Source organism: Alligator mississippiensis, chromosome 12 (genome assembly GCF_030867095.1).
Source record: "Alligator mississippiensis isolate rAllMis1 chromosome 12, rAllMis1, whole genome shotgun sequence".
Lineage (NCBI taxonomy): Eukaryota > Metazoa > Chordata > Crocodylia > Alligatoridae > Alligator > Alligator mississippiensis.
In genome coordinates, this window is record NC_081835.1 from 26,638,997 (window position 1) to 26,927,354 (window position 288,358).

At 43.6% G+C, this 288,358-nt stretch overlaps 1 protein-coding gene across 2 annotated transcripts; it reads left to right on the forward strand.

Moving 5' to 3' along the window:
* The first annotated feature begins 37,448 nt into the window (after positions 1 to 37,448).
* On the forward strand, positions 37,449 to 207,499 carry PHF2 (PHD finger protein 2). 2 transcript variants are annotated; one of them, XM_014596569.3, is made up of 22 exons: positions 37,451 to 38,396; positions 139,489 to 139,574; positions 145,246 to 145,360; positions 152,378 to 152,538; positions 156,113 to 156,254; positions 158,957 to 159,143; positions 159,672 to 159,834; positions 165,070 to 165,157; positions 165,876 to 165,982; positions 167,582 to 167,673; positions 171,560 to 171,649; positions 174,129 to 174,482; positions 175,501 to 175,620; positions 176,299 to 176,417; positions 176,636 to 176,814; positions 177,045 to 177,118; positions 179,629 to 179,786; positions 189,283 to 189,557; positions 192,536 to 192,631; positions 194,428 to 194,537; positions 196,877 to 197,135; positions 205,312 to 207,499. In XM_014596569.3, the coding sequence occupies exons 1-22, from the start codon at positions 38,299 to 38,301 to the stop codon at positions 205,398 to 205,400; spliced, it is 3,162 nt and encodes a 1,053-aa protein (XP_014452055.1). In that variant the 5' UTR covers positions 37,451 to 38,298; the 3' UTR covers positions 205,401 to 207,499. The 2 variants fall into 2 exon arrangements, with proteins under 2 accessions (XP_014452053.2, XP_014452055.1); XM_014596567.3 differs by lacking the exons at positions 194,428 to 194,537; positions 196,877 to 197,135; positions 205,312 to 207,499 and having other exon boundaries at positions 37,449 to 38,396; positions 176,633 to 176,814; positions 192,536 to 192,675.
* Positions 207,500 to 288,358: the final 80,859 nt, after the last annotated feature.

Here is a 288,358-nt window from a genome sequence, read left to right on the forward strand (position 1 = left end):
TTTGATCCTAGGAACCTCATGGGAAGAAACATTCTCACTCAATTACTGTGGGGATGTCACTTTCAAGCTAAGTTTACTTGAGACCTAGAGGCAAAGTAAAGTGAAAATCCAATTAAAAAAAACCTATTCAGATGATAGTTTGTCCTGCTCTCCACCCACAAGTTTACTGGACACGCAGGTGCATCTAGTTAGCTCTGAAAGATCCTGGCAGTTCAAGTATGTCTACAGAAGAAAGGGATTTAGTTTTAGATTTTCCTGGAAGATTTCTGACAGTGCTAACAGAACATTGGCTAAGAGGGCATTTAATTGCTGCCTATAAATACAGCAGGGGTGAACACCAAGGAGAAAAGAGAGCTATTTAAGCTAATGGACAATTATGGCAATGTTGGCAATTGAACAAATATGCTGACTAGGAATAAATATAGGCTGAAAATTAGAAGAAAGTTTTGTTAAAGCAGTGAAATTCTGAGACAACTTTCCAAAGGTGGTAAAAAAGACAAAAAGCCTAAGGGCCTTTAAGATGAAACTTGACTTAAGGAAAGGGATTGCATAACGTGCTGCCCACAATAGCAGGGGGTTGGTATGATAACTGAGGCAGTCCTTTCCAGTCTTACATTCCTCATGGACCAGAATTCATAAGACTGTGCTAAGGAAAAAGAAATGAGCATGCTACATTGGCTGGCGATACAGAAATTTAAAAAGAGAGGGTGGAATCAAAGAGGATGTGCCTGGCATCAGAGTGGGTGATGATAAAGATATTAAAAGCTACAAATACTAAGAAAGGTGGCTGATGCAGAGCAACTACTCTGCAACAGTCTAACTTAGGGGAAGGAGCTATGGTTTTGTCAGAACAAATATTGGCAATGGATCAGCATTCATGTTGCACCAATCATCAGTACCTGGTCTACACCAGGGAAATTTTGGTTCATCAGGAGAATCACTATTCTGCAAACTTTTTGAGTATTCCTGGGTTCACTGCCACCAACGATGCCGGAGCAAATGTATTGCTGTTAGTACTTTCAGCTGAACAGAGGGAAATAGTTAGCCATTGCCATGCTAGTCTGAAGTCAGGCAGGAGGCAGTGTAGAGTTGCACCTTTATAGATTAATTCATAGATGTATAAGTTTGTGTAAGCAACAGCTCCCTCTGTCAGATACTAGCTTTAAAGTCCCTCTCCTTGCAAATTAAAATCCTGCTTTCTGCCTACATCTGACTGACTACTATGAAGGTGAGAGGGTGGAAGCAGTCACTCTTCTATGACAAAATGAGAAGATAGATTGTAAAATTATATACAAGCCAAGCATTGTTATTTCTTGTTAACAGGTGCATGTATAAAGAGAAGATTTCCAAATAAAAATCTCCACCACTGATTCACCTGGGATGCCAATGGCTCTGATCAGGAAACAGAAATACACATTTCTGGAAGTACTGTGAGATGTGAGTCAAAAAAAAAATCAGTCCCTTATTTGGACCCAGGCCTAGAGATTTAGCTAGACAGTGCACAGGGTGAATTTCAAGGAACATGTTATCTGAGCTGAAACACCTTGTGTTAAGGGCTGTACAGCCCAAAACAGGAGGTTTAAAAGGTTAGGGGGCCAGGCTTAGGAAGATGGGGGCACAGGTGGTTTTCTCGTCGATCCTCCTGGTCAGAGGTTGTAGTCAGCATCACACCACCTGCATCAAAAAAGTTGGCCTACGGCTTTGGAGTTGGTGTCATCAAGTGGCTTTTGGATTCTATGATCACGATCCGCACTTCCACAAAAGGGGCATCCTGAGACGTGATGGTCATCAGCTCTCTTCGAAAGGTAAGAGTCTGTTCTCTTACAGGCTGGCTGATCTCCTACGCAGGACTTTAAGCTAAGTTCATCGGGGGACACGGATGCAGATGACAGAGAACCTAGGATCAACAAACCATGAGCCATGCACTGGAACAGCCCATGTAAGTACTAAGGGGCCCGATGGGCATCAGGATGGGGCGGGGGCACCAAGAGCACCCATAGGTGGGCTCAAGTGTCTCTATACTAATGCTAGGAGCATGGGGAACAAGCAGAAGGAACTCGCACTCCTGCTTGGAAACAAGAACTTCAACTTAGTTGGGCTAACTGAAACTTGGTGGGATCCTACCCACAATTGGGCAGTAAGCATCGAGATCTATAGGCTGTACAGATGTGACAGGATAGGGAGAAAAGGTGTGTGTGTGTGTGGGGGGGGGGGGGGGGGCGTTGCTGTCTATGTTAAGGAGCAATATACATCTTCCATAATCAAGATGGGATCAGAGGAGAGGCAGATTGAAGTGTCGTGGGTCAGAATGCAAGGGGGTCAGGAGGAAAGGGTCTTGGTAGTGGGGGTCAACTATGGCCTGCCACATCAGGAGGATGAGTTGGACCTGGAATTCTCCAGACAGCTCTCAGAGGCTGTATGGTCAAGGGACGTGGTTGTCATGGGTGACCTAAACTACCCAGACATCTGCTGGGAGGAGCAGTCAGCTAGATCCAACCGTTCACGAAGGTTCTTAACTTGCATACAGGACTTTCACCTAATACAGGAGGTATATGATCCCAGTAGGGGAAATGCCTTACTGGACTTGGTCCTGGCTACAGGGGATGACTTGGTGGGGGATCTACTGACACAAGGTAACCTATGGGACAATGACCATCACTTGATCAAATTCACTATCTGGTGTAGGGTGGGAAAGATGACCAGTAGGGGAGAAGTGCTAGACTTCAGAAAGGCCAACTTCAGCATGCTCAAGAGATTAGTTAGTGAGGCACTGAAGAACAGGAGCATTGTTGAGATGGGAGTCCAGGAAGGGTGGTCATTTCTAAAGGGAACAATCCTACAGGCACATGAGACAATACCATTGCACAGGAAAGGGGGGAAAGAGGCCAAGACACCCTCTTGGCTAAACAGGGAAATCTAAGAAAGCTTAGGGGCAATAAGGCATATAGGCTGTGGAAGCAGGGAGTAGCTACCAAGGCAGAGTATATCTACTTGGCCCGCACTTGCAGGGAGGCAGTCAGGAAGGCCAAAGCAGAAATGGAACTTAGGCTGGCAACAAAAATTAAAGACAACAAAAAGTCCTTCAGGTATATAGGGAGTAAAAAGAAGGTGCAGGGTAGCATAGGACCCCTATAGGACAAACTATGGTAATTAGTGACAGATGGGGGGGACAAGGCTGAGCTCTTCAATGAGTTTTTTGCCTCTGCATTCCTGAACATGGATCAGGACAAATCTCCCAATTGGATTATAGACAGGCACAAAAGGGACACCAGCCTACCAACTGTTAGTGCTGACTTAGTGAAGGGACAATTGGCGGGGTTAGATGTGTTTCAGTCAGCAGGCCCAGATGATCTTCATCCAAGGATACTGAAGGAATTGGCCAGTGTCATAGCAGAGCCACTGGCACGGCTGTTTGAGAACTCTTGGTGCTCAGGTCAGATCCCAGAGTACTGGAAAAGAGCCAATATGGTCCCTATTTTCAAGAAGGGGAGGAAGGAGGATCTGGGTAACTATAGACTGATTAGTCTCACCTCTATCCTCAGGAAAATCTTTGAAAAAATTATTAAAGATTGCATTTGTGAGAGTCCAGCGGGGAAAAACAATGTTGAAGGGCAACCAGCGTGGATTAATAACAGGTAGATCCTGCTTGACTAACCTTGTTTCTTTTTATGACCAAGTCACAAAATGCTTAGATGCAGGAACTGAGGTAGATGTCATCTACTTGGATTTTAAGAAGGCCTTCAATATGGTATCTCATCCTATTCTCACAGATAAACTGAGCAGCTGTGACATAAATGATGACATGGTCAGATGGGTGGCAAATTGGCTTAGGAGTCGCACCCAGAGAGTGGTGGTGAATGGGTCAGTATCGACCTGAAAGGATGGGGGCAGTAGAGTCCCACAAGGCTCAGTCCTTGGACCTGTGCTGTTCAATGTCTTCATCAGTGACTTGGATGAGGGCATGGAAAGCACTCTGTTCAAATTCACAGATGATACCAAATTATCGGATAAAGTTAACACACTAGAGGGTAGGGAATGAACCCAGGCAGATCTGGACAGGTTGGAAAAATGGGCAGAACAGAACAGGATGCAGTTCAACAAAAACAAGTGCAAGGTGCTGCATCTAGGGAGAGGGAATCGCCAGCACGTTTACAGGCTGGAGGAGGACCCTCTCAGCAGCACAGCAGTGGAAAGTGACGCCATGATTCAAGAGGGATGTGGACAACCTCAAAAGGGTTCAGAGGAGAGCCACTCATATGGTTAGGGGCCTGCAGGCAAAGCCCTATGAGGAGAGGTTGAGGGCCCTGGATCTCTTCAGCCTCTGCAAGAGAAGGCTGAGGTGACCTTGTGGCTGCTTACAAATTTGTCGGTGGGGGGGAGCAAGGAATAGGAGATGCTCTGTTTACCAGGGCACCTCTTGAAGTAACTAAGAACAACAGCCACAAACTGACGGAGAGCAGATTTAGGTTGGACATCAGGAGGAACTTCTTTATGGTAAGGGTTGCCAGAATCTGGAATGGGCTTCCAAGGGAGGTGGTACTCTCCCCTACCTTGGGGGTCTTCAAGAAGAGGCTGGTCATGCACCTAGCTGACCCCAGCTCCCATTCCTGCCCAGGGCAGGGGGTTGGACTCGATGATCTGCTAAGGTCCTTTCTGACCCAAACATCTGTGAAAGGGTCAGTGAAAGTACTATAGACAGGGACATTTATAGTTGACAACACTTTTATTATTTTAAAGCTATTTTATTGTAAAATCTAACATCTAGTAGCATGCCCTATAGGTAGTGTTTTTAACACCTATCACAAAAGTCTGCCTTATGCTAGGATGGCCAGAGGAAGCTTGCCTGGGTTCCAGTGCAGAATTCAGGAAATCTCAAAATGGCCAGTCCTTTCCTGCCAGGGTGAAAAATGTAAAAGGGCTTGGTGTCTGGGAAGCTGCTGGATAGAATGAGTCCGAAAGGTCAGAAGCATTAGGAAAAGACTCAAAGGAGATGACCTATAAAGGAAAGAGATTGAGAAGGTCTTGCATTAAACCCCACACCTGCAGCTAGTATAATCGTTGCTTTTTCCAGGGATTTAATCCCCAAAGCAGCCAGAGAGCCCTGAAGAGCCATTCTTTAGTCTGGTTCAGGTGGTGGATATGAGAATGTATGGAGATGAATGATCAGTGTCCTGGCTTGAAAGTTTAACTGAGCAACAGTCATCAGGTTGTTACCTTTGTGAGCAAATGAACTCTGTACTCCAGAAGGGTCTCTCTGAGGAAAAGGATGACACCAAAAGCATTGATGTGGTGGATCTCCCTAGATCTGAGTAAGTATCTGAACTTTAAGTTGTATATTTGAGCAAATTCCTTACTAAACCTGACCAACTGTTGTTCTGTTGTCACTAGGTCTGTATGTGTTTTCGAGTTTTCTGTGCCATTTGCAGTGCTGGGATGAAGCTTCATTACATCCTGATGCTAAAACTGTAAGGTTTAATATTATTCTGAAGGATGGGATTAAGAATAACTTCGAAATCTTATCAGGTATGAAGCCTTAACACTTAGTTTAGACATTCATGCAATAGCCTAAAATCTACGAGGCTATGCCCACACTCTGAGGCCCAGCTCATTTGGAGAGTTGGTTATTGAAGAAAGGTTGTGTATTGGTTATTTCCTTGTTGGTTAAAAGTCTGACATCCACAGGTGGTTGATAACCATGTTAGTGTACACGGCTGCATAGTGTCTGTAATGAAGAAAGCCTTTTATGTAAATTAGTTTGTAGGCATGCACAAATGAGGAGTCTGCTTATTTGCATGCTCAGAAAGAGCAGCATGCCACTTGAGTGAACGCAGTCCAGTGAGGTGTCTGTGGAGCTGTGCATGGGATTGTGGGGAGGTGGGCTGCAGGGTACTGTATGTGATTTGGGGTCAGGCACCACTTAGATGTGGGAGATGCAGTTGATGTCATATACTTGGATTTTAAAAAGGCCTTTGATATGGTCTTCCATGACACTCTTATTAAAAAAAACTGGAGGGCTGTGGGCTGGCGGAGTCCACGATCAGGTGGGTTGGGAACTGGTTAAGGGGTCAAACCCAGAGAGTGTTAGCGGACAGATCTGTATAGTCTTGGAGGGAGGTGGCCAATGGTGTCCCTCAGGGTTTGCCCCGTGCTGTTCAACATCTTTATCAGCAATTTAGATGAGGATGTGGAAAGCATACTGGCCAAGTTGACAGATGATAATAAGTTATGGGAAAAAGCAGTCAGGCTAGGGGATAGGATGCAGATCCATGTGGACTTGGACAAGCTGAAAGGTGGGCAGAGTAGAACCAGATGCAGTTCAATAAGGTAAATGCAGAGTGCTTCATCTGTGGAGAAGTAACTAGCGACATGAATATAGGTTGGAGGGAGATGTCTTAGCCAGCGTGAGGGCTGAAAGTGACCTTGGGGTTATGGTTGATCACAGGATGAACATGAGCTGCCAGTGCGACACTGTAGTCAACAGAGGTAATAGCATACTAGAATGCATTACATGATGCATCACGAGCAGGGCTAAAGAAATGAAACTTCCTCTCTACTCAGTGTTGGTGAGACCCCAGCTGGAGTACTAGACCCAGTTCTGGATGCTGTACTTCAAAAAAGATGTGGAGAATCTTAAAAGGGTCTAGAAAAGGGCCACAAGAATGATTAAGGGCCTGAAGGGCAAACCTTATGAAGAAAGACTAAGAGATCTGGGACTGTTCAGCCAGGAGAAGAGAAGACTGAGGGGAAACTTGGTGGCCATCTATAAGTATGTAAGGGGTGAATATCGGGAGCTGGGAGAAAAAAACTGTTCACCCCAGAGAAGGACAAGGAGCAATGGTTATAAACTGTTAGAGGATGGTTTCAGGTTGGATGCAAGTAAGAACTCCTTTTTGGTAAGGGTGACCAGAATCTGGAATAGAATTCCCAAGGAGGTGGTGCAGTCCCCAACCTTGGAAGGTCTTTAAGAGGAGACTGGACAGACACTAGGCCTGTGCGAAGCGGCCAGTATTCAATTCAGATTCGGCCGATTTGGGGGACAATGATTCGATTCAATGATTCGGATCACTGTCCTGAATCGATTTGGCCGAACTGGATTTGAAAGATTCAGCACTAATTTGTTGTGACTCGGTGATTCAGCCATAGACTATAATGGGGAACCACTAAAATACCTATGACTTTTGTCATTCTTTTTGCAAAATTGGATGAAAACAGCCAGGGTAGTAGCCCCTTCTGAGGGCTTGAAGCCTGCCAGGTTTCAAGGAGATGGGTGAAGAGGCTTCTGTGAAAGCGCACCTCAAACTGTTGAAAGCAAAACTTGTCATTAATGTGTGTAAACTGGATTTCTCGTTGTAGCCGTGTTGGTCTAAGGAACAGGCAAGCAAGGTTATTTGAGTAGATGTGATATCTTTTTATTAGATCAACTGAATAGTTGGAGAAATATATCTTGGCAAGCTCTCGGGTTTAAAAACCCTTTGTCAGGCTGAGGAAGTGTCTGCAGTTGGTGTGTGTGCTCTTTCTGGATGGAATTAATAGTTAAGAAACCATAGGCTGGGCTGCAGGCAAGAAAGCCAGTCAGTGAAAATGTAAATTGAGGTGTCAGGGGGTGAGAGACAGGTTGAGAGGGTGGGAGGAAAGGGGGATGTAGCAGCCAGGTAAAAGTGGAGAGGTACTTGGGGAGTCAGATGTCAGGCAGGTCATAGGGTGTCATAAATCCAATGTCTATATTGAGTCCATGATTTTTTATACCCAGTAGAATTTATGAAGTGAAGGTTGTAGGCTTGTCTACAAAAGCTGCTTTGTAAATTCAAACAAGTACCGAACCTTGTTAACCTCATCACCAGAAGCAAACTTCCTACAGCCCAAAACCTACCAAATGGATCTAAACCATGCCAGGACAAGAAATGGAAAACCTGCCAACATATCTCCAGTACCCCCACAATTCCTCAAAGGGAATATACAAAACTCCTTTTGTAGACTAGCCTACAAACTTCACTTTATAAATCTACTGGATATAAAAAATCATGGACTCAGTATAGACATTGGATATATGACACACTATAACCTGCCTGACATCTGACTCCCCAAGTACCTCTCCACTTTTACTTGGCTGTGTCACAACCCAAAGTTGTGATTTTTGTTTTTGTGTGTGCTTTGGCACCACTGAATTATTTTCCCGACGTTTTGAAGCTTTCTTTGCAGGGTGCATTTCTTCTTTGCAGCACAGAAATGCATGGTGCAAAGAGTTCCCGCCATTTGTATTAAAATTCGAGCCCCATTATTGGCTAGTGTTAAAATATTTCCACGTGGCGGCTAGCGATTGGCTTGCTAGCCGTATAAGAGGCTTGAGTGGTTTCCGCCCAAGTTGGAGAACTCCGAGGAGAACCCCGCAAGGGAGGACTCCACGAACATCAGGAGAACTTTGAGCACGCTGAAGATTTGACCTGCGGCTGCTGATCGATAGACTGATCACCTATCGATTCTTCTCCCTGTCGCCGAGCGCAATCCTCGACGTATCCCTCTTCTCTGCATGCAAAAAGGATCCACAGAGCCTCGACAACTCCATGTGAATGAGAGTTTTTGTCCGAGTCCTCAAACTGGGGATTTAAGCAGAGCTTTGCCTGGGAAACTGTCCAGCCTACACCGCGACCATCTACGGTGTAAGTAAACAATCTTGAATCAACCATTACGCGTCCGTGCCTAATTCAAGCGTGTCGCCTGCTTTCTCTGACCCAGTGTGCCCGGGCTGCTGGCCACAGCCCGTGGTGCAAAAAAGGGCCCCGGATTGCTCCCGGCCCGCACAGGCTGCTACATTCACCTTCTCCCCCCTCCCCTTCCCAGCCTGTCTCTCACTCCCTGATGTCTCAATTTATATATTCACTGATTGGCTTTCTTACGTATCAGCCCAGCCTCTGGCTTCTTTACTGTTCATTCCATCTAGGAAGAGCACACACACCAACTGCAGATGCTTCCTCAGCCTGACGAAGGGTTTTTAAATCCGAAAGCTTGCCAAGATATATTTCTCCAGCTATTCACTTGGTCTAATAAAAGATATCAGATTGACCCAGAGAACCTTGTCTGCCTTGTGTGTGTTAAAGCAGAGCGGGATCAATGCAGCAGGGATGTAATAAAGGGCATTCCTGGTGCTGGTTAGATCTTGGCCTGCCCAGCCCTCTTTCTTCTGCCATGCCTCGATGGAAAACTTTTTCAGATGTTACCCAGGTGGGAAGCTGCCCATTTAGGCCTCTGATGTCTAGGGGTGAGATCCATTCTGCAGCTCTGTACCTTCCCTACACTGAGGCCCATGCCTGGCACATTGCATTCTTCACCCCCTCCAGCTGTGGTCCCCTCTCTGCGACCTGGGCTCCCACTTAGGCCCTTGGCCTGCCTTCAGGCCACTTGGAATCCCGAGCCTCTTGCTCTTGATGGAAAATAGATTCAGATGTTACCCGGGTGGGAGACTGCCCATTTAGGCCCTTGATGTCTAGGGGTGACATCCATTCTGCAGCTCCGTACCTCTCCTACACTGCAGTACATGCCTCGCAAATGGCATCCCAGGCAGCTAAGCTCACCTAGAGCCTCACAACTCCACTGCAACCAGTAAGCCTTAGGCCTCTCAAAGATCTTACAGGTCTGGGCTTTTCCCAGCCGGGATTGCATATGCGTGTGATGGCTGGAGGTTTTCAGGCGCCCCCTACACACCTTTCACCAGGGAGGTTAGTGGTCCTGGCATTTCCTGGGGCTGCTGCACCACCAGCAGTCCCACCAGGCATCCCTACCCTGGCAGGGGTGCAGTTTTAGGTCATGCCCAGGACCTGGGGTCTCCTCCTTCCCTGAGTCCCAGGCCATACCTCCAAGTTCATCCTGGCAGGGCATTAGATTTCATAGACATTAGGGCTAGAAGGGACCTCAGAAGATCTTTGAGTGCAGCCCCCTGTCCCAGGGGCAGGAAGTCAGCAGGGGTCATAGGATCCCAGCAAGATAAACATCCAAATTTCTCTTGAAGGCATTCAAAGTAGGTGGTTGAACCACCTCCGGTGGCAGTCTATTCCAGACCTTGGGGGCTTGAACAGTAAAGAAGTTCTTCCTTATGTCCAGCCTGAAACAGTCATGGAGGAGTTTGTGACTGTTTGACCTTATCATCCCTTGGGGTGCTCTGGTGAACAGACATTCCCTCAGATCCTGGTGAAGCAGCGCTTTACCTCTTGTCGGCCCATAGACTTCTTGAGTCAGATAGACCTCATCCACGCACATGAGAAAGCTTTGCAACCATTCGGATTTGGCCAAGCACTCTTCCCATGAGATGTCTGGATAGTTGAAGTCTCCCATGACAACCATGCACCAGGAGCGTGCGGCCTCAGCCAGTTCCCTGGTGAACTCCTGGTCAAGCTCTTGATCCTGGGTAGGAGGTCTGTAGTAGACTCCCACCATTGTGTCCCCTGTGCCGTGTTCCCCACAGATTTTAATTCAGAGGGTCTCCAGTCTTCCACCCTGGCCACCAATGTCGACTTGCAGGGATGCGTAGCTTCCCTTGACAGAGAGAGCTAGACCGTCACCCCTTTTGTCCACTCTATCTCTACTGTGCAGGGTATAGCTGTCTATACCTGTGGCCCAGTCATGGGTGGAGTCCCACCAGGTCTCTGTTATTCCTATGACAACATAATTATTTGTGTTAAGCAGGAGGGCAAGTTCCTCCTGTTTATTCCCCAAGCTCCTGGCATTTGTGTATCGGCACGCAAATGTCCCTTTGGGGGCCTTTGTCTTGCCTACAGATTGTTCCAGGGCTGGGGCAGGGGTAGGGTCCCTTAAGTGCCTTGGCCAGCTGGCTTTGCTCAGCAGCCCAGCAGTGGCGGTAGTCCCCCCCCATCCTCCGGTGGGCTTAGAATTAAATGGTTGTCAGAGCAAATAGAAAAAGCAAATAGGTGTGGAGTGAGGACAGTGGCACTCACTCCATCTGCACATGGAGCTTGGAGAACCCCAACAGCGGGAGGTTCACCTTGAGGAACACCAGCTGATCCACCAAACCAGGATCCAAAGAAGTGTGGTGGGGTATTAAAACATCCCCAGGAATGGTGAACACCTTCTCACTTGGAACACTGGTCAGTAGACAAGACAGGTGTTCCTGGGTAACCATGGCCAGATCTAGCCACATCTGGTTGTGGGTTGCCCAGTAGGCCAAGGGGTTACAGTCCAGTGGCTCCACATCCTTGGTGAGATAGGTATCCACCAAGGCATCTGCACTACCTTCTGTATGGTGGGGTCTGGTGTCTTTGCACCCCACCATTGAAGCCATGCCCTTGGCCCACATTGGCAGTACCTGTGGTGGAGGAGACTGGCTTGTGGATGGACTGCTGGCACAGGACAGTGGATCCCCCTCTTCCACGTCCTCCCGCCTCTGCCTTTCCACATCCCTGACCATGTTCACTAGCACCTCCACCCAGTGATGGTGGGTTTTGCTGCTGCAGATGCTCCCCTTCACCCTCAGGTCACACATGCCTGCCAGAGCATGTGGACTGTACTGGACTGTAACAGATCCAGCTGTTTTTTGATGCCCTCCTTCAGCCACTTCACCAGTACCTGCACCTCTGGTGAAAGCGGCTTGCCCCAGCCAGCAACATTGATCCCCTGGCACGTCTCCTTTCGATTCTCAAGCTCCTTCATTATGGGGATCACCTGGCTAAGGAAGGCATCGCCAGCGTTGAGGCTCTTGATAGCCTTAAGGAACAGCTTGAGGACCACCAGGAACTGGGAGATGGTATCCCACTTAGTTTTGTTAAGGGGGCCACTGATTCCAATCTTCCCAAGCAAGGCCATCTCATGGATGGGCTTCTGTTGCTCCATCAGCCTTTCGAGCATCAGGTCTGTGCAATATATCTGTTTACTATATCTTCTATGTGTAATATATCTTCTATCTGTAATATATTGGAAAGGTGTATTCAATCCTTTTCAAGAAGAGAGATGAGCAAGAGACTGACTAGGAAGCCAGTCACTGCAGCCAGCCAGTACCTTTCACATACTGTTGCTTACAGGCAGACAGCTCACAAAAGGGACAGAAAGGCTTTACACAGAGCCTTATATGCTGTTTCTGCTTCCCTCCCCCAGAGCATTGTGATTGGAAGGGAATCCAGGGAAAAATCACAGTCACTGGCCAGCTACAGATGTCAATATCAGAACAGTCTTTCTCCCCCTCCTCCCACTCCCCCTTCTCAGTTTTTGTTTCTACCCAAGATCACCTGAATCGCCAGATCTGTTCCAAATCAATTTGGATGCTTCAAATTGATTCAGAGCTTTTAATGAGTCTCCCAATTTTCATTTGGATTCAATGATTCGGCTGCTGAATTGGGCTGAATCTTCTCTGAATCAAATCAGTGACTGAAGCTTTCCACACCTCTTAACAGACTCCTTGCTGGGATCACTTGATCTCAGCAGTATTTCTGTCCAGACTAGGGGGGATGGATTTGATTATCTTTCAAAGTCCCTTCCAGTCCTTAATTTCTGATTCTGCAACTGAGGGGGTGATTGATAGGATCCATGGGTCTGTGTGGGACTCTGAGTAGTGAATTTACAGGATCATGCAGGAGCTTGGGGTACTGTATATGCAGTTGCAGGGGGACCTCTCAAGGAGCAGTGATGAGCTATATGAGCTAAGGGCCCTCACCAATACCACTCAAGGCCTGAAAGGAAAATGCCCCCTAGGATAGACCTCCTTAGACACAGGAGAGACTGGGGCACATCCAAGCATCCTGTACCCTGGTGAGCAACTATTCACCCACCACAAGGTTTCCCATCTTCTACCATTTTGCTGGGTGACTGCATATACCAATTAGAACATGTTATTTTATTGAGGAGGTTGCTAGTCTCTTACTGTTTGATTTTTTTTAATGGTAAATTTATGTGAAAATAGTACATGGTTGTATGTCATAATATCCAGTCCAGACAAAGTAATGATGCTTGTGTGAGGATGAGGGCCACAGGCTGGACCTGTGTACAAATTTGAAATTCCTGGCTGTGCTCCTGGTGGTCATATCCAGGTTGCCACTGTCAGAAGCTGTCCAGCTATTGTGTGTATGAGCTGGGCCAGCTGTATGGTATTCAGGGAAATAACCTATTTCTTTGTGGGGATGCTATGCCAGGCCAGGTCCTGGTCTCATATATAACACCACAGCAGTAGTATCAGGGGGCTTCAATAAAATGCTAGATGATTCATTGGCTCTTCTTGTGGCCAGATGATTCATTGGCTCATCTCGTGGCTCTTGTCCTTGTCCAAAAAACCCAATCTGCTGCTCGACAGATCTGGGCTGGGTAGCAGGCAGGCTCAAAACAATTTAGTATTAAATATCGGTACGGGATAAAGCCCTCACCACAAGCCATCCCACCTGCCTGGGATTGCCACTCCACCTAACCTTGGGAGCTTCTTTCTGCAGTTCCCTGGGTATGGAACAGAAGTGAACATTTTTACTTCCTCCTGGGATGGTTCTGCTTAAAAATAAAAACAACTCCCAAGTATGCTGCAGTGGTGTATAGGCATGGGAAATCATTGGCCCAAGCAGGATTGGTCACTGATACCACAGAACATGATATTGTTTCCTCACCTGCCAGCCCTGCTTCATTTTATTGCTTCTTGTACCTTATGTGGTGATCTCTGTAGTCCAGAGGAGTATGAGATTTTATGAAAATGTTACTATTCAAAACAATTAGAATTCGGGCAGGATATCTGTCTTACAGCTCCATGGATCAAAAATAGTGACAAATTATATACCACAATCCAACAATCAGCTCCATTAAGAGCAAATATTTAAATGCGGCAAAAACCTGTTGAAGACACTTGCACCTACACGTTGTTTGTCAAGGGTCCCATTATTTTAACTAGTGTTTGCTTAGATGGGCACAGCTGCTTAAGGAAATGTATTTTGGCACAGAAAAAGTATTTATGTAACAGCTTTTTTTCTGTTCTATGAAATCCTTTAAGCTCCTTTTGGAAACCCAGAAAGTCTGCCACTGCTTTCCCATTTATGTATTCTTTCCCCTGAAAATGTCTGTTCGGATGTGGATATTTGGATTCTCCTCTCTTTCCCACTTGGACTGAAGAGACTGCCTCTGGAATTCATCCAGCTCACGTGGACTGGAGAAAAGTCAAAATTGTATTTCCACATCCTAGTACTCAGAGGTCTCTTTGCATGGAAAAGAGAATATCGGCCAGATTCTATTCTACCTATTAAGCATTCAAGTGGATTTAGGCACCTAAGTGTATTCTACTCTGAGTCCTGAAAACTATTGCATCTACTACTGTAAAACACTGTCACTTCCCTTTCAGACTAAGCCCTAAAGGAGTAGTGAGGAGAAGGATACTACCTACCTTTTGCATTAACTGCTTTTCAGGGACTTGGGCAGTCAATAGGATCACACATCTGCTTATGCCCCAATAGAGTATAATATAGTCCTTTTTTTGATTGTTCCTACAGACTGTTCAATACCAGTGAAGTGGTTTAGGATACTTGGCAGTGAAAACTGGATCATCTTCCCTGGCAGATTAGGGAACAACAAATATGGAATGTATGCAACTTTCTTCCAGGTTTGCCTCTGGACCCACTTTTCAAGCCTTCTCCTCTACCAGATCTCCTCTAAACCAAAAGATGAGCAGGTCCAGCTATCTAAATGTACCAGTATTTGTTGAAAAAAGAACTTTGTGCAGGTTCAAGAATGAAACACTGCTTTTAGGCCCTCCCTCCTTAGTGCTAGCCTAGACAGTGAAAGATCTGGCTTTGGATCCAGCACAAGTACATATTTTCATACCCATTTAGAGTGCAAGAATCCTGCCCTTGGACTGGATTTCTGAGAGTTTCTCACTTTTCCTGACATTTTTCAGAATCTAAACAATCAAGGTTAATTAATTGGAGCCCAGCAAAATCTGCTACTTTTGATAAATGTGCATCGGGAATGCCACTTCTTCAAATGAGTGTCTGTGTTGCCTGAAACAATTTTTCTCAGTCTGAAAGAAAGCAAACAATTCAGTTCAAATTTGAAGTGTCAAGAGAGGCAGCCTGGGTCACTTGCCAGGGCATAGGATAGAGATGTAGGTGGGGTTGGTTCTGTTTCCTACTCTGCTGCCAGTCTGCTGGGTGACCTTAGATAAAGTGCTTCTCCTCAGAACCTGAACTGGAACAAGGCAGGGGTTCTTAGTTCCCAGCCCTCTGTTTGGACTATTAGATTGTGCATGATGCATTTTGGGGGCACAAACTTAATCTTATAACAGATCAGTGTTCTTTGCTATTTACCTGATGTATCAGAGAGAAATTCTGGCACCACAGAAGTCTATGGGAAATTTGGCCTTGATTTCAGTGGAGCTAAGATTCAACCCTGTGAAGTTATTTTTTTTTAAGTAAAATATTCCTGTTCCCATCAGTCTATTAATTCATATACATGTGGCTGTTGACTTTACCATATAGGAACACTATTCTTCAATATAATGACATATTTAATACATAACCACACCTATATTTAAATGTCATTCTCTTTGCTCCCTCAGTCTCTCAGCAAACAGGAAAACACAAACAAGTTCTAATAATGGAACATCCAACATTTTGAGACCCCCTCTCTCCTCCCAGGTAATGTTCTGCCTTCCTTTGCTTTGTAGTGAATGGGCCTCTCAGTCCTTTATAGGAACCCACTAGGGGGTTATATAAATACTAATTACACTAACGGTGGAGGCTGCCTCCCACCCATTTTTCCTTTCTTCCCCCATTGTTAAGCTTCAAACTAGAAAAAATGTAAAAGGACTGTGATCCTAATTGACTTTGCCTCGAAATTAACCAGTCTTACAGCCTTGCTGTTTTTATTTTTAACAAGTTGTTTGAATGAAGTTTAGTCTTTGACTTTTTTCTGTGCTAGATTTGTAGCTGGATGCCTGGTAAGAAAAGACAGTGACTATACAACGAAGGTTCCTCACTGTTGTCAACTCTCAAAATCATTTAATTTCACAAAACTATCAGCATTTTTCTTAGAATGTCAGTCCTGCAGCCAAGTGATAACATGACGTTCTCAGTTTTCATTTTTTTTAAAGTTTCTAGCCTTTATGGCTGCAGCAGAAAGCTTGAAAATATGAACATATAGGGTTTCAAAACCAAAAAACAACAAAATCCCAAACCTCAGAGTGGATTATTTTTCCAGTCTTATAATTTCTGGTAGGTCTGACTCATTAATGTTGAACACTTGAAACTGGCTATGTTGGAACTGGCATTAGATAAATGGGTGAATTGCTATGTGAGCTGATGGACTTTCTGAAAAATCTTATGAGTTCTGGTGTGACAAGAAAATGTTTCAGAGATACCATTGTATTTATGAGCAGCAGGGAAACTGGTGATAGGTAATCTGAATAAGGCTAGCGAGCTGTCATCAATAAAACAAACAGATGTATGTATGTACCTGTAAAACTAGTACTGTTTGAAGAACTGAGTACTAACAGAAAGTAATAGCTGTAGTTTAACAATTCTGAAAATATACACTTGTCTGCTCAGTGCAGATGACTCTACATTACAAAAAGAGTGTAGAAAAGCTCATGAAAAACAATGAAAATAGCTTCAATTTTCTAACCGAAAACTCCTAATAAGGCTTCAGAAGAGCATGGAAATGACGCTTTTATTTTCTAAAAAGCAAATTGCAGCCTTCTTTTTGTAGAACATAAGCCCGGTAACCACTGTTCCAAAATCTAGTTTGCTAATGTTTTCAAATATTGTTTAGAAAAATCATTTGCACAAAGCTTTGCCCTATCTACACCTATTGTGCAAGTGGGTTAAAAGGCGTTTTTAAGAACTGTTTTTTAACGTTGCAGCTCATGTGGTAGTGAGAGAGCCTTAATAGCTGAAGGAAAATGGACAGTGGAGCATATACGTTGAGAAGGATCCATGGGTTATCTGCTTGGGGCAACGTGATCCCGAGGTGAGGTTCTTCTAGGAAACATCAGTCTGAAAATAAAATTGAGGGAAAGGGTTGCTTTACAGAAAAAGAGACTGAGTCTCTTCTGGTAGCTTTTTCTACTCATGGCTTCTTGGTCCAGTCTTTTCTTCTCTATCACGTTGACACTTCATACCTGCATCACAGGTTTTCAGGTTGTAATAGCAAACTCTCCAGTTTTAGATCTGCATGGATGCTTTCATATGTTTAAGCCATTTTTCATCAGGGTTGTGAATGACTTTGGATGCACTATATAGTAGATTATGTGAGGCCTTTGTGGGGAAGGAGATGGAGGGGAAAGAATTTCTGTTTCTTTCATGTAGCAGATTAATTCTCAGGGAGGTCTCCTTGTTTATGCTGTTTCCACCTCTATGTAGGTGGCAACTCTAACTGTGCTTCAATGGCTATTGTTGCCTGTGGGAAGGCTGCAGCTTTCCTCACTGCATGTGAGCTCACTCACAGTTGCAGCGGAGGTTATTATGATTTGCTGAGGGGGTTATTGTATCTGCTAATCTGGACTCACAGCTGTTGTGTGTCTTTTGTCTAGGTTGGTCGTTGCTATAGAAGATAGAAACCCAGTTTGATTAGCACTTAAGAAAAAAGGTGATGCCTAAGGATGAGAGAGAGAGGAAAGAGAAGGGATGTGTTGGAATATTGAGCCTTAGGTTTTAATATTCAAAGCCAAATTAATGTGATAAATGGTACACTGGCTATTACATTTGCTTGCAGAACCTGAAGAGGGCTGCCTAGCCTAGCTGGATTTCATGCAGAAGAATTATTGAGATCCACTCAGTCAGTGTTAAGAACAAACAGTGATGTGTGTGGAGAAAGGGGCACTAGAACAACTCCTCATTTTTTTTGCAACTGCAGCCGATATTAAGAGTGCTTCCAAAGGACTGGGGGTATTTTAATAGGAAAAACCTCAAATATTGAATAAATTATCAAAATTATAAAAATATCAGGAGATCGATGTTGCAAAACAGTACAATTACCTACTTGGAGACTATATATGGTAACTATAGTATGCAAACACATTATGAGGCACAATAGTAGACGCTATTAATTTTGTAACTGTATTGCATAGGAAAGATATAACAGGCTGTTACATGGTAAAGTATGGAAACTGTTTTTGTAAAATATGATTTTGGCAATTAAAAGCAATTTCTAATAGTGTGAGTATCCTTATTTTCCAGTTGTCAAGTAGTCATAAAATCATAGAAAATTAGGGATGGAAGGGACCTCAGGAGGTCATCTAGTACCAAACCCCTTCTCAAAGCAGGACCATCCTCAACTATATTATCCAAGCCAAGGCTTTGTCTAGCCAGGTCTTAAAAACCTCCAAGGATGGAGATTCCACAACCTCTCTGGGTAACCTGATCTGGTGCTTTTCTACCCTTCTCATGATACAGTTTTTCCTAATATCCAACTTAAACTTCCCTTGCTACAACTTGAAGCCTTTGCTCCTTGTTCTGTCATCTGCCACCACTGAAAACAGTCTAGCTCCAGCCAGCCTCCTAACCATTTTCATTGCCTTTCTCTGGATTCTCTCCAACAGGGGTGATGCGTAGCAGGTGCACGCAGGTGTATGTACACCCCCTGAGCATGGCAGTGCACCCCATGCCACTGCTGGCAGCGCCTGTGGGTGGTCACTGACCCCTGGTCAGCACTCACCACCCCTCCGCACTCTGCCATCACCAGTGCCAGCGGCGTCTGCAGGAGCTCTGCGGTTGCTGCCGCCACGCTCCCACTGCCTCCAGCGCAGCCGTGCCCCCGCAGCCGCTGGGAGCACGTGCCATTCATGCTCTCCAATATGTCCACATCCTTTTTGCAGTGGGGGGGCAAAACTGGACAAAGTACTTCAGAAGTATCCTCACCAGTGCCGATTAGAGGGGAATAATCAATTCGCTCTATCTGCTGGCAACACACCTACTAATGCAGCCCAGTATTCCCTTGTTGCGAAGAAGGGTGAAATGTTAGCCACCCGGGCACCCTGTTGGCTTGTATTCAGCTTATTGTCCACTATAATCACCAGGTCCTTTTCTGCAGAGCTGCTGCTTAAGTTAACCAGTCAATTCCCAGCCTGTACCAGTGCATGGGACTGTTCTGTCCTAAGTGCAAAACTTTGCACTTGTCCTTATTGAACCTCATGAGATTTCTTTTGGTCCACTCCTCCAATTTGTCAGGGTCTCTCTGAATTCTAGTCCTATCCTCCAGCAGATCTATTATTCCCCCACAGCTTGGTGTCATCTGCAAACTTGCTGAGGGTGCACTCCATCCCATCTTCCAGGTCGTTGATGAAGATATTGAACCAAAACCAGGCCCAGGACTGACCCCTGGGGCACTCCACTTGATACCGGCTGCCAGCTAGACATTGAGCCACTAATAATTACCCCTTGAGCCCAGTGATCCAGCAAGTCACTTAGTAATAATGCAATCCAGAAATAGGTTAAGAGGGTAGTCCCAACAAGATCTGAAAGAAAGAACACAATAAAATGGATTGTACCTTCAACAATACAATTGAGTTCAGATTTAGGATGACCCCTTAATCATGGGGTCTCCCTTATTTTCAGCATCTTGAGAGCTATTCCATCCCCATTCTACCATACTCTATAGAGGTTCTTACCCTATGTTCATAACTGTAGCATTCATGTCTTCCAGTAGTACATTAAGTGGTATGACTAACATCTGTCATGTTGTTCTTTCCTACATCCTCTCCCCAAGGAGAAGTGATTTTGTGATTTTATTTTTTTGCATGTTTGTTCTTTTTTTTAATACACATACTATGTATTTCCATTAGGGAAGAAATGCACCTTGCCCTTGGAGGGAGATGGTGAACTTTGTGATGCTCAGGAGGACCAAAGAGAGAACTGGTCTTTTTGGGATTCCACAAATGAATTGTCTAGTGGTAGAGGTACAGCTCCACATCATTACCGTAATATGCTCGGTACTCGGGCAGCAAAGTTGTCTCCCCTGACCACCACCTGGGCCCCACTTAGTTGCCCCCTTTGGCCCCTCAGGGTCCCACCCTGTTATTTTTCTTGACATGCCTTAAATGTTATAAGTTGACAGGGTGGCTGCCTTTAGAGGTTTTGGATGATAGGCTCTTGACTGGGCTGAGACCCCCCAGCCATGTCCCACTTTATTCTGTCTTAGTCCCTTGGCCTGGGGTCTACTGTCCCAGGACCACAAGTCCCTGGCTCCAACTCTGGTCCTCATGAGCTCTGGGCTCCTTGGCTCCTGGTCTTGCCCTTGCAAGCTCTGGGCTTGTGCCTCAGTCTTCACCATTTTTTATCTCCCCTGTCTGTCAAACAATAACAGTCTTTCCACAGGGCATGGGATACTGCACTCACACAGCACTCCTGGTTACAGCCTGATTAGGGCTCCATGCTGAGGGACCCTGCTGTACCCAGCCTCCAGTCTGTCCCTTTCAGTTGCATCTGGCCCTCCAGTTTAAATGAAAACCAAAAATATAAGCGTCCTCTCCAAAACAAAGGGTTCCCCTCTCATGGTTAATCTTGCCCTGCAGAAGCCCTGCCCCAAAGACCCAAGGCACTTATCTGTTTCTTTTCAAGATGCAGGGCTCCTTTCAATTCTCTGGCAGCTCAGAGTCTTTCCTCTGGGCCCCCTGCCCCAGCTCTGCCTCCTACAGCTCCTATAACTTGGCTGCCCCATTGGCTTAGGCCTTGTGTTTATAAGTCTTCCTGGGTCACTTTACCTTCCATTTCTTCACCCAGGCCTGTCAGTCACTGTTAGCACCTGGGGTGGGTGGCCATTTTCCAGGGCTCTTTGCCCGAATTAGCCTGTCCTAGAGAGGCTGGGGAAGGCTAATTACCCCTGGGCTCCCTCTCCCCTTTAGTAATGTGTTATAGGCCCTGTTACAATTACCCATCATGAGTGACTCCAACTACATAGTGCAGTCCTCTTGGAACCTGCCACTTCTATCAGGTGACAAAGTACAAGTGAGTACAAGGGCCAAGTACTGACTACTAGTGTCCTAAAGAAACCAGCCAAGCTAATTACAGCTCTGCCAACTGAAGAGAATATTCTGTGTCCAGCACAATTTGCATTCAGGCAGGACATGGAAATGAAGCTTCCTTGTCACCACTGATGGATTGACTCTTCCTGTCAATAGAGAGGCAATTTCTGGATTTTTAAATACCATTCTGAAACTGGGGAAGCCCTCATGTTTCTCTTTTTTATCTCTTGCCAAAGATTCCAGAGTTGAGGTCTTGCTCCAGGGAGACTTCTGAATTCACTGGCTGCTTCATTGTTCATTGTACCACTGTTGCGGTAGGTTAAACTTGCAGACAAAGAGGTGATCTTAGGTAACTGCCAAAGCATGGAGGCACTTGAATAGTATTTTTCTAGGACACTAATCAGTAGTTGGATTGAACTCGTGTACTAATGCTGCATTTCTTCAGGGTTAGTTGCACTATTGCATGTTTGAAGGACAGTTTTCATCTGAGAATGATGTGTTGGTGGTTCTACTCAAGAGCGATGCTAGTTATTCATCATGACTCTTTCACAAGTCAAGTTTATGGATCAGATTCATAAGCTTTGCATTGTAACTCTTTTAGGGTATCTAGTGCTTGCTACCAAAAATGATCTGGGTGTGCATTGGTTGGTGCATATAGATAGAACTGATCCACACACTTTGAGAATGCTCCCTAAATGAACAAGGTCTTTTCAATAAAAAAGGAAAAGATTTCTCCACAGAACTTTTTGGTTGGTTCTAATGTAGATTAATGAATCTAGTTTTAATGTAGTCTAATGTATATAGTTTTGATTAAGCAATATACCAGCTTGGAATATTCCTTTGGTGGGATTTAGTAGCATCTATAGAGCTTGAAAGGAGGATTCTCTTGGCCTGTTAGAAAGCCTCAGCATATTTTTAAGGAACACATTTTGTTTCTTCCTTTGTTTTTCCAAACTGGTGCTTGATTCACTATTGTGCAGACCTCATTCCTTCCAGCTCATGATTTCGTAATACCCTGTGGGAACTAAAGCAACTGACCCATATTATCACTTTTCCACGTGAATGTTTAATGTATCTTTAACTCCTTGAATGAAATTTAGCAGCTGGAAATTGTTTGTAGGGATGTATCTGGCCTCCATCACAATAGTATCTGATCTCCTCAGATGAATGTTTAAAAGTCTGTATACCAATCTCTTTTTTCTTGGGAGAAATTACTTGATTAGTTTATAGATTGCTTTTGTTTTCTTGCTTGTTTATGTGAGAGTGAGCATGCTTGGTGTCTGTCTGTGTGCAGGAATTACTGAGGAAAAACTACAGCAAACAGATGGATTTTTAAATACTGTTCTGAAAGTGGGGAGGCCCCTCATGTGTCTTTATTTTATCTCTTGCCAAAGGTTCCAGATTTGAGGTCTTGCTCCAGTGAGACTTCTGACCCCTGCATTCGCTGACTGCTTCATTGTTTGGATGGAACACAGCTGTTCCAGTAGGTCAAGCATGCGGATGAAGAGGTGATCTTAGGTAACTAGTGTCAAAGAATGGAGGCACTTGAACAGGAAGAGAGCTGGTACTGTTAGCAACTAGCTGTTAGTAGACCATAAAACATGTGCTAGGGATCACCAGAAATGCACAGGTGCTGGTATAGGAACCTCTGAGATAGAGCATTCATGGGCTTAAAAACTTTTCACAAGAGACTTAATGCCAGTTACATTTCCCAGACTCTGACATTACTGTAGTTCACTTTAATTCTTCGAATGGCAGGAAAACAAGCATTTCTTTCATCTGTAGGAACATGCTTCTAACCACAGGAAAAGAATATTGTGAAGTAAAACCAGCTTTGGCATAGGTGAGAGAGTTTGCATATTTTAAAAAATTCCCCCATAGGCCAGTGGTCTCCAGCCTGTGACTTGTGGGCCATATGCTGTCTGTAAGATACTGTAGCGATGCTCACAGCCACAGGTAAATTTGCCTTCCACAAATGTGTATTTCTTCAGGTTAATAGATTAAAGAATGTTGATTTCTTTGTGTTGATTTCTTTTCTTTCTTAATTTTCTTAGTGTTGTTGGCCAACAGTGCCTGGAGGGAGAGGACCATTGCGATAGACTATCAAGCAACCTGCAACATTTTAGTCGGATGGCAAGTAAAAAAATATGTGTAGTGTTTTCATTTTCCAGGAATGAGACTCATGTTTCTGGATCCCTCTCCCAATACGAAGAAACTAGACTGGACTTTAGTCTCTCTTTATCCTGAACTTACTGTGTTTTATTACTTTGTCATCTCAGAGTGGTGGAAATCTAATGCAAAAAATATTCACACAGTGTAACGACAATAATGAGCTAAAATCATAAGTATAAAAGAAAACTTGATTTAAGTGTACCATATCTGTAGCTATCATATAACTATCCAAAAGAAAATACCGTGATCATATATTTGAGCATACAAGAATATCAGATTAATATGAACTTGAATGGTAAAGAAGTTCCTGCATAGCATTGAATAGGTCTCTCTCACCTCCAATATAAGTCTTGAAAACTGAAATTATTTTAGCATCATCATTCAACTCATCATTTTCCCTTAATATTTACACCTGGACAGTGTCTTTTATCTGAGTTCCTAGACCTTGAGACTACTCACCAGATAGCATGGGACTTAGTTTCTAGGGCTGTGCAAAGCTTTGGTCCCTGATTCGATTTGGTGGAGATTCAGCCTGATTCAGTGGCCAAATCTCCAAATCTGAATTGAATCAGAAGACCCTTTAATCTCTCCGAATCAAATCGGAACCCTCCAAATCGATTCAGAGACATTCAGAAAGATTTGGAGATTCAGACAGACACAGCTTTAAATGCTTTTTCAACATATCTCTAGGAAGCAGGTGGCTTGTGAATGCTGCGATGCTGCATGGAGTGTCCCACAGAAGCACTCCCAGTCCACTTTCTGCTCTGCTGCTGGGCGCACTGGGGAGCTCCCCATGCACCCCCTGGCTTGGTGACTGGTGCCTCCGGGGTGTGGGGGGGCACCTGGGTTCCCCCCATGGCCGCATGCTGGGGTTGGGGGGGCCCAGAGCATGTGGAGCACGTGGGAGGGCCCCCCACACTCCTCTGGGATGCTCCATCTGCCTCAGCATCGCAGGGTTCACAAGCCATGCTGGTACCTCGATGTACGTAGAAAAAACTTTTAAAGCTGTGTCTGTGTCCGAATTGCTGGTTCTCCAAATCAGCATCTAATCTTTGGATTCGGATTCAGCTGAATCGAATCAGGAACAATGATCCAAATCAATTAATCGAATCACTGTCCCTGATTCGGGCTGAATCCAAACCTGAATCGAACAGGGCCTCTTTGCATGCCCCTGATGGTTTCCACTTTATCTAACCCGCCATCTTGGTGCTGCCCCTTAAACAGGAATATTTGTTCTGTGCCATTCTGATCTAAAAGAGTCATCTTGTGAATTCCCTGGGCAAATGATATGCAGCCAGAATTAAACTTTCTGACATGCATCCTTTGAACTATGCAAAATGATATAATGGTAATATATCTACTGCTGACATAAAAGTTTGCTTCTGTCACTATACCTGGTAGAATGTGACAGTGATCCTGGCTGACACCTCTACATGCTACTGTGAAATATGAATAATAAGTTTGCCACTGGAATATTTTTACTAAATATTCATTACAGTGTGACATTAATAAAAAATATATTTTTTGGTTAATAAAATACACATTTAATGTACATCCACAACTACAGTTGTCAGCAGTTTCAGCACAGCAGGCGGAAAGACCACTTGTATCTTTAGAGCTGTTTCACACAAGTCGAGATGCATCTGCAGGAGAGTGTGAGGAAGCTTATACCTTACCGCTCAGCCTGTACCATATGGTAGACAAAGAATGCAATTCTCCAGGTCTGTTAAGCCAGCCCCTTTCATTGGTACTAAAGTTCATACATGATGCTGAAGACAGTCATATATTTTAACAAGACAGCACTTTCAATAACTAGAAAATAACATTTGTTGTTTATACAGTAAATACCCTGCAGCTTTTCAGGAGTAGAAATTGAGTAAATTATTGGTTGAAAGGGATTCTCATCATGTATTTGATACTCCTGATCAATAGGATGAATTTCAGTTGGCTGACATCACAAAGCCAGCTGTGCAACATTCAACTGAAACCGGCAAATTGACAACAGCTTTAAGCAACACAAAACTCTCCATTAGGACCTGCCCCTACAGGCCTTATTCCAGCAAAAGGCAATCTGAAGTCATTGGGAGTTTTACCTATAGAGATTGCCAGACAAATGAAGACTTAAGACAAAAGAGAGTTCTTGTTGTCAACTCAGCTGTATGTATAGAGCTCTGTTGATGCTGTACAAATAAATATTAAGGTACATTTATGTGGTATAACCAGTCTCCCAAGACGCACGTCTTTAATCATCCAACCTAGCATGAAACATAAAATACATTAAATATTTTCAGGATTGAGAAGTGGTATAAATATTTTAGAAACTGAGCAGTTCATGCACTATTCTAAAATAATCCATTTCTGCACATTAAAGTTGGGATAACTAGCAGAGCATTTGGATGGATGCAAATATTATAATTTATGACCCATTAGGGAATCGCTTGGTGCTTTAGGAATATACTGTCATGCCTCCTTGGGCCCACTTCCTTTATAGTAAAGAAGGGAAACACCAGGAACTTCAGAACTGGACTTTTTTCCCCAAACAGAAAGATAAATGTCTAATGACAAAAAGTAAAATTCAATATCTTCCATGTTTCAGTGGTAAAGGTTGTAGCATGTTGGTCTAAGGACATAGGCAGACAAGGTTCTTTGGGCTAATCCGGTATCTTTTATTAGACCAACAGAACCCTGTCTGCCTATGTACTTAGACTAACACAGCTACAACCTATACCCCTGAAACATGGAAGATATTGAATTTTGCCATTTGAGATGGAAATTACACAACATGAAAAAGAAAGAAGCCAAACTCAACAGTGGCATATATATTCTAAGCCTATGCAAGAAACACAACAACATTCCCAGAGGACTAAACATCTATAATCATCTGACTACTACACAGAACTCCAAATATGCTCCACAACTATGCAAGAGAACTTCATAATTGTTCTAATAAAAATATCCGATTTAATCCAAAGAACCTTGTCTGCCTACTGACAAAAAGAACTCATCCTGATGAGAGGTGATAAATATATTACTTGAAAGAAGCCCACCATCAGCAGTGCTTTGGCATACTTGCTTACCATGATAAGTTTCTTGACTCAAGCCCATGAAATAGAATGGAATGTCTCATGGACTTCCCTGTTCTCCATTTTCACTTCACTGCAATCAACTTGTCAAATACATCAAAAAATTCCCCCCACTTCCCCTGGCCCTGATGGTTTGAAAGCTTCTACGAATCTCTGAGTTTGTTCTTTCCCTACTGTACTCTGAGTATCTACCCACTGTCCTTGTGTTAGTCATCCACTTAGCACAGTTGTGAGTTGATTTTTCTGCAAAAATCAAAGTAAAAAAGGCATTAAATGTTTCAGTCTTCTCCACATTGTCCATTATTCATGTCCCCTGCCTGTTCAGCAAAACTTTTACATTTGCCTTTATCATCAAGGCAAAACGTAAGGTGTTTGTTGTGGGAGACTCCCTCCTGAGGGGGACGGAGGGGCCAATCTGCCACCCTGACCCCTTAGCCCGGCAAGTCTGCTGCTTCCCAGGGGCCTGCATCTGGGACATTGCGGAGAGGATCCCCAAGCTCCTCAAACCCACAGACCACTATCCCATGCTCCTTATTCATGTGGGCACCAATGACACGGCTCGGAGCACTCCCAGCCAGGTCATGAGGCGCTACAGGGATTTGGGAGCGGGGCTTAAGGGCCTGGGGGCACAGGTGGTGTTCTCGTCGATCCTCCCAGTCTCAGGCTATGGGCTGAGAAGGGACAGGAGGATCTATGTGGTCAACCAAAGACTGCGGCGCTGGTGTTGTCAGGAAGGCTTTGGCTTTCATGACCACAGCCCGCTCTTTGGCGAGAGAGGCAGCGAGCTGCTGGGAAGAGATGGTCTCTACCTCTCTCCCCTAGGGAGGAGGCTCTTCTCAGCCAGACTGGCTGACCTGCTCCACCGGGCTTTAAACTAAGCCCGCTGGGGGACGGGGGGACTACCGCCACTGCTGGCCCGCTGAACAATCCTTGCAAAGCCAGCGGATCACGGCACTCAAGGGAGCCCACCCCAGCCCCAGCCCCGGTAAAATCTGTGGGCAAGGAAGGAGCCCCCCAGGGGGCACTTGCCTGCCTGTACACAAATGCCAGGAGCTTGGGGAATAAGCAGGAGGAGCTCATCCTCCTGCTCAGTGCAAACAATTACGATGTCATAGGGATCACGGAGACCTGGTGGGACTCCACCCATGACTGGACCACGGGGATAGATGGCTATACCCTGTACAGGAGGGATCGTGTAGAGAAAAGGGGCGGGGGTGTAGCTCTCTATGTTAAGGAAAGCTACGCGTCCCTGCAAGCCGATATTGGCGACCAGGGTGGACGGCTGGAGACCCTCTGGGTTAAAATCCATGGGGAACACGGCACAGGGGACACAATGGTGGGAGTCTATTACAGACCTCCCACCCAAAGTCCTGAGCTAGACCAGGAGTTTGCCCAGGAACTGGCTGAGGCAGCTTGCTCCAGGACCATGGTTGTCATGGGTGACTTCAATTACCCAGACATCTTGTGGGAGGATCGCTCAGCAAAATCTGAGCGGTCGCAGAGCTTCCTCTCGTGCGTGGATGACCTCTACCTGACTCAAGAAGTCTATGGGCCAACGAGAGGCAAAGCGCTGCTCTACCTGGTGCTGGCTACTGGGGAGGACCTAGTCGGCGACCTAGTGATCGATGGGAAGCTGGGTGACAGCGACCACGAGCTGATCACCTTCACCATCCGCCGAAAAGCTGGCAAGTCAGTCAGCAACACACAAGTCCTTGACTTCAGGAAAGCCGACTTTGACAAGCTCAGGAGGCTTGTCAGTGAGGCCCTAAGGGACTGTGACCACAGGGAGAGGGGAGTTCAAGAAGAGTGGTTGCTCCTCAAGGGAGCGATCCTCAATGCACAAACTAAGTTTATTCCATCTCGGAGGAAAGGCAGCAAGAGGGCACAGCAGCCCCCCTGGCTCTCCAGGGACCTAGCAGACCTCCTGAGGCTAAAAAGAAAGGCCTACAAAGGATGGAGGATGGGAGTCACCTCCAAGGAGGATTATTCTGCACTGGTCCGGTCCTGTAGGGAGCAGACTAGGAAAGCCAAGGCTGCAACTGAACTCCAGCTAGCTTTGAGCATCAAGGGCAATAAAAAGTCCTTTTTCAGATATGTGGGGAGCCGGAGGAAAAGCAGGGGCAACGTTGGACCCCTGCTGAACCAGATGGGGCAACTGACAACTGACGCCCAGGAAAAAGCCAACCTATTAAATAGGTACTTTGCGTCGGTCTTTCATCAGCCCCATGGGACGCCCGTGCCCGCTACAGGGCCGGGAAGTCCGGGTGAGGGTGATCCCCTGCCCTCCATTAATGCTGACTTTGTGAAGGAACATCTTGAGAAGCTGGATACCTTCAAGTCAGCCGGCCCTGACAATCTTCACCCCAGGGTACTCAAGGAGCTGGCAAGCATCATAGCCCAGCCTCTAGCGCGGATCTTTGAAAACTCTTGGCGCTCTGGTGTAGTGCCCGAAGACTGGAAGAAGGCCAACGTGGTGCCTATCTTCAAGAAAGGGAGGAAAGTGGATCCGGCTAACTATAGGCCCATCAGCCTGACTTCTATCCTGGGGAAGATCTTAGAAAAGTTTATTAAGGAGGCCATCCTTAATGGACTGGCCGACGCCAACATTTTAAGGGATAGCCAGCACGGGTTTGTTGCGGGTAGGTCTTGCTTGACCAATCTCATTTCCTTCTACGACCAGGTGACCTATCACCTGGACAAGGGAGATGAGATTGATGTCATATATCTTGACTTCAAAAAAGCCTTCGATCTGGTGTCCCATGATCGTCTCTTGGAGAAACTGGCCAATTGTCGCCTTGGGTCCCCCACGATCCACTGGCTGGAAAATTGGCTCCGGGGTCGGACCCAGAGGGTAGTAATTGATGGAAGTCACTCATCGTGGTGTCCTGTGACCAGTGGGGTCCCCCAGGGCTCTGTCCTTGGACCCATACTGTTCAACATCTTCATTAACGATGTGGACACTGGAGTCAGAAGCGGACTGGCCAAGTTCGCCGATGACACCAAACTTTGGGGCAAAGCATCCACACCAGAAGACAGGCGGATGATCCAGGCTGACCTGGACAGGCTCAGCAAGTGGGCGGATGAGAATCTGATGGTGTTCAACGCCGATAAATGCAAGGTTCTCCACCTTGGGAAAAAAAACCCGCAGCATCCTTATAGGCTCGGCAGTGCTATGTTGGTTAGCACTATGGAAGAAAGAGACTTGGGGGTCATCATTGACCACAAGATGAACATGAGCCTGCAATGCGATGCTGCGGCTAGTAAAGCGACCAAAACGCTTGCTTGCATCCATAGATGCTTCTCAAGCAAATCCCGGGACGTCATTCTCCCCCTGTACTCGGCCTTAGTGAGGCCGCAGCTGGAGTACTGCGTCCAGTTTTGGGCTCCACAATTCAAAAAGGATGTGGAGAAGCTTGAGAGAGTCCAGAGAAGAGCCACGCGCATGATCAGAGGTCAGGGAAGCAGACCCTACGATGACAGGCTGAGAGCCCTGGGGCTTTTTAGCCTGGAAAAGCGCAGGCTCAGGGGTGATCTGATGGCCACCTATAAGTTTATCAGGGGTGACCACCAGTATCTGGGGGAACGTTTGTTCCCCAGAGCGCCCCAAGGGATGACGAGGTCGAATGGTCACAAACTACTACAAGATCGTTTCAGGCTGGACATAAGGAAGAATTTCTTTACTGTCCGAGCCCCCAAGGTCTGGAACAGCCTGCCACCGGAGGTTGTTCAAGCGCCTTCATTGAACACCTTCAAGATGAAACGGGATGCTTATCTTGCTGGGATCCTATGACCCCAGCTGACGTCCTGCCCTTTGGGCGGGGGGCTGGACTCGATGATCTTCCGAGGTCCCTTCCAGCCCTAATGTCTATGAAATCTATGAAATCTATGTCCTTTGCTAGTGGGATCTGTTTGTGCCTTGACCATGCTAATTTTTCCCTACATGCTTGGGCACAGTATTCTTATACTCCTGCTTAGTAACATTAGCAAGTTTCCATTTTTTTGTAAGATTCTTTTTATAAGAAGAATTCATGGTTTAACGAAGTATGTTTTTTCCTGCACTTTCTATTTACTTCTCTATTTTGCTTCTTGATGTTTTGGGGCATGGTAATCCTGGGAACATATGGAATTTCAGCCCCAAAGCCTACAGTGCCACTCTGCCCTCAACTGCTAAAGAGCACACACCAACTGCTGCAGCTTCCTTAGCCTGACAAAGGGTTTTTGAACCCGAAAGCTTGCTTAATAACTATTCTCCAACCATTTAGGTTGGTCTAATAAAAGATATCAAATTCACCCAAGGAACCTTGTCTAGTTAAAAAAACAAATTTAGCATGACTTTCTGTGCTGTCCCTGGCCAAGAGTAAAATGTAACAAAGAAATAGAGTATCTGACATTCAGAAGGGAAAATGGGAAAAGATGGGTGGTGCCACCACCAACTCACCCCTCTCAAATTCTTTAAGCCTTGTGACCTGTTTCAAGTTTGATGCACTAGACTGCTTCCTTATTTTTTCCTAAAAGCAGAACCAGATAGAAAAAGGACAAATAAATTAATTCATCAGACTAATGTGAAAACCCACAGAATATGTCAAAAGGGGGTTATAAAAAAAATGAGGATTAATATATACACCAGAACAGGGGTAAACCCTGCATCTAGAAACTGTACTAAAAAATCAGGAAACTCCCAGGTGACAGTTTGTTCTTGTAACAGCCACCTCGGGCTGTGGTTTATCTATGCAGATTGAACCTGGGACTTCAGCTTCTAAAAATAAACCTGCTCAGGCTCAAGGATTTTGGATGGGATTTTCTGAAGTGCCCAAGTAGCCTAGGAAGGCCTAGGCAATGGGACTGTTGGTCCTACATCACTTAAATATATCTGAAAATCCCACTTAGATCCATGAGCTCAAAGACAATTGCAGGTTTATGTAACCTTTGTTTATAAACCTTTACATGTGATGTAGCTACTACAGAGGGATGCAGAGCCATACTGTGTTAGCATGTAAAACCTATTTCTAGTATACGTCTTTCTGTTAGACACCCACAGAGACTTAATTTGGCATGACTATGTTCTGTGGGTATCTGTTGCGATTTATTCTGCCGATTGTGTTTTCAATGCATATGCTTTGCTCCAGAAGTATGAAGAAGTGGTTAACACTCAGATGCACTTTATAATAATTAAGATGTCACACCTGAATGATACCACTCCTTCCACTGAGACTGACAGCAGCCAAACATTCCCTAGATATGGATTCTGGGTTTATGTACAGAACTACTAGATATCCTTTCCATCTGGCTTCTGGCTCCAGACTGAAACTTAGAGGCAGTTAATCCCTAGATAAATGATTCATGGAATGTGTATCCATTTGTGTTGTTTGTTGAAATTCCAGGCAAACATCTCTCAGGTTCTTGCATCACCTGGCTGGAACACTAAGTTCACAGTTTATCTTTGTTGTTGTTGCCAAAGTCCCTTCAGTATTAAATAGGCCTTGCTCACTAGTGGCAGAAGTGGAGATGTGTTGACAGTAGAGTCTTAGGCAGTGCTTTGGAAATGGGGTTGCTTACCCTGAGAAACAGGCGGAAGTGAAATAAAGTAAGTAAGGATAGAATTTTTCACAAATCATATGGGTCTGGCTCAAGCAACTTCCAAAGTATCTGGAAACTGGAACAAAGCATGGAACTTGACATGGTGAACGGCTCATCTGTGAATGCATGTACACAGAATGACAAATAAATATATATTTACATTAAAATAGGGGCTATTGAAATACAGGAGTGAAATCTCAAATGTACATATACTAGTCAATAAACATATGCTAGCAATATGCAAATGGGAAGCCCATGTCTGCAGTCCTATCTTATACCAAATTGCTCTGAAGTTGGTGAGTGTTTCGCCTAAATGTATCTTGCAGCATTGAGGCTCATTAACAGATAAATACAACCCCATGGAGAAGTTACTTCTCCTAAAGCCAACCATCCTCTTTCCTACTGTAGGGTACATTTACAGAATACATTTTAACTGCTGTATACATTTATAGCACCCATTTCATCCAGGTTAGAGGGTGCAGTTCAACGTCTTTGTTACTTTATGGTAGCAACTTTGAAATCTGGGGTGAGACTGAGATGAATGTGGCTCTGTCCACAGAAAATCAAGGTGATCCTGGTAGGCTGAGGAACCCTCTGCGGAATATTGAGTAGATTATATTGGCAGTTCTAACGGAAGGTGAATCCGTTCTTTGCAGAGCACTAGTAGACTAGGTGCTTTTATATCACCACTGACCAGCTCAATCTGCATTTGGTCATAAATTAATGGCCTTGTACCTTGAATGATCCGTGCCTTTTTTGCTCAAGGTTAGCCTGTTGCCCTGAGCTCTACCTGCATTTGCTTTTAATTAATTTTTTTTTTTGGAAATTGAAGCTAGTGCAGAATATGGTGATTCACTTGTTAAATAAGAGCCTTCTGCCATAAGCCATCCTGATTCCAGTTCTGTGATGTGGACTAACTGTTGGTGTACAGGGTTATTTTCAGGTGCATTTGCCTACCTGGGAAGCCTCATATCTCCCTGAGTTTTACTGATGTAGTTAAAATATGCAGAAAGATTTGAGGCGATACCAAATTATTAGAAATGAATTTGAGCTGTGTGGACTGGCTTCTTGCAGAGAGGTTGCTGGTTTGCAGAGAAAGGAGTGGTTGTATTGTTGAACTGTTTTTAAGGATGTCAGGAGTGCCTAGAATCTAGGATAATTGTTCTTTTATATTCTGAAATTAAACCCAGTAAATATAGTACAGAAAGATGTAAACTCTGCATGAATTGAATATATATCTTGGCTGTATCATGCATCATCTGTTGTGGCCTGTCATCATCTGTTGTGGCCATCATGAGATAATAGCCTCCCCTAAAGGACATACAGAGTGGAGAATACTATCATCATCACTTTTCCTTAGTTCCACATTGCTCAAATCAAAACTGAGCACTGGTGAAAAGATTAAATGGAGCAACCCCCATCATCAAACTGAACCAGCTAACTTTTTCTTTTTTATCCGAGTTCTGAAATTAGTAAAAAGGGAGTGTGAGTGCATGAGAGTAGCAGAATGTACATTCCTGGAATAAATAGAAGTGCAATGATGCATGTGGTGACTTAGTGATTTACCCCTTTGTGATAAGGTTAAGTTACAGGAGTTGTCTTTTAATTAGGTGATATTATATTATTCTATATAGATCAGATTAAATGAGAACAAAATAATATTTAATTACAATTCAAATTTAATTTTAAGATTTATTCTAAAATTGTGCCATGCCCTGGATTGCTCAATTAAGTTTTTGAAAGTGAATTGATGCAGCACTTCCTGATAGATTCTGCAAGTGGGCATCATTAGAATTGATGTGAACTGCCCTATTCATTCCACACTCTGAGGCCTAATGATTTCAGTTTAACAGTTAATCTATTTACCACCATTAACTATTTCACATGAAATTGCTTTTTTAACATAAACATCTGGTTACTTTGGCTGGTGAATGGTATTGCTTGGAAAGTATTGCCACATCTCGCACGCATGGGGCTCCTAGTTAAAGCAGTAGAACTACTGACTTGACTCCCTGCAGAGACAGACTGTTTGGCCTACTTACACATTTGGGGCTCAGCCCTTCTCCCATGAGAATCACTAGGGAAACTGCCATTGTCTTCACTGGGAGTGAGCTCAGGCCCATATATTAGAAGAGAACTGCTTCTTGTACATGATCAAATACTTATTTTTCACACACTAACTATCCTGAAATAGTCGCTGTCAGATTTAGTTATTGTGTGTTTCATCAGAAAGTAGATCTCTCACATTTTGTAAAAGCAGGTAGCAGGCTCAAGGGGAAACAAAATGGCAAAAACACCTATGGGCCATGTCCAGACGTGCAGATGTTTGGTTCCCCATGGACAAGAAGCAGTGGCACACCTTGTACCACTGCTACTTGTCCCAAGGGAACGCCCATGTTATGCACCCTTTGGCATGCATCAGGTTACCCTGGGTAGAATAGGGGAGGCTGGGGCCAGCAACTGTGCCTAGGATCTTGGGGGCTGGGGAAGCGGCAGCCATGGCACTCCTACAGCTTGGAGCCTGGCTGACAGCCAGAGCATGGCTCCAGCAGGCCAGGCTCCAGTTTTGAGCACCACATGCTGCAGTCAAGTGTACCACCCTGCTTCTTTTCTGCCCGGTTTTTTTTGACCCCAGGATCTCCCAGGGTCAACCCCCCCCCCCGCTTTCCTGCTTCTTGAGGTTCAAGGTAGCAGCGCAGGAAATGCATGAATGTATGGTGTATTGCCTGTGGATGATCCTTTGACTCCAATGGGAAGATGGACATGCCAACCTTAGCAGTCCCTTGCAAACACACACCACGAGCATCAAGGCGATGATCATCTGACATCAACTTTGCTGGGCTAGCCATATCATCTGGATGTCTGACTCCAAACTCCTGCAGCAAGTTTTATTCTCCCAGCTTAGTCAAGGCATATGACCAACTGGAGAGCAGAGAAAGCACTTCAAGGATGTCCTCCAGGCCAACTTGAAAAAATGCAACATTGACATCAACTTGTGGGGGGCTGTTTCCCAGGATCACCCCAAATGGAGGAAGTATCTGCTGCACGGATCTTAGTACTTTGAAACCTCATGACAACAGCAGGAGACAGAAAAGCGGGACCAGCAGAAACAGTATTGAGGACTGAATCAAGAATACGGAGCCACCTGTTGCACAAGAAAATACATTCCTGAATTCAAGAGAACCTGTTGTTCCTGGATTGACCTTGTCAGCCATCTTCAGACCCACAGATAAGGCAATCATAGAAGGCAATCATCCTCAACTGTGAAGGTTGTTGATGATGATATTTTGCTAAAGCCATTAGGATTAAGGACATTTTTATCTTTCTTTACTAAGATTTGTTCAAGGATAATCCATACTACCTGTCAGTGGAAGGATTCCCTACTTTACATTTTGGCAAGATGTTGAAATGTTTTCCTGGATCTTTTATTTCCACTGCTTTATCTCCTAGACTTGGTCTCCCATATTTCTGGCTGGGGCACTTTAAGCTTTTCTCCTTTTAAGTTTTTAAAGTGCCAATAATTTTTTGTAGTACCCTTGAGTTATCCTACAGGGGGCTTGAATTTTAGGAGAGAGATAATTGGCAGGATGTGAAAAATCAGTCCCCTAAATTTGAGTAACTCAAATTCACCAAGTGCTTGTCAAAATGTAGGCCTATATTAGTCCCCTTGGTAGACTACAACCTTACTAATCTCAGTCTGTAGTGTGTATGGAATGTATAAAGTAAAAGTCATTGTGAAATAGGATTTCTGCTTGTAAGTATTATTTAAAAGGTCAGCTATATCAAATGAAACAAGACAAGTGGATGGCTGGCCATTACAGAGACGTTCATCTCTAATTCTGGTTCAAGTGTAGACCAACATGGTAGTGACTGAAAGTCATTGCTATTGTATGACAGTTTAGCGACCTATATAAAAGAAGTTGGCAGTCTCGCTGTAATCCCTGTGGACAGGTCCCACCAGTAGGAACAACAGTCTTTTTGGTACCTCTACAGAGAGGCCTAAAGCTAGATTTCACTGTACACCTGAATTTCCCTTACATCCCTAAAGGTCATTCTGTACACGTTTTGTACTCCTAAGTGACACCTAGCAAAACATGCCTAGTATCTTACAGCTTTGATTTGGCATTTCCTATGGCACAGTGCATTCACTTCCATTTCTTCAGACCTACTCACTCCATATCTAATGTGTAACATAAGATAGACTTGCTTTGGGAGCTTTAAAGCAAATAATCTATTAAAAGATTCATCAAATAAGAAAATACCTTTTTATATGCTTAAAATATATATATATTAATGCATCTAATGCCCATGTTGCTTAGATCAGTGCTTCTCAAAGTGGTGGTCCGCAGACTGGTGCTGGTCCGCAAGCCACTGGTCCTCGGTCCGCAGAGAATTGCCAGGAAAGAAAGAAATACATTCGCTGGTCTGCAGCGAGTTGCCAGGAAAGAAAGAGAGATATTTTCAGAAGCATAACATTGATATGTCATAGCGCCACAGTTCGTACGTTCCAACACTCCAGGTGACATCACGTCGTGTGAGGTGAGGAAAGAAAGAAACAGCCGGTTGCGCATTTGTGTAGCGCTGTTGCGCACAGTTGTTGCCACCGGCTGAACTGGGCACTGATCCCTGGCCCACTGGAAAAAAAATTGCTGGTCCACCACATCAGATAGTTTGAGAAGCACTGGCTCAGAGCACCCTAATTCTTTACAGCAGCGCCGTGCCTAGACTCCTGGCAGACCTGGGTGAACTTTTAGTATCGGCCCCCCTTTGCCAGCAGTAATGATAATAATAATTTTTAAATTACCATTTTGGGACCCCCTGTTTGTCCAGGCCCATGGCAACCACCCAGTTTGCCCAGGCCTGTGTCCGGCCCTGCTTTAAACCTTTAGTTTATGTTCTTACTGTGTTACTTTAGAGTTTAGCCATCTTTCACAACTATAGAGTTGATTGTTAAGATCTAAACACAAACCTTATTTTATGTTACATTTAAAATGATATGTTTGTGTGTATGCTTATATACATACAGTCACCTATAATTATGATATATTTATATGCGTACCCACATGCGCACACATTTTTGCTTCACTATGAATATATATTCTATTAGAAATCGGTGCTCTTGACCACGCTGGAAAATATTTTTGTAGCTCTGAACAAACGTTGATGACAATTTGGATAAATTAAGCCTGACTTGAGCGGTAAATTACAGCGAACAAGTGACAGGTGATGGTTTAAAAAAAAAAAAGTTTGATCCAGCAACCAGCTCGGGCGTAGGGGCCAGGGTTTGTTGGGAATAACAACACTGCTTTGGGTGTCACATCCGGTTCAAACAGAAACCGACCAGAGGAGACACGTTTTATTGTCGTGTTAGCGAGTAAGCTCGCGGAACAACAAGCAATGCGGAGTGAAAGGAAGCACCCGCGTATCACGACTGAAAGCTTGATTCCCCTTACCCTGCCTGTCAGTTCCGGGCACAGTGAAAAGCGGACCAAAGCCCCCCCGTGCGGGGAGGGGGCAGCACGGGCGCGGGCGAGACCCGAGCCGCCTCGAAAGTTTGCGTCTCCGCGGAGGCGTGCGCCGCCCCGCCGCAGGGCCATTTCCCCGGGAAATATGGACCGGGCCGTGCGGGCCCCTCCCGCTTCCCTCCGCAGGGCGCAGCTCCAGAAACGAGGGCTTTAAAAAAAAGGAAAAAAAAAAAAAAAGGAAAAGAAAAGAAAAGAAACCCCCGTCCCTAAAGCGGTGCGTTTCCCCCATCCGGCCCTTCGCGTCTTTTCCGGAGCCTCCCGCCGTGGGGCTTTGTCAGCCCAGCGCCCTGCCGAGCCCCCGCGCCGGGAGCCGTTAACGGGGACATCCATTTTAAAGCCGCTCTTGCAAAATCTGCGCTGCCGCCGCCGTGGCGGGGCGGGGGAGCCCCCGGGCCCGGAGCTGCTCCCCGCGCCGCTGTTTTAAATCTCCCTCCTCCGCCCCGTGCCGGCTCCCCGCCGCGCCCAGCCCCGCTCCGCTCCGCTCCGCTCCCCACCGCGCGCCCGGGACTCGCTCCGGCTTCGCCTGCCTCTCCGCAGCCCCCCCGGCCCCGGCAGAGGAAATATTACCATGTTGCGAGCTGACGTAAGGACATTACAAGGAAAAGGCTACATTTCGGAGTGTTTATGAAAAGCCTCGGTACTGTACTGTCACCAGGGGGCATGCAATATCATGCGTGCCGCCAAACATTTGGAATAATAATCATTTCACAACAACAACCACCCCCAAAAGAGAGCCCCGGGCCGGCCGGGGCTAGCGGAGGAGCCATGCAGCCAAACTTTGGGAAGCCCTTTCCGATTTTTCTGACATTGCTACCGCTCGCCCTTGAGGAGCCGTAATTGCATTATCTGATCCCCCCCTTCTCTCTGTCTCCCCCCCCCTTCTCCCCTCCCCCGACTCTCCGCGTTGCAAATTTGCTGGCGTTTGGGAAGGAGAAGCCGGCAGCTACCGAGCGGCAGGAGCCGCCGCGAGGCCAGCTCGCCTGCCTGGGAGCCCGGCGTTGTTTTGAAGGGAGCTAACATGGCGACGGTGCCCGTCTATTGCATCTGTCGGCTGCCTTACGACGTAACCCGCTTCATGATTGAATGCGATGCCTGCAAGGACTGGTTTCACGGCAGGTAACACAAAGCGATCGGGCCCTTTTCGCCCCCGCGCCCCCCCGCCCCGTTTCGCCGCGGTCCCCCCGCTCGCTCGGCGCCTTTCGCTGCGTTTCTCTCCAGGGCAGAGCGAGATGGTGGGGCTGGAGCCGCTGCTCCGTGCAGTTTTCCAACAGGCCTTTTTGGAGAGGAGGAGGAGGAGCCACGGCCGCCCGCTCCTCGCCGCTCTCCTTATTTCTCTTTTTCTCCCTTTCTTTTTTTGTGCGCGGCGTTTTGTTTTGTTTTGACAATGTGGCCCCTGCCCCCCGCCCCGACCGCGGCCCCGCGGCGCCGGGCTCGGGTGTCCCCGGGGGGCTATTGTCCTCGGCGGGGCGGGGACGGGGCCGGGGCGCGGTGTCCGGGGCCGGAGAGGCGGCGGCGGGGGCTCCGCAGCCTGTCACCGAGCTGACACCCGGGCCGGTGTCTCGGCTCGCGCTGGCCGCCCCGGCCTGGCCTGGCCTGCGCCGAGCTGGGTGTTTCCCGGCTGACAGGCGCCGAGCGGGGCCGGGCCCGGCAGGGCCATGGCGGGGATCCGGGCTGCGGGCGCCTCGGGGGCGCGGAGCCCGCGCGGGGAAGGGGGAGACCCCGCCGGGGCACTGCGGGCCGGGCTTGTCCCCCCGCGGAGACACCCCCGGCGCGGCGCGGCGCGGCGCGGCGCGGCACGGCACGGCTCGGCGCGGCGGGAGCCCGCCCAGCCTGAGCGCGCTGTAATGGTGGGCGAGGGCGCCGCCGCCGACTCGCCCTTGCACGCACACACACACACACACACACACACGCACACACACTCCAGCCGACTCGCCCTTGCACACACGCACACGCTCCCTCCCTTCCTCCCCGGATGGTTCCCCGCGCTTTCGGGCCGGCCGAGGCGGGCGAGTGCTCCCAGCCGGACCCCAGCGCGCGGCCGGGCCAGCCCAGCCCAGCCCAGCCCAGCCCAGCCCGCAGGCCCGGTTGGCGGCGCGGCCGCTGCCGAGCCCAGCTCCCCAGTACAATGGCTCGCTCCTTTGTCGCGGCGCCGTGTGGCAGCGCGGTCTGTGGCCGCCTCGCCGGCAGCCCCTGCTGTCACCGCGCGGCGCCGGGCTCGCCCGGCCGGAGCCTTTCGGGGGCTCGGGGCCGTTCAGGTGGGAAGAGGCCGAGGCCACACCTGGGCGGCTGGGGCGGGGGAGAGGTGTTGCGGGGGGAGGTCAGCTGGAGCAGACAAAGGGAGGGACTTCTCCTTTTGGCTCCTGCCTCACTAACCCAGTGGTACAGAAAGTGAATGTGGCTGTGCTTTTCCTGTGTCCGCCCTGAACTTGAAGGACAAGGGATTTTTTCTTTGAGAAACAAGGAAGTTAGTTAAAAAACAGTGTGAAGAGAAAGTAGGTTAAGGCAGCAAATAGAGTAACATTCATAGAGTTACCTTGAAGGTTTCTTTAACGTAAACTTGTTAGGGGCCTAGGTTTGCGTGCACCAGTTCAACATACCTCCAAGGCCAGGGAAGCATCTAGTAGTCAAGGGGCCAGTGGCTCGTTAGTTATCAGAACTTTAGTATTTCAAAAAACATTGACTCAAAATATGCTTGTTAAGAGAAAGTGTCTTTGGTAGGTGATAATCAAATCACAAGGAAATCTAAGAAAGGAACAGACCAATGATACACTTACAGGTTTATCCACAATAGTCTATAGAGCCTTCAAGTGTGTCAGTATTGCTACTAGACCACCAGGGTGTAAAGGCAAACATCAAAGAGGAAAAGGAAATGGCAAAGAAGTTTTCTTTGCTTTTGTCCTCATGAAAGAGCATGATGGAGAATTACCTACTTCACAGTGATTTACCTACTTCGTAAGTTGTAAAGGTTAGGCACTGTGAGAGAGAGAAGTATCAAAAAGAAGTGAAATTAAGATCCATTCAATCACCAGGACTAGATGTTATTCATCTGTTAGTTCTAGATGAATTAAAGAACAGAGTTGAGTGACTTATTATAGGTTCATAGGGACATAGGGCTGGACCAGACCTCACAAGATCATCTAGTCCAACCCCCTGCTAAGGCAGGATCATCCCAGCCAAGTGTCTGTCCAGCCTGCTCTTGAAAATTTCCAAGGATAGAGATTCCACAGCCTCTCTCAGGAGCCTGTTCCAGTGCTTGACCACCCTCACAGTCAGAAAGGTCCTCCTCATGTCCAGCCTAAATTCCCCCTGCACAAGCTTGGTCTTAGTCCTGTCCCCTACAGCCACATCTCCATCCGCTCTGTAATTTTCCTTCAGGTATTTGAAGACTGTTATCAAATCCCACCCCTCAGTCTTCATTTCTCCAGACTAAATAACCCTAACTCTTTCAGCCTTTTTTGCAAGTCATGTTTTCCAGGCCTCTAATAATTTTTGTTGCTCTCTGATGGACTCTTTCCAAGTTGTCCACATCCTTCTGAAATGTGGGGACCAAACAGTACTCCAGGTGAGGCCTTGCCAATGTTGAGTAGAGTGGAAGAATAACTTCCTTCAATTTACAAGTGACACTCCTGTTAATGCAACCAACACTACTGTTGGCCTTTTTTGCAACAAGAGCACACTGTTGGGTCATATTCAGCTTATGGTCTTCTGTAAAATCCAGTACTGCAGCCTAGCAGGTCATTCCCCAGACTGTATTTGTGTAAGAGAGACTCACACAGGTGTAAAATCTCAAGAAATTCCACTGACTTCAGTGCAGATGCTTTGGATTTATGTTGGTGTGACAGAGAAGGATTTGGTGCTAAATACCAAGTCTGGAGGTTCTTATGCACTTGTTACTCCATCTTTACTTAGGCAAACTTTGACTGAAATCAGTAAGGAGTTTTTATCAGTAAATACAGTAAAAAATAATTAATGACCTCAGGAGTGGGCCCTAAACATGCACAATTTATCATTAAAAGCAGGTACCAAAGACTTGAAGAACAATTAATGTTGCACCTATACAATGGTACTAAATTAATCTTGCAAATAAAAAGCATACTTCAGTATCAGGAAAAACAGTAGGAAAACCATTTAAAGATTGTTATTAAACTCTATATGACTGCTGCCTGATTAGTGTCCTATAAAGGTGTACTGTATGTTCTGTAAGGCTCTACTGTGAATGGTTTAGAAGAATTCTCACAAAATAGTAGATAAAAGGGATAAGTATGAGCAGGCTAAATGTCTGTTTTTGCTGTCACTGAAGTTCATGGGACCAGACCAGTCCTGAAGTGGAATAATAGAGACTGAGTGGAGATTGTTTATAAGAATTAAAAGGTTTTCAGTAAACTTCCTCACAAGAGGCTGTTTTAGAAACTTGCTGAGAGATGAGAGGTAAAGACTTTAAAAAGTGTTCCAGCAATATGAAGTAAGGCATGTCAATGAATGGCCAGTTCTTGGATTGAAAAACGTTAACGGCAGGGTGTTCTAAGAAAATGCAGTAGGCAAATGCCTAGACTGTTGCATCTATTTATTAAAGATTTGTAAGAGGCATGAGATGGAGATGAAACATATTTAGACAAAACTAAGGAGAATTTAGAGGCACTCAAGGAGCACCTGAAAAACAAGGTTATAAGACAGCATGATGGTAAATTAACAAAAGTGTAAGCTAAGCACACAAGAAAGGACTAGTTACTTTGCCTGTGTTGATGTGTTTTGAAGGCTATGATTCCCTAGGAAATGATATTTGCTCTTCTGTGGAGAGCTCAGGGAAGATATCTGGTCAAATAAGGAGTCCTTGGTTACATTAGAAAGTGATAGAATTTAATAGTAGGTCTATAACAACATCATATAAACTGATTCCATGTCCTAACCTTGAAAACTGTTTTCAGATGTAATGGTCTTAAATAGAAATAGCCTCAAAAGGAAAGGTTCAAAGGTGGTCTGTAAAATAACATGGGGCTGGGAGAAGGATGGGTCTTCTTTAAAAGGAGAGAATAAAAAGACTGTATTTATGCCAGAGGAGAGGAGTATCAGGAATGACAGAACAGAAGAGAGATGGCTTTTCAGAAGTTTCTTGTTGCATTTTTTTATAACCAATAAGTATACAAAAAAATCTATCAAGGCATTCTCATTTCTAAAAGGGAAAGTCTAACTGATTTCTTTAATTCCACAATATCTATTCTGTTGCTGCAGAGATGAGTCAGATAATTTCCTGATTTCTCTAGAAGTCATTACTCCAGAAGTTTTGAAAAACTTTTTGGCTGTCATTTATTGCCATGTCTCAAACTTTCCAATTACAGGAAAGGTTGCATTTCAGTAGGATTCCTTTTATTTCCCATTTTGGTTTTAGGGCAGAGTATAGTAAAGTGACTGCGTTAATACTGTTGGTTGGTAAGCTCCTGATGATGGGTAAAAGTAGTCCATGTTGATTTTGTTAGATGTATGGCTTTGATAACATTGTCAACATTACGTTGCAGATATGTCGGTAGGTTCTGAAAATGGTAGGTGGAATTTTTATTCATTACTTCCATTGTTTCCTTTTGGAGAGATTTCAGAGAGCTGTGTTGGGTAGGTAGGCATTTGCTGTGAGCTCTCTCATATCTGGTTCCATATTTGGATCTTGTGGAAGGCCCTTTGTTTATCAAATGTTCTGAGATATGTGTTGATAGAACCCATATCTAGCAACTTCTTGGAGATGCGGGTTACCAATATGCAGGTGGATTCTCATTAGCTTGTGCCTGAATACTGTAATTTTCTTTGCTCTTCCAGAACAAACTTGTGGAAACAGTCCAGAAATGATAGAGGAGATACCTGTTGGCTATGGAAAACAATGCTCTCAGCTCATAAGGGTTTTGACTGGTCTTTTTATTAATGGAGGATATATGTCCTTTGCCTAAGAGATTCTCTCTCTTGGAATTATTTTCAGTTCTCAAGTGTTTGTGCTTTCCTTGTTAGTAGTGGTAGCTCATGTTGTTTTCTTGCCTGTGGTTAATTAAGCAGTTATAACCTTTCTTTAATATGTCACAGTCACCTCCACATCTCAGTACAAGGGTTGTGGTAGACTCTCCATCACTGGCAATTTTTACTTCAATAATGGACGTTTTCCCAAAAGTTCGTAACAAGACTTACATCAGAGACATCTCGTTGGCATTTGTTACACAGGCTAGTTGATCAGCATGATATGTTCTGATCTTAAACTGTGAATTTATTATAATATGCTCTGTCTGCAGTGATCACTGACAGTCACTTGGAACCTTAAGATACTGGAGAATGTGGTGGTGGATCAACTTGGTGGAGAGGGTGTAGGCAGAACACCGAACACCTGTGCTTTGTGAACTCTGTGCAGGCGCCCCAGCGGCTTCCAGGGTCGACGACAGGTGTTGGTTCTAGTATCTGGAGCTATTCATAATTTGGAACATGTCTACCTTAGGGAAAGTCTTTTTTCCTGCGCTGTTTTGCTGCAGCTGGGATCAGTTAAGGTACTTTTACTGACAAGTTTTAACTACAGATTTCTAAGTTGTGGAAGGAGGCGTAATCACTGGAAAGCATCCAGCTATTAAACTTGCTTATTGGTATTACAATACTTCTAGAGTCATTGCAAAGTCAGTCATGATATCAAGACTCCTTTGAATCAGTTTGTTATTAATAAAAGTAGTATATACATTTATTCTCTCTTTTTTTCTCTGTCTCTATAATATGTAGTACATGTGTATAGACTGATTCTGGGAGCTGGCCGCACTTTAACAAGGACATGGTAAAGCTTGAGAGTCCAGAGAAGGGCCACTTATATGATCAGAGTCTTACATAGCAAGCCATATGAGGAAAGGCTGAGGGACCTGGGACTCTAGCCTGAAAAAGAGAAGGCTGAGGGGGACTTGGTAGTGGCTTACCGCTACATAAGGGCTCGGTGAACAACTGTTCACTAGGGCACCCTTGGAGAAAACTAGGAGTAATGGTCACAAACTCCTTGAAGACTGTTTCAGGCTCAACATTAGGAAAAAACTTCTTCACAACTAGGGTGTCCAGACTGTGGAATGAGCTCCCTCCAGAGATGGTACAATCACCTACCCTGGAAATCTCCAAGAGGAGACTGGACAGTCACCTTGCTGGCATCACTTGACCCCAGCTGTCTTTCCTGCCTGGTGCAGGGGACTGGACCTGATGATGTTCTGAGGTTTCTTCCAGCCCCTTACAATCTATGAATCTATATACAGAAAATAGATTTTCATATGTTACTCTCATCCAGATTTATTTTCTAGGGAAACAGTTGCTAAAGGAAAATGTGTACCTGGTGGAATAAGAGAGGCTGAAATAGTAAGCCCTAAAAAATAAAATTCACAATGAAAACTGCAAATTGACCGTAACTCTAGGATGCCAGTGTTCTAATACTGACATTCCCAGGCAAGATGCTTCAGAAGTTACACGGCACTATTTCTGACGTGTGGGTTCCATGTTAAGATGTGCAGGCAAAGAGGAAATGGATTAGCTTCCTCAGAATAGTCAGTTCTTTTATCTCTGAGTTTTCTGCTCCCTTTTGGAACAGTGTCTAGGTATCACACCGGTATTTAGCAGCTGCTAGCATGATATCTAGGGCTGTACTGCTGACTTTTGAACGAAGTGGGCTTTTTACCCCTGAACATCTCTGTGTTGTGGGACTCAGCATGACTGTTTATTAGGAATCTTACAGATTCTTCATACCTGCCTGTCTTAGATTTAAACCTGCAGTCATATGTAAAAGAGCTGTATGATTGTTCAGAGCTCCAGTATGAAACTGGGGATAGACCTGTTGAAAGACTCTGGGTTAAGGTTAGAGCAACAAGGGTGATGTCATGATGTCTGCTATAGATCACCAGACTAGGAGGATGAGGTAGATGGGCTTTCTTCAGATAGCTAGCGGAAGTTTCCAGATGACAGACCCTGGTTCTCATGGGGAACTTCAGTCACCCTGACAGCTGCTGGGAGGGCAATGCGGTAGCACATAGGCAATCTAGGAAGTCTTTGGAGAGCATTAAGAACAACTTCCTGATGCAAATGTTGGAGAGACCGGCCAGGGGCCATGCCCTTCTTGACCTGTTGCTCATAAACAGGAAAGAATTGGAGAAGTGGGCAGCAATTTGGGCAGAAGTGACTATGAGATGATTGAGTTCAGGATCCTGACAAAAGGAAGAAAGGAAAGCAGCAGAGTAAGGACCCTGAATTTCAGAAAAGCAGAAAGCAGACTTTGACTACCTCAGAGAACTGATGGGCAGGATCCCCTGGAAGGCCAGTCTGTGGGGGAAAGGAGTCCAGGAAAGCTGGCTGTATTTTAAAGAAACCATACTGAGGGTGCAGGAACAAACCATCCCAGTATCCAGGAAGACTAGCAAATATGGCAGGCAACCAGCTTGGCTTAGCAGAGAACTCTTCAGTGGGCTTAAACACATAAAAGAGGCTTACAAGGAGTGGAAGCTTGGAGAGATGACTAGGGAGTAGTGTAAGAATAGTGCTCAGGTATGCAGGGATGAAATCACGAAGGCCAAAGTGCAATTGGAGATGCATCTAGCAAGAGACATGAGGGGTCACAAAAAGGGTTTCTGCAAGTATGTTAGCCACAAGAAGAAGGTCAGGGAAAGTGTGGGTCCCTTACTGAATGGGGGAGGCAACCTAGTGACAGATAAGGAGGAAAAGGTTGAAGAACTCAATGCCTTTTTTACCTTGGTCTTCACAGGCAAGGTCAGCTTCCAGACTACTGCAGTGGGCAGCACAGTGAGAAGGTGAGCAGCCCTCAGTGGTGAAAGAAAAGGTTAGAGCCTGTTTAGAAAAGCTGGATGTGTACAAGTCCATGGGGCCAGATGCAGTGCATCCGAAGGTGCTGAGGGAATTGGCTGATGTGATTGCAGAGCCACTGGCCATTATCTTTGAAAACTCCTGGTGATCAGGGCAGGTCCTGGACAATTGGAAAAGGGCAAATATAGTGCCCATCTTTAAGAAAGGGAAGAAGGAGGATCCAGGGGACTACAGACTTGTCAGCCTCACTTCAGTTCCCAGAAAAATCATGGAAGCAGGTATTCAAGGAACCTATTTCTAAGCACTTGGAAGAGAAGAAAGTGATCAGGAACAGTCAACATGGATTCATCAAGGGCAAGCCATATGCCTGACCAACCAGTTTACCTTCTATGACTGGCTCTGTGGATGTGGGAAAAGCAGTGGATGTGGTATACCTTGACTTTGCATGACTATAGCCTGGGGACTGACTGGCTGGGCAGCAGGTCTTCAGAAAAGGAGCTGGGGGTTGCAGTGGGCAATAAGCCATGAGTCAACAAGTATGTCCTTATTGCCAAGAAAGCTAACAACATACCGGCTGCATTAGTAGAAGCATTGCCAGCAGCTCAAGGGAAGTACTTATTCCCTTCTATTCTGCACTGGTGAGACCACATCTGGAGTACTCTGTCCAATTTTGGGCCCCCCAGTATAGAAACAGTCTGGACAAGTTGGAGAGAGTCCAGCAGAGGGCAAGGCAAATGGTTAGGGGGCTGGGGCACATGACTTCTGAGCAGAGGCTGAGAGAGCTGGGCTTATTTAGTCTAGAGAAGAGAAGACCAAGGCGGGGATTTGATAGCAACTTTTAACTACCTGAAGGGTGGTTCCAAAGAGGATGGAGCTAGACTGTTCTCAGTGGTGATAGATGACAGAACAAGGAGCAATGGTCTCAAGTTGTAGCAAGGGAAGTTTAGCTTGGATATTAGGAAAAAACTTTCTCACTAGGAGGGTGGTGAAGCGCTGGAATGGGTTATCTAGAGACGTGGTAGAATCTCCATCCCTGGAGGTTTTGAAGGCCTGGCTTGACAAAGCCATGGCTGGGATAATTTAGTTGGGGATGGTCCTGTGCTGAGCAGGGGGTTGGACTAGATGACCTCCTGAGGTCCCTTCCAACCCTAATTTTCTATGATTCTATGAATTACAAAACATAAAAGCTCAGATTTGCAAAAGTGTTCATTTTGAGATGTTTTGGAATTAGTTTTCAGATGCGTCTGCATATTCATTATTCCTAATGACTTAGTAGCTGTTTGAAAGTTAGGCATTTGGTGTCTCAACCTCAGAACCAAGGAACCCCAAATTAGTGAATGCTTTGAAAAAGGGGGGGGGGGGGGATGTAAATGACACTATCAATGGACATGAGAGGAAGAGGCCTACGAGTATGTTCCTGAGATAGTGGCATTGACAGCAAATAACAAACATGTCCATATAAAATATATTATGTGCGAAGATCGTTGTAGTGTAAAAGGATTTTACAAAAAAAAAAAGGCATAAAATTTAGGTGCAATGCATGTTTAATTAAAAAAATCTTAGGAAAAAAGATCAGGAAGTAACTAGTGCTCACTAGAAACCCCAAACAGGCTTTTACATTGTGAATAGAACTTCATCCTACACCTGTGAATATCAAAGGCTAGTTGCCTACTAATGTCCATAAGAACAAGATTGGAACTTTCTTTAAAGCTGGCAGTGTTTTAGTTATAAGGATTCAAACAGTGTCATTTTTCAGGGATGCTACAGCAAAAATAAATTCTGCCATTGAACATGGACGGGATAAATTAGCTCATGGGTGGGCAGTTATTTGGGTTGCAGGATCACATAAGGAGTTTTGGTGAGCTGTTGAGGGCTGGGGGCATGCGGGGTGCTGACCCAGCCTCGGTCCGGTGTCATGGCTGTTTACATGGTGAGGGGGAGAGGGAGAACTGAGGAGATGCTATGTCCAGTACCCCACCAAACTGCACACCAGAATCTATCAAAGACAACAAAACCCAACTACATGTGGGGGCACATTCCTCACCAAAAAACACTCTGCCTCCAGTCTCTCAGGCCTGATCCTTAGAGGGAATAAATTACAATTTAAACCACTTTTCAGAGCTGGGCCTATGAACTGCACTTCATCAGTCTCCTAGGTACAGAAACTAATTGATTTTATCTGGCCCTGCAGCCATCTGTCCCTCACCCACTGTTGGGGGGCAGGGCAGGTGGGTAGGATGGGGCCATGGGCAGGTGGGGAGCAACATCCAGGAGTAAGACAGGTGGGTGGGACCAGGGCTAGGATTAGGATCACAGGGGTAGTGACAGTGCAGGGCCAGGGCCTGGATTGCAAGGGCAGTGACAGCTCAGGGCTGGGGCCTGGGGCAGAGATGCAGTTCACTCCCTGCATGTCCCTGTGATGGGGTGCTGGTTCTGTGGGCAGGGGCCAGCTGCTGCCTGCACAACTGGCATCTGTCTCGGGGATGTGTGGGGAACAGATTGCAGCTTTGCCCAGGCTGTCCTGTTGCTATTGCATGATCCTGGCCCAACTGCCCGTTCTGCTCTCAGATGCTGCTCCCTGCCCATCCGCATCCCTGTCCTGTCCTCCTGGCTGAGCTCACCTTGTTCACGGGGGACCCAAGCTGGACTCCATGGAGATCCTACCTGTGTGCCTGATCCATTCAGTGCCCTGATGGTGGGTACAGGGTGGATGGGCCTGGTATTCCCAGGCAGCCGGGCTGGGTCCAGTGGTAGTGGCAACAGTAGAGACGCTGGTAGTGGCAGCCAGAAGAAGCCATCACCACAGGGGCTGCTGGGAAGCCAAGTCTAGCTGCTGTGCTGACCTTGCCTCTGAAGACCAAGGTAAAAAAGGCATTGAGTTCTTCAACCTTTTCCTCCTCATCTGTCACTAGGTTGCGCCCCTATTCAGTAAGGGACCCACACTTTCCCTGACCTTCGTCTTGTGGCTAACATACTTGTAGAAACCCTTCTTGTAACCCCTCATGTCTCTTGCTAGATGCATCTCCAATTGCACTTTGGCCTTCGTGATTTCATCCCTGCATACCTGAGCACTATTCTTATACTACTCCCTAGTCATCTCTCCAAGCTTCCACTCCTTGTAAGCTTGTAAACTTCTTTTTTGTGTTTAAGCCCACTGAAGAATTCTCTCCTGGAGTGCCCAAGAGCTGTGTGTGGGAATAGGGTGGGCCGTGCTCCATGCCCAGGGCTGCACCCTGTTCTTGGGCTGGGCGGGGCCAAGGGACTCACTGCAGGCCAGATAGAATCACTTGGTGGGCTGGATCTGGCCTGTGGGCCGTATTTTGCCCACTCCTGAATTAGCTGAACCACTGGCTGTTTTTTATATCCTAAATATTAGGGCTGTGCAAAGCTTCAGGTGCTGATTCAATTTGGAAGAGATTCAGCGGCCAACTCTCCGAATCCGAATCAAATCAGGAGACCAATAAAAAGGTCCGAATCAATTTGAAGCTCTCCGAGTCGATTTGGAAAAGATCAACCCACCAAGCTTCCTGCTCCTCCCCTTGCTCCCCCCCCCCCACCAGACAGGAGTCGCTGAGTGCCGGGTTCCCCCCCCCCCCAAACCAGGACGCTTGGGCCAGGTGGGGCAGCCCTTGACGGGGCTAGGAGAGCAGGCACGGGGATGGGGTTGGTTTGATTCAGAGATTCGGCCAATTTGGCGGTGGCTGAATCACTGAATCAGATTTGGTTGAATCGATTTGGGACAGTGATTCAAATCACTGAATCAAATCACTGTCCCCTGAATCTACCGGATCTGACTCCTAAACAAATACTAACCACTTTGCACAGGCCTACTGAATATATATATGATGGGGTAAATAGATTTTTAAAAAATACTTTTGGGAAAAAAGTCAAAGCAGTTTAACTATGTATGGAGAGAACTGGAGAAGGGTGTCAATATTGTTATAAAACCTTTAAAAATGTTTTTCCTTTCTTTTTTTAGTGATAATCATAATCCATTCTTTTCTCACCATTTAATATGCACATTCTTCCATTAACATTGCCATGGTTTTTAGATCATTTTGATCCCAGGTAATTTGAGTAGAGACATTATCGTTCTTTCATTGTTGTCAGGATTATTTCAGTAGTTTTCTCTAGCGGACTATTTATTCAAGAAATATGTAATGGAGATACTGAGCTTCTTCCTGTTGGGTTGTTAGTTCGCATGTGGTTATACTTGTTGATATCAACTGCTACTACCATCTACTGGCTGTTCAATGACCTTTACGAAATGAGCTGGTCTTTTCAATACATTCATTATCTGTAGTAAATGAGCACATCACAGAAACACCATGATTGAAATCTCAGATTCACTGAGGTCAGTAGCAAAACTCCCATTGACTTGAGTTCAGAGAGGCTGCATAGATTTGCCTGGGACACTGGGTCAGTACTTGGTGGATGCATCTCATGTTACCACAGCTAAACTACTACTGATACTCAAAATGCCTAGGTTAAAGCTGGATAGAGGTATAGACATACCTACAGCCAGTGTTGCCCAGCAATGTTACAAGCATGGATAAATTCACTCTCCAGTGCTGTCAGTCTCTGTGCTTTGCCTGTGAAGTACCCATGCTTCAGTTTTAAAAGCAAATGGTCTTTCTGCTAGAACCGTTATTAGCAAATTTGTATTACACTTCAAAATTATATTCAAATTCTGAGCAAAATCTCAGCAAATATAAAATTGTACCACTAGTGTAGTATTCTTATTACAGTATAATCCCAGTTAATACAACACTCAGTCAGCCAGAGGGCAGTAACTTTCTCTGATGTAATGACTTCCTTTCCTCTTAATCAGAAACTCAGTGCATCCAAAATGTTTTGCATCTCCTCAAAGCATTCCAATAAACATGGTTGCATGACATTAAAAAATCAAGTGTAAAGATATACAGTGATAGCTCCAGAGGCTTTGCTGCAATATAAGTATGCTAAATCTCATTGAAATCAATTGGATTTTTTACAGTAGCCATTTTATACATCTAATGTGTAGGATGGAATATAATGTACGTGTATTAAAAATTCTTAGACATTGCTAGTTTAGATATGCAATAGTTCCTTTCCAAATTTCAATTTGAAAACAATAGAAGTCTGTCATATCTATTTTAAGATTTCTTATTGTTGTACTTTTCTATCATGTCTGAACACTTTCCACATAGAATGGATTTGCAATAACAAGTTTTCTTGTAATGTCATTAAATCTGTTTCTTCTCCCTTTTTTGATTATAAAAATGGGATGTACTAGTTCAGTTAAATGACTATAAAATTTTTAATTATGTGTAAAGACAAAACTGTTAAATTGTAAAAGGAGTTGTAGATAGATTATAGGGGCACATCAATCACAGACTAATCAAAAGAACACTTTAAAGTTATAGCTTCCTGGGCTGAGAATGGGTGCACCAAGTTTCATCCTAATGTGGTCTGGAAAGGCCAAATAATAAGCACATGAATATGTACAACTAAATGAATACTAGGAAACAGTGATATTATGCCAATGTTGTATTTAGCCCACAGTTATGTACCACAATTGCTGCTATGCTTGTAACTATGATGATACACTTATAATAGCAGTGTATATTGGTGATTTGCCTGGCTCCTGTAGCTGTCTCTTTTAAAAAAGGCTGTAGATCAGACAATCCAAAGAATGAAATAGTCCAGATGCTTATGAAGAAACTCATAATACATGCTGCACTAAGGTAACAATGTTTGTTGTATGGAACTGACTGTGAGCAGTTGACTAGGATGTCCCCCATATCTCATGTGCCATTCATTGGTATTGAAAAGCTGGATTTCATTTCCATATTTAAATATTAGATATATTAATATCTGGTTATTGTAATACCTTTAATAATCTTCCAGTGTTCCACTGACACGGTGTAAACTGTATAAAAATTTCTTGTAAATAGGCAATGTTCCCAAATGTAATTGCCTTTGAGCAATTGGCTCAACAGAATGAGTGCTTTACCTTGCAACAGTGATATTCTTTGAATGGATGTCTTTCTTATAAAATATTTGTGTCCATTCATAGGAATGTTGGGAGAAATTGTGACTGAATATGGCAGCCATCAATACATTTTGAATGATAAAGTTCCCTTCATTTGAATGTTGGAAGTAAGCAGATGAATAAAAATCGGTAGACTTCAATGTAATTTAGACAGGTTAGAAGTGAAAGTGATCAAAAGAGGAAATAAATTCCAGGAGTTGTCTAATCTCCCTACTAGCAACCGATGGCATCTAAGTAGCAGTTGTCCGATGAGTGCATAACTTTGGGGTCATATTGGACTCTTCACACCTCCTAGATACATTTATTGCAACAGTGACAGAACAATTCAGAAGTAAGTAAGCAGGCCTGGTAAATTGAGGACCTATGCACTATGATCCATGAGTTCATCATCTGCAGGTTGGGCTATTGAAGTTCACTCTATCTGGGGGCAACTGTAATTGCCAGTAGTGACTTCAAGTCGTATATCAGGTCACTTGTCAAGTTAGAAAGGCTTGTGCGAACATAATGTACACCTGTATCACACAACCTACTGATTCCCTGTTCACTTTTACTCAGGATTGAAAATCCAAGTCTGACTATTAATTAGGCTCTTGCTATCAAACACCCACCAAGAAAACTGCTGTTCACATGGAATTGCAGCTTCTGGTTCATATTGCAGCTAGGGGAGACCAGAATAAATATCTTAAGAACATGTACAAGAGATTTCTTGGCTCCAGGATCATGACTTGTACAGTTCTTACCAGAAGAGACTAGCATATTTGAGCCTTGTTGGCAACAACAAAAAACTTCTTGACACTGGGACAGGACTACAGAAAATGAAGGGTTATGATTGCATGGACCAAATATAAAGAAAATAAAGACAAGATGGGAAGAGGAATCCAAAAGTTCAAAATAATGGGTGACAGAGGACAGATCTCTAGAAAGTGTCCACTACTCGGAAAAAATAATCTAGCTAGTCAGTAGGTCCTGCCCAAAAGAACTCTTCCTACATTTGTACTCTAACCATTGCAGCTACGTAGCATCTCCACCTACATTCCTGCTCCTGGACAGATGGATGGTTGGATGCCAGTGAGATGAGGTTACTGGAGGAATTCAGACTTATTTCTAAGGCTAATCTTTAGATAAAAATGCAAAACCCAGTTGGGCAACAGTTTACTTTTTCATGATGAGGTATGGCCACTGCCTTGCCATCCTCCTCACTGGTTGGTTAGGTAGTTTGGTTAGAAGTGACCGTTGAAGTCAGAAAGGCTTTTGTCTGTGTAGAAGGCATGCGCAAGGAGCAGCATGGTAAAAAAATAGAAAAGGCCTTGCAGGAAAAGTGGATCAACAGGTGAAGAGCGCTGACGTTGATTAAAAATAGTGGGAATTTGTGCTAGTAGTGCAGAGGGTACAAAGCAGGCACAGTGGGATAACTGTCAGAATAATATCCTAGGCAAATGATTGTAACAGCAACATTTTGATTGGACCTGAGTGGTGTAAAGTATCAGGGAAGTCAAAGAGAAGGTTGCATTTGTTAAAATGGGAGGTAGTAAGGGCCTGGATGATAATTTAAGTAGCATGGACACAAAGAATGTGTTTGATCTTGGCAAAGTTAAGAGAAGGAAGTAGCCAGATTTGGGATTAGAAGGGTTTTAGCAATGTGACTTTCAAGGGAATTGCATATTATACCTTGAATAAGGCTTTGAAAATGTCCCTCCTAATAAAATCAGTTCAACAAAACTCCTGTTGTATCAAGGATTGGAATTTAAATTACAGAGTAGGAAAAGAGACCCTTTGGGGTAAAGCCTGTGATGCATGTTCTACATCAGAATGCTACAAAATTGCGGGTACAATGCATTCTGGTATGTTCCTATGCATAGATGTATATTCATTAAATGTGAGCCATGTGGTGAAACCCTGCAGATTTACCCTTTCAGTTCAGGTCATCATCATTAATATTAGCATAATGCAAAACAGTATCTCATTGTAAAATTCTAGCAGTGGGTACAGCAAAATCTTCAATGTTCTTATGCCAGATACAACAATGAATGCAAATGTTTTTCATTATGTTTTTGGATGAATAGAAGCTATCGTGGGAGTACATCAAACAGTGAGTGATGATTATTTCAGAATAGAATCCAAAGAGGACAAAAGTCTCTTCAGAGTTTAGGCAATATTTAGTCTCTTCTCATTGAGCAACATCATCAAAGTCTCCCTATAAAGGGCTCTCAATTTTTTTTACGGTGAAACGGTGTTTTAATGCTGAAAACGTCCCACAGACTACTGTCCTGCCATTTCTGATTCCATGAAACACCTTCCATCCCTTTAGGATCACCAGACAACCCTGGGAAGCAACAATTAATGTGCAGGAAAAATAAAATTAGGAATTTCTTTAATGTATTTCTTTAGCTTTTAATGTAATTTAGCTGCTAGAGGAAAGGAAGAGCACTACTACCAAAGCAGCCAGCTTTCTGCAGCCTACTAACAAGCACTCTGGGCAGCATATTTGGGGAATTTTTTTGGTATATAGAAAGTGTTTCTTGTACAATTATAAAATGTGGTCATGGGGAAGAATCCTAATGGATATCTGACTCAATCCTAATCAAGACCAGAATGGTAACCTGATAAAGAGAGGTAGTTGGTCATGTTAGTCTGAAGTCAAGCAGGAGATAGGGTAGATTGGCACCTTATGGGCTAATTAAATGAGAGCTGCATGGCATAAGCTTTTGCAGGCAGTGAGTTTACTCCATCAGTTGCTTTTTGATCTGATGAAGCATCTGGTGAAATAAGCCTGCTGCTTACAAAACTTAAGCTATGCATCTCTGATTTAGTTAATCTATAAGATGCAAATCTACCCTTCCTTCAAGCAACTAGAGAGTCATCAGCTGCTGTTTTTTTTGCAATATCAGGGGGAGTGAAGTCACAGAAATACCATGGGGAGTAAAACAGTCCTCCCTCCCTGGCTAAGTACAGACAGTCAAAAAGCCTGGGGCTGAATTGATTCAGTCTTCACAGGTTAGTTTAAGCTGCGTAGATTGAACCAATAAGCAAGTGAATAGACATTCACTTTTGATTCCAGAATTGCAGCTACATGCCTGCAGTGGCTCAGGACAGAAGCAGAGGGGGAGGAGTGCTAGAGCAGATAACTTGGGAAAGGCTAGCCTGCCCACCCTGTTTTTGCTATTTTGAAAGTGGTTTATGTGCACTGAACTTCTTTGGTGTTATGGGCTCCCCCTGCCTCCAGAAGTGCATGCAGAAGTGGGGAGCCAGCTTCCACCACTGCCTGAGCCCTCACCATGCAGACAGCAGGATGGGAGAGCCAGGCTTTGCTTCGCTGCAGCAGCTGCCACCTCTTGCAGAAGGGGACTGCAGACCTGGGTCCCTGACTCCACAGCCTGGCAACTGGAAGCCCCCTCTGGCAGGGCTGGGGGTGGCAGGGAGCTGTGAGTGAGGGGCACCAGCAGGGCTGGGGTGGGGGGGTGTGTAATGTGAGGGACCAGCAGGGCTCGGGAGGCTGTGCAGAGGTGAGGGCAGTATGAGGCACCAGCAGGGCTGTGGGGCAGTGGATAGGGAATAAGGGGCATGAGCAGGGCCAGGGGGCTGTCGGGGGGTGGGGTGGGTGGGGAGTGAGAGGTATTTCATTTTAGTCACTTATTTTGGGGGGTTTATTAGCAAAATTGTGATTTTTTTTTTTAATCAAATAATTTGTGATTTTTTTTTTAGTTGGGGAAAACCAGGATCCTTGGTCATGATAAAGTCTAAATTAGCTCACAGATTAAGAGGCAAAAATCTATCAGTTAGGGCTTGTTAATTGGTAGTCATAAAAAGGGTAGGGCATTACTGTGCAGGGCCTCATTGAAGGAAAGATTGAGCATCTCTTCAGGGAGCACAGGACTTTGAACCCTGGAACTGAGAGTCTTTTTTTTTCTTGGTTTAGCTACGTAAAGGAGAACTTGATGAAATGTTTAGTCCCACTCTGAAAAGGGGATCCTATACATTCAGAAGGGGACTATTATGGTCCTCTAGTTCAGCGGCTCTTTAAAATCCATCAAGAAAGATATCCAGTCTTGAGAAGAATCCAGTAAGACCCCTTCATAAGTTGCTAACTACCCTCACCATTAAAAAATGTGCACCCTTCTGTTTGAATTTGTCTACCTTTTCAGTCGTGTGCTTTTCAGAAAATTCTTCGCCAGAGATGTGCGGTCTTATATCTGTGTTTATGGTCTTCTGCTAAGAAGGGAGAACCATGACTTCTCTGCTTGATCCTTTCTAAAGTAGGGTGACCACCTTTTCCAAATTGGACATGCGTGCCCCCCTCTAAACCCTCTGCAGCATAGCCGGAGCAGAGGCTGTGAGGGGTGGGGGCAGATGCAGGTTGCCTGCTGTGGGCTCAGGGCTCCCCACCCTGCTGTCCTGCCCCTGGGAGCCTTGCACCACCATAGCAAGGCACCCCCTGCCTGCCTGGCAACAGCAATGGTGCAGAGTTGTGCCTCCTAGTGCTGCTGGGCCGGCAGGGGGCACCTCATCATGGTGGCATGCCTGGTGCAGGGCTCCCAGGGGCAGGAGAGCAAGACAGGGAGCCCTGAGCCCACATCTGCCCCTGCCCTGCGCACAATCTGGGCAGGGCCCCCCATGCCCCCCACCCTGGGAGTGCATGCAGAGGAGGGGAGCTGCTCCCTCCCCGCCCCGGATGAGCCGCCTGTGGCTCTATCCCACTCCCTGACCAGACCACATGGTTGCACATTCTTGCCCCAGACCCCATGCACTCCCCCACCTGGGCAGCAACCCCAGCCCCAGATGCCAACCCTGCTCCACTCCCTCCCTCACTCTGGGGGCCTCAATCTGCTCCCCCTCCCCACCGACTTACCTGCTGGCAGCTGGGTGAGTTTCTCTCCACCGCTGCCTAGGGCTGTATTCCTGGCCATGTACAGTGTGCATGTGTCCTGCTCTCAGCAGCCCCTTTCAGGAACTCTACCAGTCTGCAGGGTTGGAAACCTGCCATATCCCGCATTTTTCCACGGTGAATGGAAAACCTGGATCCCTGTATGATACTGGGGATAAATGCTGTCCTGCAGTCATTCTGCCTAGGACTGGGACTTGATACTTAAATTTTAGGACTGTCCTGCCCAGTTAGGGACAGGTGGTCACCCTAACCTAATGGAGAATCCCTTTGTTTTTCTAACTACTTGAAGATAAAACAGTTTGTTTGGGTCTTGTGAGGTTGGAGTTGAACTGCCTGCATGGATCTGAAGGAAGGAGTATAATTTTTTGGCTTTGTATTCCCTTTGCCCTTTCCACATACACATTTTCAATGGGTTAACAAGCCTGGATTCCCTCAGGTGTGACAGAGGCCATTTTCATGTTTCATCTGCTCAGTGCTTGTCTCCATTAGATTTATATATGCTCATTGTAACTTAAATTACACTTTCATTGAAAATAAACCACATACCTTGTATATCTCAAAAACAGCTGAATGGATTTTTATGAATTATTTTTTAACACCTCAGGGCTTAAAATGCTTTTCAGCCTTTTGATATAGTGTCAATATAATGGGAAGGGACTACATTTTGCACTTGGAAAGGGCTAAAATCTGGGATCTAGTGGGGTTTTTCCATCTCTGGTACTATGAAGTAGCATTGAAAGCTGGAATCACTGGAAAATACAGCTTAATGGTGTAGTTAATCACATCTATAGTGTCATTGATACATGGGTACAACCTAATAATTTTTAAACTTGTCAGTTTATTTTAAAACATTTTTTTTTTCATTTTATAATCACACTTTCAACATTAGGGTCTGTCTGCCTCTTTTATGATACTGTGGTGGGCTGGAAGTATGTTTTTTACCTTAATAGTTCATATAATCCAGTATATTTGTTGAAAATTAGTACAGTATCTGATGCTGAAGGAGGTGCAATATTCTCATAGAACCTCATAATGAATCTACTCAGTGAAATGGTGTTGTAGGTTAAAAAAAAAAAAAAAAATCCTTCCTGACTGCTTCAAGGAAGCACAAGGATATATTGTCTCTGTGACATTTTATTAGCCTGTAAGATTCCCATACAAGAAATTCTGTGGATGAAGTTTCTGGAGAATAAGTTGTTCTGTAATAAAATTACTTTTTCCCCCAGAATACCTACTAAATTAATTCAGAAAGTAACAGCTCTATGTTTATGACCTCACATACCACATCCAGCATGACACTTCCTGTTCCTTGTTTGTTCCCAGCATCATAATATAATTTTCCAGTATTTTACTGTCCCTTCTATTAGAAATAATAGCATTTTGCCCATCTGCTGTTACCTTTTAAGTCTTCAAGTCTCTTTTTAGTCACTTGTAGTTTATTCCAGTGTCTTCAAGCTTCTTATTTTTGAAAATTATAGTGGCCTAAGTTGCATTAAACTTTTTCAGTGATATCTTATACAGTCTTTTCATTTTGCCTCAAGCTTTGTTTTTACAAGATCTTGTGAACTAAGTAGTGTAGCCAGAGCAGTATCTGAATAGGAGACTGACTTGGTAAACCTGAGCATTGCTGAGGATTGTGACATACTGCCTCTTGATTGCACGTTGAGCCAATTCCCCAGTGTAATTCTATGAGTACTGTCTTGATTAAACACAAAAGCACTTGTGAACTGACCACTTGTGATCATCAGAGCTATTTTTACACTAGGTCTGGTGACTTGACCAGATTCTGATTTGGATAATTCCATCCTGTTTTCCTGAATTACCCAAACAAATTGCACTGGATGTGGTATGCTGCTCTTCTGTCCCGCTCTGTTGTGTAGAATCTTCATACTGTAATTTCATTTATCACTAAAATGCAGAAATTTCTTAGTTGCTGCTCCTAAATAGTGAACCGTACAGGAAGTGGCTGCATGGTATGTGTGTAGAGCTTGTAAACTTTGTTAAGAGGTGGGGCTTATGAAATTCACATTGCTGAGTAAATGACTTTACTCAGATCTCGGTGTTAAACACTTCAGTACTATTAATACAGTTGTCTTATTACATATATTGTTTAAACGCATTGGTTAAAGCAAAAAAGGAGATGGGACTCCTGGATTCTATTGCCTGCTTTGTTCCTGACTTGCTATGAGATTTTGAGCCAGTCATTTAACCTCTCCATGTTTCAGTTTAATCATTTCTAATGAATATAATAATAAATATATTCCCAAGGCCAGGATATAATTCTGACCCAGTTTACAGGTGTGTTATGAGACCTAATTAATTAATGCATGGAAAAGGCTTTGAAAGCAGTGGATAAAAAGTGATTTTTCACTTCTCATTAATAATTTAATAGCAAGTAAAATGCAACAAACTGGGGAGACCTAATTGTTTACATCTGGAAACAATCTGGAATTAAGAGATGCTCCTGGTGACTGTCAGAAAGAAAGAAGGTTTAAGATTCTCAGAGAATCTTTTATAGAAGCATCATTATATACCTCCATCAGATTCTGTTGGCATGCTTTTGGCTGAAGACCAGGATCATGCTTGCTTCTGACCCTTGCAGTTTTCGTTGCAGCCACCTTTATAGAGTATCTTCCATCTTGCATTGACTCATACTATGTAGCTGCTACTCCTTTATGGTATTTCAATTCATTTTTGTGTGGTGGCAGCATTACAAGTTTGTAATTCAGTGGAACCCCTCTGTGTTACTGCTGCAGATTGCCTGCATATTTGGTATCTTAAGAAAAAATATTTCTTTAAGGATCAGTACGGGCCTTGAGTGTACCGTGCTTCTTTGCTGTTTGGCAGTGAGATAGCACAGCAGACAAGTGATGAGCTACTGTGATTCTCTGTGTGTCAGAATATTTAGCTCTAGTTATACATTCTATTTGAATAAACAAATCTGTGTACAGTTTACAGCTTCAGGAACGTCACATTCATAATCTAGGGTTTAATCCATTGGCTTTAATAAGAAGCTTTTCTGAATAGGGACTGAAAAGTTAAATCTTTCTTTCCTCTATTAGCAATCGGAGTAGCTGAAGACAAAGTAGGCTTTGGCCCTAATTTTGTGTGTTAACAAAAAATCTTTATTTTAAAGCAGCTGATTCGCAGAGGTTGTGATTGTGGGCATCTACATCAGAAGCTGGTGTTGATTTGGATTTCATTAATATTAACTTGTTTCTGTAAATGGCATTCTCGAAACTCAAGCTTAATTTTTCTGGAGCCTGACATTTGAGGGAGAGAGAGTTGTCAAATCATGTTAGACAGAAAAGTGTGGGGCTCAAGGATATGTGATGTTCAGATTGCACTCTTGAAGAGCTGTTCATTTGTATTCAGCAGCAAACAAAAATGTATTTTGTGTTCATATTCCATCTGACTGCTTACAAGCACAAGCTAAAATCATGTTGTCCACATCTCTCTCTCTTTTTTAATGGTGTTTTCCTTTACATTCCCAGAATCACCAAGTTCTTTGGAAAGCAGAATTGTTTATTCTATACACAAAACCCAGTTAGATGTATGTGCTGCAGCAGAAATATGCCTTCATCAGCTTACTCCTGTTCCCACAAAAATCAGAGGCAAAATGCCGACACATTGTAACTGGAAAAAATTCAATTCTCTGTCTCAGTTAGGCCACAGGTCTCAAAGTGTGGGAGATGGCAAGAATTAGACGCCAAGGAGCAATGCCTCTGTACTGATACTTGCACCTGAAGAGCAGAATTTGGCACCAAAGAGAAACTTTCCTTCTATGTATGGTGTGATTTTGTCCATCAATACTCTGAAAAGGGAAGGGAGAACAAACAGTGCTCTTCACTGTTGGTGGAGCTGCTCACTCCCTAGACTGCTTGAGAGTTATTGTAACAAGCCGCAAATGCACTCATGGTAAAAAACAGAATTTTTTTAGTAGGGAGAGGGGATATGCATTGAATCCCCAGGACAGATACCCTTCCTTTAGGATGTATTTTAAAGCAAAAGTCACATGTACCTTTTGCCCCTCTACAGGTCAAAATTTGTTCTGTATTTTTGGCAGCTGGATGTACACTATCTCTTACCCTAAGTTTGAGCCTTCATTCCTTAGTTAGACTTCAATGAAAGTTTGGTTTATGTAAGGTGAGCAAAACTGGACCCTAGTTTTGTATTGATTAATATTATTTTCCTACATGAGCTAATACAACTTTGTATGCTGTATTTGTAAAAACTCATTAAAAATGTCTCAGGAAATAAGAGGAAATTAATTACTTCCCATGTGATAATTTACTGGCTTTGGAAATACAATACCCTAGATAACACAGCTTTTTTCCTCCTACAATTTTTAAGTACAATGTAATCAAATGAATGTGCTTTTTAATACCTGGGCATTCATGCTTTTTCCTCATAAATGTATTGTTGGTACTACTGAGATATATATACACACACACATACATATATATATGGGTATGTACCAAGATAAAATGTTTTATATTCCCATATATATATGGGTACAAAGATAAAATGTTTTAGTCAGGTGTAATAAATGTTGTTTATTCAAAGAATCAGAGATTCCAGGTGTATGAACAATCAAATATAAGTGTGTTTATTGAGACATATAATCCATGGCTCAAAATATAACATGATTACATTTTTTTAAATTCTTCAGTAAATGGATAGCTGCTTTATACATGGTGTGCAGTAAATGTTTGTCAATTTGCAGACATCTGAACCATCTGAAGCAAATAGCAATTTACTACACTGTAACATAACATACATAACAATGTGCAATCTCAGGGGCATCATTCAGTCACTAATGACAACCCATGTTTTGAGGTATTTTAAGTTCTGTTTACTAGAATATGCTCCTCTGCAATTCAAAGTAAAGTCTCATTAAGGAATATTTAGGGGTTTCATATCAACTTGAAAGAAAAGAGTTTCAGAGATGTAAAAGTAGCAATTTCTAAGGCATTAAGGGTAATTTGTAAATAGGGTAAGAATTACAGGCGATAACCAAACATACTTAATTCTCTAATCAAATTAATATGCCTATTACTATCAATATACTTCTGTTTAGTAAAACCAAAGGAGAATTTAAAAAGGAGGAAAATTCCAGATTAATAGATGCAAGATGACCTCACTTACTTCTGTGAAGAACTTATAAAATTTTCACTATTTTGAGGTAAGTGAGAGAAGTATCAATATTTTTACTAAGCAGATTGAATGCTGTTTTCTTGGATCACGCAAGGTGCCTTGAACTTTGCGTTTCTCTTCAACACTGCATGACAGTGTGCTCCCTCTTCCCACATCGAGTCTTGCCTACACACAAAGGCTGTAGCTCCCGTTAAGTGATGTTTTGAGGTTCAGCTAGCTTACTGATCAGGTGGCGTGGGCAGATGCTTGAGTATTGTTGATCCTAAATTAGTTTGGTACTCTTGTGTTGCTAATCCAACCAGGCCTTGGTTCTTATGCAGGATGATTGATCTTACTGAAGCCCAGGGAACTCCAGAGGCGTTATCTCAAATGCAGATAACTCATGCTAACACTGCAGAGAAGACAGTACTTTTATTGGAATCTAAGGTGATTTTAGGAAATTAACTGGACACAGTTTAGTAATTGAAGGTGGCATCTGAACCAAGTGTACTAACTGTTATCTGATGATTTTAATAAGACTTAGATCCCTATGCTGTGATTTAGGAAACCTGTCTCTGCCCCTGATCTGCTGGGAGATCTGGGGCAACTCATTTCACCTTTCTGTCCCTCTCTTTCATCCATCAATCAATCAATCAATCAATCAATCAATCAATCAATCAATCAATCAATCAATCAATCAATCAATCAGTAAAATAGAGATAATGATACTAACCTCATTTGCAAAGTGCTTTGATATCTGCTGATGAAAATAACAACTAGGTGACACTAAACCCTGATTCTGCAGAGACTTACGCATGATTTTATACACATGACTACATGGGAAATTAATGTGAATGAATAAACTCTGGTGCATGTTCTGCTGGAGTTCATTGCTCCCGGGCACCACATCTTTATGTGTGCCTGGGACTGCAGCATGTTGAGCCGGGTCAGAGCAGCCCCAGCTGGCAGGGGTCCTCGGGGGTGAGGGGAGCAGGCTGCTCTGACCTGGCTCAACGTGCTGTGGAGGAACTGGCTGTGGCTCAAGGGTGCTCTAGTATGGGGCTAGTTGGCAGGCAGCCCTCGTACTGAAGCACCCTTGTGCCCCAGCCAGCCAGGTTAGCGTCTACAGGTGAGTTGCTGCACACTAAAGAACACTGCCATAAGATAGTACTCGTGTTTGGCGAGGTTAACCTACAGCACAGTTAATTAGTTTCCTGCAGCCCAATAGGGCCACTCATGTAGATACTGAGATCTTACTATGGAGCTAATTAAGCAGCTCTGTAGTAAATGTCTCATGTGGACGTGTCCACTGAGTGGTCCCATAGAAGTCAATGGGACTCTGTCAGGATTAGGGCCCAGTCAGGAAAGGGAGAGTCAAAACACCAAAGGCAATGGCCTGTATAAAGTTTTCTTGAGTTAGAAGAAGTTTCGTCTAAGGCAGTAAACTCAACCAAAATAACACACCAATACCAGTATAAGGAAAGGAATTGCATTTTGAGAAAAAGTGTTTACAGGTTATTTTAATTTTTAAGTTACATTATTTGTGAGGGTTCTGTTGATACAGCGTTTACAGGAATGTGGATTTAGAGTTACGTTGCTAGGAACTTGACTTGGTTTAAGACATACCGTGTGACAAGATTTTTTAAGAATTTGTTTTAATTCTATACAACTGTATAAGAGTCAGAGAGAAAGGAAATAGAATAAAATATGTCAGCCTTCAAAATGATGTACATTTTTGTTTATATTGAGTTTTAACTTTTAAAAAGCCCTTAGCATTTTAAAGGGTAAAGAGTTGTGAGTAATATTCAAAAGAATGGAATTTGGTGGTTTCCTGGGGGAAAGAAAGGAGTCATTTAAGTAGGTAGAATTTATTGCTAAAATTAATTTCCAGGTTTGACCATCTTTATATAAACCAAGGCAAGCTCATACAAGGAATGGTGAGAGAGAGAAAAGAACAGCACTGGATAGGAAAATGCAGCTTCTTTTTTCTTTATTTCGGTTGGTGACTGGAACACCTTAGCTGCTGCAGTTAGCCACTTTGGGGGACTTCCTTAAGCTTCCTGCTCTGATCATAGCAGAGTAGTACAAGATTAGAGTTCTCCTGATTGGCCAAGGCAGACTTGATTGATTGATTGATTGTTTTAACATAAAAAACAAAAGATTGCCAAGCAAGAGAGAACATGAGTAAGAGGGGGAGTAAATTGACACATTAAGGATAGAATACTAGAAATTTCTAGATGAGTTGCAAGAGATGTTATCACTCTGGTGGTAATTTTTTGTTTGCTCATTTCAGTTTAATTAGGATTGTTTTTCTGATGTCAAGAAAAGACTCCTATAGTGATCAATAAATTACAAAGGTTTGGTGAATTTTTGTGCCAGTGAGTATGTTGATGCTGGCTGATGTGGTGAGCATGAAGCTGCAACATGCTTCCCATAAAAAGGACAGTTGCCTTGTTTCTTCAAAACTGCCACATTAAAAAAAATATTCTGCTATTTAATATACATAGAATCTTTCTTTTTTATAACTAGAGGTGGTTTAGAGCTATTCATTTTGTAACTTTGAAAACTGCCAACTAGGTACTGCTGCTGTCTGTAATTATTATTATTGGTTTAAGCAAGCTTAATGTGCGGGAAAGTTGTATTTTATTTTGGAGCGATTTAAGGACTGTTCTGCATAAGGAGTGGTATTTTCTAATGTGTGCATTGTCACCTTAACTCTGCTCAGCAATGAATCTCATTGATTTAGTGGCAGCAGAGTTTGTCTACTGCACATTGAGCAATTCCACTAATTGTGTTTATAGATTAAAATAACATTTATCTTTGGCGTATTGGACAAGTTAAGGCCCAGGTCTTGGAATCACTTCCATGCTTGTGTAACTTGCCCTAAGGGCCTTGTTACACCTTATGCTGAAAGCTGCACAAATGTTAATTGACTTAGGTTTGTTCGGCTTAGTGTAGCAGTCGCACGTTAAGGCAAAAAACATGCTCTGACTGCCCCTCACCTGCAGAGCTGTGATTTGCCACTAGATGTTTGGTGAGAAGGGGCAGGACTAGGAGCTTGAGGAAGGACAAGCTTGCTGCTCCTTCTGGGCAGACTGAGTGCTGCAGCTCCAGAGCACCTGGCAGCTGCAGTGCCTCCTGCCACCGCTTAGATTGGCTCTGAGCCAGTCCAAGTGGTGGTAAGCTGGTTCCAGAAGGGGCCACCACCTCCTCACTGCCACTTGGACCGGCTCTGCTGTCTGCCACCATTTGGATCTGCTCACTCTGCTCCTGCCAGGAACAAAGTCCAAGTCACAATAGAGAGGTGGTGTCCCTTGCTCAGACTGGCTTGCTCTGCGGAGCAGAGCTGGTCTGAGCAGTAGCAGGAGGCATTGCGGCACCAGGTGCCCTGAAGCTGTGGTGCTTGCTCTGCTGGACATGCCAGGAGGAGAGGAGGGAAAAGTGAAGTTCTGTGCCCATGTCCCCACTTGACCTGACTCAGGAGGGCACACTACCTCCTGGGATGCTGAAGGACTTCAACTTGGGCGGAAAAACTGTGCAGAGTGGCCACATGTTAATGGAACAGGAGCAAAATTAGGCAGATTAGAGATAATCCTGCCCTGGAGTGGCATAACATTAAGCCAAATAACGAGTGCTTTAAGACACTTAAAACATGTTAACCTGCACTCAGCCCAGGGGTTAAAAGCTCCAGAAGCCACCTAAAGTTACTGTGTAACAAGTCCCTAATATTCTACTCTTCTTACAAAAGGCATCTGGCCCCAGTATGTGTGAAATTCTTGGAGCTGCATGTGTCAGAATGTGTGAGAAGAGAGGGTGAAATTATCTGAATATGTTGGTAAACCATGGCCAAACAGTGCAAAAGACATACCCAATCTTCAAAAACACACAGGGTCCTGCCAACAGAACCTCTGTGCACAAGGGACTCTGACCAGGACCTTTTACTTTATGTGCTGACTGTTAGTTAAGGGCTGACATATGTTTTTCTAGTGGTTATTACTGGAGTATTGTCTGTTGATCATTCGACTGTTACTAAAAGGCCCACATAAATTATCTTTAACTGCACAAGTTTATTTATCAGTGCATTAGATTATATCTTCTCCATGCATTTTCTAGAGTTTTAATATATATGCTATTGTTAAATAGCTTTCTGTAGCCACACCAAACGTGACAGTAAGTTCAGCTTCAACATCTTTCTTTAAATCCATTATGCTCTACCTAATGCTCTTTGCTAGCTGTAAAAGTTAAACAAATATTTTCTTTGTGGCTTAGCCTAGAAACCAGTAGTACCAGTTTAATCAAGGACGAGACTATTCAGGGCTAGATTCTCAGTTGAAGTAAATCAGTGGAATTCCACTGAAGTAAAAGACAGTACAGTAATTTATGCTGGCAGAGAATCTAGTCATTAATCATTTTATAAGTGTTTGATAAAGTAGAAACCACTGATTTTATGCCTTTGGGAAGTGCAGATATCACTAGTGCATTTTTCTTTTTAACAGTGTAGTTCCCTTCTTAATTTCCTGACTTTGCCATCTGATTTGTGCCACACAAAATACTCAGTGGCACATCCCATCCAGTTTATAGTATAAAATTAGCAATGGATACCAGCACTGATCTGTTCAGTAAAGTGGAGGGTGTCTGAACCAGACAGTCATACACTGCCTAGCTAGTAAATTACTCCTGCGGTCAGTCTGTCAAGGGTTCAGAAAACTATGAACGAGAGATAGATATACAGTGCTGAGTAAAACTATTCCACTATCTTGAAATGATGTAGTAAAAACAATATAAATCTATAATCACTTATTTGAAACGGAATATTAACTTGGCATTTGGAAAACAACAGTATTTTATTGTACTAAGGAATCTGAAAATTATGATGATAAAATATTTAAACAATATAAAATCATATTCTGATTTAAGTTTTTGCTTAGTAATTTCTTTATGAATATTTTTTTCTTAATCACAGATAAGCTACAAGTATATAAAGAATAATAGTATTGTATTGGATATTAATCTAAAATATTACACATTAATTTAGCTGTGCTGAGATTTTAGTAAAGACACCTAGATGAAAAGAGAACATGAACATGTTCAGTTTTTCTCTTAATGGCATCTGAAAATATATCTATACATATATTTTATTATATTTATTACATATAACAGATCAATATATCAGTTTAGGATCTAAAATAAAGTGGTCATTGCAGAAGAATAGCAACTTTCTCATAACACATTTCTACTACTGCATGGTAAAATTAATTCTAGTGTAGGCACTGACATTCTTGGTTGCATAAAGACCTATTCTTGAATGTGATAAAACTGGTATTTTCTTAAAAATAGCAAGAAGAAGGGGGAAAAGAAGAAAAAGTGAAAAAAAATGGTAGTGGCATCTCTGAGCTTTATGGGTTAAAGGTAACAACCTTTAAGGCCTGTGCGAAGTGACTAGTATTCGCTTCAGATTTGGCCGATTCGGGAGACAGTGATTTGATTCGGTGATTTGAATCACTGTTCCGAATCGATTTGGCCAGTTCTGATTTGGCCAGGGTAGGCCCATCCCCTGCCCACTCCCACATCCCCATCAATAACTACCCCACCCGCCCCAGCTCCTGGGACTATGGAAAAAAAAAAGCCCCAACTCAGCAGGTGCTGCCAGGCAGGGGGGCTATCCCTGCTGCCCCGTGCTCTGTGGGGGGCTCTTGCATGAGCCCCCTGGAACCCTGAGGCTGCTGCAGGGGCGGAGAGTCCCGGGGTTTTTCTTGGGTTTATTTTTCTTAAAGGGCCAGAGCTGGGGTGGGTGGGGCAGCCATGGGGGGGCTGGGGGAGCAAGGGGGAGGGTTGGGGGGCTTGTGGCAGAGCCCCGCATGCAGTGTGGGGCAGTGGGGGCAGCGGGGATTGTCCCCCTGCCCAGCAGCACCTAGTGAGCCAGGGCTTTTTTTTAAAGCACTGGGAGCTGGGGCAGGCAGGGCAGCCAAGGGGGAGGGGGGAGGGGGGGCTGGGGGACCAGGCAGGGGATGGGGCCTGAAAGGGTTTCCCCTCCATGGTCCCCTTCCCCTCTCTTCCAGCCCCCCTCTCCCCCGGCCCCTACTTACCAGCTCTGAGTCTGGCTGCAGCTCCCATGGGGGACTGTCCAAATCATCAAAGCTCTCTGAATCTTTTGCAAAGCTTTGGAGAGCTTTGAATTGATTTGGACCTGTTAATTGGTCCCCTGATCTGATTCGGAGATTTGGCCACCAAATTGGGTCGAATCTCCTCTGAATCGAACCAGCACCCGAAGCTTTGCAGAGCCTAGCAAATAATGACTGGGTCACAAAACGTAAGAAAATTTAGGAGACATGATTTCGTTTGCTAATGCTTATGCCTTCAACACACTGCTGTTTTACATGGTATATAATAAAAGGCCACCAGTAATTCACTGTTCCATAAAGAATAAGCACCATAGCAGACAAAACAGCTTTGGCTGACTATCTAGTTAATATGAAGATACTGAGAAGGTGTGGTGGTAATGTCTCTGTCGTAGCATCTGTTTTTGCTACTATCTCCCCCTTCCGTACACAAACATAACTTGAAGGGTTAGAACTAGGATGGCCCCAGGAGATAGGTTCTGACATATTTAGCTGTCTTAATATTTAGAGTTATATAGTTAAGAACATAAGAAATAAGAAAATTCTCCTTTTTACCCAACCAGAAACACAAAGGGTGGCGTATACTGGGAAACTGGGTAGCAGCTGGCGGCAGCTTATATGGCAACAATATGAAAAAGGACCTTGATGAGTATCTGCCTACGTCCATCTCTGCAGATCACAAGATAATTCCACAAAGGACAATACTAGGCTGAGCTAGAACAGGGAGATAGAGCTGAAGGATATTTTGATAAGATTATTTGAAATTCTTCCATTCGTTTTTAGTTGGGGTCAAGTGTTCTATTTTGACCCTTATGTTTTAAATAGATACTACATCACTTTAAGAATACACACAGAAGGGTAAAAAGTGCGTGCTGAGGACTGACAGGTTTAAGCCACAAGATAATGCTCTGAGAGTGAAGGAGAGGCATAGTCAAGAATAGTTACTGGGAGTATTTTAATAATTTACCCAAAAGGATATTACAGAGCTGCATTTCTTAATGCTTCCATCTAATTGTCATTATTATGATAATTTGTTAGTGAAAATGGTCACTGAAATTATTTCTTGACTCATTCTGTGGCATGAGTTTATCACTGGGATTTTCCCTGGATGTGGCACAGTTGGCTTTGGTAATTTTTTTATTTGAATAGGTGCATGACAAAAGAAACATCTATACAATGTAAAGAATACTTTTTACATAAGATTGGAGATATAAATGTATATGTAAAACAAGAAAAGGCAGATGCTGTGGGCAAAGGCAGGGACAAGCCAAATGCCACACTGGTTTTCCAAGGGAAAACTTCTGATAATAATGGCATAAGAAAGTATGGCTGGACAAGAGGTCATCTAGTCTAGCAGGATTGGTCTTGTTTAAACTATCCCAGCCAAGTGTCTGTCCATCCTGCTCATGAAAATGTCCAAGGATGGAGATTCCACAGCTTCTCTAGGTAGCCTGACCACCCTCCTAGTCAGAAAGGTTACCTATACCCGTGCTTCAGCATGCTCTAATTAGATCACATTGGAACAAACTTGATTAATCAAGTCTGCTGGAGTGCTCTAATCAGAACACTTCAGTGTGCAGCAGTGTCTTGTGTATTCAGCATCCCAGGGTTTCAAAATGGCAGCAGGGGCACTTTAATTAAAGCTTGTCAAACGAGCTTTAGTTAAAGTACCCCTGCCACCATTTTGAAATGTGGGACACTGAATGCAAGAGATGCTGCAGACATTTTAATTAAAATGGCTCCCAAGAGCTGCTGTAATTAAAACACCTCTCACCCTGGAGCACATGTAAAAATGCCCAAAGCTCCTCCTAATCACCAGGGATCCTGTTTTTCTCTGATTAAAAATTGCATATTTTCTGATTAAAAATCCAAAATCTGTGATTAAAACTAAAGGTCCCCTACAGCCCCCCCAGTGTTGCTGGTGCCCCTCACTCCTTCCCACAGCCTCCTCAGCTTTCCTAATGCCCCTCACTTCCCCACAACAGCCTCTCAGCCACACACACAGGCACAGACATGCAGACACACACACATGCACAGGCACTGACATCCGCCCCAGCAGGTAAGTGTGTGTGGGGGGAAGGGGTGGGGCAGGGTGGGGGAAAAGGAAGGTGCTGGGGGGGCCAGATCAAGAAGGGGGAGAGCATGCCCCTGTACCCGCTCCCAGGAGCAGGGCTGGGGAGTGAGGGCAGGGGTGCCCTTCTGCAGGCTGCACACACGCCAGCCAGCTTGATGGGGGGGTTCACACATGGAGGCTGCCACTGCACCGCTGCCGCTGCTTCCTGCAGCCTTTCACATGGCTTTGCAGGCAAGCAAATGGTGCGGGGTGCAGCAGCAGTGGTGTGGCGGCCGCCGCGTGTGGGCCACACGTGTCAGCTGGCTGGCAGGGGAGGGGAGGGTGGGGCTCGCATTTGGTGGCCACCTCTGCACCTCTGCTTGTGCCCCGTGGGTGGCCGCACAGCTACGCAGCAGTGTGGGGTGCTGGCTGCGGTGGCTGCATAGCTAGTGGGGTTGGGGGCTCACACATGTTGGCCACCACTTCTGCTTCTTGCCTGTGGAGCTGTGCCTGCATGGAGGCGGCTGCCACACTTGAGCCCCCCAGTCCATGGGGACGGTTCTGCAGACAACCAGCAGCGGTGGTGTGAAGTGGCGGTGGCCACTGTGTGCGAGCCCCCATGCCAGCACGTAGCCACCACAGCCAGCACCCCTTGCCACCACTGCCACTGCAGAGCTGTGCCCACAGAGCTTTGCAGCTGGCCACAGGGTGGAAGTGGTGGTGTGGTGGCAGATCCCTGCTAATCACCAACCTAAATTTCATCTGCTGCAGCTTGAGTCCTTTCTTCCTAGTCTTTTCCCCTACAGCCACAGAGGGCGCTTGTACACATGATGATATTACCATATGTGATGAAGATTTCCCTTTTTGTAGCTTAATGGGGTCACACTTTACACGTACATGAGTTTTAATGGTTTTAATGAGTTAGCATTATCACAACCTAAACCACATCCTGATGTAGTTTAGTTTGCAGCATTGCAACTTGGAATGTTGTAGCCATTAATCTATCAGCTTGGCCCCTGGCTGCGGGAGAGGTGGACAGTCTCCACTGAAAAAAATATTGGGCCCCTTGCTGCTTCTGCCTTCAGCAGGTACCTGCAGCCACCAGGGCACCTGGGGCCACCTGGGAATGGGCTGGCTTGCCCCTGGGGCAGCACAGGGAGGTGACAGAAGGGCAGCTAGGTGTGCTGGCAGCTGGAGGAAGCATTGAGGACAGTGCACAGGGCGCTGAAGGCCCGGCTGGGCTTGGGGAAAAGTTAGATCGGGTGCCTCTGAGCTGGGGCAGCACCTGGCCCACTAGCAGCCAGCCTGGCCAGCCCTAGGGGGTGCTGCCACTGTGGAGGAAAGGACCGGGCCCCCCCACAGCTCAGGGGCCGCTCAGCCTGCCAGCAGTTCGCCCCGCAGCTGTGGGAGACGCAGGCAGGCTCTGGGGAAAAAAAAGGATCAGGCCCCTCAGTGCTTCTGCCTTCAGCAGGTGCCTGTGGTTACCAGGACAATGCCATGTATACAGTGATGGAAAAATACAACCCACTATTTCAATTAAAAACTCACTGTTTCAATTTAGGGGGCATAGAATGCAACCCTGAAGGACTAAAACCCCATCACATATACAAGCACCCTCAGAAAAGGCCATTTCCATCCTCCCTATAATTGCCGTTCAGGAATTTAAAGATTGTTATCAAATCCACGCTTAGTCTTTTCACTCCAGACCCTGGGCCTTGTTACACATTCATTTTAAGTGGCTCCTGGAGCTCTTAAGCCCTGGATTGTCCACGCATTAACACGTGAAAATAGTTTTAAGTACTCATTAGGAGGCTTGAAGTTATGCCACTCCAGCCTCGGTATATCTCTGATCTGAGTTACACTAAAGTGTAGCCACTTTACACATTAGTGTGTAAACCCAACCCATCCCCTGTCCCCCACTAGCCCAGATTGTGCCCACTGACCCCCCTGTCCCATCCTTCATCGGGTTGTTCCCCCGCCTACTCTTCCTCTGTCAGCCCTGATTGGCCCGCTGCCCTTCTATCTCCCCCACTTCCCCTGATTCCCCGCCTCCCATGTTCCTCAGCTTACTTCTGGCTGTTGGCACTGTTCCAGGGGCAGGCAGGAAAGAGGAACCTGCCTGTCTGGCCCCTGCCACTGCCACTCTCTGGCTTGGGCTCAGCCTGAGGAAGGGCAGCGACAGTGGCAGTTGTGGAGGCTGGGCAGGCAGCTTCCCTTTCCCTCCCTGTTTCCCAAGGGACTGTGCTGGCAGCCAAAAGAAAGCCAGAGGGGGAGTCCTGGGGCTGGGGAAATACTTACCTTGCGCTCCTCAAGACCCCTGTTGGCTTGAATGTGTGACTACTAGCACTAGCACTGCTCAACATTTGAGCAGCTCAAATAACCCAGGCTCTTTCAAGCCCTTCCTCACAAGTTTTGGTTCCTAGGCCCCTAATCAGTTGTTTCATTTAGACTGTCTTCTCTTAGCTGACTTAAGAGAATGTCATGGGGGACTGTATCAAGTCAAGGTATATTACATCCACTCTTCCGCCACCATCCACCAAGACCCTATACAAATCATAGTTCTTAAACAACCCAGATTAAAAAGCAGTTAGTATAATGGGCATGCGAACCAAACATATGTAACATCAGAAAATCCTCTTATAGACTTAAACATGCATATACAGTACACACATGCTCAAGCTGTTCTTTTAGTAAATGTGCATATATTTGTATGTTTATATCTAGAGTGGTGAGGGGCATTTTCTCTGGTATGCTACATTGCGGAATCAAGCGTCCTGTGCTTTACTTTTCCACTTTCCAGTACAGTATCACTTTTTACCCGTTCCTGGGAACAGGGCCGTCCCTAGGCGAGGGCGAATCAGGGCGACTGCTCCAGGCCCTGCACTGTACAGGCCTCACTGCCGAGCGCTGCTGGCTCCAGCCATTTGCCACCCCCACTCCACCAGCTCTGGCCGCTTGCCACCCTGGTGCCCCCCAGCCCTGTACAGACTGATATGCCCCAGGCCCCACATACCCCTCAGGATGGCTCTGCCTGGGAGTCATAATACTCAGTTTGATGGACTGGTGGACTGAGCTACACCAGATGTTACATTCCTACAAGACTAGTGCTATATGCAGATTACAGTATACAGAAGCCGTTGAAAAAGTTAAACACTTGCTTACAAAGAGGTCTTCTTGGTGATCTTGTTGATAGTGTAGTGTGCTCCCAAACTGACGATCTGTGTTCATGACTGAAGTGTTGTAGAAGTAGCGTGCTGATCTTAGTGGGGAGGAAGTGTCTTTTGAATAATCTCTTCTGTTTAGTGCACAGAATGGCCTTGATGGTCAGCAGTGAATATTCATTATGTTGCCATGTTTTGGAACAGCATAGTTTATCATGCTTCAATATATATTGATTTCAACTAATATGTCCCTGTATTACTGGGGCACAGGTTACTGAGGATCTGAATGTCTGTGGTTAGGAATGTGGGAGCTTCACAAAGTCTGCTGTCTCCTAAAATATGTCTTAAAAAGGAAACAGCCATGGTCAACCATATTGTGCAATTTTTGCCATTCTGAAAACTCTAAATCTTCCATGCTTACACATTTTATTTTCCCTATTGCAAAGTGAATGTTTTCCAATGTGACTGAACATTTTTAAGTCAAACTACTTGCACTTATGAATAAGAGAAGGATTTTGTGGGGTTCTCATAGTACCTTTGATTGTTCTTTCATTTCTAGTTTGGGAATAGTTACCATTATGCAAAAATTGAAATGCACAGTGTTTCCTGTTGTGCTCTTTTTTTGCTGTTGTAATTCTTAATGTGTTTTTTTATATTTTTATAAGTGCAAGTGAGTGTAGAAGAGTGAACCTGCTTGCAATGGAGCCTGGAAACTTCAAGTGTAGTTAAGTGATTTCACAGCCAAGCAAACCCACGTTCTCTGTGACTGTGATCACCAGATTATGCATTTACTTAAAAAACTGAAGCACTCCCCAAACCTCTGATTCAGCTGTCTATTCATATTCAGTAAAGCACTTAAATACCTCCTGAACATGTTTTAGGTTTTAGATGAGTGAGGATGGACTTAAGTATTGTTAAGAGTAAATCATGCTTAATGAACTGAATGTTATTCTACAACTAGGTAACAGGCTTGGTAGATGGAGCCAGAGAAGTGGTGTGATATACCTTGACTTTAGCAAGGCTTTTGATACTGCCTCCTATTGCATTCTCTTAAGTAGTTTAAAATAATAAAATTGAGATGAAACTAAGGTACACAATTTGTTGGATCATTGTGGTCGGAGTAGTCATCAATGACTCAATGTCAAACTGAGGTGTTTAGTGGCGTTGCCCAGGCATCTGTCTTAGGTTCAGTAGTGTTCAGTATCTTCTTTAATGACTTGGAGGTTGGAATTCAGTGAACACTTAGTAACTGTGCAGCTTACACCGAGATGGGTGTGGTATCAGGCACTTTGGAGGCTCAGATTAGGGTTCAAAATGACCTTGATAAACCAGAGAAGTGGTCTGAAATATATTGGATGACATTCAGTAAGGAAAAATGCATAGTCCTGTGCTTAGAATGAAACAATCAGCTGCACAAATACAAACTGGGGAATAATTGGCTAGGCTGCAGTACTATAGAATAGGACTGGGGGATACTAATGGACTGCAAACAGAATCAACAGCATGCTTTTGTTGCAAAAAGTCAGTAGCACACTGGGCTATATTAACAAGGCAAGTCACAGGAAGTGATTCGTCCAGTCTGTTGAGCAGTGGTGAAACTTCTTCTGGAGTACAGTGTCCAGTTTGGTACACTGCGTTTCAGGTAAAGCATGGACAAATTGGAAAGAATCCTGAGGAGAGCAACAACAATTATTAGAAGTGTAATCTAAACATGCAACACAAGGGAAGGTTGAAAAAACTGGCTTTCCTTAATTTTGAGAAGGGAAGACTGAAGGGTGCTTTGCTAAGGGTGCTTCAAATAAAGAAAGAGAAACAACCCCTTTCCTGAAAGAGAGGAAGGTGTCTGCAGGGAACAGGACAAGAAGTAACAGGCTTAGATTGCAATGGGATTTTCACATTGAATCTTAGGAAGGACTGTTTAATTATATGGGTGGTTCATAGATTCATAGATGTTAGGGTTGAAAGGGACCTCAGTAGGTCATCGAGTCCAACCCCCTGCCCTGGGCAGCAAAGAGCGCTGGGGTCAGATGACCCCAGCTAGGTGCTTGTCCAGTCTCCTCTTGAAGAGACCTCCAAGGTAGGCGAGAGCACCACCTCCCCAGGAAGCCCATTCCAGATTCTGGCAACCCTTACTGTGAAGAAGTTCTTTCTAATGTCCAACCTAAATCCGCTCTCTGTCAATATGGGGACATTGTTCCTAGTTACGCCAGGGGGTGCCCTAGTAAATAGATCATCTATTACCTGCTGCCCTCCCTGATGAATTTATAGTCAGCCACAAGATCACCTCTCAGCCTTCTCTTGGAAAGGCTGAAGAGATCTAGGTCCCTCAGTCTCTCCTTGTAGGGCCTGGCATACAAGTGGCCTCCTCTGAACCCTCTTCAGATTCTGCACATCCCTCTTGAAGTGTGGTGCCCAAAACTGGACACAGTATTCCAACTGCGGCCTGACTAGTGCCATATAGAAGGGAAGCATCACCGCCTTGGACCTGTTTGTCATGCATCTGCTAATGCATGATAAAGTGCAGTTAGCCTTGTTGATCACTTTGTCACATTGACAACTCATGTTCATCTTGGAGTCAACTATGATTCCAAGATCCCTTTCCGCAGCTGTGCTGGTTAAGCATTGGCGCAGATTACCTAGAGAGATTATGCAATTTCTATCATTGGAAGCTTTTTAAGTGCAGGTAACACAGGCTAGGTACAGACATTCAAAAAGCCTGAGGTGGAATTGATCTAAGTTACATAGTTTTTTGTAAGTAATATAGTTTAGATTGGTAGTGAACAGAACACATATTCACCCTTGGAATGGGGAGGGGCACAAATCTTACACCAGTTACACCATTTTTAAACTAGTCTATATGTGTTGAACTTCTGGTCTGTTACTGGTATAGACCAATTTTCAATCACTTATTGAAAGTAAAAGTGTAATGTCTGTATCTGGCCACAAATGCTAGGTTGGGATGGCTTACACAGGAATAATCCTGCCTTGAGAAGGTAGTTGGACTAGATGACCTCCTTAGTTTTCTTCCAGGTCTGTTTTTCTATGGTTGGTGGGATTGTTTTGCAGAATTGAGATCTGTGCATTCATTCTGCTGTTGCAACGTGAAATGATGCAAGCATTCTGTAGAAAAGACCCCAGACCATCTGGACTTTTTGATACTAGTTTTAAGATCCAGAAAGAACTGCAGGGTTACTACAACTATAGAACTGCTGAGTACTTTGCATTTATTCCTCTGCCTTCCAGAAGGGCTTGTCTACACCAGGAAAATTACAATGTAACTAGGGTGATACAGTTATGCCACCAAAGTTACACCAGTAAAAATCTTTGTGGCTATGTACAGACAGTCAAAAAGCCTGAGGCTGAATTGATTCAATGTTTTCAGGTTACTCTAAAGTAGGTAGATTGAACTGAGAAGCAAGTGAACAGATATTCATGTTTGATTCTGGAAATGCAGCCACATGCCTGCAGTGGCTCAGGCTAGAAGCTGGGGGGGATCTAGACCAAGCCCTCCCTTCCCTTCAGCAGCATCCAGAAGCCTAGAGGGAAACTGGGAGAGAAGCCCTCCAGACTTTTCCCCCTTCCCTGCTCGAGCAGAGGGGGCGAGGGCCCGGCCAGGCCCACTGAGTATTATTGACAGGGGGGTTTAAACCCCCACCTTGGCTTGCATGGAGCCCAGCCAAGGTGTTCCTAGGGGGAGAGAGGGGAAGCATTCCCTGCCAGGCTTTCCCCAGCTTCCTGCTGGAGCGAAGGGGCAGAGTGTGGCCAGGCCCTGGCCGGGCTGACATGCTGAGGCAGAGGGGAGGGAAGATGGGTTTAAAACTCCTCCCCAACCTGCATGGGAACCCAGCCCGGGTCTGCTTGGCAGGGGTGCAGCAGCTACTGCCTGGCTTTGCTCCATTCACCACTCCAGTGGCTGGCATGCTGAGGCAGAGAGAAGGGAAGGGGGTTTAAACGTCCTCCCCCTGCCCACACAAGTCCCCAGCCAGGGTCTGCTTTGTAAAGGCATGGGAGCCCCTGTCAGGCTTTTCCCCATTTTCATGGAGGGTGCAGGGGCATGGCCAGATGCTGGCCCTGGGCTAGCACACTGAGGCAGAGGCAAGGGAGTCCCATTTTAACCCCCCTCCCTCCCCTCTGCCTCAGTGTGCCTCAGTGGGCTGGCATCTGGCAACAACTTACCCTCTCTGCACAAGCAGCGAGCATGGGAAAGCCTTGTCAGGGGTTGCTTCACCCCTGCCAGACAGACCCTAGTGGGGGCCCTGTGTAAGCAAGGGAGAAGGCTTAAAGCCCCCTCCCCTCCTCTGTCTCATTCTGCAGGCCTGGCCCAGGATCTGGCCACCCCCCTCCGCTCCACTGGTGAGTAGGGGAAAAGCCTGTGAAGGGCTACTCTGTCCCCACCAAGCAGACCTGGCTGTGGTCTGGAGCTGGGTTTCCCACCCCCTTCTCAGCTAGCCAGAGCAGTGATAGTGCTCTGGCTAGGGAGCAGGGAGGCAGGGATAACCCTGCTCTGCTGGAGCAGATAGCACAGCCCAGCCCAACCCCAAGGCTCACTGCACCAGGGTCACCACCCCCCTGGATCTCTGCAAATCCCTCACACCATGCATAGAGCCCGCCAAGCTGCCTCCTGCAGTTGAAGAAGAAATGTGACCACCTATCATCCCTAAGATGAAACACAGAGTGGTCATTGTGGGAGGCTCCCTCCTGAAGGAGACGGAAGGAGTGATCTGCTGCCCCAACCCCTTAGCCTGGGAGTTCTGCTGCATCCCAGGGGCCCGTATTCGGGCTGTAGCTGAGAGAATCCCAAAACTTATCCGGCCCTCCAACCACTACACCATGCTCCTTATCCGTGTGGGCACAAATGACCCAGCTTGGAGCAACCCCAGCCAGGTCATGAATGACTACAGGGCTCTGGGACCAGGGCTCAGGAGCACAGGTATTTTTTTCCTCAATCCTTTCGATTATGGATCACCAGACTGAGAAGGGTGAGACAAACTGAGGTAATGAACAGAAGACTGCAGCACTGGTGCCATCATGAAGGCTTCGGCTTCTACAACCACGGTCTACACTTCGGAGAGAGAGGCAGTGGTCTGTTGGGAAGAGACGGCCTCCACCTCACTCCACTGGGGAAGAAGCTCTTCTCAACCAGAATGGCTGACCTGCTCAACCGGGCTTTAAACTAAGCTTGCTGGGGGATGGGCAGAGAACCACCAGAGCAAGCCCATCAATCACAAAATCAGCAGGTTAGGATGCTTAAGGGAACCCACTCCTACCCCAGCCCAGCAACAGAGCTTCTCCACAGGTGCAAGGAAGCCTAGGGCCTCCAGTGGCATACTTACTTGCCTGTACACTAATGCCAGGAGTTGGGGAATAAACAGGAAGACCCAGTCCTTTTGCTAAACAAAAATGTCTACGATATCATAGGGATAACAGAGACCTGGTGGGACTCCTCCTATGACTGGACTATGGGTATAAATGGCTATATCCTGTACAGGAAAGATCATGCTGAAAAAAGAGGCAGGGGTGGAGCTCTCTACATGAAGGAGAGCTACACACCCCTACATGGTGAAATTGGTAGCCAAGGAGGACAACTGGAGACTGGAGAATATGAGGGGAACATGGCAAAGAGGATACAATGGTAGGAATCTACTACAAACCTCCAAATCATGATCAAGAACTTGACCATGAATTCACCAGGGAACTGGCTGAGGCTGCACGCTCTTGGTGCATGGTAGTTATGGGAGACTTCAGCTACCCGGACATCTCGTGGGAAGAGCACTCAGCCAAATCCAGTCGGTCTCAAAGCTTCCTCACATGCGTGGATGAGCTCTATCTGTCTCAAGAAGTTTATGGGCCAACAAGAGATAAGGCGCTGCTTGACCTGGTCCTGGCCGAAGGGGGTGACCTAATCAGTGACCTAAGAATTGAAGGGAAGCTGGGCAACAGTGATCATGAGTTGATCACTTTCACTATCCATTGCAAAGCTGGCAAGTCAGCCAGCAATGCAGTAGTCCTCTACCTTAGGAAAGCCAAATTTCATAAGCTCAGAAGACTTATTCTCAAGAACCTGAGAGGCCATGATTTGACAGGGAGGAGAGTTCATAATGAGTGGTTGCTCCTTAAGGAAACAATCCTAGAAGCACAAGGGAAATCTGTCCCAACCTATAGGACAGGTGGTAAAAGGGCTCAGCAACTCCCTTGGCTCAACAGGGAACTCATGGACTTCCTACAACTAAAAAGAGAGGCTTAAAAAGGATGGGAGACAGGAAACACCACTAAGGAGGAGTATTCTGCACTGGTCTGCACCTGTAGGGAGCGAACTAGGCAAGCCAAGCTGCAACCGAACTCAAACTGGCTATCAAGGACAATAAAAAGTCCTTCTTCAGATGGGAGACTTCAGCTACCCGGACATCTCATGGAAAGAGCACTCAGCCAAATCCACAAGGAGTGGACGCCTACACAGTCAGGTGGGTGGCTAACTGGCTTAGGGACCGCACCCAGAGAGTGGTGGTTGACGGGTTGTTCTCGGCCTGGAAGGAGGTAGGCAGTGGGGTTCTGCAGGGTTCAGTCCTTGGGCCAGCGTTATTTAATATCTTCATCAGCAATTTGGACAAGGGTGTGATGAGCACCCTCTCCAAGTTTGCGTATGATACTAAATTATGGGGCAAAGTGAATTCATCAGAGGGCAGGGAGCAGTTACAGGCTGACCTGGACAGGTTAGATTAATGGGCGGAACATAATAGGATGCAGTTCAACAAAGATAAATGTAAGGTACTCCACCTAGCAAGGAGGAATCTGCAGCATACCTATAGGTTGGGAGATGTCCTCCTCAGCAGCTCAGAGGCTGAGAGAGATCTTGGAGTCATAGTTGACTCCAAGATGAACATGAGCCGGCAGTACAACGAGGCCATCAACAAAGCCAATTGTACCTTGTCGTGTATTAGCAGATGCATGACCAACAGATCGAGGAAGTTGATGCTCCCCCTCTATGTGGCATTGGTTAGGCTGCAGTTGGAGTACTATGTCCAGTTTTGGGCGCTGCACTTCAAGAGGGACACAGAGGATCTGGAGAGGGTTCAGAGGAGGGCCACTCACATGATTGATGTCTCTATGAAAGACCCTATGAGGAGAGGTTAAGAGATCTGGATCTCTTCAGCCTATACAAAAGATGGCTGAGGGGTGACCTTGTAGCCACCTATAAATTTATCAGGGGAGGACAGCAGGGAATTGAGGATGCACTGTTTACCAGAGTACCCCAGGGAGTAACTAGAAATAATGGGTGCAAACTAGTGGAGAGTAGATTTAGGTTAAACATTAGGAAGAAATTTTTTACAATTTTGTGTTGTTGAGAAGGGTGTTCCCCAGCCTGTAGGTATGTTGCAGGTTCCTTCTCCCTAGATGCAGCACCTTGCACTTATCTGCATTGAATTCCATTCTATTTCCATCCGCCCACCTCCGTAACTGGTCTAGATCTAGTTGGATTCTGTCCCTCCTCTCCAGTGTGCCCTCTTCTCCCCACATCTTTATGTCATCAGCGAATTTGGACAGCGTGCTTTCCACACCCACCTCCAAGTCACTGATAAAGATGTTGAATAGCACAGGCCCGAGGACCGAGCCCTGGGGAGCTCCACTGCCCACATCCCTCCAGGTCAAAAACGACCCATCCACCACCACTCTCTGGGTGTGACAATCAAGCCAATTTGCCACCCATCTGACTGTGTAGGCATCAACTGACTGTGAGTTAACTTGAACCAGGAAGCGGTCTGGGACAAAAGTTCTATTAACTGGTTTGACCTAAATCAGTTAAGTCTGATACTACATTCAGCCAGGTTTATCTTAAACCAATTTTGGCCATTTTGAAAGCAGTTTATGTGCACTGGACTTCTGTTGTGTTACAGGTTTAAACCAGTTTCTGATCACTTAAATTGGTTTATATGTCATTTCTGTCCCTAGCCTGTGTATACACTTTTTTCTAGATTAATTGTCCACAGAGAAGATCATACCAGTATGATTCTAGTTATATCAGTAGATTTCCCCATTTAGACAAACCCTCAGATGGTGCTTTCAGCTAGCTGTGAAGATGTGGAGGATGTTAGTTCCAAACAGAGGTGCACCGATACATCGGTCTGATACTGGATCGGTACCAATATAAAGAAAATTTGATGTATCAGATATCGGCCCATTGAGGCTGATAATTTGGCCAATAAATGCCTGTGCTGTGCGCAGCCATGAAGCGGAGCAGCCACTAAGCAGAGCAGCATGGAGAGCTGCCTCCAGCTGTTAAGTTGGAAGGGGAGGGGGGAGAAAAGGGGTATGGGGGGCAGCAGATCAAGGCCCCCATGGTGAGGGAGGAAGGGGGCAGGGGCATGTGCTGCCCAGGGGGATGGGGGTGTGGGATGGAGTAGCAGCTCTTGGGGGGAAATGGCTCCCGCTGCTGCTTGCACCTCGGGAGGGCAGGTGTGCCCCCCAGATACGCGGCGGGCAGGCAGGTGTGTTGGAGCCAATGCTGTGCAGGGCTCTTTTTGGTGGGGGCTGGGCTTGGAGTGGGTACCGGCAGTGCTGGGAGGGGCTGCAGCCACCTCAAATTTTTTCACTGCTCTGCTCCCAACCCCACACCTCCAGGCACAGCCCAGCTCCATGTCCTGCCTCCATCTATGTGCTGGGAAGAGCTGAGACTGCGCTGGGCAGCTGGCAGCAGCAGCAGCACTGAGAGCGGAGCTGAGGCAACATTTGGGGTGGATGCAGCTCCCTCCCAGTGCCCCCGGTGGCCGCTCTGAGCCCAGACCCCTGCCAAGAAGAGCCCACTTGCCTGCCCCATGCAAATGCAGATCCCCCCCCCCCCCGGGGTGCAAGTAGCAGTGGGAGCCACCCTCTCCCCCACGAGCTGTGCCTCCATCCCACCCCCCTTGCCCCCTTGGGCAGCACCTGCCCCCTCCCTCCCTCACTGTGGGGGGCATTGATCTGTACCCCATGTCCCGTCCCTCCCCTTCCAGCACAACAGATTTACCACCTAGTGGCAGCTGTATCGGATGTCTGATCGGTATTGGCTAATATGCCTCCTTAAATATCCACTATTGGTATTGGCCCCCAAAATCTCTATTGGTGCACCTCTAGTTCCAAACTTTCATTTTTTAGGCTATCTTTTCCAAACATAACCAAGTATCCTGGAGTGCAGACAACAGATGGACCAACCTGAAATTTAAAATTCAAACCAGTTTTGTTAACTTGGTATGGAAGAAGCATTTGAACAATGGAAAAATGCTGTTTCTTCTCAAGTTAGTAACTGAAACAGGTTTTAAAGAGTTTCCTTTTAAATTTCTCACAGAAAGCAAAACTAACTTCTGAGCTAAAAATAAGGGTAAGAAAAATCAACCCCTTTCAGAGTTGTGCGGCTACTGAGAATGTAAGTATTAAAATTACAAAAAGCATGGTAATTTGTTACAGAACAAGATTTATGGGCAAAAGACTGTATTCAGAGACTGTCTATCAGGTATTGTACAGACACCTACACACATGTATACAAATGCCACCCCACACTTTTTAGCAGGAAGCCCTGGTCCTACCACAAACAGCGCACAATCCAAGTGCAAAATTTATTTTAAAATGTGGTAAATACGTTTTCCTCTCACAGCTAGAGTTGAAATCACTGCAGTCCATGTGGTTTGTCTATGGGAGGCAGCTGCTTGTTTTAGTCAAGAGCACATCTCGCTGCCAAGCCAAGGAGCAGCATTTCTGTTAGCTTCGGAAGCAGCTGTTTGCCCATTTCTGAGTGAATGAAATGAAGCTAGAAGCACATATGTGCCTGTGGTGGGGGCTCTGGATAGGAAAGGAAACAAGGGAAAATAGTTACAGATAAGAGCCAAATTATTAGCGGATGTAAATTGACATAGTTGACTTTAATGGAGCCATGCCAAGTTTCATCAGCTGAAGATGTGACCCACTCTTTCTTAGAGTGAAACATATATTTAGAGAAGATCAGGAACAAAAATTGTCAATGAAAGCAAGTGGCTTTGTTTAACTGATGGTTCCTTCCTGAATGTTGTTTTGTAAGCTGGTTTATGGTGAGACAGTTCTCTCTTTCAGGATATGTAACTACCATGTTAAGGGCCAAAATCATGTCTGGAGAGTGGAAGAGGATAGGGCTTCTGAGTAATGACAATGCTTTGTGGGTTATGGATGTTTGCTGCCAAGAAAGTGGAGGTGCAAGATGAGCATGTAGTAATGATCCTGTTGGTTGTTAGTCTAGCATGCATAGCCTGAGTAAGGTATTTTGCTTTATATAAATAGTACTCCATGATGGTGCAACCGTTTAAGCTGGAATGTATCTTAATGACATTCTCTGATTTCTGTTTTGAGCTATCTGGAATTTCCCTTAAAATACTTATTGGCCTCCTAATCACTAGGTGAAGCTGATCAACTGCAAGTTTTCCTGCCATTTACCAAAGCTGGAATGTTACTTACAGACAGCAGAGGGGCCTATTTTTGTGACTGAGGAAACATAACAGACCCTGTGATTTACCCATCCTCACCAGGGGCTAATGCCTGCATATCCTGAGACCTAGCATTGTGCCATCTGAGAAGAGAAACAGCATATTAACCTGCTCACCAGTAAAACTGGTATCCCCAAGAGTAGATTTTCCAATATACCTACTGTCATCATTCTGCTGAACTACAGCATAGTTGTTCTGCATGATTTAGAGCCTCAGCTGTGGCAATGAAAGGGAGGAGTGTTACACGGTGCAGTGTTACTGTTAAAGTGCAGGTTATAAAATGAAAATCGCTATGGAATCTATCAAAATTGCAGTCATGGGTTCATAATATTCCAACATTATGGGCAGTTTTATAAAAAATCATGGACTTTTCGTGACTATTTTTACTTGATCATTTTACCTTGGCAGTAAGAGCCTGCTGCGGTGTTGTTTATAGCATATTTCTTTAACACCAGTTTTGAAAAAAAAACCCCAAAGCTAAAGGGATACTCACAGCTGTACTTAATCTTTTCCAAAACCATTTGCAAAAGTCTCAGTAATGTTTTACATACACCTTTTCATTTTTTAAATTTAAAGCTCCAACAGTTTTACACATAATTAAGACCCTACAATAACAAAGGGAAAATAAACAACAAATGCACATTGTTTTAAAGATTGCTTTGCATTATATTACAGAAATCTATTTCCATTATATTTAAAGGTAAATGCAGTCAGCCCCGTCAGCAGCAACCAGTGAGTGGTGTGTCTCCTGTTTGTCAGTCTCTGTCAGGGTTAGTTCTGTGCTATCCTCCTGCCTTATGTAATTTAGAGCAGCCTCAGGACTGTTTCTGATAATACCAGGGATAAAATCCTGGCCTGGAAGTAGTCAGTGACAAAACTTCCATTGACCAGTTGGGCCCAGCAGTGTGGAAGTGGGGAGGTGGAGGGGGCATTGCATTGTTCAGTGATGGCAGGAGTACAAAAGTGTTCTGCTTTTAGCCCATTTTCCCCAGCTGCAACACAGTGGCTTTGGAAAGAGGAAATTCAGGAGGTATTTTCTAAGATGGTTCCCATGCCACCCAAGAATGACTGCACACTTTGGGAACCCGTAGCTGGCCAGCTATACTGAATTTTCAGCTTCTCTGCATCCCTAGAATGATAAACACAGGCTGGGGTGGAGCTAAGGACTGTGCCAAATGTAGTTGGTCACTCTTTGTATTCTGTACCTTAAAGCCCTCACTGGGCACATCCACACATTCAGGCACATGCACTTGCAGCAGCTCAAATAGAAGTGGTGGAAATTTGAGCCAGGGCTTTTTGCTTCAGCGCACATACCCAGACATGCGCTTTGGTGTTGTGCAAGTTGTACCACTTGGAGCAAAATACCCTGCTTGGCTCCTCCCAGATCTGCAGCCAAAGGGAGTTAGAGCCTGGGGCCAGCTATGTAAAAAGCTGCCCTGTCCTGGCCCCATCAGTACAGAAAGCTGTCCTGGCAAGTAGCTCAGGCCTACTCACTGTCAGGAGCTTCTGGGGCCCAGCCAATTGATACCTAGGGACACTACCCCTTGTGCCAGCTGGACTGCTACAGCAACCCTGAGAGTTCCCTGCACCCTCTACCCACTGCAGCGGTCTGGCAGTGGGAGCTGCTGCCTGGCTGTGACCTGCTGTGCACCTGCCAGACCCGGATGGGGACTGCACAGCTAGTAGAGGCATCTGCCCCTTTGGGCCAGCTGCCAGTGGGCTGTGGCTGCAGAGTTGGCCTTTGTGTGGCACTACTGCCATGTGTGTCCCTGCCCGGCCATCTGGGCAGCTACCACCTGGAAGATGTTCCGTGTGTGGTGGCCTGCTTTGAACTGTCAAAGCATGTCCTCCTGGCTCCAATTGGCAGGAGGTCAGCCACCTCCAGCTGGGTCCAAGGTACCAGCTCTGGAGAGCCTCCTCTGCCTGGGTCCTGCCACTTGCCTACCTAGCAGGAATTCTGATGTTCCCTATTTGAGAACTGAAAAATCCCCGATAAAACAATCCCAAAGTCACTCTGTAAAATATCCCAAAATCCATGTTCTCCCACAATTAAAACAAAAGACCACTATATATATAGAGAGAGAGAGTGAGCGAATGTGAGCGCAATCATTTGGGTAATATTTTATTGATATATCTGCAGTGTTAAAGCAATTTGGAAGTCTACCAGTATCTCTATCATAATAAGAAAATGAATTCTAAATACCTATGTTTTGCTGTTTGTCTTTGGTTTTCTTACTATAGAGCAGTTAGAGCTCCCCCTGACCCCTTCACTAACCAGGATGTGGGGACAGCTGCCCCTGCAGCCACAGCTCCTGCCAGCAGGTCTCATCCTGTCTGGCAGCTGGGCATGCAGAGTGTGTGCTGGGGGGATGTGGGGTTTGCAGTAGGGGGGTGGGAAGTGAGGTCAGAGGATGTGGGTGGCTGTGGTGGGATGTGGGGGGCCATAGAGTGTGTGGGTAGGTGTGGGGGGACTGTGGGGGGAAGCTGCTTAGGAGGGGTGGGTCCCCTGCCCCCTGCAGGTTGAAGCCCTCCCACAGGGCCCATATGCCCCACATGGACTTGCTTCCCCAGATTGCTGCCCCACCCAGCTCCATCCCCAGCCAGCTCCTGCAGCCCCCCAATGCCTGCCCCACCCAGCTCCACCCTGTCATTTGCACCCCCAGACCCTCTGATGGCTGCCCCTCCTGGCACTTAAAAAAAAAAAAAAGCAAAAAAAAAAAAGCCCTGCACTCATGGGCAGTAGCGGCAGCCATTGAGGTATTTCCCCTGGGGTATTTTTGGACCCCTGAGTATTCAGGGGTCTGATTTTATCTCCACCTGCAAATTTGCAGCACGGGGATTGTTTTTTTTGTTCCCACACATGCCTCTTGCAGCATCCAGAAAAGGCTTTGAGATGCAGCAAGAGGCACGTGTGCACTTATTTGGACGCACCCACTCAGGCCAAACTCCCAGGTATATCAATTGTAGAAGCAATAGACAGTTTGCTTGTGTAAGGACAAAGGGCTTAGATCTTCACCAACTTTAGTCGGCTTTTACAAGGGGGCATGATCTAGCTGAAGGTCAGCTCTGCAGGATTTGGCCTATCAGAAGTCAAACCTTTGTTTATAAATATCATGGGTGAGGAATTAATTCTTGCGGTTATACATACTGGGTGCGTGTACATGTTGCCCTATGGTGACGTACAGCATGCTAGGGCAACGCAGCGATCACTTTTCTACACGTGATCGCCAACTACATTGCCGTAGTGGTGCACTCCCCAGGTATAGTGCACCACTATGTTGCCATAGCGGCAAAATTTACCCATATGCCATGTGCACAGTGCAGTAACCACCCGTACTGCGCTGTGCTTTAGTACTTCCTTTTGGAAGTACTAAAGCACAGCATCGTAGCAACATCGCTGCATGGTGATGTGTAGATGTGCCCACTGAAAACTAAAATATGACATGACATGATAGCCAGTCCTTCAGAACTCTGGCCTTCTGTGGTGGGGAATAAAGATCATTGCTGTAACTGCTGATTTTGAGTTTGTGTCTTTGGCTTTGGGAAATATATTAGTCTGTAAGATGTACCACTTTGAAGCAGGACAATTAACAGGATGATGCCAGCTGAAATTGTTGATGTTATAATAACTTTAAATTGTGGCGATTCAGCTGCCTTATGTATGTCTATTTGACTGTTTTACATTTTTTCATGCTATATAACATTTCACTTATAAAATAGTAACTTTTTTGTTTCTGCTGAAGGGAAAAAAAAGTAACTTGCTGCATAATATACACTGCTTTTCTCCAGTAGGTCTGACCCATACTCTGTCAAAAAAATGCTACATTTATGTTAAGAAATGAAGGTTGAATCACAATCTTTTTTCATGTGCTCCCTTTTTATGAATGGCACATGCTACTTTTGTTAGTGAGATGTAACACAAGACTATCTTGATAGTATCTCTCATACAGACTGAATTTGAAAGCACTTTACAGAGTCACTGTAAACAGCATAATTGAAGAGTTAAATGACAGCAGATCAGAAGAGATATTGATAGCTCAAGGGAAAGGAGAAATAATCTGCTTTCACATGAGAATGAGAATGAGTTGGAAAGATGAAGTGAAGAAGGATGACAGGAGTGGAAGAAAAATTGTCTCTAGCACCTGCAGTGCTTTCTATTCTGCAGTATTCGTGTTACATGCTCCTGTTCATTATGTGGGGGTGTGTTTATATGGGTTTTTTTAAGCATTCAGTAAGAAAACAACTTTAAAGTATTGCAGTAAGCCTCTGTGATTATCGCACCTAGCTCAATGGCGCCTCAGTCCATCGTGGAAGCTCTGGCTCGTGATGGAGCCTCTTAGAAAGTAATATAATTCATAACACAATGTGGTGTGCTTCTGTGACAGGATAGGGAGGACTGTGTTCAGCCTTTCTTACTAGTATGAAGTTTTGTCACATGGCCTGCTATTTGAAAGGGTAGTAGTGTTGGGATATGGACTATGTGCAAGGAAGCTGACAGTCTATTTGTACCCAGACAAGGTAGGTTGACTTGCCTGGATTACAGGCATACTTGGTCAGACTCTTTTTACTGCTAAAAGAGAAACATTTTGGGTTCCCATAGTACACCCTCAAGCCACAGCATAAATAGTAGGAGCCTTGAAGCCTGATCCTCCTCTCTTGTCGCATAGTGCCAGAATAGGTTCATAAGTTAGTGGGGAATCCTCCCTGGCTGCTGCCTATTTAACCCTCCCTGCCATTAAACCTCTCTCCCTCCCCCCCCTGCCATTAGTGCACCCACACAGCACAGGACAGAATGTGGCCCCAAAGCTTTTCAGCAGGCAGATGGAAATGAACCTGTGTCTTCTTATATTCATCCTGTTCTTGACTCGCTTTCAATAATGTAGCTGTCACTTTTTCAGATACAGAAGCATTTCATCACTTAACTACTGGCAGCTGGTAAATACTGACTCGTTTTGGTTGATCCACTACTGTGTTTCATTTAAAGTCTGGGATCTCTTTTATTAGACCAACCGAGTAGTTGGAAAAAAGTTCTTGGCAAGCTTTCGAGTGCAGTTACCCTTCTTCAGGCATTCACCCTTCTTTACCCTGAAGAAGGGTGACTGCACCCAAAAGCTTGCCAAGAACTTTTTTCCAACTACTCAGTTGTTCTAATAAAAGATATCTCATTTACCCAAAGAACCTTGCCTGCCTCTGTGCGTAGACCAACAAACATGGCTACAACCAAAAAACCCATGGAACCTTCCTTGAAATAGACCAAATCTGTCTTATTATAAGATATAGAAAACACCTTCCTCAGATTCTAGAAAACGTGTACAGCATATCCTATCTGAAGCGTATCTTTTCCAGTGACTCACCTTGCTTTCTTCTGTATCATCTGTATAGGTGAATTGTGTTTGCTCAGTCACATTTGACTTCAGCGACAATGCCCAGTTAAAAGGCTTCTCAGGTTTCCTTTACTGCAGGGGCAGGCAATTATTTCAGATGGAGGGCCGCTTACCCAGTTTTGGCAGGCTGTCGAGGGCCACATGAGTAGCTCTGCCCCTTGACAGGTGCCCCACCCCCTGGTCACCGTCTTGGGACCAACGTCCCAGGGCCAGCACCGGTGGGGCCCAAAGCGGGGCGCTGCCTGGCAGGGGTCTGTGGAGCCGGGCTGTGCTGCACCAGCAGGAAGAGCGGGGAGCTGGCCCGGCTCCATAGAGCCCCTGCCGGCTGGGACCCTGTGCTCCTGCCATCCTGCTCTGGGCCCCGCTGGCACTGGCTCTGCGACACTGGTGCAGGCCCGACGTTCCTGCTGGCTCCCACACCCACTGACACCCAGTGCCCCCCAGCCCCACAGTACAGGCAGGGGGCAGCGCACAGCCCCGACTCCCTGCTTGCTGGTAAGGATGAAGCTGGTGCTGAGCGCAGGGAAAAGAATACAAATGAAAAATAGCCACCATGGCTGTATATCAGCTAAGCAGTAAGGTCTGAGGTCACAGTCAGGATGTCAAGGCCATGTATCAGGCAAGAGCAGGAATGGTCATTGATGGCTTAAGGATAGATAATGCTAAGCAGACCAATGCTGTTTCCTTGCAAATTGTTTAAGTGTTCAAGTGGCTTCCTGCCTTCTGTGTGCATGGACCAATGGGCATCAAGAAAGGGATGACCAATCAGGCCATAGTTGTGTGAGGATGAATCATCCTAAGTGGTGAACCCCCACCTTTGTGTTAGGTCAGCTTCCTAATATGTATTTGTTGCCCTGTGTGGTCAGGCCAACTCTCAGGATCTCAATATTGCGCTGTTAGACAGAAGGGTGTGACACAGTTGAACATATACAAACACACAAATCAATTGGGTGCATACATGCACACACTACCAACTTAGGCACATACACATCCAAACTAGCCTAGGCACATGCATACCTATCACCAATTCAAGCACATACACTGTACACCTCAAAAGTTAGACAAAAAACAATTGTCCATACCTGCACACTCAGTACACATACACAGATCACTAATTCGTATATCACGCACACAATGACTATATATATATATATATATATATATATATATATATATATATATATATACACACACACACACCAGCTCACATACATACAACCCACCTACACATACACACAGGTGAGTTCCTAACTTGGGTGGTACAGTATGTATGTGTGTGCTTGGGGTACCTGGGATACTTAGGCGAAGGTTAAGATGAGAGAGAGAGTTAAAGTGTAGGGAGTGAAAGTTGCCAGAACCAGGATTAGAACCAGTGGACTAGAGAGAAGCTGGCTGAGGAACTGAGGCTTGGGTGTACTTAAGGTCAAGTGGCCCCAGGGTTACTCAAAGTCACTGGTGCAAGTGAAAAAAAAAGCCTGGTGGCAAGGAGGAGACAGCCAGGACAGAGAGAGAGACAGAAACCTGGGAGTTTGGGACTGGAAACTGAGGCAGACAGCTGAGATATGGGGAGCGGGGGCAGATAAATGGTGTCAAGGAAGAGACAGCCAGGAAAGAAACTGAGGCAGAAACCTGGGAGCTCAGGGAAAAGGGCAGTGGGGATAAGACAGTGGCAAAGAAACAGGGGTTTTGGAGGCAGAGAAGAGCTCAGGACAGGTGTTGGAGGTGGCGGTGAGCCAGAAACAGGAGAGGGAGAAATGAGAGAAGTTAGAGGGGCGAGGAGCAGAGATTGGAGCAGGGCCGGACTGTAGAAAAGCAAACCCAACTCAGGGGTCCAAATAACAGTTTTATTAAACAGACAAACACGCTGCACAGCCCCATGAAGTTATTGGTTCGCACATGCACACACACACACACACACACACACACACACACACACAAGCACTCACAATGGCAGCAGGAGAAAGAGACTCAGTGGAAGGGCTGGAGTGCAGGTGGGGAAGAGAAGCAGAGTCCAAGTCCTTGGTTGAAGAGGGGGTGGGGGGGATAGCTACCTATCCAGCAGGCTGGAAAGGGGTCTTTGTCCAGTAGGTGTTGTCCAGAGCGGGGTCGCTGGCAGGGCCTCTGGGTGGATAGGTGGTGTGGCGTGATGCTAGTCCAGATGGAGAGGGCGTCCCCAAGGAGTCAGTCTTCGCTACCCCTTTTTATGGGGGCAGACTACCTCTGATGTCCTATGGGGAGGGCCTGTCCAGGCAATGTCAGTCCTGTTCCAGAGGGTTCCAGATGTTCTTACTGAGCACGTGCAGCCTGGCACAATGGTTTGCCTCACCTTTTGTTTCTTGAATGCTCAGGGTGGTTCCAAGGGCTGGGTCATTGGTCCTGGTATTGGTATTGATGGTTCGGTCATTCAGAAGGAGCTATTTTTAGACCTACTGCCATTGTCTCTCAGGCACCCTCATTCATCCCCATTCATCCAGGAACCAAGTTACATAGGAGGGGTAGGTCTGAGTCATAGGTTATGACATCAGGGGACACAAGATGGAAACTTGACATGACTTATGCTAACTTATATATATAGACCTAAATCATAAGTACCAGTAAAACAGTAATATGAAACAGTAAAAATCAATATCAACATAATAATTATACAATATAAAGAAGGAAAAGAAACAAAAATACAACTTGCTACCAAAATAAAATGCTGAAGCTTATCCTATGTCTTAGCTCACTTATATTTATCTATAAGGAATAGAGAGAGAGAGAAAAAGTCAGATATGGTTGGGGAAGGGGACGGAATGCATTTTAAAATTTAAAAAAAAGAACTGGGGGTTTTGCTACATATTGATTGCTTTTTGGTTCCGTAACATTATTCTTTATCATTTATATTTCAGTTGACTTTAGATTTCCTAACCAAGAGTAGTGCCCAATACGCTTTGTGCTGTATATGCATGTACAGAGGACAGTCTCTGTCCTATGGTGCTTATAATCTACATATATTAGACAGACAAGGGGCAGAAGAAAGAAAGAAAGAATCTTGTTGTATGAATAGTGATCTGAGATAAAAAGAGGTATGATAGGGATCTGAGATAAAAATGATTGTAGACATTGTAATTCAGGAATTGAACCAGAGCTCCAAAATCCTAGTTCAGTACCTTAACTACAATTTTATTCTTCCCCTCTATAGTATGCTTATCAGGGTGATTTTTCTCTACTGCTTCAAATAGCATATGAACCAGATACAAAAAGAAAACACACGGATGTTTGGGAGGCAAAGAAACCTAAAAACAGTGTTTTTATAGGTGTAAAGAAAGACATCTACAGCCAGATTCAAATGATGAGGCGGAGGTATGTGTAAACAAAAAAGCTGGGCTTAGTTAGAAAGAGCTCTTTATGAGTTAGCACAATTGGTACACACAACAGTTGCCCACTGCAACCAACACAGGAACACTTCTGTTCTTGCAAACTCCCTAACTCACTGAGGATTTTAATGATATAAAACACTAGTGAACGGGTGTTAAGCTTTCCTTCCTGAACAAAATACAAATATAAGTTTATTGGCTTTTTGGCAGTTTTTTGTACCAGAGCTCAGCTCATTCTCATTTCAGTCCCTAGTCTTGCAGTGTTTTGGGTCCTCTCCTCCAGAACCTTAACCAGAACAGTAGAGAATAAACTTAGGAGAGGGTTCTTCTCAGTGAAACTGGATCTAGTGCATGCTGGGATTAAATCCTCAACTTTTAGTGAATGCTGTATGAGTGCAGGAAGCTCGCAGTGTATCCACATTATCATCAGTACTTAGTGCCTTGTTGATTACTGAAAATCAGAGGGTGTATAAAATATTACATGCATCACCAAGTATTTTTTGCACATACCCCTCTAAATGCTTTAATTTTGCGTTACACCTATTTTTTATGTAATTATCTGTATTGTATCATTGGACTGTATAATATAATAAGTTTTGTAGCTAATACAATATAACAAAGCCTCATCTGCTAAAATTAAGGTCATGGTAGTTATCGGTTCTGTTGACTCTTGGTTGTTGGGGGGGGGGTGTTATGTGGGGGTGGGCAGGCAGGCATTGAAACCTGCAGAAAGATCATGTTAATTTTAGTGGGTATTGGATTGGGTTCCATTTGCAGTTCTTACCAAAGTACAAATATTCTACAGTGGACCAGGAGACTTCAGTGTCACACTGACTGTATTTTGTTATAGGTGCTGCATGGCTACTTTGCATTAATATTTGGTCCTTGACATTGATCGGGGGTTGCCTATTCTTTTTCTCTATTATATTTCATACTCCATATGATGGTAATAGTGTGCCAAAGCTGCTGAATATTTATAGACTAAAAGATCTACATCAGTACGCTTAGGATGCTCCTTTTCTGCTGAATAGCTCTGCCAGATGAAAGCTTTATCCTGTTCCACATTAACATAAAACATATTCAGGTAGTATCAAAAGGCCACTTCTCCAGACTTCTGAAGGGAAATACAAGGAAAGTATGACTGGGATTAATCACCTATGAGAACTTCCAACAAATGTACTAGAGACTAGATTGCCAAACAGACTTGTACAGTTTACCTGTCTTGTAGTTTAGCTTCCTAGTAGAAAACTGAATCTTTCTGAAGTCTTACTGAACTTAAATAACAGTGTTATTAAACTTGGAAAGAACAGAAACAAATGTGGTGGTCTGTATTCTCTGTCATCACTGATAACTAGCTGTGCCTCTGCACAATTCTGCATAGTGCTGTTTTGTGTTGGCCAGGCCTCTGCAAAGCACATTTTGAATATTCTGCTTGTTTGATGTTAACTATATTTTCATGGTAAAAGACTATACAAATCACCATTGTTGATCTGTGTATGCTAGGCTGGGGTCTGCTTCAGTAGGATTGTATTGGCCAATACCTGACATATCAGCAGAAGATGAAACAGAAAATTGTGCACAAGACACTTATGATGCATAAAAATGTATGCATAAATTCTTCTTTGACACCTGTAGGCTATCGGCTTACTTTACAGCATGAGCCTTTATTGCCCTCATCATAATATTATGTTGAAGAGCTTAGATACAATGGAGTGTCTTTAATGTTCCTGTAATGGTTTAGTTCTCCAGCCAGCTTACTTGTCTTTATGACTCGCTCCAGCAATGAATTCCACAGGGTGATGATGAGTATTTCTGCACTTTACAGCATTTTCTTTATATCAAGCTAGATGGGGGGGAATGTGGCCCACAGACTGGATGCAGCCCGCCAGGCCATTCTATCTGGCCCACGGGGCCCCTAAAAAATTTAGAAAGTTAATATTTACCTGCTCCCGGCTGCCTGTCATGCAGCCCTCGATGCCTTGCTAAAACTCAACAAGTGTCCCTTCACCCAAAATAATTGCCCGCCCCTGAGCTAGATGCTTAAAATCCAGTTTTATTACTATCTGATACCAGAATCTGCCATGGAGTAACTCCCATTTAGTTGGCTGAATTGCAACAGGGAGGACTTTTGCAAAAGTATGGCATTGTTGGTTTTTTATCCCGAGTCTAATTTTGTTTGTTTCTAAGTCTGCTTTTTTCTCTTTTGGCTCTTGGCTCGTTTTCTTTCATGTGTTGGGAAGTAGAAGGAAGGAAATAGCATGAGTAGAAGAGGAACTAGCACAGCTCTAACCACATAAGCTAAGTGGGATTGATAAACTTGTTTGCCAAGCGTGGATGCCAGTGTCTTGACTAAATCTTTAGAATACTTTCTTCATGTGGCCTTATTCACCTTTAAGCAGGTGTCTCCACATATGTTCTGTATGGCTTAGTGATATGTGGCTGAGTGTTGGCAGACTGCTAAGAAAGAGGGACTGGATCAAACAAAGTAACCCAAGGAGAAACATCCTGTCTACTAAGTGGTCTTGGATTCCAGCTATATAGATGTACTGTATTTACTTGAATATAGATGACTCCACAGTAATTAGATTCTATATATGGAAAATTTATAAACTTGCTGCAACTTTCCAGGCATAGAATCTAATAATTGGAGTTTTGCCTTGAATTTTTCCCCCTCCGACTGCTACAACAGGGAAAATAAATCTAGGGATTCAGGTAGCCTCCTTAACCTCCGCCTCCTCCCAGCTTCTTCCCTCTGCAGCCTCTTCCCCATCTCCTTACTGTCAGACCCTACTCTCCCTGAGCATGTGGGAGTGAGGATCAAATTTGAAAACACTGACCTTGAAATAAATTTGCTTGTAGTACCCAGACACTTAGTTCACCCAGAATCGATGCATTTTGCCTTTTTAAAAACTGATGCAAGTTTTACCTCAGGCACTCTATGAACATACTTCAAACAGAACTTTTGAACCTACTTATATATAGTACAAACTATGCATGATACTAGTCCAAAGCCAAAAGGCTCGTGATTTACCACATAGTTCATTGGGCTGGGTCCTAACAGTCAACAGCATTTCATACCATGATGACCCCACAGCTCAGCACTGCTCAGCGTGTATGTGTTCTTCAGATACCCACCGCAAAGGATCCATGTGCTAATTAGCCTCCACTCATGACTGGAACCAGGTGCTCTTGTCATGAGTCACAGGAGCACAGTGCAGACATTTAAGGCCGGTGAAGAAACAGGAATAATTGGAAATGGGAAAGAAAGGCATAGCTCAGCTGTGGGAGTGAAGCGGAAGTCAAAATTTATGCAATATAGTGGCTCATCATGACTGGGAAAAGAGTCAATGCTGAGGAGGACTGTGCTCCGTTCAATGGGCACTACAATGTGTCTTATTCAGATAAGCTGTACCAACATATCCGTGTAGTAGGTTCCCATCAGCATGTTTGCCTAATATGGGCCATGTGTTTTATAGTCATGCTCAGTGTTGGCTGCATTTAATCAACTTCATAGTTGTTTTCTATTACTGAGCACATGCTGCTTTTGGCAGCAGTTTAATGATAGACCGGGCACATCTACACGTCACCCTACAGCAACATAGCGATGTGCTTCATCACCATATGGCACACTATGGGAATGTAGCAATCACACGGGTTGACATGTGATCACCAGCTATTTTGCTGTAACAGTGCGCTCTCTTGGTATAGCTGCACTGCGTAGTACCACCTGTATTGTGCCGTGCTTTAGTACTTCCAAAAGAAAGTATTAAAGTATGGCACCCTAGCAACATTGCCATACAGTGACATGTACACCATGTGTTTAATAAGTTTCCCTTGTATGCAAATGTAAGATATGGGGCTTCCCCCAGCCCCCATGCTGAGTGGAGAAAAAACTCATCTTGTATTTGAGTAAATATGGTATCTCCAGTGAACTTTGGATAGTTATAGGCATATCTTATACATTAGTGTAAGTGTGAGAGCAAAATCAACCTGAATGGCCAATGATGATGATAAATTTAACACATAGATAGCAAGAGGTTTTGTTCAACAAAATACATGTATGCATCTCCCCAGTGTTTTCTCTGTTATAGATGACCTTCTCACAGCATTGCTCAATATATTAGGCCAGTGGTTTTTAATCTGTGGTCTGCGGACCCCTGGGAGTCTGCAGACTGTCCAAAGGGTCTGCGAAAGATGACTACAATCAAACAAAAGTATGTGAATACCCACACTTACAATTCAAAGAGGTCCACATTTCCATTCAAAATTTTTTAGGGGTCCGCAAATGAAAAATGGTTGAAACCACTGTCAGGCAAACATTCAACAGGAACTGTATGGCAAACCTATATACAATTAATTTTACTGTTTTAATCAAATACTAACTGTGTAGAAGGGAGTAGGATTTTTAAGGGAATTAAAACAAGGGAAGAAACTACATCTCATCCGATTATCCTCTGGGAGTTTTGCTTCGAGGCATAGATCAGCTGATCAAAACACAGCTCAGCCCCTGAGGCAAGAGGCTTGCTAGTCTGAGTGGAACAAGTAAGAAGGGGCAAAGGAAGAAGTTTAGGGTGGAGCACAAGCATGTCTAAGGATTGTAAGGAAATAGACTTCTTCATTCTTTTGATACTGGCACAAACTTTGATCTGGAAGCTGTGAAATGCTCCAATATTTTGGCGCTTGGCTTGTTTTCCAATTTTTGGCTCTTGGCTCCAATTTTTTCCTCTTGTGTGTTTACTTGAATTTTTGTACTGCCTTTTGAATTGTTGCTATTATGATCAAATTAAAATATGTGGTCAGAACCACCTCTGTTCAAAGGTCAGCAGAGAGTCCTTTGCAAGTATATAAAAGAGTTCAGCATTGGACTAGGCTGATTTGATGTGTCTGTGCTTTGTGTGTAGGGATGGCAGAAGGCATCTGGCACATTGCAGTGCAGCTCAGGGTGGAACTTTCATGTCCTTGAGCTCCTTCATTGCTGTACAAAAGCAACACTGTGGGGTTGTGACCTTGTGCTTGCCTCCCTACCAATAGCACCTGAAGAAGCAAGGGAGAGGGAGAAGAAAGGTTGGAAGGTAGATTCCCGTCGTCTTACCTGTAGAAAGGGCTTTGGGTAATTTCTTGAGGGAGTAGGTATATAAGACCTACTTAATGTATCTGTGGTTCTTTGACATGCTCCGAGGGAAAGCCTTACCAAAGTGAGGAGCAATATTAGTTATTTTACATCTTACTGGGTGCATCTAGATGAGACACTTACTGTGCAGTAGCTCGTTACTACTGTGCAGTAGTGCTGCCAGGAACGAACCATAATGTGACACTGTTGCATAGTAGTAACAAGCTACTGTGCAGTCAGCATCACCAGGTAACTGTGCTGGGAATCTACTGCACAGTAACGGCGGTACTGTGCAGTCATTTAATACTTGGTTTTTTGCAAATACTAAATGACTGCACAGTGGGCATCTTGTGTAGATGCACCCACTGAAAGCTAAATAGTATAGGAATGTAGGAGTGGAAGAGGCCTAGTGGGTCATCAAATACAGTCCCTTGCAGGCAACTCTTACCAAATATTCCTGTTCCAAAATTTATGAGCCTCAGTCTTAAAACAATTGGGTTTTTTGCCTTCCCCTTTCTACTGGAAAGTTCTTCAAGAGCCTCACTCCTGTGCCAACTGGAAACTTTCTAAAATTTTTCAGCCCAAGTGACTCATAGTCAGTTATACTTACTTTTTTTTTGTGCTAATGTTGCCCTTCAGAGCAGGGACTTGGGAGAGCTGGACTCAATAACAAGGTCTTCATTACTGGCTCATTATGTGACTTGGAGAAAATACTTACACGTCCCTTTGTCTCAATTCTGTGACTGTCACGTGGGGATAATAGCACTTCCTTACCTCCCAGGGTGTGGTGAGTTAAATGTATAACTGATTACGAGGCACTTAAACATTATATTGATGAAAGCCATTATGAGAGTCAGACAAGTATGTAGTAAAGCAGTCAAAATGCTTTAGAAATTGCTGTTTGTGGGTCTTTGTGAACATGAAGTGCCTATAGCACCTGCCAACATAAGTATTGCAGAATGCAGATGTTAGATTGTTGGTCTTTAACATGTATTAAACTGATGCCATTAGCATTCCCCTCCCACATGCTTAAGTATATGTACAATATTGCATAGACTGAGGCCTTGGTACAAATAAATATAGGTAGCCAGATTCATCCTTATGTTAACTCCATGAATGTCTAAGTCTCTGTAGTTTACCCAGGGAACCTCTCCCATTTAAAGTAGTCATAATATTTATGGTGCACCTATTATCACCATCATTAGTATCTTTTTGAAAGAATGCTGTCCAAGAAGTGTTTACTCAGTGAGGCCATGCCCCTAGTGGAATGAAATAAACCACAAGAGCTATATACAGGGCAACATCTCATCAAGCTGTGACATCTCATCTTTCTTCTATAAATCATCAGTGTTTAGTTATACCCAACCCATTATTTTGTGTTCCTTTGTTTTCCTCTTAATTTATTGTCACCAGTCCCAGGAAAATACACACACTGTTATCCACATTCTCTGAAGTATTAATATATTAGCTAGAATGAAGAAACATCGTACCACAAAGTGTCAGTGTGAGGTGCATTCCTTTGGCCTATACATTGCATAAATGAGCATGGTATAGGAATGGGAAATTACATCTCTCTTAAACTAACCAGTAAGTCTTCCTTCAGATTACATCTTAATAAGAAAGGGAACATCTCAGGTAATCTTTGATTTGGATGCACTGTATTTTAAATGTGTCCTAATTATAGTGCTCATCACTTAACATTAATTTAATGAACATCCTCATTTATAAGGACAAGGTTAGCAAATAGAAATTAATATTGTTAAAATCACAAGTCTCCCAAAGGAAAAAAAAATCAGAAGATCTGAGAAGAAAATGTAACCTTATTATTTATATACAAATTTGCCAGATTTGTATAAATGACATGGGGGCCTTTAATATATGCCATTTTGAAAGCACCAATTTTAAGTCATCTATGGACTGTGGCTGGAGTTGCTGCTTACAGTGCACTTGCTACCTGACAGGTGCTTGCACGCAGAAAATACTGTCATATTTGGCACTAAATGGCAAGCTTGTTAGCCTAAGGCATAATGGAGTTTGAACCCTAAAGATTATTTCTTTAGGTCAAGATTAAGACAAATGAGCTTCTGCTGTGGACAGAAGACTTTTGACTTCAGTTTGTCAATCCAGTCTGTCTTCTGAGGGCTAAAATGATCATACTGATATAAGCAGACATGGTTAAATGGAACAAATGGCCTGTTTTTACTGTATTATTCCTCTGAGTTGTAGTACTCACATTATAGTGTTCTCAAATATTCAGATGCATTTTTCTGTTACTTGCATGATGCCAAGGGCCACATTCCTTTTTTGATGACGTGCAATCCTGCTGAGGCGTAACTGCATAGCATTCTAGTCATAATCCCTCTTGTAGAGGACTTACAGTTTAAGACCCTGATCCTGCAAGTGGATCCATGTGGCTAGATCCTTAGGCCCTTGGATCTCAGCAGAATTAAGGGTTGCCCCTCTGGATCCAGTGCCATGGTCAGAGCTCTGAATAAACAAGCAACACAAGGAATTACAACGAGAATAGTATAGAAAAGGCACAGAAGGACAGTGCTGAAAGAATATGCATTGTTTTTCAGTGGTGTTGGAGAAGCATTCATGTTCCATTTCTTTGCCTTTCTCATTTTATTGCTTACTGCTAACAGAACAGCTGATTTTTAAAACACAAAATCTGTCAGGAACAGTCTCGTTTTATCCAGACCAACTTTCTTTTCCTTCTAGTTTCTCCTAGAAGGTTTGATTTTAATGTAATTTGGAAGTTGGCTCTTGTGTGCTCATTGTGCACCTTCCTCACTCAGCACCCATGATTCTGGAGCTCTGAAGTTAAAAGAAAACAAATAAAGCTGATGAGTGCTTTGGCTGAGTAAGGTGAGAGTAAATTTGAAGGGCTACATTAATGGTAGCTCCACAGAGTCCATGATAAGAGAGCAATGCCACGCTTGTGTGCTCCACAAGAGCCCTAGAATGCATTTTCCTTCCAGAGACTGAAGTCTCCCACAGTTGTTGGGTCAGCACACACTCCCTGCTCAGGAGAACTGGTGCACAGCGAGCTACAGCAACTGCTGAACCTATCCTCCTCCCCACATCTTGGTGGAAGAGCTGTTCTATAGCCGAACCGCGTGGCTAAGTACAGACAGTCAAAAAGCCTGAGGCTGAATTGATTCAGTCTTTGTAGGTTAGTCTAAGATGCACAGATTATATTGAAACAGAAGTGAACAGACATTTACCTTTGATTCAGGAAATGCAGCCAAGTGACAGCAGCAGCACAGGCCAGAAGCCAGGGGGCACTAGAGCACGGGGTCTCTGGCTTTGTGTTCACTTCCTCTTCCTGCTGCCCCCAAGGTCTCTGGGATTTGCAGTCCAGACTTACAACAGTAGGACTCTGCAGAGTTGCTCATCACTTTCTCTTCCCACTTCCAGGTGCCTCTGGGATTTATAGTCCACACAGTTTGAGCAGGGGAAGGGGTGTTTAATCCCTGTCCCTGGCCCCAGACCCCAGCCAGAGTTTGTTGAGGGAGGGGAGCAGTCCCCCCCTCCTGCAGACTGGGCTATATCCCCAGCTGGGCTTGCCCCCACCCCGACCCTTGTCAGCAAGCCCTCACTGCTCCAGCTAGGGAGCTGAGGGGCAGGGCCAGCCCTGTTCTCTGGAGCAGACAGCACAGCCCAGCCAAGGGCTGGAAAGCTTTCTGGGATGCTGGGGGACTGTGATTTAACTTGAACCAGGCAGGGGTCTGGGACAGAAGTTTCATAAACCGTTTTGACCTAAATCATTTAATTCTGATACTACAGTCAACTAGGTTTATCTTAAACCAGTTTCAAACATTTTGAAACTGGTTTATTTGCACTGAGCTTCTGTTCTGTTACAGGTTTAAACCAGTTTCTGATCACTTAAACTGGTTTATATGTAACTTCTGTCCCTAGCCCATGTGTAAGCATAGGATTTGCAGTTCTGGGCCTCTCTTATATGGGCCAGACCAAGTGTGTGAAGTTCCTTGTTGCTTCCAAATACCACCACAGAGCCATATAAAAGAGGCGGGGAGGCACAACTGACCCCTAAAGATTTCAGGGTTTGGCCCCTGGATAATTCTACTCCTTATGCCAAGGTTTCATAGTTTCATAGTAGCTAGGGTCAGGAGGGACCTGAACAGATCATCTAGCCTGACCCCCTGCCACAGGCAGGAATGAATGCTGGGTTCACATGACCCCAGACAGCTGATCATCCAACCTCCTCTTGACTATGCCCAAGGTAGGGGCAAGGACCACTTCCCTGGGAAGTTGGTTCCAGATTTTGGCCACCCTAACTGTAAAATGTTGCCTTCTGATCTCCAACCTAAACCTATTCTCCATCAGCTTATGACCATTGTTCCTCGTCACCCCAGATGGTGCTGGGGAGAAAAGAGCTCTGCCTATTAGCTGTTGATCCCCCTTGATGAGCTTGTAGGCAGCCACCAGGTCCCCCCTCAGCCTCCTCTTGCTGAGGCTGAACAGGTTCAGGTCCTTCAGTCTCTCCTCATAGGGTCTGTCCTACTGCCTTCTTACCAAGCGGCTGGCCCTCCTCTGAACCCTCTCCAGGCTGGCCACATCCCTTTTGAAGTGTGGCGCCCAGTACTGGACGCAGTACTCCAACTGCGGCCTGACCAAAGTCGCATAGAGGGGGAGTATCACCTCTCTGGACCAGCTTGAGATGCACCTTTGGATACATGACAAGGTATGGCTGGTCTTGTTGGCTGTGGTCTGGCATTGGCGGCTCATGTTCATCTTGGAGTCAATAATGACTTCGAGATCCCATTCCACCTCTGTGCTTTCAAGAAGGGAACTCCCCAGCCTGTATGTATGCTGTGGATTCCTTCTCCCAAGGTGCAGCACCCTGCATTTGTCTACGTTGAACCCCATCCTATTCTCATCTGCCCACTTTTGTAGTCTGTCTCAATCTAGTTGCAGCTTCTCTCTCCCTTCATGTGTCCACCTCGCCCCACATCTTAGTGTCATCAGCAAACTTGGACAGCATGCTTTCCACCCCCTTGTCCAAGTTGCTGATGAAGATGTTAAACAGTGCGGGCCCGAGGATCGAGCCCTGGGGTACCCCACTGCTCACATCTCGCCAGGTTGAGTACAACCCGTCCACCACTGCTCTCTGGGTGCTCCCCATCAGCCAATTTTTTACCCATCCAACATCAATGCCGCAGTCACTTAATTTGTTGATGAGGTTGGGGTGAGAGACAGTGTCAAAGGCCTTCTTAAAGTCTAGAAAGACTATGTCCATAGTGACACCATCATCCAAGGATTTAGTTACTTGGTCATAAAAGGCAATCAGGTTGGTCTGGCAGGACCTGCCTTTGGTGAAGCTATGCTGATTGCCCCTGAGCATGATCTCCCCTGCAGGCCCCCCACAGATGTGCTCCTTGATGATTCTCTCCAAGAGCTTCCCGAGCACCGAGGTGAGGCTTACAGGCCTATAATTACTTGGGTCCTCTTTCCTCCCCTTCTTAAAAATAGGGACCACATTAGCCAGTTTCCAATCCGCCGGCACCTGGCCATATGACCATTAATGCTCATACAGCCGGGCCAAAGGCTCCTCGATGACCCCTGCCAGCTCCCTCAACACCCTTGGGTGGAGGGCATCTGGACCTGCAGATTTAAAAATGTCTAGCCCTTCCAGAAAATCCCGAACTACACCTGCACTGACTAAAGGCTTGATAGAGCTATCCCCAAGATTGTCCCTACCTCTGGTAGGTGGGATATCCTGGTCCCTGTTCAGGAAAACAGAGGCAAAGAAACTGTTAAAAATATCAGCTTTCTTGTCTGACGTGGCCACCAGATTACCGTTTGTGTCTTGCAGGGGCCCTACATTGCCTGGTGCCCTCTTCTTGCTCCCAATGTACTTGAAAAAGGACTTTTGGTTGTCCTTAATCCTGGACACTAGCCTGAGTTCCATCTCTGCCTTGGCCTTCCTAATAGCCCTCCTACGCTCCCGGGCCAAGGAGTACTCCTCCTTGGTGATAGCTCCTCCCTTCCACTGGTTGTTGGCCCCCCTTTTAGTCCTCAGGCATTGCTGAATGCCCTTGCTGAGCCAAGGGGGTCTTTGAGCACTCTTACCCCCCTTGCTTCTCTCAGGGACTGTTATCTTTTGGGCCTGGAGGATCGCCCCCTTAAGGTATGACCATCCCTCATGGGCTCCCATCTCCTCTACCTTCTGGGCCCTTAGTGCCTCCCCCACTAGTCTCCTAAGCTCATTGAAGTTGGCCCTTCTGAAATCAAGGGCTTTAGCCTTGGTGTAAGCCCTTGATGCCCTGAGTTGGATAGTGAAATCTAGCAGGTGATGATCACTATTGCCCAGGTGGTCAAGGACCTGCAGTCCCCTCACCAGGTCATCCCCTGTGGCCAGGACCAGGTCCAGCAAGGCATTACCCCTAGTGGGGCTGTGCACTTCCTGGTTAAGGTGAAGGTCCTGTAATACAGCCAGGAACCTACGCGAGCTGTCAGACGTGGCTGTCTGCTCCTCCCAGCAAATGTCTGGGTAGTTTAGGTCACCCATGACAATAACATCCCTTAACCTAACTGCCTTCATAAGCTGACTGGAGAAGTCCTGGTCTAGCTCTTCCCCCTGGTTGGGTGGTCTGTAGTAGACACCCACCGTAAGGTCCCTTTCGCCACGCCACCCTTGTAGTTTGACCCATAGTGTCTCTGCCTGACCCTCCTCTAACCTGAATCTAATCCTTGATGATGTGAGGTGCTCTTTGACATAGAGCGCAACCCCCCCCACCTTTCCTGTCTGTCCTGTCTCTTCTATATAGGGTGTACCCCCGAATGCCCGCCGCCCAGTTGTATGTAGGGTCCCACCAGGATTGTGTGAGCCCTACTAAATCTGGGTTCTTACTTGCAGTCAGGAGGCATAGTTCCTCCTGCTTACACCCCATACTACGAGCATTAGTGTAGAGGCACCTGAGGCCTCCTGAGGGTGCTCATGCCTTCCTCCCACTCCCAGGACAGTTGTGGCCCCCTGCTCCTCAGACGTTGATACTTACCTGTGCTTCCCTTTCTCTTGTCACCCTGCGTGCTGATGAAGCATCCTCTCCACTCGAAGCGGCCCCTTCCCCTGGCGAAGCTAGTTTAAAGCCCGCCGTATGAGATCAGCCAACCTAGAGGAAAAGATACGTCTGCCATTAGGGGAGAGGTGAAGCCCATCCCACCCCAGCATGCCCTCCTTAGAAAAACCTGGGTCATCAAAAAACCCAAAGCCTGCCTCGTGGCACCACCTCTGAAGCCGCCGGTTAACCACGTCAATGCAGGCCTCATGATGCCTACCCCATCTACTTACCAGGAGAATGGAGGAAAATACCACCTGCGCTCCCATCCTCTTCAGTTGGTGTCCCAAGGCCTTATAGTCCTCCATGATGTTATCCGGTTTGCCCTTGGATGCATCATTTGTACCCACATGGACCACAACCAGTGGGTAGTAGTCAGAGGGCTTGATGATTTTAGGGATGGTCTCTGTGACATTGCAAATCCTTGCTCCAGGCATGCAACAGACCTGCCGTGACCAGGGCTCCGGGCAACAGATTGGGCCATCGGTTCCCCTCAGGATGGAGTCCGCGATGACCAGAACTTTGCATCTCCTTCTTCTCGGGGTATGCCTCTTCTGAGCCAGTGATGTAGGTCGAGCGGCTTCAATTCCTCTGGGGACCAGTTCTTCTGCCTGTGACTCACTGTGTATGGTAATTTAGGGCTCATTCCTTGAAAAGCTTCTTTATTGAGAACTGTAGATGAAGACCAGCAAGAAGTTGAAGGGAATTCTGTGACCTTGGGCTTGCAGGTATTGGGGCTCTGTTTAATAACGGATTTAGATTGCGCTTTTTCCTTGGGTCTTTGGTGTCTTTCTACATGGATGTCTACTGTAACCTTTTTTTTCCCTTTTCATCATTTTGTATAAACTTGATTAATTTGCAAGTCCTTAATTTAAAATTGTGCACTGACCCATCTCTCAAGTGGTTTTCATTGTATAATACAAAAGGCTTCCCAAACTAAAGTTTGCAAGCCTGATTTTGACTTATCTTCTGAAATACACAGATCTAGATCTCAACTTTGAGGCATGGGTTAAAATTCTTACCAGATGTAAACAGAATTGGAAAAGGGTGTTTGCAAATTATAGCGTCTTAAAAACAGAGTTCGCTAGAATCTAAAAATATCCTGGTTTTGGCCATTTTTAATTGGAATGAGAAAGAGACGTGAGAAGGGTATGATATAGTATTTTCATCTGATAGGAAAGATCTAATGCCTGGCTGATATAAATTTTTACTATATTTTCACAATTTTAGTTTTTGCTATGTTAATGCTATACTTTACCACTTTGCTGAACTTGCATACTTTCTAGTTCAGCATTTCTGGTAAGTTTACTCTTAAAACTGAATTCTTTGGTGTTTAAAGGTTGTTTAAGTTCAAAATTATTGTGGGAATGTAATTGTGAAGTTATAGCCAACTTCAACTTCTTGTTAAAGATTTTTCTCTGGGAATTTTCATACATAAAGGTAATTACAGAAACAAAGCCAAATGTGCACCGTGATTATTTACTCTTCAGTGCCACAGAGCTTTTGAGTAACTTTGTAGTGATCCTTCTTTTTGCCAGTTGCTTTGAACTTGGCATAAATGTTTTGTATTTCAGAACTTTCTGGATATGTTCACCTAGAGTGCCACATAGATGAGGTTTAGCTGTTTTGCAAATTTTGTGATATTTTTCCTAATTTTTGTATATAGCGCTTAATTCATGTTCAGAACAAGACAAACTTGATAAAAGTGCATATATATATGTGTGTGTGTGTGTGTGTGTGTGTGTGTGTGTGTGTATTTATAATGCATACAGCTAAATATTTATTTCAAACCAAGGTCCAGCTGACAGAACTGGGATAATATGCAACACAGCAGTTCCTTTGTTCTTAATCTGACACCAGTCCCTACATTTGATTCTGGTTCAATACCACACCATGGTTTAGAAATGTGTGTGGTTACGACTGCCAGAGACAGTAACAAACAGAACAATTGGGGTACCTTCTGCTTTGCTGTAAATTCTGCTGAAGTCTCTGTTTTGCTGCCTTTTTTGCTTTTCTTCTCCAGCACACTGTGATCTGCTGCCTCTTCCACAAGCGTTTAGGATGCTCATTGCTTCCCTTTTCCACTGCCCCGAGACATCCCGTTCCTTTGATCTGCTCTACCTCCTCACCTCTTCCTCAGACGTTTCATATCCCTGAGAAATCAACACCATTTGGGGCCTGCAGGTATACAGTACACATAATGATCAAGCACTCATGGAGAAGCAACAGAGAGGAATGCCTTTATCCCCCAGGTAGATCCACAAGCTGAGAATGTGTAAACTCGCATGCTGGAGTCTAAACAGCACATGGCAGTGCCATTGCATATGTATCTGAGTTAGTTTTACACATGCAAATTTTGCCTTAGCATTGTGCCTTGTAATTGTGCTGTATCTGGCTATTTAGCCCAAGCACAAGGTTATGCTAACATATTGCTTCTAGCTGCAGCTGGCTTACATTCTGTAGACATTGTCCTAGACTTATGCACAGCCTCTCAGTCCATTAGTGTTTGAGCACCTTCCATGTAAAACCAACAGTAATAATAATTCCCTAGTGGCTTTTCCCCTCTATATAGCATATAATTCCCTCTGGCTTTTCTCCTCTATATAGCATAAACACTCTGTCTAAGGCTAGGGGCTTTTTTAGTTTAATGAGTGTGTGTACATGTACAAGTGTGCTAGGAGCAGAAGTAGTGAATCTCTCATTTTTATGGTCTGATACAGGGCCAGATCACAAATTTGGCAAATTCTGCCATTGACTTCAATGTGTGCAGGATATGAGCCATGATGTTTCATTCTGTAAACAGTGTGTGTCATTCATGAATTTGAAAAGAAAAATCCTAGTGCAGTTCAATCATAGGCTAAATAAAGTAGAAAATATTTAGACAGAATTTCCACTGCAACTTGAGGAAGAAATTATTTCAGATGAAACAGTATGTGTGGCTGTGGGAAAAAGTGGAATAGACTTGGTGATATTTGAGATTCTAGGACTCTTTTTAACCAGTCTCAGTATAGAATTTTTTTTGTTCATATTTAGGTCTCTTTCCATTAAGATACGAACACATCCAAATTCAGCTACCGGATGCATGAAAGAGAAGTCAATACAGTGAAATCAATACATGTGAGAGCAAAAAGTAGCTCATTGTATTTTCTTCGTGAGTTTGTTTTGCATGGCATTTTAACTTACTACTTCTTCAGTAGTTAAAAAACCGTATTGTTTCGGGTATCATGGTAACTCCGGCATCACGTGATTGGTATTCAGCCCCCAGAGAACAGAGCACTTCAAGAAACACATAGCTCAGTGTGTAGTTTGTATTGCTATGGTTTTTATATTACTGTGGGAGGAATCAAGTTGTACTAAAAACATGCTATTTTATGCTAATGTTTAAAAATGTTTTTTTCTACCTGGGTTTCCTGTTCCCTTGGTACCACTTTTCCTTTTGCAAAACGTTCTATGCATCACTTTAAAGAAAGGGTGAAGGAGAGATTACATCTCTGTGTTTGTTTCATGACCTATTTACTTGTGTCTAGAAAAAAGCAGCAGAATCGTATCTGTTTGCCTCATATAAAACAAAAACACAGCTCAAACATCCACTCAGTCATGCAAGTAAAACTGGTGAAGTGCTTACTTAATTTTTTCTTATTACTTCTCTAGGTAAAGCAACTTCAAAGATAGTTTCAATGGACATGTTGGCTGAATTAAAAGCTACGTGAGGACTTTAGGAATTATGTGACATTCAGTGAAATGATTTATTTGCATGTGTTCCTTCCTAAACAAAGACCTCACCCAGCTCCTCACCCAGACTTGGTTTTAAAGAATTTCTTACTCTTTTGGTGGAAATGAGTGTTCTGGTAGTTGTAGCAATAAAGAGTCAGAGGCCATGAACATGTTAAAATAAGAAGACACACACCTGTGAGAGTCATTCTGAGAATGTATGTTCTCAGCATTTCTAGTTTGAAGTTAAGCATTGCACCTGCCATTGAATGGAGGGTAGCTTTTTGTCATGCCCATTTGAAGAGGCTGTCGTTCTTCTCCCAAGCATCTATAATATGTATATTACTGTCTTAAAAATTATCGAGCATCCTTCTTCAAAGTATTAATTTTTTTTATGATTAAACACTTGGAATCTTGGGTGCATGTCGTGAGGGCACATCCTTTACTGTAGGAATTTTGAAAGAGATCCCTGCCTCTCACTAGTGTTCTGCAGAGATGTTCAGTGAGGTAGGGTGCATTTACATCACAATTGGAGGATTGCTAGGAAAAAATTCACAGCAAATAATTTATTTATTTTGCCTCTTTTTACTGTTTACAATTTTTTGTGAAGACCGAACATTTATTTTTGGTTTATTTATTATTAATATTATTGGCAGACTATTTCCTAGGACTAAATCCCAGTTGATCGTTTTTGAGTAGTATATTGGGAGTAATCAGTAACTGAAATTCATGGCACTTTGGGTGATCAGACTGACAGATAAGAAGCTGCTATGTAATTATTAATACTTGCATTTCAACAATGGCAGGAATAGGAAACCTAGTCAGTGAAGTAAAATAATTGCATAATTATCTGGGCTTTTTAGTATTTCCTGTATCATTGTACTTATTTGACTTAATAGTGGGCATGGGAAGAGCAAATGAGGTCTCCCTAGCACACACTTGAAAGACAATGGGGCAAGCTTTTAGTTTTAAGGATCCTGTCTCTTCTTTTAAGCCTTCCTAGCTCTCAAAGCTAGAAACTGTACATGGGAAAAACACTTTTGAGAGGAAGAAGTGGGATTGCTTCCAGAAACTATATAGGGAGACAGGCTGACAGTGAGAGAGACTGTAGGAGTGTAAAGAAGCAGTGCCCTCCCTGATCCAGGGAACAGGAAGCCTTAGGGAAAAGTTGGATATTCCTACAGTCTGTCACATTGCTTTTAAGATTCATTTTCTCTGAAATGTTCTTGTTCTAAAGGAGTAATAATTTGCCTTTGTTTGATTGCTGCTTGCTATTATGATTGCTCCCAAGGGGGACAAAACTGTAAACCCTGATCCTGTATCAGGCCTATTGAGGTAACCATTTTGGCTAGGGACAGACATTACACATAAACCAGTTTAAGTGATCAGAAACCAGTTTAAACTTGTAACAGAACAGATGTTCAGTGCACATATAAAACAATTTGAAACTAGTTGAAACTGGTTTGAGATAAACTTGGTTGAATGTAGTATCAGACTTAACTGATTTGGCTCAAACTGGTTTATGCAACGTCTGTCCCAGACCCCTTGCTGGTTTAAGTAAAATCAGAGTCCCCCAGCAGCCCTGCATGCTCTCTGTACTGAGCAGGGCTTGCCCCTCCCCTCTGCTCCCTGGCTGGAGCTCAGCACAGACTTGCAGGCACAGCAGGGTCTGCTGGCTTTCCCCACCCCCCACACTCGCTGCTTAAGCAGAGATGCCTTCTTCCTCTCTGCCACAGCATGGACCATAGCCACCATGTGGTATGCTAGCTAATGCCGAGAAGTGCCTGTGTGTGTCTCTCTTTCCAATTGCACTGAGATCGGCAGACAGAATAGTGACCGCTTAGGGCTTTTGGAGCTAATCAACAGGTCAGCAGGTAAACTGTTTAAGAAGTTTGAGGTAATGTGGAGAGAGGCTATTCTTTTGCTAATTGGGTGATAAAGACTGTTACCAGCCCCCCGGCTGACTTGCTCACCTGTCAGTTTGCTGTATACAGTATGACAAAGCAGGGAGGAAGATTGAAAAGCTCTGTATCATCAACAAATGCATGTACTGCACACCCCACCTTGCTTCAGAGTGTTAGCCCAGGGCTGGGGGCTAGCAACACTCCCGCCCCTTGAGCAGTCAGTGGGGAAAAGCCAGCAAACATACAGGCAGACCTCCCTAATGAGAGAATCCTGCCAGGGCCTGGCCATACCACCCTCATAGATTTCATAGATTTCATAGACATTAGGGCTGGAAGGGACCTCGGAAGATCATCGAGTCCAGCCCCCTGCCCAAAGGGCAGGAAGTCAGCTGGGTTCATAGGATCCCAGCAAGATGAGCATCCAGTTTGCTCTTGAAGGTGTTCAATGTAGACGCTTGAACCACCTCTGGTGCCAGGCTGTTCCAGACCTTGGGGGCTCGGACAGTAAAGAAATTCTTCCTTATGTCCAGCCTGAAACAGTCTTGAAGTAGTTTATGACCATTCGACCTAGTCGTCATCCCTTGGGGCGCTCTGGTGAACAAATGTTCCCCCAGATACTGGTGGTCACCCCTGATAAACTTATAGGTGGCCATCAGATCACCCCTGAGCCTGTGCTTTTCCAGGCTAAAGAGCCCCATGGCTCTCAGCCTGTCATCGTAGGGTCTGCTTCCCTGACCTCTGATCATGCGCGTGGCTCTTCTCTGGACTCTCTCAAGCTTCTCCACATCCTTTTTGAATTGTGGAGCCCAAAACTGGACGCAGTACTCCAGCTGCAGCCTCACTAAGGCCGAGTACAAGGGGAGAATGACATCCCGGGATTTGCTTGAGAGGCATCTATGGATGCAAGCCAGCGTTTTGGTCGCTTTACTAGCCGCAGCATCGCACTGCAGGCTCATGTTCATCTTGTGGTCAATGATGACCCCCAAGTCTCTTTCTTGCATAGTGCTAGCCAACATAGCACTGCCGAGCCTATAAGGATGCTGCGAGTTTTTTTTCCCAAGGTGGAGAACCTTGCATTTATTGGCGTTGAACACCATCAGATTCTCGTCCGCCCACTTGCTGAGCCTGTCCAGGTCAGCCTGGATCACCCGCCTGTCTTCTGGTGTGGATGCTTTGCCCCAAAGTTTGGTGTCATCAGTGAACTTGGCCAGTCCGCTTCTGACTCCAGTGTCCACATCACTAATGAAGATGTTGAACAGTATGGGTCCAAGGACAGAGCCTTGGGGGACCCCACTGGTCACAGGACACCACGATGAGTGACTTCCATCAATTACTACCCTCTGGGTCCGACCCCGGAGCCAGTTTTCCAGCCAGTGGATCATGGAAGACCCAAGGCAACAATTGGCCAGTTTCTCTAAGAGGTGATTATGGGAAACCAGGTCAAAGGCTTTTTTTTTTTTTTTTTTCAGCTCAACTCCCTGCAGAAGGAAAGGGAGGGCTGCTCTAGCACCCCCAGCTTCTATCCTGAGCCACTGCAGGCATGTGCCTGAATTTCCTCAGTCCAGAGAGAATGTCTGTCCAGTTTCAAACCAGTTCATCCTAGTCAGGTTAGACTAATCTACAAAAATTGAATCAGTTCAGGCTCAGGCTTTTTGAATGTCTGTCCCTAGCCTTTAGGTCAGTGCAATCTGCATGGGAGAATTGCATGATTCCACCCCAAGAAACAGGTGGTGGCTGTAGACTCTGGATTGGAAGGAGGACTTCCTTGAAGAGCCCAGGAAACCGGTCTGGCAACTGTGCATTCCACAGGTCATGGAATATGTCTGCAGTCAAAGACTGCATCAGTGTTATTTTTAGAATAAGGATTCTCAAGCAAATTTACACCTAATACAGGGCTTGGACTTATAACTTAAGACGCAGTTTTCAGGAACCAATTAAGTTGAAACATTTTAACTCAGAACTGTTTTTCCCATAGGAAACAATGTTATAAATGGGGATTGTTTCCTGAACCAAGGCCCCGATACCCTATTTTCACCAAAAATAACCCAGAATTTTTTACTCAATCAGTTATAGATGAGTAATAGCTACATTAACGTATTTATATTGTAAATAGCAATCATTGATTTGGAAGCGCCCCCGGGGGTTACAAGAAATAATGGCCACAAGCTAGCAGAGAGCAGATTTAGACTGAACATTAGGAAGAACTTCTTCACAGTTCGAGTGGCCAAGGTCTGGAACGGGCTCCCAAGGGAGGTGGTGCTCTCCCCTACCCTGGGAGTCTTCAAGAGGAGGTTAGATAAGCATCTAGCTGGGGTCATCTGAACCCAGCACTCTTTCCTGCCTATGCAGGGGGTCGGATTCGATGATCTATTGAGGTCCCTTCTGACCCTAACATCTATGAATCTATAAGGACTTCTTTGAGGTGACTTGGCTGGACTTTTTGAAGGACTCTTGGTTGGACTTTTGAATGGTTCTTGGCTGGTGTCTTCTCAGGAGTCTTGGCTACAGGTTTTTCTGGAGTCTTGTCTGCTTTCTTAAAGAAATTGTCCAAGCAAGTTTGGACAGATGTTCTCCAGGGATATGGGCGATGCAGCGAACTTGTTCGCTGGTGTGGCGTTGCGTCAGATCAAGCGTTGTAAAGTCGAAACTAATGTCATAAAGTTGAAACCGTGTCAATTTATAAACATTGTGCGAAATGTTGTAACTCAAAATGTTGTAAGTCGAGGACTGCCTGTATACTCACAAAGTACACAGTTTCATTAACTTTGACTAGAATAATTACAGGAACTAAACACAATGGAGCTGTAAAATCATATTTTGTGCAAGTAACTATTCCTGAAAAATCCACTCAGCATTCTTGGAGAAGTCTTCTTGCTAACTGGGTGAAAACAGTGATGTCAGCTGACTCCCATAGTGAGAAGGGGTTAGGCAAAAAGGAGAAATAGGAGGCCTAGAAAGAAGGTGTAGACCACATGTTGATTTGACATTTGTATCTACAGCAGCTGCTACAAGGGAGGAATAATCTTAAAATGGAGTAAGCTACAAAATAATCCCTTAATAAACAGTTCTGGACCTGATGTCTGGAGGCATTCTTACGGGAAAATCACCTTTAAAATGCAAATATAAAAGATTACTTTTAAACTAGTCGATAGAAAGTCCAGTTTTCAAACATCAGACCAACTTGTTTTGGCCAGGCAAACTGCCATCTTGATGCCCATCTGAGCATCTTGATCCAGGCATGCAACTCTGAGAATTGAGCCTGTAGTCTCAAAAAAAGCAGACGGTAGAACAGTACTATACACACTGAAAATAGAGGCCTCAGCCCTTGTCTGGATGTCAACATTGCCTAGGCAGGGTACGCAGATTATTTTCAAAGCCCACCACAGCATGTTCACAGCGCATAGTGGAATTCGGTGTGGTAACAGCTCTGCAGACAGTAGAAGGAATGTGACTAAGAAAATGGGACCTAGCAAGGCTTTCTGTTTGTGAGAAATTCTCAGTGACTTCCACTTTCCCTGGGGACTGCTGGCATCATGGTTATTTTAGGACAGCTTTCAGGTTGCTCTACTTCAGCCAAAACACTAGCTACATGCATGCAGGAACACAAAGGTAGGGGAAACCTGCTTTTGCATTCCCTTTATGACTTTTATTGTACACTTCTCAGTTGCATTCAAGTGTCAGGGCCAGTTAGTCTACTAATTACATTAATTAACCATGATGGTAATTGAGATGGATAATTTGTTTTTATAACAGCCCACAGGGGCTCTGATCTTCTTATCCATACATTAAATATGTAAAGGTGATGATTCTCTACAGTGCACCAGCTGCAAGAATGATGTGTTTGTTAAGATGGCTAATGAAATTAATCTTGTGTTTGATATTGTCCTGAACCAACTTACTCTTATTGCTTGATATGAAGCTAGGTTACATGAGGTTGGGTCTATGCCAGCCCAGTATCCCCTATGCTGCATGAATACTCAGCTGCCCAATTAGAGCAATTTTTCAATCCCTTTGCATCACAGAAGTAGCCCAAAGGAGCCAGAATCTGGCTCATAGATTAAATATGCTAACACTCATTCAAAAATGAAACCAGCCTTGTGCTATGCTTTATTCAGGAACAAGGCCGCTAATCTGTACGCGCAAAATACTACGAGTAATCTTCACTCAAGGGAGGGGTGGCAAGTGCATGGAAATGTTTGTGCAAGTGCAGGTTTGCAGAATCAAGGCCCAGGAAACTTTTGCTGATAAGAAATAAGCAACCATATTAACTAATCCCCTCATTCATATCACAGTGCATCTTTTGCATTTCACTCCTTTCTTGAGGCCACATTCATAAAAGGATGTAAGGGTGCCTGTACATGAGCAGGGAGGCTGCTCTGATGCACTGTAATTAATCGAGTCTGTAATTATTCGATTAATCGAGTCTACTGGAGTGTGACAATTATCGCACTGCAGCAGCCTTCTGTGTTTCATGTATCAGCGTCCCCACACTTCAAAATGGCGGTGGGGGCACTTGAACTAAAGCTCGTAGAATAAGCTTTAGTTCAAGTGGCCCTGCCACCATTTTGAAGTGCAAAGATGCTGATACATGAGTTGCTGTGGCACTTTAAAAGTGTAAAAGTGCCCTAAGATACCAGTTAAATGGGTCTGACCTCTATTGGATCTAGGCGTTACAAATATACTGGAAAGGCTAGGATTGTTTCTTTCCTCAGTCTTGAGGAGATAGTTGCATGTCAGAGTCCTTTTGCATTACAACCAGACATTTTTCTGAAAAGCTTTCATTAGGTAGATGCAGCTAAACCAGTTTTAGAAATAAATTCCTAATAAAGATATCCTTTTTAACTGGTATTTTTTTCCCCTGTCTTATAACACAGGTACCAGAGAAGTGCATCAAAACTAAAAATGGGAAAATCAAAATTGGTAAAAGGAAATAATTTCTCACAGTGTAAGTCAGACTGTAGAACTCATTGCCACAGCATGTAAGACCATGAATTTAGTAAGAATCAAGTAGAGACTGGATATTTACTTAAGTAATGAGAGCCTTAAATGTCTTTTAGACCCCAATTTGACACTTAGGGCACTTTTACACATGGTCCAAAGGTGGGGATGGAGGGAGTCCTGCTGTAATTAGAGCAGCTCCAAGAGTCACTATAATTAAAATGCTACCCTGTCTTGTGTATCAGTGTCCCTGCACTTAAAAATGGCAGTGGGGGCACTTGAACTAAAGCTCATTCAATAAGCTTTAGTTCAAGCACATTCACCACCCTTTTTACATGCGGGGGCACTGATATATGAGCTGTAGGAGGCTGCTAGAGCGTGGCAATTAATCGAGTTTGCTCTGACACACTGCAATTCCAGCACATCAGAACAGCCTTGGCGCTCGTTTATAGGCTCCCTTAAATATCTGTGTCATTTTTAACAATGGGACATAGGCTTCTAAATCACTTACGCTTTTTAAATTACACCCTTTATTTCATTATCACTTAACTGGCTGCTAATAGAGAAAATTGACACAAACAGGAGGAACTGGCCCTTCTGCTAAGCAAAAATGAATACGACCTCATAGGGATAACGGAGACCTGGTGGGACTCCACCTATGACTGAACCACTTGATGGCTATACCTTGTACAGGAGGGATCATGTTGCAAGGAAAGGTAGAGGTGTAGCTTTCTATGGCTAGGGACAGACATTCAAAATGCCTGAGCCTGAATTGATTCAATCTTTGCAGGTTAGTCTAATCTGGCTAGGCTAAATCACTTTGTAACTGCACAGACATCCCAGACAGGCAGGCACATGCCTGGGGTGGCTCAAGCTAGAAGCTGGGGGTGCTAGAGCAGCCCTCCCTTCCCTTCCACAGTACTGAGCTGGGGCGGGGCGGGGCATGGCCAAGCCTCAGCAGGATGTTCTGATTAGCCCAGCAAGGAATTGATAACAGTGTTTATCACCCCTAACTCAGTGTTTATCACTCCATTAAGAAAACAACAGAGGGACACTACCAGCTACCTGGTGATTCTGCATTTTTCCCTGTCTGCCATAGCATGGACTGTAGCCAGCATGTGGTTTGCTAGCTAATACACAGACACCTCTCAGCAAGGCAGAGGAGAGGGGGGAATTCCTGCTTATCAGGGGGTGGTGAGGGGGACAGTGGGGAGTAGCCTGCATGTCTCTGCCGGAGCTGCAGCCAGGGGGCAGGGGTGCGAAGTCAGCTATGCTGTAGAGCAGAAAGCCCCGCCCAGCCCAGCCCAGAGAGCATGCTGGGATGCTGGGGGAGTCTGGTTTGACTTAAACCAGCAAGGGGTCTGAGACAAACATTGCATAAATCAGTTTGACCCAAAGCAGTTAAGTCTAATACTACATTCAACCAGGTTTATCGCAAACCAGTTTCAGCCATTGTCAAATTGGTTTATGTACACTGAACATCTGTTCTGTTACAGGTTTAAACCAGTTTCTGATCACTTAAATTGGTTTATGTGTAATGTCTGTCCCTAGCCTATGTGGAAGAGCAGTACACTTCTCTACAAGCAGAGATTGGCACCCAAGGAGAGCAACTTGAGACTCTCTGGGTTAGAATACAGGGAGAACGTGGTGAAGGGGCTATAACTGTAGGAGTCGATTAAAGACTTCTTAACCAGGAGGAAGAACTTGACCACGAATTTGCTAGGGAACTGGCAGAGGCTGCATGCTGTCTGTGCATGTTCGTCATGGTTAACTTCAACCACCCCGACATCTCATGGGAAGAGCATTCAGTCAAATTTGATCGGTCGCTAAACTTCCTCAGTTGCACTGACGAGTTCTATTTGACTCAAGAAGTCTACAGGCCAACAAGAGGTAAGGCGCTGCTGGAACTGGTACTGGCCAAAGGGGATGATCTAGTCAGCACCCTGAGGATTGAAGAGAAGCTTGGTGACAGTGATCACGAGTTGATCACTTTCCCTATCCATTGCAAAGCTGGCAAATCAGTCAGTAATGCAGAAATCCTTGGCTTTAAGAAAGCTGACTTTCACAAGCTCAGGAGGTTGGTTGTTGAGGTCCTAAGAGACCATGATCCGACAGGGAGGGGAGCCCATGATGAATGGTCACTCCTTAAGGACATGATCCTAAAAGCACGAGGGAAGTTCATTCCGCCCCATAAGAAACGTAGCAAAAGGGTTGGGAGACCCCCTTTGCTCAATAGGAAACTCATGGACCTCCTGAATCTCAAAAGAGAAGCTTATAAGGGATGGAAGTCGGGAACTACTACTAAGGAGGATTATGCAGCAGTGACTTGCACCTATAGGGAGTGGACCAGAAAAGCCAAGGCTGAAGCTGAGCTCAAACCGGATATGGGAATCAAGGACAATAAAAAGTCCTTCTTCAAATATGTGGGAAGTCAGAAAAAATAGGGCAACATCAGACTCTTGCTGAACCAAATGGGGCAGCTAACAACTAACACCCTGGAAAAAGCTAATCTCCTAAATGATTACTTTGAGTAAGTTTTTCACCAGCCCAAGGGGATCACCGTGCCCAACAGGACACAGGACTACTGGGGGAAGGGCGATTATACACCTATAATTGGCGAAGATCTTGTGAGGGAACAGCTTGAGAGGCTGGACATCCACAAGTCAGCTGGCCCAGACGGAACACACCCAAGAGTGCTAAAAGATTTGTCTGACATCATAACATGACCAATGACGAGGGTATTTGAGAACTCATGGTGCTCAGGAGAGGTTCCTGAAGGTTGGAAGAGGGCCAATGTGATGCCTATCTTCAACAAAGGAAAAAAGGAAGATCCAGGGAGCTACAGACCAATCAGTTTGACTTCAACCCCTGGAAAGATCTTGGAAAAAATCATCAAAGAAACCACCAACAACAGGCTAATTGAAAGCAACCTTTTGAGAGAGAGCCGACATGGTTTTGTTGTGGGTGGGTCTTGCCTGACCAACCTCATTTCCTTCTATGACCAGGTGATGCATCACCTGGACAAAGGAGAAGAGGTTGATGGCATATATTTAGATTTCAAAAAATCTTTGACTTGGTCTCCCATGGTGTCTTCATGGTAAAATTGGGGAACTGTGGCCTCAACAACTTTACGGTTTGATGGCTGGGGAACTGGCTCCATGGTCAGACCCAGAGAGTGATAGTCGATGGAACCAAGCCAGTATGGCACATGGTGACTAGTGGTGTCTCCCAAGACTCAGTACTCGGACCAGTACTCTTTAATATATTCATAAATGATCTGGATTTAGGTGTCAGAAGCAGACTGGCTAAGTTTGCAGAGGACATCAAATTAAATGGAAGTGCAGTCACCCTAGAGGATAGGCTGACAATTCAGGCTGACTTGAACAGGCTCGCAAGGTGGGCGGATAAAAACCTGATGACATTCAGCATGGAGAAATGCAAGGTACTTCACCTCGGGAGAAAAAACCCACATCATACTTATAGGCTTGGCAGTACTACAGTCACTAGCACCACTACTGAAAGAGACTTGGGGGTCATGATTGACCACAAGATGAACATGAGGTACCAATGCAATGCCGCAGCCAGCAAAGCAAATAAAACTCTGACTTGCATCTACCAATGCATCTCAGGCAATACCCAAAATGTCATCGTCCCGCTTTACTCAACCTTGGTAAGGCCGCAGCTGGAGTAATGCATCCAATTCTGGGCTCCACACTTTAGAAAGGATATGGAGAAGCTTCAGAGAGTTCAGAGGAGAGCCAGGGGTGTAGGTTGTAGCCATGTTGGTCTAAGGACATAGGCAGACAAGGTTCCTTGGGTGAATCTGATATGTTTTATTAGACCAACCCAAATAGTTGGGGAATAGTTATTAAGCAAGCTTTCGGGTTCAAAAACCCTTCGTCAGGCTAAGGAAGTTTCAGCAGTTGGTGTGTGCTCTTCTTGGATGGAATGAAAAGTAAAGAAGCCAGAGGCTGGTCTGGGGAGTCATTTGTCAGGCAGGTTATAATGTGTCAAAAATCCAATGTCTATATTTAGTTCATGATTTTTAGTATCCAGGAGGTTGATGTGGTGGAGTTCATAGGCTCGTCTCTGGGACGTGTTGTGTAAGTTTCCTTTGAGGATCAGGACTGAGAGATTGGAGAGAGAGTGGCCCTCCTGTGAGAAATGTGCCCACACCGGTAATTGGGTATTTCTGTCTTTGATGGATTTCCGTTGTGTGTTCATTCTGGTGCGCAGTTGTTGTTTGGTCTCTCCTATGTATTTTCTGCCATGCGCATGATTGGAGATCAAGAAAACAGGACTTATGGGGAGAGGCATGGGACTTCAGCCTGGAGAAGCAAAGGCTCAGGGGTGACTTGGTGGCAGCCTCTAAGTATATAAGGGGTGTGCATCAGGATCTGGGAGAATGTCTGTTCACCAGGGCACCCCAAGGGAAGACAAAGTCTAATGGTCACAAACTGCTTGAAGACCATTTTAGAGTGGACATGAGGAAAAACTTCTTTACCGTCTGAGTCTCCAGAGTCTGGAATAGACTCCCCCCAGAAGTAGTGCAAGCACCTATTCTGAATACCTTCTAAGAAATGCCTGGATGGTTATCTTGCTGAGGTGATCTGACCCTTGTTGACTTCCTGCCCCTCGGGCAGGGGGTTGGACCTGATTATCTCGCAAGGGCCCTTCCAACCCTAATATCTATGAAATCTATGAAACCTTATTTCCATAGGAGCTTATTTTCCAGCTTCCACTCAGAAAGAAGAAAACTTGTTTTCCCTTAATGTATTATTTTTAGAGGTAGAAATATATGTGGTACCCAGATAAGTTATTCTAAAGTTTCATCTACAAAATATTAGTTTTGAAAGAACCTTAGTTTTGGTGTATTTGAAAGAATCTAAGGACATGGGCACACATGGTACTGTGAGGTAAACTCAGAGACATGACAATACAGCTCTGGTCCCAGGGCAGCCATGCAGTGCCCAGGGCAGTACTGGCTCCTACACTGCTGATTGTGGTGGCACAATCAGTCACCATGCCAGGAACAGGTGCTTTTGGTCCCCTCCCCAAAGGTGGCACCCAGGGATACTGCCCTGGACGCCTCCCTCAGTTATGCTACTGGGTAAACTAGAGTGAGAATTAATATCTTGATTTACGTTAGCTACCTTGTCCTTCATGAAACGGGTACAACCTATATGAGTTAGCTCTCACCTAATTCAGGGAAAGGTGCACAGGAAATTGTTATAGACGAGGTGGTGATGGGATGTATATCTACTTTCTTTTACTTGTAAAGTGCAGACAGAAGTGACAATTTTCACCTGATCTTGCCCCTGAAGTCACTCTACAGCCATGACCAAACATAGGTGCATGGCTGCAGAGTGCTTCAAAAGGGCCCTGTCCTGCAACAGTCTGAACCCTTATTGCATGAGGGTTTAAAGGAAGATGGCTTTGGTAACTTGTGTCTGTGTGTGCTGGGGCCAGGGCTGGGCTGATGCAACTCAGCCCTGCTCCTGCTGCTGTCTCCAGAACATGAGGTCGGGAAAGGAATGGAGGGAGTTCAGTATGGGATTTTTCGGCCAGCACTAGAGGATGGGGCGGGTGGATTGGAGCCCACCCCTAGGTGAACTGGAGCTCCAATCCATCTGCCCCCCACTCTGTCCGGTGTTGGCTGGGCATCCACTAGAACAAGCTCCCTCCACTCTCTTTCTCCCCTCCCATTTTGAAAACAGCACCAGGACCGCGAGGGGGAAGAGGCTAGGGAAGAGTGGCTGCAGACTCGCAGACACTCTAAACAGTAGCCCAGTTCCTCAGCCCCAGGGACCCAACAGCAAACCATCTGGACTAGGGGCAAAAATTACATGTAAACTGGTATAAGTGATCAGAAACCAGTTCAACTCTGTAACACAAGAGAAGTTCAGTGCACGTAAACCACTTTCAAAATGGCCAAAACTAGTTTAAGATATACCTGGTTGGATGTAGTATCAGACTAAACCAATTTAGGTTAAATTGGTTTATTTAACTTCCATCTCAGATCCCCTTCAGATTCAAGTTAACTCACAGTCCCCCAGCATCTGAGGATGCCTTGCACCTCCCCTGCAAACCCCCCTCTTACAGGGTGGGTGGGCTAGCCTTTGTCTGCTCCAGCCAAAAAGGGAGGAATGCTCTAGTGCCCCTGGTTTCTGGCCTGAGCCACTGCAGGCATGTGGCTGCATTTCCAAAATCAAAAGTGAATGTCTGTTCACTTGCTTATCAGGACAATCTATGCAATTTAGTCTAACCTGCAAAGATTGAATTGATTCAGCCTCGGGCTTTTTAACCGTCTGTACTTAACCCTGTTGGGTCTGGTGACTCGTTGTAACTCATGGTGTTTACTGCTATGAGTTATAATGGGGAGCTGCTCTTCTGTCTGATTTGTTTGCATGCTCACGCCCTTTGTGCTGCAAATGAAATTTAGGAGCCTAAGTCACTGAGGCAGTTTAGCAGTTTTCCATCCAAGAATAATACTAAGGTCAGCACTGAAGCTAGAATTTTTCTGCAGAACATAGTAAACTTTTATTTCCTTTGTAGTGGCCTGAACCAAACAAAGCACACAGAAATCAACAGAGAGATTCCCCATGAGTTCAGCTATTTTTGGATCAGATATTTAGTGGCCTCAAAGCCAGAAGGCTTCCTCCCTGCCCTGCACTGAGCTATCTGTTAAAACAGATCAAGGGAAGGTTATGATTAATATTATCCACTATAATGGAAATCATTTTGTTCTACCATACATAAGGCAAAAAACCTAGGGTTATAGTTGGTAAACTCATGATCTACCTGTGATGTTTTTTAGATGCTTTAATGACTCAAATCTGAACAATGTGGAGATTGCTGACTGCATGAAACATAACATTTCATAGGTTGAATTTGTGTCTTGTTGGTTTCATAGAACCTTTATTTTAACTCTCCTCCCAGTTTAGATTGCTCCTGCTGAAAAATGCTTGACCAGTGCTTTCCTCCCTACCCTCTTCCCAAAACTGATTGCAATTTTTTTGCTGTAGCAGCTGTTTTTGTGGGTCATCACTTTTAGCAAATCAGTAAGACCAAGAGGATATTGCATCTCAGATCACTGTAAATTGTGAGCTTAATATTTAGATCTTCCCAGCTAGGTCTATTCAAGATGAAAATATATTTGATAAGTTACAGAATGCACTAGTGTAGTGATAGGGTTTCTACCACTGCCAAGCAGATCAGACACCTATGCTGAGAGGTGCTGAGCACCTGCTTTGGCCATTAACATCAGTGAAGTAACTGAAGTCATTTTTTTTTAAATCCTGCAGATAGCTGAACTTGGCTGTAACAATTGTTTTTCAGGGAGGTCCTGATTTCCCCCAGTTTTACAAATAGTTTTATGGAGGTCAAGTGATTCAGGCTTTTTTCCCAAAGGGCTCATTCTCTGTTACATACCACAACTGAAAACACATTTAAAAATATGTGGGGCAGTCAACCAAAGAGCACAGTTTATCCAAGAGAGCAAAACTTGTACAACTGGCTAAAAGTGAATGCATGCAAGAAGGAGCAGTGCAAGCTGCTCCTCCCAGGCCTTCATGCCAACTCGCATTTCTACACCCATCAGTGACATGGGCTTTTATTTTATTGCTTTCACTGCAAGCACAAAAGGAAGCCCAAATAAATCATTTGGTGCAGATAAAATAAAGGATCTGTGCCCCAACCATGTTTAACCACGTTAAACTCCCCCATGCATAACTTTTCACTACCCCAAAGCTTCTCCAAAATGAATGGTTGAAAAGTCTGTTGATATAGGCTGTTTTAAATCAACAGGAGGAACATTCTAAAAGTAAGGGCCCTCCAGGAAAGGAGAGCACTGCCAAGATTTTTACTGAGGAGGGTGCAGCACAAGAACTCTTGAGCATAGTTATGTCACCAGGACAGTAGCGTTCCCTTGGCTGAGCAGGTCCCAGGCCATTTAGGGCTTGATAGGGGAATATCAGCATGAGCTACTGGGGTAGATTACAAAGCTTTAACTGAGCGGACTTGTGCTGTAATGTTCCACTTCTTGAGCAGGCTGCTTGCCTGCTGCATGAGCTTTCTTTTCTGTATCAGTTCTGTGACACACAGCAGTACTTACAGAAGGGAACTGCAGTAGTAATAATATTGTTACACAAGTGAGCCCCATTGCTTTTCATACTGAGTGCAGTTCACAGAGTGCTTTCTAATGATATGGCTGCAAGTCACAGTGACTTCTGTGACCTCTTTGACTTCAATGAGTGTTCAGCACCCTTCGACAATGCAGACCAGGTATGTAACTAACGTGATAGGAGAAAATTTCTTGTGCATCATGTATGCTGTAAGGATATCTGGGACACATCTCTCTACAATTTTGATTAGATTTGCTTTCATCAGGTTTAACTAAAATAGTGGTAAACTAGGTACAGGTGCCAGAGCTGATCATAGAACTAAAAGCCAGGAACTCATGTTCTCTGTTTTGCAATGATGCTCTCTGTCATCCCAGGGAAATTACTTAACTTCTCTGACTCAGTTTCCCTGTCTATATCTATTTGCTGATCCACACAAACTATACAGAAGCTGAGTTTTTTCCTCCAGCCTTTTTTGGTATATGTCTAAAGCTCTCAGTTGAAAGGGACACTGGCAAAGTTTCCAGAACAAAAAATGACTTGCCTTAAGGTGGGCAGTACCTTTCAGTTCCACCTATCCAGTATGCTTGTTTTAAAACTGTTATTATTGCCAAGAGATGACAAGAAAAAACAGACACTCTTTGGTTTGGTTTATGAAAGACCCTCAGGGTTTGCTGCTTTGTGTGCTGATTGTACAAAAGCATGTATCTGGTCTTCATAGAACAATGCTGATATCACATTACTGTTTTGATGGGTAGTGAAAGATGTTCAGTCCCCATGCAAAGCAGTGGCCAAATCATACACTTGTTTGGTAAGCAGAACTCTCAGGTGAAGTCCTTGGAAAGTCATGGGGACAAAGCAAGATCAGGCCCAAAGCTGTGAAACTCAGATATTTCCATTCAAAATGCACAAGAATCTGAGGATCTGTGCAATGGGAAAGACAAAGTCATCAGGAAAAGCGTTTATTTAATACCACACACAAAGAATTACAAACAGTGGGGACCAAACGCTGAAGCAAAGAAATTGTGTGTGTTTACACGATGGAACATTTAACTGGAACATCTCATCGTCAGAGCACTGTACTAACATCCCGTAATTAATGTTTAGAGTAACCCTTTGAGGTAGGCGGGTAGCTATTAGGGCTGTGCGAAATGGCAGCATTCCATTTCGACCATGTTTTGACGGAACAGCGTTTCGTGTTGAATTTTATTTCGATTCGAAACAGCTGTTCCGTTTCATTCTGTCGAAAGGATGAAACTGTTTTGATGTTTCATTCATAGGCTATAATGGGGAAGGACAAAACAGCCTATACCTTTGTCATTTCTGCCCTGATTTGGATGACATTTGCAGGAATGGTAGCCCCTTCTGTGGGCATGAAGCCTGCCAGGTTTCAAGGAGATAGGTGCAGGGGGTTCAGGGAAACTGCACCCCAAATCTTGAAAGCAAAACTCATGTCACATGTATATATTAAGCCACAGCAGGGTCAAAATTGCAGGCATACTAGCACTTGTGGAGGCCACAAAACCTGCCAAGTTTCAAGGAGATAGGTGCAGGGGTTTGGGGGAAACTGTACTTCAAGCTGCGGACAGGCAAAACTGGTGACATGGGTGACACTGTGTGTGTTAAGGCGCAGCAAGGTGAAAACTGCAGGCCTGCTAGGCCCTGCTGTGGCCACAAAGCCTGCCGGCTTTCAAGGACATAGGTGCAGGGGCTTCTGGGTTCTGGGGCCCTGCACCTCTAGCTACTGACAGGCAAAACTCGTGACATGAGTGCTTGTGCAACTGTGTTCGTCTTGTGTGAGGGGGGCGGCGGGAACTACTGCAGGCCTGGCTTCTAGGCCCTGCTGTGGCCACAAAGCTTGCCAGCTGTCAAGGAGATCGGTGCAGGGGGGTTCTGGGGCCCTGCACACCTAGCTGCTGACAGGCAAAACTCGTGACATGGGTCCTTGCTCATTAACTCATTAGCCTAGCTAGCTACTGTGTTACGCAACCAATCATGATTCACTCAGGGACCAGCTCAATACACAGTAGCTAGCTAGGCTAATGAGTTAATGAGCGAGGATTAACACCTACAAAACCACAGACTAAAGAGAGGAAAGAATCAATATAGAGCTGGGAACTGCTTCTGCCCCAAGACAGACACAGTCAGTGGCACACGCATCCATGTCACGAGTTTTGCCTTTAAAAAAATCACCTCATATGCAGACCAGATGGCTGGATCACAGGGCGATTTAAAGCTAGAGGCAGGGGGAAGCAGGACCAGGGGCAGCTGCCACAACCCCAGGTCCCAGCTCCTCAGCTTGTATATTACTGTTAGTGTCACCCAGTTAGACAGCACATATGGCATTTAAAGCCCATGGGGCTGGGAACCAGAGTGGGGATAGTTTATTCAACTGGTTTCCTACTCCATGGCCTATTCAACTGGGCTATGGGAGCATTTTACATCTTGTGGGCTGGGAACTGGGGCCCCATGGCATATTAATTTGGGCTATGGAGCATTTAAAGCTTGTGGGCTGGGAACTGAGGCCCCAGGCATTCTCTTGGGAGCGCTCCAGCCCTGGGTGCACCTGCTTCCTGCTTTTAAAACAGAGGAGTGTAGCAGGTGGTACCTCTTCTCCCAGGGCTGGAACCCTCTTGGGGCTCCAGGAAGGCTCCAGTTCTGGGCTTGCATGTGGGACTGTGGCAAAGGCGATGCATAGCGGTGGCAAAGGGGGGCAATGTGCTTCCCTGAGATTGGCCGCTGCTGGCTTCTGTGGGCAGTGACCACCCCCTCTCCCCACTTGCTGCCGACGTGGCTGCTGGTGGCTGCGGCTGGTCCCTGCTCACTGCTTGCCATCGCCAACAGCGCAGACGGCGGCTGTGGGTGGTCCCTGCTCGCTGTCCGCTACTCGCCATCCCCCGCTCACCACCAACACCATTGCGGCTGCCTGCGGATGGTCCCCACTCAGCCCGCCCTTGCCACCGATGTCACTGCGGCCACCTGTGGGCGGTCCCCACTCACCACCACTGTGCCCCCACCGTCAACGCCGCCCCTGCTGCCTGTGGGTGGTCACCATGCCCCTCCAGCCTTAGGAGGCACGCATCGTTCATGGACTGCAAGATGTGGGTGTCTTCCACACCCGAGAGAAGTGGACAGCCATTCAAGTTAGACTAGGAGGAGGGAGACCTGTCTCATAGGTATCTCATTTAATTTCTTGTGGAAGAGCCAGTTATTTTCTACAAGAAATCTTTTAAAAGACTGTACTCATCCCTTTTTGTTCTGGGAATTTTCTTCCAACATAAATGTAGCCTCAGAGTCTTATCCATACCACGTATTGTCTGAGAGTCTCAGTCCTGTGGTTATGTTCTGGAACGGAGACCCACTGTGTATAGAGACTGTTTCTGTGTGGGGCCTACCACACTGTAAGTGCTTGGTCTGACAGATACTGTAAAAATAAATATAATCTTTTAAAATTGTTGAAAAAGTTCAAATGATCTTTTCCAGTCTATTCTGGTTGTGATGTCTTGCTTGCCATAAGTTCATGCACTGTTCCCTTGATGAGTCTAGGCTGGAAAACTACAACACTCATCCAGAGAGGTTCCAAATTCCTCCTTCCTTATAATGGGTGTTGATGTTTTCAAATGCAGCTATTAAAATTCAACCTAATTGCTACTGTGAACTGAAGTGCTGACTTACTGCAGGACCTTGGGCATGCTTTGACCTTGTACCTCAGTTAACTCACCCAGAAAATTGGATAAAAAAGCAAGCCCTTTCTGAAAAGTTCTGTGCAAGTGAGACCTCTCTCTAGACTGACTAGGTAGTCAAGTAATTGTTTTAGTTTTGCTGAAATTGCAGCTACTTTGTCAGATCTGACGAAAAGGAACAATAAAAATTTGATCAAATGGATAAAGGAGTGTTGGATAACTATCAAAACAGCAGAAGATAAATTATGATTCCTTTCACTGCTCAGAAGTCCTCATTTCTCCCCACTATTTATAGTTCAGATAGAGGCTTCTGAAATTAGGTTAGGTGTGGTGTTCCATCAAAGTAGTAAGGGCAGGAACACCCGATCCTTCATATAAGCTGCTAAAAGAAAAACATTTTGTGCAATAAGTGAGCAATGTCTTTTAGGGAAATCATCCTTTTGAATGCTGTATTCTTGTATGGGGGTGAATATAGGTTAATTGCTGATCACTACCTTTACTGTCAGTGAAAATACTATAACCTAGGTTCTGCTCTGTGATAATTGTTCCACATCATGTAGATAGAGCAGGGGAGGGCAAAATATGGCCTGCGGCCCGTGGAAGGTCTTTGTTCGGCCCACAGCAGGTCCCTGGGTCCCACCTGGCCCAGACACCGCCCACCCGTGGTACATCCTACTGCCCCATGGGCATGCAGTGGGGCTAGGGTGGATCTGCGGCTGGACTGCCCTTCTAGGCATCCCAGGTAGCTGCAGCTCCTTCTGGCTGCTTCTGCCACTGGCCCCAGCCCCATGGTACCATTGGGGACCTACATGCATAGTCCTGACCCGGCCCTGCCTGCATCTGCTCCGGGACTAGCCTGTGCTGAGCATCAGTGATAGCCAGGCAGAAACTGTTGCTTAGTGTGGGGGAAAAGAGGCTTCTCCTCACCCGCTGCTGCCAGGCCCTTCCTGCTGCAGTGGCCCAGAGCATATGCCGGGCTGCCCTGCATCTACACTGCCATCACTGCCACCTCTGGGATGCCCAGTGGGTAGAGCAGCCACAGGGCAGTCCAGAACAGGCTGTGGGTGGCTGCATCAGGAAGGGCCTGGCAGTGGCAAGGGGGTGGGGCTGCTATTCCCCTGTACTGAGCAACAGTTTCTACCCAGCTGCCACCACTACTCAGCACAGGTGTGTCCAGAACAGGTGCAGGGAGGGCCAGGTCAGGGCTTTGTGCATGGGTCCCCACTGGTACTGTGGAGCTGGGGCCAGCGGCAGCAGCAGCTGAAAGAAGCCACCACCGCCTGGGCTGCCTAGAAAGGCAGTCCAGCCTCCGATGTACCCCAGTCCCACTGCATGCCCAGAGGGCGACAGGACACACCACAGGCAGGCAGTGCAGAAGAGGTGCAGTGTTGGGTTGGGGTTGGGGATGTGCACGTGGGTTTCAGCTGATCGGTTCCTGTGGGGGTGAGTCTGGCGAGGGGGTGGGACTGGGGCTGAACGCAGTAGTGGGGAGGTGCTGCAGGGCATGTGGGCTCTGGGCTGTTGTTGGGTGGGGATGGGTGCTCAGGAGGGCGCATGTGGGGGGCTCCCACGCACACCCCACCATACCCACAAGCCCTCCCCTACAACCTCTGCAACCACACCCTCTCCGGCACACAATCACACACCCCACAAACACCGCACCCACCTATACCCTCCCCCACACCCTGCAGCACCCCCCCACCGTTCCCCACACGTACCCCCCCACACACCTGCACACCTCTAGAGGGAGCCCTGCTCACTGCTACATGCACGCACCCCACCACACACACTCACTTATACCCCTACATACACATGAACCTACACCCCCCCACACACCCAGCCCCCCTCCACACACACCCACACCCTCCCCCACACCCTTCATACACACACATCCACACACACACAGAGCCCTCCCAAAACCCCATACCCACCCCTCCACACCCCCGCAATATACAAAAGTAAGACCTCATTTTAAGGTATTATGCAATCACTGCTATATATGCAATGCAAGGACACACAAATCAGTACAAACATATTTTTTTAAAATAAAATTAAAATATTTTATTGTCAATGTCTAATTTGTAGTATATAATTTGTTTTTTTCCTGGTTTCAAGATGGCAAACCCCCTTCCCAAATGGAGTTCGTCTGGGGCCAAGGGGAGGGACTTCTGGTGGCAAAGGTCAGGGGCTAGGGGGCGGGACATCCAGTCTCAAGGTGGTGACCAGGGGGCAGGGCTACCCTTGCAGCCCTCGACAGCTCACCAAAACTCGTTAAGCAGCCCTCCAGCTGAAATAATTGTCCGCCCCGGGATAGAGGCTGGATCGTCATATGCCAGGCACCCAGCATCTCTGAGTCTCTGTGGCTCATTATGGGTCCTGTGCCCTTCTTCCACTTAGGAGTCAGCATCAGGCCCTAAGCAGCCTACCACTTGCTGCTGTTTTCAGTGCCATGTAAACTAGGTAGGCCTGAAGGCAAACAGCAGAATGGCTTATCAGTAGGATCTGTTCACCTCCCAGCAGTCAGCTGCCTGCGCTAAGCCTCACTGCAGATTCCTGATCCATGTGCAGTGAGGGAAGTGCAGATGCGGCACAGCTCCATGGTGGAGGGGAGTGCTGTGGAGGGGAAGAGCAGTATGGTGCAGCTCTGTGCCACCAATCCCTTGTGCTGGATTGGACCTCTTCTGGCCCATGGGCTGTAGAGTACTGACCCCTGTGCTACACTGCAGAAATCAGTGGAGGCTGGTAGTAAGGTGAAAGTGAACAAGGGAAAATGGTAAGTGTGTTCCAAGGCAATTTATAGCTCCAAGTAGATACTGTAATTGCTCAGATTCAAAAGTGTGTATGCAATGAGTGCCCTGAGAAGCCCCACAAGCTTCTGTGTATGCCTATGCTGCTGTAATTCTTTACTAGAATGGAGAATAATATTTCTTTAAAGGCCTGATTGTGTGTTGGAAGTTGTGCATATTTATTGCCCAGAGATGTCCTTAGGTGAATTCCGATCTCTTTTCAAAAAGATAATTAAAAAAAATTGTATTTTAAAATCCTATTTTTATTTAATTCTTTACTTTCTTCTCATTTTAGTCTTCAACAATTAAAGGGTTTTTATGTATTTCTGTATTAATCTCCTAGTTAATAGTAGTTAAATTAGTAAATGTTCCATACTAATATGGCCGACAAGGTTCTTTGGGTAAATATCGGATTTACCCAAAGAACCTTGTCGGCCTGTGTCCTTAGACCAACACGGCTACAACCTACACTCCTCATACTAATATGAATATTTTTCTTGTAAGTTCACACTTTCTCATCTGTGTTAAAAAAGACAAATCTAGAGCCTCATTAATGTCTCTGCTGTGAAAACAACACAAATGCAAACCAAACTGATGGGCAAATAACTCGTGCTGTATTTAAAACTAATAGGACGTTCCATCAAGACAGCTTTGACAAGGCTATACTTCGCTATCAGGGAGTGCAGTCTGAAGTCAGTGAAACTTCAATTCCTTGATCGTGGTTTTTGAAAAACCTGCCCACAGGTGCCTAAATATGGCTTAGGAGATGAACATTAGACTCCTATTTTTGAAAATTTTGGCCTATGGGTATAAAAAAAGTGCACAGTAACTTTGTTAATAGATGGAATGTCTGAATAGTTTTTCATTGTGAACATGGCAGTGATTTTGATTAGAGGTGTCAAAGATTTTGTGCCCTAAAAAGAAAAAATTGTAGTAAAAAATACAATTATTTTAGCCTGTGATGATACAACCACTTATTTTGGGCATGTATCATTTTAACCACGTGAGCAGTATAATTTAAATCAGCATAATGAATCATCTAAATAAAGTTATGGATCTGCCTAACTGACTGCAGTATCAAGGCTTTAATTTTCAGTACTACGGTATCTTTTTTGCCTATTACAGTTCTGTAAAACTCAAATAAGAAACCCTAGCAGCAGTGGTGTTTACACTTATACAAATATGTGCTTGTTTGTTTGCTTAAAGAACTATGCTATGGCTTAAGTCCATTATTTAAATTTCTTTATTTAAGACATTCCTTCTTATCTGTTTGCCCTTCAGATTGGAGGACATTGATGTAACAAGTAAATGTTTTGGACACCTGGATGGTTCAAGTCTAATTCCATTTTTACTATAAGTTGTACAAGAAAATGGAACAAAAAACTAAATCTTTTTCCCTAGGTCAGGCAAGAAAAATAAAAGGCTTAGCATTTGCTAGCTGCATTTATAAGTTTGTCTCCCTACCTGGGAAGAACCTTATTGTCTTCGTTTCTGACACGTCTTGCATCATGACTTTCTGCACCAGATGTTTCCTTGGTTCCTAACTGACATGTTTGCTGCTGTAGCTTCTCGCATAGTAATATCAGTGTCACAGTGAATGAGGTTCTTTTCCCTCCTCTTTTCTTTTCCCTCCTCTTTTCTTTTCCCTCATCTTTTTCCTTCACTAATTAAAAGCTCTCGGCATTTGCTTTGTGAGCCTGAGGTCATCCACAAGGGGCACATGCTCAGGCCTGCAAAACTTTGCACTTGACAACATGTCAAAAAATGTAGGAGAGAGACCTCAAAAGGCAGAAACTCAGGGACTGACAGGGTGAGCTGCAAAGACCTTATAAGGGTACATGATCATCATACTTGTGCACACAACCGTAGCACCTGCTTGCACACATTAGAGGGTCTCTGTGGTAATTAGGTAGACTTTAATGTCCTTGCAGTGCACACAGGACCATGCTTGTAAAGGTCTCTTTCAAAAGACTCCTGTAGGGTAAACTGCATGGTACTTAATTTGTGTGCTTCAGAAATGAAAAGAATCCCGCTGGGATTTGAGCGTATTGTTGCAGGGTGTGTATGGACTTTCTAAAGTGGATCCTCAGACTACTAATACAGATGAATCAAATAAATCTGCTCCTGCTGATGCCCAGAATGCTGCACCCGAGCTCCACCTCCTGCAGCATCACCCTCTGCTTTTTGTTCTTCCCTCCCCTTAAAGGAGCAGCATCTCAAAAACTGCACCATCTCGCGCTTCCGATTGCAGTGTACTGCTCTACATACTAATTTAACTCCTTGTCGGAAGTGTTACAGTCCTCACCACCTTCCTCCCTCCTTGCATCTTTTCTAGAATTCAATTCTCACCTCCTTGGCCTTTGCTCCTTGCCTCTGCCTAGGGTTAAAGGTGTACTGTGTCTCAGAAGCCAGCTCCTGAGATGTGGTCCCTTTGTAGTCATTGCCTCTGAAAGTGGAGAATAGATTGTGCAGAGGCTGGCAACTGCTAGTTTCAGGCTGTTGGCTGGGCTGTATGTTCCCCAGGCCTGTTTACTAGGGCTGTGCGAAGCTTCGGTAGCTGATTTGATTTGGAGGAGACTTGTCCCAATTCGGAGACCAAATCTCCAAATCCAAATCAAACTGAGAGATCAGTTAAAAGCTCTGAATCGATTCGAAGCATCCAAATCGATTAAAAAAAAGCTCCGGAAAAGATTCGGCCACTTTGGAGATTCGGCCATAGGCTAAACAGGTAGCTGACACAGCTGCCTCCAGCTGGTAAGTCTGTTGGGGTTGGGGGAGAGGGGAGAGGAGGGAAAGGGTGTGGGGGAGGGAGGGATTGGGCCTGGGACAAGCTGCCCAGTCAGGGTGGAGGGGCACGTTACTCAGGGAGGGGGGTGGAGGGGCACAGGATGTGGGCGCAGCAGTGCTGAGAGTGGGGACTGCCCTGCTACCATTTGCCCAGCAGTGGGGGGAGGGCAGGATGCAGGCGTGGCTCACTCTGGGTGGAAGAAGGCAAGCAGCAGCAGGGCATAGCCCCCGCTCCTAACGCTGCTGTGCTCGCATCCCACACCCTCCATGCTGGTTGGCAAGTGATTGCAGGGCAGTGACCCCACTTCCAGTGCTGACGCAGGCGTGGCAGCACTGGGAGCAGGGACTATGCCCTGCTGCCCCCTGGAGTGAGCCGTGCTTGCATCGCGCCCTGCCGCCACACACCGGTTGGGCTAGCAGCAGCAGGGCATAGCCCCTTCAGCTCTCCCCACTGGGGAAGAGGCAGGCACAGCTGGAAGAGCTGTGGGAGTAACCCCCATGGCTTCCCTGCTTGGCCCCATCCCCTGCCCGGTCCAGCCTCCCAGCACTTTAAAAAATAAAAAAGAAGTCCCGCACTCACCAGCTCTGGCAGTGGGGATCAGGGCCTCTGGGAGCTTGTGGCAGAGCGCCCCCCCCCCCATACAGTGGGTGGCAGTGGGGGGCAGCAGGGATCAACTCCCCACTTGGCACCCCCTCCCATGCAATGTGGCCCAGTGGGGGGCAGCAGGGATGAACCCCCCACTTGGCACCCATGTGGCAGCCTTCCCGTAGCACGGGTGCAGTGTGGCTTGGCAAGGTGGTGCACGCTGTCTGGGAGCTGGAGCTGCTGGGGCTGAGCACTGCTGGGCTCCAGGTGACAGGTGGAGCCGCCCCAGCTCCTAGACAGCACGTGGTGCCCTGCCGAGCCACGTTACAACTGCATGATGTGACACTCACCGCATGGGTGCAAAGCAGGGGCAGGGGATGGACGATCACCGTTGCTGCAACTGGTGAGTGCGGGGCTTGTTTGGTTTTTTTTTAAGTGCCGGTACTAAGCTGGGGCCAAGCAGGGCAGCCATGGGGGCTTCTCCCACAGTTCCCACCACCCAGGGAGAGAGGCAGGCACAGCCAGAGGAGTCGCGGGAGAACCTGCAACCAGCTGGCTGTGCCTGCCTCTCCCCGGCCGATCTGAATCTCTAAATCAGCGCTGAATCAGCACCAGATCTCCTTTTCTGATTCAGCTGAATCAAATGTGGACAATGATTTGAATCACCAAATTGAATCACTGTTCTCCAAATCAGCCGAATTTGAATACTTCCCTATTTGCACAGGCCTGCTGTTTACGGCTTGGACTCAGCTTCTGTAAGCTCTCTTTCAATGCTGGCTTGGCAGTTGCTTTGCAGAACCTCTTCTGTATGACTTCAGCTCATGCTTGTTTGATGTGCTTAATAACTCAAAAGCAGTTTTGAGACCACATCAGTTATTGTGGCAGTGATGGTAGTATGTCCAGGTTGTAGAGTGAAAGAATCATGATGGCACTTTGGTAGGGTGGCCATCATACAGGACAGTCCGGTTGTCCTGTGTCCTCTGTTGATATGAAACCAGATGCTTTTATGTCATAAAGGCATTGGGTTTCATATCAATAGAGGACAGAGTAGCAGAAAACCGGAAAGTCCTCTGTGATGGCCACCCTACACTTTTGCCATCATCCATTCCCACCTCTGTTGACATTTGACTCAAGTAATGACCTGTTTACCCTGAAAATGAAGTAGAGAGGGACAGAAAGAGCAATTTTTATTAAATAAACAGATGCTACACATAGGGTGCCAACTTGTGCTATCCAGGCTCTTTTTAGGAATACTTTAGCTGGAGAAACTTTTTACAATTTGAATTATTCTAGAGAAAAATAAGATTGGAAATGATGCAAAGAACACATCCATGGGCCTGTATTAATTGTGCATAAGTTTTGAAAACTACATGGGTTTCTCATTTCCACAATCAGGTTCTTTATAGTAAAAATCAGGTGTCAGGAAATAAATCAGTGCTATTGATTAGCAGCTCTGGTAAGAGAGTTGATCATTGCCTTTCCAGGTCTTAGGGAGCAGAAGTGTCTGTGTGTCGTTGTAGTGGGAGGGCATGTGTGAACACTTTTTTCATATGGACTACGATCTTCCAGTATGAGTAGTCCTGTTGCCCATCAGTGGAAACACATGGAAGATAAGGTGTTTCCCCCTTGTGCTACCTGTCAGAATAGTGGACTTGCAGCATCACACTCTGCCACCCTTACTCATTAGTAGAGCTACTTTTGGAGACGAGTTCTTCTCTATGTAATGGGGAGGCAGACGCTGGTCCTTAGTGAATATAAATAGGCAACCCAGATTCAGACATTGTGCTGCAGGTGAAGAAGCTAGGTCTAGTCAGAACCAGTGGGTGGCCCTGATAGAAAGCTCATGTTATAACTCCCCTAGAATCCTATTTTGATGGGGTCACTATGACTATGAAGCCTGTTTGTTGGCTTTTATTCTCATTTTCCCTTTTTATTTTGGTTACATAATTTTTCTTGCCATATGAGCCAGTTAAACCCTCCACACACTCAGTCCTTCACCCCAGTCTTTGTATGGTTTCATACTTTTTCCTATAGAGATGTTACTAGTGCCCAAGAGTCTCAGCTGCTTAGCTTAGCTAAATATAGATTTTTTCAAAGCTCCAGTGTAAAGCCTAATCCATACCTTTACTAAGCTTGACAAGTACAATACAGTGGCATAAATAGCTGATGCAGCATTTTGGAGACATGGTTATACTTGTGATAATCTGGTTGGTTTGTTTAAATTCTCTAATACTTAATCTGGTATTTTACCACCTCTATAATTCTTTACCTAAGGGCCCTGGATTGTTGTGCGAATTTTCTAGTCTAAAACGTTTTCTTTAGATTTTCACGTCAATGATTTTAGTCAAGTCGCCTACTTTGTATTTATTTAAGTAATACACTAATGCAAAAAGATTCATCCAGATCCATTCTTTTATGGATGAGTTAAAAGCTCTTTGTTACCTATGGTGCCAAATGCTGTTAGCAGTACAAGTTAACCATCAAAGGTACAGGCTAACACAGTGGAATCTACTTTGCCCTAGTGAACTTCCCTTGCTTGTACCATTACAGCCCTTTGAGAACTGCTGTTATTGACAATACTATGGGCTCCTTTAGGAGAAGAGTATCGTGTCCATGATTCTGGTTGTAGGGCCTGATGAGCTTCTACTGTTTAACTCTGAATCGGGATCTATCTATACTACAGGTAGTTACAACTGCATAGATAAATCATTCAGATTTCTGATGAAGTCCTTGGCAGCATTTTCTAAGAGGATGTAGTTCATTTGATTTCAGTGTCTTAGCCATACTTGGGGAAACCAGGTTATGGAACATCCCTTTTAGAAAGGCTTTTCTAACAAGGCAATTTCATGGTTTGTCAGTACAGTAGAAACAGATGCACATAATGTTATAACTGTTTCAAAAATGGTTTCAAAAATGGTATTGCAAATGCCAGTGTGGTTAAGGCTTTAGTGCATTTTGAAAGTAAAATATTTCTTCATCTAGATTTCAATAAGAATTTCTTCCTGCCTGAAACACATGTAAGAACACAACCCATGTTAGTACTGGACAGCTAAGGATGTTTGGGGAAAGCATAATGTGATTGACAGAAATAGCACTGTGATGCATTCCCATAGCCATTTTCAGAATAGAGCAACATGCTCATTTTTGTGGTTCAGGAATGCTCTCAGCCTTATTAATAGGCAGCTAAAGATGATGGATCATGTTCTAACCCATGCTAGAGCCAGCTTTACACCTCTGGAGCTCTGCAGAGGGGGTGAAAAAGCCAACCTAAATGTGCAGCTGAGGGTTCCTATAGATCTAGCCCAACCCTTTTCTTCTAATATGGGGGTATATTGGAGGGTCTGGCAACCCCCGCTGTCATAACAGTTCTATGAGGACCTTAGTGTTAAAGTAGAGAAACCCTCAGGAAAGCCCAGGGGATCAAGGTAAATGTAGCTGTGCACTACATTTGGGTCCTGTGTGAGACACAGCTCCTCAGAAGCAAGAATGGAGGCATGGATCCGACAGCTTCCTGCCTTCCATAGGAAGTCTGAAGAGCTCTTCTCTGTGCTGCAGATCTGCTTTACACAATCTGTGGTGTTTCAGGCAGAACAGGCATCGACAAAATCCTGCTTGCCTTTGTTTCTTGTGAAAAAACATTGCCATTCTGGATTTTGATCTTTGGCTGCCTGCTCATGACTGACTGTACGAAAACTTCTTATCATGCGTACTTAATTTCTTTGCAATTTAGTTTTGTTTTTCCCTAGTGCTGTGTTCTGCCATTGCGTGGCATTCACACAGCGTGCCCGCAGGCTGCACTGTATTGTTACATATGTTGTGACATCCAAAATAATCTCAGTGGGTGTTCTAAGCAGCTGCCGCGATACAGCCTATCTTCTTGGCAGCCGAAAGGGCTGTGAGCTCTCCTGTCGCCTTTTCCTCCTCTTGATATGGTATGGTAATAGAGATGAAGCCTATTGAAGTTTTGCATGCTGCATATCTTGCCATTGTTGAACAGCTGTTCATAAGCACCTGGATCAAGATATGTTTGTTAATTCAGCTGTGGTCTGAGCTGATGTTCTAGAGCAGGGGTGCTTAACCCCTGGCCCATGGAGCCATGGCATCTGGCTTGCATGGCTCCCCATGGATTGGGAAATTTGGTGACATGGGAGCAGTGTCAAGAAATACTGTCACCGCTCCTCTCTGCCAAAATTTTATGCCCTGCATTGCTGGGTGGGGATTGGGCCATGCCTCTTGTCCCCCATGCACCTGGGTTGGGGCCAGGCCATGCTCCCTTTTCCCTCCCCCCCATGTGGCCAGATGGGGCCCCACCTTACCACCCTGAATGCTGGATTGGGTTTACTGACAGGATCTGGCCCATTGACAGACTGAGCTCTGTTCATCCAGCCTGAGGGGCCAGAAAGTTGAGCATCACTGTTCTAGATGGAAAGACGGAACATAAAAACATAAGAACTTCCATTTACTGGGTCAGACCATAGGTCCGTCTTGCACAGTCTCCTGTGTCACACAGTAGCAGAGAGTGGATGTTGAAGGGGAGAGTGAACTGAGTATGAGCAGGGCTTTCTCCCATTGTTCCTTTTTCACTTGCAGCCTCCAGCTTTTAAGGTCTATGAGGTTCTAATTCAGAGGCTGTCCCCTTAACTCCCATGCTCAATAACAACTGATGCCCCTTTCCTCCAAGAATTTGTCCAACCACTTTTTGAATGTGCCTAAACTGTCAGCTTCCACCACATCTGGTGGCAGTGAGTTCCACTCTTTAATGTCATGCTGGGCACTTCTATATATGTGATCAATGTGCACGAATAAACTCTGGAGCTTATTGCTCCAGAGTTTTTTGCTCCTGAGTGTATTGCATGAATGTGCACCGAGGAGAAATAACTCTGGTGCATATTGCCCAGAGCTGCTCCGACGGGGCTCCACATACTCCACATATTGCAGAGAGGCTGGGTGAGGCACAAGGGTGTTTCAGTGCATGGGTGTGGCTAGCACCCCACTGAAGCAACCTTGTGTCTCAGCCAGCTGCTCTGCAGCACATGGAGCCCCACTGGAGCAGCCAGCCCAGGACTGTTCCAATGGGGCTTCACATGCTGTGAAGTGACTAGCTGGGGCACAGGGTTGGGGGCTGCCTGCAAGCTAACCCTACACTAAAGTACCCTATGCCCCAGCTAGCTGGGGCAGCACCTACATGTGCACTCCTGCACATGAAAAAACTCCACAGCAGTTTAGGACTTATATTTACAAGTCTTAACCTGATGTGGAGTTTAGTAGTTTTGTGTACCCTAACAGAGGTGCACGTGTAGACACTGAGACATTTACTGCGCAGTTAACTGGGCAATTGTGTAATAAACGTTGCACTCACTGTGTGAAAAAGAGCTTCCTTTTGTTAATTTTAAACTTACTAGTTTCATTTTATGACTTCTTCTTTTGTGAGAGAGAGTAAATAAATCCCTATTCACTTTCTCTTCTTCATTTAGTATTTTGTAAACCCTCTTTATGTTCTCCCTCAAGCATCTCTTTTTTTAAAGTGAATAGGGCTAACTTCTTTAGTTTGTCCTCATATGGATTTCCCACCATTCCACTAATCATCAGTCCCAGCCAGGTAAAACAATTTTTGTAGATGAAAACAGGGATTTTCAATTAGAGTCTCTATCAAATTTTATGGGAGGTTCCTACTGAACTTGCAAACAAGCTTCTGGGTGACACCTCCTTTCATCACTATGTAAAGAACATAGTCTGTAGTACTAGGCAGCTCAGTGGTCCCCAACCTTCTCTGGCCCAGGGGCAGCAATACTGAACAAGTAATGTGCTGCAGGCAGCATCTTACTTTGCTCTCCTTGCAAATGGAAGAAACATGTTTAATGGGAAGCCACGTTTTCCAAGGCTGCAAGCAATGCCAGAGAATCTGTTGAGCAACAATGTTGCTCGTCAGCCACAGGTTGGGGATCATTGTGTCAAAGGCATGCATAATGTGCTGCCTTAGTATGGCCCTTGGCAATTAATACACTGATTACTTTGTATTCCTCTCATCTTTTTGTGTGTTGGGAGCTAGACTGAGGATGATCTAAGGTTTGTTTTTAAATATTCCAGCTGTGTTGGCGTAGAAGAAGACGAGGCGCCAGATATTGACATCTACCATTGTCCAAACTGTGAGAAAACTCATGGGAAGTCTACCTGTAAGTACACCTGTTTGACTCCTCCACACTCAGGTAGATACTGCATATTAAAGGCCAGGGTGAATTCTCAACACTGATATATTTTTTGCTAATTAAAATTGGAATTTTAAACACAGTTGGGGTAACATGGGAATGTAGCCTGGGATTTTGGATATCTGAATTCATTTTCCTGTTTAGCCTAACCACAGGAACGTTGTGTGACCAGCAGCAAATCTAATATGTTCTAGTTCTAATATGCTGTTTTTGAGTAATTATCTTCCGATAGGAAGAATAAGGAATAATATATTATGCTGGTCTTGGACATGCAGTTATTTGTTAACGGTGGAACAGTTAAAATAGTAGGGTGCATTGAGAAGAACAATTCCTGCAGTTCTTTCTCAGGCAAAACTCCCACTGTTTTAAAAATATAGCTGATGTCAGTGGGAGTTCCTATTTGATTGAGAACTGCAGGATCTTTTTACTTTGGGCAAATTAATTCAGAACTTCTATCTAGGCTGGAAAGGTAAAAAATCACTGTGAAATTAAATGCTTCATTTAGACATTATTTATTATAAATATGTGGCAAAGTGACAGTCTAACTATTATGCAACAAACTACAATTAAGAAGATCAAGGGGAAAATACTACTCTCATCTGCCTGCAGGTGGGTTGGAAATCTGATGTTCTTGGTTCTCAAATTGTCAGTGACAAATGGAGCTAGCCCAAATCTAGGATTCCCATACTGTGGAAATGCCAACATTAATTAATTAATTCCCAAATTATGCCCTTGGTTCAAATACACACACATTTCCTTAGAAATCTGATATTTTAATTCTGAAGTTTCAAAACAACATTCTGTTTTACCTTTTCCAAAATGCAGCTGACTGGGCTCCCTGAACTCCTCGGAGCCAGGCTGCTCACCTCTCAAGAAGGCTGGGGTCTGAAGCCCTCACAGCTCAAGGCAGGGCTTCCTGGATGGCAGGCAGATTGGAAGTCCTCAGAGTCTCAGCTCAAGCTGGAGTTCTCTGGTACTCATCTCTGTAATCAGCCTATGAGCTGAGTACATGCTGGAAAGCCAGGAATTTTGCCACTTCCTTTGGAAGCTTCAGTGATATCAGCATGTTCCTATAAAATGCTCTGATTCTGATGACTCTGCATTTCTAATGGGAGAAAGACTTGTGTTGGAAAATTTCTGACTATAGTAGAAAGCATATGCCTAACACATAACTGCAAATCATCTTTGGACTGAATAATTTAGCAACAAAATGACTTACTTGAAAAAGCAGGGTACGAAGATATTTTAAGGCCAATGTTGACCCACTGTAGAGGAGGATAAAGCATGTTTTCTTGACTCTGAATGAAACTCTTGTGAAACTTTCAAACACATTTGATGTTTTTATTACTTTGACTTTGGTTTGAATTATAAATGAGGAAAGGCACCTCATTTTCAGAGTGAAAAAAACAGATAAAGATGCTACAGTCCATAATCAGGATCTAGGTATAAATTATATAACAAGCATAGGTGCATAATCTTACAACTCAAGCAATGACTCTTACAATAAGAAGAATACTAGTGTAATATACTGATTATGACAAATAGACTAGAAATAGCAGCTGACTTTAATGTTTTATCTAGGCTCTTCCTTGTTCATTGCTTGAAAAAAAAAAACCCTGCCTTTTATAGATAATAGCTATTTTTACAGTAAAAAGGTGGTGTTTCCAAAACATCCCGACTTGTATAGTCTTATAAACCATGTATTTTTACAGTCCTGCTAAAAATATACAACAGCATAAATGTTTTCTCAAAGATACAGAGAATATCATATCTTCATAGAATCAGTTATTAGAGTAGACTGACATAATAAAGACGTGCAAAAGAGCTGAAACCTAAAGGCACTTGTACACATGACAGGGGCTTATTCCCCATGGTTTTGTTTTATGCCCCCTGAATTGAAATAGTGGGACATAGAATAGAAACCTGAGGACTAAACCATTTCAGTTTTTCTATCAGGTTACGGTGACGGGCCCAATCCTCTTTTTTTTTTTTTTTTGGTGGAGCAGGAACCTGCCTACGGCCAGGGGGCAAGCTGCCAGTGGACCGAGTTGCCCCTGAGCTGCAGGGAGCCCCAGTCCTTCGCTCCCTGATGGTGGCAACTCCTGGGGCTGCCTGGGCTGGTTGCTAGCAGGCTGGGTGCTGTCCCATCTCAGAGGCAGCACCCAACTGGATCCAACTCTTTCCTGAGACCACCCGGACTTCCAATATCCTGTGTACCATCCCACTGCCTTCTCCAGCTGCCAGCACACCCAGCTGCCCTCCTGCCACCTCTCTGCACTGCCCCAGTGGCCTGCTGAAGGGAGTAGCGGCGAGGAGCCCAATCCTTTTTTTGGTGGAGCCTGCCACACTTTCCCGCAGTGAGGGGAGTAAACTGTCAGATTAAAGCTGCAAGGTTACAAGTAGCAATGTTCCAAACTAAACTACATGGGGATGTAGTTTAGTTTGCAATGTTGCAAACTCATTTGAAACCCCCAAACCTGATGCACATATAATGCGTGATGCTATTAAGACACACAAAGGAAATTTTGTCACTTGTACATGGTGATGATCATCACGTGTACAAGTGCCCTGAGTGTGGAATGAGCGTGGAATATCATACTTCGAATTTGTTGAATCTGTATGCCACAGGTTCTCAGGATATCCAACAGGTTTTGATGGTTAAAAAGAAAAAAATATTTATAACAAAAGGGTTAAATATCATAGCAAAAAGGCAAACGGTAAAGGAGTAACCCTGTGTAATGGAAGAAACTCAAAAAATAAGGGACCTTAAGCGAAATCAGGAACTGACCTTGTGGTAATAGTTCTCCTGTCAAGTAGTTCTATGCAGCTTGGTCTACTTATACTGTACTTCTGTAATGGAACTTCTCTGAGGTGATCAGTTTAATTTGTTTTTTAACTGGTACAGTATATTTTAAACTAATTAACTTATCAAGCAATACCAATTCTGTATTAAGCAAGTAAGTGTTGTTCCAGATCCTATAAAATACTGCCAAGACTTCATTCTTGTAGGACCAGGAAAAAGAAGCAGAAAAAGCTTTCTGTCTTGTGCGACTTCTACAGATTTTAAATGTATATTTCTGATGCATGCTTTCCACAATGTATGTTTTCCAGATGTCAAATTTAAAAATCATTTTTCTCTTTTTACATTTTTCACTTTACTAGTGTAGCTTGGTGACTACTATTCCAGAAAATTACTTCCTTTCATATGACATTTAAAGTAATTTTGCTATAATGAAATTTATAGAGACTTCTACTGGGGAAGAATTATACATATTCACACAAATATTTCTGATGTCATATAAGTAAAACAGCAAAGCTCTGTTTAGGCAGTCTTGACTCAGTTTCATAGAAAGATGTAAAACATGTTGCCTGACCTCAGTCCCTTAGGCTGCTGAAAACTGGGAGGAATACCAGTCAAGCCTGTGGAATTGCATGGATATATACAAAAGGGGAATCAGACTCAAAGTATTTTTAAAATAATATTAACAAATATATAACAAACAAGAGCTTATAGACATAGTTTTTCTCAATATATGCATATAAATATATGCGTTTGAGTCCAGGCAGTGTATTCAGTTTGAGAGGTAAGTGGGAACTAATTAAAAAAAATAATCCCCCAAATTTTTCATGAATACCACTTGCTTTTTCCCCCATCCTGGCCAGTTTTATACTCAGGTGGTAGAAATGTTTGAAAATTCAGAATTTTTCAGAAAAGGTTTGCAAAAAGTATTGCATTCATCCCCAAAAATCTGATGTGTAAGGCCAGCCCTAGAGTTTGTTGTTCTTATTGATTTATAGCATATCTTATATATGTATTGCACCTGCACCCAGAGTCAAATATCTGTCATTGTGGTCCACACAGTACAAACATATAATAAAGAAACTGGTTGAGAATGGACCAAATATCACCCTTCTCTGTTGCATAATTCCCGTTGAACTTCTGCAGTGTATGAGCAAGCATCTCAGGGGATATTTTGAATTAGGCATCTATTGATTAGCAGTGAGAATTCAATGTCCACCTGCCCTGTACCTGAGAAAGTATCCCCCTGAACTGAACGGCAGTTATTTTGGACTGAGCTTATGTAAAAGATTTGTTGTGAATATTACAGTTCACTGCTTCATTGGTCTTTCCACACAGTCATGCTGTTTGAGGTAAAATAACTGAAGGAACAGGAGAATATGATAACATCCCTTACACTCTTATCATGTTTAACTAGAAAAACTGAGGAAACTGAGTTGGTTGGTAGGGAGATGAGCTTTATTGGAGTTGGGGGTTATGGGGAAAGAAAGAGGTAAGGACTGGTGTTCATGTTGAGAGTATTTCCTTTGTTACTAGGAACATTGAATTAATACACTAAGCCTGAGAGTCATTAAGATAAAGAACTAGCAGCTTTAATGAATATATCCAGCTAGGCTGGAGAGCTGCATGGAACTAATAAAACCATTGTGCATTGTGCAAAACCTGGGGTGGATTCTTTGGTAGTTATGTTCACAGTCATGGCCAGCAAAAGAGTTGACTTTGCCAGGTCCCAGGAAGGTAAAGTGGGAGCCACTCAGCTCTTTTGGTAGTCAATGACAGGGGGTGTGAGTAAGTGTATATGAATGCAGAAGGGAAGTGGGAGGGATGTTTGTCCAGTTGTGGTATCAGAGGAATATGGAAATTCCCTGAAAATCTGTTTGGAACATTAAGACAAAAAAAGGTTTGGTTCCTATTGAGTGCTGGGTGAACTCAGATTTCGTACTTTCTGCTCCCTAGCTTGCCCACCCTTTGATGCACCCTGGAACAAGGCTAAAAAATAAGATTAGTGACACTGGAAAAACTGGAGGTCATAGAGCTTACAATGATGTGAAATTCTAATTCTGATGTAAATAATTTATTACAACAATGAAAACCAAAGAGAATCAAAAAGTTGGACTACCAACAGGGACCAGTGCTGATGAATATTAGAAACCAAAGTGGTTCTGCTTGATTGGCTTGCCCAAATATCTATCATACACTGAGAGTGCAGCTCAGGGGCATTTGGCTTAGGTGGGTCAACTCAGTACAAGTTTAGCTTGCATTTCAAAACCTAGTATTAAACGTAGTTCCAAAAATTGGCTGAGATATGCAGGAATGTTTTTTTATCCTCAACATAGAGAGTAGACTTACTAGAATCACATATTTTGTATTTTGTGTCTGATCCAAATGCCACTGAAGTCAGTGGCAAATCTGCCCTTTTTTCTCAGTCAGATCCATAGAGTATGTTCACAATGATCTATGCTGCAAATTGAGACAGCAGAAGAGTAGCTTTTTAGGAGGTTTACAATAAAGATTAAGTGTGTTGTCTGGCAAGTGTAAAACGTTATCCAGAGCCTGTGTTTGCATAAAGCTTCTGATAGCTGTACAGCTCAGTAATTATCCGTCTGGTTGCCCTTATGTTACAAAATGAACACTGTTCAGTACGTAATACATCTTCAGGCTACAGTGTAATTGTCAAATGGTGAATCAAAAACAATATTAAAATTAACAATGCTGCTTAGTGGGGGTTCCCTTTCCTCTGTTTGCACAAAAAGTGCTCTTAAGATTTTCTCTCTGCAGAATGGCTTAATAACGATCTCCTGCTTAGCATATGGGGCTGTCCAATTTGCTGTTTTTCAGTGAAAAAGAAAAGAAATTGGCATAAGCATGACACTGGGCAGACTACAGAGGTCAAACCCGTACAAAATGGAAGTCAAGTCTTTATAAAGGAACTTCGAAGTCGAACTTTTCCAAGGTAGGTTATTCAGCTATGTCAGTAATATTAAGTGCTGTTGTTGTAAAGCACATGACTAGTTACAATTTGTGCTCAAATAGAGGAGTAACTATGGTGAAAATAACATAAGGGTATATATGAAAAGAACAAGAACTTCCTATGTGAACATTTTTTTCTTTTAAAGACATATTTTTAAGCTCATTTTAAAGACTTTAAGGCAGAAGTGAACATGGTTTTATATTTAACTCCCCATATATGCTGCTGTAACCCTATTACAACAGTTTTTTCCCCATGGCTATTTGGATCCAATTCCTTGGAAAAATAAGAGCACCGTGTGACCCAAAATTTTATAAGTGGAACAGATATAGAATAATACTTGTGTAAGAAACCTCATGGATTTACATTCTGATTATGTCCTGTGTTCAAGAATAATGCAAACTTTTCTGAAGTTAATCTCAGCTTGAACAGAAAATGGCCAAATCCTTCATTGCTACAAGACCAATTAATAGTAATTAATAGCGCTAAATGAAAATGGGCTTCTTACACTCTCTATTTACAACCATTTGTAAGATTGATTATTTGTTTCTGGTACTTGTAAGTGGCTCCCAGTAACGATTGAAGCAAATTATTTTTGCAAAATCCTCTGAGGTTGCTTAAGTGCCCTCCAAAAATATAAGAGTTGTGTAATTATTGGAGCTTGCCTTCTTAATTTCAAATAGTTTTCCTAAAATGATTGCTTTATAGGGGAATCAGCTGAGGTTGAGGTTTCTTTTTTGTCCAGAAATCTCATAGATGCATTTTTTTTCTTAATTCAGTGTCCAGTCATTTTACTTGTATGTTTTTAGCCATTAAACTCTTTGGTTTTCACCTTTGACTTTTTGTACTGGCAATTTTATAAGATTGTGAAACTAGGGTGATATACTTTAAGTCTAGTTAGGATGATTAGGAGGTGGGGCTGGTGGTAGAGATAGGTAAATTGTGAGTACAATATACATGGCCCCATATTTTGGCACTCAGTTAAAAGGAAAGAAATAATTTTCCTCAGTTTGGCTTACCAACATTACTAATACATTCATAGAATCATAGAAAGTAGGTCTAGAAGGAATTTACAAGGTTATGTAGTACAGCCTCTGCTCCCCATCAAGAGAGAGCCCTCCCAGGTCTGGCTTACTATGGCTGACTGGAATTCAGTTCCCACATTATTAATACCAGTATCGTAACCAGGGGTGGGGGGAAGTGGTACCTGTAGCAAGAGCAGACTCATGGCTTGCCTATCCTGGGAACTAAATAACAGTCCCAATTGGCAGTGGTGGCTGCTGCTGCTTTAAGAGCAACAGCTGGGGCTGGCAGAACACACAGAGGCGGCAGCAGTAACTAGGGATTATTTTGGAGTTCCTAGCATGGGTAAGACTAGGCAGGGATTGTTTTGGAGTTCCCAAACCTGTGCCCCTGCCCACTCTCCCACAATTTGTTAAACAGTTTGTTACACCACTTACTAATACATTGAGGGCGCACCTATACGTCACTGTTACTGCACACTAACTTAGGTTACTGCAAAGTAACCAAAAATTACTGTGCAGTATGGGCGCACCTCTACAAATGTGCGCCTGTACTGTGCAGTAACTACGGCGACTTACGCTGACTCGGGACTAAATTTGCTACCTGCATGATGCAGGTAGCAAATTTACTCCCAAGTAGTTACTGTGCAGTAACGCCTTACTGCGTAGTAACCCTGTTTGTGTGGACTGACTTGGGAGTAACTTTATTCCCAAGTCAGTGCACACACAGCGTTACTGCACTCTAATACCTACATGTGTAGACACCAATCTAAAAATTACTTACTGTGCAGTAAGTTACTGTGCTGTAAATGCATTTGTAGATGCGTCCTGCAATGCTTTGAAGTAGAAGACTCCAACTCCTACAATTTTCAAGTGTCTCAACGCTGATTACAAATTTCTGGGAGATGTTTAGTACCCTAATTTGTTCCTGTAAGCATTTTGTAAAGGCCCTTATGAAAGCAAATTCATTGGTGGCTTAAATATGTGCAGTACATGTAGGGTGATCCTGAGCTGTGAGTGAGTAGAAGGGGGCTAAGTGGTAGACCACTGTGATTTCCATTCATTGAATGAACAAGCTGAACATAATTTATATGCCAAAGTAGCAGAGGTGGATGTTGCAGAGGCATCTAGCAGGAGGATGTGAGGAATAAAGTAAGCCATCCCACCAGCCTATAATTTAAATGATAGTTTCCTGTTAATTGCTGTTCCTTTCTCCTCCTTGTTCCCCCTCTTATGTGCACCCTCTGAAAAACAGATTGATGCAAGTTATACTCCTTACACCCTTTCTGTGCCCCATTTGTACCAAGGAATAAATTGCACCACAGGTGAATTTGGCTTAGACCCTTCCAGAGGACCTACATCTGTTTGCACCAATGTGTCTAACTGTTTTCTGTGGTTAGTTAACGTCACCCCTGGCTCCTTGTTCCTCATTAGGTTCCTTCTCATCTCCTTCACAGGCTCACAGATTTGCAGTGAGCTTGGGCAGAGCTCAGCTAATTAGTATCTTCCTCAAGAGGTAGCCCAGCTCCTTAAAGCATAATGCCCTTCCTGAGCTAATATCTGCTCATCTGCACTGTGGGGTGCCAAATTTCTGTCTAGCCCTCACAGTATGTGGCAAGAATTTAATTTTACCAAGTGCCTTTTCTGAGGCTCGACTCCTTAGCTTTCCTTTTGGTCCTTAGATGATACAGGAGCTCAAGCCTCACTCTGCATGTTATTTGTGTTTATGTGCACAAAGAGCAGCAGCATAATGAGCAGCAGGTGACTGGGGCATCAGCTCCAGAACCAAATTAGAAGGAGTAAGAATGGCAGCAGCTGCTGCTGCTGCTGTTAGCTCAGGCACTGCCGCCGCTGGCCCGGCATCCACCCAAGGCACCAACCCTGGTTGTTACACATCTGACAAAGAACCCTGTCCTTACGTAGTGGGCTCAGCTACTCAAGACACTACGTTGTGTAGCTCATCACTATGGTGACGTAGCTCGGTGGGTACTAACCATGACGCTGCTGCTACTGTGCAGCAGGGTTGAAAATTACTTGTGCGCTGCCAGGACTGTGCAGTACTGGTGAGTACTGCACAGTCATTTAATACTTGCTTTTGCTTTAGCAGGTACTAAATGACTGCGCAGTACCAAATGCGCAGTCATGGGCATGTGTAGATGTGCCCAGTATAGCTTAAAATGTATCTGCCAAGGAAGTGAGATCTGCCTGACCACATTGCATATGATTTCTGGTATCTTTGGAACACAGTGCATGGCAACCTGTCTACCTCTTGAATCTCTGGATATGGTTACACTGTAGGCTCTGCAGTGCCTGCAACTTGTGTGGATGTACCTGAGCTAGCTTTCACCTACCCAGCTGAGATGCTGTTGTACTGTAGCAGCCGCAGTGCAAAGCTCTGTACGAGCTGCAAAACCTCTGAAGATGCATAAAGTTTCAGTTGGACTGTGTTTTGTTGTGTGCTGCTGTGGGTACACTGCTAACAGGATCTGGAGCTAGGTGACTGCAGTATAGAACCACCCTCCCTCCCTGCTGTAGGAAAAAATTAATTTTAACTCTGGATCATTTACTACTACATTATTTAATACTTGGACATACCTAGGCTGCTCTGGATATAACCTGGGTCTTAAAATGATTACCTCTTCCTACATCTCTTTCCTATTTGGTTCCAGCTCTTGTACCTCCTAGCATCCCCCTCCCAGGCCTGCTTATGATGGCCACCTGTTAAGGAATGAACTGACATACTTCTCACTTCCTCTGGTCTGGCTCTGAATGTGGCCCACAAATGCTGGGGAAAATGAACTATTCCAGAACATCATTCAGAAATTCACATATCTGATAACGCATGTGTAAAATGCCACCTGTTTCTGCTTTGTTCTGGCCTGAAGCTGTTCTCAAGTGTGCCTGATTTCAAAATCCAGTCATACTTCCCCAAAAAGCCCTTCCCTCTGAAAATGCTGCATAAGCAACTGAGATTGGGGTGCATCAGTGGAACTTCAGGTCCTATTAAAAAAGTCCTGGGGAAAAAGAAAAAGAAAGTAAAGGAAAGAAATTTGGTTGGGACCACACAGCTCGTGTGTCCTGTGCTCTACACGCTAAGAAGCTAAAGGATGTGGAGTGGGTTGTTCTGGCATCCACCATGCCGGTTTTAGTGCTTGCTTATTGGTTTTATCACTGCTCCCCTCCCCCATTTTCTTGGTTATATCATAGGAAAACATCAGCTGTTCGTAACATATTCAGCTGTAATTCAGAACTAACACAGAAGAGGGCAGTCATGTATTACTCTCTGGTATTTCTAGAGTTGTAACTTCTGTAGATCAAGAGGCAAGGGGTTATCCCCACTGAGTCCAAATGTGTGTTTCCCAGGCATATTAATGCCGGTTTACTGCCTGGCTATGAAGGCAGTTCTAAGGATCTCTCAGTGCATTTCCCAGATAAATATTATATGTTCACCAGCCCAAGAAATCTTTATATTTGTCTAAATAACCAATTTCCCAGCTTACCTAGGTTGACTCATACAGGAGAAAATAACATTTGCTAGACCCATAACTAGAGCACCGTTACCATATAGGGACTTGTAATCCCAGGGAGTCCAATCTGATCATACCCCTGAAAATATTGGTACAAATATTGTTCAACTGATGTGGTCTGGATGCTGGATTTTGAAATTCCCTGATTTTTGTTGTGGCTCACTCTTCATTTGATAAAACTGCTGAATTGTATCAACCTTCTTAGCTACTTGCCAATGAGCGGTAACGCCTTCACTGAATAGTTTATTTATGTAATACATAATAGTGAATGTTGCATTCTTTACATTGAACTATTTAACGCAAGTTTTTTTAAATTTTACAATGATCATTGATAACTGATTGCTTCTTACACCTACTGAAATTGTTCATTTACCACAGGCCACCTAGGTAAATTTAGTCATCTAAGTGCAATCCCATTTACCCATTAATAGATTTATCTTTGTAGCCTGCTGTCACTGTAGCTTTAAAATTAAGATTAAAAAAAAGCAGGCAAGAGCAGGAGGTCCTACTGACTTTTGCACTGAAAGCTTTCCGGGACTTGAGTCAGGTGAAATAAGATCACATTGGGCACGTCTACATGTTCAATTATGATGCCTGAATAAACTGCTGACCTTATTGCTCCTAGGCATGCTGTTTGAACATGCGCCCAGGAGCAGTTAACTCAGGCAGGAGCAGTAAGCTCTGCAGTTTATTCAGGTGCAGCACAAGGAGGCGGGTAAGAGCAGCCCTGGCTGGCAGGGCTAGCCCAGGGCTGCTCACCCCAGCTCGATATGTTATGGAGGAGTTAGCTGGGCACAAGGGCACAGTGTGGGGCTAGCCAGCAGGCTAGACACTGAAGCACCCTCATGCCCCAGTCAGCCCATTCATCATCTAAATAAGCAGTCCTGTGGAGTTTTTTACTCTGCATCAGGAGAGTATTTGTATTTACTCCAAATTAGTGTACTCCAGCCTAATAGGGGCACACATGTAGGTGCCGAGACATTTACAGCTAATTACTCAGCTGCACAGTGAACATCTCACGTAGATGTGCCCATTTAGGTGCTTAAATCTACTTGAGCCCCTACAGGCAGAGTTTGTGGACATTAACTTTATCCAGAAGGATTGGTGTGCTCCACTTACTATGCAATCAATATGTTGCCATCTGACTCAGGCATCTCTTTTCCATGTGACTGGAGTGTTGCAATCAAGCACAGACATAGGCAGGGTTCAGTGGAATACTATTCATTATATACTCACAGAGGCCTTTTTTTTTTCCACCGCCTTCCACTTCAGTCAGTCACTTAAACCTTTTCAAAGTGTGTATAAAATGTTATTAAATCAGAATGGTACAACTGAACCTCCACTTTGAGCAGGTGTGAATGATAACAAGATGCTAGGAAGGCAGCTAGAGTGAGGCTACTAATTTTGAGCTATTTTCTGAAGACTTCAAGGCTCATTATTGTTGCTGGTTTGTGTTATTTAGTTTTTAGGCTTTGGCCTGATTCTCTAAGGCCCTTAGGACTTGCACCTTTCATTGAGGACAGCACAAGTTTGGTTACTGAACTGTCAGGGTGATGCCTACAATAAGAAAAGAAATATAATTATGTTAGTAACAATATACATAGAGACATAGGACTGATGGGGCCCCCTGAGTCATCAAGTCCAGTCCCCTGTATTCACAATCAATCATTAACCCAGGGGATCCCCCAAATCACCATTGCAAGTCCTCACCCACTCCCTATAACATCCTATGGGAAGTAATTACTGACAGTTAGACTTTGCTCAGAAGATCCTAGGAAAAGAACCAAGCCCCACACATGTACCCTTGTAGCCATGGTGACTAGCAAATGTTTCTGGCTTTCTCATGGACCTGAAAGGATAATTTGGTCTATTAAATTTGCCAGGTAAAAGTATTAGAATTAGAATTGTTAGATTAACAAGAAAATATATTATATACAGTTATTCGCTATTGAAGCAACGTGCTTTTGGCTAGGTTTGAATACAGGTACTATTTGCATGTGTAATAGGACTAAGTATTAAACTATCAGACACAAGATTCAGATGACAAGGTTTGTATTTAAATTTATTTACTGCATTGAGTTTAGTAGGACCAAGATTTCTGTTCTATCCAATTGCACAATGCACAGGATATCATCGTAGAGCCAAGCTGGGCTTTTTAATGGTCACTGTGGGTATGAGGCGTTCAGTTTCTATTGAGTACCAGTGGATTTTGGAAACTTTACTCCCTTCTGTCTCCAAAAAAATCCCAGCATTTCACCAAAAGATACAAAACTATACACCTTGTCTTGCATTGCTTCAAAGGTGTTGGGCCACCCAGTTAAACAAAGCAAAGTTGTCAGTGGCATCTGAGAGCAACTTGTAATGATAAACTTATCTATTCAGTGAAGAAATCAAATGAATGTTGAATTTGGGTAGGAAATACTTTAGCCTGGAAACTGTGTTTGCATTTCTAGTGCGGAGGATATTGTAGTGAAAGTGACTGGAAGCCAACTAACAACAGAGTACTTGGAAGAAAATGGATTCACAGAGCCTATCCTAGTTCCAAAGAAGGACGGCTTGGGTTTGGCTGTACCTGCACCTACATTCTATGTCAGTGACGTTGAAAACTATGTTGGTATGTATTTGGTGGGAGGGGGTGTGATATGTGTCTGTATTAGTTTTACACACATTGTGCTCGCTCATGCCATTTAAGCCTAGCCCTGGGTTGAGTGCTGCTGCTTAGCTAGTGCTCAGCAATTCTCGCTGCTCTTCTCCTCTTCAGGTTGGACATGCATGTTGAGGCAGCCCTGGGGGCCAGATCAAAGAGGAGACTGGTCCTCTTTCTCCCCTCCTCTTCCATTCCTAACATGTGATAACAGTTCTGTTCCATTTCTGTAAAACTCAAATAACCCAGCGGTGAATAACCTTTTTGGTTTTGGTGGGCACCTGTTTCAGTCAAGGCTTGAAAAATTCCTTCAAACACTTTGATCCCTTCAGCTAGAACTGACACAGTGCCCACACCAAAGGAATTCCCAGCCACTAGTTAAACCCAGTGCTTTATGTCTGCTTTTTTGCTACTGACACAATGAAAAGCAGCCCACTCAGAGTCCAGGCTGTACCCATAAGGGCTCGACCCTGAATCGCATTTAACATTATGTAATACATTTACCCATGCTAAACGGATATGACATTTGGATTTGGTAGCATTTTGCATCTTCTGTGCTCGGACTGTGCTGAAGCATAAATGGCTTCCCAAGGGGTAGCAGAGTGTCCACCCCTGGGCATCCTAGGACACTTTCTGTAAAAGTATAGGAGTATGCCTAGTGAATTTCCTCTGTCACTTTGTGTCCAGTGTTGTGCTCTGATCAGCTGTTAAATCCCTCTCTCCATAATTGGTTTCATTTAGGTGGGGTTTGCAAAGCCCAATGGGGAGATCTAACAGTTACCATTAGAAAGAAAGTATATCCATGTAAAACACAGCCTTACCTGCCAGATTGCAGGGCTGTCAGACTTAATCACAGAATGCTTTCCTCTAATTAGAAGTTGAACCACACGTGTTACTTGTACCAAGTCCTGTTAGAGCCAGCGCTCTGCTGCACTCTACAGCACTCTTCCAAGAGGCAGACTTAATGATGCTGAAAAATTGTTTGTCCTGACCAGGGCTTAGCTGATTACTGCCATCTCACTACCTATGAGAAAAATGATTATATGTTGAGGTCACCTGTGCCGATGAGGCATTGCAGCTTCTCCATCTGAGCTCTTTAGCATTCAGTACTGGTGAACAGACACTTTGGCTCTTCGTGTTTTTATCACTACTGACATTTGCATTGACTTGGTGGCAGAGCAGCTTTAAGAGCTAACAACAGGGTAATCAACAGTGTCCCCAGACTGTGGAAATCCCACTAGGTGAAGTAAGTGCAGGTCACTGAAGGAGGAGAAAGGGGAACATACCTTAGCTGCCCAGGACCCTCCTGACTTCAGCTCTCCTGCTTTCCATGGCACTACTTTTTTTCCTGTCCTTCCTCGCATCCAGCCTGTTTAGGGTAATGCACATACCTTTTGCAGGAGATCACTTTAGACCATCCTGAAATATCTCCCTCAGGAAGAAGGTCTGTAGCCATTACAGAATTGTTGTCCCTTTCTCCCTTCATCCCTCTTCCTTTCATCCATCTCCATAACCAGATCTTTCCTTCCAAACTCAGTCACTGTCCTATGCTACTCACTTTCCCTCCACCAGAGTTTTAATCCTTTGTTACCATAACTCCATCTATTAGACCTTGGCTGTTCAACTCCTAATACCGCAGGGGCCACATCAGCAGGGGCTGCACACATGGGCTGTACCAGGTGAGCCATGGACTGTGCACTGTGCTGATTCTCCCACACCCCACATCTCCCCAAACCCCACGCAGCCACGATTCCACACACCTCCCCCCGAGCATGGCATGGACTCCCATACTGCTGTGCTGCCCTGCACCCTGGGGCACGGGCAGGAAGTGGCAGGCAGAGGAGCGAGGGGAACTCGGAGATCCCAGCTGCCATTTCAGCCAGAGAGATAGGGGACCGGTGGCTGCATGAGAACCCAGACGTCACACATGGTCCATCAGTTGTACAGCCCTGCCTTACACACAGATTGCACTGACCATGTTGCACTGTTCTGTGTATCTGTCCCACGCCCTGCCCCGGCTGGGCAGCACCTGTCAGGGGGTCGTTCCGCTTGCCCCCCTGCCCCCTTGCTACAGCACTGCAGAAACAGATCCTAAAGCAAGTGGGACAAATATGTTTCTCTCATAACTTGACTACATCAGGAACATACTAGAAATTAGCTCATTGAACTGCTGTTTTTTTCCATAGGTGGTAGAAGGTCTTTTAAATATAACTGATAGCAGCAGAAGAGAAAAGAGCTAGCACAAACCACAGGACCAAACAAATTACCAGTGTGTTGGCAATAGGCACCCAGAGAACGGCAGGCACAATATGTATAGAACAGAACTGATTTAGTCTCCAAAATGTGAAAGCTATCAACAGGGATGCTGGAAAGTAGTATTATATTTGTTAGGGTTAAGAAAAATAACAACATGGTCAGGCTTTTTTTGAGTACCTCCCCCTCAAAATGATTTTGAGAGTGGTAGTTAGCTGTGTTGGTCTGAAGTCAGGCGGAAAGCAGGGCAGGGTGGTACCTTAGAGACCCACTGGTGTACAGAGGCAAGAGCTTTCACAGGCAGCAGCCTATTTCGTCAGACACTATGAAAAAGCAAACTCTTGCCTACCAAAGCTTCTGCCTCTTTGGACCAATTAGTCTCTAGTAGGGTGCCTGTACATGAGCCCAGAGGCTGCTCTGACGTGCTGTAATTACAGTGTGTCGGAGCAGACTCAATCAATTAATGGTAATTCCCACACTCCAGCCAGCCTCTGCATCTTGTGTATCAGTGTCCCTGTGCTTCAAAATGGCAGCAGGGGCGCTTTATCTAAAGCTCATTCAACAAGCTTTAGAAAAAGTTCCCCTGCTGCCATCTTGAAGTGTGGGGACAATAATACACGAGTCGCTCCAGGCACTTTAATTAAAACAGCTCTTGGAACTGCTTTAATTAAAGCACCTTCCCTCCCCTCACTCCTGGAGCACGTGTAAAAACGCCTTATGGTGCCACCCTGCCCTGTCTTCAAAATGCCTTTGAAATTGAAAACTTCCCTGTGTAGCTGGTCTTTGTTGATCTAACCTTTAGGTCAGTTTTCAAAATTAAAATGTATTATAGGAATGATGGGAATGGTAACCAATTGGGAAATCAGTTTTACAGCATGAGCAATGCAAAAGTCCACTATATCTGATGTCAGTGTAATAAATAGCACGAGAGGCTAATATAAATATCAGTTAGTTACCTAGATTTAGTTTTGCCGTCGTATTCATTGTGGAGCTCCAAATAGTTACATACTGTATATGAATTTGAACAAGCTACTGTGAGTGAAATAAGTAGAGATTAAAATTCATCTAATCATTTTCAGATAAAAAACTTCTGAAATAAAAAGCTCATGGATTGAAAGTACAGCAGCTGTCATTAAAGTTACTATAAAATGACTATGGTTCACAGTAAGGAGTAGGAATTATAGTAGATATTGTTAGAAAGTTTAACTCACTGAGACATAGTACATGATGGGTCTCAATCTGCATTTCAAGCTCTTTCAACTCCCTATGTTTTCCTACATGAATTTTTTAGGACCAGAGAGAAGTGTTGATGTCACTGATGTCACCAAACAGAAAGACTGCAAAATGAAGCTGAAAGAATTTGTTGATTACTACTACAGCACTAACAGGAAAAGAGTTCTCAATGTAACTAACTTGGAGTTTTCAGATACAAGGTAAAGCGGAATGACTCACACTGGAACTTGTGAGAGTATGGGGTCCTGAAAACATCATGAGACATAATAACAAAATATATTAAACTGCAAGGAGATATTTAGATATATAAGGTCCTACCCATGAACATTTCAAGAGAAGGGGAGATCTTGATTTCTGATATTTAATATTTTATCTGTAAGTTAGACTCTTATATGAAGTAAAAATGATAATTAAAAAAAATATTCAACGGGATCTTTATTTCCGGGCGTGTCTGTGTTGTACAGCACTGACCATATTGTCTTTGTACATTTAATAAACAATACTAATTGTTAGTCCCACAGCATTATTTTACTGCTGTGGAAATTACCCATTCAAAAATGAGAGAAGGCAAATAAATAGCTTGTCCTGTTATTGAATATTTAACTGCAAATGTTTTTTTTCTCTCCACTTCTTGCCTTAAGTTTAAACCATGCTGATCCTTTCAGAACCAAAAATATTTATTTTCAAATATTTGAGGCTGGTTTAAATGAAAATAATAACCCAGAATAGAAAAGGGCAACCAGTCTCTAGAAACTTACTCTACAATAAACTTTCAAAATACTTGCATATCAGTGCAACATGGACTTTTAAGTCACTAAAACACTTAAAAATGTTATCCATGGTCTGCTTGTCTTCATTATATTTGTTAAAAGCACAATCTAAATCTAATGAACATGCAGTCCTCACTGTGTTAAGGCCATCATAGCCACCTGTTCACACTGACCGGATTTTGATTTCAGGTTCAATGGTATAAATTCATTGTACCTCCATGGAGAGTAAAACAATACAGTGGCTTTTATATAGGTATAACTTAAATCAGGATATGGATCCATTTGTCATCCTGGAGTCTCCAGCTCCAGGGCCTCCTCCATTTGGCAGGTTTGAAGTGAATATACATTTTGGATTTTATGGAGGGTCTGAATGCCTTCGTTTCAATGTTTGCAAAGGAATCTCTTATGTTTGACTCTGAGTCAGATTCAGTGTAGTTGATCTTAAAGTTACTAATTTCAGTATGGAAACTTGCTGCTCGTCTATATGTAAATGTACGTAGTACTGAAGTCAAGTCTGAACTACTCTGGTGAAGCAATGAACCAACTGCAATAGTAGTGATCGACTGAATTTTAATTTTAGAAATCCCAGAGGTAGAGAAATTGTTCATCCTCCCCATAGTTGCGTTATGCTAAGCCCTTGACATAAAGTTAATTAGCTGGTGTTCCACGTATGCCTAATGGTGCAAATTACTGCTTTCTGCTTTATGCAGCCATGTTCAGTATTTGACCTGAGATTTTACTCCATGAGTAAGTAGCTTTTGTGGTGATATGGATTTGTGGTATCCTGAATTTTATGCAAATACAGGAATCCTTCAGACTTTGCTTGGGTTACTTGCACATTTGTAAAGATGATGTTAATAGTGAATAGGGCCCCTTACGAAAACTACATTGCTACAGAGAAAATGATGAACTTGAATAGAAAAAAATAAAGAATGCTTGTTTTAGGAGAATATTCTATTTTACTGAAAAAATTAAGGGAGTTATGATAACACAGACTAAAAGAAAGGCTGGCAGAGAAATATAAGTTCATTTATTTAAATATCCATGATTTCTAACCTAAGTTCATTTGTATTTACTTATTGTTTTAGTGATATGTGCCTGTTTCCACATAAAGAATCTAAAGTAACTTCAGAGTTCAGTGATTATTAGAATTTTCTACAGGAATTTTACAGCTTCCCATTATTAGCAGAGACAGCAATAATGGGAGGTCTTTTATTCTCAGGGATTGCTGGAGCCATCACTCATATGCTGCTGATTTAGACATCAACTACCAAATATTTTATGCCTTAACAAAGACAGTGACATTTTAATTGAATCCAGTGCAGCATCTTTTGTACCATTTTAATTGGAATTATATTATCAGGGTTTGATGGTAAGCATACAAGACAAATGTATTGCAAATGGGAGCATTTAATTTTAGATTGAAGTACAGGCGCCTCTCACTTAAGATGCACTTTAAAATGCTCTCTATTCTGGGAAAACAAATACTTGTCCAAATACTGAACTCGTCTAAATAAAAACATTAATTTAGTTCCAGCATTAGTTAAATGTCCAGCTCATAATGCCAACATGTTTCTTTTACCTACAATCAAATATGTTCAGATGACCTTCCTGTGTTTAAATTTATTACTTAATTTCACAAACCTAAATATAATGACAAGAGTCACTGTGACCACTAGAACTAGATTAAGCCTTTATTAATTGTATCAGTTAAAAGATCAGCTTGCTCACATTACCAAAATAAGGACTGGATGCTTAATTTATCTAGATTCCTTCTATTAGCTAGAAAGAAAAGTAACACACCCTTATATACTATATAATACATTCACTAAGCCTAAACAGCATATTAACATTATCTTATCATATCATTATCAACAATGGTATTAGCAAAATACTATGATCAGTGTATTTCACAAAAAGAATGAATAACCCACCAAATTCTGCTTCTAAACAATATCCAGCCTACTGTAAAAAATATGTTTTCCTTATGCTAAACATATGCCAGGTCATGTTTTGATTATAAATGCTTTGGAATTACTCCAGTTTCAGATTGACATAATTTTTAGATAAATTTTAATGTGAATCTGGATTATTTCAATTATTATTAACATGTTTTCCCCTTTTCTGTAAAGAATGTCCAGTTTTGTAGAACCACCTGATATAGTTAAAAAGCTGTCTTGGGTGGAGAATTATTGGCCTGATGATGCTCTTCTGGGAAAACCAAAAGTTACCAAGTACTGCCTGATATGTGTGAAGGACAGCTACACAGATTTTCACATAGATTCTGGAGGGGCATCAGCTTGGTACCATGTGCTAAAAGTAAGGTTTTATATTGTACTATATATTTCATAACCAATCAAATGCTTACAGCTTTCTTAAGAACTTCTTAAAAGTTATCTGATGTAAATGATGTATATTAGTGAAGCGTCATTACTTTTCTCTCTGACACTTTCACCAGCTGATGATATGGCTCACAACATGCTAATTGTATCTTCTGCTTCAGAGAACTTTATGCACCTCCTTCTTGTATTACATTTCTCTGTTGTTGCTAAATATCATTAGTATTCTTCTTCTATTGTGGAGGGATAGAATCTGACAAACTACAGTGCTCTTAAAGTCTGGGCAAACATCTGCTACTAGTGAATTGTGTTAGATTTTGTATATATTTCAAACTTTAAAACTTACATAACTACATCAGATTTCATTTACCACATTTCATTGGTCTGATACAGAATCAACTAGAAAATCTTTTAAAAATTGTGATAAAATGTTCAGTCCAACAGAGAGACTGGAGTGGTTGTTTTTTGGTTTGGATATTTGTCACTAATTACATCTTTTCTAATGCAGGGAGAAAAGATATTTTATCTCATCAAACCAGCCTCTGCAAACATTTCTTTGTATGAACGCTGGCAGTCAGCAGCAAATCACAGCGAGATGTTTTTTGCAGACCAAGTGGATAAATGTTATAAATGCACAGTCAAACAAGGACAAACACTTTTTATTCCATCAGGTGAGTATGGTGTAAAGGTGGGTGCCAGTGTTCCCCAAAATGTTAAAAATAATGTGTTTCATAGAGCACTCTTTCTTGGCTCAGTTTTAATATCCCCCCCCTCCCCCTGAGAAATCAGTGTTCTTTCATGCATTTAGTTAGTGGACCAACACAATATCTTTGGTGACCATATGAAATACAGATTCAGAGGCCTTAATTTACTGTTGTTAAAGGCTGCAGATTGGATATTAATGTAATTTGAACCACACTTTCATGTCAGTCAGGGCTGTTCAGGTAGCCAGGGGCCACACGGTGCAAAGGACACAAACCTGAAGGCTGCTTGCCACACAGGTGCCCAGCCCTACGTCTCCCCTGCTGCATGAGCAGCCCAGCGTGCTGTGCCAGCAGCCCAGTTTCACCTCACCTCACATGGGCAGCCCAGCTGTCCTGCTCCCTTCCTTGTAGTGCGCACCATGTGGGCAGCATGTCTCCCCTGTTCTGCAGAACAGCCAGTCCAACTCTCCTCTGATGCACACACAGCACCCTCCTCCTCTCCTGGTCATGTGGCCACTTACAGTGCCAGCAGCCCAGCTCCTGCTTTTGTTACACTGTGAGAGGCTCAACCCATTTCCCCACTGCATGAACAACATGGGCACCCTGGCACCCCAGCCCCCTCCCACTGCACCACCCAGCCCCCAGAAGCAGGGGCAGCAAGTAGGAGCTGGAGGAAGGAGGAGGATCCCAAAGAACCTAACTCTCATGGCAGGAGCCACTGTGGGAGTGGGGAAGTGGTGACAGCCTGCCAGCTGCATGCTAACCCTTCAGGGGCAGCATGTGGCCCATGGCCTGTTTGCTGGATAGCCCTGATTTAAGTGATGTATTCTGTTCTCCCTGTGCTCTGTATTCCATGCTAAAAAAGCAGACCAGGAGAAGGAGGTGGCATTCAAGATTTTCAGGATGTCTACCTTTCTTAGGCTCTTATATGGCCTCCACTGTCATAGGGTCCGAGCAGCTCCTAGTCTTTCATGGAGTTATGCTCCCAACACCCCTATGAGACTGACGTCCATTTTACAGATGGAAAAACTGAGACATAGAGAAGCCAAGTGCCTTGCCCAAGTCACACTGGAATTCTGTCAGAGCTGGGAAGTGAATCTTATTCTACTAAGCCCCAGGCTAGCATCCCAAGCCCTCTTCCTCTCAGAGGACAACACCTGTTCAGAACAGCATTTAAGCACATACTAAACTTGAAGCTTGCTTGCCTGACTTAGGGCCAGTGGTGGAGAGGCAGAGAACTTGTGAACAGCTGTATAGTTTTTACTTCACTCAGGTTGCAGAGATACAGTGGGGAGAGCAAATATTTTAAAAGAAGTAAGCTCCAGGGAATGAAAGTGATTGTTTAGAGTTATCTAGGAGTAGTGAAAGTAAGTTGAGCAAAAGAATAACATCAGGAATATTTTTATAACTCAATTTGATTGTAAACACTCCCCAAGGAAGTGATGGAAACCATGTAACACTTGACTGGACAAAGCATAAGAAAATACTCTTCAGGGAGCACATGTGCACTGTGAAGAAATGGAGTGAGGGGATGGACAGTCATAGCTGAGGGAAAGCTGCTGCTCTGGAGTGTGCAGTAACTGTTATATGTGTATGAGGCTGTACAGATACAAGGGAGCTGAACACCCCGACTTCAACTCTGGATGAAGCAGGGTTAAAGTTGAAGTAGTTTTGCCACATCCTGTCACCACAGGCTCATGCACCCATAACTGTTATAACATAACAGCTGCTGCATGCTCCTGAACAGAAGCTCCCCCCAGTCTTTGTAGCAACTACAAATATACATTTGTCCATACCCTAAATCAGGGCTGCATGCCACACAGGCTCCACCAAGGTCCCCAGACCACATACCTTTGTGGACAGTCTGTCACTGTACTGTGCATCCATATAGACACCCCCCCTGGCCCCAGTGCTGTACTGCTCACCTATGTGGGCTACTCCCCTGCTGCTACACCACATCCCCACAACTGGTATGCTGTGTGCCTGCATAGGTCCCGCTCTGCACTGTGCAGCTCTTGACTTGCTTTCTACTCCCCATACTGCACAGTACTGCCCTGACCCATAGGGCAGGGTCCAAAAGTAGCAGCCAGAGAAGGGAGGGAGAGCCTGGAGACCTTGGCTGTTGTTGCAACCAGAGCAATAGAGGGAGCAGTGGCTGAGCAGGAGCCTGGGGGCCACAACTGAATGCCTCGTAGGCTGCATGTAACCTGTATGCCTCCAATTGGACAGCCCTACCCTAAATGATCTGTTAGATTTTTTTGTCACTTGTTTCTATTGTTCTATAAAATCAGAACATAAGAATTAAAATATATATACTTAGAGGCCTCACTTTAATAAGGATTTCGATAAAGCCACATCAGGTTGAGCAAAATGCAGCCTGGGGGCTGGATGCGGCCCACCAGGCCATTCTATCCAGCCCGCAGGGCCCCTAAAAATTTTGAAAATTAATATTTATCTGCCCTGGGCTGTCTGTCATGTGGCCCTCGATGGCTTGCCAAAACTCAGTAAACAGCTCTCTGTCCAAAATAATTGCCCGCCCCTGAGCTACATGCTAGTTTTGCATAAACTTATTTTAGTATAAAAGGTAAAAGTAATCTTATTTTCAACTTTCTGAACATGCTAAAATGACTGGTTGGCATCCTGCAATAAATTAAAACATCATAAATTATTCAAGGCAGCATTCAGATTTATAGTGTTTAAGGCCAAAAGGGGGCATTAGACCATTTAGTCCAACTTCCTGTATATCACCAAAGCTTAATTTTTAACTGTGGTAGCCATGTATTGAGTTCAGTAGCTTGCGTTTGGTCAAAGCCAGTCTTCCTCAAAGGTGTCTGGTCTTCATTTGAAGACAGCAAGGAAAGAGAATCCACCACCTCCCGTGGTGGTTTGTTCCAATGATTACCCCCGTCATTAGCAAAATACAGCGTCATATTTCAAAGTTTGAATTTCTCTGTCTTTACCTTCTAGTCACTGGTTTCTGTTATGCCTCTCCCTGCTAGACTAAAGAGTCCATTATTACCTGGACCCTTTTTCCCTGTGAAAGTAGAGACCAGGGCAGGTATTCGAAAAAGGGCTAGGCAGGGTCCAGGATAGGATCTAGAGGCAAAGTGCGGTAAGACATCAGACAGAAACTGGCATAGCTCCAGCAAGGCCACTCAAAGCCTGAAGGAGAGGATTTGAATTATGCTTGTCAGTAGCCTGCAGAACCCTTTTAGGGCTGACTCTAAGGCATGGCCACAAAGGGGCAAAGCTTCATGCAGGCCATGGCCCAGCCTGGTTAGGCTGTGCTGTGAGCATGTGGTGCTACGTGGGCTCCCTGGTATTCACTCATCATAATCTTGTTACGGAGGCAGCAGGGTCTAGTGCATGGCCATCCACCTGGCAGCCTGCACTTAGCCTGTTAAGTTGCAGCTCTCAGGCTCCTGCTTGGCTGCCGCTTCCTCATCACCAGCTGCAACAGCTCTTTCCCCCTGTTGCCTCTTCCTGTCCCCACCCCAGGGTAGGGGGAGGGACGTGCAATCTGCAGTATGGAGAATGGAGGGTGAGCCAGGGCCATGTGGACACATGGTGCAGCAATGGGGTGGGGGGCTGTGACCACACAGTTGTGTGGTACAGCAGCAGGGGCATCCACGTGGCCTGGGAGCCTGTGTCTCATCCTGGTATGGCCGGCCTGGCATGTGGCCCTCATTGGTATGGCCCACAGGGCATGTGGCCCCTCAGTCCCCTGGAAGTTGGACAGCCATGGTTTAGTCCAGTGGATAGGACACTGCATTGGGTTTCAGGATAACTGGAATTTGCTGTTTTACTGACCTTCCTGTGATGTTGGGCAAGTCATTTCCCTTCTTTATGGCTCTGTTTCCCGCCTATTTAGATTGTTAACTTGTTGGGGTAGGAGTTACCACTCTCTGTGAATTTATACAATATGTGGCATAGGCAAGTGCAAACTGGATGTTAATACAAGTAGATATTAGTAATGTTCATCCTGATATTCATACTGTCCAGGCTGCACCTGCAGGAGCTGTGCCCTATTGCCTTTGCATTCTGATGCTGAATTCATTACCCACTTGAATTTTACTTTGACCATAAATAGCAAGAAGTGGGTGTTTTTCTCATGACCATGTGTGAAACAGATGGTTGAGTAAACACTGAACAATTAATAGAGATTTGCTAATTTGTGAGGGGGCTCATGCGGGAGTAGATTTCTGTATGAAAATAAGTATTTGGAAAACACCTGTTCCTATTGCTACGGTAAAGCCAGTATCACTAGATAACCAGCACTAAAGGTTTTTACGATGGTGGGGAAGCAGCATGAAATGAGTTCTCACTGTTGCTACTGCAGCTTTGCAGAGTAACAACAGTTAAATAGCAGCACTATGAACAACAATACACATACAATCTCTTCTTCTACGTACACCTTCATCTCACCACACTTGAAGCTGACTTCCCATGGGAGCTGAAGTTCTCAACACTTTACACAGTCAGGTTCTTATTTATTTAATATGCAGTAGGACAAAATTCAACCTTGTTTTAAGTATATTTGCTCTAACAGAGAAGATGTTCCTGACCCTAGGGCTGAATTGGACCTAGATGGCAATACAAAAAGTAAGAAGCCATGGGAATGCAGCCAGGATGTACTCACTCAGAGGACAGGGTAGATATGCACCTTATAGACAAACTAAATAACACACACACACACACACACACACACACACACACACACACACACACACGTGTGTGTGTGTGTATGTGTGTGTGTATATATATATATATATATATATATATATATATATATAGTGTGTGTGTGTGTGTGTGTGTGTGTGTAGTGTGTGTGTATATATATATATAGACTACATATATACTATAGTTTGTGTATATATATTGATATATCTGTGTGTGTGTGTGTATATAGCATAAGCTTTTCTGAGCCCAAGCATACTTCATCAGATGCGGTGAAAGGACAGCATAGATCAGTGTATAATATAAAGTGTATAATACATACATACATAAAGTATTTTACACACACACACACACACACACACACACACACACACACACACACACACATATTTATATGGTGCATAGCTACCCTGCCTTCTGCTTGACTTCAGATTAACATGGCTAACTAGCTCTCTCTGCTCATAAATTACTCACAATCATAGTTCCTGCTTTTATTCACCAGAGTCTCCTTTCTCTGTCTTACAGGTTGGATTTATGCAACTCTAACACCTGTAGACTGCCTAGCATTTGCAGGACATTTTCTACATAGCTTAAGTGTTGAAATGCAGATGAGGTGCGTTCACCTGTATTTTTAGTTTTGTCTGAAATTTTTAGCTACATTTTGTTTCTGGCTTGATGTGTTATTCGGGGGGCAGAATTGTTGTGTTGGGATCTGAAGTTTTGGCTGAGGCCCAGTTTTAGCTCTAAAGAATTTATATTTCCTTTGTGGGTTCAAAAGACCATGCATTTGCCATATTTTTCATAGAAATTAGCAACAATATTTAGTAATTATATTATTATATTATTATACTTTAAAGGCCTAATTCAAAAGGCATTTGTAAGTCTGGCCCCTTTTTAAACACCCTGCACTGAGATGTGCTTAGAAGTAGCTTATACAGATTCTAATCATGTGTAAGTTTGCTTGAGTTCTTTTACTTCCCACGTTATAGCAGCAGCAGCAGATTTATGTTGAAAATTGGTGGAATGTTACCTTATGCTATACATCCTTCTGAATATTGCCCTCTCTTTGCCTCCCTGGACACTTTGATTCCTTATAAAGTAATAGAAACTTGCAAAGTAATAGAAACAGTTCTTTATTGAGGTCTGACAAATAGTGCAGTAAGACTACTTTTTGTGCTTAATTTAATGTTTCTCTTTATTTTTTAACACTTCTCTGGGGGATAAAGCCATTAGACATTTTCATTCCAGCATATTGATAAGCAATGCTTTTCACTGGGTAATAATGCTTGTGATCCATTACATTTAAAGTGTATTTTTGCTTTGTGTCACAGAGCGTATGAAGTAGAAAGGCGGTTGAAAATTGTCAGCCTAACCCAGTTTCCAAACTATGAAACTGCTTGTTGGTATATGGGGAAGCATCTGCTAGAGACGTTCAAAGGTAGAACAATGTTTCATGCACTCTTTGTTTACTCAGCTGTGGTTGTGTGAGAATAGTGTTACTACTATTTTCTGTTGATGTGCAAGACAAAAGATGGACAATGGCCAAAACCACTAGTGTTAGTAGACTCAAGTCTTTTGAGGTTTGTCCAAGATATCAACCAAAGGTACAGAGAATTGTGCTCAGCTGGTAATAAAACACCCAGATAAATTTGGAAAGTACTTGTTCTCTAAACCTATCTCTCCTACTGATACAACTTAGTCAAGACATATTCTTCTGATAGAAGGGCTCCTCTGTATCAGTGCAAAGTGCCTTTGCCTTTTGTCTATAGAAAGAACCATAATAATAGTAAAGCTGCAGACAAGACAGAGTTGAGGCCTCATCCACACTAGAAAATGTACTTGGATTGCTTCATAGGCCATGAATGTTGGAGCCAAATCTCCGACACTCATGGCCTATGAAGACAGGTAATACAGTTTTTCCACAATGTACCAAATTTGCACTTGTGTCCTATGTGCTCTCCAATTTCCAACCAATTTTGCAGACCCTTTTATACACAGAGCCTTGTTTCTCGAGTAGTATGTTGATTTGAGTATAGGACCATTTGCCCTTGCAAAATAACAAGTAACATGGTTAAAAGGAAAGCATAACCTGGTCCTTTCCTAATGTCAAGTATATAGCCTACATTGGCACTAAAAGTTTTCTGGGGAGTGTAAGTTCTTAACTTGTACTTCTTGAAAATTAGTCCATCCATTCATTCACACATGCATTGTATTTACATATTCATTTGATATACTGCAAGCATTTTGCTTTTGCCTTAGGAGCATCATAATATCTGTCCAGAGAGAGAAAAAACACATTTTTTAAAACAAATAAAATAAATGGCTGTAATGAAAGAAGAGTAAAGATTCCTGAGACTTCAAATAAAGGGAGGAGACCTTGTGAATTCACTATGAGCAAAACTAACAAGCAAAGCCATTGGGAACCCTTTTCTCTCAAAGAAAAGTAGGATTGTTTGTCTGGTATAAGCAGTATGTCATAGGATCAGTATCTGATCAGTGGCAAACCTTTGAATAGAGTGTTTTAGATACCAAACATTGTTTTCAGAGCAGCTAGAAGTGTGAACAATTTTATTTTATTGTAGCAGAAATTAAAGAGATTGTCAAATATATCCAAGGGAAGGGTCTAATTTAAAGCCCACTGAAGTAAAAAAGAGCTCTAGGGTGCAATATGGATGTTTGGGTCCTAGAACCAATGTTTGTGTAGTGTGAAGCCTAGCATGTACAAATATGGGAGCTAATTCAAACTAAATGACAACTGACTCACTGACTTCAGCCATAAATTCCAGTGTACGCATACCTTATAAGAACAGAACAGTGTCGGGACAGGTTGAATTTATTTTATGGTGCAGTAAATACACTCCCTATTACTATAGAAGTTGTAGCTGTGACTGGTTTGGTTTCCACTTTATACGTCTTACAAGATCCAAACAATCACAGTTAGGTTTTAAAAAAAACCAACCAAAAAACCAACCAAACAAATATTGAACAGAGAATTGCTGGCCACTCTTGAATGCCATCTTATCTTCCTTTTGTTTAGGTTTGCACAAAGCTGGGCAGCAGCCTCCTCCTCATTTGCTCCAAGGGGCAAAAATTCTCAATGGTGCTTTCAGGTCATGGACTAAAAAGCAGGTAGGAAAAGGTCTTGTTTTAGTGTTCTTTACCATTGGCTTGTGAACTAGCAAGAGCAAAAGAGCAAGACAAAAGAGGAATAATGTATCAATGTAGCAAAAATCAAGAATCCTAGATTCCCAGAGGAGAGGGACCTGTTAGTGGAATGACTGGTAGAAAAGTTATTTGCTTCCTGAGTCCCTGGACAGATGTAATGTTTAAATTAGGGCTGGGTTTTTGACCAGTCAAATAAACCTTGGTCAATTTACTGGTCAAATATCTGCCAAAAATTACCAATAGATCTGAATAATACACAGAAAAAGCACAAATTTTCCATTAAGAAATGTGTCAAAAAGCATTAAAAGTCATATTTATTTCAAGAAAACCACAAAAAAGTAGTGTTTTTGTAAAATTGCTATAATCTTTGACCGGTTAAAAAATATGTATGCAATTGACTCATCAATTGATGGTATTTGACTGGTTGATTGAATGGCTTGTCAACCCTAGTTTGAACACAGGTATAGCTGCAAATTTTGGCAGCTTGGACAGAGGTTGGGTGCCAAGCACTGACCTCTGTGCAAAGGACTGCTGCTGTATGGTGGTATGGGATGCTGCTGCCTTGGTGCAGGCTCCTAGAACACGGGCTGCTGCTGTTGTGCTGCAGGCTCCCTGGGGCTGTCATTCTGGCACTGCTGCCCTACTTGCTCACCTGTAATTCTACCGCTGGATTTGAAGTGCAGTATAGGGCGAGCTTACAGATATGCATGGCTGAAGAAGTGCTTCACAAATGGCTGTAGTGCTTCAAGGCTTATCCTCAGAAAATGAGAAGCATCTTCATATCACTTCCTTTTGAAGTGCTTTCTCCAATTACTGTATCTCCGTAGAGCATGGCAGGGTATTGTTCACTCCTTGGCATCCCACAGTGCATTGCTCACTACCCCATGGGTCTGCTCTCCTGTGCACTTGGCTGTCCTCAGGAGCCTCTATAAGCCAAGGGTCTGCAAGGAGTCCTCCTTAGCTATCTAGCAACAGGAATCCCTGCATGCCACATGGCTGCCAGTCTTCTGAAGATGACCCCAGATTGGAGAGCACCACTGCTGCATGCTTTGTAGTGAGTTTGAAGCATTCTGGCAGGAGGAGTTTGATGGGGGGTGCACACAGAAGTGCTCCAAATTCAGAGTGCTTGAAACACATGCCTGTCCATGGCTTGATTTTTCAGAAAAGTCAGGCATGCAATTCTGTACACAAAAATGTGTAGATAAGCCACTGGTCCTTGCAAATAGGTCATCCAGTGGGTGTCATAGAATCAGAAAATCATGGAAAAATAGGGCTGGAGGGGATCTTAGGAGGTCATTTAGTCCAGCCCCCACGCTCAAGGCAGGATCATCCCTGTCTAAACCGTTCCAGGCAAGCGTTTGCCTGACCTGCTCTTAAAAAATTCTAAGGATGGAGATTTCACTACCTCTCGAGGTAGCCTGTTCCAATGCTTGACCACCCTCATAGTGATTCTTCCTTATCTCCAAACTAATTTTCCTTTGCTGCAGTTTAAGAGTGTTACTCCTTGTCCATTCACTGCACCCACAGAGAATAGTTTATCACCATCTTCTTTATAACTACCTTTCAGGTAATTGAAGACTGTTACACAGGAAGAACTTTAACAACTTACCTGGGGTAAATTCAGACCAGTGACAGCACTGCATCCCATTACCCACCCCTTGAACCATGCAGTTCCCAACCAGCAACCTTTCTAAAGGGGAACCCTGTGTGAATGATCTGGTCAATCACTGTTTTCATTTAATTAGATGGATTTCTTATTGTGTGCTTTTTTTGGCTGGATATGATGATTCTGGTTACTGTCAGAAATATTTTGATATGGAAAAGACATCTCTTCACTTGGTATCATTTGGGCAGTTCTGCTACAGTCAGTGGTACTGTACTGATTTACACCAGCTTAGCATCTAGCATGATACCTTTAATTCCTATTCTAAAACAGTATTTGCTACACTATAGACTTGAGTGGGACAGAGGTAATGTGAGCATGTAGTACTCAGAGGCACTATGGAGATTTGGGCTGAAGTTAAAAATGTTTCCAAAGGGCCTTCTACAAAATTACCCTTCCTGAGGAACTGATGTTGTAACTATGCTAGTCTAGGAAATAAGTGAGAGGCAAGGATTTTGAACCTTTTCTAAAGAAGAATGCATTGCATTCAAAATCTTTCTAAGTCTATCCTAACCATTCAGTTGGTCCAATAAAAGATATCACCCACAAATAGCCTTGCCTTCCTGAGGAGGTTGTCACAACTGGTGGATGCTTCTTGGGGCAGGGTACTCCTCTGCTATCAGCTAGAAGGTCTGAGCACATCAGGGTGGTATCAGTAAAGATTAAACGGGATGTGGGCACATGTACATTTGGAACTGTTGTAGAAGCAGAACACTTCAAAAGGGCAGCAGCCCTTAGGTTCTAATTATTATGTCTGAAAGAGCTGAAAATAATACAAACATAGCAAAACTACTCCAAATTTAACCCTACTTCATGCTATATTTTACTAGCTTTTTGTGTTCTCCTACATTTGTGTCATTCTCAGCTTTTGTACTTGATAATTAGAACCTACCAGCTGTTCCCCTTTTGAAACATTCCCCTTTTGAAATGACTCCAAATGTACATGTGTCCACACCCTTAGAGGGATACAAATAAGAAAAGGAAATGGAGAGACAGCTTGTTGTTATTTCTAGCTCCAGTAAGCTTTTAAAAAAATATTATTTTGTTAAATCCAAACTCAGAAAAGTAATAAGAATTGTAGTCAGAAATGGGCACTATCATCCACCTGTGCTGTTTTTTATATAGGTGTTATCATTAAAATTCTGTTATGAGCTATGTGTCATATTTCTTCAAAAGTTTCAGTCTCTGAATATTTCATAATGGGCTAATAAATGATTAATCAGTATTACAAGCATGCTACAAAAAGAGTAATATATTTTATAGGTGGTTATATGCACATCAGTAAAAATGTTCCAGATGGTTTTAAGCTACATTTGCAAGTATCCTTTTGCATCTATAACAATTGATTAATAATTTATTAAAACATCAGTTAATCATTTATCTGTCCTTTATGAACTATTTAGTAACGGAACCAAATATATGATCATTTCATAATTGTTTACACACGGTATTGATATGCCTGCTAAATGTTTCTTAAGACTAGCTGCTGGATTTTCAAGCACATCATGGCTTACCTGTAGAGTCGCAGTTTCAGAACTACGCTGTATGGATTTATAAATTTGGAATTTCAACATAGGCTTCTAGTTTTAGTAGAGCAAAAACAACTGAGGATGGTTTTGCCATGTACGATCAGATCAGATAGATGTCTCACTTGGATTGATGAGGAGCCTGACTGTGATGTGCCTACAGCTAGAGAGAGCCACTTAGGGTTGAATTGAAAGTTTGGTTCTTGATGTCCTGCAGTCAGCGTCTTCTGGATTTTGTAGTAACTAGGTCATTGTGTTACGAAGAGCATATTGGTTTGGAAGTTCTCTCCTCTGTCACAATTCAGAAGCTCTTCTCACAATTAATTCACAATTAAGAAGCTCTTCTTAGATGGTCTTTTCCTGTTTACCTCAGTGAAGGAAACAAACTTAGCAAAGGAAAGCACAAAAACAGGAAAGCAAGGAGATATTACAGTTGCAAAATCACATGTTAATAACCGAAAAGAACTATTGATTTTGTAATTTTGTAATTGATTTTGGGCTAAAAACATTATTTGTTTTATCTGAAAAGAATTACCTAATGGTGTTTGTGTTACTAGATTTGTGCACTTAGAAAAACTTTGATGGGTCAGCTGATGAGTCTTTTCATAATTTGGAAATAATGTTATTTTCAAGTCATTATCAGACTTTTGTTCTGTTCTAGGCACTAGCAGAACATGAAGATGAACTCCCAGAGAATTTTAAACCAGCACAACTTATCAAGGACCTTGCCAAAGAAATAAGATTAAGTGAGGTTTGTGCTCTTTCCATAACATTAACTATATCATGCATTTTTCATAACGTGCCATAAAATGCAGGTTTATTGAAATAAATACTGCATTCCTATAAGAAACATGAATGTGAGATTTACAACAGGGTTGTTGTGAAGGCAGTCTCTCCCTTGTCTGCTCCCTGACTCTACCTCCCTCTCTCAGTCCTCAGCCTTACCTCACAGCCACAACTCCTTTTCTCCTTCTCTTCCCACCTCCCCCCGCTCCTCCTTCCCTTTCTGTTAGCAAGCTGACTCCTGCCCACCAAAAAACTCCAATGTTTTCGTTGTACTGCAAGTTCTCTTCTGAGACAGGGATAGTGCCCATGCAGCACCTAGCACAATGGGTGCAATTCTCAGTTGGTTCTTAGGCACTACTAGCATGATTAATGTCATAATAATGATGTGGCATCTGGATCTATGGTTCCATGGCCCAAATATAAAGTATTCTCTTCACACATGATAGTGATCATAGTTCTGCTTCAGACCAAGTAAGTGCTATATAGTCCTATATGTTTATGGATGGGTGTACTATAACTCTTTTCAGTGTGTATGGGGACAGACATATACTTTTTATTTAATTTCTTTTCTTCTCTCAACCTGTGGCATTGACATTGGAATATATTTTCTTTTATGTATTTGATATAGCATATATGTATTTTTTCTGATTATCTGGATAGCAATTTAAAGAGAAAATACTTTCTTTTTAATTAGTCAAACACCATTCATTTTAATTGCTCATCTTTTTTTACTGCTCGTGTTACCTTGGGGTGTGAAACAAGATATAAAACTACTGCCTTCATCACATCTGAATTAATTTGAAATGTACTCTTTTATATCTGATTAACATTTTAAACAAAAGACTATTAAAATCATATGCATTTCCTTATGGGTTTTCTACAGAAAAAAAATCCAGTGCCAAATTGAGTAAATACAAGGGCTCTAATATTTAAAACATAGGTAATTAATATTTATTCTCAAGATACATAAACGACCTCTCTGTTTATGAAACTATGGCTCTTGTTTGACTATTTCTTTTTATGTGTAGGCGACTACCATTATATTAGGACATCAAAGGTAGTTTTACATACAAATGATTATGATAGTGAGTACAATTATGTAGTCTGGACGGGGATAACTTTGCATACATCCTTGGGGTGGTGCAAAAGGTAGCTTTTTTAAAGGGACGTTTATAAAGCTATTTTTCCCCCAAAAAGGTTCCCTTTCCTTATAGATTGTTTATAAGGCCAAAGGGATGACTGTGAGCATTTGCCTGAGCTCATTCCTGGGCCCGTGCTACACATTACATATATTATGCAATTAACTGGTTAATCATGCAATAAATTTAGACCAGCCACACATGCAAAGTAATTATCACACAATAAAAATCACTATCCAGCTATCAAAAGAGCCAACAAGCTATAAAATTAGTGCTTGAAAATATGTAACAACTCCATAGCTAGTTTCTAAGCAGCTTTAACTTGAACATGTAGTGGGGCTTTTGGAGAATACTGTCCACAGAACTTCCTTGAATTAATTTTAAAAATTTCCAGTGATGAAGAATCTGCTATCACTTTTGTTTCTGTGGTTAATTGCCATCACTGTTAAAATAAATTGGGATTATGTAGTTCTAGCTTTGAACTGTTCCTATTACCAGTGAGCATCAGTGAGGTCCCTGGTAAAGAGAAAAGCAGCTGCAAACTTTAGTCTGTGCAGGCTTTCAGTGACTCTGAGAGAGAGAGAGAGAGTGGGATTTTCAGAAGTGCTCAACAGTAGCTTAATTTCCCTTTTTTTGGAGTCCTTGGTAAAACTTTAATAGTGGCACAATTAAGACAGCACTCAGTTAAGGTGAGTATGTGCCGCAGTCCACAGATTTAAGCTAGCTTGCTTGACTGCCAATAGCAGTGTTGCTGTGGTCGCATTATAGGCTTCAGCCACTAAGTACATACCCCTGCTGCAGCTACACAGCTTCCAGTATCTGAGCTGTCTGATTTGAAGCTAGTTCAGCTATATCTAAACATACAGCAAGCACATCTCGAGTACAGTGCAGACTGCCAACAGGGGTTTTATAGTGCCTTTTGAAATGGCTCCTTGTCTATGGATAACACTCCTAGACGCTATCCTAATTTAAATAAGAACAGCAGTCCAGTAAACTATTGAGAATCCTGCCCAATGTGAGTTATGCTCATTACAATCCAGTATCACTTCTTTAAGTGTTCTGGCCACTCTGGCATCATGAATGACTGAAAGGGAGGATTTTAGGCAAGTAGAATGTAATTCCAGTAGGTTGGAATGCCCTTACTTTCTTGCTCTGGGTACTTGCACACATACCCAGTACCCCCACATATAAAAGAAAGATGTTTGAATTTAATTTCCTACAAAGAAACAAAGAAGGGAAGAGGGTTCAGAAAAACTAACTGCATGAAAGTGGGGACTGAGTATGTTTCTTTGTGCCAAAATACAGAATGCCTCTAAAGCCAACAAAACAGAAGCGAGTGCCAATGTGAACGTAGAGGAAGTCTGTCCTGTGGAGAAAGAGGAAACACCATCTCCCATACAAGTAGCAACCCCTCCACCCCCCACAGAAAAAGTCCCTAAAAAAAAGACTCCAAAAAATGTGAAAACGCCCAAGCCACCCAAGGTGCCCAAGCCGCCCAAACACCCTAAGCCACCTAAAACTCCAAAGGTCAAAGGAGAAGGAAAGAAAAAAGGAAAGAAGGCAAAGGAAAGCCCACCACCGGCCATTCCAAATCTTGATCTGCTGGAGGCGCACACAAAAGAGGCTCTAACAAAGATTGAAACGCCAAAGAAGGGGAAGGTATGTCCAGGTGTTATGGTTATTCTCAGTTAATTTACAGGAGCATGGATTAAGACATAACATATGTTCAGATGCCTCATGCTGGAGAAAGAAAACCACTTTGGGTGAAATCCTGGCTCCAGCAACATTAAATGGGAGCTCCGTAGTTGTATTGACTTCTTACCCATTTTAAATTAGATTAGACGGTTTTGCTTTTAATTCATGGCCTCTAAAACCCCCCCCAAAAAACCCCCCTGCTCCCCCATCCCCCCACCCCCTCCCAAAAAAGACCCCTTCTGATTAAATCTGACAAGTCGCTGCCATTTCCTTCCCAGAAGAAAGGTAAAGTGAAAATAATGAGCATTTTCTTTTACTGACCTTTGTTCCCTGTAGTCTAGGACGTTTTTAGCATTTTGACATGTGTATTACCTTAAAAGTCATCATAGACCAGACAAATGGATTAATCCGACAAAGTCATCTTATTTTCAGGAAGATTGTTTCTTTAGAATGATTAAAGTGATGAAGTATGAATGTATTTCATTTTTACCCAGTTAGTTGGTGCTATATTAAAGAAATGAAAAGAAAAAAAAAAAAGCTGAATGAAGTTGTGGCCTCAGTGAATTTTAGAGGGTGTTTTCAGAGTGGCCAGTATTTCACCCACATCTAAGAAGCAATGGCATTAAAAGCAAATTGATTTGGTTCTATAAGAAGTAATATTAAGGCTTCTTAGCATGCTTATGCATTAGTTAGTGGCTTGTATGAGTCTGTAAAACCTGTCAATAAAGCAGCAGGCAGGGAGATCAGCATATTTATACTGGCCTTGGTAATCGATCAAGGAAAAATAAAATTAGTTTTGTCTCTAAAAGCATTATTTTTGATGGAATCTAGGCTTTTGTGATAAAAAGAATCAAGAAGATCAATGTCAGAAATATTTTACAAAATGTCTCACACTGCCAGATAATGCAAATATAAAGTAGAAGTGATGAAGACATGGCACAAACTCTGTTCAGTTTAAAAGAACCCACTGAATATTTTACAGGCTGCAAAGAACGTTTTAAATGTTCCTAATAAGGAAACTGTTAATAAACAAAACGAGGTGGAGAAATTTGAAATTCGAGAGCAGAATAAGACCAAAACAGAAGCCAAGTGGAAATATAAGGTAAGCTCTGTTGTAAACTTGTGTTGCATGGCAGCAGGAGGACAATAAAGGTAAAAAGTAGGAGTTGGAGAACAATGTACGTAAAAACAGAGCATAGCAGGAACAGTGTGCAAGTTTAGGGCCCAGTCTCTGCATAGCATCCCAGAAATTACTCGTGCTTTATGTGGATGTAAATAAATGGAGTATCAGGTCCAAAATTACAGGTGCCAACAAAATGATTTTCAGTCAGAAAAATGATTGTAGACCTAGCTCTGTTCTCATTGATGTAATACTCAGGCCTCAATGAGAATGGGGCTGTTAAATATATGCTGATGTGTTCTCCTGAACAGGGAGGCTTTCCCAATTCAGTGGCCACATCCACACAAGATGCTGACTGCGCAGTAGCCTGAGAATACTGCGCAGTAGTGTTGCGTGGCAGAAACTGTGATGTGATGCTACTGCATGGTAAGGGTCACAAAGCCGTTTGGTGGCTTGTGCAGTCAGTGTCTCTTGTAGCCGTGGCCAGTGTGTAACTGAGGTGAGGAACCGACTGTCTGTCTAGTCTAGCGTCTGTTATATCTGCATATGCATGTTCCATGGATCCTTATTATTTGATAATAAATACCACATTGTGATTAGAAGTCTGAAAATATCATTAACTTATTAACTGAATGTTGTTGCTCCTTTCATGCTTTTCAGAACAGTAAACCTGATTCATTACTAAAAATGGAAGAGGAACACAAATTGGAAAAGACACCTTTATCAGGAAATAAGGACAATAAATTTACATTTTCTTTTGCTAACAAAAAACTGCTTGGGTGAGTAAAAATATGGCAATGTACATTGTATGAGGCATATGCCATACTGTTTGTCATCATTACACATACTTGAAATCCAGAGAATTACTCTGATGTGTAGTTCCTGTAAAGTTTTTGTAAATCATTCATTTTGTAAATCATTCTACATTAATAAGAAATATGCTATGATTAGTACCTTTCTCTGTGTAAAATTGTGTTTATAACATTTTTCCAAGTAGGTCCAAGGGAGTCAAAACCCAGTTGAATACTACTGTGTTTGGGTCTCTCCAAAATTTCAAAGAAGATAAAACAAAACCTGTGCGTGATGAATATGAGTATGTCTCAGATGATGGTGAACTGAAAATCGATGAGTTTCCAATTAGAAGAAAGAAAAACACTACAAAAAGAGATTTGCCCTGTAAGAGTTTCTTCTATTTTGTCTGCATCTGTGTGATTAAATCTTATTTTTCAAAAATGCATTTAACATTACATTATGTTTCACAATAAAGATTGTGGCCTTCTTTATTTGCACTATCACATTTAAAACAAATACAGTGGATTTAAACTTTATTCTACCTTACATGCTATACATGCTGTTTCTCTGGTAAATGAATGGTCAATCTCACCTGTAATTCTTTTTATTTTTAGTTTTATCAGATAAGAAAGAAACTCTACAACACACACCAATTAAAAAGCCAAAGGTGGAATCGGTATCATATAAGGTATTTTATTATTATTGTAGCTATCCCATCCTGTCTGAGTGACTTTATATTAATTGGGCACATCTACACGTCACCCTATGTCACTGTAGTGACACGGTGCATCACCGTATGGTGTGCTATAGTGATGTAGCAGTCACGTGAATCTACATGTGATCAGTAGCTACTTTGCTGTAGCAACGTGCTCCCCTGTTTTAACATGCCACTATGGCAAAATAGCAGTGACATCTAATTGTACACTGTGCACATGGCACAGTATGGGCAGTTATTGCACCATGCTTTAGCACAGCACCATAGCAACATTGCCGTATGGTGATGTATAGACACATCCATCAAGAAGTATATTGAGGATTTAATTATGTGAGGTGCTGAATGCCTATTTAAGTCCATGCTTAATTTCATGTATGCAGTAGGTCATGTTGAAATTGTGCTTACATTTATGCCTTCATACATTGGGCCTTCACACAGTAAGAGTTTCATAAAAGGGGTTCAGTGTAAACGAGAATTCACCTCATAATTAGGTAAAGACTTGGCATTTCATTCACATCTATATAACTTCTTTCTAGTCTGCTAATTAGAGATGACTTGTCAGGTCTACCATGGGTTGCATTAAAATATTCTGAGTTTCATAAGATCATAGAAAAGTAGGGCTGGAAGGGACTGTATGAAGTCATCTAGTCTAGCCTGCTGCTCAAGGCAGGAGTATCCCTGACTAAACCATCCCAACCAAGTCCCTGTCTCACCTGCTCTTGAAAATTGTCAGGGCTGGAGATTCCACAATTTCTCTAGGTAGCCTGTGCTAATGCTTGATTACCCTTACAGTTAGAAAGGTCCTCCTGTCTCCAGTGTAAATTTCCCCAGCTGAAGCTTGAGGCTCCATTGCTCCTTGTTCTGTCCTCTGTGCTTATGGAAAAAAGGTCATCTCCATCCTCTGTAATTGTCCTTCAGGTATTTAAAGACTGTTGTGGCTTGACTTAATAAATTGTACTGACAGAATTTTATCCCTAGAACATTCTTTTCTGCTTCCTGTAGCCCAGTTCTCTTACCACATGGCACCTGTGGACGCTCACTGACTTCCCTGTGGAGCATTGGACACCTGGTTTCCCATTAAGGATTGACACAGCCATGCCAGAAGCTTGCTTAGTCACTCAGCTTTCCCACTGGACAATTAAGGAGCAGCATTAGTGGGCTCCAAACAATGTCCTTTCCATCTCTCCTTAGCCAGATGGTACCTACATATTAGGGGCTGGACATTGCGAGCAATTAGAGCAGGATTTGGTTGGGAGGGAAAGAAAGAAAGAAGTGAAGGGGAAGCAGTAGTACAGGAACAGAACGTTGCCACTTTTCTTCTGCGGTGAAGTAAGTAAACATAAAAAATAAGGAAGACTGGAATTGAATGGCATGTAACAGCAAAGTAAGTAGGAGACTGGACATTAAGATTATTTTCCTTGTGTGAAGGGTAGCGAGAGCGTTCTAACCCAGATAGTATTCTCCTGCTTTGCCCTGGGCTGTGTTTCTCGTGTGCTGTCATGGCCAGTGACTGTAAACACGCTCCCCCAGTCTCTCATTTTCTTTGAGCACTGGTTGCCATTAATCATTTTTCATATAGGACTTTGCAACACTTTCATTTCAAAGTAACTTTAACAGCTGATTAGCATTTGCTGGTGTATATTACAGGAAGCCAACAATACCATTATGTGGTAATTAAAGCCTTTATTTACTAGCATGTATGGGGAACCTCATTTCCTTGTTGTCTCACACCTGTAATACTCCTGATTTGGCAAGACACTGAAGCATATGTCTAACTTCAAACATTTGATTTCAGTGGGACTTGTCTAGTCTTCATTCAGGAAAGCTGTTTAACACATGAGTCTAATTCCCTCCTTTGATGGGATAGCACTTAAGGATACACCTGAAGTTAAGTAAGCACTTAAACCTTTTGGCTGAATTTGGGACAATAAGCATGCAAGCTACACAGTCTGAAACACTGCAACAATGATGGTTCAAGGATATTTCAGGAGCTTCTCTTCCTTAGGTTATTGGGTAAAGCAGTGACTCAGCTGTGGGCAGTTGCTGCCATCTGATGCGTGCATGGTATGAAATGAGCTGATGGTCTCAGTGTAGTTAGTGGAGCACAGAAGTCCACAATACAGAACCAGTTAGCTATAACTGGGACCCATCCCTGGTGGTCTCAGTAGTGATGCCAAAGTTTGGGTGAACCTGGAAACTCTACACTTTTTTGGTCTGATGGGGATTCACTCAGAACCAGATTGGGATATATAGGCAAGTGACCAAAAGCCCATGTTGCTGTCTGGGCTGTTGATGAATAGGGAGCATCTGGCTCTGGGACTGCCTGGCACTCTTTCAGTAACATTAATATGACCCTGAAAACAAAACAAGCTGTAGGGAAAACCTCTTTGCCCTAGGCCTTTCTGGGATGAAAAGAGCAGCAGCATGCTACAAAAACAGGCTGGTATCTTCTTTTGCTTTTCTGAGACTTCTTGCTTTTGCAGAGTGATGACTCCTCTGATGAAGATTCACTTCACATTGACACAGAGGCAAAGCCAGGCCGCAACTCCAAAGTAAAGAAAGAGAGCGGAAGTTCTGCAGGAATTCTAGATCTGTTGCAGGCAAGCAAGGAGGTTGGGGGTTTGGAGTATAACACCAACAGGTAGGCACAAATGGCCCTCTCTCTCTTAAATCAACATAGTGTGTGTGTGTGTGTGTGTGTGTGTGTGTGTAACTAACAGGATTTTGCATTTCAGCAAACTTTTGTTTCTGTGATAAAAGAGACTTCTTCCTTGTCCTATGCCCTTGGGGTAAGAAGCTGGAAGTGGCATCCTAGTCCAGATGCCACCTCCCGCTTTGCTTTCTTGCCCCTGCCAACAGATTTCTTGCGCTCCCTCTCTCCTCCAGCTTCTGTTGCCTGTCCCCAGCCCTGGGGGAGTGCTGGAGCAGTGCAGCCCATGGAACTGAAGGAGCTCATGGCTGGAAAGCTCTGCAGGCCCCACGGACCCAGCATGGGATCTCTGCTGGTGCAGGGCAGTGGGTGCTGATGCATGCAGTGGAGTGGGGTGGGGGATAGGGGAACCATGTGGCAGGACCACGTCATGAGTTGCTGTAAGGGGCCTGTATGGTGAGGCATGTCCCAGCACTGGGACTTGTGTGGTGCGGTGGGGGGAGGAGGAGGTGGCTTGTGTGGCAAGTTGGGACCTGTGCAGTGGTGGGAAGAGGGGTTCACATGGAGTATCAGTGGCCATGTAGTATAGGGGGCAGGGCTTGCATGACATGGTACGTGGCCCAAATGATATGAAGCCGGGGGTGCAAAGTCCATGTGATATGTAGCTGAGGGCATTAGAAATTGGCCAGCCCTGTTCTATAGGACAGCAGGCATAAAATGGAGACCCCTTGGGTCACCTTGGGGCCTGACTCGCCTACAGTTCTATGTATAGGCTTTAAGTGTGCTAAAATGAGAAATTTTTACGTAGAGTATCAATTTTGTTACCCAAACTTTGGAGTCCTGGAAATAATGAGAAAAAATCTTTTGCAGTGTAGGGCATAGCTGAAAACTGGAAACACTTCCTAGCAAATAGAAATGATTTAAAAATCAGTCACAAAATTGAGGCCAAACTGCAAACATTGGAGCTGTTTCGAACTGGGACATTAGCGTCAATTCACCTCTGTGGAAATGTAAGGGTTAAATGTCCAAAAACAACACAGGGAAAATCCAGTCTTAGCCATGATTCAGCAGGGTACTTAGCATATGTCGATTTCAAGCAAATGCAGTGTCTTTAGTGAAATTAATTAATGGAGGCTCCCTATGTACCTTTGAACAACTCACTCAATTTCTCTAAGCCTCATTTCCCCATCTATAAAATAAGGGTTATGATTCCTTGTCCTATCTTTTCTTTTCTCTTGTCAATTTTGGTGGTATGGTCTTCAGGACATGAACTGGCTATTATTATTGGAGCGACTAGAACATATCACTATAAGGTTTTGAGCTCAGTTGGCATTTCAGTGCTACTACAACACACATAACAATAGCAGAGGCATAAATGATGTCAGATATCAGAAATTTCTGATAGAATGTGTCAAAATTAGGAGTGCCAGGCAAATGAATCAGACAAGTCATGGGCTTCCCAGGAAAAGCCTTCAGGTGGTTATTCAGGCAACTAGGAATTTATGCCTGATTGAAGAATATATGATCTGGTTTTCTGTATGGGAAAATCCAGGAAGCTATTAACCCAGGCAGTTTCCTTTAGTAAACAGGATATGCTGGCACAGGGAAAGGAAACAAATCAGAACAGTTGGAATTCAAGGGGGCAAAAGGGTTCTAGTTACATAGAGATGCAGGATCCCTCCACATCTTGGCAATACAGCAGAAAAGATCTTTTCTGCCATTCAGTCAGAGCAGACCCATAATGTCACATTACCACTGTGAAACCTGTAGCTGAGGCTCTCCTTATTAGGCCTGTCTAAAGAGGTCACCCCAAAGTGCATAGCAAACTACACTAACATCATTTCTGTTCCACCTTTTGTTAGAAGACCAATTTCATTAAGCCACCATTTTTGTCAGTTGTTAAAGCAGTGCTTAGGACAGGTTTCACTCTATTCATAATTCATGTAGCTTATGGCACACAGTACTAGCAAGATTATCATAACATCTTACCAAGCACAAAGAACCTTCTCAAGCCTGACACATGGAGAAAATTGGCAAAGCCAGCTGTCACACTGGATTACTAGGAAACCATCCACCCAGAGCAGGGTCTGTTTTGCAGCCTCACCTCCCTCTCTAGTCCTTGTACCATGGTATGTGGACAAAGTCCATGACTGGGGTGGAAGTAGTCAAGCTGGACCCAAGACTCCTGGGAAGAGCTTGAATCTAGAGCACATGTATTGAAAGGTGATTTGTGATGTCACTGTTGCTCACTATCTCTTTCCACTGTGTGCTCCATTTTGCCTTGGCACAGAAAAGCTGCCATTTGTGGTTATGAAAGGAGTTTGGTAATGTGGAATGAACTCTGTCACTAGGAGCTTCCAGAGAGGAGGATATTATCTAGAGTAGACACTGGGAAACACTGGAAATTAAGCACAAAGTAGAGAATTCCAAACATGATCCTAATCCACAGTCAGTAGTGAATGTATGGAATGAGTTACCAAGTGAAATTACCAAAGCAAATTGTATCAGTGAGTTTAAAGGATAACTCATTTGCTTTGTGATGGGAAAGGGGATGGAAGTGGGCAAACATGGCAGGAGATCTAAAGATAAAGCTAAAAGAGGTAGACTTGTTGAGCTAACGGGCTTTTTGCCCTGGTGGAACTCATTTGGAGACTGATTAATTTGCTAATTGGATAGTTGTGTGGGATGAAATATTTGCCTTATTGGGTAATAAATGAACTGTTTACAGTACAGAAGAGCTCTCTCAAAGATACATGATGCATGGATTATGGAACATTTTGCAGCAGATCTTTGTCAACTGACTTTTCCAAACTACATTACCCTCACATGTGCTGGACCAGACCCTGCTCTCCATCACATCAGTGCTACTTCATTTCCCATTATGGGTTAACACCACTGTTCTGTAGCAGAGGAGGATTTAAATTCTCTCATTTTTCTTCTCTTATCCCAGGCACTGGATCCAGTGCATTCATTGCCTTTGTGGTTTCAGAAATCAAAGTCCAAAGTGCAGTAATAACTCAACTCCACATGAATTACTACACTGTGTGTGGTAGTTTAGTGAGAATGTGTCGTATCAATTTTGGCTCCTGTATAAACAATCAGGTTTTGGCAGTATGTGCTGAGGCTTGATTGAGAAAATCTCTTGATAAATGAAATTACTATATTTCATTTCATAATTACTCTGGGCTGTTTTTAATGGAATATATTCATAAACAGCCATAACATACTTAAAAAAAATATGAAAGCAATGCAGTGCACAAACATGCTACAGTGCTCCATTATGCAAATATGGTTTTGTTTGTTTTTTCTACCATATATTAACAATTTCCATTTTTCTGTGGTTAAGTTCTGCTACCCACAAGACAGCTAAAGGGGAAAACTTTTTTTGGATACTCAACATAACTTTACTTAGTCTAATTGGCCTCAGTCAGCCAATCCAGTGGGAGTCCTTCCGTTATCTTCACTGAGGGTTGGATCATAAACTGGGCCACAACATGTGTCTACAGTAGCCTGGGCTAACTTTGAAATTGAAAATCTCTTCTTTAGTTTGACAATTCCCTCAAGTAGATCATTTAATGAGCTGTGATGTTACTGTATCAATGCTCTTTTGCCAAACTGAACATTTCCTTCGCGTATGGAGTATGCATTAGGTGAGCCAAATTTTACTAAATTTTACTGTGTCTTACAGATCAAGATTCTGTGTGAGCTGACAGTTTTCAGTGCAGTACTACTTTCGGTTGCTGAGATATAAGCAGCTGAAAATCACCAGATGCTTACTACCCAGTGAACAGTTATTGAAGTAAGCTAATCCCCCTCTGCTCCCAAGAGTGACAAGTTTCCAAGCACTAGCAAAGTATCTTTTAAAGGGGGAGAAAAAAAAAAGTCCAGCTGAAGAAGTCACAAAAATGCTGTAGTCAAACTACTTGCAAAAATGTGAACTGAATCCATAAAAATTGCTAAACTGTCCTTTTCTCAATCCCTCCTTAAACATTCTTCTTTATTACAAGCAACACACAAAATTGGCATGATTTGTTCAGTGACAAAGTAGCAACAGTCCAGTGATATTGCTAAATGCCATAATGCTGCATAGTTTAACTACCCTTTTAAAAGACCCCATTCAAAATAACCACCCAGTCCTGGGGCCAGCAGAGTTGTCTGCAAGCTACTTTGTTCCTGCTATACTTTCATTTTAAAGGTCTTTTTGTTCATGATTTTAACTAACAGAAAGTTTACTTTTATAAATGTTTTTTTTAATCATCTCTAAAGCTATAGAAAGAGGATATGGCTTTACAAAGCTTAATAATTGTTTCCTGTTTCTTATTCTACATTTTTTCTGGCTTAGAAAACAGAACCAGAATGACTGTAATACAAATCTGTAAGCGCATGGCCTAATGAGAAACACTTTGCCTTATATATAACTGTCTGTGTCTTTAAGAGGTTTTTACACACACGTTCAGTTTGTGGTTTGACTTTCAGAACCACTGTTTTTGATCAATTCCACAATTTATTTGTTAAAGCTTGTGTTGCTGTAGGCAGTTCCTCTCTAATTTTCCCATTTAGTGGTCAGTTTTTGATGGTCTGTTTCCACTGTTTTGAGGGTCTGGTGTTTGAGAAAACTGTTGAATAAAATGTGAAGAAAATATGTTAATTTCTCAGAGATGGTGTAGAATATGCATGCACTGGAGAGAAGGTTAAAGCATTTGGCATGGTAATGAGAGGATTAAAGTGTTACTTCACCAAATAAATGTCTTGATGTTCCTTTTCACTGATTCACTGGTGGCTAAAATGGGATTAGCTCATTTTCAGGTTTATTTATGAATATGACTAGTTTCTAGAAACTTACTGAATGTGTTCTGTGTTACTATATCCAGAATCTAAAATGATTTAAAGTAGATGAAGTTAGCACTGAATAAGAGAATGTGACATACTGTTGCTAATTTCCCCAGGAAATGTTGTGTGTTAGTGGTTTCTGTTGCAGGCTGCTTCAAAATATATTTGCCAGTGGTTTTTGCATTTTAGTTTTTTCCTGAGCTCTGAAGTGTTGACTTGAGTCTACAGTAACTGCCTTTTCAAAAACTTCAGTTTTCTGAAGAGTCAGGGCTTGTTCTGCATTCTCGGGAGCATGTTTTTCTTTTCTTATTTAATCATTGTGCTGTGTGGAACACGTCATATTTTTAGCCTACTTATTTTCTATGGTTTTTATGTAGTCTTTGACAGCAGCCAGCGTTCTAGTAGTATGACTGCCGTTGTAAACACGGTTGCAAAATAAATAGAATGAAAGGCTAATTCTACATACAATATTTAAATAGTTAGTCTCCATTTTCATAAGTGTTCATGCACATAGGACAATAATGGTTAAGCTGAGTCACACATGTGACCTTACTAGGACTTTCACATGGATCCAAGGTCACATATACTTTTTTCCTGTAGAGCGGTCCAATTTTACTACATGCAAGGTTTTTTCTTAGAATTATGTTTTGTTTAAAGGTAACCTGCAAAAAGAAAAAAAAAAAGATTTTTAGCTTTATTTTGCTTCTTTATCATGTCAAGAGAAAGCCCTTAAGGGTTTCTAGGGTTGCTGTGTTTCAGATTTTATGGATTTTGCCCTGCATGTTGTTTGTATGGACATCCAGGACTTGTCAGCCCTGGAAGATTCGGTTGTGACTAGAAAACTGATGATATAATAACATCAAAGTCCTGGTCAGACTCTTTAAATGTTGTTGCTGTTCTTGCTACTGTTTAACTGTACAGACTAATGAACATTTTAGAAAAAAGGGCACCTTCATCAAAGATTCATCACAACTATCCCTTCGAATAAGGCATAGGAACTAACAATAAATGAGCTCGTAATTTAAAAAAAAGTTTTATAAAAACCTTCTTGCCTGTCTTCATATATCATTTAAAAATAAGCAGAAAGGTGAAAGCCTTGCAGGTCACCTTACAGGCCATGCATACATATTAGGATTTCTAACTTTACTTGGCTCTTCAGTCCATCAGAGTGAAGCCTCCAGTAACAATGCAGAACTCTCATCATATTCCTGTGTTCCTCAACCTGTCTTTCCATTTTCCACGTATGCTATTCTTTGCCTTTGACAGGGTCAAATTAAAGCTCTGATTACTGCTTCTGTTTCCTGAGATCCTGCTTTTCTAACCAGAACACAAGGAAGAGGTGACAGGGTACCCAGCATACCAGAATACATAGCACTAACATTTGGACTTCTTTAGACCTTGCTATAAAATTCCTCCGATTTATGCCAGAAGAGATGATTTAGGATACTCTTTATATAAGCAGTTTCTGTTCCTCTCTTGGGGAGAGGGTCTGGTTCCTTTCTAACTAGATGGGCATAACTAGTTCCCTCTGCTGCTAGTAGAGGATTGTATATTAAGTAAGCCTGAAATTGTCACTGAAATTTACTTACAGATGTTTACTATAAGAGATTTCTGATCTAAAGTCAGGATTTCATCGCTTTTTTTCTGCAATCAAGCTTTACATTTTACTTTCTTTCTGAATGTTTTGTAGCTTCCAACTTGTTCTTATTTCATTTCTCTATAAAGCAGAGCTAACTGCCCTAGACACTATAGAATTTTGAAATAAAGCACCTACAAGGTGTTTTAGTTCCAAAGTGCGCCGCTGCCATTTTCTCAGCACTGACACACATATTGCAGCTTATACAAATGCATGCATTGCAGCGTCAGGTGCTTTTCAAAGCATCCAGCGCTGTGATGCATACATGTGTAAAAATGCCCTTTGCTTCTAGGGAAGGATATAAAATGTATATCAGGGTAATCTCTTGTGTTAGAGGAGTAAACTGTGGGAACTGTCCTGAATATAATGAAGCTGTTGCTGCTCCATGGTTGGAAAGTGAGTGACTTTAAATATTTACACATGTGGATGAATGCTGGTATGTGACACCATCACACATTTTTTAAGAATTCTATGACCATTCTTCTGAGGTGCAAGGCACTTTCCAGAGAGCAAGTGCTCTCAAGTCCTAGTGAAGTCAGTGGGACATCTTGTAGGATGTCATGTCATAAGCCTGTCTGTTGGTGCCGTTTTGGCTGATGGATGACACTCCATCTTGGATGGTATTTTTTTGCCATCCATACTGTTATCTCAAGAAATGCATTGAATCCATATTGACATAGCTGAGGTTAACAGAAAAGGTAATTTCTTGCCTGGAGACTGTTTCCTGTTGTCAGACCTACCATTTTCAGAGGACCTCCCGATGTAACAGACTCTCAACAGGCACTCTAAACTAAAAGCAGCCCTTCCTTCCTTCCTTCTCCTTTCCAGATGACTCTAACCTTAGTTCCTGGAGCAGAGGCTGGGATCTGGGGAAATTCTTTTTCAGTCTAAAGACTGCAGCCATTTCTAATTCCTTATTTTGGCTACTGTGAAGAACAGCAAGTAAAAATGAAGAATAACCTCTTAGGACTGGCAGGCCTTCCCATAACTACCATTACAGGATTGTTCCAGACTGTTGTGACCTGTAGTGAAAATAGTCACTGCTGACTTCAGTGTCTTACTGAATATGTATGAGTTTTGGCTGAAGATTGAACCCATCAAATGCCTTTCTATTATGTTAGCTGGGTATTGTGATGCCTTTAACCATCTTGCTATAAAGTATACTTGGTAAGGTTCCTCAATGTCTCTTGTAAGTGGTGGTGATGAAGCAAAGCAGCTTGAAAAAGTCTCACGTTGTTAAAACCCCCATTCCAGTGCAAGTATTTGAGAATAGGTTTTTAATCAAACACACAGCCAAAATACCTGAAATTTACCAGTTCCTCCATGATGGAAATTAGCATCAGGTCTTAAACTTCATCCCCCTTGCTTCCTAGAGTCCTGATCCAGCAGAACACATAAGAGCGCAGGCATATAATCACTGAATTGGTATCAAATTATAGGGATAGAAGCTGTTACAATGTAACTGTGACATCTGACCCCTCCTGTAGCCATGCAAGTGTGGTTAAACCATAGTAACTTTAACTGTTTAATCCAGGGTCAAATGTAGGTCAATTTTGCTAAATTACCTTATCCATGGGACCATGTAGATATAATAGTTATTTTGTAACAGCTGTTACACCCTCCTCAGTGGCAGCTTCCCTCCCCTTTTAAAGTGGTTAAAAGGCATGCTTGTGCATAGCCTTAAAAATGTGCATAATACTGAGGAGTGAAATCAACAGGACTTCTCACATACTTGCTGTTGAGCATATGCTTAACTATTACTGGCTTAAGATCTAGGAACTCACAAGATGGGGCCAATATTTATGTAGTAAAAAAATACCATGTTGAACATTGATAATTAATGGTTTCTGCTGCTAAAGAAGAGCCAAGATGTCTACACAAACCTTGCAATTCAGAAGCCACACACTATGTTCTAGTTCAATATCAGTTTTGAAGATAAGGTGTAGTCCTCAAAACATAGAAGAGAATGTTGTCCATCATGGTCATAAGGATGCATCTGCATAATCCTCTTATTCTTGTTACATACTTTAATCCTGCACTTGTGATCCACAGGATTTAGCAGTGGTTGAGATTTTTTGTGTGATAGCTGTGTATTAGATTTTTGGAATGCTGTTGTAACTTAGTTGTTTGATTAGATGGACTCAGATGCTTGGTTACCTGTGCTTGATGCAGTGGTAGTGAATGAAAAATGTGTCCACACCAATAACAGATACAGATAGTTTTTTGTCACTCTGGCTTGAGACTAAGAGGAAAACTTTCACAAGTGCTTACATAACTTGGGCTCCTAAGTCACTTTTAGAAATGAGACTTGGGCTCCTAAATCATTGAAGCACATTTGAAAATTTTACCCTTAACCATTTTGTTGCCCTAGTCTGCTCTATCTAAAGGTGAGGAAATAAAACTAGGTGCAAATAGATGAGTTGTTTTGAATCTAGCAAACACTCAAAGCCTGTAGTGTGTACCTGAAGGCCAAGTGATCAGAAAGCTGGTACTGATCACCATGCTTTCAAGCAGTTCAAAATAAGAGCAGAGAGCTTACTGAAGTACATAATAGTAATGGCGCTATTTTGCTTTTCATTCTGTGGTGGAGCTATTTTGTGGTGGAGCCTGGTCCACTCAATCCAAAACTAAATACAACACAGCTGATAGTTCTTTTCTAAAAGAGTACTGGGGAATTACCAATTGATAAAAATGTTCTAGGCTCATCACTATATTTTGTTCAGGGGAATCACATGGCTGCTCTTTACATCCAGTGGTGATGGAATTTGTGAAGAGGGATATTATTTATATAATTACATTTTGGAAGATTTCCTTATTTTCATCTCAGTCTCAAATCTCTGTTTGGCTATCAAACTTTCTGTGCTTGATTATATCATTGGTATACCACAGTCCTAGGCAGTGGTGAGAGCCTTAATCAGAAAAAATCAATTCTGTGTGTATTTACAGTGAAAGTAATAAAATGTTACATGGTTTTTTTCCTAATTAGCTGAAAGCTTTTTATTTGTTAATGTTTTCCCTCAGTCAGCCACCTGCATCTCCTAGCACACAGGAAGCCATCCAGGGAATGTTATCAATGGCAAATCTCCAGTCTTCAGACTCCTGCCTGCAAACTTCGTGGAATACCAGCCAAGCTAAAAATAACTCTATCTCAACCCAGAACTCCAAAAAAACTGGGAGCAGTAACAACAAAAATGCAGGCAAGAGGTTACTAAAGAAAAGCACAAAAAATAGCATTGACATTGAAGATTATGATGACCAGGACCATTTAGATGCTTGTTTTAAAGATTCTGATTATGGTAAGAGAAAGCAAACTGATCTTATGTCTGCAGTCTTGGTCCTGAAGTGATTTATGCATGTGCTTAATTAATTATGTACTTGTAGTTATTCACGCTGAAATCAACAAGACTACTTAGCAACTAAGCTAAGTGTCCACTAACTGATAGGTAAAAGTCCGTATGACTGGGAAAGCCTATATTGCTAGATTTGATTAGGTAGACTAGGTAAGATTAACTAGGGAGAGTAGGTTAGGTAGGCAAGATAAAAAGATTGAGAAGAGGAATTAGATAAATAAGAAAAAATGGACCAGATTAACCATATGAAACATAGGAGCGTGGGCAAGCAGATGTTTGATATTTTATTCTTATTAAGCTAAAATAATTATATAACATAGCAAATATATTTTAAGAAGCTTAGGAATACAATTAAACCATAATAATTAGACAGCTATTAAATCATACAAATGAGAGGAGTCACTTGTGTCTCTATCTTAATTTTTTTACTTTATACTATGTACAGATTTTATGCAGCCTAACATAAAACGTAATGCTGATAAGGGAGTGCTATTCAATAAAATAAATAAAAAGCAGAAAAAATGGGTACAGGGGTGCCATATGTTTTTATGCATATGTTTTAGGCATGTATATCAACTTCAGTCTCGAAGAGAACCTTTAAATAATGTAAAAAGGTGGGAAAGTGGAATAAGTAAAAATGCTAAGATTGATAGAAAAATAAAACCATAACATCATGTAGTGCTCAGGAAGTGAATACAGTTGTTTAGCAACTTCATAAGAATGTTACTTTAAAAGGTTGCTGCTGGCTGGTTTAAAAACATAATTTCTGTCTGGAAGTGCTCTGTGCTTTCACCATTTGATACATGTAAAGTTTAAATTGAAAAGTTATGAAGTTTAATGAAAACAAGCCATTTTCATTTTGAAAATATTGTATGTACGTGTTCAAAAGAATTCAAGTGCATGTTGCTCGTTTGCAGTTACAGCACCTATAGGCATATCAGTCAAGATAAATTACATTAAAAATCTTGTGAAAGTATAATTTACAGACACGATCTCCATGTGACAATGTGAAAGTGGATAGGGCTATATTTTAAACACTAACATTCTTGTTAATTATATATTTACGCTACTATTTAATGGGTTTTCTTTGTTGTAAGTGAGCTTCGTTTACAAAGACTCCATTTGTACTGCATCTGGTGAACAGATTTTCAGTTCAGTGGCTGAGTTATGTTTACGTTGAAACCATATACTGCCTTAACAAACAGAAACTGAAATAAAAATTAAATGCACATTTTAAAAAATCGATCAGGTGATCTTAGGACTGGATAAAATTTGATACCATACAGAACTGGATAAAACTCAGTTTTGTATTATGTACCCAAAGGACTATAAAATATACAGAGAGAACAATTTGGATGGCAAGTGGCCATTTTTCATATTTTGAAATGCAAAGAAAACCATTCTCTACAGTTTCCATGAATACCATCATCTCTCTCCACCCAGCATCCATTTATGTCTTACCAAAGATAGATTTGTAGAAGCATTGGAAAGATGCAATGCTCTCCAAGCTAATAATGAGCACTTAAAATCATATGCCCTCTTCTTCCCCGCCTCACGTGAAGTGAGCCAGTTATAATTATTATTCCCCATCTACTGAAGGAAAAATGAAGACCCAGAAGCTTAAATAATGTGCCTAAAGCCACCCAGGATGGGAATGGCCATGCAAGAATTAGTACTCCAAATTTCCAAGTTCCCGTTGTGTCCTGTTCAGTAGGCCTTGCTGCCTTGGAACGCAGCACAACTGGGCTTGTCTGAGCAAACTCTGAATTTAGCAGAACTCAAACAAAATGTAAGAGAGAGAGCATTTTTATAGTTTTTCACACTCCATGACCAGTTAAGCCAGATGCGAACCAGGATTTTCTTCTTCAGTGTTACTATAAGTCTGATTTTCAAGCTAGTTTAATGAATAATTAAAAGACACCAATAAAATGCATTGGTGGGGCTCCAAGACCAGGTCTTTTGATTTAACATGCCACTGCCAGGAATAGGCCATTTCTCACCTCAAAAGCATCTGCAAACTTAGGCCAGTATCACTTTCTTGCTTACACTATGATCATGTCTTCAAGCATTTTTCCATAACCAGGAAAGCGAGTTTACTTTTTTTTTTAATGATAGCTGAGATTTTGCTATGCTCTTTATGCTTGGGACTTGACAGTCCCCTAAAGTGATCCAGCCTTGTTTTTCTTTTTGCTCCTTGTTCTGGTGTCTGCTGCTTTTTCTATATCAGGTTCCATGTTGAGTAACACTCTGCAACTCCCTGATCATACAAGAGTGTCATAGATGAGAGGAAGAGAGAGAATCTCTCTAGTTTGGCTTTTAAATGAGGCCCATTCATTGTTTAAAAGCAGACGCTGTCCCTGGGGAAATGGAAGGAACATTTTTTCTGATTCATTAGTAGTACCAGCAATTGAAGGAAGGTCCCCAAACATATCAAGAAGACAAGAGGTTGCCCTATCCCTTGTCCCTTCTCCACTTTATGCTAGAACGGTGTAAGATCAGGGACCCGTGAACCCAGGAGGAGCTGGCAGTGGGGTTAGGCAGAAGCAGGACCCGGTGAGAATAGAGCCAGACTCTCTCTAGGTCTTCCAGGGCTCTGGCACTGATCCTGGGACTACCACAAGCAAAAGGGTGACAAATGCTCTTCTCATTAAGTGAACGACAGACCCTTCCTCTGACAAGAGTCCTGTTAGTGGGTCCTCACTATGTTTCCTATCTCCTAAGTAGTATTTTCTCTCACAACAAACAATTTGGCCCTTCTTTTATAATATCTCAGTAAGATATTTGTGGCTAGGAATGAGCAGGGAAGAGGGGAAGATGTTCTAAGGGATTCCACATGGTTGTACATATGTTACACCCCAAACAGTATTGTTTAACACTGTATAAGCAACTGATATATTATAAGTATACTTTTTTTCCTGGTCTAGTTTACCCTTCCCTTGAATCAGATGAAGATAATCCAGTATTCAAATCAAGATCAAAGAAAAGAAAAAGTTCTGATGATGCTCCGTACAGCCCGACAGGCAAGTCTTTGATGTCTGTAATGGTCTGACTTGTGGATAAGGGGTGGGAGGTGGGTGGAAATATTTCAAGTGGCAGGCCTACTAAAGAATAGCGTGGCTTGTTATTTTATCATAAAGAATGTGACAATCTAGATTGGGGCTCTCTTACAAGCAGCCCTAGGGTTGTATGTAGCCTGTGAGGGGTTAATTTATGGCCCCCCTCCACTATTCCCCTATCACTTCAGCTGCAGGGCAGTGTGGAGAGCTGAGGATAAGTCCAGGCCATGTACAGTCAGGGCTGTGTGGAGGGGAGGACCTTGCCCACGTGGGACAGTGGTGGGAGTGGAATCATGCCTGCAAGGTCCATCAGTGGGGGAGGGAACATCTGCTGTAGCAGTGGGTGTGGCCCTCCCCAGACATATGGCCCCCCTGGAGATTTAGAAGTTGGACAGTCCTTGTTAGAGGGGAAGCTCCCTTTTAATGGTATGTAACTGTTCCACTTTTGTAAATATAGTAGAACATTGACTTTCTGAAATAATTAGCATCAGCGCCATTCTGGAGAACCAGTTTTTCTGGATAATTAAATGCTGCAGTATGAAGTGCAGAAAATTATATTTTAATTACTGTACTGCATAGCAGATGTTAAAAAACAACAAGACATAAGCAGATGGTTCCATGCAACATTTTAATATCTCAAAGTGTTAGTAAATAAACAACGTGTAGTAGTCTCATCAACAAACACAACCCACCTACCAGAGAATGCTTTGCATAAAACCTTCTGATTAATTGACTATCTGGATAATCCACTCTGTACTGTACTACATTCAGACTAACACATCCGGGGCATTGTGCATCTTTCATCCACTTTTTAAAAATAAACAACAGGTTTTGGGTAGCTGTGCATCTTGTTGGTAAGCTTGATGATGTGCTCCCACTCTTAAGGTGATGCAAGGGTGAAATCTCAGTGTCAAGCAGCTCATTGCTATATGCAATGAGCAGTTTTAAAGAAAACAGGAGAGAGAGAGAGAGAGTGTGTGTGTGCGTGTGTGTGTGTGTGTGTGTGTGTGTGTGTGTGTGTGTGTGTGTGTGTGTGTAAAAGCTGTTCAGTAAGACTGAATAACCAGTGGGGGCAGTTTCTGTGCTGTATCTCACAAAAAGTGAGAGAAGACAAATGCCACCTTAGACCACCTTTTACAATGGCCTGATTCTGGACCAAGTAGGAGCACTGCAAGCCCTGGCATAAATTAGAAGAGCTCTAGGAGCTACTAAAAATTTATAGCAGTTTTACTGGGGCTGTCCGTGAAGCATTCAGTACATATCATTCAGTGCTGCCTGGCACCTTAGAAGCTGAGGATGACAGGGAAGGGAAGGGGTGCTTATGTGGACCCTAGCATAACTCCTCCACTGGTTGAAATCTCCTCTGGCCATTTATGACAGAAACAGTTTGTAAAAATCCCTGTGAAACATCTGCCCAGTTGATTTGAAATGAATTCAGGTTCCCTAATTTTTTTTATATTTCACTAAATGTGGTAAACCAGTGACATCCTAGAGGAGAAGGTAAGTTTCCTCCTGAAGGCTACACAGTTTGGTAGAATCTGAGTTCTTTCTCCTCATGTGCCACTCCATGGCCTTAATAACCCTTCACCATTAAGGACACTGGCACCACCTCCATCAAAGGACCCTAATGGATAAGATCTTTCCTTACTTTTCATGCCCTTTCCCTGCACTCCTTAGGACTATAGTTGCCCCCTCTGCACAAACACTGTTGCAATTCTACAATAAATTGATTCTTCTTTTGATTTGTTTTTTACATATAGCAAGAGTTGGCCCCTCAGTACCTCGACAAGACAGACCTGTTCGAGAGGGTACAAGAGTTGCATCCATTGAAACTGGACTGGCAGCAGCAGCTGCCAAGTTGTCCCAGCAGGTGAGGTTGCATGCTAGATAGATAGCTTTCTATTAAAATTATACCATTTTTAAAATGGAGCTGTATGCTTCTTGAATGTTAACTGTGTTGTCAAAATAGTTCATGTTTAATTCAAGTACAAGACCAATACTGTATTCCATTTAGTCAGTGGCACAAATCCTAATGGCCTCAATATAGATGGATTTGGGCCCCAAAGCACACTTTCAGACATCTAGCAATGCTACAGTGTAGAGGAGGCCTAGTTTATCAGACTAAATGATCTATGAATTCAAGAAATATAAGGAAATTAAGCAATTTAAGGAATGCTACAGAAATGTTCACAACACATGGCTACACACTGACAAAATTACCAGTAAACCTGGAAGACCTATCTACATCTTTAGGTCTCAAGAATCTAAAACTCACTAAAAATGAAAGGAATGGTATTTTAGCATCCATAGATATAGATAAACACCTTGCAGACTTTCAAAATAGCCAGGTAGACTAGATGCGTAAATCCCATTTGAAAAATGGACATAGGCACCTAAGTCCTGCTTTTTTTTTAAAGTATACCAGCCATTAAACCTATGCCTTAACAGTACAAGGCAGCTCTGTCCTGAAACACCCCAAGTGCTCTGAGCATGCCACCTCCTGACCCAGAAGTTGTGTAGCTGTAGTAGTGCAGTAACACATGACAGCAGGTGCTGCCGTTTAGCATATTTCTAGTTTGAGAGCTAGTACTCATGTACAAACCCATAGAGTCGGTACTAATGGAGTGAGTACAGGGTTTCATAGCTCTGCCTTGTGCTGTATAGACATTCCCTAATTCTCAGTGAAATCAATACAACTTTGATGCCTAGATATCTTCTTGAAAAATCTGGCCTTAAGTCACTTTGAACATTTAACCCTAAGTAATTCAAAATCAAGGATTATACCAGATTTCCTCATAAGTACTTTCTTATTTTAATTATATTTGTTAACCTTTTGAGAGTTGCTATAAAACTCTCTTAGGACACAGAAAGACAAACACATACCCCAGTGTGATGTACACGAGTTTTGTCCATCAATGCCAGTTAGACTGGGATGGACATCTACTTTGGGGTATCTCATCCAGTAGTTGGTTGTTACTATGCCTTGCAACACTGGAGCAGGGTGAAGCAGGCAACAGCTTGTTTGCTTTTAGGAAGAGACTCACAGTATGGACACATGCAGATGAAATCTAAACTGGTTTAACTTACAGGAGTAGATTTTTAACTGTGGTTCTTAAAAAAATAATTGTCTATCAGACTGGGTGTAGTTATCCCTTATAAGTCCATCCCCTTATACCAGAAACTTTCATTATAAAAATGGTTGTCATGCCTCCGTGTCAGATAATCTGAATTTATGGAAAATCCAGGGGAATAAGGCCATCCAAATATACCATCCACTGTTTAACACTGCATTTTCTCTGCAATGTGATCTTTAACCTCCTTTGAAATACCAAAAAACTCTAAACAGCAGGTGACATAACATAGCACAGAACTGAGGAGCCAGTTTAAACTTTTTTTTCATTGTGAGTGAAATTTGGCCCTACACAGGGTCAGCACAGGCCTAAAACCTGCTTGAGTCTCAGTCTTGGCTCATACTCTGAACCAGTGTAGTCTTGATGCTCTAGAGGCCTTCCTTGCAGCACAGAAGAGAATGTTATCATGTGAGATGAAAAGAATCTAGCCCTGGTTCTCAGTGACTCTCTTCCTGCACTGTTCAGCAACAAAGGGAGAAAGCATCAGTTGTTCTCCTCGTGAACTCCTGAATCCCTGGCCCAGTCCTTGGTATATGTCAGAGCAGTCTCAGGGCTACTCTGATTTAGCCTCTATAGCCCTCTGTGAGCTGTGGAAAATAGAGAATAGCCACAGTGTAGGGTACACTAACCAGTCCCCTGACAGGCAGCATATACAACAAACTGGGGGCAGAGCTCAGGTATCATTGTAATTTTGGTGTAACTGAGAATCAGGCTCATGATATTCGCTTCTTTTGTTGTTATTTCTATTACCATAAGACACATAAGTCATACATCATGCTAAAGCAGTGTACCAGCCTGCAACAGAAAAACAGTCTCTGCCACAGAGATCTTACAATAGAGACAAGAGAGACAACAGGGGATACAACTAATAGGCCAGCAATCAATAAAAGTGCTGTTATGAACAAATTGTGCTTCCTAAACATTTAACAGTTCTGGTGACGCTGTTGTATTATCAAGTTCTGGCAATATCTTGATTTCTGTCTTAAATCAAAGTCTAACAAAACAAGTAAATGTTTCAGGTTATCATAGTAACTCAGTGTTTTCTGGGACTGATGGGAATTCAATGCTTTCTTGAAAGGAGGAACAAAAAGGCAAAAAGAAGAAGAATACCAAAAAGAAACTGTCTCCCAACAACACAAACAAACTCTCTCAGGAAGGCAGCTCTCCTGAGCCGAAATTAGAGTCCCACAGCAGTACTCTAACAGACCATGAATATACTGCTGGGGCAAGCACATTTGGAGTTGCCCAGGTAAACAGAGGTTCTCAACCTATGGCACCTGGAGTTTTCCTCACACAGAAGAGACCCTCATCATCACCGAACAATGCAGCTGCCAAAGGTAATATCAATCTTCACAGGCTCACAGAAAAATAGCCAAAACCTTATCCATCACCTAGTCTGTGCACCAGTGAGGGCAAGATTGTTCTCTAAAATACAGTTCTGCATGCCTGCTCTATTGTGTCTCTATATGTTTCAGTGGCTTTAAGCTGAATTATGCCAGTTCAGGATGTAACTGTGCATACTGAGTGAGGCGAGCATTATTGGCCTATGTTTCACCTTGCATAAAGGGGGCTTATTTGAATCCCCTCAGAGTGAAAAGCTCTTACTTGTGTTAGGTGAGTGCTCTGAGTGCAAATGTGATGCCTCCCAAAAAAAGATTCTGGGACAAGTGTTCTCCTGACCTGTTTGTGAACCTGTGCCACTGTGCAGACAGGAATGCAAAGTCTATGGGGCCAGGAAGACTACAAGAGGGAGCTTGGCTCCATAGCCCAATGGGCTAACATTTCTGTTGGGAATTCCAGGTTCTTATTAATGCTCCCTGGCTTCTTTCAGTATTTTAACCCTGAACTGCTTGCTGTTAAATGCAAAATCCATCCAGCTTCTAGCCTGCTGGTTAGAGCCCTCGCCTGGGCGGTGGGATGGGTGACTTTGAATTTTCTCAGGCTGAGGAGGCTAAGAAGCCCAAACATCCAAGTGGCTGGGTCAGTGCTCTGAAAGGATTCAAACCCACTCCTTCTACCTACCCAGGGCCATGTGTGAACCACCATTCTGCAAAGGAAGCCAGGATGACCGCTTTCTCCACCCCTCCACTAGAAGCTGTGCCATTATGCAGCCAGAGCGGTAAGATGCATAGGGCCAGGAAAATACCCCTGCCCAAGGAAAAGCCAGTTTTGCTAGCCTGGCTATGTTAAGTGTTTGGTTCAGAGCTTGGTGTTCTGGGTTCTCACTATAGCTTGCAGAGTTGTTTGGTTTTTGATTTTTTTTTTTTTTTTTTACCAATGATTGTTTAATGTAAACTAGAGAAGAAATCTAGGTAACAGGGACCTGAACCCAGGAGTCCTGTCTCCCTTGTAAGCACCCCAGCCAAGAGGCTACAAGATCTCCTAAGCAAATATACTTACCAGCTCAAGGCACTGAAGCTGTGCTGTTGTGCAGCCAGGGATACCGGATTCATAGGGGCAAAGCTCTGAGGGCTGCTGGGTCTGCAGTCCATGGGTGCATTGGTTCAGGTCAGAGCTAAAATATCTGTGTTCTCCTCTCTGAACTGTAGTAGTATTTCACTTTTCAGGGCAATAGCTGCTCAGTGTAGAAAGCCTGACTAGTCCTGGGGAAGGGAACACAGCCTCTACATATGGCTCTCATCTGAAAGTGCTTGCACTGTGCATGCAGTAATTCAAGATTCAAATGACAAAGAGAAGAAAACATGAGGCAGTTACTTCTGCTCCGTGTGTTGGGGGCATGAGATGAGGGTTGTAGGGTTTGGTCTTTGTATCTCCTGGCTATTTCTGTATTTTTAGCCTGTGGCTATTTAATTTGAAATGCAGACTTTGTCTTGCCTGGGGATAGGACATGCTTTTGGAAGGCAGGAGGTGGAGTTTTGAATCCACTCAGCTCCCACTACTTGGGTGGATGGCCTAAGGAGGAGCAAAGCACTGACCCAGAAAGTCAGAAACCAGTGGTCGCTGACCTCTACCACTAGTAGGGCTTCAGACCCACATGTTCTGCTTCCCAGGAACATGAACTGTTCCTGGGAAGCTACAGGTTGCCAGCAGGTTCCCAGTAGGTTGCCTTTTGTACCCCATTCTTGAGCCTATGGCTCCCTGCATCCAGAAAGGCAAGATTCAAGGAGCCAGAAGAGACTCCATTGTCTTCTCCATTCTCCTTTTGCTGCTGTGCAGACAGGAAAGCAAGCTGTGTGGGGTAAGGAAAAGCACACTTGAGCAGCAGTCTGCTTTTGAAAGGTAGTGGTTCCCCTGAGCTGTGGGACCTGGTTATACTGCTCTATGCACCCTGGATTGTTCCAGTTCTTTTAGTTCACCCGCGCACTTGTGGAATTCTCCTGGGAGGTGAGGGAGGTGCATTTGAAATGTCCTTGGAAGAAGTGCTCCTAGAGAAAGGGGGGCTTTGTCTTAATGGGAAGAGACTCTGAAGCATTTCTCTTCTATCTCCCAGGACAATAACCTTCAAGTGGGACCCTTCTTTTGTAGCTTTGGTATTGTGCAGAGATAGGAATGATTCATGGGCTTGAAAGAGAAAACCTGAGCAGGAGCCTACCCAGGCCCCCAGCACTTGGTTGGGATAACCTGAGAAGTAGGTGCTGTAGGTTCTGATCTTCACATTGCCAGTTCATGTTGTGAGGGCTGTTCTGTTGCAGAACACACAACCCCTCTCACCTCCTGCCTGCTGGTTTGAACACACTAATGGGAAGTGGGAGATGTGGCTGATAAGGTCATGAACTGATGGCTCTTTAAGCTGGCAGGGATAGAAAGCAGGTGCCAGGGGGTCACTAACCTCTGTTGCCAGTGGGAAAGTCGAGCACATAGCTCTGGTAACTTAGGCAAGTGCTCAAACTATAAGGCTACAGTAGCCTACGGAGGTGCTCACCCGGCTCCTCTTGTGGCTATGCCTTTGTGCAGGCAGGAAGGCAGGCTTCATGGGGCCAAGAAGAGAGTCCACCAGCTGGAGTGTACCTCTGCAGGTTTCGTTATGTCTTGGAGATAGAAGGCCAAGGGGCTGATCTCTGAATGCTAGATTGCATTTAGTACTTGTTTTCCTTTGCGGCCTATGCCTGTGTAAGATGCATCAGCAGCTTGGATGTTCTCCTGCCAGGCGTGCATTCAGGGCTAGAAACTTCTCGGGTTGATGTGCTCATTGTGTGGAGGTCTGTCATGGGGAAAAAGAGAGGCCCAGAAGGAAAATGAGCTTAGAGCTTTGACCTCCCAGGGACACAGTTTAAGCACCAGGCTACAGGCTAGTTTATCAGGTTGCCGTTTCTAATCATCTCTTTAGGCTGGCCCCTCTGTGGCAAAAAAAGCAGGTTTGAAATGAGACCAGGAAGACAGTTTTCAAGAGAGAGCCTAAATTTGTAGAGCAGTGGTCTGATTATCCATACCAGACCAGAGAGATGTAGTTTAAATCTTTGCTCCCCAGTTTGCTCAGATTTTCTAGTCAAGGACTGATTAGTGTAGATCCATAACTGCAAAGGAGACCAAAACCAAGGACTTGCACCTTCTGCTGGGGGTTTTAACCATTTGCGCCTGTTTGTATCAGTGCTCTCCCCCTCTATGTGTGCCTACTCCACAGCCAGGACAGCAAGATTTCTTGTGGCTAGCTTGAACTGTGAATGAGGGTGTTGCCTGGGGGAAGCTGCTACTGATTTCTTTTTTCCCCTCATCTAAGATTATTTCAAGGGTCCCCCTCACACACACACACACACTATTTAATGTAATATGCACAACTCGTATTTCTACATCCCCTATGACTGCCTCAAACATGAAGCCAGAGGCATTGCTAGGAAAAATGCTGATACTGCATTGCTCTGAATTTAAGATCCATGGGGTGAAGAGAGCAATCAGCAGGCCCACAGGTTAGGCCTCATTTGTGGCTTTCCCTTCTTAGGAGCTTGCACCACTGGGCAGCCAGGACAGCATTCATTGGGCCAGCCAACGTTCACTGGGCCAGAAAGAGGGTGGGGAAGTCAGGTGTTGTAGCTTGGTGACTTCAGTCTCATGTTTTAGGTTTTATTCTCTGCCCCAGAGTTACCTCTCTCCAAGATTCATGGAGCAGGAGAGAAGGAAGTGAAGGGGACCTGCCTCCAGAGTTTATTAGTTCAGCTGTTGGCTTAATAAGGGGAGCCCTAGGTGCATACCTCCTAACTGTCAGAGGTGCACCCCCACAACCAGACTACCTGTGGGTGCATCTTCCACCTGTTCTGAAGCTCTGCCACTGTGAAAGCATGAATGCAAACTCATGGGATGCGGAAGGCAGTGCACCAAAGGGGACCTATTTCTGCATTGCAATTGTTTGAGTGCTTATGGAAGGTGCTTATGGAAGTGTTTACAGAAGGCCCTGATCTCTGCACAGAAGGGTATTTTTAATAACTCAATGACTCTAATGCAAAAAAAGGTCCAAGGAACAATCCTGAATTTCATGTCCTCTCCTGGGAGAGAGAAGATGCGAGTTTGTGAGACTCTTCACGTGCTAAGGCAGTTAATGAACACAAACAGCTCTTACTTTATAGTTGTAGGGCATTAAAATCCAGCTCTCCCAAAGGAATATATTGACCACTGGTTTATAAATTGCCACCATTCTCCTTGTCCTACTTTGCTGACAGCAATACAAATTTTAGGGGGTCAGGAAGAGAGAACACAAGATGAAACCTGACTTTAGAATGCAGCATTTTGGGTGTTTTGAGCCTGGAAATCTGCAGCTCTGATCTCTGTAGCTGTGGCTTTTACACCCATGACAGCTAAAAGTATCATCCAGCCTATGGTCTGCTGCTTAGCCTGGAATCCTTTATGGTGAGGTAGTCAGCTGACCCAGTTATCTCACTTCCTAGTTTGCTTCAGTAAATCTGAGGTGATTCAAAGCTCAGTGAGGACAGCATTCCCTTGAGAGGGGAACCTCCTGGATTCTGAGCCCTTCTCTCAGTTCTTCGTACACATTTTATTTAGTGCCTTTTTAATGGCAAATGCATAACCCAGGAGCCTTCCCATTTCAAGGAGGCACCTTCCTCACTAAGCTACTGAGGTAGATGTGCACATTTTTGCTGACCTCCGGGCTCATAACTGCTCCATTTCTGACTGCAGTGCCCTAATTTGAATGGAGGTGTTCTTAGTTCAGCCGGGTGGTGAATATGCTTCTTTGGGAGATGTGTGTTTGAATATCCATGGGCAAGAGATACCCAGGTCTCCCACTTCCTGGGTGCATTATTTAACTAATAGGATGTTCTGCAAAAAAGTAGGCTCCCCCATGTAAGTTCTACGAAAATGGGCACGGGCACTGAACTTACTGTTGTCGGTATATGTGGCATGGTCTGAGCACACCTGATGGATCCAGCCGCTGAAGGGATTCAGGTGCATGGACATTAGGGGTGTGTGAAGCAGGCCCTATTTGATTCGGATTTGACCTGAATCAGGGACAACGATTCGATTTGTTGATTCAAATCACGGTCCCTGATTTGATTCGGCCAAATCCAAATCTGAAGATTCAATGCTGCTTCAGAGAATCAGCAACTCGAACATAGACACAGCTTTAAATGTTTTTTCTACATACCTTGAGGTACCAGCGCAGCTCATGAATACTGTGATGCTGGGGCGGATGGAGCATCCCACAGCAGTGCGGGGGGGCCCCTCCACGTGCTTGGCGGTAAACCCGGAAGGCCCCCATGCTCCCTCAGCTTGGTGATTGGACATGGGGGGACCCTGGGTCCGTGTGTCTCCCCCCTCCTCCCCCCCCCCAGACCCAGGAGGCACAAGTCACCAAGCTGGGGGGTGCGGGAAGGCCCCCCTGCACACCCCCTTTGGACCCAAAAGTAGACCGGAAATGCTTCTCGTCCACTTCTGGGTCTGCTGCTGAGCGCACTGGGGAGCCCCCGTGCTTCTGTGGGATACTCCATGTGCCCCAGCATCACAGCATTCATGAACCGCCTGGTACCTAGAGATATGTAGAAAAAACATTTAAAGCTGTGTCTGTGTCCAAATTGCAGAATCTTTCTGAATCTCTCTGATTCAGTTCGGAGAGGTTAAGCGGTCCTCTGATTCGATTCAGATTCAGAGATTTGGCCACCGAATCGGGCCAAATCTCTGAATCTGAATCGAATCAGGGACTGAAGCTTCGCACAGCCCTAATGGACATGTAATTGTGAAGACCTTGGATTTCCATAGGCCTCTAAGCATTTAGTTATGCAAAGAAGCTGTTGCTTCTGGCACACGCAATACCTGAACTGTTTTCTTTAGGACACTTGGGTGCTTATGGCATGTCATGTGCAGCAGGGATGGAGGAGTGTTGTGAATAACTCAGACTATGAATAGATGCTGCATTTGTCCCAGAAGAAAACATTTTCTTTTGGAACAAAGTGCAGTTGGTCAGGCATCGGTGTCTGTTTTGCCAGGACAACCTCTAAAAAGGTTTGCAGGATAAGACGCCTTATGCATGTGAATGGGTGTCCCAGGATTGCATCACTGAATCAATGGCAGAAAAGAGGCAGTGCATTCACTAACCCTAATCAGAAGGGTGATGGGTATACATGCCAAGCCTGTGACTTTCTCTTCTGGGAGACAGATATAAGTGGTCTTGGGAAAATGCAACATCTAGCCTCAGAGGCAATATAAGAGCCTTTGCCCTTTTTGGAACTGGCCCAGAAGTGCTGTCATTTCCCAAAGTGTTATACTTATTGTAAAATCTGGGTTCACAATATGAAACCAGAGAAAGTTACTAGTATGAACAGGAATTTGTGGTTTTATTCTTGTGGCTGTTAGCACAGAGGCCAAAAAAACCAGTTCATCCTAAGTTGCATATTGATATGTTCAAATTATGACACAAGTAGATCTGTTGAAATAAACAGGGTTATATTATGAACTAAAAATAGCTCAGAAGCTGCCCCAAGAAGGTGTGCAGCCCTGCCAGGGCTTTGGGCTAGAATGCAGAGTGCGGCTCGGGCCAAGACTCCCAAGCACCACTCTCAACTAAGTGAGCAAAGGCTTTGCCTCTGGTGAGAAAGGAGTGCACTCTGATGTCCTGGGTGGCTGGTTATTAAAAGGAGTGGGGGTTGTGATACCTACTAAGGTAGCTGTGCGATAGATGCCAAAATGGGGGCTATAAGGTTGGATTTAATGGGGTCTTAAGAGTGGAGGGAGCAAGGTTAAGTAAAATTAGGTAGGTAGCTTTGGCCTGGCAATGCTGTTGCTGGAGATGAGTGCGAGAGTTCATGCTTGAAGACTGGGAATGTATGAGTGGGGAGAAGAAAATATTTTTCAATCAGCAGCATTGTATTTTTCTTAACCGTGTAACCAACTTTCAACTCCAATTACATTGAAGTAGTACACTGAGGTTCATGGCCTATCCCTTTAGGCATCCTCCAAAGCCTATTAAAACAATTGTAAGACTCCAGTTTACTTGGTCTTGGATTGGATTCTTAAAGTAGATGCATAGTTATGAGAGCATGGCTGTGTCCAGTTGCATGTGTTTTACAAAGACCCACATTATAGAGAGTAAAACTAAGTGAGCATTCTGGTCTGTTTACTTTGTGTAGTCTAACGTACTCTTCAAACCACTTGAATTTGTGACCTGAAGTTATACGGTATTTGGCAAGCCATGTAGCTAAGATCTTAGTTACACTTCATTTGCCTCCAGAAACCACAGTGAAGACACGTGTCCAGGGTAGAAAAATGCTGGCAGCATAAACAAACAGCACCTGCAACTTCATACATGAACAGATTTTTAACTGTAACTTTTAACACGTGATTTTTCATACCCTGCCTTCACGGTATTTTTTAACTTTGATAGCACCGTAAGTATTCAGCTGTGCACACTTTTTTCAAGGGTGTTGTAAAGTGATGCAGAATGGTTGATTGTAGGAGAAGAAAGGAAGGATCTGAAGGGTAGGTTAGTGCCCAACACACTCAGAGAAGATACTGATGATCAAATTTCAGGAGGTTTAATTGCTAGAGAACATAAAAGGATGAGCAAATGAGTGTTGCATTTTTATTGATATAGGGAACAATATTGTTTGGTGGACAGAGGCTCAAGGGCTTAATATATATCCAGCTCTGACCCTGGCTCATTCTCTAGCCATCAAGCAGCTGCAGATAGCTATCTGCAGGATTGCAGACTGTATGTTGTCAAAACTTGCCTCCTTCAGCTCATCAGCACAATTATCCAGTAAATGCTATTTTCAGAATTTTTGTGCCATATGTTTTACTCTCAGTTAAACTTGTTTAAGATCCATGCTGAATGAGTCATCGGGATGGTATATGGTGCACATTCCCTTTTTTATTAGAACATTTTGATTGTTGTGATACTTATCCATAGAACAGCATGTAAAAATAAACTGTGAGAATCCGTAGTAAGTGTACAGTTACTTCAGGTGAGAATCAGATATCACTATGGTTGCAGAAGATACAAATTTAGCTCTTCTACTTTGGATCTAAAGATCTTGTTCTGTTGTTTCTGCATAGCTGTAACTGCTGTTGCTTAAACTGTCTTTTTCCCCTCCCCCTTCTTTTCACTTTCAGGAAAACGTACAAAAAAGGGTATGGCTACCGCTAAGCAGAGGCTTGGGAAGATTTTGAAAATCCATCGGAATGGGAAACTTCTTCTTTAATAGTTAGAAAACTGGGACTTGATCAGAGCTCAGTAATTCCTGAGCTGACACTAACTCTTCAACTCTTGAAGGACTTCAGTAGTATTGTGCATCATTTTAGGGACAATACCAGTTAACTTTTTGCCACCACTTTAATAATTCTTTTTAACTTTCAGCAGTTAAAGTGTACAGAATACTGCTATAAATATTTTTTAATATAGATGTCCTTTCTCAAATTGCTGAGAGTGACTAGTTCGCAAAAAGTTAATAATAATCCAAGAAATTGAGGATCATTCCAGTTTTAGGAAAGTATCCCTCTAATTTGTTCATAAGTAAAAGCCAGGTTGTTTTAGCAGAATGCACATCCACTTCAGTTACTCTTCACTTAAGAAAACATATACCAACATTACAGAGGTATTTGGTCAAGGAGAAATAGACCTGAGTTTTAAAATTAATTCTGCATTGAAATTCTATTTAAAAAGGGGGATATTTTCTGTGTCTGAGTTCCCAAGACATTTTAAGGTGCACTTATAAATGCAGGAGGCAGTCTGCATAAGGCAGAACATGATGGTTTCTCCCTGGTCATGACAGAAGTATGGGCCAACCAAAAGAGCTGTCTCCACACCTGAGCATGATTCCACGCCTCATCCCGCTGACGGTTGGACAACCCTGGGTGCACAAGACAGCGTGTGTTTATGCACAGTGAAAGCTGGTTTACAGCCCACTGGGGACTGGCAAGGCCCACCTCTTTTAGGGGGTTCAGAACTGATTGGGAGTTTTAGCTAAACCTTTGCGTTTCCTCTCTGCTTGAGGGTCAGTTTTCTCAGGCAACTGGTATACAAGATGGTATAATTGCCTGCATCCATGGTGAACTCCACAGCATGCCAAGATGTGTTGCAGACTTTGCAGTCATTTAACTGCAGTATATGAGGTCAAGCTCTGCTTCTTCATGTGCAGCTTTTGATGCTCATATCAAAGCACTTCTTATCAGATACATGTAGGTAACCTTGGGAATGAAGGCTGCATGTACCCAGGTGTCTGATAGTGGGGAAAGTGTAGCTTATTGACAATTTGACTGGATACTTTTTGTCTTTTAACTCTCTTAGTGTTTGGTGTAGAGTGCATTCTTTTACATTAAACTGCTTGTCTGCATATAAACACTTGAGGGGTTAAATTTGTTTCTCAGGCAACCCCGTATTTTAATTTTTTAGATGTGTTTACTAAGGCATATTTTTCATAGAATGTAGCTTGTACATAGCTTTTTAAATAACTTCTTTTTTATAAGAGTAAAGTATCTTTAGAAATTTCTTTCTATAGAATCCTTCATTAACATTTATACGAGTTTTGGCTGAGTATTATCAACCATTGTATTTTTAGTTTGATTCTAAAAGGGTTTGTTTTGATTTTGTTTTGTTTTTCATTTTCCTTTCTTTCTGGATTTGGGCGTTGCCTGAAAAACAAGTAAAACTTTGTGCAGCCTTATAAAACGTCTTATACAGAATCAAATCAGAGTACAAAATAATCTATTTAAGACACATTTTGAAGAATAATCTTCAACTTTAATACCAGCTCTTTGTTTTAATTCTTGTATTATGAGGGGATACAGTTATTTTACTAGCACCTTGTGAAGTGTTTCTGTGTTTTGTGATGATGTAATTTATTAATGTTTGTAGCTTTTTATATTTGTACATTTCTTATGAGCTTTGTTTATATACACATTACCTGGATGTGATGTCCATGAAAAAAACAGCTACAGGAAACAACTGAGGCCTTATTAACTAACCTTTATACTGTTATAGTGTGACATAGATTCTGAGCGCTAAGGAGTCTAAGAGAGTTAGTTGAATAGGGCCCCAGACTTATGCAGAGCAGGGTTTTTAAGCTTCCCTAGTATACTGTTCTTGTTGAGCATTTATATAATATAACCCAGACATCATGCTGTTTTTTTATTATTATTTTCGCAACATGTACATTTCTAACAAAGTTTATTGTGGCTATCTATTACAGTGTTTTATTTACCAATTCATATCAAATGCTCTTGTATCAAGTTCATGAAATCTAAGTAAACTTAGATCAAAGTTTAAAAAAAAAAAGTAAAATATTTCAGGTTTTGTATACAATTGTGTTTGGTGTTTTTGTAGGTTTTTTTTAAAACCTGTTAATAGCTAGTGGCCTCTTTATGCCTTGTTAGACACATGCCATCATAAAGAAGTCAATGGGCAGTGTGGTATCAAGCAGAATATGATTCTGTGTCGTAGTCCATTAAGCTAGGGAGGCACCAGTAAGAGAAGGCAGCTCTAGGTGTGGTGAAGGTGGTCTGAAGATTAGGAAACTGCACTGGTGAGAGTTCTCAAAGTTGAGAACTCAGTTTCCCTTCTGAGCTGCATACGACACTATCCAGCCAAGTGCTCCACGCAGACAGACCCCTATGTATGCATAGAGCACTAGTGAAGTTGGGGTTAAGTGGGAAGGTATCCCATGTATGCACAGAGACTCCCTTGTGGATGCTCATGATAGGATCAGAACATAAGTCTGCAAAGCTGAGCTTCAAGCCATCTGGGGACAGGCTTTCTAAGACCTTCACTAGTCACCCAAGTCTAAGAATGACTGACAGCTTGGACACAATTCGTCTGTCCCTAGCTGAGTGCTAAACGTGTCAAACACATTTCACTGGGACACCAGTTTGAATGGCTGATTATATGAATAAAATGCAGAGACCAAGGTTAAAAAAATAATGCAAAGTTGAGTGCTGAAGTGTACAGCACTATGCAGACTTTAGATTTGCTTCCAGCATAGAAATAACTAACTCACTTCATACACATTGAGACAAGGCTAAAAGCCAGGAAATGGCAACCCAGGAAATACACTTTTCCTTTTTACTCCATGGTGAGTTGATAATGAACTTAACAGTTTGCCCCCAGCGGCACTTCAGGCTGTTTTCTCACCTGTCTTCACTTGACTGGAACTATCACTGTGTTCATATCACAGCTTGTCCTCAACTGCTGATTGATCCTTATTCTCCTCCGACTACTCCCCTCCCCCTCTCCTGCTCACACATGCTAACAGGACTTCTCTCTCCTGGCTGTGCCCTGGCCCTGTGTGACAGGAGGAAGGGGAACTTCTGGGTGAAGCAAGTTCCTGTTCTGTGCTGCTTCTACTCCCAGAAACCCTTACACATCCCTGAACTTTGTCCACTGCATGCCTAACTGCTCTGGATTATAAAAAGAAATGGGCAGATAGCTGCAACAATTCCAAACAGAAATTCAAAGCTCTTCTCACATCATAATATTAGTATTAGTGTTTGTATTTCCATAGTTTGCTTCATTGTTATGGGCCCCATGTGATGCATAAATAATCATAGGATTGCTTTGGCTCTAGCTTCTTAGCAAGAAATGCATCTCTTCCATCATTGCAGTTTCCTTTATTTATTTATTTTGGAGTGTGCAGGCAAAATAAGCAATAAGATTTATAGTTTGTTTGCTTGTTTTTACTTGTAATTTTAAAAAAGTACAAACCAAAATATCCTATGGTATCTCAGCAGATTTCATAGTTAATAATTAACCTGATTTAGAATTCAACACACTAATTATAGCTATGGACCATTTTACTAGATTTTGTATAATCAAAATCTGTTTTTTCCACCTTTTCCAAAAGCTCTTCCACCTGAGTAAGCTGCCTTTGTCTTTCAGAAGAGATCTCTATGGGCAAAGGGTAATGAAATTAAGTAGTGCTGCCTTAAGAAAATACAGGGCATAAACATAGAACTCCTTTAGTAACCATATTGCACTTGCTTGAACTTGAAGAAGTTTGCATGAAAAGAAAGGTTGTTAAGCTGATGCTGTTCTGTGGGATGACAGTAATAATTTGTGGTGCTGATTTATCAAGAACCAAACCACATGCCTGATATTGAGCAAAGGTATTGTCACTACTCTAGATGTACTTAAACCTAGGCACATATGTAAGTACCTTGATAGTGCTGGACCTAATGCAGCATGCATTAAATTACCTTGTCATTCCATCATCAGAATGATCTGTAACAATCTGATGCCAGCCATTGAAATACAGTTAAAAATCTACTAAAAATTCTAACTAGTAAATCTGATTCTTCTAGGGCCAGGACCCTCTCACTTTATTCACATGGTTAACTCTAATAGAATAATTAAAATATGTGTTTTCATGTTTGTGGAATAATACTCTTGTTAGTTTCACAATAATTCCTTAAAAAATAATTTATCTATAAAGGATTTGTTTTAATTTTACTTGAAAATTACTTAAATTATTCCTTGGTATAATGCTAAAATAGCACTAAATTGCAGAGAATTTTGGTCCCATGTCCTTTCATGTTAGGAGGGTACCAGGAAAAGTGTAAAGATATCATTGCATACATGCCTCATAAGGACAAAAAGCAGCACTGTTAGTTTATATTATTTTTAAAAGTCTACATTTGAAAAGTCTACATTGGGTGTTACTCGTAACACTAAGCTGTGTGGCAGAGAACAATCTTTAAACATTTTGCTACCATTAATTACCTTTACCTCTCAATTTTCCTGTGAGATGAGTTTTACCAGGTACCAGCTACAGAAATGGAATTGCGAAGAGGCTGTGTGATGAGTCCAATATTACATCACAAGTCAGCATTAGATCTGGAGACAGAACCACCCAGTTCCATCTCTAAACATGAGATATGAAACCTTGCCTTTATGCAAAAAATAACTTAAAATGTCACTACATTTAGTATTTGCGGTTGTGGGCAATTAAGTAGAATATTGATGTTAAATGAATAAGGCGTGACAATTTGGCCCTATAAGAGTGGCCCTCTCTTCTTTTAAGAGGCTCTAATTTTTATAATTTTTCTTTATCATATTATTTTTGCAGAGGTTGGGATGAACTTGTGCAAGGCATGTTTAGTGTAATGGGCTACCTGGCAACTGCAAAACTATGAAATATATGTAAAGTTGCCATTTCACATATATCTTGTACCAAAAATGCAACCAGATACAACAGGAGAAAACTGGACTTATTATAACACGTATATTTTGTTTTAAATAAAATAAAAATTGAAGGAAGCACAAATCATGCAGTACATTGGATAAATAGCAACCTAATTGTCTGTCACAAAATTTAAATGACCACCAGATGGCACCCTACATCTTCATTAGAAGCATTGCTTGACTTACAGTGACCCATTTCAAAGTGATGGGTAGGATAAGTTATTGGAATGTTATGTATAAAAGCAAATCTTGGTGGGTAGCCAGCTTATTGTATCTTTTATTGTTGAACCTTTTCTTCTAAAATAGACAAATAGGCAAAAAATGATAAAATAAATTCCAGCTTCAAGAAAAAAGACAAAGGTTTAAGAAATCCAGAAGTGGATGTCAATCAAATTGCATTTTATATCAGCAGAAGGTATACTGAACTGAATGGTTAGATCACAAACATAGTTAGATTTCATCTTTGGCAGAAATGATCTGTTTGTTTAATTTAATTCTAAATTGGAGTCTTTTAAGAGTTAGGATTTCATTACTGCCAACCTCAAATCTTCAAAAATCCTGAGTCAGCCCCTCCTTGCAAATTAGACTGGGTTAAAAAATCATGAGATCTGTATTAAAATAACAACTTTGGGGTTATTTGCCTTCTGAACCTTAGGGAGTTAACTTGCTTCATGATTTCAAGTTTCAATATGAGAGCTATTCTTTTTTCTCCTCAATGAAAAATAAGGTTTCCATGCAATTGCTTCTTTCCAGTAGCTGAAAGTCTAAGAAAAATATAAAATGTCATGACACTTACATGAGTTGGCAACACTGATTATGCTACAAACATTTGTCCAATTCAATAGAAGGACCTGGTTACTGGGACACTGGGGTTCCGACTTCTGAAAATCAGCAGTCAGCGTTCAGGACCCGCTTGCTTTCTCTTCTGTCCTTTTTACTCCTGGTAAATTGTATGACCCTTCCTCCTGTCCATCTTACTAACTGGTTTACATATGCAAAGCACAGATGCTTGTGCCATACTCCCACATACTGGACAAAGTGGTTTCTTTCTGATCATTCATGCTGGGACAACTTAAACTGTGGAATTAGGTTCTGGATAAGTATTGGAAAGAATAGCTGCTCAGTTGGACATCTCAACTGACTAGCCAGACAGGTCAAATAAATAAATAAAACTATTTCTCCAGGGAATTATGTCAAAAACCCAAGATCTGAGAACATCTGAACTCTAAGGATGTTAAGGTAGAGTCTCAGCCTGAGTCCATTTCTCATGAGATTCCTTACACTCTCTAATGGTGGCCTGGTTGGAAGAATGGCAAGCCGCTGCCTCCTTGGTAGTACTTTGTTATTTCCAATAGGACCTCACAAAGGAAAGCAAGATGCTCAAAGGAATGTGGGCATTTGGAAATGCCAAACAAATGATAGCTGAATTTCTGCACAACTACTGAGAAAATAATTTTGCACCTGGGGAAGAGATTCAATTGTTTGTTGTTGTTGGGCTTCTTTTGGGAGTTTTGGAGGTTTTTTCTTTACTTTATCTGAACGGCTTCATCCATCCTTGTTCTTAAATCAAAAACAGGCCCATGGGTTTTATGCAGTTTATAATGAATGAAGGAGTGAAACTCAAGTTGACTGTTGATACACGTGTAAACAGCACTGCAAAAACTCTATAACCAATAGAATGCTCTACAATATAAAGTATGCCATTAAGGAAAGGAAGAATAAGAAACACAGTATGTTGATAATTAATAAGGAAAATGTGCCATTATGTATGGAAAGAAAAAAACAAAACCGGGATAAGCTGATGACAAATGTGCCCAGTCTTAATTGACAAAAAGAATTTTAATACTTGGAAAATGTAAGGATCCTGAGACCAGTGCTCAAGGGAATAACTTAAAGCTTGTTAGCAGGTGTAAATCCCACTAATAAAGAACAATGTGATGGCAAAGTAATAGATAAAACATCAGCTATCAGTACTACATACCACCCATTATCATTGTTTGAGTTCAGCTGAATCATGATCCAGTAACATACTTCAGTACTGGCTAAATTATAAATACCTATGAATACTGACTTCAGTAAATTCTTAAGTATAAGCACCCAACTGCCTAAATGAGGTGTGTTATTAGTTGAAAGTCCTGATACTCTACCAAAAAAATTGCTGTAGGCATTCCATATTATTATCATAATAATACAAATTCTGACAATGAGTCCATGCAACCTAAGTCTTCAATTAAACAACAAAAACACATCAACATGACAAGCACACGGCAGATCAACACGACTAAACTCCACACAGGTAATATCCACCTCCTCCCTCCCCCCAACACTAAAACAACTTCGGAGTATAGAATATGTTTTTATGGTAGTAATGAAAACGAGTGAATTGTCAAATACAAGATTCTGGCTCTTTCCCATCTTCAAACAGAAGGCATGGAAGGCAGCACAAGCCTTACCTTCAACATACCTCTGGGATTGAACTGTAACAGACAGGAATATATGCATGTCAAGATGGAGAAAATTGTACTGAACACAATAAAAGTTGCTACATTTGCTATGTAAGTATGTAGCCTGCCTCTCATGGCCTGAATCACACAACATCACTGAATAAAATTATTTCCTAAGGGAGCTTTTTTAGAAGATAGGTAACTAACTATCAACCCAAGTGTTGTGGTTTTAAGGTATGACTCTAAAGTACATTTTTTTCCATGCAACATCCCTGGCCACTGCCAACAGATCAACAAGACGATAGCATGAGTACTGTTTGTTGCCAGTTATTACTAGAAGTCCTTCACAGGCCTCTTTTGTACAGTATTCACCATTTCCTTCTACATGGCTTTTACAGCATATTGGCTTATATGACACAATAGCCAGTCTCACAGCTTAGTACAGAAACCTTAAATTCTGAATTAGAAAAGCAGTGAGAGAGTAGATACCTTCATCTTGGCAGGATATATGAAAGAGAACATAGTTAAGAAGCCCTAGCTGTGTTTCCTTTTAGACATTTTGAGAACAAGAAGGAGCCCAGAGGGGCCTCCTTGGGCTGAAGGCATGTGCAGAATGTACAGGAGGGTTCTCTTGGCTCTGCAGAGATAGACTGAATTTATTTTTACAAACATTAAGGGTTAGCTTCATTTATGTGCTGCCAGCACTCTTGGCCCATGATCTGAGCTTTTATTCAAGCCTTATTTGCTTACTTAGATTAGCCTAAATGACTGATCCTCATCTCCTCTGGGGAATTCCTATTCTACTGTCTCCTCGTCAATAGAAGTTACTCGCACTAGACTGAAAGCTATAATGTTTTCCTGTTGCAGAGGTTTTACAAAACTCCATATTTACTCTGGCCACATGAGGCACTGGAATAGAGGGCTGGAAACAGTTCCAGCTATGCTCCAAAAGCTAGAGGGAGCAGTCCCAAAGTGCCTTGTGCAAATTACAGCGTAACAAGGAACAGGAGCTCAGGATTCCCCATGCCTGCTGGGCTGAGCCACCATGAACCACCAAAGATGCTGACAGACTGGTGGGAGTTTCCAAATGTCCCAGGTCAGATGCTTGATGTTTTTAGGTATTTACCACCCACTGATGCAGCAAGGGTTGGGTCAATACAGTTCGCCTCCTGATCTTGGGTCTGCCACTGACAAAATAAGCTCTGCTTAATTCAAGTGCACCACAGAGCAGATGGCTTAGAGCAGTTCCCGGCATACGCTCCAAGGCCTGCACTCAGGCTCTGTGCCTAAGGGGAGGAAAGCGGGTTGCCCAGGTCCACTCTGAGGGACTTGAGGAAACTCTGGAGCCATCTCTTTTGCTTACCTGTCAGGTACAGCAGGGTGGGACTTACTCTTTTAGCAGTGGACCCCAGATTAAATGGGATGGTGTAAAACTTGCCTTAAGTACCTTTAAAAAAAATATCTCAAGCCCTCACTGAGTTTCAAGGGGCTTAAGTATGCAGGTACTTTTGGAAAAGATGGATTCAACAACTTAAGGTACCTAAAATAAAAAAAATAAATAAATTTGTCTTCTACTGTTTTTGGGTGCTTCAATTTTTGTGTGTGTGCTCAAGTTAAGAAAGATTAACCCATTTTATGAAAGCAATGAGCCCACTGAAACTGAAGGGGCTGAGACTTGACATCCCAAAATTAGCACTTTTGGCACCTTTGGAAATGTAGGCCTTTGAGTTTTTGCTTAGTTGAGGTGTTACAGTTAGGAATGAATGAACTGCTTGTATTAAAATAAGACCCCCAAAGGAACCTGAGTCAGCGATCAAAATGAACCAGAACTGAACCTTTTCTTTTCTTTTTATGGGTTTGTTTTTTAAGTTAACTTTTTTCATTTTGTGTTAATTTTTATGGAAGCACTCTGCAGCTCAAGCGCTGAGCAAGGCTGTTCTCCCAGCATTTTTCAGTCCAGCGGGGGGCAGGAAGGACTGGAACATGAAATTTGCCATCTTATTCTAAGGAAACTTTACATAACAAACTGTTTTTCTTAGGATGACTGTCTAAATCAAGCCTCAGAACCCTCTGAATTTTTCCTCAGCATTAATTACAATGTAGGACAATATTGATAGTACAAGGGAGGAATAAACAAATCTTGCTACCTAAAAACTTACTAATACGATTATTTTACTTCTGCCACATTTTGATGTATGTTTCAGGTTCCTGGGCTCAGGAATTTGAGCTGCATTGATATTAATGACTTCAAAAGTTACTAATTTTTCACTGACTGGTAGCATTCTATACCTATTACTAGGACAAACCTTACAGCATTCCCTCCCCCCGCCAAGTGTTTTCAGAAGGATCAAAAGCAGCTCTAAAGTTGTGGCTCTCTGTACTGCACTGTGGGATAGATAAAAGCAAGAGACCCTTCCCTACTGGATGCCACAGAAAATAGACAGTAGTTCACTGCAGACAGAGTGACTTTGGCAAATTGGGGTAAGCTAGTAACATGGTCAGACAGCCCAGTCACATCAAAAACCTACTTAGCTACAAATCTTTGGGAGTAGGGGGAGGATGGAAAAGAAGATGTCCCTACCAGTAACTATATAGCACAGGTGAGCAGTTGCCACAGGTCCTTCCCTTGGCTAAGAGAGAATTCACTACCTCAGTCCTGTATTGTACCCATGGTCATACCCCTTCTACCTGGGCTTTACTCACAGGTTCAGTACTGGGTCTGTGACCAATGCAGTTAATTAGTGTTTCATCAGTATGTCTCTACAGCATTTGAAGCTGGGTTTCATGATAGCCAGCTGTCAGGGTCCACCTTGTTTGCTGTCAATACTTGTGCAGCCTTGTTTCTAATTCAGAAGTGGCTCCTTTGTGCCCTAGCAGAGCTAAGATTGGAATGTAGTCAAAGTAGTCACCAACTGCTACAGACTCTTGACTGTAAAAAGGACACTAAGGAACATTCTCATCTTGTTAATTGGCAATTTGAGCCCTGTCCACAGGAGTGTTGCAAAGAGTGTGCTGTCAAGGCTAGCGGACCTAACATTAGATTTGCAACTGTGCTTTGGTATCTTGGCACATGTTTGACATGCTGAGCTTCTCTCTTCAGCCCTTGTGCTCTGAAGGCAGAAGTCTGGTTCATGCATTAAAACATGCCTGATTTCAAAGAGGGATGTGACTCTAAAAATCTGCCACCCTGGAGTTGTTATTGTAGGGTCCCTCAACAGACTAGCCTGTTTATTTTGCAGGAGTTGAAAAAAAACCTTTCTTTTTCAAGTTTGCCCATTTAAAATTGGGAGCTGTCAAACTCCATAAGAATCTCTTTTTAAAAGGCATTTCATGCAAAAATCATTGCATATCAAAAATACATGCAGAAGTTCCTGAATATGAGATGAGAATGCTTATAGCTGTATAGTAGGGAAAGTCTAGATTCTTACTTGTGAACTATCATTTTAAAGAGTTCTAGGTACACTTTTAGGGACAATTAATGAAAGAATCCTATCAGTTTTCTTGAAGCTGGAGAAGAAACAGAAACAATACAGGTCTAAATTCTCAGTCAATTGGTAGAGAGCCATTAAAATAAATGGAGCTATATTGATGTAAACCAGCTGAGACTTAGTCCCTTGGTGCATGTGTATCAAATTAGGACACAGACAATAAACAGTATATTACTAATGCTCTTGAAAAACTTACAAAGGTCACATGGATTGGTCAGTATCCTGCCTATACTGCACTGATACTAGTCCTGAAATGACCACATAGCTCAGGTGTCACATATGATCCCTGGCTATGTCATGCTGCCCAGTTCAAATTCTAGCTAAGACTTCAATTGTGATACTGAAGAGGAAAAGTGAGCTGCCCCCTACCAAATATTATGACAATACACTTAGACACCCTCTACATGTTACAGGTACCACACAATTGACTGGTTAATTGTGCAATTACCTTAAATCCAGCTACATGTGCAAAATAGCTATTGCACGATAAAAAGCTCCAACCAGGTATAAAGTTAGACCTCAAAAATGTGTATTAACTTTATAGATGGTTGCTATCGAGCTCTAATTTGCACATGTAACAAGGTTTCCCCTGCACCTGGGACAGGGTTCCCAGATGCAGGGATGCACCATGCCCAACATGAAACTCTGGGCCTGGGGGATTGCAACAGCTGTGATGTCCAAGGCTCCTGGGTGCATGAAGCTCTGAGGCCTGTGGATTGCAGCTGCCAAGGGAGGGTTGAAATCGCTGGTCCCACATGTACAGATGGGACCAAAAGTCCCTGCACCTGATGAGGCTCTTAGTCCCAACTGTGTCACACTTTGCTTTGGCCTAACAGTATCAAAATGTATGGAATTAAAACCATCCCAAAAACATTAGTGTGCTGCAGGTACATATGAATTTTGAATACTATCATCTTAAAGGCAAACACCATTGCTCTTTTAGGCCATGATTTTTCAAAGGAATTTTAAAAATGGACTCATACTGGAGAACAAGAAGTAGCCACTGTATATGTACTTGTGCTGTATTCAAGAATTAGTGAAATCTGTGAACATACAGCTGTAGCAAAGTTTTCCAGTTCTTGCTGTCTGCCTGAACTGAGAGGTCTTACCTTCATTCAGCCCAGTGATTCTCAACAATGGTGCTGCTTATCTTATTTGCACGATAAACCCTGAATTTTCCAATAGGAAACCACAGTGTTAAAAATATTATGACCTGTTGTGTTCTTTGCAACAGATAGATTCTCTTATTATTTTTCTGTATTAAAAAAAAAAAGTGAAAATGAAGAGCTGGCATTTACTGAGCTGTACTTCAAGTCCCTCAAGGGGTGCCTCAAATCTATTAAGGATGACTCAAAACTAGAGATGTTGAGAACCGCTTTTCTAGCCTAACCAGCAGCCTTCTTGCTGGGAACATGACTCCTCTCTGGAGTTCCTACCCATATCCAGAGAAACAATGGCACTTCTTGTAGCAGCAAATGACCAGTCATACGATATGAACTAATGTTACAGTGCAGGTAAGTGATACATTGCCCAGAGTTTTTATTGCGTTTGGCAGTCTGAGCATGCATCACCTCTGGTACCCATGGGGTGTGTGGAAGCTATGCTGGCACCATCAGCCCAGAAGGGGGGGCAGGCAGTCTGCCAAGAGGCATAGGAGCACTTGAATTTCTATTCTCACTCTTCATTTATAGCTTTCTAATTAAAAAATAAGCATCTTAATCACTCACATTTGTGGTTTGTTTTGAAGAGAGACCATTATGTGTGGAATATGTAGTGTTTGTTTTGTTTGTGTTTGAGGCACTCATGGCAGAAGGCAAACTCCTCCCGGGGACATGCAGTTTCTTGCTGCCTCAGGTGATGTTCATTAAGTAGTCTGTATTGTGAGATGTCCTGGGGGTCATTCATGCCATGGACTTGGATGCCAGCACTTACAAACAACAAGTACAAATGACAAGAATGTATTGATGCTAGTAGACAAGGGAAAATAAATCAGCATCATAGAACCTGTACCACAGACTACCCTTGTTAGGCATCTACCTATCTCAAGAGCTCATCACCACAAACTCTATTGAGGAAATCATCTCCGTTTTGGGGTTTTTGTCAATTCCTTGGATGGAGCTGGCTGACATTTCTCTCTCTCTCTCTCTCTCTCTCTCACACACACACACACACACACACACACTCATTGAAAAATGTGTTTTTTGTGATAGTCAACGGGGGTTTTTTTCTGCTGAAAAATGGTAACTTCAATAAACATTTCAATTTTCTGATTGTAAAATGGTAAACAAAAATCCTGTTTTGAGTCACTGCTTTGAAATGTCTGTCTCTCTTTGATTTGAAATCCCCTTCTGTTTAAGATTTTGGAACCTGAACATTTTCAGCTAGTTTCCATTTGGGAGTATCTCATGCTTTCTTTCCTTTCTTTAGCCCTTCCTACCTTTTTTTCCACTGGTAAAATGGTCCTGTCTTGGGTCCAGAATTCATCCTGTGTTTAAAGAGGTTTCAGGACTTCCCTTACACTTCCAGAAGTCACACAAGGCCTTGGGGAGGTACAGCAGTTCAAGGTCATTTGCCTGGAAGCCCTGCACTTCTCTGGCTCTGGTCCTCTCCAGCTTTCTGGCAGAGTGGCTCTAGGTTTGGTCTCAGTGCAAAAGAAAATGCAACATAGGGCTTTGAGTAACCTTACCTCTGCGGAAGCTTCGTAGCATTTAACCCCTGACCCCAGAGGCACAGCTTCCCCCAGCACACCCTATCACTGTACCCTACCCTGAGGTAGTTCCCAGAGCCACACTCCATATAGATGCTGGGTCTTGCTGACCTTCCTTCAGCTGGGGAAGGAAAGCCTAGTAGATGATTTGCTCCCTTAATGAAAATATGGGGGGTTACTTTTGAAGGCTGCCTGCCACTGCATCAAGCATGGATTTTTACACCATAATTCAAACACTGATGTGCCTTGCTGCTTATTAAATGAGGTCTTCGGGTCTCCTGCACTATGATTAGAACAAATAAACAGAAGTCAGTGATTGGATATATAAAATACAGGTTACAAAACAAAATATTTTAAATAAGTACATATACATAAAAAGGTCCTGTCCTTCCACCAAATATTTCTGTGGCATCTAATTCCTATGGGCCCTAGCTTTTATGTGAATTAAACTGGCTCCCTGGGTTTAATAAAGCTCATATACCATCCATTGTTTTGCAAGAGTTGAAAGACCAAATCAGTATGTAATTTGCCTCCTCAAGGTCTTTGCCCTGCTTTATTATAACTGACAGGGCAGGCAGCATTGCAAGAGCATATTGAGATAGCAAACACACATGTTTGGCACACATACTCTGAACTGCCTGCTGCAGGATTTTCCAAAAAGCGATGACAAACAGTACTAAATATCTTCTGGTAGAAATATATCATCTCATATATACTGCAGTTGCCCTGTGAAATTAGGCAACTCAAAGGGAGGAAATAATCTGTTACTAAGTGAAATGTCATCTCAGTCATAGTTGACTTTCAATGTTCTGAACAGGTGGTAGGACAGCCCCATCCCTAGATACATGTTAGGAGAAGAGAAGGTTATAGTTTAGTTTTGAACAAAATCATGGTACAAATTATCACAGTATTATAATATCATTAAAAAGCCAACTGCAGAGTCCGACACATGCAGCCAACCAGTATCAATAACTGTTATAAGAGCAATCCCAATATCCATCAGCAAGCCACCAACTTATTAACCAGTCCATTCCCCCCTCTCCCCATCCTGGTGCCAAGGAAGGAGGAAAGCAGATGCAAAACCCTAGGGACTCACAGAATAGTATAAAGGCATCCAGTGAGGGACCCTTACGGGCCAGCTCTGGGAAGCTCAGCTGAGCAGTGCTGTTCCACTTTCAGAAGATGTGAACACAGCACAGGCCAGGATACCCAAACCGCCTGCAGCTGAACGCTAGTAATGACTATAACAACTGCTTTGCAGATTTTGGCATAGGGTTAGCAGCCTGATTTCATGTCCAGGGTTCTTGGTGGATTTCCTAAATGGTAGCGCAGTAACAGCCCATACTGCGCCGTGCCGGTGGCGCTGTTATTTTTAGCTGCTATGTCACTGTAGCAACGTGCTATAGAAAGGGAGCGTGTTCATATGTTCAAATAGCTGCAGCATCACAGTTTGTGCCTGCTGACACTATGTCGCCATAGCATGTTGCTACGGTGACACAGCATCTTGTGTAGCTGCGCCCCCTGTTCTGCAAAGAATTCAGAAAGCCCATTCAAGTTAAGATGATTTTTAACACTATAGATTCCTATTTGTAATTCCTGTAATTCCTGTGAATCATCTTTACATACCGAATAGTGCTGAGGCACCCTGGTTGTGAATAACTGTGCACATCTACACAAGACATTTACTGCACAGTAAACATCATGGCATCTACACAAGTGCCGCTATTAGGCTTCTGTAAACTAATTTACAGCAGGATAGTACTTGTAAATATAAGTACTATCTAGCTGCAGGATTAAAAAACTCTGCAGCAATGCATGTGTAGAATCTGCCCCAGCTAGCTGGGGCATGAGGACGCTTCAGTGTGGCGCTGGCAGGCTCACCCCCTGGGCTCCCTGCCAGCTGGGGCTGATCCAACCCAGATTATCGTGCTGTGCTCCTGGGTGCCCATTCAATCAGCAATAAAGTCCTGCGTTTATTGCTTCACATTCATTACGCATGTAGACGTGTCCCAGCAACATATACTACACTCTCCTAGTACCACGTATACAAAACTGGTACCTTCAGGCCAGCTTAATACCTATTGAAGGCAAGCACTATTTAGAATCCACTTCAAACATGGATCTGGAAAAACCAGGAAATCTGTTCTTGGTACTTTTGTAACTTTTTTCCTTTTCTCCACAAGTTTTAGTCTTAAAATATCTTTACTAAGTAAACAAGCTTGGAGAGTAAGGTAGTTCATTGTACTGGCAGATGAAAACCAGCTGAGGGTGTTCTCAATTTAATTTAAAATCAATGCAGAAAAATGTAAAACATAATAGTGAACAATTTACTGCTACTAAAAGCCAGGGAAGATTGAAGCTTCCAACTTCACATGAGGATCTGTCAATTTTTTTTCACATGTACAGCTACTTCCCCTGCTGCTTCCAAAAAATTCACTGTGGAGCAGTATGTTCAACTGGGTGTCAAAGAGGGGCTGATCTAAGCAGCAGCAGAGCTTAGAACAGGGACAGGCAATTATTTTGAGCAGATGGCTGCTTAACAAGGTTTGGTGAACTGTAGAAGGCCACATGGATAGTCCCGCCCCTTAGTGGGTGCCCCACCTCCCTGGCCGCCATCTTGGGACCAGAAGTCCAACCCCTAACCCCTGATCTTTGCCATCAAAAGTCCCTCCCCTTACCCCCAGAAATACTCCTTTTGGGAGGGGGCAGTTGCCATCTTAGAACCAGAAAAACACAAATCATTCACTAAAAGTCAAGCACCTACTATGACATATTTGAATTTTATTACAAAAAATATTTTTGCCATGATTAGTGTTTGTTTAGTGTATATATGGAGTTGATTGCATAATAACTCAAAACACATTCTTAGTCTTTTTAGTCTTTTATATTGTGTGGGGGGGTGGTTTTGTGTGTGTGTGTGGGGGGGGGTGTTTGGTGGATGCATGTGTGCGTGTATGGTGGAGTATGAGTGTGTGTGTATGGTGCATTGCAGGGGTGTTTAGGGTGTGGTGTGGGTATGTGTGGTACAGTGTGGGGGGAGTTTGTGAAAGGATGTGGCTGTGTGGGGGGGCATAGGGTATGTTGGGGGTGTTTGTGGTGTGTGGGTGTCTGGCTCTGTAACAGTCCGCTCCTGCAGCCAATGCATGCAACACTGATGTATGCATGTGTGTGGGGGGTGTGGAGATGCCCCCCAACACTACCCCCATGGCACAGCAGCAGGTGGGGGCGCTGGTGCCAGGCTCTGGCCAGAGCTGCACATCACAGTGAGAAGCACAGCCTACCACAGTGGGCTGTTTGTTTTCCCAGTGCTCCCCGCACTCAGGGGGCACAGGAGGAAAGCCCCAGTTGCTGGAGCTGACTGCTTTCCCCACCCCAGCCCACTCCAGTGCCTCGGGCTTCCCTCCTGTGCCCCACAAGTACAGGGAGCACCAGGGAAATAAATGGCCCAGTGGGCACTGCACTCCTCACAGCGCTGGCCAGAGCCAGGATCCAGGCATGAGCAGGGTGCACTCCCTGCTGCTGCTGCTGCCCCCACTGCCTGCCAGGGCTGCATGCCATGGGGGGAATGTGGGAGGGTTCCCCACACTCCTCCCCACTCACAACTATACCTGCCCAGCTGAGCTCCATGCTGCTGCGGTCCCCCTGGGTGAGGGCTCCATGCTGCAGCCAGCCCCAGCCCTAACCTCTGCTTTCCTGCCCAGCTGCAGCCCCATTCCCAACTTCCCTAGCTGGGAAGGGAAAGGGCTGGGGGAAGCACAGTTTGTTGTAGGGGGTGCTACACACCATACAGAAGTGCCTGGCGGGCCAGACGTGACCTGCGGGCTGCATATTTCCCACCCCTGGGTTAGAATCTATGACTGACAGATAGCTGAATATTTTAATAATATAAAAAATGCCATAGTGCTTATCTAATCATGATAAGTAAAAATCAAACTTCCATGTCAGTTCAGAATCCCTGAAGGGCTGCTATAAAGAAGAAGGAAAGCACCTTTTCATTGTCACTTAGAGAGGAGAATTAGGATCAATGGCTTGAGGTTGCAGCAAAGTAAATTTAGATTGAATACTCAGAAAAACTTCTTCACTGTTAGAATAGTGAGTCAGTGGAATAGACTGCCTAGGGAAGTTGTGAACTACCCATCATGGAAAGTGATCAAGCGGCTGGACAGCCACTGGTCAGGGATGATCCAGGTGGGCTATGCCTATTTTCTACCATGAGTATTTCCCATGCTTCTGGGCTTTGCTGGTTCCTCCTCTCCCCTTTTCCAGGGTGTTTTTAAACCTTCCCAGAGGCATTGGGTGTTGGCTACAGGCAAGGCTGGGGATTTCAACTGTGGTGCACCAATTCTCTTGCTAGGAGCAAAGCTGGAGGTTCCAGGCTAGCGGGTCTTGCCCTTCCGCTCAGGGTGAGACTGACTGCCATATTTAGAGGCAGGAAGGAATTTTATTCCATAGTCAGATCGGTATGGACTGTGGGAGGTTTTGCCTTCTTCTGTAGCTGGGGGCATGGCCCTATAACTGGGACCTCTTCAGCATATATTGACAACATTTTACAGTAGCAGGACATTGGCCACCATGGTTCCCCTGCTTTACCTGTGACAGGTTAGGGTGTTAGGTCTATTAGTTAGTCTGTTAGTTGTGTTAGGGTTGATGGTAGTCTTATATAAAGTTTAGATTATGGTTGTATGCAGGGGTGACTGGTGCCTCCTGAGTCGGGGTGGGGGGGGCACAATTTGTGAGCAGGCCTGGGGGCAAGCCTGGGGGCAGGCCACAAGCCCCATATCCACTCCTATACTTCTGTGCCGTGGCTTAGTGCCCACTCCTTCCCCCACACACCGCCAGCTCTCACGGCAAAAAAACCTGCCCCGTCCTGAGTGGTGCCGAGTCAGGTGCCAATCTCGGGGAGGGGGGCACCCACCCTACCAGTTGCCTATCGTTTTATGGGATGGTTTGGCTAGGAATGATCCTGGCTCAGGCAGGGGTTTGGACTAGATGACCTTTGGAGGTCCCTTCCAACCCTACTTCTCTGTGACTCTCTATGATGCTATAAATTCAGTCAAAGTTGGGGCTAGGTGAGTTGCTATAGAAGTGTATCAGCAATGTTCACTAAAAATCTGCCAAGAATAGCCTAATGCTCACAAAGTTTGTTTTAGATCTGGAAGAAGCCACAGGGAAGAAAGATCTATAAGGAACAATTGGAATTACAGAAGGCTTTGATCTGGCACAACTCAAGAACACACGTTTTCCTAGAGGAATAAACCAACAGCTATTTGTAGATAATGAAAAAAAAACTTAGCCATAGTGGACAAATTGATTTACTCTACATTCAGGGCTATTGAGGTATAATGACCAGGCTATCATCTCACTATTAGCTATGTGGTATGACAAATACATGGAAAGGGAATAAAATGACAACTTTAATTATTGGATGGGGGTAGGTTCCTGATGGAATTAATTGGATGAATGTCAAAGCTGGTCAATTTGAAAACTCTTGTTACAATTTCAAAAGCTTTTTTTATCAGCTTTGTCTGTAGCCGATTCCAAGGTTTCAACAGCAGCATTACAAATGTCCATTACATGGCTTTCATCAGGTAATTACGTGATGACATTTTGGTTAAAACAGGCTAGTTGTCCTGCAGTGTTAAAGAGCTGATTGATGTTCTTGTAATCTTTTTTCTTATGCCTTTCAGGCTCCTCACTATCCATTCCCTAGAAGAACACATATTAATTCCCCAAGACTCTAGCTTGTTACAAGCAATTAATCTTGCTTTTTTCTTTCTGAATATTTTGTGGTTTTAAAAAGATGCCAATACCACTGTTACTCTGTTCACCTGGCAAGTGGTAATTCTTAAATTCTCTTTTTGCTTGTACCATTTTTGCCCTCCCTTTGTCATCAAACATTAGATTTCCTGCCATTATATATTTAGACTCTTGCTGGCAGCATGTAATTCAATCCAAACTCTTAAGTGGCAGAAATTCTGAGTCTTAATGGATTGTCTCCTCTGTGCTATTAAAACCACCTCTAGGTGGCATATTCGCCTGTAGGATAAGCACCTGTTCTTCATCTTCAGCCAGCTCTGGACTTGCTTGCAGTTGAAGAACTAATGATGGATTTGTTTTCAAGTTTACCCTCAGAAGACAAAAAAAAATTAAAAATTATATTCCACAGATGAGGAATAGCGTGTTCATGGGCCAGAAATGCACCCATTTACAAAGCACTTCATGCTAATAGGGGAAGTAAAGGATGGAGCACAGTTTTCTCCACATACCTCTGGAACCGTTAGTCAGTGGATGAGGAAGTGAATCACTGGTTAAATTATTCAGCAATCAGGTTAGTGGTCTCAAGTCATACTCTGAGGCCTGGCTTTCAGAGCAACAGCTGTACCTTCCACCCTTTCTGTTTTCCAAGCCAGCCAGCCATTGCTAAAACAAACCCAGGCTGTAAGGTATTGTACATTGGCTACATACCCCTCAGTGCAGCCCTCTGCCACATCCCCCAAACGGAAGGCAATGACAATATGCACAAAGTTAACTAGAAACACTAGGAATGTCCCAGCATCTTCAAGGAAGCACTTATAACTTTGCTGTAGTTGTGTTTCAAGCTTGGTGGACAGGGGACACATTATAACATAATATCTATATCAATGAACAACTGTTCATTTGCCCTGCAAATGAATACTTGGAATATGAACAATTTAGAGGAACAGGAAGAACTGCACTCTGTGTATTAGACCTGAAGCAGAAGACTAGTTTTAAGACAGCAAAAGAGACTACATTTACTGAAAAAGACAAGAGAATCTGCATTATTACTGGCTTCTGCAGTGATGTATATTTTGAAGACAGGAAGGTCAGTTAATGTAAGATTACAAGACCATTGATCATTTCTCTTCTGCAACAGGTTAATCAGAGCATATCTGCTTTTGACAAGCATGTCACTAAACCATTATAAGAAGAGCCCATTGAGCTAAGCACTTTACTCTTTTTAACTTTAGCTGTGGATTCAGCAGGCCAGGATTAATAATGGTATGCATTTCCATTTTGAAAAAAAATGGTGGAAAATAGATTCCTAAAAGGAATATGGGTCAGGTCACACAGGTTCACAGTGTGAGGAGATAAGCAGGTAAAGACAGGCTCAGGCTCTTCCTGCTTGGCTGTTCCCCCAACACCACTTCCTGGACCCTCTGTAACGGGAAAAGCACTATCATAAATTAATTTGTTTTTGAAATAAGGTGTTGCTTAATTCACAAAAGTTATGGAGGGCTCTCTCAAGTCTAACAATGGGTATCTTGAGTCTAAAAAAGGTTGAGAACCACTGCTCTAAGGGTATGGGTGGGAGGTCAGACATGGGATTATGACTTGGTCTATTATACAGAGTACAGTTATCACCAAAGTTCAGATCTGGATCTGCAACATCACCCACATATGACAAGCATTTTCACTTGAGATGCTAGTATATATATACACCTGTTTATGACACTGAGATTAGTATCTTCTCAACACTGAGTTAATATAATTACTGAGTATATTATGCCTGCTTGTTGGACTTGAACTGACACTGCCTAGATCACACATACCAGTAAGAGAAAAACTCACGTTAACTCTCTCTGGATGCATCTATAGCACCATTGTTATTGCGCCAGAAGTACTAAATGATAGTGCAGCCCGTACTGCACCATTCCAGCAGCATATGGTTATTTTTAGCCGCTACATCAGCATAGCAATGTGCTATACAGAGGGAGCGTATTGCTATGGTGTAGCCACAGCATTTCAGTTTCTGCCCGCAGGTGCTACAAACACCATAGCACACTGCTATAGCGACTTAGTGTCATGTGTAGACACGCCATCTGTGGCAGAACAATGACTTGCACAAACTAAAGAATCTGCTATGTTAGTGTGACTATGATTCAGTTAATGGAAAGTAGTAAGTTGGCACTTAAATACTTGGAGAAATAATTATTCATTAATTATTTGCTAATACGGAACTTGCTGTATTTGGAGAAAATAAGTGCACTTTGCAATTTACTTTTATGGTGACCAGCAACTGGAAACACTTCATAAATCCATTACTCTATAAACAAAGGATGCCATTACTGAGGAGGTAATTTCTGTAAGGATTATATGTGGTGAGGCTGTCAGTTGCTCCTGATAAATGATCACTAATAAAATTTTTGTTTCTACTGTTTCTCTATTTAAACCAATGAGAGCCTTTTCAAAAATGACACTTGGCACCGTCCCACATAAATCTTGCAGACATTACATTCATCTTGAACCATTGCTCAGTCCAACTGAATTAGAGAAAGCATGTTTGTTATTTAAAACAATGGCATGTTGCCATCTTGAAATAAAAGTAATGCTATTTCCATTAACATCTGACATGGATTTGTAGTACCATAACAGCAGACTTCACAGCATTTGTGTAAACAGTTTGAAGTTGTTCTCTGTACATTATGAGATAGTCTGCTTCTCTTCTGCTCTTAAAAGTATAATAATTATAATTAATTAGCTTTCCTTCTGTTTTTAATACACTGCAAAGAGGTAGTTTGGGGCCAAATTGTAGACCAATGTTATTTCAAACTTTAAATAATTCTTTCCCCCAGCTAACTGTATTTACTAAACATTTAAATCCATTGTGCACTTTTCTGATAAGGGTATGTAAAAATCCTAATAACAAATGCAGCTTGCCTATAATTTCCTTTATACTACTGTGTGTTGTACACATAAACATATCATATATAAAGAGTGGCTGTTATTAAATGGACTGAAGACATCTTTTCATACCAAACTGTATCAAATTAATATTTTGCTTTCATTTTATGTGACAAGAACATATATTTTAAAAGGTGTTATGTTTATGTTATTCCGTCATCTGCAGTTTGAAATGCTTTATCTGGTGGTCTGAAAAACACACAATACATCCTTTCCTTTCCTTTCCCTTCCTTTGTCAAATAGGAGGCTTACTCATTAATTTAGATCAGTCCAAGCAGAAAGTTTCATGGCTTGACTGAAAAATGCTGATCACTCACTACTCCCTTTAACACAGTGGGAGTTGTTGGTGGTCAGTACCTCTTGGGATGAGTCTTTACTAATAAATTACTTCTGTTATAACCACTGATGGAAATTACCAGGGGATTCTGCATTTATTTCCGTGTGAGTTTGAACCTTGGCTAGAAAATATACCTTGTCTCCAGCTTTCCTGTGACATTAGGTTTTTATAATGAGGTCTAGCGTTATAATTTTCTAACTTAATTCCCAGGGCTATTCATATGTATCCAGATTTAAGCACTTAAAAATGCAGTACCTAGTCTTAAGAAGTACCACAGGCAGGCACTCAGCACTTCTAAAAAATCAGGCTAATATTATGGAAGTGAAAGTAAAGTCTGTAGGCAATCCACAGATCCAAAGCTCCCTCGCTGCTGCTACTCAGTTATTTACTGCAAGGACAGATCTTTTTTTCTTCATTCTGCCTTTCGTAAACATGGTTTGTTCCTTACTCTGGGGTACGTTATATGTGGAAAAATACGATGGAAAAAATACAGTATGTATGTGGGCCTCAGTCTCTTTTTAAATGTTTCTTAGTACAGCAAAATTCAGCCCTGAACATTTCTTATCACTAAAGAAAGAAGGAATTTTCATATATTTTCTCTACCTTTTACTCACCTGCATGCTATACTCTGAAAGTCAACAGGTCAGAGTCACCCCTGAAGCAGCTAATGCCATCACATCCAAGCATATTTCGAACCCAATATGCTTGTACAGAACAATTTTAAAAAATGAAACAAAACCCAGGCACTGCATTCTGGAGTGTTAAGTAGTTAGTGATTGATTAAAAAAAGCAAAATCTAAGTCTAGATTGGCCAAATGCTCTATTACATAGATCAAAACCATACAAACACCAGATTAATGAGAGTCATTAGCCAATGTTAACATTAACAAGAACAATGGTTTTAGAGTAAATATTTCTTCAGATGACATCACGAAGGGCCTGAGCTTTCAAAAGCACACACACACAAGAAACGTTACACAAAAGAATAATGCCATTGAGTCAACAAGACAGTTAACAGGAGTACTTGTGAATGCAAGCAAGTTTGGGGCCTGAATTAGTAAACAGCAATGTTTATTTTGCCTGTTCATGTTAAATTACTGAAACATATTTCAATTTTAAAATGTCTGTTGCCATAATCTAAGGGGATAATGTAATCAAATTGTGTAATTCTACCAAGACATTCTGGTGATATCATGAATCATGATAGTAAAACAAGTGGTATATCAATGTCACCAGACCCATTAGATGGAGTAAACCTCTCTTTCTCTGCATAGCTATGGCATTTTATTTTATTTTTTTAAATAAGCTTTTTTAAATTAGCTGACAGGCTCATAGATAAATGGCTTGATAGACATTGATGAAACTCCTGCCATCATTTTTCTTAATGTACTTACAGTCCCTTAGATCTTGTATAGCTAATTCTATCTCTCTGACCTGCTGGATACCAAGGGAGTGCAACTGGGTTAAGAAGCTTCCTTCCAAAGATGTCAAGAAAGGAAAAAAAAAAAACCCCAAAAGGCAAGAACTGATGGAAAGAATTCTAACGGCTGATAATGGTGACAGTCTAGTAGGTCCAGCCGTGTACTGAGAGTGAGGACAGTAGGTTTCTGTTCCTGCCTTTGTCATATACTTGCTGTGTGACAGTCACATCATGTTTCCCTCCTAACCTTTGCCTTTCTTGCCTCTTTTTCTGTAAGTTGATCATGGCAGTCTCTCAGTGAGTGTCTGTGTAGCACCAAGCACAACAGGAGCAGACAGAGGAGCATGTCCCTGTTGTAATTCAGAGTTACAGTCATCCCTTTGACCCAAAGGAAGTTTGTTGTTGGATCCCAGGGGTTGGGGAATCCAGCTGCTGTTTAGAGCGGCTGCAAGCCTGCAGCTGTTCTCCCCTAGCAACACCACTCCCAGCTCCAGTGCCGTTTTCAGAATGGGAAGCAGGGAACAGAGCAGAGGGAGCTTGTTTTGGGGGTTCCCCAGCCAACACTGGAGGGTGAGGTGGGAGTCCCCACAGGGGGCTCCAGTCTGCCTGCCCTACCCTGCAGTGCTGGCTGAAAAACCCCCAAACCAAACTCCTTCTGCTCCCTTTCTGAAAACAGTGCTGGGACTGGGAGGCAGCACGGATACAATTTACTGAAACTGCTCCATTTTGAAATATCTTCATTTGAACCCTCCAGCAATGAGGGTTCAGATTTTTGTAGGATCTCACCCCTTAAAGCACTCTGCAGCTGTGCACTTCTGTTTGGTCATGGCTGTAAGGTACTTTCGGGGGCCAGATTGGGAAAAAATTGTCACTTCTGTCTGCACATAATGGGCCCCAATCTCAGCAGGGAGTTGGTACTGTAATACAAAAAACAATGTCTGCCGAAAGTCACCTCTCCAAGAGCACCTCCAAGATCATTAGGAACCTGCTTTGTGTTGACAAAGAGGATGTGTTTGGGGATGGCACAAGGATGCAAGTTCTGGTAACTCTAATAGTTTGGAACATTTCCTTTTGCTCAGTGTTTGGTAGGATAAAACCAACTACTATCCCAGACAGCTCTCTTATTTGATTACCAGCACAGGGGGCCTGCTCTAACAGACCTACATGCAAAGAGGCATGGAAGGAGAGCAACAAAAGCAGCAACACAGAACAAGGGCTCCTAAGGGTAAAAAATTCAGAACAGCAAAGTAAAAGCAACAGTAACAGGGGTATTTTAATGATCTCATTCTAGATTCTAGTGCTAGTCTCAAATTCAAAATCAGCCTACTTTTGGACATTGGGTAATAACACAACCAGTTACATTTTAAACCCGGTAGCACATTGTTTTCTTGTTTTCAGTACTTTGCGTTTCCATAGCACCCCTTCTGTTTGAGTTATAACTGGTGTAACCATTTAGGCAGAGCACTGTTTTGAAAGCTATGCTTCTTTTTAGGGAAACGCTATTCTGTTTTCTTATTCATACAGCACTAGAACTTGACTGTTCATATTAGTTATTGCTATGTTTAGCAAGGTTTTGCATAATGTCCCAACTGTTTTCTGGATAATCATTCAGGCTACTTTGGACATGGACAACCACAGATAGGCAGCACACCTCCATAACTAGAAACCCCTGGACATCTCACAACCATTACATTCATAGGACACTGCTTCTTCAGAGCACTCAGAAAGCAGTTCTGTATTGTTAATGCAAATGATGCATCAGGTCAGCTGCAGAAGGAGAATTTTAGTGCTTTTCTCAACTCCTTCCCCCTACAGTGAATGTCTGAAGAATAACATTTTTAAAATGCCTTACTGAATATAATGCTATCAACATTACTCCAAGAAGATTTTCTTGTTATAACAACCAGTACTGAATGACTGTAGGACATAAGGCATAGTATCCAGATTTGTAAGCCTATCACAGACTTGCCATGTGTAATAAAGCTATTTGCCACAAAGGGTAACTGACCTGTCAAACAGTTTTATCTAGAGTCCTCATACCGAAGGTGGCAGTGTAAACACTTTTCCGGTGTCCAATGTTTAACCTCACTTGCTGAACTCAGCGGTTCTAACCACAGAGCTACTTTGTTTTATTGCTGTCATAAAATATATTTGGTGGGTTTGGGTGGAAAATGAACACCTCAACAAAATATGAAATATCACATGCCCCAGTCAAGGGGAGTGAGAAAAGGAAAAGAGAGTGAATATTTCTGACTAGCAGTTACAGTCAAATCTATTGGACTAGCTCATAAAATAGGACACTGAACAAGTTATACAATAAAAAACACTATACTACATGGTTTGCTTGTCCCTCAGCCAAGGTTAAAAATTGTATCAGCTCCTTTTCACATATTTTATTTAAAAAAAAAAATCTTACCAGTCCAGTTATTTTCTGTTAACATGTACAATTTTTAAACTTATCTCAGGGGATTACTAAAAATTTGCTATGGGAATGAAATATTACTGAGAGAGAAGAATCTTACTGTAAGCTTCACCACTGTGTGGCCTCTGCGAGGCAAGACGAACCTAGACATTTTCCAGGACTAAAGTGCTCCCATTGTGTGAGACCTTTGTTCATTAAATTCCATTGATTCTTCCTTGTCACATCTGATAATAGCTCCTGATTCTACTGAAAGAAAACTGTCATGGCTAAATGTATCTTGCCCACTTAAAGAGAGTATAAGCTATTAGCAGGATTGTTATCCTCAATACTTTTTTAACTGAAATTGTTCCCTGTCCACTGTTCAGCATAAGCAGTGATGAAAACTTTTCAACAGATGCTGGCAAAAAAAAAAAAATGCTGTGGCTTCGGACCATCTGCAAGGATTAAACATTCATCAGATGAAGGAACTTTTCTGCACTTGAGACAAAGGAAAGTTTTCTTTGTCCATATCTAAAAACATTAAACTTTCCAAGATCCCATTTCAGGCCCAGCTGTTTTCATCATATCTTGTCTGTCAGACATTTATTTGAAAGCTGTTGCTAATTGATTTTTTTTAAAAAAAACCCAAAAGCCAATGTGCTGAATCTAATTTATTAAATAAAATCTCTTGCTAGAATCTCCTACCTGCTTTTTTCATGATTGTCTTCTCTCAGTGAGTAAGAGTAAGAAGGTTCAATGACTGCCTAAGCCACCATTTTTCAGTGCTCGGGAAGGATCCATGGAGTCCCATCTATATTTCATTTCTTATTAGAGCTTACATTATGTAGCATGAGCTGACACCTGGTAACTTATTTTGATACACTTTGTGCACACTGTTCATATGTATAAAATTGGGACTTTGCCACAAAATCTGAGTCAGACTGAAGAGAAGTGCAGCTAGGAGCAGGACATGAGTTCGATACCTTGTAATAATATAAGCAAGATGTTTAAGGGATGACAGATTGGCCAGAATAAAACAAAGGGTTTCAACCTTGATAATGTCCTTTCATATACAGAAGAATACAGGTCAGGAACTGCACAGGAGCAAAGAAAATTAAACAAACCCTACTGGTTGGAACAAGGCTACATACAGGAATTCATAAGCGACGAGGAAAAGGTACTATCCCTCACTTCACATATAAAGGCATTTGCAGAATTTCTGAGTCATTTAATAGGATAATTTCAAGGGATATGAACTAATCTATGGATTTTAAGCACTACATCCTTAATTTGCAGAGTGTTAGCCTGTCCATTTTAAATACATTCTGGCTTCTAACAGATCATCTTTGTGCGTGGCATCTTGTGAACAGTTTTGATGCTTTCACCAGAGTGACTGGGACAATGAAAGCCAATGGCTCAATGACTCAATTCTTGTCTAGATTCAAAAGTCTAAGAAGCTTATTTTATATGGCATGCTTCATCTACTGATCTCTGATCTCTGGTAACACAGAGAGCCCTGGACTGGTTACAAGAACGAGGCTTATTGTGCAATATCAGTAACATTACCCCTTTTTTAGGGTCACCTACTTATTTTGAAGATGCTAAGGGTGATATGCAATTCCTATTAAAATCAATGGAAAAACGTCAATGGGAGTTATAATGGGTGCTAACACTTCTTCCTTTAGCTGTTGAATGCTCCAAGCTCCAAGTTTCAGGGGTGTACTTGTTAGCCGTGTTGGTCTGAGACAAAAAGACATACAAAAAACTAGAACTCTTGATTCCAAAATGATACCTTTTATTAGACCAACTGGAAAATGGCAAGAAAATTGTCCTCTTCTGCAAGCTTTCGGGATCAAAGTCCCTTCATCAGGCTCTGGGAAAAGTGTAGATGGTACAAGATGGTAAAAAGTCCCCATAGGTAGGAAATAAACTTCATTTTTGCACAGAGGGAGCTGAAGATGGAAGTCTGTCCCTCTGGGTCCATGAGAGTGTCTTTGTGAGCTGTGTAGAGTAGCTCTTTGATGTGTTGATCAAGTAGAATTCCTTCCCTGAGGTGTCAGATGGGAGGCAGGGAGGTAAAAAAAACTTCCTTGTAGTTCTGCAATGAAGTTTAAAATCCAAAATCGACTGAAATTCGGCATCTTCCATGTTTCAGGGGTGTACTTGGTAGTCGTGTTGTTCTGAGACAAAAAGACAGACAAAAAACTAGAACTCTTGGTTCCAAAATTATACCTTTTATTAGACCAACTGGAAAATGACAAGAAAATTGTCCTTTTCTGCTACTCACAAAATTAGGGGAAATTAATCAAACCCACCGGCACATTTAAGTTTTTCACAAACTTACCACAGTGGAATTTATAAAGTTCTGAGCTTTTTGACGTGGCAAATGCATAGACATCATCTGGTACTTTATGATTAACTATTACTTAAGCAGCACCATAACAATAATTAGAGAGAAAGAAAGTACAAAAGTATAACTGGAATTAAACTATTTGAAAAACCAAAACTGCACTTCTCAGAACATGATCAGCAATTGGCTTAATTGATTTATTCTTATTTGGTTCGATATATGCTGGCTATATGCAGTAATTTATGAACAGAAAATAACATGTTTATGTGGTGGTTTATCTCAGGTAAATAAGTTGGCCCTGATGTCTGAGCCGTCTCAGGACAGGCATGTTCCCCAAAATAGCTAAAATTCAAAGTTATGTTTCTAGGACCACATCCTTAATTTACAGTCTTAAGACTGAATTTTTTAAAGAAATCATTTGGATATTTTTAAAGAGGGACTACAACGTGGTTAATTCATTCACATTGTATTCCCTCTACATCACATCATGCAATGTGATTCATTCCTTCCAACTTTAACTATCTAAATAATAAATACTTACAGGAAGTATAATTGTAAATGTTAAACCTTTGCAAGTTGTTTCTGGCCAAAATATAAACTCTACTTTGGGAATTCTGGATAAGTGATTTCCATTTCCTCTAGTGAGCATTCATTTAAAGGGAGCAATGATTGTACTGCTGAAGTCTTTCATTTCCAAACACCTATTGTGCTTTCCTCAAGCATGATGCCAACCTGCCACAAGTTACACTCCATACATGAAACCCCAAACAGCTTTTGTCAGTGCTCTGTGCTCAGCAGTCTGTTAGTGGTGAAAGAGCATAACTAATTGCTTCCTTTTTAAGTGAGGGGGGCAGAGGAAAGTGATGCAATTACTGTAACAACAGGACTTTTAGAGCTGAAGAGTGAGATTTAATAGGATAAAATACAAATAATTATTAAAAACATATTTAGAGAGGACTGACAACTGTAGTGTTTAATGGTTAATGAAGGCACTTCCTGCTTACTAAAAATAAATGCTAGCAATTTAAACCAAGTGAAAAAAGGGCTTCACCACTGAAACTGATTTTAACATTTTGGGGCCAGTCTGCAAAACAATTTTTCCCCTACCAACATGTTACCCCATTCTTCTATTGTATCACCATGTATCACCCCAATACTACTAATGGCAGAGAGTAGGGAATAGGTTTATCCAGGCAATGAGTAGCGTAGGGAATATGTTAACAGGTAGATGGCTTGAATTCAAATGCTGTTACTATATTTGCTTGTATTATTTCTTGTAACTTGTGCTAGTGATATAAATCTGAGGAGAAAACTACAGACAGCAGAGAAGAAATGTTCAAAGACTATTAAGACAGAAAGAATCCTAATAGAATCTCTCAGTCCCTGAGAGAAGCAAGGCGGTAAGAGTGCTCAGAAACCCCCTTGGCTCAGCAAGGGCATTCGGCAATGCCTGAGGACTAAAAGGGGGGCCAACAACCAGTGGAAGGGAGGAGCTATCACCAAGGAGGAGTACTCCTCCTCGGCCCGGAAGTGTAGGAGGGCTATTAGGAAGGCCAAGGTAGAGATGGAACTCAGGCTAGCGTCCAGGATTAAGGACAACCAAAAGTCCTTTTTCAAGTACATTGGGAGCAAGAAGAGGGCACCAGGCAATGTAGGGCCCCTGCAAGACACAAACGGTAATCTGGTGGCCACACCAGACAAGAAAGCTGATATTTTTAACAGTTTCTTTGCCTCTGTTTTCTTGAACAGGGACCGGGATATCCCACCTACCAGAGGTAGGGACAATCTCGGGGATAGCTCTGTCAGGCCTTCAGTCAGTGCAGATGTAGTTAGGGATCTTCTGGAAGGGCTAGACATTTTTAAATCTGCAAGTCCAAATGCCCTTCACCCAAGGGTGTTGAAGGAGCTGACAGGGGTCATCACGGAGCCCTTGGCCTGGGTGTACGAGCATTCGTGGTCATCTGGCCAGGTGCCGGGGGATTAGAAACTGGCTAACGTGGTCCCAATTTTCAAGAAAGGGAGGAAGGAGGACCCAAGTAACTACAGGCCTCTAAGCGTCACCTCGGTGCTTGGGAAGATCTTGGAGAAAATCATCAAGGAGCATATCTGTGGGGGGGCCTGCAGGGGAGATGGTGCTCAGGGCATTCAGCATGGGTTCAGCAAAGGTAGGTCCTGCCTGACCAACCTGATTGCCTTTTATGACCAAGTAACTAAATCCTTGGACAATGGTGTTGCCATGGACGTAGTCTTTCTAGACTTTAAGAAGGACTTTGACACTGTCTCTCACCCCATCTTCATCAATAAATTAAGCGAGTGTGGCATTGATGCCTATACAGTTGGATAGGTAAAAAATTGGCTGATGGGGCGCACCCGGAGAGTAGTGGTAGACGGGTCATACTCAATCTGGCGAGATGTAAGCAGTGGGGTACCCCAGGGCTCAGTCCTCGGGCCTGCACTCTTTAACATCTTCATCAGGGACTTGGACGAGGGAGTGGAAAGCACACTGTCCAAGTTTGCTGATGACACTAAGATGTGGGGTGAGGTGGACACACTTGAAGGGAGAGAGAGGCTGCAACTAGATTTAGACAGACTCCAAAAGTGGGCAGATGAGAATAGGATGGGGTTCAACGTAGACAAATGCAGGGTGCTGCACCTTGGGAGAAGGAATCCACAGCATACATCCAGGCTGGGGAGTTCCCCTCTTGAAAGCACAGAGGCGGAAAGGGATCTTGGAGTCATTATTGGCTCCAAGATGAACATGAGCCGCCAATGCCAGACCACAGCCAGCAAGGCCAGCCGTACCTTGTCATGCATCCAAAGGTGCATCTCAAGCCAGTCCAGAGAGGTGATACTCCCCCTCTATGCGACTTTGGTCAGGCCGCAGTTGGAGTACTGCGTCTAGCACTGGGCGCCACACTTCAAAAGGGATGTGGCCAGCCTGGAGAGGGTTCAGAGGAGGGCCACCCACTTGGTGAGAGGGCAGCAGGACAGGCCCTACAAGGAGAGACTGAGGGACCTGAACCTGTTCAGCCTCAGCAAGAGGAGGCTGAGGGGGGACCTGGTGGCTGCCTATGAACTCATCAGGGGAGATCAACAGCAAATAGGCAGAGCCCTTTTCTCCCCAGCACCACCTGGGGTGACGAGGAACAATGGTAATAAGCTGTTGGAGAATAGGTTTAGGTTAGAGATCAGAAGGCAATATTTTACAGTTAGGGTGGCCAAAATCTGGAACCAACTTCCCAGGAAAGTGGTCCTCGCCACTACCTTGGGCAAATTCAAGAGGAGGTTGGACGATCACCTGTCTAGGGTCATGTGAACCCAGCATTCATTCCTGCCTTCGGCAGGGGGTCAGGCTAGATGATCTGTTCAGGTCCCTCCTGACCCTAGCTACTATGAAACTAAAAACTACTACTTGGGAAGCTACTAAAATAGCTATTTGTAAAAACCACAGATCACCTGCATGCAAGAGCTTTGAAAGAGCTGGCCAAGAAATTGTCAAGACCTGATGCTGTTTTCCAATACATGCTGGAATGCTGGGTGGATTCCAAAAGACCGGAATAAAGCAAATGTTGTTAACAAGAGTAAACAAGATGAATTAGGTAATTATAGGCCTGTCAGTTTGACATCATTCACATACAGAATAATGGAACAGCTGATATTGGACTCCATTAACAAAGAATTAAAGAAGAACAATATAATTAGTGTCAGTCAAATGGGTTTATAGAAGGCAGATTCTAGCAATTTAGCTGAAAATCTTTTATTTAAATGAGATTCTAAGCTTAATCAATAAAGGTACAGGGTTGATATATCTTGTACATTTAATTTGGAATTGTAGTATATTTGGGCTAAGAAACTAGAGCAATCAATATGGTACATATTAAGTGGATTAAAGCATCTAATGGGCACAGGTCGTGTTTTCTTCGATCCTCCCAGTCTTGGGCTACAGGCTGAGGACAGAGAGGAGGATCCAGGTAGTTAACCAAAGGCTGCGGCCCTGGTGTCATCAGGAAGGCTTTGGCTTCCATGACCACAGTTCTCTCTTTGATGAGAGATGCAGTAAGCTGCTGGAAAGGGATGGCCTCCACCTCTCTCCACTGGGGAGGAGGCTCTTCTCAGCCAGACTGGCTGACCTGCTCTACTGGGCTTTAAACTAAACCCGCTGGGGGATGTGGGGACTACTGCCACTGCTGGCCCACTGAGCAACCCTTGCAAAGCCAGCAGGCCAAGGCACTTAAGGGAACCCACCCCCGCCCCAGCCCTGGCATGAGCTGTGGGCAAGGCAAGGGCCCCCAAAGGGACACTTGTCTGCCTGTACACAAATGCCAGGAGCTTGGGGAATAAACAGGAGGAACTTGTCCTCCTGTTTAACACAAATAACTATGATGTCAGAGGGTTAACGGAGACCTGGTGGGACTCCACCCATGACTGGACCATGGGTATAGATGGTTATACCCTGTACAGGAGGGATCGAGTGGACAAAAGGGGTGGGGATGTAGCTCTCTCTGTCAAGAAAAGCTACACATCCCTGCAAGCTGATATTGGCACCCAGGGTGGATGACTAGAGACTCTCTGGGTTAAAATCCATGGGGAACATGGTGCAGGGGACACAATGGTGGGAGTCTATTACAGACCTCTGACCCAGGACCAAGAGCTTGACCAGGAGTTCACCAGGGAATTGATTGAAGCTGCTTCCTGGTGCATGCTCGTCATAGGAGACTTCAACTACCTTGACATCTTGTGGGAAGAGTGGTTGGCCAAATCCAAGCAGTCGCAAAGCTCTCTCTCATGTGTGGATGAGCTCTATCTGATGCAAGAAGTCGATGGGCCGACGAGAGGTAAAGTGCTGCAGCCTCAACCACACCATGATCCGCTGGCTGGGGAATTGGCTCCGTGGTAGGACCCAGAGGGTGGTGGTTGACAGAAGTCAATCGTCATGGTGCCCTGTGACCAGTGGGGTCCCCCAAGGCTCTGTCCATGGGCCAACACTATTCAACATCTTCATTAATGATGTGGGTATTGGTGTCAGAAGTGGACTGGCCAAGTTTGCCGATGACACCAAACTCTGGGGTAAAGCGTCCACAGATGAGGACAGGAGAGTGATCCAGGCTGACCTTGACAGTCTCAGGAAATGGGCGGACGAGAACCTGACGGTGTTTAACACTGAAAAATGCAAGGTTCTCCACCTTGGGAAGAAAAACCTGCAGCATGCTTATAAGCTCGGCAGTGCTATACCTGCTAGCCCTATGGATGAAAGGGACTTGGGGGTCATGATTGACCACAAGACGAACATGACCCTGCAATGTGATACTGCAGATAGTAAAGCAAGCAAAACACTTGCTTGCATCCACAGATGCTTCTCAAGCAAATCCCAGGACATCATTCTCCCACTGTACTCAGCCTTGGTGAGGCTGCAGCTGGAGTACTGCATCCAGTTTTGGGCTCCACAATTCAAAAAGGATGTGGAGAAGCTTGAGAGGGTGCAGAGGAGAGCCACGCACATGATCAGAGGTCAGGAAAGCAGACTTTATGAAGAAAGAGTGAGAGCCATGGGACTCTTCAGCCTGGAAAAGCGCAGGCTCAGGGGTGATCTGGTGGCCACCTATAAATTCATTGGGGTGCTTACCAGGATCTGGGGGAACGTCTGTTCACCAGAGTGCCCTAAGGGATGATAAGGTTGAACGGTCACAAACTCCTCCATAACTGTTTCAGGCTGGACATAAGGAAGAACTTCTTTATTGTTCGAGCTCCCAAGGTTTGGAATAGACTGCTGCCGGAAGTGGATCAGGCACCTTAATGCCTTCAAAAGAGATCTGGATGTTTATCTTGCTGGGATCCTATGATTCCTGCTGACTTCCTGCCCCTGGGACAGGGGGCTGGACTCGATGATCTTCCGAGGTCCCTTCCAGCCCTAATGTCTATGAAATCTATGAAATCTAAAATGATCCCAATGCTCCTCCCAGAAACAGAGGCACCTGGGTCAGGTAGGACTGTCCTGTGTATCTCTGTTCCTGGGAGGAGCATGCGGTCGGGGCTGGGGGGAGACAGAGTGGGGGAGGTGCTACTTTAGGCTTATCTAGGTGTGTATGAGGTGTGTGGAGCAGTTCTACCTGGCTCTGGTGCCAGCAGCAGCACTCTGGTTGAGAACTACTGAAGTAAGCTAAGGCAGCACAAGGAAGGTTCTCAGCTAGAGTTATGGGGATGCCTTGAGGCTAAAATGGTTGAAAATCACTGGCTTAGTCAGAGAGAAGCATGTTTTAATCTGATTGAATGTAAGGCCATACCCTAAAGACCAAGAATATTGTAGCATGATGGGAGGCTCTATGCTGGGATGCAGTGACTCCAAGAAGGACTTGGGCATCGTGAGGGATAATCAGTTGAATGTGAGCTCTAGGTGCAATTCTGGAGTTAAAGACTAAATGTATAGCTAGGTGCATATCAAGTCAGAGTCCACAGTCAAAATTACTTCTGCTTGGTGCTAGAGCGATCAGTACTAGGTCCACTGCTAATGTATACAAATTGGGAAGGATATGAATAAACTAGGAATTTGTAGAAAAGCCCCAAGAATGATTTAGAAACTGGAAATTATGCCTTCCAGTGATAGGGTAGTTTAGTTTATCAAAGAGCAGGTGTATGTCCTGAGGATGGGCAGAACAATTGTAAGAAGGATAAAATTCCTATAGATTTTGTATATGGAAAAACTGCAGGTCAGATCCTTCAAGTACATGCCTATACCTATTTTTTTAGAGTATTGACTAATAAACTATGGTCAGTCTCTCTTCTGGCATTGAGAATTAGCAGAGGGCATGTCTGCATGCACTATTAAGACAAAGCAATAAACTCCATCACAAATGTATTGCTCCTGGGTGCCACATTTACATGTGTGTCCTGGACTGCAGCATGTTTAGCCACATCGGAGCAGTTCTGACTGTCTGAGGACCTGGGGGACCCCACTAACAGTCTGCCACCATGAGACTGCCCTGGCCCAGCTCAACGTGCTGTGGAGGGGCTGGCTGGGGCACGGGGGCTGCTTCAGTGTGGGGCTAGCTGATAGGTAGCCCCCATACTGAAGCACCCTTGTGCCCCAGTCAGCCATGTCAGTGTCTATATGTGCAGTACAAGTACTATCCTGCTGCAGAGTTCATTAGTTTCCTGCAGCCTAAATAGGGTTGCACGCATAGGTGAGAGACATTTACTGCGGAGCTAATTAGTCTACAGTAGATATCTCGTGTAGATGTGCCCAAGAGGACCAAGTTGCCTGTTCCTAAAGACTTGAGGCATTTGCTCTTTTAAAGTAAAATGTAGCATCCATTTAAGTGACACAATGCATTGCTAATAGGGAGTTAAATCCTAAACCTTAAATACATTTTTTTTTGGTGTCCTGAGGTATGACTGGCAGAATCAGAATATTGTTGACACGGGCAATACTTGACATTTCCAGTGCAAACTTGTGCTACTGGATAGAAAAATCAGCTGTACTCAATGTGCAACTTTTTCACCTTACTTATTGATCATTTATATTAGACAGTAACAACAGTATGCTTATTCAGAAAGCAGAGCATTGCATGCAATATTTTCTGTATTTTAACAGCCTTGATCTGCTGAATGAGGATGAGACAAGAATGTGTGCAAAGATTTTTGTTTTTTGTTTAATTAATGCTTACCTGGCAATGGGAGAAAAACTGCTTGTGATGTGTTGCTTCTAGCAATGGTAATACACCTCTTTCTGCTAATGGATATCCTTAGGCTTCTAAGCACTGATTATGAACAAGAAATCATTTACTTCCAACTGGTTATGATAGGGCTTATTGTCCTGATAATGGCAGAGGGTGATGATAAGACATTACCTTTCTACCTTAGGAATGACTTCCTTGTTTCAAGGAGTGTCATTGTAACAGGGAGACAGAGGGTCCTGTTACTTTAAGGCAGAAGCAGCAGCAGGGACATCTACAGGTGGGTCAAGACCATACATTATGGACTAGCTGCAGGGGAGTAGGCAGTCAGGAATCCATAGGCAGCAAGTGCCTATTATAGGGCTAGCTGCCTAGGAGTAGGAGAATAGGGTAGAGCCCTGATTAGGCAGCAAGGGCACTGGCAGTAAATTGCTCTGGAGGCCATGGAAGCACACCTGTGGCCAGTCAGGGGAGCACCTGACTGGAAGGGGAGGAGCCAGGAGATATAAGCCTGGGCCCATGGGTGACTGGTGCCACCTTAGGCAGTGGGGACATGTGCCTCCCCCCAGTGACCAGTCAGTGACTGGGCGGGGATCCCCCATGGCCAATCTCACTGACAGGGTGGGGGAGGATCCCCCATGGCCTATCACGAGATGGCCGAATGCTGTGGCCAATCGCTGTGGCCGCTTCCACTCCCCAGCCAGCACTTGCGGGGGAGCACTGGCGCTCCCGCCTGCCCCCCCGCCCATCGCCTCAGTGGCAAGTGCAACCAGTCAGCAGGTGCACCGGTACTCTCAGTGGGCACACGTGTACCCTGTGCACCCCCTACATATTAACACTGCCTGGGCCCCTGAGGCAGAGGGGCAATGCAGCCCTGACCTCTTCTGGGAGAGGCATTCCTGTTAGCTCAGGCTGATGGGAAGTGAGAGTTGCAAACCATGGCAGGTACTCATGAGGCTGAGGCTAGGTACAGACACTGATTCTGGCTTGGGCTTTTAAAATTTAAACTATGTGGTTCTCTGTATGTGGCATAGTTTAGATGGATAGAGAACAGAACATACATTTGCCCTTTGGTGGGGGAGCTGGCAAATCTTAGACCGTGTTCTGCCATTTTTAAATCAGTCTGTGCGCTGAACTTCTGTTCTATTATGGGGACATACCCATTGTATGTGCTGAACTTCTGTTCTGTTATGGGGATTGACCAGTTTCCAATCACTTACACTGGTAAAGTGTAATGTCTGTACTTGTCTGGAGAGAGCCAGAGAATGGGAAGGGGGCTTGCAGAGTGGGAATGTTTGAGTTTGAAGTGGTTTCTTAGATTTTTGTTCTAGTTTATATTGGAGGACTGAGTGTGCCAATAGAGGTGGATTGGAGGCCACAGGGGTGCTGCAGGAGACCTTCTAGGGTCAGGGACACCAGGGAGGCTGAGCCAAATGAAGAGCAGCCTCGTCCTGGGTCAGGGACACCATGAATGCTGAGCTGAACTGAAAGCAGTTTTCCACCCCTGGCAAGGCACTAGACAAGGCACAAGACAAGGCCAAGGGGCTAGAGACCAGAGATACAGTAAGGGCTGATGCTGAGAGAGCTGGGCCCAAATCAGTGGCAGCCAGAGTAAAGGAGGTCTAAAGGCAAGAGGGCTGTGGCCTCCACAAAAGGCCTAAACTGTGGACAGAGAAACATCTGTGAGGCATGAGCTGCAGGGAGGAAGGAGGCCATGAACAGCTGTTAAGGTGATTGGTGCCCTGAGGCAATGATGAGGCCAAGGGGGGAGGGGAGAGGGGATGACGACACACTTAAGGCTTAAGAAACAGGAATGGGGGTCAGTTGGGTACAGGAGAGACCCAAAAAGCAAGCTAGGGCTCACTCGGGGACCCTGGGCCAGTCTCCCTTATACAACAGAAAATAATTCCATCAAGGCATGGCAGACGAGAGAAAAAGGAAAGGTAACCCAGTCAGCTGGAGCAGGGCAGGAGGTTCATGGTCACTAGGGGGCATCACAGCTACCCCTAGGGGCTGGTTTTGCTACAGTCATGTTTTGCACTAGTTTATGAACAAAAGTCTATGCAGGGTCTAGTCTCCAAGATAAACCAACAACACACAAATCTGTTTCTTGTGAGTCCTGGAGTTCTGTGAAGTTCTGCATATAATTTTATATTATATAACAGAATCTCTTAGCCAGCTACTCCAGCCGCTACTTGGGCAGCCCATTTACTGACTCCAGAGGTTCCAAACGGCCAGTGAGACAAAATGGGAAAGTGAGGCAAAGTAAACGTAGTGGACTAGATCTTGGCTATCAAGTAGACTATGTGGCATCTTCTCCACAAGGCCAGCAGTATATGTTACAGTTGAAGAGGCATGCTGCTAATTTCCACCTGAACCCAGCAGGGCTTCATTAGAGGGAACGGGGAATTATGGCTTGGGATTATGGTGACCTCCCAACCCTACAGGGGCCAGAGATGTAGGGGACAGAGATAAATCTCCAGAGAATGATTCTGTCAGCTAGGAGAATTGGGACAATGTTTATAATAATATTTAAAGGTATGCTACTAAGAAGAAGGGCAACTGGGGTCAGTCCCACAGAAGAGAAAAGCACACTTTCCTGCCTATGCAGGGTGTCAAACTCGATGATCTATTGAAATCCCTATGAAATACATGCGTTAATTAAATAACATACATGTGACCAAGCCACCTTTTCTTGAAGGTGAGAGAATGTTAAAGGAGCTCAGGGACAGTTGGATTTGAAAGGAAAAGAGAACTTTACATGCACACTTTCAGAGCACCCAGGACTGCCCAGATGCATGAGCTCTTAGACGACATAACCACTTTATCTGCCTTACCTTTTCCCAACACCTCCCTCACCCCCGCAGCTTGGCTTGCTTACTTGTTGCTTCTTTCCTTTAATAGAAAGTAATCCCTCTGAAGCAGAGATAGTGTCTTCTATTGTATTTATGTAGCAACTAGCATGTTAGTGAGACTTTGGAAAGTATACTCTCTCTACAGGCAGGCAGGCAGGCAGGCAGGCACACAATCACACAAACATACAGGACGTATGTGACTTTGTGTGTCTGTTAGCATGTTAGCAGTAGTTGGCATGTGTTTAATTTTATGAGAATTATGAACATGCAGTTGCTTTCATATATTTCATACAACACACTCAGGAATATAATACAGTTTGGGCATGTCTACATGAGACTCTACTCAAGATTAGAGCAAGTTACTGAACAATAAGCATTACTGTTTACACATGCAGATGCTTACTGTGCAGTAATTTGCTTTAATAGTGAGTAAATTTGCTACCTGTAAATACAAGTAGAAAATTTACTCAGGAGTAATTACTGTGCAGTATGGCACATGTAAACAGTTGACCAGGAGCAAATGTGCTTCTGGTCAGCTGGGCAGCAGGGGGTGGAAGATTGCTCCACGTCCCTGGGAACTGCCTACTGCCAGGGCAGGCTCTGTGACCCAAACCTGGGTGGGGACAATGTCCCCCTGACACAACAGCAGGGAGCTCCCACCCCTGCTCCCCGATCACAGAACAGGGCCTAGGAGATTCTTATCTCCCATCCCCAGCTCTGTGATCAGGGAGTGGTACCTGGGAGATTCTTATCTCCCAACCCCAGCTCTGCCATGGGGGACTGGGGTCTGGGAGATCCTTATCCCCATGTAAGAATCTCCCAGTCCCTGGTCCATGATCAGGGAACAGGGGCTGGGAGCTCCCTGCTGCCAAGCCAAGGGGTCATTGTCCCTGCCCAGACTCCAGTGGGGGAGTCCACCGCAGAAGAAGGCAGCTCCCAAGGGCAGGGAGCAATCTAACAGCCCCTGCCAGGAGACAGCTGTCTCCTGGCACTGTGCTCCCTGCTGGCCCCTGGGCTAGCACCCCAGGGGAGCCTAGAGCTCCACCTGGCTGCTTCAGGGGGCTAGTGCAGGGCCGGCAGGGACAAGAGCAGACACTGCCATGAGCAGCAAATATGCTCCCATTTCCCTTCATATGTAGATGTCTGTCTGGGGTGGGTTTACTCTAGAGTAAATTATACCCCAGGGCATTTGCACGTGTAGACATGACAATTTTATTTTTTAAAAGAACAATGAAGGGGAAAAAAATCTTTTCTTGTGGAAAGTAAATGGGCAAATGTGTAATGATGTAATCAGGTGCTAGGGGCAGCTGCCAGACTCAAGGGTAGCGGCAACTGACAGTTATTGCCACTGCTGCCAGCATGACTGTACAGCAACCACAACCATTGTTTTTCTTCCCCGCAACCCAAGCTAGTACCCAGCTGCCCCAGTTGCTCCACTCTGTAAATGAGGAGCAGCAGCTAGAAGGTGGAGCCTGCTTATTCTTCCAGTCCCTGTGGATCACTGCAGATCTTACTTTTGGTTTTACTTGTAAGCAGCAGAACCTGCTCTTACTTTATTTCTCGCACATAATGCACATTCCAATGTTTAGCAGTTGTTTTTTGGGGAAGAGGCCCATGTTGTATGCAAAAAAAAAAAAAAAGGGTTTATGCGCAATGAATGTGTCATTTACATTCATAGCATATATAGCACAATTACATACACACACCACATACTTTATTTTCACTAATTTACTACTTCCTTATTGGGTTTATACTTAAAACCACCGGGCAGCAGTCATAATAGGTACATCACTGCATACTGCTTTTAGTAATTAACAAAGTAAGTCTTCTGGCAAAGGGGTTGATGCCGAAAACTCTACTTCACGTAAGTTATCTTTACCCTCTTGAGTTACCCCATGGAATTACTTATAGGAGTGTGACGGGGGGCACACACAGGGCTGGGTCTCATGCCAGCCTGGCCACCTGTCTCTATGGGGCAGTCTGCCCAGCCTCACCTGCCACAACTTTGCTGTTCCCATAAACTGGTGGTATAATGTGGGAGGCTGCCCATTCCCAGTCCTGATGCTAGGGGGTACTGGCAATGTGTAGGGGGTGCACACAGGTGCAGGTGCAACCCCTGAGCATGGTGGTGCACCCGCTATGAAAAAGTGCTCACCACCCCTCCCCCTCTCTGCCAACACCACCGGTAGTGTCTGCAGGAGGTCAGCGATTGCCGCTGGCCACTGTCAACATTGCCGGCAGCATCTGTGGGTGGTCACTGACTCCTGGTCAGTGCTTGCTCACCCCTTCCCCCGCGCCGTCGACAGCATCTGCGGGAGTCCACGCTTACTGCCACCGTGCTCCTGCTGCTGCCACTGTGCTCCCACCACCGCCGTGCCCCCACTTCCCCCACCAGCTGCCAGGAGCATGCATCGTTCATACCAGGGGGCACTATCTGCAGCTCTGAATCTTCTCTATATTGCAGCCCGTGCCTCAGAGTTGGCATCCAGATTAGGATTACTCCCTAATCGGAGAACGGAGCAAACCCAGTCCAAAGTTGGGCTCTATTCATACTCACATTCACTCCGCCTCCCCTCTCACAGGAGGCCTCTTATACTCTGCTCCCCTCTCCTTACTGGGCCACCCCCCACTGCCCTTGCTTCACTACTCACATGCTGGGCTCACCATGCAGTCCTTCGGTTCCTGCGAGTTCCCCTACTCTACGTTGCTCAGCCTTGTGCCAAACCCTGGGCTGATTCTGCCCCAAGCCCCTTACTGGGCAACTCTACACCATGCCCCACCCTGGGGTCTCCTCCTCATACTTGCAGCTTCTCACGGGGCTGGCCCTTGCACTAGCCTTCAGGCTTACTCCAGTTTGGCCCTGCTCAGTGCGCCCCTGGGACTGTCCTTCCCATTCAGCCCTGCTCAGACCCCTCACACGCACAGCCTTTCAGGCCTACTCCTGATTCAGCCCTACTCTGTGCCCTCACACTATGCTCCCCACGCTACCCCTTCTGGGGTTTCTGGGATCTCAAATCCTTGCTGGGCTCAGGCACCTGCTCCCCCTGCCCCTGCCCTACACATGAGCATACCTGGCCCCACTACTCCCACAACTCTCATGATTACTCACCAGATGGTGGGATCCAGAGTTAAGGTGCCCCTACCCACCTTTCATTGGGGAAGTAACTGGCCTGGCTTTTCCTGGGGGGCTCCCACACCACTAGGAGCCCCACCAGGCCACCCTTCCTTGGCAGGGTGCAGGTTTAGGCCATGCCCAGAACCAAGAGCCGCCTTCTCTTACCTGCTAGATGTTCCATACAGCAGTTCAGCCAAGCGATGTCTCTGCCTGCTGCCAACAGTAAACTGCTGTCTTTATATTATAATGCTTATTCTACGCCACTGGGTTCCAGGGATGAGGTACTCATTCAGACCTCCATACCTTTGGGGTTCTGTCCTTGAGTCACCAGTCAGCAGAGACCGGTGGGGTGGTAAACAGCTGTAGCAGACTTACCTCTTGAGCTCCAGATGAGTCCTGGGCTTGAGATTGTGCAATTCTGATTGGTGGAGCCCATCCACTAATCAGAAGCAAGCCAGGGGAAGCAATGCCATGCCCTTTCCCTGAAGGGAGTAGGCACGGAGCAGTTTGAACCTGGTTTGAGACTGCTCCCTGCCAGGTTTGGAGAACTTCCAGGATGGAGCCCCTGAAGCGTATAAAAGGAGAGCATGCTCAGCATGCTGGGGGGAGAAACATGGCAAAGGACAGCGAGAAGAGAGGAGCTCTGGAGATGACCGTCCTCAGGATCCTGCTTGTCTGAGCCTCAACAGTGCATGGATCGGCACACGGTGCTCAGGCTCTAGGAGTCGCTCGAGGTGGCTTGAGCCTCCAAACTCGGCAAGCAGCTGGATAGGCAACACATGAATTGGTGCACAGAGAGCCAGCCCTGGGAGCGGCTCAAGGCTGCACGGGCCCCACATAGAGTGCAGATCAGTGCATGGACAGCTGGCCCTGGGAGCAGCTCGAGGCTGCTCAAGTTATCCCCGGCTCTAGGTCGAATAACTGGAGCCCTGCAGTGTGGCTCCACATTAAACTAAAAGAGCCCCGCTGCCAAGAGCAGGGCCTGGGAAAGGGAAGGACTCCCGGTGTGAGGCCAGGGAACCAGAGCCAATAAGGGCTCAGCTGCCATGGGAGCACCCTGACTACCTGGTGCGGGGCACCTGGCCATAGAGAGGAGCTGGAAGTGCAGCTGGAGAGGGGCCTTCATGGGACTGGCCACCAGGGGACGAGCCTTGGCTGCTTCAGAGTGGGAGCATGAGTTGCTGGGGAAGCGGGTCCTGAAGGGGAGGTGGGCTTGGGAGAGGAGGATCTGCTGCCTCTACCCTGCTCCATTGTGGGAGGGGGCGTGTTCTCATCCCAGGGCCCTAATGCGGAGGGGCTCCAGGGAATACCCCATGAAGTGCTGAGTGTACCCGCTTGTTTGTGATTGTTGTTGTTTCATATTGTAGAGGTTAATATAGTTATGGATACTCCTTAAGGCTGTTTATATGGGTTTATCTGTCTTTATTGCCTATATTTGTTTATTGCCTATTATCAGAACATACCTGTATTGTTGTCTGTCTATAGTATTGCCACCTCAATTTACCTGAGTTATCTAAGTTGATGCTCACATGTATTTATTGTGTTGATGTCTTGACTTACCTGTTCCAAATTGTTAATGCTTATTTTGTGCAGGGGGGTTAATTATTGTATATGCTGTGAATCACCCGGTTTATGTTTTTGCAGTCCCTCAAAGTGGTACAATATGTTGATTGCAGGTTGTTATATGTGGTGTCATGTACTAATTTTACTGTAAATATTTAATGTTCCTTATTTATATTATTTATTGTAGCAATAAATTTGTATATAGTTAAGCGCTTGTTCTCGGCCTGGCTCTATAGAGAGGAGAGAGAACTGCTCCCAGGTAGCAGGCCCCTCTCTCAGCACCCTGCCTGACCACCATCCCTTCCAGTCACAGACAGGGCTCACCTCTGGGTGTACCTGGGCTACACAGCTTATCCTTATTAGGAACAAGATTCAGCAACTCAGATGCTCACAGATTACAAGGAAAGCTACAACTACCCACCACCACAAACTACACCCACAGGGCATCAGGGGGAGAGACTGGGTCATCCCACTCCTGCCCCCTTAAAGGTACATTCCATATACCCATATAGCTAGCCTGTGTTCTAAAATGGCTGCCGCAATCAGGCACCTGGTGGCTGCCTGACTCAGCCCTTAAAGTGGCAAGCACCCAAAGGTGCACTGCCACAAGGACGATGGTCTCCTTTCTTACTGATGCATGAAATATTCAAGGACCCACTTCTGGTCAGTCAGTCATTTTTGTTCAATGGCTTCTACTGAACCTTCACTATTAGGTGGCATGACAGAATAACACATGCCATTGCATCATCTTGGAATAGAATCCTCCCTTCCCCAAATTTATCCAAATATTTTATTGTGACATCTAGCTTGGAGAAAGTAGCAAAAGGTGCCATAGTAATACTTGAGATATTATGAAGTATGAGATATTATGAAGCAATTATATACTCATAGCACAATCGTCATACAATTAAACACATACCAACTAATGATAACAGGAACACACCTATTCAAACCTCCATATTGGCAAACCTATGTGAATGGATATATCTTGCAAATGTCACCACGCTTCAACAAACAAACACTGAAATCTTGAATTCACTGCAGTGCAGTTTTTAAATAGCTGGTTTGCCAGCAGCATGTGGCCATGCTTAATTAATAAATCTTTCCATGCAGCCATACCACTACCTAAAATAGTACAAAACAGTTTTGAATAAAACTGGGTTTGGAGGATTAAGAAATGGGATCAGAAGTAAGCCACCTGTCAGACAGGATAAAAATCTTAGGATTTTTTTTTCTTTTCCTTGGATTTAAACAGTCATTTAAAAAAATCACAGGCATTAATATTCCCTGTATGGTCTTGTTTTGTGAGCTTTTATACAACAAAAGGTTGCCTAGTGGTTTAAAGGGATATTTTCAAAGTCATTATCTCCCTTCTTGGCTCCAGTAAATAATGAGAAGGATCCAAATTCAATTACAATGACTTCTTGTCAGCAATGATTTCTTCATATGTGAAAGACAGAGAAATTTTCTCCTTCAAATACCTTTGCCCTTTGGATCCAAATGTTCAATAACTTTTTGGCCAGCAAATATAATTTGCCTTCTATATATATATATATATATATATATATATATTTGGCAACATAAACCATATGGATTCATGGGTGGATCCAGGAAGGAGGGAAGGGGTGTGTGGCCACACCTCCTTCAGCTCTGTGGCTTGTATGCAGCAAGCTCACTGCCCAGAGCCCAGGGTGAGTGCTGCTGCCATTCACCCTCCCTGTTCCTTCACCCAAAATCCACTAGCAGGCGATAAGAGAGGACAAGTGGTGGCAGTGCTCAGCCCCTGGGCTCTGAAGCCACACAGAAGCAGGGTCTCTGGCCAGCACTTGTGCTGATCAGCTGGGCTAGGGACAGAAGTGACACATAAACTGATTAAGAGATCAGAAACTGGTTTAAACCTGTAACAGAACAGAAGGTCAGTGCTCATAAACCAGTTTCAAAATGGCTGAAACTGGTTTAAGATAAACCTGGTTGAACGTAATCTCAGACTTAACCTTGTGGCTGCCTATAAGTTCATCACAGGGGCACAGAAGGGTATTGGTGAGTATTTATTCACCAAGGTGCCCCCGGGGGTTACAAGAAATAATGGCCACAAGCTAGCAGAGAGCAGATTTAGATTGGACATTAGGAAGAACTTCTTCACAGTTCGAGTGGCCAAGGTCTGGAACGGGTTTCCAAGGGAGGTGGTGCTCTCCCCTACCCTGGGGGTCTTCAAGAGGAGGTTAGATGAGTATCTAGCTGGGGTCATCTAGACCCGGCACTCTTTCCTGCTTATGCAGGGGGTCGGACTCGATGATCTATTGAGGTCCCTTCTGACCCTAACATCTATGAATCTATGAATCTATGATTTGGGTCAAACAAGTTCATGAAACTTCTGTCCCAGACTCCTTCCTAGTTCAAGTTAAATCACAGTTCCCCCACCATCCCTGCATGTTTTGCAGCCCTGGGCTGTGCTGTGTGCTCCAGAGAGCACGGCTGGCCCTGCCCCTCTGCTCCCTAGCTGGAGCAATGAGGGCTGGCTGACAAGGGGGTGGGAGAGGGGACAAGCCTGGCTCAGGATGCAGCCCAGTCTGCAGGGGTGACACCACTCCCTTGGCCAACCCTGGCTGGGGTTTGTGGTTGGGGGGAGGGGGGGTGTTAAACATCCCTTCCCCTGCTCAAACTTACATCTGCCTGCAACTGTGGACTACAAAGCCCAGAGGCACCTGGAAGCAGGAAGAGGAAGGGATGAGCAACCCTGCAGTGCCCTCCTGCTGCGTTTCCCAGAGACCGCAAATCCCAGAGACCTCAGGGGCAGCAGGAAGAGGAAGTGAACACAGCCAGAGAGCAGTGTTCTAGCACCCCTAGGCTTCTGGCTTGTGTCATTGCAGGCACGTGGCTGCATTTCCTGAATCAAGGTTAAATGTCTGTTCACTTCGGTTCAATTTAACCTGTACAGTTTGAATAACCTGCAAAGACTGAATCAATTCAGCCTTGGGCTTTTTGACTGTCTGTAGCAGCTCAGAACTCATGATAAATACAGAACTCTCGCATGAGCTGTGCTGACATGCTGGTGAGCTCAGAGAGCTCATTGTACATGCCATACAGCCAAAGGAGGGTGTGACAGCACTACCATTCCTCCTGGATCTGCCCCTACATTGACATATATATGTGCATATAAATGCACATGGAACCTTCTTTTGTTCTTGGCCACGTTCATCTTTCAGGGGTAGATTATGACTTGCATTACATGCCACAAAAGACAGTTGAGAACCCTCTGGCACCTCTCCAAAGGCTATCTGAGTTTCAGGTCTCAGTGGGCGCATCTACACGAGGTGCCTTAATGTGCAGTGGACTGTTTTACTGTGCATTAGTGTGGCATGGCAAAAACTGTGCTAATGTGCACTAGAATTGGTCTACTGCACATTAAACATCACAAAAAAATTGCCTTTGCTACATCTAGAGGTACACTGATACATTGGTCCCATATTGGATCGACACCGATATAGGGAAAATTGACAGTATCAGAAATAAGCTTTTTTTGCCTGATGTGGCTGATAATGTGGCCAATAAAGGCCCTGTGCATACACACAGCTGCAGCATGCACATGGTCAGAAATGCAGCCTGGTGGCTTGCAGAGTAGCACTGGCTGGTAAGTCAGTTGTGGAGGGAGGGAAGGTACATGGCAGGGGAGAGCAGATTGAGGCCCTTGCAGTGAGGGAGGGAGTGGGGCAGGGGCAGGCACAGTTCAGCCAGGGTGGGGTGCAGGACGGAGCCACAAGCAGCACATCTGGGGAGCACTGGGTGCATGTGTGCACACCCCAGAAGGGCATGGGAGGCGTATGCCCCTGGATCTGCATGGGGCGAGGGTGGGCTGCCACTGTGGGCTGGGGATGGGGCAGCGCCCGGTTCTTTGCAGTGGGGGTGGTGGACTGGGCTGCACTGGGTAAGGAGGTATGGGGGGACTAGAGCAAATTTTGGGGTGGCTGTAGCCCCTCCATAGCCTCCTCCAAGTACCACTGCTACCTGCCCAGAGCACAGCCTGGACCAGACCCCGCCAGGAAGAGCCTGGCACAGCCCCTGGCCCCAGCCAAAAGCAGCAGCCTGCCCTTGCCCCATGCGCAGATCTGGGGGAACATGCCTCCCATGGTGTGCACAGTGGCCTTACTGCAGGGGAACTCAATCTGCCCCCATGCCCCTTCCCTTCCCCCACACCAGACTTACCAGCCCAATGCTGGTCTCCAAGCTGCCTGGCTACATATTGGAATCAGATTGGTATCGGCCAATATTGCTCCTTAAAAATCAGCCATTGGTATCGGCCCCAAAAATGTCTATTGGTGCACCCCTAGCTACTGTCCATTAGTGCAACTCCTCATCTTTATTTAGTACCTCATAGCGTAGGTACAAAACTTAATGCACAGTAGCAAAGGCATGTTAATGAATGTGTAGATGAGCCCAGTTTGTAATAGGGGTGTGCAAAGCAGGTTCTATTCAATTTGGATTCAGCTTGAATCAGGGACAGTAATTCGATTAGTTGATTCAGATCACTGTCCCTGATTCTATTCAGCCGAATCCGAATCTGAAGATTTGATGCTGATTTGGAGAATCAGCAATTCAGACATAAACACAGCTTTAAAAGTTTTTTCTACATACCTCAAGTACCAGCGCAGCTCGTGAATGCTGCTATGCTGGGGCACATGGAGCATCCCACAGCAGCGTGGTGGGGCCCTCCATGTGCTCGGCAGTGAACCCAGAAGTGTACTGGAAGCACTTCTGGTCCACTTCTAGGTCTGCTGGGGAGTGTGCAGGCCTGCCCCCATGCCCTCCTGGCTCAGCGATCAGCCACAGGGGGACCCCGGGTGCCCCCCCCCAGACCCAGGAGCCACCAGGCAGTGTGTCGGGGGGGCATGGGGAAGCTCCCCCACGCGCTCCCCAGCAGACCCAGAAGTGAACCGGAAGTGCTTCTGGTCTATTTCCGGGTCTGCTGCCGAGCATGCTGACGAGTGCACCTGTACTCCTGTTGGATGCTCCACATGCCCCAGCACTGCAGCATTTATGAGCTCCTGCTACCTACAGGTATGTAGAAAAAACAGTTAAAGCTGTGTCTGTGTCTGAATCTTTCCAAATCTCTCCAAATTGATTTGGAGGGTTCCGATTCGATTCATAGAGCTTAAAGGGTCCTCTGATTCAATTTGGATTCAGAGATTTGGCCACTGAATCAGGTCGAATCTCCACTGAATTGCATCAGGGACTGGAGCTTCGCACAGCCCTAGTGTGTAGGTGTAAGTAGGCTAAGCATTACCTTATTCTGGCTGCATGTCAACTGGAGACAAGATGGATTCAGACTTGGTTTCATTCTTCCTAATGATTGTCCAACTTGGGAAGGAGCAGTGATTTATTGCTGGTATATGCCAGAAGAGAATGGTGTTTCTAGGAACCAGAGGGCAAAAGGGAAAGAAACATGGATTTCTAACACTAGACAAAATTTACTCCTAATTAAAAAAAAAAAGTAAAAATATTCCGGGGGGGGGGGGGGGATTATTAAGAGAAGTGCTGTTTCTGAAATGGGCGTGAAAGCAACATTATTTCTGAGGCACTTAGAGGTCAAGCACCTCTCTAGGGACTGGAAGGACACAGTATTTTACTGTCTTTCTACCTCTAATAAAGCTTGTCACATCTCTGATTTCAGTTTGTGCTTTTGTGTCTAAATTGCCCTAAGTGTGACTTGGATTCTGAAGCAGAACTATTAAAAACGTCTTGTAGTGCGTCTCTTGAGGATGAATTTGAAGAAAAATGGAACTAAATTCTGGAGAGAAATTGACAATTCACATTACATTATTTTGTTTTAAATTGTTTTAAAATAATGTTATGATGATAAATTTTGAAAAGGTAATTTTTATTGGGCAAGACATAATTTGCCCTAGAGTCTATTTCCTATATACTTTTCTTAAACAACAAACTAATCTTAGACATAACAATAACTAAAAGCCATCCTTCAATTTGTTACTATTGTTATTGCTATTAAACTGCTGTTATTCATAACATAAACCTACACTATTTTGGATCCTATCTCCTGTAATAGGGTATAACAGTCCAAGCAGCTGCTAAAAGGAACAAAAGCGCAATCCATCAGTATCAATTTGAACAAATATAAACATCCCATTTCCTTGAAGACAAACATGGCATGGAATATGAGCTAGAGTGGCCTAAATTTAACATTGGAATGGTATAGTTCCTAAGTTTAAAAAAAAAAAAGTGCTAAAGAAGTCTGAATATTACCCAGACTTCAAAGTTGGCACGTAGCACAGCAGCTGGGTTGTTTTTTGGCTTGATGGATATGAAAACATGGGAAACCAGTTAGAATTCACATTTCTTGCCTTGATGTTGATTACATTATAATTGCCCAAGATTATGCATGTACTCCGAGGCTGGAGTTCAGAAAGGCTAGAACCTCTGCTTCTTGTACAGGGAAGATTGTAGAACAGTTACTGGTTGTAATATCAGCATTAGATGTGCTGTATCACCGGTAGGCACTGAGAAAGGACACACTGTGCAATGTGCTATGTAGCAGTGGCCTGCTCAGAAGAGCACTCTATACTTACAGACACTTGTCCAGAAGGGGGAAGAGGCAAAACCAGCCTGGAAATGGGATGCACTTTCAGCTCTTCAAATAACAGTGGGGTGTGGAGTTACTATGTGGTGAATCCAAATTCAATCCTTGGTACTATGAAGGGACAAATGAACACATCTGTGAGGATTTAAAGCAGAAGGTCCCAAACTTTTTTACAGCATGGGACACATCCTGATAGAGAGTGGTTGCAGGGCATTGCAAGCAAGCTAGTTAAAAAAGTTACCACCCAGCTGAAAAGCTTTTGTGCCATGTAGATGCATCCTAGAATCAAGGGCTCTGTGGAAGCTGCACATACCAAGTGAAAGCCTGTCATGTGTATATGCTAGAACACTTCCCAGATACATGGATGCTGCAGTCTGCTCACCTTCTTGCAGAAACAGCCCATCTCCCTCCAGCTTGTTTGGCTCATTCCAGGAGTCAATACTGAGGTGATGGCCTTGTGTTGTCCTCCCTGCTTTTGGACCACGGCACCTTCTGCTTGCCAGGGTGCCTGGACTGCAACTGGCTTTATCAAGGGAAAGATCTTTCTGGGCCCTATCTGAACTGGGCACTCAGGTGAAAGCCAGGTGCAGTCAGATCTGAAGATAACTAATCAGCATGCCATTTTAGGGGGTTGGGGAAGAAGCTCTGTAGTTGGTATGCAGTTACTTGGGCAGCCCTGCTGAGGCTTTTCAGACCTCTTCTCTTTGTAGCAAAAGTGTTTGCCAGAGTTCTATTGGCAGGTTGAAAGTGACCAATGCCGGAGGGAGAAGATCAGAAAAGACTGGTTTTGAGAAACAAAAATGCTTTCTGTGATTGGATCCAAGACTTTTAAACCTGAACCTAATCAGAAAAATGGTTTTTTTTTTCCCTTTTGAAAGGCCTGGCTATTTTGAGCACATTTTCAATTCTGTTAGTCTGAGTTAGTATCAAATAATAATAGATGCAAATCATTCAAGTACAACTAGAAAGGTGGATTGGGATCAGATGTGATGGGGCCTGAACTGTTATGCTGATCCAGTTATTTTTTCCATACTTCATGTACTTGCAGTCTGTATTGCTTCTTTATTAGTGATTAAAACAGCCAAAGGCATGAAGGCAAAGTAAAATATCCAGGAGAGAAGACATGGCATTTCTACCTCCTGTTTTTAAGATGCTCCAGAATCTCTGTGTAATGACAATTTGAATAAAGTACTCCCCTAGCAGCAAGTGGAAATGTAGCTGAGGCAAGTGAGCTTCTACAGAGAAATACGCTCTTGGTCCCCACCAGAAAGGGAATGGGGAAGAACTGCTGACATGCTGCTATTCCTTTTAGAGCAGTGTGATAGAAGCTGCTGCCTAGTTGTTAATGGGAGGAAGAGCAGTGGCCAGGCACCACTGTTCCTTTTGTAGGAGATAGAGGAGGAGGGAGAAGAACTGAGTGAACCTCTGGTGCTTTCCCCTGCAAACAGGCTCCTACTGACCTGCTAGGTCTAAAGTTTTCCACCTTGTTGTGGAACCATGAGGCCAAGAGGAGTCCAATATTGATTTATTTATGGGAAGTGGGAGCCCTGAATTCAGTATTAGGGTGGAGGGAATAGAGCTGGTGGGAGAGGATCAAGAGTCCAAATTTCACTAATGGAGTCAGAAGTAAAGTCCTGAATTTGTGGATCTTACTTGGAAAAACTTGTAAAATATGCCTGGGAAATAACAATTCCTTTTATGTTTGAGCTAAATAATTATTCCCATTAGATGTCATTAGTCATTACTTTAAAATTCTCTCCAAGCAAGCTATTAGCTATTGATGAGCAATACCGTTTCTCTTCAACTGGTACAAATCTTTTGCCTTTTACTAAAGATTTTCTCCTGGGTGGAACACCATTGAAATGAATGAACCAACAAAAGTGCTACTTCAGCACTGTGAAGACTTGGCACATGTGCTGCTCTGCCTATGCCTACTCAGCTGACTGACATTTCATAAAAAGGGCTTCCAATCAGGAAGCAGATGGCAAATATACACAAGCCATTCCTTCTGGGACATGAACCTTGGATCTTAAGCTTGTGCTAGTAGGAGCATCTCTGTTGAGTGCTGGAACTAGCAGCACTGTTGGAAGTTGCAGCAGCCTAGGTGCTATCCAAGAGAAATCATCTGATATTCACTGAGCCAATGAAAGAGACATTGCAACTTCAAAGTGGGGCTGGCACAAAAGTTCCATTTTTTCTAAACAATCAGGCAACACAGCCAATCATTTCTTAAAGAAGAAAATTATCCACAAAAGCATAGTGTTGGTAACTAAACCACAGCCTTTATTCTAATCCAACTGCATACAAAAGGTTTACATGCATTTAAATAACATCAGTCTAGATTCAGAGACCCATTCAAATGTGATGTGCTATTTGAAAGATAATTTGAAAAATATGGTCACAGAACCAAAAAAAAGTCAGCTCTCATTAAACAGCATAAAAGTCACCAACCTGCAAAGCCTTACTCCAAGTTACCGACATGGAGAAGTTAACATTATTTATGAACAATGATAGCAAAGTTAACTTCACATATAAACTGGTAATGCAGAACTTTTATACTTAGAAATGAAAAGAATTGAAACCAAAAGGAGATCCATAGAAGTGATGGAAAGGGCATCAGGGATGGAGAAAGCAGAATCTCAAGACTTGGAGAGTTTCAGAGTCAGAGGAGAGGTGACTTATGTTCTGAATTGCTGAGAGACAAAGACAAAATTGTTGCAAATAGGGCTGTGTGAAATTTTGATGGGTGTTTCGTTTCGAAGCTGTTTCAACTTGTTTTGAACTTAAAACAGCAAAATGTAAATGAAACAAAAGGCTTCGAAACAGCTTAGAAGCAAAACGATGGCATTCAAAATGTTTCTAGATTTGAAGCCGGGCTTGCTTGCAGTTAAACAGAAACTAAGGAGAGGGAGGGGGAAGATGGAGGAAGGACTGCTCTGATATTGACTGTGATCCTTCCCTGAGGTCCCTTCCAATCCCAGTGCTCTGGGGGAGAGATGGAAAAACAGCATAAAAAGTATTGTTTAAACTGAGCTTTCTCTGTGCCTTGGTAGGCTTCACGGCCTCAGCAGGGGCTACCATGCCTGCTGTTTTCATTCAAATCAGGAAAGAAATGACAAAGGTATAGGCATTTTTGTGATTCCCCATTATAGCCTATGGGCAAAAAGTCGAAACAGCGAAACAGTTTTGACAAAATGAAACGGAACAGTGCTTCAAACTAGCGAAATGAAACACTGTCCCTTCAAAACGGTGAAACAGAAGTCAAAGCAAAATTGTGCTGTTTCGCACAGCCCTAGTTGCGAAGACATATGACCTCTAGGAATGAGATTTCATTTGCCTATGTCAGCTGTCATTATAAGATCACCTGTACAATGAAGCCACTACTGAGTATTAAGACTAGCTGTATGTCTAGAGCTAATGTTGCATTTCTCTTAGTTTTCTTAGAAATACTGGGCGTGTCTACACATGCAGTTAATGTGAAGCAACAAACTCTGGAGCTGTTTAAGTCAGAATAAGCTACTCCTGGGCACAGTGTCTACATGTGTGCTTGGCACAGCAGAAATTTGAGCTGGGGCAGAGCTGGCTTGGGCTGGCGGGGGGGGCCGGTCAGGGGTCAGCCTCAGGCTCCGGGTGGGGGTGTTGGGCAGCAGAGGGGCTGGCTGGGGCACGAGGGTGTTGAAAGTGTGGAGCTGTGTGGCTAGGCAACAGGCAGGAGTCTGGTCCCTGGCTGGCTGGGCTGACCAGACATATTTTATACCTGTAGTCAGCATCTATACATGTGTTTAATTGCAGTAAATTACCCCAGAGTTAGTACCCTGACAGTACTATCTTACTGCAGCATTAATTATGTTACTGTGGCCTAATACCATCACAATTGTAGATGATGGCACTTTACTCTGAAGCGAATTAGTCTACCCTGCAGTTAAGCACATGTGTAGACACAGCCACTGTTTACTTCAAGATATTTCTGAAACCAGCTGTTGTTGTGCAAGCACTGTGCACTGTTCTGGGAAATGAGGAAAATACATTTGTGACCTCTGGCAAGAGGCAGAGGGGTGGGATGTAGTGAAGAGAAAAAATGACCTGGCCTGAAAGGCATTCTCAAAAGTGAACAATAGGAGGGTGCTGCCAGATGTTGTGGAAGACCTGGTCCACATGGCTTGGATGAAGGTTCTAGATATCCTTGATAAGGCACTTAGCCACGGAAGCCATCACAACCCTTTCAGCTAGAAGTTTCTAGGTTACTAACGTGATGGTTTAAAGGAAAACTTAATTCAGAAATGACAATGAAAGCTAAGGTAATACCAGGAGACTACATCCCACTCTCAGGTGGAGACAGATCTAATATACTGGATGTTTTCCATTTAGAATCGCTATGAGCTGATCAGAAGAGGAAGTACTGTCAAGAATAAGCTGGAATAAAAAGCTCATTGCATCTCTGTTTTCTTTCCAACATTAGCTTTTATCATTACAATTTATTTTTTCCCATTACAATTTACTTTTTTACTGAAAAAGTTAACTAGAACATTTGCAATATGCTGGGACTGCATTGCCAAACCACCATGTCCCCTGAATTGTCTTTAAAGAATCATTAAAGAACTTGGATTTGGATTTAGATAATGTAGCACTTTACAAGTATAGTAGGTCACAGGAATTCTAAACCTCCTAAACCTGTGCTCAGCCCTCAGATGAGAAACATGGGAAACATTCATCATGGTAGTAATGTACAGAACCTGTGCAGTGTTTGTTATGTATTTGGCTCACCAACATTTCAAACGAGCACTTGTAAAAGCATACATACATTTTACATGCACATATATTAATACACAAATATTTCCAAGAGCATGTGCCAATCAGGTTTTTGAGGCAATACAATGCAGCACTGTCCAAACCTTACCTTGTGCATGCATTGCCAAAAAATCTAGTTATCAAACAACCCCAGCAAAATGATTAACTTGTGTTGTAATTCCATCTGGGTATTTTCAATGAATATGTATTTTTTCAGTTATTGGCCTGCTAAATTGTGCTTGTTAAAAAACAGAGGTGCAATACAATGCAATGTATCCTGTTTACAGTACAAGAGAATTAGCCAATCTGTGTGTTTACACATGTTAGTTGGCCTACTGCTGTAATGGGAGGGAGCAAAGATCATGGTTTTAGTTTGTAATGTGTTTAACTTGTTTTTTTTTTTTTTTAGTCTAAATTACCAGAACCCTTTTTTTTAAAGCAAAGAGAATCATTCTCAAGGGGCCCTGTGTAACATGATACTAAAACGAGACTGTCCTTTAAACGGTTCCTGTCACAAGGCAACCTGCAAATGTGAGATTTCAAAGGAAATTTGTAGTGGTCAATGAAAAGGGAGCTAACATGACAAAGGAGATTTTAATGAAAGTAATTACCCAGTGACACTTAATGTCACTTAGTGACATTTGGCACTAATGGCCAAGTTACACCCATGCAAAAGGATTTTTGTGTGCTGGATGAAACAACTACCCTGAATTCAGGGTTTGGCTTGGGGAGTGTATATAGTCTTTAATTCCATGTTGGCAAGATGACATTTTAGAATTACATGATTATGGTAACTGGCAGCAGTGGCACAGTACCATGGCCACACTCATGAATGTACCGCTACATGAAATAAAAAGTTTAAAAAACCCTTTAAATGTCAGCTGAATGAACTTATTTTTGAGGGTCTGTTCTAGAGCTGTCGCTTCCTGGACCTGCTCTGGCTTTGAAAGGTCTACATACCTTACTGGACAGGAGTTCACCCTGTGAATGGTCCCATTAAGCTCAGTGGCACTTCTTATATATAATGTAAGGTGTGACTGGATGTGACATAGAGGGTATCAGAATCTGGACTTTTGTTTGAAATGTAAATTCAAGTGTAGGCAATGACAAAAAAAGTGCAGACAAACTGATAGCCCATGTGTTCAGTTAGTGTAAATCAGCACAGCTTCAACAAAAATCAGTGCCAATTTACACTGGCTAAACCTTTAGAAGTCAGTGAAGGAAATCTGCTCCATAGAGGACTGAATTCAAAGTGTCAGTTAAGGAACGGCTGGTCCTACAGGAATCTGTAGTTTGTTCGTGGTATCATGACAATGTAAGTGAAAGCAACACCACATGAAACTTTAAGGGCAAGAGTGGAATGTATGATCTTTGGAAGAAAAAATATGCATTTAATATAATGGCCCTGTAATGCATAATGTTTAGAAATATGAACCAGCAAAGTCAGTAGTTTTTTTAATTGGGAGTATAAAGTTTTATTATTTAAAAGGTTTTATAAAAGTGTTCTAAATAGACCATGGAATTGCTATAGCAATTTTTTTTTCTGTTTGAAATTACTCAGCCATTTGGTTTCTATTTTTGCAAAAAGAACAAGCTTTTTGAACAATCATTTGATATGCTTGTTGATGCATCACAAAAAGGAGATATGCTTTGAATTCTCCTTAAAAAACCCATGTAAACACAAGGCTTATGTATAATTGCAACAAAATACCATCTCCTTATAGAGTGCTTTCACATGTAATTTATTTTCTGACTACTGCATGTAAACATAGTTACTGTAGCCGGGGAAATGACCCTGGCTTTAAGCAGAACAATTGGGATCGATATCTTAACAAATGCAAATTATATTTGAAAATGTCCCTATTTTGCAACAAGATGCCTAGATGGTAACAGAGAAAGAAACAAATACATTCTCAGAAACAGAAAGAGGTTCAAAGATTGGATAGTTCCAGTCCCCACTCTCTTTATGCCCTGCAATTTTACCACATCTAGCAGTTGCATTTGTCAGCTAAAAAAATCTATTCCATGGCCCAGAGAATGTAACTTTAGCAACAGGAGCACAGAGTTCAAACGGCCTTCATGTTGAAGCCATGATGATCCAGGAAATATGTGAGACAAGGATTTTTTGGGATGATCTTTCATTGGACCAATTTGGACTAGTTTTTGGACACAAAGTGCCCTTCCTTAGGTCAAGCTAGAAGGACAGCATGCTTGAGAGGTAAGGCTGATTGCTGCTTAGTCTGTTTTAGTCCCCTCCATGCAGCATCTCCTGTAGGAAGACCGAGTGTTTGTTTACTTTTTAAATTCCACTGATATGTGTTTTCTAATACTTAACATAAAGGTGAGAGATGTCATTTTTCAATAGGGATGCTGCTTGAAAACTTGAGGAACCAAGGGTGCAGACAGAAGTGCATCTCCCCACTGTAACTGGGAATGCTTTACAAGAAGTGTTTTGAATTACAACGATCTCCTGGACCAAACAGAAGTTCACTGTTGGGTGGGGAGGAAGGGGAGGGCAGGGAATCCAGCTGCTGACTGCAAGCCTACAGCCAGTTTCCCTTAGCAATGGCCCCTCCTCTCTTCTAGTTCCCTCGTTGTTTTCAGAATGGGAGGGGGTAAAGGGAGCAGAGAGAGCTCATTCTAGGGGGTCCCCACCTAGAGGTGGGAGAGGCTCCAATCCCCGTGCCCTACTGTCCAGCATTGACTGAAGAAACCCCAGACCAAACTCCCTCTGCTCCCTTTCCCCACTCTCATTCTGAAAACAGCTCAGAGGCTGGAAGGCAGGCAGGCACAAATTATTGAAGATGCTATGTTTTGAAACATCTTCATCTAAACCTTCATGCAATGAGGGTTCAGATTTTTGTGGGATTGGGCCCTTTTAAAGCGCTTTTCAGCTGTGCACTTCTGTTTGGTCACAGCTGTACAGCGCTTTCAGGGGCTACATTGGGCAAAAATTGTCACTTCTGTCTGTGCCATAGGATTGTAAGTAAGTGGATTTTAAACCATTGTTATGGGTTTTAACATAACAATGGGGGAATAGGTTATTTATTTGGGTGTGCACCTAGGTTGAAGTTTTTAGTCATATATCTTGGAAAATCCAACCTTTTTCTCCAAGTGAAAAAGTAATCCTTATGGATGGCTCTATCTAAAGGAAATGTATCCAATGAGAAAGAGGCTGCATGCTTCATGCCCCAAAGAGAAGTGTGAAGAGAAGATGCATTTAGAACACAAACAAAGACTTTAAGGACGTAAACCTGTTTGAAGGGAACATTTTCAACGTCCCCCAGAATCCTTAGCTCCAGGTACAAAGTGCAGGGGTTTTCAGTGACTCTGAAGTGTTTCATGTTAGTGTAACAGGGACTAAGAGTCTTGATTTGAAAAATATTGGTGCCATTTTACATACAGTTGAAAACTGAATTTTTGTAAAACTACAAGTTATTTCTGTAATTGAAAATATGCACACATGTTGTGATTTTCTTTTGACAATTGTACATTAGGGTACGTTAAAAAAATGGCAAGCCAATGCACATTCAATATCCTACAGCAGACATGAAAAGATGCAGAATAATGGTGATTCCACCAAATTTTTTTTCTTTTTGCCACAAAAAGACCATGCAGACCACTCCCAGGGGCAGATTTCTGCTCCCCTATTCTAAGCAAAAAAACAGCTTCAGAACCAGCCAGTAGTTGATACCATTCCCTGTTGGGGCTCTGCACAGAAGGCCTCTTTTGGGCTATGAACTCTATGAGCTGAAATGACATCTCACTGCCAGCCACAGGATTCTCAGCTTCCCTTAAACACAAACTTCCTTAGAGGCACAGCCCTTCTTGATACTCTTTCTAAGAGTGATGCTGCTTATGGTTGTAAAGAGAAACAATAATTTCAATAAAAGCAATACTGAAGAAACATGATGAAAGAAGATTACCAGGCTTTGGTGGCTTATGTCTAAAAACACAAGCTACATAAATACTGGCACATTTACATGAGACGTTTACTGTGCAATTGTCTAATTAGCTGCACAGTGAATGATTCACATCTGCACATGTGCCTCTATTAGGCCAGAGTAGATTAATTTATTCCACAGAAGGATAGTACTTGCAAATACAAGTACTATCCTTCTGTGGAGTAAAAAAACTCTGCAGCAATGCATGTATACACACTGCCTCACGCTAAAACACTTTTGTGCCCCAGCCATCACCTCTCCAGCAAGTTGAGCTACGGGGAGCAGCCCCAGGCTGGCAGGCTCAGCAGGAAAGTCTGTGGAGTGGAAGGGGTGGGGTGGGGGGGCGGAAGGGGGAGGGCAGATTGATGCCCCCACAGTGAGAGAGCAAATGGGGCAGGGGCTGGGGTGAATGGGGCCCAGGGTTGGGTCATGGGATGGTCAGAGCCTGGGTGGCTTGTCCTTGGGAATGGTGCAGCTCCTACCACTGCATGCACCCCAGGGAAGGTAGGGGGGCACGTGCCCCGCAAATTTGTGCACAGGGCAGAGGCAGGCTGCCACTGCCTGCTGAGCTCTGCACCCCACTGCTGCTGCTGTTGCTGCCACTTCCTTGGGAGCTGCATGATCCCATGTGCTTGTCACCGCTAGGCCTAGCCACATTGCCTACCTACCCAGCAGCAACAGGCACATGGCATTGCATGGCTCCTGGGGCACAGGGCCCAGCCTGCAGTGGCAGCCCATGTCTGCTCTGCATATAGATCCGGGGAGGCATGTGCCCCCCATGCCTCCCCTGGGGTGTGCACAGAGCTGACCTGAGCAGGGTGCAGGGCCTGGGGCAAATCAGCCCATGCGGGGCCCTGTCCTCACTCCAATCCCACATGTTCTGGACCCAAAAAAGCTGCCGCTGCCATCAACAACAGCGGCGGTGGCAGCGGGGGGGAGCGAGCGGCTGGATGCGAAGCCAGCGGTGGCGGTGCGGAGTCGCCATGGCCAGTCCGTCCAGCTCTGCAGGGCCCCCAAAAACATGAAGCTCAGGGCGATCACCTTGATTTGCGCCCCCCCCCCCCCCCCCCCAGGGACAGCCCTGGGTGTGCATAATGGTGGGAGCCCCACCTGCCCACCCCCAGATGAGTTGCCCAGGCTCCGACCTTCCCACAACCTACCCCAGGGCCCCATTCACCCCTGCCAGGGGCCTCAATCTGCCCCCCACTCCTTTCCACTTTCATTTCACAGACTTGCCTGCAGTGCTCCACATGCTGCTGGGCTGCAATCCTGGTTCTGTGCAGGCTGTGTCTGTGTGTTTGAGTCTGTGCGTGCCCCTCCCCTCCATTGCAGTTTTCCAGAGCCCGTGCCCAGGCTGCCCTGTGGCCCTCTGTGCTGCTACCACTGTCCTTTGTTTGGGGGAGCTAAGCCCTGTTAGCACCAGCCATTCACCGCCTATGAATAAACTCTGGAGCAATAAACTCTGGAGTTTATTCAAGTGCCCTAAAAGCATATGTAGATATGCCCAGTGAGTGCATTTACACTTGCGCTTTACTGTGGAGTAGACTAATTAGCTCCACAGTAAAACATCACCATTTACACGTGTGCTGGTATTAGGGCGCAATAAACTAATTAACTCCACTGTAAGATAGTACTGTCAGGGACAAAACTATCTTACAGCACTGTAATTAACTGTGATCAAATACATATGTTGATAGTGACCATGGGCGTACATTGTGCCCGGTCAGCCCAGCCAGCTGGGAACCAGACTCCTGTCTCCTGGCAGCCCCTCCACTGCCCAGTGCCACCACTCAGAGCCCAAACCTGATCCCCAGTGCTCCCTGCCAGCCTGGACCTGCTCCATTCTGGCTCAAATTGCTGCTCTTCTGAGTACACGTGTAGAGGCTGCACCAGGAGCAGTTTACTCCAGCTCAAAGTGCTCTGGAGTTTATTGCTTCATCTTAATTGCATGTGTAGATGCACCTACTGTGGACAGGATCAGACTTAGCTCTCTCTAAGTTTTAGCTTCCTAATTTCCTAGCCACAAGCAATGTCAGAGGATCTTGTGGACATGGGCCATGGGTTGTGGACCAATGTAACAGAATGAAAAGAAGCTGATAGTTTTGCATGCTGCATGTACACTGATTTTTCTTTTTCTGTGCAAATAATATGCAAAGAATAGATGAAGCAACATTTTGTTCCCCTGTTAAGCATCTAAGTGGACTTAGGTACCTAAGTGGGATTTTATTCCAACCTGTACAGGTTCTAAAAAAATTATTAATCCCTCTATTTTTTGTAACACAGCACCATTTTATCTGTCAGACTGAGTCACTGAGAAGAAGTGAACAGGAGGACCCACCCATTAGCTGTTTTTCAGAAACTCAAGTAGTGTAGAATATAATTTCACTTAGGCGCCTTATAGATAGAATAGAAGCTGGCTCAAAATATCTAGTGTATTTTCTTATCTTTTTACTTTCTCCTGTCAAGTATCCACCATGTTCCTTGCTATTTCCATTCTCTTATCTTAGTAATTCTTGGATGAACTTCAAGGACTTTTCAAGTATTTACATAAGCCACTACCACTGCCTACCCCCTTCTCTGTATTTTTTTTACCTTTAGGGTACTGGTTCTCACTCAAGCACATAATAGTATCTGAATGGTTTTAATGTTCCATATTCTCCCCTTTCCTTGAGTATAATCTTGTCAAGTATACATTACAGGAAGGTAGAAAGTAACATTTCTTTTTCTGGGGTGTAATAAAAGAACAACAAAAAGAGCTGTTTTTATACAGTTTTGCTTTACATTAATATACATTGTAAGATGGGACAGTACTGTTTCTACATTGTGGGGGCTTCTGTAAAATTCATACAAAGACAGTCCACATCACATAAATTTCTTAAATAATAGCTGTAAAAGCCTGTTAAATTATATAAGCATTATTCGTAAGAAATAGCTGAACCTTTATGGACCTATGCAGCAGTGGTCTCAAATTGCAGCTGGGGAAATTTTAGTTGGCTATTAGGAAGAACTTGCTAACTGTCAGGGTGATTAAGCATTGGAACAGGCTTCCCTGACATGTCTCCATCCTTGGATATTCCTAAGAACTGATTAGGGCAAATACTTGACTGGGATGGTTTAGTTGAGGCCAATCCTGTAATGAGCAGGGGGTGGGACCGGATGACCTCCAGAGGTCCTTTCCAACCCTGTTATTCTAGGATTTTGTGACATCTCAGGTGGTTCTGAACTGGGATCAAAATTTCTACAATTTGGTTGTGATTTCCAGTTGCATTTCTTAGGGGCACAAGTGAAATTAGCAACATGGAGGAATTCTCTCAAACACAGCAAACGTCATTCCTGAGACTAGACATCTGGCACGTGCTTTTATACTACTGTCTGCTCAATGGCTGCTTGCCTTTCATCTTTCTAAGTCCTACACCAGTCTCAAAATACTCCTCTATGAGGGTGTCTACACGTGCCTCCCATGGTGTAGTTGTTACTGCACCGTCATTTAGTACTTGCCATCCCACCAATGCACAGTTATTTTTAGCAGCTATGTTGCCGTAGCTATGCACTATAGTGAGGTAGCTGGTCACTATGGTGACATAGCGTTGACCTCACGGTTTGTGCCAGCTGATGCTACATTGCCATAGCAACAAACTACATCACCATAGCATGTTGCTACAGCGATGTAACATCACATGTAGACGCACCCCATGTGTGCAATGGCCTAAGTACACTCCTGGTGACAAGCTCCCCTCTGTCAGTGGTTCTTCAATGGCTAACATAGTGCAAAGTATGGACAGTTTTGCGTATAAGGAGTATGACCAGACCATGAATGATGTGTGCCTTCGGCGGTAAGCAGGGGAGCTCCCACAGATACTGCCAGTGCTGTTGATGGCAGGGGTGGTGTGGCATGGTATATATGTGTGTGTGTGTGTGTATACATATATGGCTATACCACATGGCTTCAGTCCTTGGATGCCTAGGACTAAGGAGAAACATTACACATAAACCGGTTTCAGTGATCAGAAACTGGTTTAAATTTGTAACAGAACAGATGTTCAGTGCACATAAACCAGTTTGAAAATGGCTGAAACTGGTTTGAGATAAACCTGGTTGAATGTAGTATCAGACTTAACTGATTTTGGTCAAACCAGTTTATGCAATGTCTGTCCCAGACCCCTTGCTGGTTTAAGTTAAATAGGGTTACCATATTTCCAGGTCCAAAAAAGCGGACACCTGTCACAGGGGGTGGGGGTGGGGGCGGCAGGGGGAATATGATGGGGAAGCAGTGATACCCTGGTGCCCTGCCCCTGCCCATTCTGTTGCCAAGCCACACCCCCTCCCCAGCCCAGCTACTGTCCCTTACTTCCACACAACAGTACCCTGCCCCCCACCCCTTGCTGGTGCTCTTCACTTCTGACCCATAGCCCCCTGACACTACTAATGCCCTGCACGACCAACTCACAGTCACCCATCAGTCCTGTTCCCCATGCCCCTTACTCCTGATCCATAGTCCCCTGCCCCCCCACCCAGCCCTGGCAGTGCCCCTCATTCCCTACCTGCAGCCACCAGCCTCCCTCCCAGCCCTGCCAGTGCCCTTCATTCCCAACCCACTGCTCTAGTGCCCCCCGGCTTCTAGCCTGAGCCATTGCAGGCATGTGCCTACATTTTTTTCAGTCCAGAGGGGATGTCTGAATGGTTACAAACTGGTTTAGCCTAGCCAGGTTAGACTAACCTGCAAAGATTGAATCAATTCAGGCTCAGGCTTTTTGAATGTCTGTCCCTAGCCTAGGTGGCTATATCATTTCTTAACACGGATAGACTAAACTAGCACCCAGAACTGCACTTCCCAAAACTCTGGCATAGACAACAGCAAGTCTAGGCATATCTTTAGGTTTCTAATACGTACCATTTAAATGTAGCTGTAAAAAGACTGATGTATTTTCCTTTAAGTACATATAACTCCTGATTTCTAAGTGTGGAAGGAGGTTAAACAAATGATACTGCATGTCTCATATCTTTTAACAAAAACTAAAATAATGCTGCATGAGTACAATTCCCAGGGAACTTGCATATAGTATGCTAGCCTGGGGAGACCCACACCCTCCCTTTATAGTTGACACTTTCCCCTCTGATATTCTTTATTAGAACAATAATATTTTAACAGTCACAGCTTTTAATGCTTGATTACGATCAAACATTTCTCCCAGGCAACTGCACATTAACAGAAGGGAAAAATTAAATGTCTCAGGAATGAGGTTATTTAGGGCATAAAATGCAAGGAAATAGGTATTTAGGTAACTGTGTGCATGGTTTTTATTTTCACTAATTTTCAGATTACTTTCGATTAGGTCTCCTCAGAGTGGAAACTTCTTGATGTGAAATAGATACTATCTAAATCATTAGAGCTCATTCATTGCCATGTGCCACCTTTTAGGGCAATTAAACCTGACCTCAGGGTTACCTAGCTGAACACTTGCTGACCTAGGGCATTTCCTCTGAATATGAATAAGCTTGTAATACAAATACAGTTAGAAAACAGAATGGCTCCTGGCACAGATAATGCCTTTGTTAAACAGCACTGAAAGTCTGCTGTGAGCCTCATAAACTATTAGAATATAGAGTCTATTGACACTATATTCAGAGCATTCTCAGTTGGGATCAGCATGGATCTTTTTTTTTTCACTGACATCTGGAGTCTATCCTTTCTGAAACCCTTCAGCCACAATGAGAGAGAAAGAGGAGAGAGAGAGAGACAGAAGGATAGAAAGAGGAAGAAGAAAGCAAGGAAGAAAAAAGGTGAAAAAACTTGGACTAAATTCTTTGATAAATGTTGTGCCAGAGGAAAAAAAAAAATCAACATTAATATTTTTGTCAGTCTCCAAAATTTGCCAAATGAAACTCAAAGGAGTCTCATAACTACACCCCCAACTCTCTCTGCAGTGATTTCTTCTTACTTTCAAGTGTTAGGTAGTCATTCCTGTGGTTAATATGTGCAGCACCTGTGCACCAGATTTATAGCCCTTTGATCACAATGTATTTACTAGGCAATTAACTCCCAATGTGTGTGTGTGGGTGCCTGGTTTCCCTGGAAATATTTAGAAGACTGACTGCCCCCTCATGCTTATTTCAATGGCCTCTTATTTTGGCAGAACAAATGTGGAAGCTGCCTGCGCTTGTATTAGACAAAAAAGGAGATGCCGGTAAACAATTAAGTGAAGCCATGATTAGGGAAAAATCTTTTCATATGCTGCCAATGTATGCAAAACAATGACTGTTGGATTCTGTTAAAATGACAGAAGAGAATTTTGCTCAATGCACAAATTACTATGGTTTGCATTTGTTCACAAACTCCATCGCACATTTACCTCTGCAAACCCTCAACAGTTTAAAAAAATTCCAAGTGATGTTTCTTTCAGTTTTCATAAAGTGTTAAGTAGGAAAGAAATGACATATGGAATTCTTTAGCATGGCAATGCAACTCGTCATTAAGATGCTGACCTGAAATGTAATCTCCCTGGTGACCTACTTGAGAAATGCCTGGGACCCACCTGCAAAGTAAAAGCCTTCGTCTGAGAAATAGCACAAGATTACTGATATCAGATGCTTTACAATTGAACTTTAGGAACATTTGTCAATGAAGATTTACTTGTGTTTGCCTGCAGATGGGATGCCAAGGGAGACTTTCTGTGTGCCGGTGATCTAATAAGCAATACTACTTCTTTCTTCCATTTAATTTGACAATGACTACCATGCTTCAAATGATCAGTTGAAGTGCAATAGAAAAGTTTTCCATTCTAACATTATTCTACATTATAAAACATTATATGTTTACTGCAATTCTCCAGTCTGTTGCTTGACTTGATGACAGTTTACATATCTGTATGAAATATGAATGGAAATTCAATGGTGCTGGTTAGATCTAAATAAAGCAAAGAAACAAACAAATAAAATCTCCGTCAAGCAAGTTGTGTCTTTTTATAATTATTAATAAGGCAGCCAGAAGAGAAAGAATTTGCACCATCTATGCTTTATGTAAAAACATTAGGGTGATGAAGTTTATATGAAGATATGCATCTACATTTTGGAACTAGCAGTGGAAATAAGCATTAGTCTCTGGCTATCCAGGGGCCTCTGAAATGAACTTCTGGCTTTAGTTCAGAGGGTAGCAGACCTGTGTCCTCAAAAAAATTAACCTCATTACTGGAAGTAAATGGTAGGGCTGGGTGAAGCTTTGGTAGATGATTCGATTCGTAGGAGATTCGGCCTGATTCGACGGCCGAATCTCTGAATCTGAATCGAATTCGGAGACCAATTAAACGGTCCAAATTGAATCGGAAGCCTCTGAATCAATTTGGAAAAGATTCAGCACCACTTTGGAGATTCAGCCATAGACTAAACAGGTAGCAGTCCTCATCATGCTGGACACAGCTGCCTCCAGCTGGTAAGTCTGTTGTGGTGGGCGGAGTGGGGAGGGAAGGGGTGTGGAGGAGGGAGAGACTGGGGCTGGGAGAAGCTGCCCAGCCAGGGCAGGGGGTGTGGGATGCAGGCATGGCAGTGCTGCGAGTGGGGGCTATGCCCTGCTGCCGCTTGCCCAGCAGGCATGGCTCACTCTGGGCAGAAGGAGGCAAGTGGCAGCAAGGCATAGCCCCCACTCCCAGCATTGCTGCACTCACATCCCATGCCACCTTGCCCCAGCTGTGCAAGCGGTGGCAGTGCCCACCCCCCCCTCCGGCTGGGCAAGCAGCAGCAGACCCCGACATCCTGTGCCCCCCAACCCTGGCTGGATGCATAGCCCACCGCTTGCCCAGCCAGGGTGAGAGGGTGCAGGATTCAGGCACTGCCACTGCTTGCCCAGCCGAGGCTGTTGGGCACTGGATGCGGGCACTGCCACCGGGGCAGTGGGGTGCAGGATGCAGGTACTGCCGCCACTTGCTCAGCCGGGGGAGGGGAATGGGTGCTACCGCCACTTGCCCAGCCAGGGCAGGGGTCACAGGATGCAGGCTCTGCCACCACTTGCCCAGCTGGGGCTCAGGGCTTCGGGATGCAGGCTCTGCTGCCACTTGCCTTGCCTGGGTGGGTGGGTGTGGGATGTGGGTGCAGCAGCTCTGGGAGCGGGGGCTATGTCCTGCTACCTTTTGCCCCCTTCCGCCCAGAGAAAGCTGTGCATGCAAAGCAGGCCCCCTCCCTGCCCCGGCTGTGCAAACAGCAGCAGGGCATAGCCCCTGCTCCCAGCACTGCCGTGCCCACATCCTGTGCCCCCTCCACCCCACCCATTTCCTCCCCCCTCTGCCCACTACAACCAACTTACCAGCTAGAGGCAGCTGTCTCCAGTGTGGTGAGGACTGCTGCCTGTTTAGTCTATGGCTGAATTTCCGATGTGGTGCTGAATCTTCAGATCCGATTTGGCCGAATCCAAAGCAAATATAGGCTAAGTAAATGGCACCCTCAGTATCCTGTAGTCCTGAATGGTCTGAACTCAATTCTCACTTTTTCAAGCAATTCTTGCAGTTATCAACTGAGCTGGGCATTCTGGATAATGCTGTGTTTGCTGTATGTGCTGCGAGGATAGAGGACTTCAGTGTCCCAGGCTGCCAAGTGGGCTGCTTTTACCCGCCTTCACTAAAAGTAACAAGTCTTCCAGTTACTGCTGTTAAGAGCTGATATAAAAAACAGAAGGCAGAAGCTGGTATGAATAACAACACATTCTGATTGGCTTCTTGAGTGCATTGCTAAAGGGTCAGCAGAAACCCTGATCCTGCCAGAAATCCAAGTGGGCCATTTCACATATCTGAAAGTGGGCTTTCTCTTTAGAGGCTGTACACAAGGGTTGGTCATGTGAACATATTTGCTGGTTTGCATAGTTAATTGTATGTATGCTTGAAGCCAAAACTCTCTATGAAGCTTGTAACAGTGCAGCATTCTACCTAAATGAAAGCAGCTAGATTGACAATTTGTGAATGTTTGCCTCTCTGTCATGGAAGCAAGCCACCCCACCCATATCTCCAAAAAAATCACCAGAGCTTTATGCCTTCCTTATCTTGGCTGGTGTAGTACTTACAAATCTTATTCAAACTACACAAAACTCATGGTTTGTCATAATCACTGTCCCACCATTTCGGAGAGTGCTAAGTTATTGATAGGAACAGACAGGACACTGCATAATTCTGTCCTGCTATATTACAAAACACAATTTTCTAAATAACAAAACAAATATCTACTCACACTTCCTCCTTTTTGCAGATTGGAAATTTTCTTTAAATTTTTCTCTAACTGAATGCTACAACATAAAAGGAAGGAAAAAATTCTCAACCAGTTGGATTGTATAAAAAGTTCATCACAGCAAACTGCCTTCTCAAATTCAAACCAAACAACTAATGAAAGTTTTAGAGGCTCATCAGGAGCTACCATGTTACACAAAATTTATGTTGGTGCAACTTCATTGCACTTGATGGGCTTTATCAAGCATAGATCTGAGTAACACAATGAAGAGCCAGGCTCATAGTTTTTGTTTTCAAGTGCTTCAGCCTGGGTAAAACAGCATAAGAACCGAATAGCCATGAGAAATGTTCTTATATATTTCTATCCTTAAAGTTTCAGAAATACCACAAGAATACCTTTTCTTTCAAGATATCCAGATTTAGAAATGAGTAAAAAAATACTCCAATTTTCAATTTACTTATACCAAACTGAGCTATTTGAAATTTGCCGAGTGTTAGTTCTTAAACACTGCTTTGGCTACAGTACCCAAATCTTTCCCTAACCATATGCAAAGAAAGATGCAAGAATCTATAAAGGGTTCATGTTATATTCAGTTAGATAGATGACCTGATATTTTAATGAAATCCACCAGTAATCATTATTTCCCAGATGTACTTAATTGTTATATTTTGCAATTTTAATGGTGCTTGACATACATCTTTAACCAATGATTTTATTGTATTATACAACAGTAATAACTGAGTGATTGTTACAAGATTGTGTGCCTGAAAGCTGGAATTCTCGGATGCTGACCTGGCTGATTAGGACCATTTTGTTTTTCTATCTTATATAATTGTATATGGTAATGTATATATTGCACCATAAATCATCTACTGTATAGTGGGAAGTTTCCTTCCTCTATATTTAGAATGCATCTATCTATCATTTATATATATAAAGGTCAAAACACTGAACATACCAAATTGCTCTATTCCACTTCTCTTGTACTGGCTCTTACCCAGATGCTGTGCGGACTCAATGATTGGATTGTTGCCTTTCAAAATCCAGCTTACATTAAAATCATCTGCTTGGTCTGTGCAATGGCATTTCCAATAATGAGACAAAGCAAAATGAAAGATACTTTGAGTTTTAGAGCTATGGAAATTGCTGGCTTTTTATTCTCTCTCAAAGTAAGGGAAAAATGATCACTGGGCCTATTATATAAAGACAAAACAAGCACAATTCCAGATGGAAATTTTGTCATATAATCCAATTGAAAATGTATTTTCCAACTGCAGTTGTTGCTAATTCCTGGGGAATAGTAGTAGTAATTTTGAGATTCTGACTGTACTGCCTTTATGAATGTGTAGAGTTAAAATATAAAATCCTTCTAGATTATTAGGAATAAAGCTCTATTCCATATAAAAATGGAAATGCTATTTACTGAAAATGTCAATAAGGTCTTGGAGTTGGCCTCTGACCTTGATACCCTAATCATTTGGAAATTTTGAGTATATGAACAGTTGTTTTGGACCACAGACTATTCTGAAGTGAAGGCCTTTAAAATAATATTATCAAAGATTTAAAATAACCTTTATTTTTAATCTTGATGCCTTACTGAATTTGTCATTCTTACTTAAAGGTGAGCACAAGTTACCCTGTATGGATAAGGATATGAAACCAGATCTCAGGGTCCTTAAGTGGGTATATTTTTCACTCTGGGCTTTGGTTCAGGATGATGCCACTTGTCCAGCACACGAATTACGTATATATTTAAATTAAACTTCCACTCTGTCTGCCTTCTTTCAGTTGGTATGTAATAAACCCAGGCACATAAAGGATTCTGATGGTAGTTACTGAAAAGGAGATTTTATGCTAGAATTTTGTTTCTAGATATTGAACGAATGTGCTGTAAAGCCAACTTTGCTGCTGCTTATAACAAAATACCTGAGAAAACAGAATCATTACAGGAGAAAAAAGGTGTTATTAAATAGATTTCAAATGAAGGCTTAGTATCGAACTTGAGCAATGCTCAATTTGCACTGCCGATTAACAAGTTTACTATGTAATGCAGGGTTCACACTATGAAAAACATCAGATTGTACTATATTGAGTACAAGAAAATTTACTCCAGATTTGGGTTTCTAGATGAAGTTTGGAGGGTTAGGAGCAGTATCACTGTACTTGGATGGCCAACAAGTTTTGGGACACTGATGCTGGAATTGTCAGGGAATTATTTAATGTGTATTGGCTTATATATTATATAGCACTGCCCTGTGTGATCGCTTGCTTCTGTGTCATGGCCAACAATAATACATTACACTTTTCCTATGAAATTCAAACATACATATAAAATCTGTTATTTTAAAGTAGCAAATCCTGCAATGAGTAAACTGTTTAAGGATAAGAATGGGGCTAAAAAGAGGAGTAAACAGGTGAATGCTTCATATCCAAACCAGATTAATAGTAACAGCAAACAACTGGAGTGCACTCAGGTATTCTGTTGAGAGGCCACAGGCTGTTCTGAAGTTATGATTTATAAAATAATATTAAATATTATTTTTACTAGTTGATTCTAGTAAGACATTATCTACAACAGCAATGAATGAGCACGGCTATGCAGTATGTGGTGCTGCAATCACATCTGTAGCAGCACATGCTGCACATTCAGCTGTTCTCTGTGCTGCAAGGTAGCAGCACAGGGGGGATTTTTGCCCTCAGGAGATCCTGGGGTCAAAAAAAATGGGACAAAAAAAAACGGGGAGCGGCACACATGGAGGCACCACATGATGCCAAAAACCAGAGCCTGGCTAGCTGGAGCCATGCTCCAGCTGCTGGCCATGCTCTGAGTGGCAGGGTTGTTGTAGCTGCAGCCCTGGGAAGCCCACAGGAACCCAAGGAAGGCTGCTGGGGCTAGCCCAGCGCTGCCCCAGCCTCCCCTACCCCACCTGGGGTAACCTGCTGCACGCCAGAGGGTACGTGGCACAGGCGCTCCCCAGGGACAGGTTGCAGCAGCAGAAGGTGTGGATGTGGCCACAGTTGTTAATGGCTGAGGACTATTTTGTAGTGAACATGGGTTTGCTGGTCATTGCCTGATTTCCAGCAATCAATCAGATAAGCTCATCATAAAGCCACCCTCACAGTTGGTAGTCTTAAGACGAAAGCCACGGGTTGCCTGAATTGAAAAAAGAAAAGGAAATAACCATGCATTCATTCCCAAATCTTGTGGCACTACTTAGGCAATGCCTTTGACCAAGCTACACTTTTCCTGTCAATAAACCCAGAACTTCATTCTCTAAGCCTGATGATCCAATGTCTTTTATTAGCACTGAATTCATATGCAAAATTAAAAGAAAAGCCTGGTGAACTCCAAACCATTTTCAGTATTTCCTGGAAGCTTAAATTGTTTGTTAGCAACATTCTGGTCCCTTTTTTATTTATGTTTCATAAGAATAAGGGCTGTATAGTGACGATGAGTATATAGGTAGGTGGGGGGTTGGCAGCAGGAATAAGGGAAGTATTCCAAATTCTACTACTGCCATTAGTACTGCAAGAGTAATTTGCACAAAAACAATCTGGAAAGAGTTTCCTCAAATTACTGTGAAGTTTATAGAACTGGCAATTCCTTTTCTTTTCCACCAACACTGCTCTCTTTATGGAACTCTTAAGCATATAACTAAGCCCAGGGAAGTTTCTGATGGAAAGAGGAGGAATTTGGTAGCACTGAATTTGTTTATAAATGTACAGCTCTGACAAAGATGGCAAGTTGGGTTCTGACCCAGGAGGTGCTAAACACTTAAGCTGATGTCTGTGGTAGCTGCAGGAACAGAAGGGCCTCAGGTTTGTGCCCTTTGTTAATGGGAAAAGAATTAGAAGCAATTGTAAGTTCATGTTTAATTATCTTTAATTAACTGTTTAAAGGCCAAAGAAAGCAAAACATCAACAGCGTAGTTTTCATATAAAAATGAGCAAACAGCATCATATTTCAGTGACCAGGCATTCTGGGGGCAAAAATTATGTTTTGGAAATTTTCAACAGTGCAAGAAATAGCGAGTAAATGAGAGAAAACAACTAAATAGCTGTTGATCTAAAATGTACATTTTACATTAATTCATTGAAGCTAAGACCTATGGAAACTGTTGCACCGTACAGATCCAATCCAAAGCCCATGCCCTGAGATGGAACAAAAACAAATCTTAAACTAGTGTGGTCATTCTGTCTAATCAGATCTTCTGTTTCCAGTGACCAGATTATTCATGATTTTCTTGTTGTACCTTTCCATCCCCCTCAGAACTGCTCTGAGAGCTATTATAGCTTCAAAGTAAATGATAAAAAAATAAAAAAAATAAAATGTCATCTGTTTCCCCCATAAGGGTAATCAAGAGAAAAAAAACGAACTGTATTCTCCGCTGTCTGCCATATCTATGATTTTACTATAGCAAGTCATGCAAGCTGTAGGAAGTAAACAAAGTACCTTTCCAGTAAGAAATCTGCAGGATGTCTGTAAAGTTGGTATCATCCCTTGCATCAAAAGACAACTATAATAACCAGATCAAGCTAGAAGCAAGTTAAGAATCTGTAAATGCACGCAGCAGTTCATTCTGATTTTCCCTTGCTCTTCCTTTAGCAAATTAAAAGTGCAATTGTACTGTAAATAAAGTTAAAGAATTGTGGAAGTTTTACTCTTCATGGACATGAGCCAAAGCCCCTTAAAGTCAAATGAAAGTTTTACCATTGATTTCATTGGCTTTTGGATCAGATCCTATACACATAAATAGGACCAGAAGCAAAATCTTAGTACATTTATCTTAGTCATTAAAAATAAAAAGCCCACTGAAATACTCATTTTTCTTTGGAGTCAAAATAGGGATGAGACTGTAGATGTGGGAAGAGATGTGTTCAGATGTGGCATTGTCATTAAAGTAACTGGAACATCTTTGTGTAGTTTAACTCTGGTTTACATTTTCTTTAGCATGGTGCCTTACATTAGTGAAAAAATACTTATATGTAATCAGTGCTGCTTAATCCTATTCACTTCCATCTGTGTCTCTTTGTAGCCTGACACCTCTCCTGTCCTGAGGCCATGGAAAATGAACATTATTATTAGTGTAGCAGGACTCTGCGGTTCAGGGCCTCTAGGGAGCAGCTGTCCCCAATCATCCTGTCCAGTGCCCTTTCATTCCACAGATTACATCTTGTACCAACAGTTTGTGTGTGGGAAAAATCAAAGATGTCAACGGCTCCTCCCAGGATCGTGCACCCCACGTAAGGGGCCCAATCACAGAGATCCCCACTTCTGACCTTTGAACTTGCTAAGCATAATTAATTGGAGGCCAGTTTTAAGAAAATCACTGCCTCCAGCGGGTACCTGCTGTCATTATTCAGTCTCCATCAGGGCTCAGCATTAGAATAATCACTGACATGCCAAAGCAATGAAAGAAATCTGTTGTTAACAGGCTGAATTGGTTTGTTCCAAGCCTAGACTTCCTAATTTCTGGTATGTTACATAATGGTACAATTCCCCCTTTTAAAGGAAATAATCCAGGATAAAAGATAGTAACTTTTTTTCTCCCTCCCTTCCCTTATTCAACAGTTCAAAAACAGTTGACAGAAAATCCAAGAATGAAATTTCAGAACAGCTTGAAACACAGGAATGTAACCATATACAATAATGAAAGTTAAATGCCTGAATAAATCCTAACAGACTAGAAAGATTTGATAATGAAAAGAATTCTTTTAATATTAGTTCTTCATCCAAATACATCACAATAAATCTATCAAATTACTTGCACTCATTGCCCCAGGAATGCATCTCATTTTTTGGTTATGGCTGATGATGGTATTATTTATGGTCCAATATGTAAACATGACCTACTTTTTTCGTGGTGCAAATTTGCACCTCTAATTTATTGCAGACCGAGTAAATTCTTAAGTGGCTGACTGTCGGTTGGTGTCTACAGAACAGAAGTAGAAAGTCCTCTCAAAATTTGACCCTTAATGTTCCGGTCGTGTTGGAGAATGGATTTCTAACATGGCAGCACTTTTCTTCAGTAACATCTACACATTCAAGACTTCTCCAGGTATATGGCATATTCTGTGGACCATCAAGTTCTGCTGTTTTTCCTGATGTCCATATAGTCTCCTTCAATTTATCTCTCCCTGATTTAGTGATACTTATTAATTATCTTTTGTTACTAGGCTTTTACCCTAAAATGCACTCTTTACAGTCCACATTTCCATTTCCATGGCTACCTGCCTTTCTGGTGGAGATGAGTTGCTGATGGTGAAGATGGGTTGCTGACAATAATTTCTCTTAATGACATTCCAAGCCTGTGCAAAAACTATGACCATCAGAATTTGGAGGCAAAGGCCAGAACTTTTTTGGCTGAGTCCACGAGAGTCTATTTGCCGATATGAAGTGCTGTTACCAGGTCACCATGCTAATGGGAACAGTGATTTTATTTCCTTTTCAGTTGGGGGATATTAAGTATTCAAGAAAGTCTGACAGAACCAGATTAAATCCAAAGAAAGCACTAGCACCCTTTTTGAAAAGTTCTCCGGATAACTGCTAAAATGCCAAACCTATTTCACTACTAGCCATTCTACCTTGAACAAAGACCAGCAACAGACACTGAGCCAACTTCAAAAGGGGACACAAATGAGGCAAGTCATTTCACATAGGATCTCAGCCCAAACAGATAATGTCTTGAAGGTATAAATTTAGTTCACTAATGTAATCTGCTTTTCCTTTTTTCTACAGGCAAGATGTGTAAGAAGATGCAAAAAAAAAAAAAAAAAGGCTCTGGTTCAATTCTTTTTAAGATCACTAGTTCTCATTCCATTGATTTCTGTGGAAGTTGGGTTGGGTCCTATGTGAACAAAAGATGAGGATTTCTCATGCTGTGCTTGATAAGTGATTTTTAATGGAACTTACTTCAGAACTCCAACTGAACTGATGACTTTTATTCTATTCTTAATCCAGTTCTGAGCTAAAGCTTTCTAAAATATTATATAGCTCACTAAATAATACCCTGTACTTGCAGACAAGAAAGAAGTTTTTAGTAATTCAGCAAACTTATTCAGTAGTGGTTAAAAGTCCAAAACAGACAACATTAGCATATCATATCAAATTGCTATTAATGCCCTAAATAATTATATATCCACTTGCACGTATAAGTCCTTTTCCCCCTTGTAGAGACACCATTGTTGAAGACTTCAGCCATAGTACCAGATAAACCTGCCAAATGCAGATAATTTTTTAAGAGTGATTTAAGTACTTTGTTTCAGTTTTTTAAACAAAGGCTTCTCTTACAGTTGGACTAGTAAAATGCTACTTACTAGCCAGGTCACGTAAAAATAAATTTATTGTTCTTTTATGAACAGCATGCAGTGATACTATCAGTCTTTCATTCAACATTTCAACAGTTTCCTGTTGCTGACTTGTTAGCAGGTATTTTGAAAGATTTAATGTCTTGATGTTATCAAATTGTGGTTCAGAGCTCTGCATGTTGTGACTGATTTGATTTACTGAAGTGCCATATTCTAGTTTCAGTGCTGAGAGAAATAATCTTTGTTTTTCATGAAGCAAACTAAAAAAAGTTGTCAGGCTACAATAAACAATGAAGATAGATATTTTGAAAGGGAAATTTAAGTTTCCCTATGTTGTTTTGTCTAATATTTCTCATGTTTTGGCTATTGTATTGTAGCCCGGGTGTACACGGGCTTGTACTCCCCTCTCCAATTGAGGGAATTATTGGCAGGACAGTGTGCTGTGGAGGGACACAGCAGCCCAGCGGCCGCCTCCATCCCCTATAGAGTCAGGCCCAGTCAATCAATTACTTAACTATATACAAATATGTTATTACAACAAAACAATTAAAGGGTAAGAACATAGATTATATATATGTACAAATTTACAAAACTATAAACCCTATACCATATTATATATATACACGCACACACACACAATTATTATTAAAAAATACAAGTGAACAATAGAACAACCCAGAACAAAGGATACTGATTGGGAAACCTTATAACTCTATACAAACTATTACTTCAACTTATTCACATAAACTAGAAGGCACAGTCCACAAATATAACCAGCAGTCCTTAGACTACCTGGATGCCCTTCAGGGCAGGGACCCCACTCCCAAGGTATCATCGCAGGAGAGGAGGTGGGGGGGGAAAGAAAAAGGAGAGGAAGACCCCAAAGACTGCTAAGTCCCCCCTATCATCCAGGAGTGGCCCACGTGGTGCCCCTTCACAACCCTGGTGCTTCCTCCCCTGTGGGGATGCTCTCTCCAGGGTAACTTACTACTCCACAGTCCTGGAAGTTTGCCTCCTGCTCTCCAGGTCGAGCTCTGTTCCCCATCGGGCTTCCCTACCACCTGACTCTGCTGCCGCTGGCCCAGCTTAGGCTGTGTGAAGTGGGTGCTTTGCCTTGTGCTAGGGGTTGGAGGCCTGGGCAGCCCTGTGCAGCACTAGGGCTTGGTCTGCTCCTGGACCCTCTGTGGAGTGTCATCTGTACTGAGCTGCTGCCCCGTGCCAGCAGCTGTAGACCTGATCCACCTCAAGTGGCTCTCAGGGTCTCACCCTCCGTGAAGCACCTCCTGCAGCGAGCTCCCAGCCTCGTGTAGAGGTTGGGGACCTGAGCTGCCCAAGTGGCTCCAAAGATCCTGTGCACCATTTCTCTGGCCACACACCAAAGGTTGAAGACCCGAGCCACTTGAAGCAGCTCCGAGGCTCTGGATGCCCCGAAGTCTTCCGCCCCGAAGTCTTCCGGACCTGACAGTGTTGCAGTCTTCAGTCAGGTTCAGGGGAGCTCTTCTCTCCCTCCCCTCAGAAAAGGGTCATGATTTAATTTCTCATGCTGCCTCCTGATTGGTGGATGGGCTGACCAATCAAAACAGCAGAATCTCAAGCCTGGGACTCAGTCCAAGCTCCGAAAGGTAAGCCTGCTACAGTATTATAGGTCTCTTTAAAAAAGAATAAAATACATTGGCAGTATATGGCTTGAACAATCGAAAAGTTTATTTTACTAAGGCAATAAGTAACTATCAGTATTTTGAAACAACATTACTCTTACTTAGAAGATATTCTGCTAGAAGGTATTAAAAATATATAAATATATAAAGGTGAAGATATACAGTAAAAGCTGCATTATCCAATACCTTACAAGCTGGCATGCTCTATTAACTGGCATGCCGGCTTGTAAGGTAAAAGTGAAACTGGACGTGCCCACTGTGCCACTTCTGGTTTCACCGAGTCCTCATGGCCTGGGGCAAAGCAGCTTGTGCTGCCGAGCCCCTGCGGCCTGGGGCATAGCAACCTCCCTGTCCCTCAGGGCCCGCAGGAGGGGCGGCGATGCAGCGGGAGGGACAGTGATGCCCCAGACGTGGCAGGAGCGGCGGCGGCCTGAACAGGCAAAGACGCCTGTTCAGGCCTCTCAGTTAACTGGCATATTTTGTTATTTGGCACTCCCCATTCCCCATGGGTGCTGGATAACAAAGCTTTTGCTGTATAAAGGTATCCTGTTAGTTGGATAAGATGGTAGGCAAGGTTAAAGGTGTTTTGGAATCTGTGATATGTTGTACATGTGAAAATTTTGAATACCCATCTAACTTGACTTTTCAACTACTACCTCCCCTGCTATACAAATTAACTGCTAACTGTTGATCTTAATTCAAAGGTACTAAGTTGTGTCTGATAATGTCCTCGTTTTCTTAAAAAAACAAACCCAAACCAAAACAAAACACACAAAACAGACCAACTGGAGTTAAGGAATTCTGCAAATCTGACCAGTAGTGTAACTAGGGGTGGGCAAATCATGCACAAGGTCCCACCGAGTCTACACTGTGGAAGCCACTGCTATTGGCACTGCTGCTGCCACCACAGTGTGTGATAAGTTAAGAACTACAGAATTCATTCCTCACCCTGCCCTCTTGGAGCAAAAGAGGGCATGGAGTGGTAGCAGCAGCAGCAGCCACTGGGGTGAACTGGGAACACCATTAGCTGAGGTCTTTGACTTCCCAAACCAGTACTCCTCCTTCCCCTTCTTCCTTCTCCTACTCCCCTTCACTCTCTAATATATCTGTATAGGACACAACATTTATTAGTTATACCCCCATCCTTGATATTCTGGCCACATCCCTCCCTGCCCTGAAGATCTACAATAAGGTTAGTAGCTCTGGTACTGTTGAAGTGATGTTGCAGCTGTGATGGTTTGGGAAATATGCAAAAGGCAAGATTTGTTGTGGGTGTTATCTTCTACTGGATCAGTTGGGATAGATTTTGGGTACCCTAACCATGCAGTTGGTTCAATGAATACCATCACTCATAAGAACTTTTGCCTTTAGGGCTAGGGACAGAAGTTACACATGAACTGGTATAAATGATCAGAAACCAGTTAAAATCTGTAACACAACAAAAGTTCGGTGCATATCAACCACTTTCAAAATGGCCAAAACTAGTTTAAGATAAGTCTGATAATATATCCATCCAGGTTTAACTGATTTAGGTTAAATCAGTTTATTGAAATTCTGTCCTAGATCCCCTCCAGATTCAAATTAACTCACAGTTCCCCAGCATCTCAAGATGCTTTGTTCCTTTCTGCAAACCCCTCCATCACAGGGTAGGCAGGCTAACATTGGTCCAAGCTGTCTGCTCCAGCAAAGCAGGGAAGTGAGCTCTAGCTCCCTCTGGCTTCTGGCCTGCACCACTGCAGGCATGTGGCTACAGTTCTGTAATCAAAAGAGAATGTCTGCTCGCTTGCTTATCAGTTCAGTCTATGCAATTTAAACTAACCTGCAAAGATTGAATCGATTCAGCCTCGGGCTTTTTGACTCTTTGTACTTAGTCTAGGAGCTGTTACATACTTGACTATGCCTATTGTTTCCCCTAACACAGGGGTGGGCAATTATTTTGGGCAGAGGGCCACTTACTGTGTTTTGGCAAGCTGTTGAGGGCCACATTGGTAGCCCCACTGTTTGACAGGTGCCCCACCCCCTGGTCGCCATTCTGTGACCAGAAGTCCCACCCCCTGACTTCCGACCTTTGCCACCAGAAGTCCCTCCCCAGGCCTCCAGAAATACTCCTTTCAGCAAGGGGTTTTGCTATCTCAGAACCAGCAAAATACTAAATTATATTCTAAAGATCGAACATCTACAACATTGATTAATTTGATTTAAAAAAAATATTTTTGCCCTGATTTACATGCGTTTGTGTAGTGTACATAGAGGTGATTGCACAATAGCTTAAAATGAAGCCTTACACTTGTATATTGTGGGAAGGTGGGAGGGGCATGGGGGTAGGTTTGTGGGGGACTGTAAGCGTGTGTGTATATGGGGTGCAGGGGAGGGTGAGGGAGCATGTGGATGTGTCTGTGCATATGTGGGGTGTGGGTGGGTATGAAGGTTGTGGGGGGCTGTGTGTGGGTGGAGGGTGGTTCGGGTCTGTGAGGGGGTGTGTGTATCTGTGTGTCTGGAAGTGTGAGGTGGGGTATGGGTGCATGTGTATAGTGGGGTGTGTGTGTGGGACTAGCCTTATGAAGACAAACACATACACACACACACACTCTCTCTCTCTCTCCCTCCCTCCCTCACTGCACACACACAGACACAGGTGCACACACACACACACACTCTCTCTCTCTCTCACACACACAAACATGCACACGCACAGAGTCTCTCTCTCATACATTCTCTCTCTCACACACACACACACACACACACACACACACACACAGTTTTTCCCGTCCTCATTGCTCTCTGTCTCTCTCTCTCCCCCTCCTTCGTTGCATGGACGGATACCCACCCACCCTCCTGCTCCTGGCCCTGGGGTAGTGGTGCAGGCCCCATGCTCCCACAGTCCCATGATGCAGCCACGTGGTGCTGGAGCAGCCTGAAAGGTGCAGCAGGCAGAGACTTCTGACTGGGGTGGCTGGGCCAGGATGGCCTTGTTGCTGGCTCCTGCTCGCTCCCCCTGGGTCCTATTGCCCTTATCTCCTGTCATCTTTGACAGGCAGCCAGGAGCAGATAAATATACATTTTATAATTTTTTTAGGGGCCCTGTGGGCCATATAGAATGGCCTGGTGGGCTGGATCCAGCCTGCAGGCCATATGTTGCCCACCCCTGCCCTAACAGAGTTCAGGAATCCCATCCAGAATACAGGAATTCCCTAGTTCACGCTGATTTGGGGAATTTTGTGGGCTACTCAAGTTAATTGGTTTTTAGTTTCCTTTTACTTGGTTCCTGCCAGCTGATTGTACATGCAAATAAGAGGGCTAGAAACCATTTTTGTGGGCCAAGCTTGGCAGGCACTCCCACCACTCTAATTGGCTGAGGGGCCCCAGTGGCCCTGTCCCTCATTGCTGACTGGCTGCTAGAGTTGTTCATCATGTGGCCCCACCCCCTTGCTGCTGATTGGCTTTGAAGGCTGTCAGTCATGGGGCCCTACCGCTTGCTGCAAATTGTTGGAGAGGGGCAGGGCCATCTGATGGACAGCCCTGGTAGCCAATCAGTGGTGAGGGGTGGAGGGGAGGGTAGCAACTATCTTGCCATGCCAACAGTCTCCTTTCCCCCTCCTGTCAGCTGCGCAACTGGGTCACAGTGGCCATGAGGACTGCTGGCTCTCTAGAGGGTTTCAGCATTTTATTTTTGGTAAAATCTTTCCCCACAAAGTCCATCAAAAGAATGGAGCCTGTACTTTTTCATGGAGCCTGCCTGAAACTGCAGTTTCCACAAAAAGTAAAAAATTGCAATTTGGATAGATCCCTAATTGTAGGGTGCCCATTCATAATTTCTGTTCATAAATTGTTACAAAAATCAATACTTAAAACTCCCCCCATTTATTCTGTCTTTTAACATATCAGCAATAGTAACAGGACCAAAATAGCAAAATGGATAATTAATAAGGGTGTGCAAAATGGACTGTATTAGATTCAGATTTGGGCCGAAATGGGGACAGTGATTCGATTTGTTGATTCAGATCACTGTCCCTGATTCAATTTGGCTGAATCCAAATCTGAAGATTTGATGCCGATTCAGAGAATCGGCGATATAGCCATAGACAAAGCTTTAAATATTTTTTCTACATATCTCAAGGTACCAGGCATGGCTCATGAACACTGTGATGCTGGGGCAGATGGATCGTCCCACAGGAGTGCGCTGGGGGGGGACATGCTTGGTGGCAAATCTGGAAGGACTGGAAGTACTTCCATTCTTCTTCTGGTTCTGCCACCGAGCATGCTGGGGGGGGGGCTTCCACACACCCCTGGCTCAGCGATTGGCCGCAGGGGGACCCTGGGTGCCCCCCCAGAGCCAGGAGGCATCAGTCACTGAGCCAGGGAGGTGGGGGGGCAGGCCCTGCATGCTCCCTGGTGGACCCAGAAGTGGACCAGAAGTGCTTCTGGTCCACTTCTGGGTCTGCTGCTGAGCGCTCTGGGAAGCCCCCTGCACTCCTGTGGGACACTCCATCCATCTCAGCATCTCAGCATTCACAAGCTATCTGGTACCTTGAGGTATGTAGAAAAAACATTTAAAGCGATGTCTATGTCTGAATCATTGAATCTTTTTGAATCTCTCCGAATTGATTCGGAAGGTTTCAATTCAATTCGGAGAGATTAAAGGGTCTCCTGATTTGATTCAGCTTCAGAGATTTGGCCACTGAATTGGGCCGAATCTCTGCCTAATCGAATCAGGGACTGCAGCTTTGTACAGCCCTGATTATTAATACTGTCTCACCCTCTAGAAACATCATTCTAAACCAGAAGGAATTAAACTTCACAAGATGCTATGAAATAGGGGTGTGCAAAGTGGGCCCTATTCAATTCGGATTCAGATTTGGGCCAAATCAGGTACAGTGATTTGATTTGTTGATTCGGATCACTGTCCCTGATTCAATTCGGCCGAATCCGAATCTGACAATTTGATGCTGATTCGGAGAATCAGCAATTCAGACATAGACACAGCTTTAAAAGTTTTTTCTATATACCTCAAGGTAGCAGGTGTGGCTTGTGAATGCTGCGATGCTGGGGCACATGGAGCATCCCACAGGAGTGCAGAAAGGCCTCCACATGCTTGGCGGTGAACCCAGATGTAGATCAGAAGTACTTCTGGTCCGCTGGGGACTGTGCAGGGGTGCCCCCCCTGTGTACCCCCCCAGCTCCGCGATCAGCTGCAGGGGTACCCCGGGTGCCCCCCCCGGACCCAGGAGGCACCAGTCACTGAGCCAGGGGGGGCACGGGGGCCTGGAAGTGCTTCTGGTGAACTTCTCGGTCTGCTGCCAAGCGCGCTGGGAAGCCCACCGTGCTCCTGTAGGATGCTCCATGTGCCCCAGCATTGCAGCATTCATGAGCCCCTGCTACCTAGAGATATGTAGGAAAAACATTCAAAGCTGTGTCTTTGTCTGAACCTCCAAATCTTTCCG

Excerpts from the sequence above, each read along its gene's own strand:
- PHF2 (XM_014596569.3), top strand. The coding sequence starts at position 38,299 with ATGGCGACGGTGCCCGTCTATTGCATCTGTCGGCTGCCTTACGACGTA. Across the intron at positions 159,835-165,069 it reads AACACTTTTTATTCCATCAG|GTTGGATTTATGCAACTCTA; the intron begins GTGAGTATGGTG and ends TCTGTCTTACAG. Across the intron at positions 171,650-174,128 it reads AAGAAATAAGATTAAGTGAG|AATGCCTCTAAAGCCAACAA; the intron begins GTTTGTGCTCTT and ends GCCAAAATACAG.